The sequence below is a fragment of the Pieris brassicae genome, chromosome 1, assembly GCF_905147105.1.
Source record: "Pieris brassicae chromosome 1, ilPieBrab1.1, whole genome shotgun sequence".
NCBI classification, from domain to species: domain Eukaryota; kingdom Metazoa; phylum Arthropoda; class Insecta; order Lepidoptera; family Pieridae; genus Pieris; species Pieris brassicae.
The window spans coordinates 8,141,220-8,391,193 of NC_059665.1; the positions used below are offsets into that span (position 1 = coordinate 8,141,220).

At 32.4% G+C, this 249,974-nt stretch overlaps 18 protein-coding genes, 1 long non-coding RNA gene and 1 other non-coding gene across 30 annotated transcripts; 10 read left to right on the top strand and 10 right to left on the bottom strand.

Moving 5' to 3' along the window:
- The first annotated feature begins 1,414 nt into the window (after positions 1 to 1,414).
- Positions 1,415 to 7,207, top strand: LOC123714455 (NADPH-dependent diflavin oxidoreductase 1). 2 transcript variants are annotated; one of them, XM_045668702.1, is made up of 8 exons: positions 1,415 to 1,936; positions 2,037 to 2,326; positions 2,573 to 2,756; positions 5,368 to 5,588; positions 5,850 to 5,976; positions 6,101 to 6,255; positions 6,440 to 6,666; positions 6,902 to 7,207. In XM_045668702.1, the coding sequence occupies exons 1-8, from the start codon at positions 1,552 to 1,554 to the stop codon at positions 7,113 to 7,115; spliced, it is 1,803 nt and encodes a 600-aa protein (XP_045524658.1). In that variant the 5' UTR covers positions 1,415 to 1,551; the 3' UTR covers positions 7,116 to 7,207. The 2 variants fall into 2 exon arrangements, with proteins under 2 accessions (XP_045524658.1, XP_045524664.1); XM_045668708.1 differs by having other exon boundaries at positions 5,850 to 5,967.
- On the top strand, positions 2,981 to 4,887 carry LOC123714474 (U3 small nucleolar ribonucleoprotein protein IMP4). Its single transcript, XM_045668732.1, has 6 exons — positions 2,981 to 3,343; positions 3,478 to 3,640; positions 3,735 to 3,867; positions 4,063 to 4,201; positions 4,339 to 4,460; positions 4,679 to 4,887. The coding sequence occupies exons 1-6, from the start codon at positions 3,157 to 3,159 to the stop codon at positions 4,862 to 4,864; spliced, it is 930 nt and encodes a 309-aa protein (XP_045524688.1). The 5' UTR covers positions 2,981 to 3,156; the 3' UTR covers positions 4,865 to 4,887.
- A 135-nt stretch (positions 7,208 to 7,342) lies between the features above and the next one.
- On the bottom strand, positions 7,343 to 10,002 carry LOC123714482 (THO complex subunit 3). Its single transcript, XM_045668743.1, has 7 exons — positions 9,706 to 10,002; positions 9,441 to 9,562; positions 8,902 to 9,037; positions 8,550 to 8,653; positions 7,908 to 8,069; positions 7,634 to 7,734; positions 7,343 to 7,560 (listed from the first exon to the last, which is right to left on the bottom strand). Exons 1-7 carry the CDS (start codon positions 9,907 to 9,909, stop codon positions 7,403 to 7,405), a joined length of 987 nt encoding a protein of 328 aa, XP_045524699.1. The 5' UTR covers positions 9,910 to 10,002; the 3' UTR covers positions 7,343 to 7,402.
- Positions 10,003 to 11,276: 1,274 nt separating this feature from the next.
- On the bottom strand, positions 11,277 to 11,871 carry LOC123712145. Its single transcript, XR_006754053.1, has 2 exons — positions 11,669 to 11,871; positions 11,277 to 11,446 (listed from the first exon to the last, which is right to left on the bottom strand). It is a non-coding gene; the product is annotated as an uncharacterized LOC123712145 (long non-coding RNA).
- A 2,960-nt stretch (positions 11,872 to 14,831) lies between these two features.
- On the bottom strand, positions 14,832 to 19,088 carry LOC123712630. The gene is made up of 3 exons (XM_045665842.1): positions 18,789 to 19,088; positions 17,821 to 17,974; positions 14,832 to 17,673 (listed from the first exon to the last, which is right to left on the bottom strand). The coding sequence occupies exons 1-3, from the start codon at positions 18,982 to 18,984 to the stop codon at positions 14,961 to 14,963; spliced, it is 3,063 nt and encodes a 1,020-aa protein (XP_045521798.1). The 5' UTR covers positions 18,985 to 19,088; the 3' UTR covers positions 14,832 to 14,960.
- Positions 19,089 to 19,551: 463 nt separating this feature from the next.
- On the top strand, positions 19,552 to 63,855 carry LOC123706817 (G protein-coupled receptor kinase 2). 2 transcript variants are annotated; one of them, XM_045656278.1, is made up of 13 exons: positions 19,552 to 20,092; positions 23,045 to 23,140; positions 50,599 to 50,711; positions 54,447 to 54,615; positions 55,378 to 55,583; positions 56,078 to 56,267; positions 56,356 to 56,491; positions 56,788 to 56,923; positions 57,443 to 57,583; positions 57,921 to 58,124; positions 58,431 to 58,614; positions 59,303 to 59,400; positions 60,334 to 63,855. In XM_045656278.1, the coding sequence occupies exons 1-13, from the start codon at positions 20,041 to 20,043 to the stop codon at positions 60,427 to 60,429; spliced, it is 1,821 nt and encodes a 606-aa protein (XP_045512234.1). In that variant the 5' UTR covers positions 19,552 to 20,040; the 3' UTR covers positions 60,430 to 63,855. The 2 variants fall into 2 exon arrangements, with proteins under 2 accessions (XP_045512234.1, XP_045512243.1); XM_045656287.1 differs by having other exon boundaries at positions 54,465 to 54,615.
- A 2,228-nt stretch (positions 63,856 to 66,083) lies between these two features.
- On the bottom strand, positions 66,084 to 72,103 carry LOC123715038 (methionine--tRNA ligase, mitochondrial). 3 transcript variants are annotated; one of them, XM_045670031.1, is made up of 11 exons: positions 72,032 to 72,103; positions 71,561 to 71,700; positions 71,388 to 71,486; positions 71,070 to 71,251; positions 70,684 to 70,803; positions 69,535 to 69,643; positions 69,177 to 69,295; positions 68,144 to 68,295; positions 67,357 to 67,559; positions 66,763 to 66,957; positions 66,084 to 66,634 (listed from the first exon to the last, which is right to left on the bottom strand). In XM_045670031.1, exons 2-11 carry the CDS (start codon positions 71,643 to 71,645, stop codon positions 66,228 to 66,230), a joined length of 1,671 nt encoding a protein of 556 aa, XP_045525987.1. In that variant the 5' UTR covers positions 71,646 to 71,700; positions 72,032 to 72,103; the 3' UTR covers positions 66,084 to 66,227. The 3 variants fall into 3 exon arrangements, with proteins under 3 accessions (XP_045525987.1, XP_045525902.1, XP_045525824.1); XM_045669946.1 differs by lacking the exon at positions 72,032 to 72,103 and adding an exon at positions 71,847 to 71,893; XM_045669868.1 differs by lacking the exon at positions 72,032 to 72,103 and adding an exon at positions 71,847 to 71,887 and having other exon boundaries at positions 71,561 to 71,750.
- LOC123716634 lies at positions 69,979 to 70,140 on the bottom strand. The gene has a single exon (XR_006754585.1). It is a non-coding gene; the product is annotated as a U1 spliceosomal RNA (small nuclear RNA).
- Positions 72,104 to 72,604: 501 nt separating the features above from the next.
- Positions 72,605 to 86,664, top strand: LOC123714974 (erythroid differentiation-related factor 1). Its single transcript, XM_045669738.1, has 18 exons — positions 72,605 to 72,760; positions 72,891 to 73,072; positions 73,213 to 73,321; positions 73,419 to 73,556; positions 73,767 to 73,899; positions 74,210 to 74,404; positions 75,342 to 75,569; positions 75,896 to 76,171; positions 77,161 to 77,267; positions 78,251 to 78,358; positions 78,520 to 78,648; positions 79,116 to 79,764; positions 80,325 to 80,492; positions 80,834 to 81,053; positions 82,218 to 82,398; positions 83,873 to 84,012; positions 84,618 to 84,775; positions 84,858 to 86,664. The coding sequence occupies exons 1-18, from the start codon at positions 72,719 to 72,721 to the stop codon at positions 85,232 to 85,234; spliced, it is 3,540 nt and encodes a 1,179-aa protein (XP_045525694.1). The 5' UTR covers positions 72,605 to 72,718; the 3' UTR covers positions 85,235 to 86,664.
- A 705-nt stretch (positions 86,665 to 87,369) lies between these two features.
- LOC123707641 (facilitated trehalose transporter Tret1-like) lies at positions 87,370 to 107,389 on the bottom strand. Of its 3 annotated transcripts, none has more exons than XM_045657891.1 (11): positions 107,278 to 107,389; positions 101,179 to 101,337; positions 93,432 to 93,587; positions 92,927 to 93,129; positions 91,837 to 92,023; positions 91,405 to 91,526; positions 90,770 to 90,946; positions 90,049 to 90,141; positions 89,342 to 89,568; positions 88,679 to 88,831; positions 87,370 to 88,377 (listed from the first exon to the last, which is right to left on the bottom strand). In XM_045657891.1, the coding sequence occupies exons 2-11, from the start codon at positions 101,288 to 101,290 to the stop codon at positions 88,353 to 88,355; spliced, it is 1,455 nt and encodes a 484-aa protein (XP_045513847.1). In that variant the 5' UTR covers positions 101,291 to 101,337; positions 107,278 to 107,389; the 3' UTR covers positions 87,370 to 88,352. The 3 variants fall into 3 exon arrangements, with proteins under 3 accessions (XP_045513847.1, XP_045513856.1, XP_045513836.1); XM_045657900.1 differs by having other exon boundaries at positions 107,232 to 107,301; XM_045657880.1 differs by lacking the exon at positions 107,278 to 107,389 and adding an exon at positions 106,774 to 106,903.
- Positions 107,390 to 112,248: 4,859 nt separating this feature from the next.
- Positions 112,249 to 112,775, top strand: LOC123711405. Its single transcript, XM_045663984.1, has one exon. The coding sequence runs from the start codon at positions 112,372 to 112,374 to the stop codon at positions 112,738 to 112,740; it is 369 nt and encodes a 122-aa protein (XP_045519940.1). The 5' UTR covers positions 112,249 to 112,371; the 3' UTR covers positions 112,741 to 112,775.
- A 547-nt stretch (positions 112,776 to 113,322) lies between these two features.
- On the bottom strand, positions 113,323 to 131,009 carry LOC123711423 (facilitated trehalose transporter Tret1-like). Of its 2 annotated transcripts, none has more exons than XM_045664007.1 (7): positions 130,816 to 131,009; positions 120,756 to 120,862; positions 118,173 to 118,364; positions 115,833 to 116,030; positions 115,238 to 115,433; positions 114,863 to 114,989; positions 113,323 to 114,644 (listed from the first exon to the last, which is right to left on the bottom strand). In XM_045664007.1, exons 2-7 carry the CDS (start codon positions 120,841 to 120,843, stop codon positions 113,958 to 113,960), a joined length of 1,488 nt encoding a protein of 495 aa, XP_045519963.1. In that variant the 5' UTR covers positions 120,844 to 120,862; positions 130,816 to 131,009; the 3' UTR covers positions 113,323 to 113,957. The 2 variants fall into 2 exon arrangements, with proteins under 2 accessions (XP_045519963.1, XP_045519970.1); XM_045664014.1 differs by lacking the exon at positions 130,816 to 131,009 and adding an exon at positions 121,825 to 121,875.
- Positions 131,010 to 133,419: 2,410 nt separating this feature from the next.
- LOC123711851 (DNA-directed RNA polymerase I subunit RPA2) lies at positions 133,420 to 148,438 on the top strand. Its single transcript, XM_045664693.1, has 20 exons — positions 133,420 to 133,604; positions 134,002 to 134,331; positions 134,698 to 134,790; positions 134,962 to 135,108; positions 135,531 to 135,703; positions 136,631 to 136,880; positions 138,279 to 138,425; positions 138,910 to 139,076; positions 139,867 to 140,014; positions 140,625 to 140,685; positions 141,188 to 141,387; positions 142,222 to 142,375; positions 143,123 to 143,213; positions 143,534 to 143,729; positions 143,860 to 144,074; positions 144,535 to 144,673; positions 145,961 to 146,167; positions 146,658 to 146,861; positions 147,845 to 148,009; positions 148,222 to 148,438. Exons 1-20 carry the CDS (start codon positions 133,509 to 133,511, stop codon positions 148,426 to 148,428), a joined length of 3,390 nt encoding a protein of 1,129 aa, XP_045520649.1. The 5' UTR covers positions 133,420 to 133,508; the 3' UTR covers positions 148,429 to 148,438.
- A 1,252-nt stretch (positions 148,439 to 149,690) lies between these two features.
- On the bottom strand, positions 149,691 to 154,081 carry LOC123713674 (nucleolar protein 56). The gene is made up of 9 exons (XM_045667478.1): positions 153,950 to 154,081; positions 153,291 to 153,495; positions 152,823 to 152,990; positions 152,466 to 152,664; positions 151,797 to 152,060; positions 151,266 to 151,420; positions 150,870 to 151,040; positions 150,451 to 150,593; positions 149,691 to 150,092 (listed from the first exon to the last, which is right to left on the bottom strand). Exons 1-9 carry the CDS (start codon positions 153,950 to 153,952, stop codon positions 150,015 to 150,017), a joined length of 1,386 nt encoding a protein of 461 aa, XP_045523434.1. The 5' UTR covers positions 153,953 to 154,081; the 3' UTR covers positions 149,691 to 150,014.
- A 345-nt stretch (positions 154,082 to 154,426) lies between these two features.
- LOC123714348 lies at positions 154,427 to 157,206 on the top strand. Its single transcript, XM_045668573.1, has 2 exons — positions 154,427 to 155,707; positions 156,039 to 157,206. The coding sequence occupies exons 1-2, from the start codon at positions 154,529 to 154,531 to the stop codon at positions 157,116 to 157,118; spliced, it is 2,259 nt and encodes a 752-aa protein (XP_045524529.1). The 5' UTR covers positions 154,427 to 154,528; the 3' UTR covers positions 157,119 to 157,206.
- A 585-nt stretch (positions 157,207 to 157,791) lies between these two features.
- LOC123715499 (retinol dehydrogenase 14) lies at positions 157,792 to 163,253 on the bottom strand. The gene is made up of 3 exons (XM_045670526.1): positions 163,194 to 163,253; positions 159,028 to 159,321; positions 157,792 to 158,765 (listed from the first exon to the last, which is right to left on the bottom strand). Exons 2-3 carry the CDS (start codon positions 159,317 to 159,319, stop codon positions 158,038 to 158,040), a joined length of 1,020 nt encoding a protein of 339 aa, XP_045526482.1. The 5' UTR covers positions 159,320 to 159,321; positions 163,194 to 163,253; the 3' UTR covers positions 157,792 to 158,037.
- A 4,367-nt stretch (positions 163,254 to 167,620) lies between these two features.
- LOC123716214 (sperm flagellar protein 1-like) lies at positions 167,621 to 173,249 on the top strand. The gene is made up of 5 exons (XM_045671847.1): positions 167,621 to 167,825; positions 168,020 to 168,229; positions 169,935 to 170,036; positions 171,937 to 172,082; positions 172,591 to 173,249. Exons 1-5 carry the CDS (start codon positions 167,708 to 167,710, stop codon positions 173,173 to 173,175), a joined length of 1,161 nt encoding a protein of 386 aa, XP_045527803.1. The 5' UTR covers positions 167,621 to 167,707; the 3' UTR covers positions 173,176 to 173,249.
- Positions 173,250 to 173,269: 20 nt separating this feature from the next.
- Positions 173,270 to 190,949, bottom strand: LOC123716199. Of its 3 annotated transcripts, none has more exons than XM_045671832.1 (18): positions 190,893 to 190,949; positions 188,287 to 188,425; positions 186,136 to 186,283; positions 185,621 to 185,790; positions 184,597 to 184,736; positions 182,857 to 183,001; positions 182,496 to 182,660; positions 181,728 to 181,852; positions 181,134 to 181,210; positions 180,731 to 180,818; positions 180,426 to 180,494; positions 179,253 to 179,308; positions 177,804 to 177,860; positions 177,118 to 177,190; positions 175,971 to 176,100; positions 174,501 to 174,713; positions 173,737 to 173,854; positions 173,270 to 173,391 (listed from the first exon to the last, which is right to left on the bottom strand). In XM_045671832.1, exons 2-18 carry the CDS (start codon positions 188,423 to 188,425, stop codon positions 173,289 to 173,291), a joined length of 2,016 nt encoding a protein of 671 aa, XP_045527788.1. In that variant the 5' UTR covers positions 190,893 to 190,949; the 3' UTR covers positions 173,270 to 173,288. The 3 variants fall into 3 exon arrangements, 2 of the variants coding, with proteins under 2 accessions (XP_045527788.1, XP_045527779.1); XM_045671823.1 differs by lacking the exon at positions 190,893 to 190,949 and adding an exon at positions 188,523 to 188,658; XR_006754526.1 differs by lacking the exons at positions 173,270 to 173,391; positions 173,737 to 173,854; positions 174,501 to 174,713; positions 190,893 to 190,949 and adding exons at positions 176,750 to 176,889; positions 188,523 to 188,658 and having other exon boundaries at positions 175,976 to 176,100.
- On the top strand, positions 189,061 to 201,663 carry LOC123716186. Of its 2 annotated transcripts, none has more exons than XM_045671800.1 (8): positions 189,061 to 189,251; positions 191,177 to 191,397; positions 191,590 to 193,146; positions 193,219 to 195,680; positions 196,036 to 196,155; positions 196,376 to 196,516; positions 196,794 to 196,930; positions 197,194 to 201,663. In XM_045671800.1, exons 2-8 carry the CDS (start codon positions 191,179 to 191,181, stop codon positions 197,352 to 197,354), a joined length of 4,797 nt encoding a protein of 1,598 aa, XP_045527756.1. In that variant the 5' UTR covers positions 189,061 to 189,251; positions 191,177 to 191,178; the 3' UTR covers positions 197,355 to 201,663. The 2 variants fall into 2 exon arrangements, with proteins under 2 accessions (XP_045527756.1, XP_045527764.1); XM_045671808.1 differs by having other exon boundaries at positions 193,219 to 195,551.
- Positions 201,664 to 205,335: 3,672 nt separating this feature from the next.
- Positions 205,336 to 223,705, top strand: LOC123710789 (homeobox protein HMX3-B-like). The gene is made up of 4 exons (XM_045663000.1): positions 205,336 to 205,403; positions 213,606 to 213,908; positions 219,864 to 219,967; positions 222,721 to 223,705. Exons 2-4 carry the CDS (start codon positions 213,634 to 213,636, stop codon positions 223,362 to 223,364), a joined length of 1,023 nt encoding a protein of 340 aa, XP_045518956.1. The 5' UTR covers positions 205,336 to 205,403; positions 213,606 to 213,633; the 3' UTR covers positions 223,365 to 223,705.
- The last annotated feature ends 26,269 nt before the right edge of the window (positions 223,706 to 249,974 follow it).

A 249,974-nucleotide genomic window follows, 5' to 3' on the forward strand; every position in this document is an offset into this window, starting at 1 on the left:
ACACATTACATTTCGATCATTAGGTACATTCATCCTCCTTCCCCAAGCTTACTAAAAGTACCTAGTGCCTAAATTTTATGAGTTTTTATTAGGAAAACAAACGTATTATTTATGATCCATGACTGAAGACAATGGAGACTAAAGAGAGAAGACTGAAAACGATTTAATGAATATCGTGTTACCCCAAGTTTAAGTTGGTGTTATTATATAAAGTTATTTATATCTTTAAAGAAACTTTATCTATTTTTCATTCCCACCTCTTCCAAATGACAATTAAGGTAAGTAAAATAAGAAAATTTAATTACAAAATCGAGCAATATCGTATAGTAAGATATACTAAAACACAAATATTGCACTTTTCTACACTGTATACAAATAGTCGTTAAATAAGAACCAACTGGTACTTTACACGTTTAGTACATAAATTTAAAAAAACACATTTCGATTGGATGCCAAAAAAGATATTTTAATAGCCCATCGGTGAGCATGTTTTAAAACACGAAACGATTGTGCCCTCCGTTTAATAGTGATTGGTCAACATATTTTCTTGTCCATTGCGCATTGATAGTGACATTTTTTAAAATTATGGGGCATTAATATTTTGTAACGATTTAACTTAAATGTGTAGATACAAAGATATTTTAGGGTATAATTTGTTTGTTATTCTACCATTAGATATAATTTAATAGATAGCTGTACTACCTATGACTGGAATACCAGAGAAATTTAGATTAAATATTAATTATACGGGAGTAAGCAAACCTGCAAAATATATTTCTCTAAAAAATAAACATGTAGGTAGGTACCAAGTCATTTTTTTGGTGGTAATAATTTATTTGAAAATTTTTTGAAACATCTCAAAAAATCCAAGTTTGTATTTAAGTGTGGCGAATTCTTGCGATTTTGTACAACATAAGCGGTAATTTATTAACTATTGTGTGTGATTGCAACCTTGGGGCGTACACACTTATTATTGAGATAGAGATCGGTATCGCTGGAAGTTGCAGAGTAAGGCCCTGAGACAAAAACTTTTTGTTACAGGCGTGACCTTCTGCCGCCAAATGAACAGTCGATCGAAGGACAATCGGTGCATTATAAATTATCCTTTATCATGTGTCAATTTTTTTACAAATTTCTTTCGCGTAAGTGGGTCACGCTTGCGCCAAAGTTCTTGTTTCAGGCTACTCTGCGGTACTTTTATTCTATTTAAAAATTAAATGTCAGGCCTAAGTGGTATAATCAAAAGAGAAAACCTAGTAGAAACCTGTCCTTGGGTTGTATAAAAAAAATCAATAGTTATTTTATCTGTAAATTTTTAAAAGTTTTATCATGAAACAGCGAATGGGTTTGGCAATTGACATGAAAATTTATGAATGTGTCATTGACATTTCTCTTAATACTATTGTTATTTTAGAAATCAAATTGTAGAAATTAAGTACATACTACTTATCAATTTAATATTTATTAAAATAATTGTTATAGTTAATGCTTCGTAGAGTGAAATCTTAATTTATACTTTAAAGTTAAGTCTAGTGTTGCATTGTTTGCAAAATGTGTATGGCAAAAAGAATCGTGATTTTATACGGTAGTCAGACCTATACATCACAAGAAATTGCAGAGAGAATCTGGCGCACTACAAAAATCTTAGGGCTTAAAGGACCGGTGCAGGCCATGGATGATTTTCCAATCTCGAAGCTTATCCACGAACAATATGCCCTATTCGTTTGTGCAACAACTGGCGAAGGAGATGAGCCAGACAATATGAAGGCATTTTGGAAGTTCTTGCTGCGAAAAAACCTCCCATCTAATTCTTTAGTGAATCTCAAGTTTGGAGTGATTGGTCTTGGTGACTCATCATATGATAAATTTAATTTTGCAGCCAAAAAACTTCATAAGCGTCTCTTGCAATTAGGGGCGCAGCCCTTACTGGACACTGGTATCTATCAATAATCTCTTATTTTCATTACAAAATCTACCTGCATTAATTTATAGAGTAAAAAATTTATACAGATCTAAAGATTATGTTATCATTACAGCTCTCTGTGATTATCAACATGACTTAGGACATGACGCTGTTTTGATCCCATGGCTTGAAAAGTTCTATGCAAAATTAAACACAGCACAAAAAATTGACCCAAATATTGGAGTAACAAAGTTTGTTCCACGTTGGAAAACAACAATAATTAAAAATAACATTACTATGATGTCTGAATGTGGATTAAATAAAGATATGTACTTTGGAAGTACAAACACTGATCACTTTGTCAATCCCATATACTTGGAAATAGAAAGTAATTCTCGTACAACACATGAATCACATTTTCAAGTAAGTTCCTCTGAAATATTACTAAAACATTTATTTTCAAACTTGTTAATGTCTAATACCTATCATATATTGATTTATTTATATTTAATGTTACAAGATGGTGTGGATTAAAACATTAAAAATCCATACAGTATGTGTAAGGTTGTTTAAAACATTATATGTATAGTTATTGTTAATTCAATTATATTGTAAAATAGACAAGAATTTAAAAAAAATCTTCAAATTAATTTTTTTCTTTTCTTGCAGGATGTAAGATTACTTTCCTTTAAAACTGTACATAAAGAAAAAATTAATTACTGTCCTGGAGATGTATTTAATATAAGACCACGAAATAGTAAAGATGATATTGAGGATCTGTTTGGAATATTTGAAACTCATAATATTGATATTAAACCGCATTACATGTTAAACATAGAAGAATATCATGAAGGTAAGAGACATTTTAGTTTTACATTAAAATTACAGTAGAAGAATTACAAATTCTAAGACATTACAATTTTGTAACTGAGAGAACTATAATGATTATGAAAATAGTACTTAGTGATGCTTATTTTTTAAAACGCTTCTATAAATAGTAGACTGTAGGTATTTTTACTATATAAAGTGAATTTATATGAATTATGGTTTTTATTTATAACATGATATAATCTTTATTAAAAAAAGCTGTGCCATTTTACATTCATGAATTATCAACTGTCAATTGTCACTGTCTCTGTAATGTCAGTTGGTCTTAAACATGTGTATTTTTGTGTAGAATTATATGTTAAAGATAAAACATTATACCGTTGTTTTTATTGTACTTGTGCAAATTAAATAAGGATATAATCAGTATGCTACGGAGGCAAGCGCGATTGCGCCGCGAATATTTGTACAGGAAGTCGGCAGAAGATAAACAAAAGAGTATTCAAGCTAAAAAAGATCAACTAAAAAAATGTTTAGAAGAGAATATTCCAATACATGGAGACCTAAGGAAAGAAGCAATAGCGTTACAACAAAGATTAGAATTTGAAGACAAAGGTAGGATATCAATCTTAAATAATGAGGAGGATGTCAATTTTGTTAAATTGTAACCTCAATTTATTTTAAATATTTGATTTTGTGTTTTATTTATTTGAAGACTAGACCTAGTCTTATAAAATTATTATACCCAGGTCCAGAAAAATCTGCAGTAATTGGTGGCTTCAGTGGGGGCGTAAACACATTAAATTCTCAAGATGATGAGTATAGATATGCAGGTGTCGAAGATCCTAAGATTATGATTACAACATCCAGGGAGCCTAGTGCAAGGCTTAAAATGTTTGTTAAAGAGTTAAGGTTTGTTATTAACATTACTTTTCTTTTAATTGTCAAAATTATATTAATTTAATGTCAGAATGAAAACACCTACAACAAATTTTAACCTTTTCAGACTAATATTTCCTAACAGCCAACGTATGAATCGTGGGGGTTATGAAATGTCCCAACTCATTCATGCATGTCGAGCTAATGATGTCACAGATTTCATAGTTGTTCATGAACACAGAGGAGTACCTGATAGTTTGGTGAGTAGATTATTGTTTTTGGCTTTCCTTCCTTTTCTGGGAAATTGGATCTTTGTCTTATTGTTTCATCGAGTTTTGGTCCCAAATTTAAAGCTAGCAAAGAAGTTTCTCTCTGTTGGTAACTTTCTTAACTTTATAAAACATGGATTTAATGATATTTTTATAATAAATTTTATGTTTTGATACAAATTGCAGGTAATATGTCATCTTCCCTATGGCCCCACAGCATCATTTACATTGTCAGGTGTGGTGATGAGACATGATATTCCAGATATAGGGCCCATGAGTGAACAGTACCCACACCTTATATTCCATAACTTTAAAACAGATCTTGGTATGTATATGGTATTAAAATGCTTATATTCTTAACATGGTGAATGACCTAGCCCAATTAAGTACATTATAGAAATGTCCTTACTGTTTGATCTGTCTTTTTCTGAATGAATTGTATTTATTTTTTTAATTTTGCAGGTATAAGAACGATGAGTATTTTAAAGTACCTGTTTCCAGTACCTAAGCCAGACTCAAAGCGAGTGATAACTTTTGCCAATAATGATGATTACATCTGCTTTAGACAACATACACATAAGAAGGTAACATTTTTTAAAATGCCTTTTATAAGTGAATTAAAACTGCAATTAAAGTTATTGTTGTATAATAACTCCCATTATTTACTCAAGTCAATAATAAAATATGCCAAATCTATTTCTTTATCTATTTTCTCTCTCCATGTATTTCATGATTTGTTTGTGATACTCAGTCATAAACAAACATACAGATGTATCATTTAAATATGTCATACTGTTTCCAGGCTGGTAAAGAAATAGAGCTCTCTGAAGTAGGTCCTCGCTTCCAAATGAAACTGTATGAGATAAAATTAGGCACTTTAGAAGCTCTGGAAGCAGCTGACACTGAATGGGCCTTACGTCCCTACATGAACACTGCTGCCAAACGACGATTCCTCAGTGAGGAGGATGGATGGCAGGAGGAAGAATGACTTCAATAAACTTTTTTAATAAACCATGTTTTTTATTTCTAACAATATATTTTTTTTTTTTTTTCCTTTCTTGGCCTGCACGGTTTGTGCGTCAGCCATGCAAAAAAGTTAGGGAGTGTGTTATTAGATTTATTTTATTGGTTTGGAAATTGGATCGGAATTTTGAAAAGGATCAGATAAATTAGGTATATAATAAGTACATAAATGATTATAATTTTATATTGTTATGAAAAATGAAACTGGCTAAAATTCTATATACATCAATATTTATATTAGATAGAAGGATAACAATATATTGAAGAATTACCTAGTGGAATACAATAATTGTATAGTACTATAAATAATGATAATAGATAATATACTTAAAAATAAGGCCTAAATTTGTTAAGGTACTCTAGTGACTATGATTAACATTTAACTATATATTTATAGAGATTATAATTCTGTATCTATACATATAGGAATTAAATTTAAAAATTAACCCATTCAATCATTTGTTTTAGACATGCCAGTTCCTCAATTTCTCAAACAACCCTTACCAATGTATGTGATAGCAGAACAGTATTGGGATTTAAAAGCATTTCCTACGCAATATGTCTTTTCTCTTCTAGCACTTATATCAGATGATAGGTTAGAGAGAGACAAATGTAGAGAACTCAGTTCTGCTGAGGGACAGGAGGAGTGGCTAAGTTATTGCAGGAGACCAAAAAGGACTATTTTGGAGGTATGGTTTCAGTTATAGCTATAATAATAATACATATTGCTTTAGCAGATACTTTTGATACATTGTCATGTAGTAATTATAAAATGTAGCAGTATACCAACTTACAGAAATTAAATGTTCAATATTGATATATTGATCATTGACTACATGAAAATTAAGTCAAAAGTACAATCTGTTCAAAATTACTGGTCTGATAAATTGTACACATAGTGATTTGAAGTTATAGATAGTTGGAACCAGTTAACAATATAATACTTTCAGGTGTTACATGACTTCCACATATCAGCATCAAATCTCACAATAGAAGTGCTATTTGAGTTGTTCTCCACAATTAAACCTCGCTCCTTTTCTATTGCAAGTAGTTGTTTACCAGGACAAGGTAATTTAGGTGTGACCTTAATAAGATTTGTTTATCTCATTGAAAAACTTATTTTGATTATTTTAGTAGTTATAAACATAAGGAAACAACATTCTGTATCAGGCATATTTATTAATTTTTGTTTTAACTTTAGGTTGTAAAATAGAATTACTAGTGGCTATAGTGAAGTATCAAACTAAGATTAAAAAACCACGCCTGGGTTTAGGTTCCAACTGGTTGAAAGGATTAAATGTAGGTGACAAAGTGTTTGGTTGGATTAAAAAAGGAGTTTTTAAATTTCCTGCAGCGGTGAGCCTAGTTTTATTAATAATTTAAAACATTGATGTGGTGTATTTTTGATGTGGTAATATAAAGTATCAACCAATTTAATAGTAATTGGTAATAGAAACCCAAACTTATTCATCTCCAATGTAATTAGAAAAATTATAAATACTGAATAATTATTATACTAATTAATAATTATTTTTTACAGAATATACCATTAATTCTAATAGGTCCAGGCACTGGCTTGGCTCCATTCCGTAATCTTATTCAAGAAAGGGTAGCTCTCAATATTGCTGATAAGAATATATTACACCTATTTTTTGGCTGTCGGTATAAAGATGGAGATTTCCACTGTAGAGATGAGTTACAAATGTGGCAGAAAAATGACAAGATTTCTCTATACTGTGCCTTTTCTAGGGACCAAGAAAATAAAATGTAAGTCTCAAACAGATTAAAAGTGATTTAATTATTAATATCTCAGTAAGTTAATTAAATCTCACTAGCCACAACTGCTGTAAAGCACTCGAAATCCCAATATATGTAAATGATATAAAAATATATATTTAATTTTATTTAACTAAAATATATTTATTTTAAATACAAGCAGATGATCAGGGTGAGAATAAGACATGGCTGTTTCCAGAAAAATTGAAGTGTTTGTTTTTTTCAGATATGTTCAACATAAGATAGTAGAAAACAAAGACAAACTACACAATCTTCTGATAAATCAGGGAGCTTATGTCTTTATATCTGGCAACTCCAAGAATATGCCTAAAAACGTGAAAGATGCATTTGTTGAACATGTGTTGAAAGGAGTAGAAAATGCTGATAGTTTTATGGAAAATATGGTTAATATTGGCAGATTTCAAACTGAAACTTGGTAATGCAGAATGTTGGAGAATAAGATTACAATTCATAATCCTCACATTTTGTGTATTTTATAAAATGTAATGTTAATAATAAGCTCTTGAACTTTGGGAGATGTTTATTTTGCACCTTAAATACTAAAACTATATTACTTATTAGACAATAATGTACTCATGTTGCTTAAAATTCTTAAAACAGAGTTCATTGGGATACAATTTCATTTAATCTCATTTAATCTCACACAGTTTAAAAACTGTGGACTATGTATTCAGATATCACCAAACAGTCATTGTTTTTACTCTTGCTAGCTATTACTTAGCCCCCATAACTTAAGATTACCAGCATCACGTTTTCTTTCCGAAGGTTCCTTATCTTCACATGCATAAGCAATTAAGTAACGAGAGGGATGCCATGCTACAGTAAATGTTGCCGCTTGTACAGGAATTTCTGCTACTTTTTCACCTAATAAAATTTTTATTGTTGAGGATTGGTACCTTACCATAAAAAAATACTATAATAAAAACTATATACATACCGCTTTCAGTATCGCCAATATCAATTATGTGGTCCTCACTGGCTGAAGCCAGCAATCGTCCATCAAAACTGAAGGATAGTGTTCTGACTGGCCACTCTAATCTGCAAATAATTTAACAAACAGCCATAACTTAAGAATACCTGCATTTCATGGTAGGTATTACACTTAATTCACAATTATTGACTCAATTTTTATATGTCTGCCCTTAAATACAATAGTAACCACTATATATATTTATATGAAGATATATATATATTTTTAAATATAAACACACCTTGAAAACACTCTTAAACATGCCAATTCATTGACATCCCACAGTGACACTAGAGCATCGGCTGAACCTGTCGCAAAATATCTTCCAGTGGGCTCATGTTCTATACAAATACATGTGCCTGGATGAGCTTTTAGTACTGTTTGTAGTTCTAAAGATGGATACCTACAACAATAAGAACATATTGACAAGTATTAGTCACCAAATTCACCAAAGTTTAGCTGTTAATTCTTTCTAAGTGTGCATTTAACATTCACTCAATTGGTGAAGTAAAATACTGAGGAAACCAGCTTGCCCAAACCCAAAATGTCATCATATGTCAGGCACAGAAGACTGATCACCTACTTCCCTATTTGATTAAAAAATTACCATGAAACATATACAGAAATCTGAGGCCCAGACCTATAAAGGTTGAAGCGCCACTGATTTTTTTTAGCAGTTAATTACAATATAAATATATTAATATTACGTAAATACATAACATTAATTTTGACTGTATATATGCATACTTGAAATGTTTCATTACATAAGTTAAATAGTAATATAACTATGTAATGGTATAATAAAATGTGTTTCTAAATTATTAAAACCATCTTTATATAATATAAAAATAAGTAGGCTTAAAAATATGATATTAACACTCACGTTAATATGTGTACGCAACCCAAACCATTCGTTAAGAAGAAGAGATCTGATGAATTATTCCATGAAATTTCATTGACTTCAAAGTTAAATTGTTCTTCCGTGACCTATAAAAAAATATAATCATATTGACAATAAAAAAGTTTAGTTAAAAGTAATGAATAATAATATCTTATTAATGTTTAAAATAAATGATGATAATCAATGTAATGGTATTCACAAAAAACAAAACAATTACTTTCATAGATGTAATTTCTTAGACTGCTATGTTTAATGAGATAGTAATAATGGCCTAAGCCTTAGTACTTACACTGGTTTGAGACTAAGTTAAAGAGTATTAAAATAAAGAACTTACTACTTTATAATTACGTGCATCTATGAAGGAGACAAGGTCTTCCTTATTGCCAACAGCAATTGTTGAACCATTGGGTGACCAGGCTATGTTTATATTCTCTCCTTTAGTTGATATTGCAGCTGCACATTTATGTGATCTGTAATTATTTAAATAAAAAAGAATTAGTTTCACAGTTTATGAAGAAATAATATTAATTTTATATGTACAAATACATCTGCTTAGAAAACAGGTAATTTCAGTATGTTATTTACTGTGTGTGTGTATCTAATTGTAAAGCTGAAGGCCCATATACAAAGTGTCTATTCACCACTTATCTATATATGTATGTGATTTCTGTTCATAATTGTCAAAGATATGAACTAGTGCTCATTCAACAAAGCTTGTTGTAGAGGTAAGAAGGGTATTTGGTTATTACCATAAAAAAGGAAGACACATATGGGCTTCATATTGATATTGAGCATATTTCATTTTTTTACTTAATATGATAAAGTGTGATATGTAAATAGATTTTAAAGACCATGCATAGCACATTATCTTACCGAGCGTCCCATATCCTCACTGATTTATCGCCACTGGCTGTGCTGAGCAGATCAGGATGAGAGGCATGCCAGCACAATTGATCTACTGAACCTGTGTGTCCGCGAAATACGAAATCTTGTACCTGTGAATTAAGCATATTTTTATAGTAGCTTAAGTATTGTGTTATGTTGTTATGAATACTATTAGTTAAAAATCCCCAAATTGTAACCGGTTATGAGAGAATTTAAAATAAATATTTGTTTATAATGGATATGAATAACTTACTAATCTGTTCCTCTCTAAATTGAAAATTACAACAGTTTTATCAAAGGATCCTGAAGCTAATCGTCTACCATCGCAAGACCAGCCAACAGAATGTACTTTAGATGTATGTGCAATGTATTCTCGCACTACATTGTGCGAAGCGAAATAATTACGAAGCTCTTGTAAATCTTCTATTGGGGTTTGTCCTTGCTTAGATTCTTTCATTTTATTCGTTTTAAAATAACAAGTGGAGGTTATTCTAAAAACGCAAATTACTAAAGCCTTAAGATTACAAACATTAAACAATGCTGATGTTACGTTTAGTATAACAATAATATTCTATAGTCTATTTATGTATACTATAATATAGACTATATACGGTTTTTTGAAGTTGATTAAAAATGTACTGGAGTTTACACAGATGAGATAAGAGCCGATATTCATGACACATAAGTGGGTTTGGAAACGACATGTAATTAATTTTTAAGTGAAATTTCTTTATATACGTGGAAAAAAAATTTACCACATTTTTCGGTTACGTGTGTACACTAGATCGCACACTGTTTTGTATACGTATAACGATGGACCCGACCACCCCAGTGGACCAATCGGCATGACCTAGAATAGCGATCGAGCAAATTATTCGGATGTGCAGGGAACAGGTGCCATAGACAGGATTTCATAATATGATTGATACGTTTCAGCATATTAACGGAAATGGCTCATGAAAAATCCTAAACTCGCACCGTTGCGTGATTAGTAGCTTATAAGTCGATGTTGCATTATCCTATTTTTTTTTAGATTCACGATTAGCCATCTCACATAAAGTTATAAATTTCTAAAATCTAAAAAAAATGTTAAATTACACTGATTTCATAACATAGTATGTTAATCTGATATAGTATGTTGGAGACAGAGAGACATCAGATTAACATACTTTAACTTTTTAAGTTTCATAGTGTGAAATAAGAACGTCTGCAGAACAGTGGAAGTCGCGAATCTTATGACGGTGCTGGGTACAGTGGCGTAACGATAGGGCAGAAGACAGAAGAAACCGTTAATTCTAGCTCACGACACCGAATCCTAGTTGAGGACATATAAATCCACTGTATAGGTACATCAATGTATGATACCTTTTTAATTTTTAATAATGTGGGTATATTGTATAAACGGCAATTAAGCTGAGTAATATGTTTTTTTGCAAAATATATATTTAAATCAGCACTTAGTGGAAAAGTTTTAATCTTGATTATGTTTATATCTATCTAAGTAAAATGTATATGCTTCATATTATATGTCATTTCCATAAATATAATAAGCCCTACTCTGTAAATTTCAGTGAAGTTTGGGACCATAGTAATTGTTGATAACATTTAATCTCAAACGCAGACAGAAGTACATCGACTTAATATTTAATAAATAAATGGTTTTGTACACGAAGTAACAACTTGCATTAAATATTAGCTCGCCATTTATGGTACAACAATCAAATGATACCATAGTCACAATATTAGAAATAAAAGGAAATGTTTGCGAATCTGGGTCAAAATTACTTTTAGCCGTATCAGGCAAACAAAAATAAAACTCGCATCTCTATAGCGAATAATTTATTAAAATAATCCTCTCCATTGTTATAATAACTCAATTTTTATCCAGCATTCCCTTGAATGTACTCACGCCGCCACACTTTTAACTGAGTCAGAAAGTATAGAACTGGCGAGAGCCAAAACGCCGTGATAAACGCCATGTGAGCTAGCTTTTCCTGAAAAAAATTAGGAATCATTGCAAATTATTAAGATATCACTTACCAAACTCAGCCTGAGATGTATTTAAGGTTAAGTCTGAGCCTAAAAGTAATAAGCATGAACCTACAAACACCTATACAAAGATAATATGATTGGTAACGTATTTAATTAGTCAATTAGGAAAAAATTAAAGCTTATTAATACCAAATACAGTTAATACTCGAAATACGACTACTCACTCCGTGCGAACAACGGACCCTCGGAGGCCCAGATATAGTTAGACCTGTCTGTGCAAAACTACGTTTAGGCACATGAAACTTTGATTTCGTCCGTAAAAGGATTGATAAGTTAAAAATGTTTTTTTCCACCATCCTTAAATTAAATGCTATTATTCTATGTGTAACCTTCACACACCTGGCAAATAATATAGTTTTCAGTAGAAATATTAATATTTTTTGACAATTTTATTTTGAAAATAGAATTCAGTTTTTTCAGCTTATATCTATGTAGGTTTTATATAAGTAACACAAACTGGATACATATTACACCTCACTAATAATGTTACACAAACGTAAATATTAGGTCCTTACATATGAAATTGGCGTTTTGTCGTACTGGATACTTTGACCTCAAATACCTCCTCTTTGGTTAGGGATTTCAAATTAAAATTTGTTATTTACTTATGTATTTCTGCTTCGATGACCGTCATTCATGTGTTTTTTTCATCTGTTTTTTTCTGTTTGCGTCACTCATTTTACAAAATGGAAAACTTAAAGTATCGCATTATTTACGAGTACGAGTTCCGCCGTGGCACTAGTGCTGCGGAAACGACTCGAAGGGTGAATGATGTGTATGGCGGTCATGTTGCAAAAGAAAACACAGTTCGTTTTTGGTTCTATTTCTGGCTATTGTGGAAGCGGATCCATCGCAAACCACGTCCGAGTTAGCTGCAGGATGCGGTGTTAGTGATAAAACTGTTTTAATTCACTTGAAGCAAATTGGGAAGATTTTTAAGCTTGAAAGGTGGGTACCTCACGAATTGACTGAAGCAAACCGGCAAAAGCGCGTCGACTGCTGCGTTACATTACTAAACCAGCACAATAATGAAGGTATTTTAAACCGAATCATGACCTGTGATGAAAAATGGATTCTTTACGATAATCGGAAGCGCTCAGCACAATGGTTTGATCCTACCTAACCAGCCAAATCCTGCCCCAAGCGAAAATTAACCCCAAAAAAGTTACTTGTAAGCGTTTGGTGGACTAGTGCCGGTATTGTTCATTGAAGTTTTGTCAAATCTGGCCAGACTATTACGGCTGATGTCTATTGTCAGCAATTGCAAACTATGATGGAACAGCTAGCGGCTAAACAACCTAGGCTGGTCAATCGCTCCACGCCACTGCTACTTCACGACACCGCTAGACATACACTGCACAACAGACGGCTACCAAATTAGAAGAGCTTCAATTGGAATGTCTAAGACATCCTCCGTACTCCCCGGACCTTGCTTCAGCAGATTACCATTTTTTTCGAAATTTGGACAACTTCTTGCAAGGGAAAAAATTTAACTCTGATGGGGCAGTCCAAATCGCCTTCACAGATTTTATTGATTCCCGTCCGACTGTTTTTTTAGTAAAGGGATCAATGAACTGCCTATGAGATGGCAAAAGTGCATAGAAAACAATGGTTCATACATTTATTAATTAAATATATTATATTTAAAAATATTCGACTTTTTGTTCCTCCCATACAAAACGCCAATTTGATATGTAAGGACCTAATATTAAGGCATACTATTTAACACTTTTACTTATAGAGGGTATCGCGCATTTCCAAACTTGTAATTTGTCCTACCTACACATTTAAACTAATTGGGCCGAAGTTCAGCTATCATAGATAGCTTCAGTTCACATTTTATAATAAAAAAATGAAAGGAATTTTAGCTTGTCTGGCTCATACTCTTAGTTCTTACTGGGTTTACGAATCCAAATTTCTGATACTATACGCTATATCAATATATCTGTTACATATTTTTTTAAATAACTTCCATTTAATTAGATTACAACAATATACAGTATTTATAATTTTCTTACCTTACATACTAATAATAATAATTAAATATTTATAAAATTAAAACAAATTAAAAAAGCAGCTTTAACGCTTGCAGTATTTGCTCGCTGTATTGCGACACTCATTCGTTGAGGGAGGAAAGAACCAGTTCAGATCAGTCCAGATCACGGGCACTATCTACAAGGCGCTTTAAATCTAATTAGCGCCTGTACACTTGAACCCCACTGAGGCAAGAGAGCGGCGTGGCGAGCAAAACGACCTGCACTCTTAAGGCAATGGGAGGCCATGATGTCTTAGGCTACTTACATCAAAGCCTGATGGCAATGCGTAGTGATTCAGGGTTCAAAACGATGGTGGCGAAGGATAAGCATAAAGCAAAAGATCGGCTTCCCTAGACCCCACAGCCGCCAACCTAACGCGGTCTGTTATTGAAGTGTCGCCTAATAGATTTGCAAAGAGTATCATCATTGAGTAGCAGAAATAAAAGACGTAGGGGTTCATTTAAACGAAGTTTTATATTTTCGGGATAATATAAAAATAATTTGTAAAAAAGCTTATAGGAATTTAGGGTTTATTTTGCGCATGGCCAAAGGTTTTTCTAATATAAATGCGATAATGGCATTGTATAATGCACTTGGAGCCACTTGGAATGTAACTCTATGATTTGGGCCCCACAAGAAAAGAAATATTCTCTAATGGTGGAGCGTATTCAAAGTAAATTTACGAGATATATTTACATGAGGTTGTATGGAGTGTACCCACTTTACCCAGTGATGTATCCAACTTTGTTTATCTTGGGTATGGTGGGATACAACAAGTTAGAGGTAAGGAGGGACCTTACTATCACATTATATTTTTTAAGGTCCTTAGAGGTAAAATATATAATGCGGAAATGTTGGAGACACTGGGGCTGCGTGTGCCAAATATTCACTCTCGGCGTGGTAAGCGATCGCAATTGCTGGAAGTGCCTCGGGCGCGTACGAACTTACTTAGAGAACCACCATTTACGCGTGTCTTGCGCACCATAAATATTATTGCTTGTGAGACAGATGTTTTTATTTGCACACTGGTTGAATTCACAAGAATAGCATTATTTATAATTAGTTATAAAATGGTTTGGATTTTAAGTTTTTATTTGTTATGTTTATATTATGTTTTTAGTTTAGTTTTCTATTGTATAAGTATTAAGTTACTGTAAAAATAGGAAATAAATAAATAAAAATCTTAATGTCTGATATTATATTAAGATAATGAACTGTTGATGGAAAAATGCTTGACCGTCATATTAACCCTATTAGATGAAAAGATAAGTAACAGTAAAATGAACCACAATATAATGAACCAAATTTTTATTTAATGACTAGAAAATAATTAAAAAATACAGCTACAGAAACATATATGGTCCTTTAACAATAGTTATTTTATGTTGTTGTCAATTCCCCTCAACATTTATTATAAAAATCACCTAACATAGTTTCTATTACCTACATCTTTTGCAATTAGTTTTTCTATATGGTACATTGTTCTATAAATAAGAAAAGGGCAAGAGTCTATAATCATAGAACAATGATGAAGAACAAATGTAAAACTATGAGGAAAGCTTTGATATAGATTCTTATTAAATGGCACATGATTAGCGCGAGGCCCCATGTTGTTGAACCAAACTACCCAATACGGAAATTCTTTTAATTCTTTTGTGTCCCCACAAAATATTTTTTCCCCAATTTTCTCTGTTAATTGAGATTTATCTTTTTTAATTTTTTTAGCAGGGGGCTCATCGCATTCTGCTATTTCTCTGCTGAGTATATTTTTTACAGCTTTATTTAATTCCGATATACTTTTACCATTTCGAATATCAGAATCTGAAATTATAGGTGGCAATGTGTAATCATCATCACTTTCATCAGTTGATAATTCTTTATCGTCAAGACTATTTTCCAAAATTTTTACATCTGAATCATTCATTATCTCAGTTGCATTTGGTTCTATGTTATCATCAAGAAGCGTCGTATTTTGCAGTCTTATGCTATCGTTATTTATACTAATGTTATTAGAAATATTTTGATTTGGAGAAGGGCTTACATAATTTTGTTTATTAGTTTCTTCCTGTAAACGTTGATAATATAGCGATAACAAGTTATAATTGTTAGTATTTTCTTTTTTTTTCTTTTTTGGGAGAGATGAGGGATTTTTCTTTTCTGGGGGTTTAGATACTTTCCTCGTTCTTGCGGGTTTGATGTTATGTTTTTGATATGCAATATTTATAAGTTCATCAATAATAGCTTTTCGATCGAAATTCTGAGGTAAGTCGTAAGTTCCGTGACGTATTGAAACCTCCGTTAAATTTGTTGAGTTTTCAGCAGTGGATTCTTCAGCTTGATCAGGAGAAAATGTATTAACTAAATTTTCGGGCTGTTGATCAACTGAAACTTCCTGTATTATTTCTTTTAATTCAGTTTTATCGTCTTCATCGTATATACACGCATTTGGATAATCAACAAATTTTATTGTTCTCTCATTGGTAAAGATAATTTCTGACGACTCTTTCTCGCATTTACTTGTATTATAGTCTTCATAACCTGTTTCAGTGATGGTAAATTCCTTATTGAAGCTACTCTCGTCCATAGACATATTTTTATTTTTTTCTGATTTTAGTAAATTATACTCATCGTTATCGCAAAATTTAACAAATACACTTACATTTTCACTTTCCCTAGATGTCTTATGGAATGTTGTCATGCTTTTGGGACCTATGGGATTTCTTATTTTGTTGTCTAAAGTTACTCCTTGAATTATATTTTTCTCTAGACTATTTTTTTTTAAACTTAAGTATTTGGTAACATAATCAAGACTATATTGAGTAAAATCTTCACTAAGCACAAGCCGTATGTCAGGATCTTGCAAATATTCTAATATTACATTTGTTGCTGATGTCATTGGGATGTTAATCAGATTAAATTCATCTCTAGGTATAACAGATACTTTGTCTTCTATTGGAATCTTATTAATGATCTCCATAGATATTTCGTGTCCTAAAGTCATTTGAAGTTTCTTTCTTTCTTGAAGATGTTCTAAAAAAACATAATCATCAGCAATCTGGGTCTGACAGTAATTATCCATGAATAAATTATGCTTGCATACTACCATTTTTCGTGTTCTAAGATATGCACACCAGTCTTTAAAAGAAAATAGCCTTTGTGTGCTCCCAGCATTTGAGTACATGTTAAATGCCTTAGGGTAATTATTTTCTTCATTAATTTTATCAACTACATCAGTAAGCCTAACTTCATAATCAGAATCTAAGCCAAAACACATTTTTAGTGCTATTACTACATAAGCCATACAAATAGTTTCAAAATCAGCAATAAATGTGAATTCTCTGATTTGTTGGCTGACTTTAAAGTATCTACATGGGTAGTGGTGTATCAATGACTCTATTAAGCATTTAAAGTCACTTGGCAAACAGAGCTCTGTCATAAAATCTTCAATAATTTTTCTTATATCTGGTATTAAAGGTAAGCCTAAATCAAGGTTATTAAAAAGACTATTTACAATAGTACAAATTTGTGTAGTGGAATATTCATTCCATAATGAGTTGCTAAACCTTAAAAAATGTGGGATTTTTCTAACATCCAGGTCTTCAGGAACATATTTTGTACAGTTTTTAATATTAATTTGCTCACTCTTTAAGAGTCTTTTTAAATGTGATAAGTGAATATGACTTCTATCCAAATTTAAAGCAACATAGAATATAGCAATTATAACACCCTTTCTCAATGGGTGAATTTTGTACATATTTCTTATCTTCTTTTCATTCTTAAAACTAAACTCGTCATGCTCAATACTATCATCTTCATCTGATGATATGGAAACTTCTTCATCACTATCAAGAAGAAATTCATCATCATCATCTTGTGTAACATTATTTTCCTTACTTCTATAACTATTATTTTCTTTGTACTCATTTTTATCTTGCGTACATAAATTGCAATTATCCTTTTTGCCATCTTTAGAAGTAATTGAGCAACACATTTTATTGTCTTTAAGAGGAGATGATTTTACTGTATTAAAATTATGATTTTCTTTTTCTTTATTCTGTTTTGATAAATAGTTACTAGTTAATTCTGTTTCTATATGCTCTTTGTGCTCATTACTGAAGAACTCTCCCAACAGCCTATAAAAATAACATTAAACATCATTAAGATAAACAAAGAACAAGCCAAGACTAGATATCATTGATTGAGCCCTTTCGGCTATTCAACTACATATAATAAAGCATATTTTGAAAATCTGTATAGTTTAGTTTCTACAGAGTACATACTCAGTCTGCTTGACCTGATACTTCTTAATATATCTTGTCCAAATCCATAGAATTTTGTTTCTCACACTTGGTTTAGCACCAGCAGCAATTAATTCATCTGTTAGTCCTGATAAAATAAAGTTATAGGCATGCCATTTGTACCACTCCGCACTCACTGTAATACAAATAAAAATATATCTAAAAGTTGTAAAGTTTGCTTTAATATGCTACAAAAAATAAATCATTGGCGCTACAATCTTTTAGGTCGGGGCCTCAGATTTCCGTATCAAGTATTCATGATTTTTGTGAATTGAATAGGCATGTAGGTGATCAGCCTTCTGTGCCTGACACACACCATCGACTTTTTGGGTCTAAGGCAAGCCAGTTTCCTCAAGATGTTTTCCTTCACCGTTCGAGCTAATGTTAAATGCGCACATAAAAAGAAAATCCATTGGTGCACAGCCGGGGATCGAACCTACAAGCTCAGGGATGAGAGTCGCATGCTGAAGCCACTAGGCCAACACTGCTCAAAATGTTACAACTGCATCTTAAAACCTGAAGTTGCTAAACCAATATTAATAAATTCAGTTGACTTTGTGTGCTTTGTTTATGAGGAAATTGGACTCAAGTCTAGGTCTACACAAAATAGAAAAACTAAAATTTTGATGGCCTAGGCCAAGGATAAAAAAATGTAGTGGGAAAATTGATAATTTCAAAATATTATAAATTTCGTTTCTAGCACACATATCAATTATGTATCCTTGTTTGTCTCTTGCACTGCTTAGTGCAAGTGACCTAGCAACCCCAACATCACTGGATGTTTTTATTTTAAATATTCCGCTATTTCAATCCATAGTTCATAAAAATTATAATACAATCTGAATCTTCTTTGAGATATTCATAAAAGAAGTTTTTAAAGTTATAAGCACACCTTGGTCTTAAACTAGTATGGTGCGCAACCAAGAAAGAAGTTAATGTAGAATCCTTACTTTCCACTTCATTATTTTTAGTGTGATATATTTTCTTAGTGGTGTATTTAGCATGAGTGCCATCACTGAAGACAACGGTTTCAACAATACGTTCTTGAATATTTTGGTCCTGCGTACCACACTCAACACAATAATAAAAGCCATCCACAAGATTTAAATCTGAGCCGCCGCATACTTTACATGCATTTGATTTCATGTTTGCTTTATTTAATATATCACAAACAAAAAACTATTAAGTTATCGGTTATGACAACACACGTGAAATAAACTTAAAAGTTTTTGTTTGTCTTGGGTTTTCAAAAAAAGATGGCAATGGGCAAATGCAAAATAGCACAGACTAAATGACAGTTGTACAAATATTCAATTAAGATAGGTATATAAGGATTAATAAAAAATATAACATTTTTTGTTTCTGAATTAACAATAATTTTTTACTGAGACTTTAAAACACTATACATAAAAATCTTGTCTATAAATCGAATAATTCACCACGTTTTATTAATTCACGAGAAAGATAGATATCTCAAAGAAGAAACATTTCGTTGTGAAATCAAATATTGATTATGTCTGATAACATTTATTAAAACGTATTTTACTTATTAATTTTAATTACAATTCGACATATATTTTTAGGATAATTTGCTAAGGGATGCCATAGAATATAGAAGTTGTCCATGTCCTTGTCCATAGCGTATGCCACTTATATTGACTGTCAGTTGTCACTTTACATAAATCTGGCAGTAGCATTTGGCATTTACCACTACCCATTGGTGACTAGACCTACTTTTACGAGCTCATTGTGAGTTGTGAAGTATGAACAAATTGTGAATTGTATCAATTTATGTGTGGCCTATTGGTGCCGTCGTCAAGTTGATGGTTTCGCGGGGCGTGTTCTTTAAATACTATAATTGAAAGAAAGAGGCCGGGTAACTTCACTAGTGGGGTTTATTGTATCATAACCAGTTAGTAGGTGTAAATTTAAAGGCTTCACCTCTGTGGACCGTCACACCCCTGTGAGAAAACGGTAACTAGTTGTTGTGTGTTAGAAGGGTTGTGACTTGTGCGTGATATCTATGTGCATTTAACAATTAGCTGACGAAAGCTAATGTTGTGTAGTGTTGAGTTCTTCGTGTGAGCTCTTGTTGTTCATTGATGGGCGGCATTTCGCACGCGTCGAAGGCGGCAGATCGGCCGCATAGGCGGATAATAACTTCCTGGAGGGTCTACGATAAAATCCGCCACACTGGAACTGATGGAATTAGAAAATATCGTAGCCAACACTGTTTACTTAAAAGCCAGAGAGGGTACGTACGTAACTACTTATTTAAAATTTAAATTATAGGTGCGAATAATTCATGAGCGTGGATTTTGTATGCAAAATATTATGTGTTTACGACGTAAGCGAGATAGTTCAATGCCCTTATAATCGTGTAACCGTGTTAAAAGAGAGCAATCAATTAATTACATTAATGTACCGCGTTATCTCGACTCGATGACCATAACGTTAACTCAAGCGTCTATTATTTACCTCAAGATAAAACTCAAGATTTTGTTTTGTCTATCTTCACGATTGCATAAATTTCAATAATTAGTTATAGCTTAGATTCACTCGTACAACTTGTTGTTATTATCCAGACTACATTTGCAACTAAGAAATATATAATTCATATGCATTATTAACAGACAAATTATGCATTTTATTATTTTATAAGATTTATCTGAAGTAGACTAAGGATTACACTAAAGAGGAAGAGGAAATACCATTTAGGACTTCACCTATTTATTTCTAATGAGAAGGGACAAAAAAAGACTACTGATTGTCACATATCAACAGCATTTTATTTTTATGTTTTTATAAAATATAAGTCATAAGTTTTAAAATAGTTTTTATAATATAAATTAACAACCTATTAGAAGGAGGTGTGCAATCAAGCACTATTGACTGTAATAATTATTTATAAACTTCTTTACTTTTTATACTTCAGACATCATCTAACAGAAATTCCTATTGACATGTTTAATATACATACGAATGTGTATGTTTGTATTGTATACAAACAATCTTATCAATTTCCATTCATAGCACTAAACCTTACATCAACATTCATCAGATAGTTAAATACAGAGATTAATGATAATCATCATAACAAGTAATTTGAAAAATGTATCATTGATTCATTTTTTAAAGATATGATGTGAACCATAGTGTGATGTTCATAATGCTTACAGGCATCTAAATACATTGGCAATAAAAATACTGAAAGAATGTTTATTGACAGTTCATCTCAACTGTGCTACTGAAAACTTTCAGTCAAAGTAAATTTGGAATCATGAACTTTTTGATATTCATACTTGTACTTGTGTGATACCATATGTTTTTATAAATTACATTTTACATCATAAGTTATTATAAATAACTGTCATTATGTTATGTCTTAATATTTATCTCTAACAATACAGTTTTATTAAAACAAGGACTCTAGTTTTTTGTAATCTATGTATTTGTGTGTTTTGAAATACTTCCAAGGACTTTTTATTTTGATATTACAATTTCTATTATAAAAAGTAAAAACTACAAAAGCTATGTCTTCTGTTTTAAAAAAACATCGGTTAAATATTTTAATTTAAAAAAATGTAAAAAAAAAAGTATAGACGCATACTTGACGAATAATGAATCTTATAAATGAATATTAGCTGAAACATCCCGAGGCCTGGCTGGGGTTAATTAAAGGGTAAAATTAATGTGGCGCTGTTCGTCAAACGATACTTACTCCCTTATTCATCAAGGTCAAACGTACAATGTGTTCAGTTTTGATTAAATAATGAGGACTAGCTGACTGAGATTACGACTGTGTGGATAATTGATAAAAAGAAATATTTTTTTTTAAACTACATTTTTCATTCCGGCGGCAACAAAACTCGTATCACAATTTTTAGTAATAATTTCCAATCAGTTTAGTTGAAATATTATATTAAGATAAATTGTTATAAATTTTCGTAACTTAATGTAAAGAAATAATTAATTAAGATTACTGATTTTACCTCTTCAAAAACACAGTACACGTAAAAGCAAATTATTGAAAGCCAACGAGCTTTGCCGCTCACATACAGTATATTTTAGGAAAAATTATTACATCAGAATCCAAGTTAATACCGTAAAAATATTGTACTAAACCTAAGAGTCATGATTCTATTGTCTCCGGATATTTTATTCATAAATATAACATATTCAGAGTACAAGTGAGCATTGCATTAAATCGAAAGAAAAAACAGATCCTCTCAGTTTCAAAGAGATAAATAGCTTTCCTGAAACTTGAAATCCAAATCCGTTTCGATCAGATAGCATCGGATAAAGATCAAACGGATCAAGTCGATATTATAATACGTCAAGTACTTTAAAGAAACAATTTTTTTACTTATGACGCTTAACATATTTATGTATTACCTTGACGTAAACAAACTGCTAATAAAGTTTTCAGTGTTTTAAAGTGCGACAATTTACTTTCTTTGAAATACCCATTTAATGTATAACGCGTTAACGTTTATACTACATATGTATTTCTATATAGTTTTATTAGAACCAGATAGAAACTGTTTTTCATATCAATGCTTCTATCTAGACATCGTAAAGTACCCTTCTCTACATAGTGTAATGTGTACATTGCTCTAATTACACGAACTAGAGACCAAGATCCAGTTTGTATTGAAATTTATTTCAATTATAAATCTTGCTGTGTTTACGTAATGCCGTTGCGTCAATACGTTGCGCAAGCGATGTCTTTGTTTCGAGATATATTGAACTAATTTCGATAATTGCCTTAAGAATTTAAGGCAAAATTAGTAGCTTTATCCTATAAAAAACAACTTCTAACAAACAATAACAAGTAAAGACAAATTGTAACTTCTTAATATTAATGACCCGCCTGCTTAGGGCTTCATTTTGTATGTCTGTCTGTTCTTAGGGGAATTAAAAAGAACCGATTCTTTTAGTAACATCATCACTACGTGCTCAAATTGTTGTTGATTCCTGGTTGCATTTTGGCTAATTCCCAAAACTTCAATTGGCCTTCTAAAAACTTTATACTATAAAAATATGTATGTATGTATTTACATTACTTATTTATATTTTTTTAATTAATAAATATAATTATCGTGTGACCCAATGAACAAATTATACAATAAACACTATCGATAAATGAGATTCATTTGTTTATTTAATACCCTCTGAAACTATACTAAAACTGTTTTATTTTCAGGCGGTTCCGATAGCAACAAGGGCAAAAGCAAGAAGTGGCGGAAAATACTTCAGTTTCCTCACATATCGCAATGCCTAGACATAAAGACAACAATAGGTAAGTGCCTATTTCCTCTCTATATATCTCTACATTAAACGCCTTCACGATCCGTTATATTGTATGTAACTTGGGTTAGCTCAGATAAAGTATTTTAATAGAAAAAAATATTTAAAGAAACTACGAGTACATATTGATTTCTAGAATAATAAGAAGTTTTGGTGTTTTTGTATGTTTAGTTCAAAATCGATTTCACCTTAAACTGTTAGTCTGGTAGTATTCAATAGATGAAACTATTAAAAGGAATTTCTAATAATAGCGATTCAGTTATAGCTGCTCTACAAATGCACAACTCGAAACAAAAGATGTGTCAACAATGCCGCGTTCTATAGATTCTTGCGTTATGTATGAGAGGATCGTAACAACTGGAGTTATACAGAAACAAATCATACATTTGTAAGTTACGGATCATAGAGAAAAAGAACTAGGTTTTGTTAAGATAAACCTGCTTTTAAATAGGTATAATAGTTGTATTTAAAATAACGAAATGCCATTCTGAATTATAATACGTTAATGTCTAAGAACTTTAATGATAACTCCATTAAATACATTTGTTTTTACTAAAATACCCTTTGATTTTTACAAATTTTATTTAAGCTATATTAAAAATACACAGCGTAACTTAAAATCAAACAATTAGACGGATTTGTTATTTTAATGGGGATTAAACTCAAAATTTAAATTATATTAAACAAGTAGCCAATCTTACGTAACTAACGTATATTTTTCAAATGTAACCTTGTGTTCCTAATTAAAGTTATAATATAACCACTGCAAATTCATTAACGTTACCCATTATATATCGATAGCTTATTCGCTAGGAAAATTTAGTTAATGAACTTTAAGCAATCCTTAACGTATTTTTGAGAGTAGTATCCTGTATGTATACTATATCACGAGGCCGTAAAGCTAAACTATTCAGGTCCCGGTAGAATATGATTGTGAAAGTCCTTCTGATTCGGAAATTTTGGAGACAACCAAGGTGGTTAAAATAAAATATGTTTATTATGCAATATAAGATTATTCCTCTTCTGATGTACCGTGGCCATATATAAAGTGATAAGGTTAAAGTCAATATTTTCTCCATTATTTCATTTCTCTGACGACACAATTTTCTATTCACTAGGTAGAGGTCTGTAAGTTTTCAACTTTAAGCATATTCAGCGAAACTTGCACAGAAGCAAAGTATTCTATACTTTATTTACAAAGTACAACTTTGAACGGAAAAGATAACAAGTAGCTTGTTATTTCCTTTTGGGATTACAAATTTAGTTGCAACTAAAACGTATGTGGGTAGCGAGTTTGCCTTTGTTATAAATTGTTATTTAATTCTCATATTATGAATTAAGTAAGTTTATTTTCTTACTTTGATAACATAAAGTACAGTTGTTTATTTCTCAATGCAAAGGAATGATATGTAATTGGTATCACTTATTCTATGACTATATATATATATTAGGTCCTTACATATGAAATTGGCGTTTTGTATGGGAGGAACAAAAAGTCGAATATTTTTAAATATAATATATTTAATTAATCAAAGTATGAACCATTGTTTTCTATGCACTTTTGCCATCTCATAGTTAGTTCATTGATCCCTTTACTAAAAAAAACAGTCGAACGGGAATCAATAAAATCTGTGAAGGCGATTTGGACTGACCCATCAGAGTTAAATTTTTTCCCTTGCAAGAAGTTGTCCAAATTTCGAAAAAAATGGTAAACTGTTGGAGCAAGGTCCGGGGAGTACGGAGGATGCCTTAGACATTCCAATTGAAGCTCTTCTAATTTGATAGCCCTCTGTTGTGCAGTGTGTGGTCTAGCGTTGTCGTGAAGTAGCAGTGGCGTGGAGCGATTGAGCCTAGGTTGTTTAGCCGCAAGCTTTCCATCATGGTTTGCAATTGCTGACAAAAGACATCAGCCGTAATAGTCTGGCCAGATTTGAGAAAACTGCAATGAACAATACCGGCACTAGTCCACCAAACGGTTACAAGTAACTTTTTTGGGGTTAATTTTCGCTTGGGGCAGGATTTGGCTGGCTGGCCAGGGTCCATTTTTCATCACAGGTAATGATTCGGTTTAAAATACCTTCATTATTGTGCCGGTTCAGTAATGTAAAGCAGCGTTTGCCGGTTTGCTTCAGTCAATTCGTGAGGTACCCACCTTTCAAGCTTTTTAATCTTCCCAATTTGCTTCAAGTGAATTGAAACAGTTTTATCACTAACACCGCAGCCTGCAGCTAACTCGGACGTGGTTTGCGATGGATCCGCTTCCACAATAGCCTTCAATACTTCATTATCAACTTGGGTCTCAGGCCGTCCACGGGGCTTGTTCTGCAGGTCGAAATTTCCAGAACGAAAACGTTGGAACCAAAAACGAACTGTGTTTTCTTTTGCAACATGACCGCCATACACATCATTCACCCTTCGAGTCGTTTCCGCAGCACTAGTGCCACGGCGGAACTCGTACTCGTAAATAATGCGATACTTTAAGTTTTCCATTTTGTAAAATGAGTGATGCAAACAGAAAAAAACAAATGAATGACGGTCATCGAAGCACAAATACATGAGTAAATAGCTGTACAAAAATGAATTTGGAATTCCTTACCAAAGAGGAGAACATCGTGATTAAAGTGGCCAGTACGAAATACGCCAATTTCATATGTAAGGACCTAATATTATAACGATACATCAGTTAAAATGCTCTAAACACGAATAGTAATTACATTATGTATCTTATGTCATCTATATGACATATTAATATTCTATTTATATTCTTATTCAAAAAAGGCAAAAAGTTATTGCACTGTTTTAATTAAAGCGTTCTCTTTCCGTCATATTTTATTTACGCTATAATGAAAAGAGAGTTTATTAAAATTGTGCTTTTTTACTTTTTATGAATAAGATGGTAATCATCGCCCTAACATTGCCATTGGTCTGTGTAGAATTCCCTGCAAATACGTTGGTCAGAGTCAATAGATGCGCAGAAGTCGTTTTCAAGTATTTTCCTACCAAAGTACATGCGCGAATTTTCTCCCACCACGTGACGTTTGGCTAAGTTTTGTTATACGTGAAACCACCATAAGCCTTTACGGCGTAACGATTTGTTAACGGCTTTAATTAGTAACGATGGCTCCCTATCGCGTGACCTGCGAAGCCACGCAGGAAGTACCTTATTACCTCAATGTGTTAGGGCTTACACAAATGGAAGTATCCTTTATTTACCAGAAATTGATTTTTTAAATAAATGTTTTTTCGTATCATTGAACCTATCTACATATTACGTATTCCATCGTTGGCTATATCATAAGTACAATTTTTTTTGTTATATATAATTTATGTTACGAAAACGGAATAAATAATAAGAAAATAATTTTAAAAACACAATAAGACATTAACATTGCACTATAACCCAAAAGGGTAATTCTTCGTAATGCGTCAATCTATTCACTCGTTAGGTACCTACTAGTACGTACAACGTTAAATCAAAATGACTTTTAAAAATGGGTTTGTTACACTCCTGTCTATTTATTTATAGATAATTTAAAAACTAAATATAGCTCTCTATTGCTTTAGACCGTTTCTCAACTTTATTTTAAAAGGCGATCGCAGTCTGTTGAAACATAATAAATACAAACTACATATAAGTACAAAAGATTCGTTAAAAATAGCGGCCATGTACATATTATTATAATTTTACAGTGACGGGGTCTCAATACTGTTTTATTTTATGTTACGACGTAAAAATGGTTGAGTGATGCATTACACGAAAGGAAAGCTGGTCGTTTTAATAATTAAAACGACTTCAAGAAGATCTGTATTGTGTGTGGGTAATTAGGCAAAGATATATAAAGGTCGTGGGTAAAAGTATTCTCGGTTAACAGGTTGTAGATTTGTGGTTAATACAAAAAGTGGGATATTCCAAATTTAAAATCAGTTTTGTATATAAAATTTGAACCTTTGTACCTTTCAATTGCGAAAGTAATACCCATTCCTGCATTTTATATTTATGTATACCAGTTCGATGTGTCCTAGGAATTGTGGGGAACAAAATCATGCTATTGCTCTCGGAAGTTTTCTGTTGTTATTTTAGAATCTGGCATCCATAGTTTTCCCACAATCGCGATTAGGGCTGTCTACGCAAAGTAATTTATCACTATGCTAACTTTTATGGGATTAGTGCGTGGATTAGATTAAATAATGTGTTGATTTATCTTCCACAAATGGCGTGTCAGATATTATAGAATAATAAAAAAATTTAGGTAAATTTCTGTACATTACTTAGACTTTCGTGTTTGTGGTGATCATTTGATAATAATCACAAATAATTTTTATATCAAAAATCATTGGGAAGATATACCAAAATAGCTATTACCCTTATGAAACAATTTATATTTGGTTGTATGTTTAAAGCTGTCATGCACAAAACTATATCCAAACTACAGTGTAAGCTCTATATAACGACACTGACGGTACTATGCATCTTATGGCGTTAAAGAGAGTTGTCGTTAAGAAGTGAAGAAAAACTCAGATAATCCATAGGCCCTACTTATTCGTCATGGTCTACAACAGGCTATATGTGCAAGCAATTCCAATTTGTAAACAAAAGACCGACTTTCTTAGAAAGTTCGTATGCATGATGCTTACAGTCGAGTTTATTGCGGGCTAGGATATTAAAGTTACAAAAGAACGTACATATCTGTGCAGTTTTTACTAATTTTAGCAACTTAAAAAGTACTTAATACTCAATTGTTGTCGTTATTGTGAGTGGGTGTAATGCTATGTAGAGTATATCGTTGTATGGAAGACAATCTAAACCAACCAAAGCCAATTGATTTCGACGATTTATCGAGATATCTTCGTTAAATCGAGACACGTTACATGGAGTTTACACTGTATATCGAAACTATTTCCAAGGTTCTTTATAGTCTTCATTACTGAAGGTCGTGTCTGTCTCGAAATGCCCTTACCGACACTCGACTTGCTGCCTCCACACCACTCTAACCTCAGCTTGTCTTAGTGCATTAGAAGTATTGGGACCCATAATTGTCTTTATTTGGTCACACCAATGGGTAGGCGATCAACCCCAACTTATTCTGCTATCACTTCTCTCTACCATCACCAGCTGGCAATACGGCCAAAGTATTTGAGTTTTTAAGAAATACCAGTTTGCAAAAATATATTATACCAAAATACCATATCAAATAATTTACCTTTATTTGGTTACACATTTATATAGATTTTTTATTCATCCTTAGTTTACTATTACGTAGATTTCATTATGGAAGCCTGCTGAATTATGACGCTATTAAACGTTATACAAACGAACACGTTTATGTCTTAATTAATGTTAATCGCTAATGGATCGCATCTATTGGCCGATGAAATCTTTTTGCATCGATAAAATGTAACTGCATACACACTGTACTCTAGCCACGATAAGAGGGCATTTAGGATTTTGCTTATAAAGTTCTGGAAAATGAGTTTGATTCAAGGAATCAAAAAAATAGATACAATATTGACTAGTTTCTCACAGAGTATTCTTTTACCTGGCGTGTCATTTATCAACTAAGTAATAATAAATAAAATATAATTTGGACTCAAAATTTCCTTTCACTGTGATGTGAGAAGCCATGAGAAGCCGAAGACGGGAGTTTGGAGGAAGTTGGCCGGGGCCACTAACGCGACCTCAAGAAATGAAGTCGTCGCGCGACTAAAGAAGTGCTATGAATGACAGAAACAAAAACAGAATTTCATTCTGTAGTCTGCAGAAATATGGTTCTAATTAAATAGGCCAACTCTTTGTAACTCTGGTATAGACATGAAGCTGTAAGCTGCGATTTGAATTTTAGATTAGTCATTTAGAGCAAAACAGAATTATTCATTGATTCTGTTGGCGATAACAAGTTACTGCATCTATCGTAAAGATAGTTTAATTTATTCTTAACTGTGCATTTAACATCGGAAAAGAGAGTTCTGTTTAACACAGATGCGGGAAAAGGAATGTTATTCATAAAGATTATAATTGTATTATTGTATATAACAGACTATTTCACGTTACTAAATAAAGTAATTAGATTATTTATTAGTGAATATAGAAGATATATATATATAAGATCTGATAAGTGTTCGTTTTAAAAATTCTAATTAAATATTCCAAACGTCCTATGCCTGTGAACACCTAAACAAGCGTCAAGTTTTTTATGTGATAAATATCAATATTAAAATTAGGAAATATTAAAAAAAATAGACGGGCGAAAAGATTATTGATAAGCATCGTTATCGTGTCGTGGTCGAATTCGACTAATGACCTTTTTTAGGTCTACTATACCATACCGCTTAATAAAGCTATGTTTTATATAGATTATTCTCAATAACGCTTTGTTTCATATTGTCAAATAGTATGTTTAATGTGACAAAAAAGCTATATTGTTATAAAATTGGTACTGATTGTCGTACCAGACCCAGAAATATAAAAATAATAATTTCTCTAAAGCACTGGAAGTTTCAAACATTTGCGCTTATACCGGTTAAAGTAGATATATTAAACTAAAGACGAAACTGTGCGTTCGGTTGTGATTGGTCACACATACGTAATAACATGACGCATCATGTCGCGTAATGGACTAGAGATGCTGTTGACCAATCACAATCTAACGGAGCGCACAATCGTAAAATTCGTTTCAAATTACTCCTTACATATTTTCTACAGACACGTAGTTCTGCTTATACGTTAACATGTTCAAACGCTTGTCCACATTATTATCTAAATTATTTAATTCAGAAATATATGACCTAATGTCATGTAGCCACTACTGTAAACCGTACCTGTGGTCGATGTTCATGGATTCACATAAAACTATATTGACGTGATTGTAATTATACACAAAGCGTAAAGGCGGAAATAGTGGCCTTAACGTAGTAGTGAAGTAGGAAGTGAAGGAAGCGCCAAAAATATACAGAATGGATTAAACTCTCTAAAATTAATCAAATGGCCTTATAATAGCAGTTCAATGATGAAGTTTGCAACCTTGTGAGTCTATAGCTTGGCTCTTAATCTTGGAGTCTTTGAATCAAGTTTGTACCAATAGACCGTATGTGAACCGCAGCTCATAAAGTGAAGGAAACTGTATGCCTCAGACCCAAAAATCTACGACTTGTATCTTAAGGTTGATGAACGAAAAAAAGATCACGAAACATATACAGAAATCGGAGGACCAAGGTCAGTCACTATTGACCATCAAGTGGCCCTTGAATCGCCATTATTTGATTGTTGACGTTCAACTCTTTTTTCATCGGTACAGAGGGAAGAGGAATTTCCATGCTATTCATCTGCGTATTACGATAGCAGGCTTATTGATTGATACACTCTCTTTAACTGTTAAGATTGATTTAGGGCATATCCTGTATATCGACGATAAGCAACGAGCTTCAGGTCTTGTTTTATAGAACGCGACAGAGTTCTTGCAGGAATCTTCATTTCTCGCGATAATATTTTTGATTCCTAATGGGTTCGAATTAACAGCCTTTGTTGTATTCTAAATGCACGCGGCCGCCCCGATCTTTTCTGGTCTTCGAAACACGAAATGTTGTTGTATCTCTGTTGATAGGACGATATACGAACATGCGGCAGATACTAAGCTTCTGGAGTGTCACATTGTTGAAGGCGTTCACTGCAATCCTATTTTCTTTATTACTCCATTCCATATTGTATTTTGATAATGAACACCACAAAAAAAGGGATATGGTGAAAACAGTTTTTTTTTTAATTCGTGTTGAACAAAAAGTTTTTATGTAACAGTATTTATGGCCTGACTAGATAAATTGTATGTGGCCCGGGATCTATACGTTTATATACATCCAGTAGAAATTAAGTGTTTCATATGATTACGGGTTGATATCTTTTAAATTAGTATTTAGCAGCTCAATTGGAACCCAAATGGAAAGTTCAAGTGGAGGTATTTACCCAAATGGCGTCCATACTGCCGAACACGAAGTAATGGAAGTAATAATTAACGATTAACATCTTTATTTTACGTTTATTATTTTGTAGAAATTTGCGGGTTATTACTGCCGTATTTTAATATTACTGCTTGGATTTCGGGAGGTACTTAGTATTATTAAATATTATTATCTTTTTAATTGAAAGTAAAATTGTTATTTCGTATCGACACTGCAGTCATAGGGTTATATTTGGAACATTTAAAAATAACATGAAACAATTTTTGGCGCTGACTTAGCTATTAAATTTAAATAATACGTAACAACGGTTCTGCCATAGATAACTATTGATTTTCTTTAAAAAGCTCTTTGCGGAATGGATTGGGAGTTGGCAACACTTTCAAGTATCGGAATCGAATAGAGTAAAGGAAAATGCAATTCAAAAAGGCTGATTCATCTAATGGTAAATGTAAAAAAATAACCATGTTTTCAAAAAATAGCCAATATCAACAACATTACGGTTAAAAAGTATTCGGAAATTGTGTATTCAAAATATTATTTATTTTATCGCCATTATCTTGCGATCTTGCGACCGCGATTATTTATTGCATCAGCGAGCCTTAGCTATTAAATTTGCTTTTGTGCAATTTTTCAATAAAGATTGTACATGTATTTGCTTTTTTCGTTATGGGCAAACTGTAATTAATGGCGTTTTAAAAGCAATTTTCAGAATAGGTATTAAATGTTTTACATCTAGATGGTTAATAAGCTTCAGTTATTTTCTTATACCCTGTTCATTCGTTTAATTCAATGGGATGGAAGATAGGACACCTTTGGAATAAATTACTTTGACTATCGACCTTTTAGGGATAAAATATCAATTTTCATTAACTTCGTCTGAGTAGGTAATACCATAAATGGTCAAATTCATTCATTTCGTTAGGCTCAATGTTATGATAGTGTTTTCAATTCAAGTAAAATTTGTTAAAATAAAGGTTTATCTGTATAGGTTATGGATTAAATTAAATAAAAAAATCGTGGATATGAACCTCCACTGCGGTTTTTCTGGTTATAAAAGGATTCGATGGTGCTGGAAAGTTTTTATACGTAGTGTTGATCCTTTTCACAAGCCAATGTTTAGTTTTAGTTTTAGTTTGAAATGGTCCTTCTATTTGTGGTCTTTCTTTCGCCATTTGCCTTTTGTTCCTTTCTATGACGTGACTCTTCACTTCCATCTTGAAGCCTAGAATATCTCGCCCACTTCCATTTTAATTTTTGGCCTAGTCGACTGCATCTGTAGCTTTTGTCAAATCTCGTATTTTTTCTAATTAGCTTAACGCCTGGAATACTGCATTATATATATATATATATTATTTATTCCTATATACCTTATAGCTAAGATATGCTCAATTTATCTAAATTCCTGGTGAAAAATGTCCAGCACTTATTTGACTTAATGGTAGTGTTATTTCAGAATAATTTGATGGTGAAGAAAGAGACGGCCAGACATGTCATTCCATCGTTGGTGATTGGATAAGGGGGGTAGACCTGCTAGTTTAGATAAATCGTCCAAGTAATTTGGAAATGGAATTAAACTCCAGAAGATTGATTGATCTAATAAACAAAGGACTTTACTAGAATTTCCAGACGCTACAAATGAAACAATTCTGTAGTCTTTTGCGTTGTGAGGAAGTTTTAATAACAATCCAGTCCAAAATGTATATATAGTCATACTAATATATATATATAAATATTATATATACTAATAATAGTATAACTAGCTTTGTGGTAAGTGAATGGAATGTATTTATTTCTTAACACTTCGTTGCAATTATGCGCAGTATAAAAATTGAACATAATTAAATTAAAAAGAAAACTGGCGGCGTTATAACTTATCCACGAAACCACTGTGAGAAGAGAAAAAAATATATTAAATTGGATAAGGTAGGCAAGAAGTGCAAAAATACATATTACATATAGTTATTAAGACAAAACTAAACTGGAACAAAAAAACAAACTAAACTAAACAAAGGATACATGAAAAATAATAATGCACATGAATCACGATAATTTAAGACCAGCCTCACGTCAATTAGTTAGTACGAAAGTTAGGGATACGGTGTGGACAGGTAATGTTTGTACAGAAGGAAGATAAAGTTTATTTATATGAAAGGACTATGAGGAGGATCCTTTTAGGCTACTTTTTTTAAGTCGATGCAAAGTTATAATTCTTTAGGCAATTGACCTTTCCAATAGTCATCAAGACAGGTTTTATTATGTAAATAGGTTGCTGATATAGAGATTAAAAGGATTTTTCTGCAATTTATTTGGAAATACAAAAAATACACCAGGTGTTAGATTATATAATTTTTTGCCGCCAGTTTAGATATGTTTATGGCATTAGCGATAAAATGCTAAACACGTCTTTATGTGTCGTGTGTTCACATTAACCCGTTGGCTGTTTAAATTTTCATTAATCAACGTAATGGAATAATTTATTGCTCACTTAGATTGTAATGGCGTCCATTTTCTTTTTATTGTTGATTAATATTGTTGAGTGGTTTGGTATAGTTGTGGGTCTGGGGTTAAATGTTCTTAACAACCTCTTTCATATTTACATTTGAGCGCGACTTCGCTTGAATTTATTATTATGCAGTATTGTTTCTGTGGCTTTGTTGCCTTAATTAATAAATAGACAAAAATATGTTGATTATTGAAGCGTTCCCTTTTTTATATACATTTTTTTTTCAATATTGCTTTAAAGGAGTTTAATTAATTGTTTATAGTGGGTTAATGGTAAATAGAGCAGTATTGGTGTAGTGGCTTTAGCGTGCATCTGTCATCCCTGAGGTGGTAGGTTGGTTCCCCGTCTGTGCCACCCTTGACCAATGAACATTCTTTTTATGTGCGCATTTATTATTCGTTCGAACGGTGGAACGTGAGGAAAGCGGCTTAGACCTTAGACAACCTTAGATCCAACCTACTACCTACTCTACCTACCTACTGACCTACTCGCCTATTAGATTGACAAGTGATCATGAAACCGATACGCCACTGAATTTTTATTCTTCTAGAACAGTCCCTAATCTAAACCCCATTTTAAATAAGGTGGAAATGCGTCCCCCACACTAAAAGTGTCAGGGGATCGACTTACTCAGAGAACCGGGTGAACTACACCCACTAAAACTAATTCAGATAGTAAGAACACGGATCAAAAGGAAGTATTATAAAATATTAAGAAAATTGGCAGCGTTTCCTTTAAAATCTGTCAACACGACTCGTGTTTCGAACCGCGGCTAGCCCCTATAAATAGACGAAATACGATCTCATATGTACAGTATAAAATTACATAAAAGTATATACAAATATAGGAATTTATTCCTTGTTCAACCTAGTTTACTTAAAGTTTAAACTATCGGAAAAATCTTGGCATAACAACCTGCAGAGTGCAGTAAACATTATACGTTGGCAAAGACATACGGATTTTCTCACTTAATTTGCTCTTCGTTGTTCATTCTTTGTGAAACTTTATATGAAAGTGCGAATTATGAAGCTTTATGCATATAAAGCTTCTGCGGTTTAGTGAGTCATTGGTTTTGTTAAAGCATTTAGTTTACATTAGTATTACCTGTTTATAGGACCGTATTAAATTCAGTTCTCAATGCTGTTATGTCCTATCTCAGTTTAAAAAAAATTAAATGGTCATATTGATTTAAAACAAACACCGATTTTATAATATACTAAAAGTATTAAATATTTAGTTTTTTTATTATCAAGATAATGGAATGCTATAAGCAAAGCTATGTCAAGATAGTTAAACGATAATTCATACGGAGTATGAAGATCATATTATACATATAGAACAGTGTTGGCGAACGGTGAAGGAAAACATCGTGAGGAAAACTTACCTTAAACCCAAAAAGTCAACGGCGTGCGTCAGGCACAGAAGGCTGATCACCTACTTGCCTATTAGATTAGAAAATGATCATGAAACAGATACAGAATTCTGAGACCCAGACCTAAAAAGGTTGTAGCGCCATTGATTTATTTATTCATAAAGATGATATTAGCCTTTAAAACTTCTCGAGTATCCAGCCGATACACGGACGGTGGAGATATGCTTGAAAATACACAAACAGAGTTCTCGTGAACAGAAGGAAATGCTAAAATGAAACTAATTTGCTACTAACATTCAATAACGAGGGTAATCGCAACGATAAAGTCAATACGTTTTTGCTCTATTGAAAAAGCTTCGAATGTAGACGAGACGTCAATTGTGAAGCTTACAAAACGTGTCGAAGCTTTATTCGTACATAGAATCGGAAGGCTGTTTTCGTGTGATCGTTCACATTAAACTGTCGTAACAGACAGCGGGTGACGCATTGACAGATTGACAGCACAACTTTGCAAGGATTTCGTAGCCGTTTTTGGCGGCAAAAAACTGAATGCGTTTACATTAGCTGTGGCCAAATGTGGCAAGTGGTACTTGATGGATAATCGGGGTAATTTAACATTGACTGCTTAATGTCGTGTCGGGTTTTTTATCTGTATATAAATTTTAGGATACATACATAAGCCTGCGCCTCCGTATAATGGAAAACTTTCATTAGTATTTATCGATTTCACGGATGTCCGTTAGACAAATATTGGAGCTAAAAAAATTGTTTTTCAGCCAGCCAGCGATTTTTTCTCAGCTCGAATCGGAACTAGTGTCGGTTTTAATTGTAGCGGTAAATGGAATGTTGGCTACAAGACCTTATAAAATTATTACTTCCGTGATGAATACAATTGTTCATAAAATTAAACAGTAAAATTTTCTTTGCTTCCGCTTCTGAATATAAAAGTAATTCGCCATAGATCAAGAGATATTTTAAAACATACTTCCTGCATACGTAATTTGACAAGGGATCGTCTGTTTTGGATAGGTTTCGGACGCGTAAGGCTATTATTCGCTTGACATATCAATCGTAAACACTATGCGACATTTTCGACCTTTGTAACATATTTTCCTTTATACTGGAAATACATTAATCTCCGAGTTGGTATAGAGTCGTCTGTCTTTGTTTGAGGATTAATACGATATACATATTTATGAAAAGCTATTTTGGTTGTTATAGATCAAAGCTTTCAGCTTCGTAGCAAATTGTATCGTTGTTTCATTAAAATAATTGTTAAAAATGGTGGCACTTAAAACCTGTGGTGCTTTTGCTACCTTTTGTGTTAAGGTCTTAGATTTTTGTATCTGTTCCGTAATCATTTTGTTCTAATAGAGAGGTTGGTGATCAGACTTCTGTGCCTGACATACGCCGACGACTTTTAGAGTTTGAGGTGTCGTTTTCTTCTCGATGTTTTCCTTATGGTAAAAGAAAACATTGAGTTTTTAAGGCGCAATTACACTTAACAATTCTTTGGCGCATAGCTGTGGTTCCAACGCCAACCTCAGGGTTGTGAGGAGCAAGCTATTGCAAATAGTCAGTCAACACATACAAAAAGTAAATCAAATCATACCTTTGGATGAAGGGTTTTTAAAAATTAAAATTGTAAAAATTTAGTTCGTGGCTTTAACTATCTATACAAGTGTTTCATCTTATATAAAACCAGCCTAAGTCGATCGCTTACTCTATGTAATCGTTATAATCGAGTACGTATAAATATTATGAGACGTCTTGGTACATAACTCCTAGTTAAACATATTCAGCGCTGCATTAACAGCTGTAAGATACGTATTGTAAATATGTAGTTCATTATCTGGTTGTTAGGTTTGTTTTCACCTATCGTTCATGTGTTATGAAGTTTTGTTATTATTTTAACTTTAGGAATGTCTTGTATTAGAGTTATCTAACCAAAATTTACTGGATCTCAAACTTGGGCGCCCACTAAATCGCACCATACAAAACTTGGAAATTTATGGAATGGAATATTATAGGGATAAAATAAATAAAACACAATTAACAATAACAAAGGTAACAGGTGTCATAATGATTAATAAACCTAAGTGGAAATGGGCGAGGCACGCGGCAAGAGGAACAGAAAGAAAAGTGGAGCTAGAAAGTATTAAACTGGTGTCAAAGGTACTATAAATACAAAAGAGGAACACAATTTAGAAGACGTGTAGACCAGTTTACGGAACATCAAGTGGTACATAGCAGAGAGTTGCAGTGCAGGAAAAATGGTGGGGTTACAAACCCCAAAAGTTTTGGTGGCATTTGCCAAAAAAAGGGGCCTCAAATACTTAGAAATGAATAGGATGTAAATAACAATAGAAATATAAATTTATTTAAATGATTTTATTATTACTATTATTAATAATAATTTGCTGTATTTAAGTCGGATATAATTTTTTAGAGTCTCTTCTTGGGGTGATATAATGGGTTTCTTCTGCCACACTTAGTAAGAACTTCTGATACACAACGCAAAAGTGGGCTCGAGTTGCCGGGGGTTTTAGTGAGTAGTGCCCATTCGGCTCTCTGAGAAGGAGAGCAGATGGTGAAGGAGTGAGTAGAGATCCACATACCGCTGTTTCCTTTGTTGGTATAGAGGTTGCGTATCATTTAATATACTGCTGCTGCTGCTGTAGTATATATACTGCTATATTTTAAAAGCTAGCATGTTCCATGAGTAATGTTGGATATCTTAATATATATAAATTTCCTGTCACGATGTTTGTCCGCGATGGACTCCTAAACTACTTAACCGATTTTAAATTAAATTGGCACACCGTGACCAGTCTGGTCCAACTTAAGAGATAGGATAACTTAGATCTTTAATTATAGTCGCAATTTTATTTTATTGCAAATGATTTGTCTATAATTTATTGACAGTCACAATTATTTGTTAACTCCAAAAGATTCTAACAGATGTCGATACTTTTCGACTGGATTAAGTAAGTAATTAATGGTAAACCGACAAACGTGTCATATAAGCTACAATTCAATATCATGATTACCACGTGTTATTGAGGCTAAAGTATAAATTAAATTTATTTTGTAGTAAACGAAATACCGTGAAATTCAATTATTTCTACTTTTTTAATTTTTGGTGTTAGCATACAACGTGTTACTTAGACCGAAGTGTAAATCAAATTCAAATTATAGTGACGATAATACAGTAAAATTATTATTTCGTGTCACGGTATTAAGGCTAACTAAAACCACATTAAGGTGAAACGAAGTTCACGGGGGCAGCTATTACATTTATAAGTTGTCTTTATTCGCTACCTATATTTTGTTCAGATATTCCATTTTGTAGTGGAATTGTTGTATATCAGTATGAGGCAATTCAGCATGATTGTATAGTGAAAACGATTTTGTAAAGGACGGCATATGCTCTGTTTGTATAGTTAGTTAATATATAAATATTTTAGGAAGGAATCGATGCAATAGTCTTATTAATATTTTCAAATAACACGTTATATCCAGCAAACCATCTTCGTGTTACAAACCAGTGTTACAAGTGAACTTAGCACTCAACCTTTGGTATTAACATTTGGAAATGCAATAACTGTGTAATGATCTTGTGTAATCTAAGAAATAGTTGCCCTTTAGGTATATTGTTTATACACACATTTCATGGAACCTGTAAAGTTAGTTCTACAGAATATTTATAAAAACCGTATTAACGAAATATCATTTTTAAATAATCATTACTACCGACCGATCTGCTAGAAGTTGTTCCCTGTTCCCTGCGGCTGTTTAACGGTTGGCTTGTGTTACTTGTAATCTTTTTTTTTCACTTTCAAGACCGATTCATATTATCAGGTATCCTCACGATTTTTTCCTTCACCGTACGAGTACGTACCTTCGTTTATAGAAAGTTTACTGAAAGTCCATTGTAGCACAGAACCTAGGACTTCTGCTCAGTGCTCACATTTAAAATCAAATACAAAAAGTACTTGGATAAATATTAATTAGAATTTATATTAGTTTTAATTGAAAAAATATAATAAATATTATGAATTAAATTTAAAATATGTAGTTATTATAATTTGCAGTGCCTTTTTTAATTAGATACTTGGGTAGTTTATTAAATTAATCACATAAATACCAGTTTTATGAGTTACGTAAAAAAAATCCTTGCGATTATATTTTGAACAATTAACATTATTATGGATATTTATTCCGCTACTCATGTGTCCTTAAAAAAACAAATGTAAAACAAGGTAAGACATAAAAAATACGGATGCGTAGTTATCACGACCTTTGTATGAAATTTAGATTAAAATTCATTTATTCAACAATTTGAATCGACAAGGCGGGCAATTGTCATTCCTTCCGTGCATCTGATGACGTCGATCTTTTTATCGATTTTATATCGAGATCTTCGGTTTTATTGTTTTGTGACGTGGTTACTTTGTTGCCTAGGGGTGGGTAGAGTAGTGTTCATTTGCATGACTTATAGCTTTGTACCGTCCAACCGTAGATGAATTAAGTGATATTTTAGGTATTTAAAATTGTCTATCACGTAAGGAAAATTTCAATTCGATTTTTTTTACATGAAATTTTTCCTATATATTAATTTTTATATAGGTTGCTATTCGATTGATCAAAAATTTGACCAGCCGTTCTCGTTGTAACTAAGCCGATATAGTTTTATTTATTTATAGATTAAAAAGTAATATCTGAACGTTATAACTGGGCGGTGCTGGAAACAAGCACGTCACCATTGCCAGCTCTATATATTTATTTAGGACACATTGAGAATATAATAATAATACTGTTTTGTATTATTCCATAAATATACAAACACATCAACGACCCAAGAGATTAACAGTAAGAAATAAAAAGATGTATTTATATTTATATGAACCACGGTAGAAAGCCTTCTCAAAACAGATCTATCTTAAAGGTATAAGTAGTTAATCGTAGACGACTCTTTTGTTAATACGGGGGTAACAAAGGAGCCGTATGAAAAGTTTAAAAATTTAAATCACACAGACATTGAATATAAAAATAACTTCAAAGAACAATTTCCCTATATCAAAGTTTTATTCAGAAAGGAAACATGACTCACAAATAAGAGATGCTAAACGAAATACGATCAAGTAAAGACCCTTACAGGTCTTACCATTCCAGGCGCTGAGGCTTGATGAAGTTCGAAGGAGGAAAATGTGCGGCGTCACTAATACGACATTCAGAAATGAACACCGCGACTAAAAAAGAAAAAGGAAGTTAAAATTAGAGAAGTGATAATAAAATAAAATAGAACTCGAAGTTAAAACAACATTGTTCCAAATGAAAGCTAAAAAAGTCTTTTGCTCTATGCCTCTTTAGGTAATTAATTATATTTGTTAACTGAGGTGGACCGTTACTTATTATTAATAGTCGACTATGAGTACGCTTGTAGATCTTCGTATCATTGCTGAAGATTACGTGAATAGATCGCAGCTGATCGGCTTCAGAGATTATCTCTCAACTCAATATTGAGATAAATTGATAAGCCTTCTATGGCTTGATTCCGAGCGTAATTAAATTGCGACCAGCTCCACTTTGCCACGGTTAATGGGAACATTGTATGACCGTTTATTCAATTCAACTGCTATATTTCATTATCTCTTGCCTGTATAGTTTTTATAGGAGGAGGTTTTTATAGGTAAGAGGTTTACCTGTCGTTAAAATGAATTCATCTTTGGACTTCATAATATAATACCTAAAAAGTTTTTGGAGAGTTTTGAAAATTAATAATTTCACAAATTTCGATGTGCTTTTCGAAATTTAAATTTGCCTCTCATGTCATTTGTTTTTGTATAGTTTGGAGGGAGGGGGGCGGTGTGGGCGCAATATAGTTTCCAGCCATAGAACAAGGCATCATAATTTATTTTATTACTAATAAATAAATACCATAACAGTCAATAGCCAATTAGATAGTTGTATAGCTTAATTACCTTAACATAGGATATTTGGGAATTCGCTCTAATAACCTGTATACACGAATTTATTAAATTTTAGTATTTGCCGATAATAGTTAGTGGTTTCGTATTTTAATGTTACGACTACTAGACTTGTTGTTTTGAGCTGCAGTTTAAAAATATACTTATTGAATCCTTTTTACATAGAAAATTAGAAGAAGGAGTTTCTGCTACATAGAAAATCACTTAGTCGCCTAGACGTGCTAATAATACTAGAATTTCATTTTGATAGTTCCCACTGGAACCGTACATTTCGGTATATGGAAAACTATAATTTTGTCAAGTTCCATTCGGTTTCACGTTCAATATAGATAATTTGAAACATTTTGTTTAAGTTTGTTTATAATGTAAACAGTATTAATTTTAACGACAGTAAGTACATAAGTAGATTATTAAAAAGCTCTTGTAACAGAAAAAAACACACTTAACAGAAATAGCACTGGAGAAGTTGAGATGTAGATCATAAATAAAAATACTCATTAATGAAGTTTTATTTAAATTACTGATTTTGATAATCAACGTTATTTAGTATCGTAGATTTAATTTTATAAAGACCCATATAATCAGGAACACTTTTTGGTATAGCGCGAAACTATAGATAATATAAAAAATAATTTACTACAATACCATAGCTGATAAAATCCGTATTTAAACAAAAGACTGGTGTAAAGGCTTCATGGGGTTGTCAAATAGATAATGGTACTTAACAACACCTATATATAATTTATTATATATTAATTTTTAAATTAAAGGAAATAATTTCTGTAGTTGAAACAATTTATAGTTGTTCTGTGTGCGGTGTCGAATATTAACAGCGACATAATAATTAATTCACGTTTATGTGATACCAGTAATTATGTGAAGTTAGCGTGACCTCAATTTTACCCCATTAGATGGGTGTGGCGTACAATACCCATTTCCAATATTAATCCGATTACGAAGGTTTTTTTTAAACAACGAATGGACGTGTTACGAACACCTTATATGGAGGCGTTGTCGATTCAGTGGTTTCCAAAGTATCTCTTGGCGACACCTTTTAAAAGTATTAGGTTACACGTATAAATATTTTATGTACCGTTAGCGTAATAGTTTAGTAGAGTTTTGAAAACTAGACCATTTCGAGTGTCGCGTATAATGTAGAAATGTGGACAAAAAAGTCTATGAATATTTATTATTTAAGCGGGTTCGTAAAATTGTTAAAGACTTGTTTATGAGTAAAAAAATGACCTGTAACGGCTATTAAGTCTCTGACAAAGATTGTTTTCATACGGTGTAGGCACATAAACGTGGAACAAATAATGATGAAATGGTTATAAAAGTATAATCGGTATAATACGTGATTAAATCAAAATTGTCACACAGAAAAACGGTTCTCATTTCGTGTGTATACACAAACTTTTGTTAAGAGAGTTTTTTTCTAACTGGAAGAGCTATAAAGAGAATATACCAAAAATAAAAATCTGAAGATTATTTAAAGTATCTATTAAATAGTTTAATAATTCTATAACCAAGATATCTTGCTCAAAATTTGTAGATATTTTGTGCTCGCAGCGCTGAGATATTTCATATAACAATTTAAGGTACGCTACATTTCATAGCAATGAACTAAAGGGACGAACCATTTAAGTGCGCCTGTACCACGATTTAGTGGCTCATAAACCTCCCTTGAACAAGTCGTAAAGAGCCCATCAAATTGTATTCAACGCAGATATCATTACATAGATAACGAATCAACTAAACTTTCGGTACAGGTAGTAAGTACCCAAGTCTTTATTTTTTGTTTTTTTTATCTTTATTACACGTTTAAATAATTACAGGTTAAACGAGGTAGTCATTTAATCGCGTAATAAAGGTATTTTAATATATATATATACAACAAATTAATAATCTCCTAGTGAGATTTTTTTAAATTAAACTAGATTTTATAATTAGAAATTTCTGCAGACGTTGCCTGCTTGAGTACACAGTCGTAACTCTTGCGTCGCCTTTGTGACGTACAAAATATTTTACAAACTATCTAATGCCCTGACGTCGCCTGTATTTTTGTATATTGAATAGCCATAGTTTGCTGGTACGCGTAGGTGGGGTTCGATCTCCGGCGTATAGTTATTTCGGGTTTGAAGACGAAGGCTATTTATCTACTTGCCTAAAAATTTAAGAAACCTTGAAATATGTCTCACCTCACATTACATTTTGACGTATGACGTGAATGTGTAACTAATAATGCATTTATATGTAGAATTCTTCTGCTCAGGTCTTTTATTTATTTATTTATATATACATTCTAAAAAAAATACAAGAAAATATGACTTCTCCAATTTAACACATCAATTACATTAGAACATAAGCATATATCAAAGGAAAAAAGAAAATTAAACAAAAAACCACAAAAAAAACAAAAAAATAATAATAACTTAAAATTAATAATAAACTAAAACTAAGAGATAAAAAATAACAATAACAGTAATAAACAAACAAATAAAATGAAAACTTAAACCACATTAAGAGCCAAGGTTACGGTAAGTTGGTAGACTGTTGTAAAACACATACAATATTTTCATCAATGTATGTAATTAAGTTGTAAGAGCGATATATCCTATTCACTGGACCATTGAAAGTAGCAGATAAGCGAGCCGTTATGTTAATAAAGTCTCAGAAAACAATTATGTTGATTTTTAGCCAACAAAACCCCATCAAAGGGAAGCCAAAGCTCTAAATGTAAAAATAACAATTATAAATGTATGGGGGAGTTGAATTTAAAAATATCTTAGATCCCCTCCTTACATAAATCATCTCTTGCCCATAAACAGATCATCGTAAACAGATTATCATGAATCTTTTGAACTAGCTGCGATATAGCTGTGGAAATCTCAGTGTTATTAATGTTTTCAATTATCGACCGACTTGAAACGGAGGTTTGGCTAAAATTTGGTTCCAGCTATTTTAAAAAATAATATAATTAAATGGTAACGTCACTTAAAATAAAATAAAAATTCCCATCGAACACTAAATAACCTTTTTTCCAGGGTTTTTAATTTCCTTTAAAGTAACGTTCGTTATTTAAACCAAATTGCGATGTTCATTTGTTTTTGGCGGGCTACTTTTAAACGGTTTTTTGTTTTTAAAAGGTTTCTTATCATAATTTAACGGCTTCCATTGCTATATACAACAATGAAGCCTAATGGCTTTTTAGAAGATACAATGACCTTCTAAAAAAACTTCAAGTTGAGGAATCCTCATCCTGGAAATTAGCTTAAAAGAAACAACTAACCGAATTGGAGAACACTCTTAACAGAAATTTTATTTCTCAACTTTACATTCTAATGCACGAGAAGACAAAAATTATATACGCCACGCTATGTCTAATCGAATCAACATTTATCATGTCGGTAATATTGCGTTAACGCCTCTCAAATTTTTGTCTATGGCCCCAGGGCGTATGCGTGGAATACAGATATATACACGAAGACGCGGGCAAAAAGATAGCATTGTTTTCGACTAAAACTGAGACTGACATCAGATGGAAAGACTCAAGAACGCTTCGGTAGCGATCAACACCTGTCCGAAGGGTTAACATTCTTTACTGATAATAGAGTATTGACGTCACGCATACGTCAGTTACACATCACTATACAAATGTACGTTGTGAAAACAAAGCCTTGGGCACAAGAGCTTTCGGATTTTAAGATTTATTCACATCGCATATTGAGTTTATAAATCCCGAAAGAAATTCATTTAATATTTTTATAATATAAAAAAAGTTCACATAAACCAGCTGATTCAACTGAGCTCGCAGTTTTTACAGAAGAAATAAATAAATACAAAATAACGACTAAGAAAGCATGACAATTCTAAATTGTAAGAAAACAATTTTAAACTTATAATTATTTACATAATTTTAAATCGGGTAAAAAATTGTTTTCTTTCAATGTGTAAAAGCTATGTTAACCAAAGACAATACTATAATTCTAAATTGTGTTTAGACATATAATTCTAGTGTTCTAACGCCACGTTTGATCATTTGTTCTCCTCTCTTCTTCAAAATATATACCAAAATCAAATAAACTGCTTTCTTAAGGTCAGTCAAGGATCGCGTCCTTTGGACCCCGGCACTGTTAAGAGATCGGAGTGAGGTGAATTACTATATCTATAAAAATGAATCCCTATTTCCCTTGGTCACGGCATCACGCGTAAACGGCTGGACTGATTTCGCTAATGCTTTTTTTTTCGTGTTGGTTATTGTCAGGAGAAGGTTCTTATGAAAGAAAAAAATAAGAAAATTTCATTCAAACTTTTTTGATGTAACCTTATAGCGTTTGACATAACATTCACAGAATGCATGCTGCTGAATATCGTTTGAAATAAATGCTTCGATCCTAGTTATTATATTGATAAGATACATATAAAATAATTACAGTCGCTAATTGTTTGTAACATTAATCTTGGAAATCCATGTTTTTCACATGTTATATGTCGGAATACCAACAAAACTATTTATATACGCGCCAGAAAAACAAACAAAGAATGTTGTATATCATAAAGCATTTAAGTTAATTATACTATTACATAATCAATATTCATAGTTAAGACAGGACAACGTCCGTCAACGCTAGTCAAAGATAAATATACTATAGCTGCGTTGACTATGGGTGTACATTTTAAATTTTGAAATGTCAATTGACCAATCAAATCTTATGAAACGAATTAAGACAATGAAATCATCAAACTCAGAGGTCAAGTGAGGTCAGGCACTTGAAACTACTGACTATTTGAAGCCACATCATCATCTTGCTATAAGCATATATGACTATCACTTTCATATTCTAGATTAGACTCTCGGGAATTTGTTGATACGAGATTTGAGTATGCGCATCAAATGCTTTACTGCAGTCGTGATCAGCGAAGCTAGTGCCAGTTGACAGATAACATATTTGTGATTAAGTTTTTTTTTAATTTGTTAGTAGGATAAAATTCCTTCAGAATGATAGAGTACAAATCTGACTTTGACTATTTATTTATACTTTGTTACCATAATAGTCATAATTATACAAACAAATGTTACATGTGTTATTAGGCAACAGGCGGCATTATCACTAACAAGCGATATCTTACAGGCAACCCTAATATGGGAGAATAAAAAAAGAAACACTTACAGAGGGTAAAGTACAAGAAGTGCATAATTAATTAACAATAAAAACTAAAAATAACATGCAACTTTAACTAAAAGAAATAAAATAAAATCAAAAGAATAAATAATAATACATATGTATAAACAGACATGTAAAAGCTATGCTAAAGGTTAATTGACTCATAATTAATATATATAAGTAGTAGCTAATTTATTACGAGGCGAGGAAGAAGAAAATAGATTAAAAAGATTTTTAAATAAATTTTAGAGACTGAGCTCGTAATTAAGTTACGTTTTTATTATACAAATCTAGCTAATTTACATATGTAAAAGTATTTACAATATTCTTAACCTATATAGTAATAAAAATAACTGAAATGGATTAATAGGGAACAAACTAATCTTAACTAAACATTTTGTGATGAAGCTTATGAAAATGTCATATTAAGCTTATCCTATCAAATCGCGCGAAGTTTTAAACATTTTATTTACAATTTATCATAAAACATCGTGCAATCTTAAGTTTGTGAGACGATAAATACAAACAGTTCTAGCCGAAATGGCTCGAGAAATATTAATAAAAGTTTATATTGGTCGTAAAAAAACCATTTCGTGCTTAGCCACCGTTTGTGACCATTCGCCAACTCGAAATTAATAAAGTTTACAAAAACAATTATAGCGATGTAGAGTTATAAAAATGTTCAATTAATATTTAATTATGTATTAGCGAGTTATTGTATTTCAATGTAGTAGATATTTGTTGAAATGTGTCTTGATTGAGGTGATAATTGTGGTGATTTGAGGTGGCCTACTGAGACGGGAGCCGTTTTGTTATTCACGCACACACGTGCATACACTATAAATATCGGAATCTAGTCACAACACAGGGATGTCCTAACGTGGGGACCAGCTGTAGCGACTGTAAAATAATGCAACAATAAATGTAATAAAATTGTGTTTATTGAATTATTTTCTAATAAGTTGCACATTCCTGATAAAACCGCTATAGTGGTTGGCTGGTTTGAGTTCCTTGGATTAATTTCCTGTCACACAAAAACGTTTAGATTTAGCTAAAAAGTGAATTATATAGAAGACTTGTCTGCCCACGCCCATTGGTATCGGCTTTGTGAGAATTACTGCAATGCAATAAAACAAACTCGAACTCCCCAAGCAATTGGCCGCAATTAGAAATTAATTAATACTGTTGATAAATTGGAAATGTATAAGCGACGACTGTTATTAAGATATTTATTTGTTTCAGTAACTGTTTATTACTTAATTCATTGTTTATGAGTAGTTATAGGACGGGGATTAATTACGTTAACGAGAATTTAAACTATATGTTTATTTAAATATATGGCAATAAGATCAGTGTTGGACTAAAGGCTTCAGCGTGTGACTTTCATCACTGAGATCGTAGGTTCGGGCCCCGGCTGTGCACCAATGGACGTTCAATGTGCGCATTTAACATTCGTTCGAACGGTGAAGGAAGACATAGTGAGTAAACCGGCTTGCCTTAGACTCAAAAAGTCATTAATTTATTCGTTAATTTTGTTAATATCAATATAAATAATGAAAATTTATTGATCAAAATATCCACTAAGGCTCCTTTCAATAATAAGGCAATAATATTTAACAACGTTAATGCATACTAAGCGAATCTTGCCTTCCAAAAAGTTATATAAGAATTGGCAAAAGGGTTCTAGTTGGGTGACCTCTATAGCTAGTATTTTTATTTAAAAATATTAGAATTAAAAGATCACAGTAACATTGCTTACAAATATTTTGTATAAAAATCTTGGTGATTTAGAATGACAGAGAGTCAATCGCTCTACGCCCTTTGAGAATTGGTAGAAAATGTAAGTTTAGTACCATTGTTTATTGATTTACCTACGTGAATAAATGATTTTGAGTTGATCATACAAAATAAGTTCCGACGCAAGGAGATCCTCAAAATTCATGTTGCTTAAACAACGAGTACTGGCGCAGGTACTCTGTAACAATAAATATTTATATAAATACATCGAAATCGCTATTGAAAGTTTACTATAGTATAAGTTAGTATAAGTATATAAGTTACATAGTACCAGTGCTGGTATATATCGTCCCAACACAAAATTAGGTCACGGTGAAGCTGAGTATTAGGACGCGATAAGCGTATCGTTTAAAACAATTTAGTTATCTTTTGGACAGTATGACTAATGTGAAGTCCGTATTGAGCCCTTATCCGCAACTATCTGAGTGACGTCATAACTAAAACTATTAAAATAAAGATTTGGCGTATTTAACTGTGACTGAAATCCCGCCGCGCCGAAAGTTATAATTTAATTTTGAAGCAATTCTTTAAGAGTCCCTTTTACTCAAGTAGTCGATCTTTAATTTTATATATATATTTTATTACTATTTTTCCATTTCTGCCGAATGTAGGCTAGTTAGCCTCCATTTCGAATGCAGGCTAACTGCTGTATGCGATGGGACGTCATAGAACATTGTGTCTACATCTTTAAAGGAGCAGTGCTGACATAGTGGCTGCTACGTACAGCTGAATGTCTATACGCGCATTTAACATTCGCTGTAATGGAAAGCATTGTGAGGAATGTCATGCCTTAGACCCAAAAAGTCGACGGTGTGTGTGACAGAAGCGTACTTGCTTATTAGATCACGGAACAGATACAGAAATCTGAGGGCCAGACCTAGGAGCATCTGCAAAATGGTTTTTTAAAATTAAATTAAGGTAAAATATATCAAGTTTGGTGAAAGTTTTCATCTGTTTTCCGTGCCTCGTTCAACGCACTAGATCAAACATTTGCGTCCAGATGCATCCATATTTTATTATAAATGAAACTTCTCTTCATTAATTATTCGATTTTCAATTGGATTAGCGTTTTGCAATTAAAGGAAACCCTAAATAAATACCAAGCAACATAGTTAGGCCGATTTTCCTCATATTGAACATGAACTCACGAAATCTGACAGTTATTTTAGCTTTATGGCACTGAATCGAATGTAGTTCGATAATTAACTAATGACTTGTTTATGTATCAATGAAATGTATTTCCCATTTACAGGAATTTGTACCGTATTTGTATAGTAAAAGAGTTTATTTTGAAATTGTATATACCGATGCATTCACAAGTGAAATAATATTTTGTATAACACAAATATAGTATAAGTATGTCCATACTTAAATTTGATAATATAAAAATATGTAGTGACTAGATTTTTGGGTTTGAGACATGTCGATTTCTTCACGACGTCTGTAACCTGTACAGTGACATTTGCAAACATAGAACGAAAATTCCGTTGGTGTATAGTCGTGATTCGAACGCACTACGTCAGGGATGAGGGTCGCCAGCTTAGGCCGCTATGCCAACACTGTTCTTATAATATAATGAATCATAATCTAACAATTAAAAGTTATATGCCTCTAATTGACGCCAAAAAATATCGAAATTACTAAGTAGTAGTTTAATTGTCCATAAAATAATAACACTTGACTACATCACATCTTTTATTCTATATACTCTATTGGCTATGTATAAATAGCATAATAAAGTTTGCTAAGTTATTGCCATATATTAAACAAATGACTGGCTAGAATTGGCACTCTTAATTTCTTATAATAATAAACGATGATTGCAATGACTATCCTAATTTCGATGTAAACTTGACATCACGTGGTAGGAAAAGTGTATTGAAAGCAGGATCGCTATGAAAGTATTGGGATTAACAGCCCCATTCAACGTCCTTTCGAGAATCGCCATTAAGATATTTTATACATAAATCCGCTATTGAATGTTAATAGCCAAAACTTTCAATAACTGTATGGGACTTCAATATCTCGTATTATGTTCAAGTGTGATTCGATTATTCTTGATTAGACCAATTATTAAGTGCTTGTAAGGTATTACCAGTGGGTGAAACCGCCATTTTGGTCGCCTTCGCAATTACGGTATGAGAACTGGGAGTATTTTTTTATTATTGACGATCATAAGCACAAGGACAACATGGATATGTATATTTAATAGATAAATAAGCGCTATGTACAATGAACTTTTTTTTATTTTGGTCGAAGAAAGAGCCCTTTGCTTCAATTTATTTATCTTTTTTCATTCATATCTACCAAAATATATATGTTATTTGCAAAGACACCAAAAATTCATTGAACTAGGTGAAATTTATATTATCATGACATTGCATCAATGTTATATCTACGTAATTCTAAAACCGTGTATATTAAGAAAATCGAGCGTTACGAGAAAAGGGCGTACCAATTTTTAAAAGCCGGTAACGCACTAGCGAACGAGCCTTCTCGAGCCTTCTGCCCGTTTGCTCCTGTTCTATATTAAAAATTATAATACAGAATAAAAAATATATGTAAATAGTTGCAACAAGACGTAATTTGGAGCGGAAACTAAACATTGTGACGTGGATTTGGGCGATAACTGATAGGATTGATCGATTTTAATCACTATTTTCTTACTTTCAGATGTAAACTACGAATACATTGTCGACCAGCAGCCGATCGGCAAGCTGCTGTTCCGACAGTTCTGCGAACGGAACCGCCCTCACTACCACAAGTACAACAGTTTCCTAGATGCAGTTAGTATACAAATCTATACTTTATTACTATTTAATTAAGCTGAATTTTGGTTGAATGCGCCAATATCGTACGAGTGCGGAATGATTATCATATTGTTTATGTTCGATAACACAGGACACAATAATTTCTATACCTAGTCCAGCCATAACTTCTGTTACAAATGGAAATGCATTTTTTTGAATGAAGTAATGTAATGTTATTAAAATTTATACATATTTATTAAAGACTCGGCCATGTTTGGATTTTATACAGGCCTTTAATATGTTTGGCCACGAATCTATGGATTTACGCACTGCTTTCAAGGGATATTTCGCCACTGCTGGCTCAAAAGATTTTTTTAAGACTCAATGTCGCCGTGTCGTTCAGAGCAGGCCATGTCCTCTAAAACTGAAGTAATTTGAAGTCTAAAGGGTTGAGGTCTGGTCTAAATGTGGGCCAGTTTTTAGCTCTTATAAAGTCTGGAACATTGATTTCAAACCAGGCATATGTAGTTCGTCCCTTGTGACCAGGTGCAGAATTCTGCTGGAGAGTCCACGGTTAATTTTTAAAAAGTTTTTGTTTTAAATGTAGAGGTTTCACAACATGATCCAAGACTGTATCTTGATACAATTTGGCTAAAGTTTTCACAGAAATGTAGTTTTGTGACTTCTTGGTAAGACACGCCCCATCAAACCACGTTGTACCTTTCCGACCACTTGAGCAGCTTCTTCAGAACTGTGAGCTTATTGTAGTGTTCTTCAATCATGAAAATTTTTTCATCTCTAAAGAGGATATTTATGTGCTTTTCATGCGTATCGCGACAGAAGGCGTATTGATAAATAGACTCTCTTTAATTGTAAATATTGATTTAGGGCATGATGTATACCGACGATAAGTACCGAGCTTCAGGACTTGTTTTATAATACGCGACAAAGTCTTAGCGGGAATCTTCATTTCTCGCGATAACATTTTTTGCTTCCTAATGACCCAATTCCGCGAATTCGAGCTTTAACAGCATTAACAGTCTTCTAAAAGCACGCAGCCACCTTGATCTTTTCGGGTCGTCGACACGAAGTGTTATCGTATTTTGTTGATAGTACGATATGCGAACGACGGCTGATACCAAGCTTTTGAAGTGTCTAGAATATGACCGACGGCCCACTTTGTGCAAGGCGATCACTGCAATCCTATGTTCTTTAACACCCCATTCCATATTGTATGTTGATAATGAGCATGAAAAAATATATTAAATGGCGCAAAATGTAAAGAAGTTTTTAAAGTAATTGAAGTGTTCCAAATTTATTATATTTAATAATTAAATTGATTAAAAAAAAGAAAAGTTTTTATGCTACAGTATTTATGGCCAGACTAGTTATAGGAGACTTCCGATTAAATTTATTTTTATTAATATTTAATTATTTTTATTATTACTATGTATGTGAAGAAAATTGTAAATACTATATATTTGATTGTTATGTTTAGTTACATGAATAAATAGTATAATGTAAATTTAATATATGTATTATAAATATTCCCTTTACTTATACGATCAGTACGTAATTATTTTGGAGAAGCGACATTTTAGACGTAAGTCTCCAAAAAGAAATTATTACCTTGCAAATGAAACGGGGAACGCGTAATTACCGCAGATAAAATGAATTTCGCCTCCCCAGAGTTGTATGAGCCAGGGATGAATTTATGATTTACCTAAACAATACATGTCTTGTGTAAAATAACACCGGTCTTGCAACTAGATTGTTCGAAGTCATATAACACTACAATAGGACGATGTCAAGCTTTATTAAATTTTACTATAATTATTATCCGTTAATATTAAAGCGTTTGAAATAATTTAAGTAAATTCTTTGCGTATATTATTTATTACGTATTATATAATTATTACGTAAATGAGTAGGCAACGATCGTGGAAAAGAATTGCTCGATTTTTATTTGTTAATCCGACACTGTCGTGTCGATTAAGTGTGGATAGAACTAATGATCAGCTAATGGATCGAACCTTAACCCTGATCTGAGATGAACGTTCCAATATTTATTCTAGCAAAAGCTAAATCTTGATAATAGTATAATCTAGGGGATAATGGTGATAGATAACCACCTAATATAAATAAATAGATTTAAATAATAAATTTTTCCTTAAACGAAACTTTTGGACTTGTCTTCGAAGCTTCACCCTAATACAAATTCGCACCAGTTTCCCCGGACTACATTTCTCAGTGACGTACAGTTGTCATGTACATCAAGAGAATAGTAATTTCTTATCTGTTCTCCGTAATAATTATGAACGGCTCCCGTATGTCAAAATCGAATACATGTTTGACGAACGTCGTTTATGAATCTTACCCTGAGGCCGTTGGACTGATAAGAGACGATTTAACAATTCTCTTAATGAATATGACAAGAAAACCCTACGTCACTAGTGAATTGTAGTCCAGGGAAACTGGTGCGAATTTGTATTAGGGTGGAGCTTCGAAGACGGGTCCAAAAGTTTCGTCTTCTCTGAATCTTCAAATTAATCCTTATTTTGTTAGAAATAACGATCTATCGTATAGTATAAGGAAAAATTTATTACGGAACAATTCTGAAATGTCTAAAATGTGAGAACTTGGGTAATACCAACAGGAAATAATAATAACCATTGAGCGAATCAAGACAAAGAAAATATTTTATAGCTCGAATTATTATATTAAAACCCACAGTTGGTACAATATAAAAAGGTACACGTGTCACGGAAACTATATTACTCGCTCAGTACTTCTATAGTTTGAATTAATTAAACATTAAATATTTTTCCTACCTCAAGGAAAAATAGTAGGTAAAAAAAGTTTTCGTTTAAACTCATTCAAGACGCGTCTAATGTTGCTATAAATTTTAGTGTTAGAAAATTATGTAATTTGTAAAATATTTTTGTTTATTTCGCGTAATTTCGCGATTTATTCTTTTAAAATTATTAGTACTTAAGTAATTTGTATATACAACTATTGTCAATCGCATTTCTGATGCAATATATATGTAAAATAACAGACTTATTTAGGCTACGTAAACGAGGTCGTGATCACGCAAAGTTATAACTGTACAATATTTCCTAAATAGCCATTCTAAATTCATCTCGTGTTCTCGAGTTAATCATATCTATACGTCTGAAGTTAATAATACAATTCCAAGTAATGGCCAGAGTACGTGAGGAAACTGTTTAGCCAAGTTCAACCACTCACAAAAGCGACATATCACAAACTATAGTGTTTGTGATGAAGTTTGCGAAGTTGGGCATCAGAAGTTACACAAAGCTGATTTATTATATATATTCTGTGAGCTATCGATCTGTCTTTCTTCTGTGAATATTCCACCTTTTTAACACAGATGAAATGGGCAAATTAACCGACCTGTTTAAAGTAACTTCGTAATTTATCTCAGCCGTCTCAAGTAAAATAAATGCCGACTCAAACATATTTTTCTTAATCTATGCCATTTCTAACGTTCTCCAAGAGATACCTTTCTAATTATGTTTTCTTCTAGATTTAAAACCAAATACCCAACTGTGACGGATTAACTACTTCAGTAATTGAATTTACTTTTAAATCTACTTGACTGGATAGGACACGGTTATTTATTATTAAGATTATTGTTTTCCTGTAGATTTTTATTTTGTAAAACACGCGAAGGCCATTTAGCGTTTCTGGTTCAGCTGGTGAAGGTGTTGACGTAAATAAATAGCATTTATATCTAACCAATAAAAGCGTAATATTAACCTCCAGGCGGAGAGGTCGGAAGTGGAGGTGGATGAAACGAGGGTGGCGCTCACGGCGGAGGTGTTTGGCAGATACCTTAAAACAGAAGACAAAGACGCTGTTACTGACGTCGTTCCTGCCAATGTAATCGACGACGCCAGTGCACTTCTTCTAGAAGGTACCTTTTTATATGACTTACTCATGACGGTGAACTCACTAAAATCACCCATGCATTATTCTGTTCATGTGACTATGCCTCAAAGAGTGAAATTTAAATACGTTTTTAAGTTAATTTTACTTGGAACCTTACAAAGATGCGTACAATCCTGATCTTCCTTGTTCAACGACATCACAGACTAGTGTAGTGTAGTAGACTGAGTGAATGATATATGTTTATATCTCTGTATTTAGTTACGAAGAACAATACAAAGCAAATTGAATTTTTATAACTGTATTAACTACAGTGTTTATGTTCATACAAATAGCATCTAAAGTTAGAGCTGACGTACGTGTGGCATTAACCCTCTAAAACTTGCCAATATTCTCCAAATCAGTTCCAATCTTACCTAAAATCTAATTTCCGTTTAATGTTTCTATTCGCCGACAGAATATAAGACAGTAAACTGTTTCTGGGACCCCTGACTAAGTATCGTAACTGTGATAAATATAACGTACCTATGACTAGTATATTTTTTACAGAAATAGACATTTAAACACAAAAAAAATTAATGCATATACTATATTTAAGACGTTTACTAAACGAAATTCAAATACCACTTTAAAAAGGTATTATAGAATCAAAGACAGTTTTTTTAAATTGTGGACACCCTTACAAACATTACTTTCGAAATTTAACATTCCACTCGACCTAGTAAGAAGGAAAATGATTTTTTACATTAAATTATTTTATACTAAGTACAAATTAATTAATTAATTCCAGGTGGTGCTCGGGATATTTTCGGCGAGTGCATACGATGCGTGAAAAACTTTCTCGCTGGCACTCCATTCGCGGAGTTTGAGAGGTCTATGTACTTTCATCGGTATTTACAATGGAAATGGCTGGAAGCACAGCCTATTACTCAAAATACTTTCCGCATGTACCGAGTTTTGGGCAAAGGTGGTTTTGGGGAGGTTTGCGCTTGTCAGGTGAGTGTTTTGCTTACTACTTATACTTTATATAACTGTAATGTGTTTTAAATCGAAACATAAAACGTGATTGACGATCGAGAAATGGCGTGTGTTTAATGTATTTAACTTTCTACTTATGATGATCAATATATTGACTTTTTCTTCTGTTAAGTCAATGAATTATTATATTATATTTATTTACACTTCGTTGCATTACAATATAAAAATTGAACATAATTAATAAAAAAATGGCTTAAATTAGATAAGTTAGGGGAGAAGTGCAAAAATACATATAGTTATTAAGACAACACTTAAATAGGAACAAAAAATAACTTAACTAAAAAAGGTTATGTACATGAAAAATAAAAAGTAAGAAGGTTTAAGAAGAGAGTTATATTAGTAGAGTTGGAACCCAGAATCATTAAGAAATAATGCGGTGTTTCAAAAGTATTATGTATGACAGAGACAAATTTTAAAGTGTCAGTTTTAGATCAATAATTTTATTAAATCAGGTTCGAGCTACGGGTAAAATGTACGCATGCAAGAAGCTAGAGAAGAAACGCATAAAGAAGAGAAAGGGGGAGGCGATGGTGCTGATAGAGAAGCAGATACTCCAGCGTATTAATTCACGCTTCGTCGTCAACCTTGCGTATGCTTATGAGACTAAGGACGCCCTTTGTCTGGTGCTGACTATTATGAACGGTAAGGTATATATGGTTAAGCCGTACAGGCCTTGGTCAAGAATTTTTGTAACAGCTATTGTTTATTGCAGTTTATTAAATAATTACAGGCGGTGATCTAAAATTCCACATCTACAATATGTGCGCGGGCGCAGAGACCGGCCTGGGTTTGGAACGAGCGCGTTTCTATGCAGCTCAAGTCGCCTGTGGTCTGGAACACCTGCACAAGATGGCTATTGTATATCGGTGAGGAATTGGATTTACATTAAATATACTTATGAATCTAATAAAGGCGTTGTTTTTATGTATAAATTCTGAATTTGCTATGTATGTATAAAAGTTCAAAGATTATGATAATATTTTTTTGATGCAGTTAAAAGAGCATGTATTATTTATTTAAATGTTAAATATCAGCGCCCAGGACGAGATTGTGACTAGATTAAAGAATACGTACCTTAGTGAGACCAACCTCCTTTTCGTAACCGCGTACTACGAAACTATTTTACCGTATATTTTTATCTTACTTTTTAAATATATTTCAGAGATTGCAAGCCGGAGAACATATTGTTAGATGACGCAGGTCACGTGCGTATCTCGGATTTGGGTCTGGCCGTGGATGTCCCCGAAGGGGGCAGTGTCAGGGGCCGGGTTGGTACTGTGGGGTATATGGCACCTGAGGTAAGATTTGACGTCCGTTCATTGTAATACAATCTTACTCACTGAATTTTCTAAAAGATAAATTTTAATTAATTTAAAAATTGTTATTACAATTGCATCTGATATTGCCTAAAACCTGTTCTGTATTTGTAAATTCTTATACAAGTAATAAAGACTAGATCAATGATAGGAAATTAAACACTCACATATTAATTACTTGACAATATTTCACTTCACTGATTTTACATAAACTGTATCTATATGCGCGTGCGCATGTGCCACAACTTGTTTTATATTCTATTCTCAACTCCGACTCGGGCGGTTGTTCGACGTCAATTCGTATACACCAGAACGAGTCAAACGAGCAACTGTGGCAGATGCGCGCCAATGGCCAAATTCTTAAGAATGTTTGTGTATTTCATAAAACATGTAAAAAAAATAATTTAATTAATATTTTATTTCATATTTTTCGAGATGAAGAAAAAGGCAATGACATTTAGAAATTGCTATATTATGTGTATTTACATGTAATTTCCTCAGGTGATAGACAACGAGCGATATACATACAGTCCGGACTGGTTTTCGTTCGGATGCCTGGTGTATGAAATGATTGAGGGTAGAGCGCCATTCCGCGCTAGGAAAGAGAAAGTCAAGAGGGAAGAAGTGGATCGGAGAGTTAAGGTATGTCACACAAAAGCACATTTTACAAGCACGTAAGTCCTTTGTAGGTCCTCTTATTAGTATTAGACCATGTATAAAAATAAGGATATTTTTTTAATATATGGGCCGTAATGCATTATTCCTGTAAAGTTATAAGATATTTTATACTTTTTAACATGGTCCTAATAATACATACACTTACACTTATATTATTATTTAAAACGTATATTAATGGATGCCCTTTCAAAAATCGTACAAAAAATTAATATATACATAGTTATATATAATTACAATTTCCTTTTTATCTAGTGTTTTTGTTGTTCTTTCGAGCTTGTTTTATCTTTTAATTATATTACAGCATGAGCCAGAGAAGTATTCGAGTAAATTCAGTGATTGCGCACGCTCATTGTGCAGTGCATTATTGGCAAAGACTCCGGCGAGCAGACTTGGCAGTAACTCTGGCAAGCGAGGGGCTGGTCAGGTCAAAGCTCATCGCTTCTTTGTCAGACTCAACTGGGCGAGACTCGAGGCTGGAATGGTCGATGCGCCTTTTGTGCCTGATGTAAGTCCATTAACACTTAGAATACACGCTCTTGACTTTCAATTTGAGGGTGAGTGACACCTGTCAAAATCTTCTGACGTTTGACAAAATCGTGTTGTTTCAAAAATCAAAACTGACATTTATGTGTTCTATATACGAATAGAAATAATATTTAAAGGTTACTCTTTCCCGTGTCTATTTCCGTCGGTAACAATATACAATTCATGTTTGTTTTACTTATATTATATAGAAATCATATGTTTAATTATTATTAATATCCTGAGACATATAGGATATAGATATATAAATACATTTCAACCATTCCAGCCCCACGCCGTATACGCAAAGGACGTTCTTGACATAGAACAGTTTTCGACAGTAAAGGGCGTGAACTTAGACGCGGGTGACGATACTTTCTACGGGAAATTTAACACCGGCTCCGTCTCCATTCCTTGGCAGAGCGAAATGTTAGAGACTGGCTGTTTTACGGAGTTAAATGTGTTTTCTTCAGGTATGTATTTTGTTATATTCTATTTTAGATATGTTGAGTCTAGGGCATTCCGGTTTTCCTACGATGTTTCCTTTACAGTACAAGCGAATGTTACTTATGCACAATGACTTTGTACTCGATAAAACGTTCAGAGACAGATGGGCAATGTAAGCGAAAAAAAAACAAGGTAGACCATAGAGAAGGTGAAAGTTAAATTATTGGCGTTTTATTATTATAATCTGTGGTGGTTTTAAATGTTAACTATTTTATAACTGACGAGGAAGCCTGCGCCGACTACTGAAGATTATTTTTTAATGTTTTTACTTACTTTAGTAAGCAGAAATAAAGACTGTATGCATATTTTAACTTATATAAAATATATTTCTACATGTGTCATTAGATGGGAAGGAGTTTCTTTCCTACTTAAAGTAAATGCGCTGGCTTTACGACGCAAATACTGGTGAAGTTACCGAATGTGCGGAATCATACAATATTTATGACTTTTGTAACATGAATACATATTATTAGTTTTTGTTTGCTTTTGCTTAACGCTTTACGTCAGAAAAACAGATTTTGTTGAATCTGATCGCGGTAACAGCAATTTTTTTTATTATTCCTAATAGAAATTTTAATAAAGTAAACATAAATCTTAAAATATATCGATACACTTACTTTTAACATGTTTATATAAGAAAATATGTTTTTTTAGATGATACCGGAACAGAATGTCGCAGCACTGACCTACAACTAGAAGCTACGCTCGAGACTGTGCAAGACGACAAAGGATGCTTTGTGTTCGCTAGAAAGGTATCATACCATATATTTAATATAAAAAATGAAATTATATGAGACAGGCATTTGACACAATGCGTTAATGTCAAAATAAGTAGCTTTTTCAGCAATAACAAAAGTATTTCGTCGATGACATAACTAATAAATTTATAACGTTAGAAATATTTGCTAAGATGATGGTACAATGGTACAATCGATTAATTATACAAATCCGCTATATATAAATGGGCATGCAAATGTCATAATAATAATTTATTTAGAATGTATGTTAATTACTTGGTGGTATGTATTTAAATAAGTTTCCATAGCAAAACAAATTTGACATAGGAACAATCCTATATAAATAGTATTACAGAGGATTAACGAAGTTGTTACAGGCAATAGTTGAGATAAAGACATGTACATGTATATTGTTTATATTAATTTATTATAGAGAACAATTGCACACATAGTTATTTGCTGGTACATAAAAAATAAATCAGAATATCACTATGAAACTGATCCATAAATTTAACTCCAAAATGTAAACGCTTACCTATTTCTTAGCTGATATCTATAAACAATCTGACCATCTGTGTGAATGTAAACAAAAGAAAAGAAATGATTGTGAAACAGATAAATCTTTGTGTCTTTGGCGACTAACTCCGGTCGCAATATCTGCATGGGGTTTCTAGGAATTTGTTACAAATTATTCATTAAAAAAAGTCGCTACACCCGAAATCGGCGTTACATCCAAAGTCCAAGCCAGCTAAATTTTGTACTAAAGTATGCTTTTAATTTAAGGTACTTAGATTTAACGACGTTATTGCTAAATAGTTGCTACAACCAAGATCGTAATAAATGAAATCCACTGTATCTCTACAATAACCTAGAGAAGTCTAAGCACAAACTAACTTTTCCCTCATTCAGATTCATCGACAGACAAATATATCGAAATCACTGTTTCAGGTGTTATGCCCTCAGAAGAAAGTCCCTCAACGCTTGAGGCCTGTGCCCATCCCCGAACATTTGCTGCAACCTTCGTCTCCACCTCCCCAAAGCTGACCGATTTTGTGGGTAGATACGATTTCTTTCTGCGGGTAGATCGAGAAAACGTCTCAAACATTCTATTAATGTGGGTAGTTTTGCGAGTAGCCGATTATGTGGTTAGCTGAATGTATTGTGGGTAGTTTTATAATTGACTTGTAAAATTGGCCTCGGACAGACTAATGTTGCAAGTTCAATTTTGCGGGTAGGTAACGATGGTACAATATTTAAACGCACATATTTTAGTTATTCGAATCGAAAATTTATAGACAAATTTAAAAAGGAGAGCGACAAACCTTATTTTGTCCTCGCTGCTTTTAATAAAAATAGACAAATGTTCCTACCCCACTTAAAATGTTTAAGTTTAAGTCAAAAGGTTTAAGAAAATGACAAAGGTATACTCCGTTCACGAGAAGAAAATTATTGAAAACATTTTGTATGCACCGTATCGTTTGTTAACCGTAAACACCATTTTTGTAATAAATCTTTCTTCTCGGGAAACGGATTATATTATAGCAACTGTCCAATAATCAAAATATATTTTCAGCCTTTTGAAATTTTTGCCTCGTATACGTACGTTTTTATTTGCATTTTTCTTCAGTACCTGTCAAAATGTTTTGAAGTTTCCTTCCACAAACAGAACAATCATGAACAATTTAGTTTTAAGCGATTCTTTTAATATATTTTATTTTCGATCGAATTTATTATGAAGTTTGATTCGCAGGTTTTAGATTAGGGACGCTTAATCTAATTTACCAGCACTTTAGTGCGTGATTTGTAATGATATTATTTATTATTTTTAATATTTGGGCGTAATTTGAAGGTGACTAGAGTGAGCGAGTGAAATTGTAATTGGTCTGGCTTTTATGCGAAAATCGACTTTGTTAACATATCTATATGAATAAAACTCGAAAGCTGATTATTTTTAAATATCCCGAAATATGCAAAATAAAAGTTCCTAAATAAAGACGATTATTGCATAAATATTCAAGGGCTTAGAATTATGCCACGCAAAAGATAGCAGAGAAGGGGAAGTTAGACACGGCTTTTTGAATCTAGAAGACTTGTAGTCTTTGGTCGGAGACAGATTATATTAGGGGCATAGATAACAAATGCAAGTCAAAGTCTCTGGTCTACGGCTATAGTAACATAATCTAGTACAATGCAATTATATATTTTTAAAGGAATGTATCAAATTTTTTATAGTATAAATCGAGCAATAATTTAGAATCGATATTGTTGATTCGGCAACTCGAAATTTTTTGTATTTGGTGTGTATATTCGTCGATTTGATAATTCAATTTTAATTCGTGTGTTTCGCGATGTCGTAGATTAATTAATATATTTACCGTTGAAATTACGAGCAGCTAATTTAAAAGTTGTTTTTTAATGTCATTCGACCATTGTTTACAATCGTTTGGTGTATTATTTTCTAAAGAGTCCATAATGGATTGAAAAGATAATCGCGGAACCATTATTTGGAACTTTGTCAAATTGTAAATTTAAATTTATTTTAACGTGTCTTATAGCCATGTGTACATTGCCGGTTTTCTTCCATATTGTATTAGTGTAAGTATTAATGCATTTTGACGTCTACTTTTATTGTATTTTACCATTTTTAAATGCCTATTGTCTTTGGCGTTCGCTGTTAAAATTTTGTATAGAAATATTGAGAGGTAACGCTTGTGACTGTATAGGAAATATTTCTGAAGAAGCATAGGGGACTTGTACTTGACACGTGTTAACCAACTATACGTTAGAGGCGTTACAGTTTTTTAGACTTAATCTTAGTCTCGTTTGGCCAAACATAAGGTGTGCTACACACATAAATCGTTCTATTGTTAGGTATTGTAATGTTGGTGTGTAGCACTCCCATGTACAGCGAACTTCATTATATAGCAATGCAACTAGAATAACATGCGAGTTTTGATTTTATAATTTTTGGTAACGCCTCACTCAACCAGTTCAGTTCTTCGTTTAATTGAATTGTGCTGATGAAAATGCGTAAATTATTTTGACCCATTCAAAAGGCGTTACCAAAGATATTTAGCGCAAAAGAACTGTATATTGATGGGAAACGGTACGAGTATTGTGAATACATATACAATAAAGAAAAATATTAAAAAACATAAAGCAGGTATATCTCGGAAATCATCAATATCGTCCTTACTACAGATTCTAAGAATATTCCTGAGATTTGTGCAAGTGTTTTAAAGTTATTGTTGTTAATTCTAAAAGTAACCTCAAAACTCGTAACTTCCCCCAAAATCGCATAAACAAGGCTGAGGGTTTTCTTCCGTTCTGACTGCTTGTCCATTCCACAGCTCAATCCACCATAGATTTAGATGTTATTCGTGTAAGTGTATCGTGTTGTGAACACCTGTGTCGCCTACTCGATGGCAGATTTACTAAAAATAGGCATTGCACAAATTTGTAAAGTCTAAGAGCTTCCGAAAACTGCAAACATTTTTATCTGCCAATCTTTCCATCGGGTAGTGTTTAAGCGCGCACATAAATCCAAGTATTATAAAACTATCGTGTTTTTTTGGTGCGCACTCCAGACAAATTAATTGAAAAAAGTCGTGAAACCCATCCATATTATTTGCCTGCCGATACCAAACCGGTGTATTGTGGGTACTTTCATACATCTTTATACTCAATAACGGCCTTATTAAACTTTTGGTGGATTAAAAGTTAGCAGTTTTCGGAGTTTCTAAATATTATATTATATTTCAACTTATCTTGAATATCTATTTCCAAAACTGTCTTGTTGTTTTCTAAAGGTAAACAAAAGTCGATTCAAGAAAACTTAAGACACGATTTTCTATGAGTCCTCTAAAATTTTGTAGACAAATCTATTGAGAAACTGTTAAACAACTATTGGCATGTATAAAAAGGAATGAATGTATTTTTCGATTACTTCGAAACCTAATTTCGAATAACAATAACAGCTACAAGTTATATGTATACCTTTCGATTCAACAAGCCCAGTTAAAAAAATCTCAGATTAAACAAATGCAAAATTGAATTGAATTTGTCAATATTGCGCAGAGTGGCTACGGAACGATTTAATGCAACTTGAAATTAAATTATTATCAATTTTATATTTAAAAATAATTTCCATAACTCAGCACATAACCAATATAGGATCCTAGATTTTTAATAATGATATTAAATCAAATCATCAATTTGAAACATAATGTTCCGTACCACCTCTCGATGCCTGTGTCATACTCAAGAATACGTTGTGGCAAAAGTTTTTGAGATATTATTTTTTGTAAGGACGCACAAACAATTCAAATGCACAAAAGTATTGTTATTGGTATTTGAATGATAAATGGGTGTGATGATCGAGTAGTTTAGATTAGCTTCGGTACTGTTAGTTATTGCAGTATTTTGATGCAAATATTATAATTTAATAAGCGTATTCATAAATAAATTGACTCCGATTATGTGTTTGTTTTATTTACGAGCATTGTCGATAAAATTTTGATTCTCTTTTAAATCTTAAATATTCTAAAACTAAAAAATGCAATAATGTTAAAATCATTCGGCATATTCTTCATTGCATTGCATTCATAGAATGCTCTGGACGAGACTATTGTATAATAGAATTTTCGTATTGATGCTTCGGAATCCTTTTGTAATTCTCAGGACAAAACCAAGCATTCTAGAAGATTTCTTTATTATAATGATCTGGTGTTCTGAGAACGTTAGTTTATTGTCAAAAACTACCCCTAAGTCACGAATTACTCTTTCCTCATGAACTATTATGTTACCTATATGATAATTATAATATTTTAGAAAAATGAACGAAACGGTATTTTTGGACATTCAGCTCCATACCATTGGTGATAAACCAAGTTATATCATTCAGATCCGATTGGAGCAACAAGCAATCCTTGAAATTACTGATAACTCGGCAAAATTTGAGATCATCTGCATACATATACTCATTAGAATGCTTAAAACGAGTTATTATATCATTTACAAATATATTAAACAGTATTGGCCCTAGATGAGAGTCCTGTGTATGGTACACCGGAAGTTATGTTATGTATAGCGGAGCTAAAGCCATTAACGACAACGAAACATTTGCGATTACTTAACTAAGGTTCAACCCATTAAAGAAAAGGTGTCGATAAGCCGTAGCTAGATAACTTATTCAAAAGTATTTAGCGAGGAACTCGATGGAAAGCTTTGCTAAGGTCTGTATAAATCGTGTCAACTTGGAGATCACAATCTTATGCGTCACTTATGAATTCAGTATACTCAACTAGGTTAGTCGTGGTTGATATACGTTACATAACAATGGGGAAGTGAAACAATTATTTAATGCATAATAATATTATTGATTAGTAATATATTCTGAACAGTCCATTTATATATATATATAATTGCGTAAGATTAAAAAAAATTCAATACACTTTATACATAAACATTTTTTAATAGGAAAGACTCGTTTAGTAGGATTTACAACTTTAAACTATCTCATTTAAAAGATGCGAGCGACCAGTAACATTAAAAAGCTAGTACAGAACAGTTTTCAGAACATAATGTTAATTTGTAATATTTCTCACTATTGACTAGCTACAATATATTATGGTATACGGATTTATAATCTAAACTTATACAGTCGAACATAAAAAAGGTCATAACGATATTTATTAATAGACTAAAACACGGGGTTTGTTGACGTTATTTCCATCCCCATCGTATATTTTTTAAACACCCTACAAACCCGATTTTTAAACTATATAACAGGGAAACCGAGTCTCACATTATTATTAAGAGAAAGTTATAAAAATAATATGAACGTGAGACTTATCTGCAGATATTTTCAATGATTGTCGCTTATTTTATTTTGACAGAATTTTTAATATAGCTTTTTTTAAACCCGACTTATGTTAAGAACATATAAGGCACATTATAAAACTATGCATATTGCATTTTTCTAACGAATAAACTCGAATAACTACTGGACCGAGTTTAAACTTCTACATTAGAAATTGTTAACCCCGAGTAACATAAAATTGTTAGCAGAATATTAAAAAAAAATCTGTCTAGCCATAGAAAGCCGCGATACTATTCTAGAATGAAGAAAAAATGTAAAATTCATTAAATTAATAAGATCATTTCTCATTTTTATAATCCCGAATAAATTAAAATTTATTCATTCATATTGATAACTATGTACACTTATGACCGTTAATATTAAAAAAGGAAGATTTGAATTTGCATTTACTACCAGTTCCCAAATCAAAGGCGTACAGCTGGTGAGAAGTGGCACTTTTTGATTGCCAATATCTAAGTCAAATTTTTTTTTTTTACGGAACAGGCGGCAAACGGGAAGGAGGCTCATCTGATGTTAAGTGCCCACACTCTCAATGCCAGAGAGATCGTGAGTGCGTTGCCGGCCTTTTAAGAATTGATACGCTCTTTTCTTAAAGGACCCTAATTGGTTCGGAAATACTTCAGTGGGTTTTACGTAAAAAAAATTGCCTTGAAAAACGCTCAGTCGTGGAACGCCGGACGTCGAGGTGATACGGGTTGAATTTCGTATTCTGCCTCTACGTCCGATGTTGAAACTCAGCTGCTGGTATTAATCCGAACAATTCCTCTGAAAAGTCTCCATTGTATTACTTATCATAATCTTACAATGAATACAGGTGTACGCGTGCAGCTAATTATAAGATTTATTTTAGAAACAGTACCTAAACATTCACATATGGCTTGCAAACAAATTTAAAACGTTATTTCATAAACAATGTTATTAATTTTTGGCGGTGTCAAGCTCAAAATAACTAATGAAATAATCACGCACTAGCCTTTTTCTTTTTCGCATTACTTTTATCAACATAAATACGCTGGAACAAAACAAACTTTCCGCCTTGTATATTCTTCGTTTCATAGATGGCGCCCTTCAACCGCCAAGACGGTTTCTCACAGTGTTGCCAACTCCTAAAATTCTGCCCGACGTGCAATTTATCTAAAAGCTTATTTGTTATATCTGGTATTATTGGCTGTAAAATTATTGAGCAAATACGTAAAGTTTCGAGTGTTAAATGCAGTACAACATCTAACTCTTTTTGGCTTTCCGGTTTCTTCTTGAGTTCCCAGGGTTTTAAAGTTTCGAAGAACAAATTGGCTAAATGTAAGGCGTGTATGACCGCATCCACTGCTTTATAAAATTGGTAGTTTGAATAGTGCGAGCGACATGTGTCTGTAAAATTAAAAAAAAAACTATTTTGATAAAGGATTTTAAAACACAAAGTTTTTAACTTACATAGATACAATTGTGTATTGAACTTACTATAATTACTTTCTTGAAGGTTATAGACATTCATTTACCTGGCAACCTTTCCACGGCATCTAATAACTGTGACGTGACTTGGAGCTGGCAACACTCTGCCAATTCCTGTTGATGTAGGGCGGGGAACTCACATCTCGGGTTCAGTGCTGGTCCACAGCTTCTACTTACTAAATTGCCTAGTGTATCTGCTAATTCGGAGTTCGCTGTGTTGATTAGTTTTGTTTCGCTATAATCTATAAAAATATCTTATATTATCTGCCTGGTATACACCTACCGTGAGTGATAAACAGATAAACGAATGATATACAAATATTTGACACATAAGTAACACAGACATAATATTTATTGCTTTGTTTTTTTTAATTTAATAAATTCTCTGATTTCATAGCTAAATATCACAAGAATGTTTTGAAGACTTTGTAATTTTCGTAATTTTTTTTCGTATATCAGTAATTATAAATGAATCAGTTTATCAAAAAAAAAAAAATCATATCGTCAACATAATATCGTTATAACAGAATTGCGTCCAATAATAATAATGAAATATCCAAACGGAAAATTAGGTAAAATATCTACTACATACTTATTAATTTCATTTTACTTTAAAAATTAAGAACACAACAACAACTTACTAGCGTCATCCGCCATTGTTGCCTCTCGTAACATTAAATATCTAAGGGCATGAGACGCAGCCGTATGCCTTGGGTCTACCACGTTGTGGAGACTTTTTGACATCTTACTGCCATCGACCGTCCAATGACTATGGCAGAGCAACTGACGCGGTGGATGCCACTTGATGGCCATTAGGAATGCTGGCCAGTAGATACCGTGGAATCTGGGAAGGTAACTCCGCCTATAATGTATTTCTTAATCTTGCTGTTACACGCTAGACTAATATAAACATCAAAACCTACTTTTCAATATTTTAACTTATTTTTTCGTATAGTAAGAAATTCGGCTCAAAACTGAAAATGTAAGGATATAAACGTCCACACACACACACCAATTACTTGTGATATTTTAGTTTTTATTAGCTATACAAAGTATGATTTTATTATTAAGAAAACACTTTTTAAACGGATTGAAGCTATGTATTATTATTATAAACTTATAATTATTTATATAACTTAAAAAAACGATTTTCGCGTGCTTTACAGCGTGCGTGGTCACGGTGACTGAAAAAAAAATTAAATTTAAAATTATGTAAATAATTCTAAGTTTATAATAATAATGCATAGCTTCAATCCGTTTAAAAAGTGTTTTCTTCATGTGTAAAAGCTATATTAACAAAAGACAATCTTATTATCTTAAAGTTTACGGATAAGGAAAGGATACGGTGAATACAAAAATATCAACCAAATCGTCACAAGTTGTTAAATAAATAAAATTCGGCTTAACATATACTTAAAGCCAATTTACTTCAATATATCCTTTCCGACAACTTGTACATCTGCAGGCCAGGGTCTGCCCTTGTCCTTCATGTGGTCATCATCGGGGTATCCGCACACCGTAAGGTAGTTTATTAGAGCGTCCAGCCACACGTATATACTTTGCTCTTCATCGTCCGGTACCTGATAATATCAGTCAGTATCGTTGGTACAGTATATTGAACTTTGGAAAGAGAAAACCGGCTAAAGGTCGTTAAAAAGAAAATGTGTGCGTGTACTAGTGTAAACACGTAAGAAGTGAAACTTCTTTATGACATTATTTACGAAAAATGATCTACTATTTACAACTCCAAAGAAATTGGTTAAAAGTTAAATTAGATAAAGTTTAACAAGAGGCTTTTATTATGATAGACATGAATACAAATAATACAATTATTTCATTTTACTTTATTACTACTGAGATTATTACAGAATTTCATTAATTGTAATAGATTTATTACTATCATTGTTATTATATATTTTTGTTATTAATGGCTTCGAATCTCTCTGAATCAACCGTGGTAGGGACAAGAAAAATATGGCGAGTAACCGAAAAATGTGACGGTAAATTTTTTTCCAACGCCGAAAAAGAAGTTTCACTTCAAAAAGAATACAATACAGTTCTATAAGATAGTAGAAAACAGAACAAATAAACAACACATACCAGGTGCGAATTGAAATTCCGATAAACGATAAATCAAATCGATTTAAAATATAAATTATCATTTTGTTTAATCTAGGAGATGCATAGATTGCCTACGTGCAATATCTACACGGGATAATAATAATAATAAAGATAAAATGAGCTAAACGAGCCAACATGGACACCCATTTTGGTGGATGTGATGTCGACCTTTGAGGAATATGCTTTTAAACAATTGGAGTTCGTTTCTCCCAGACCCGCACCGTGGTGTTACTCAGTTCGATGTTCTGTTATATTTATTTTAAAAAATGCTTATTTCTTTTGTGGCACTCGATAGAGGACATTTTCACAGAAAATTTAATGATGTTAAAATAATACTTACTCGTATAGCCCAATGCACCCTGGATGCCGGTCTACTGACGGAAATATCTGGTAGGTATACATCGTTTTCTACCATTTCTTGCAACTGCTTTTGAAATTTGCTAGGTGTCACAACGCCATCTGTAAATATACTTTTCAGGTTAACTTTAATACATCACCAGCGTTAAAGGTTTTTATTAACGATTATTACCCAATGTTTAATAAAAACCGCATTTAATTCATCAATAATTGTTTTCGAAAATCTCTCGCTATATATGTAAAGAAAAAATATTGTTACTGCTGATTAGACTGAACATTTTTTGTAAGTTTAAGATTGTTTGGCAGAAAGACTGTAACGTAAGCGTTGCGCTTGGATGTACCTGTCTGAAGCCATTCTTTGAGATGCTGCTTGAATGCGCTCAGTCTAAACATATAGTTAGTTTCCTCTGTCCATTCTAATTTGTGTCCTGATTCTACTGACACTCTTACCTAAAAAATATTGGTGTATAATAAACATAAATACATTTTGCACATGTATACTAAATTATTTTGTGTATTCAAATTATGATGTAGGTATGACTTTTTAACTCCTTCGCCCATATCGGAGATGACAGAATCTACATAGGTCTAGTTAAGTATATATTTTTTAATTTTTGTAATTAACAATTAACACAAAATATTGTCGTCAAAGAGGAACAATAGATTGATTATTCTACTGAAGTCTGAACTGTATTAAATTTGAAAATTACTAAAGCCTAGACAAGCTTATATAGATAATATGTAACTTCTCTTTTTCAATGAAATGTTATTCGAAAGGATTAAAAAGGGGACGGCGCGTACGCAGTCCCCACTACCAAAAATTACGCGTCCGAGTTATCCACATTAGGGATAATCGCAGAGGTCAACTCAACCGCAGTGCAATAGAGGAGTCTCGCTCTGGGGGAACCGCCTTCATGATCACGGTAACCCCTACGCCAGGTAAGTATGAATTTAAGAACTCTTCGAAACTATATATATCAGTTAAGAATCGTTATAGTACCGCGTTTTGTATTTCTGATTTTGCTATATGGCGCCATCTGCTATCAATGCGATGTACTAATTTATCATTTAAACCAGCGCAATCTATTATAAACCAACGGAACTAAACATAATTTTTAACTCATACGGATTCCAGGTCCTACTTAAGATATACTTTGTTTAAAATGTGACGAATTCACTTTTGTAACATTTTATTTGATGCCTTTTTATATTATTTAATCTTGTTACAGTGCTCTAACATTAAAAAAATCTTTACCTTTTTTTGTTAAACTGCTTATGGTGTTAAATTAAAGGGATAAAGCTACAATAAGTAGAATCTATGTATTATTATTGTATTGGATTTCATAAATATGAAGATAAATTTCAATATTTACTGCTCCAAAACAAGTCACATATTTTATGAAGTACAGTAAAATAATTATATAAAAATAATAATATTTTTATGCTAAATTTGAATGTATGTTGTACCTAGTAAGATAGATTTTACTTACCTTACCATCAGGTGTGTCATCAACTCTAATCTGAGCATCAGGCACAAATGCCTCATCATTCACACTATACCATCCTGAATACTTGGCTTTGTAAATATAGTCTTTTTTAACTAATTTTTTCTGTAAAATGTTACGAGAGAAAAACCAGTTTAAACAGTTCTACTAATTGCTGCTTATTATCTAACCGCTATAACCGTAAGCTTGTATATAATTAGTACATTTTTATTGATGCTAAAGATTTAATTACTTTTTTTTAAATACTCAATTATAATAATTTTTTTAATTACACTTTTGAGAAAAATATATGATCCTCATTATAGATGTAAATTTTATATAAATTTTGATTTGATTAAATATATATACTATACTATAAAACCCCAGCTTACCCAAAAGTGCCTAACAGCTTTTTTATGTCTCTCTTCTGTAGTTCGTACAAAATCAGTAAACTCAACATGAAAATCTTTAAATAAATCTCTATATTCCTGCGATACAGCTGTACAGTAGTCGGGTAGAGAGAGGTTCACCTTAGCAGCAGCCTGCTGGATCTTAGTACCATGTTCATCTGTGCCTGTAGCATTTAAATATGGTACAAATTATATAGAATTATTTTATGGATATATTAATTCAATTTTTTTGAAAGTTTAATTAAGAACTATTAATTAGAGGAAATAATGAAAAAAAAAATATTATAAAATAAACCCTACCAGTACTAAAGATCACATTTGTTTCAGGATTTGTTAATTTTTCAAACCGTTGTATTGCATCTGCCACAACTGCAGTGTATAAATGTCCTAAATGAGGTGCTGAAATAGTGTGAATATCTTACTTTATCATCTCGAGATAAAATACTGATTTTAATATATTACCATTAACTTACCAGCATTAACATAAAATATTGGGGTTGTTATATAAAATGGTCTTTTCTGAATGGCTGAAGACAAGAAACGAGTCGTGAGACGCATTCTAATTTGTTATAAATCAATAAGTACTACCTATATTTCATACAATAGGGCATTTCTGCAAGTGCAAGTCCTTGGTCAGAAAGTAAAGTAAAGGTTAAGTTGAATCTTGAAAATAATTAAAGGAGAAAGGTTATCATTTGTTAATTAAATTTTATAGTCTATAACAAAATTATCAAATAGAACTATATAAAAAATTAAAACCTTTGGATTTTAATGATATTATTATTCAGTCTCGAACTGAATTTATTTATTTTATAAAAAGAAAAAGTAAAATTCACATTCCACAGACCAAGAAGAAGTATCTACTATAGTACTATATGTATCTAGCGAAATCCAGGGCAACCAACTTTTAAAATAAACTGCTACATTCAAATCAACTGACCCACCTTTGGATAACTTTAAATGCCTAATTCAAAATTAAACATTTTCGTTTAGTAATTTGGCATTTTTAAGTTATTTATATTATGGCTGTTATTAGACGTATTAATAATAATCAATGCCGAAAGACTACTGGTGAGACACTCCGCAAGAAACTCATTTTTTAATATAAGTATCTTTCTAATTATTATGTAAACCTATTATCTATTCACGTGTTTTGTAAAAATAAGTTCTCCGGGTTTGTCAAGGTAATTAAAGTATAGAATAATTATGGGCCCCAAACAAGCATTTAATTTAAATTTCTTAATTAAAATATGACCCCCTAAATATTGGCCTTCTATTTATGGGCCCGATAAACGCTTATATTCTGGGCTTGTTTATTGCGGGGCTACAAGACCTCCCTTAGAGAACCTTGATGGAATTCCATCTCTAATAAATCATGATATACGTGAACATCTAGCAACCGTAAGATGTGACATATGAAACCACTTACTAATTGACAGTGACATCCAGAATTAAACTGTCTGTCAAGAAGCGAATAAAAATAGAAAAAACAATAAAAAAACTACAATACCTCGCAATACAAATTTTATTCTACCTGCTATCTGCTTCTGTTTCTGTTATTATTTTAAGATTTACAGTTTCAACATTTGTTTTCTTATTTTTAGTGAAGCAGCATTGTTAGAAATACTAAAATGGAAGACTACGAAGCCGAAAATGAAATAAAAAGAAACAAGGTAATCCATGTGTGATATTTAAATTTTCTATAGTAATATTTATTGACATATTGAAAGGTACTGATCTTGAATTAACAAAAAATTATATTGTGGCATATGTGTATTTGTGTATCTCTGTATGTATTTGCAGGACCGGAGTCCATCTCCTGATGTAAAATCGACTGCTGTGGTCAAATACACTGCTTTTCAAAGTCCAGTTGGGTATGCTCGGCTGCAGTGCAATACTGACCTTAATCTCCCTCCCTCCAACTGGGGAGGGATAGATACATATGGTTTGAAACAAATTTTAACGAGGGGTACAGGCTTATCAAGGTAAATATAGGAACTGATGAAAAAAAGAAGGTTCATTTCTAAACAATTTTTTTTCCTATAGTCAATGCTAGTTTGTATTTTCTTTAAAAAATAATATTCAAAGAGATGGGAGAATCTAATTAACATGAAGTGATATTCAGTTTCAGAATGGCACATATGTTTCCTGATTGTGTAGGTGAAGTTGATTTAATATCTGATGCTGAGTGCATCAAGAAATTGCTTAAATTACCTTATCAACCAAATGGAACTGTAAGTAATAATGATTGAACCACCTAATATAAGACTGACAACCATACCAGCTAATTAGTTTATATAACAGTTTCTTGAGATAATTAAAAATTTTCAGGTAAGCATGATGGTGCATAGAGTACAGAACACACTGCTATTAGACGACTTTGATGTTTATGACTACCTGATGAAGTCAGAATGGTCTTGGTTAAAGGATTTCTTCTATGAAAACATAATTAAAACTATGTCTGAGAAGGTACATTATTTTTAGTGAAGGCATTATCTAGTTGGTTTTAAAATAAAAGACTAGTCTTTTGAATAGTGGAGATGAAGTTAGCAATAACATGTAAACTTGAAAGTAATGAACCATATTTTTACCATTCATAGCATAAAAATCTGTTAGCAATTATTCCTATAGAATTTTTAAAACAATTACTGAAAAAATCTAACAGAATTGTGTATGTAGGAACGTATGTCCCTAACTCCAGCAAGAACTGCAAGTGCATTACAACTGACGCACAAGTTCCTGTCTCACAGTCTGCTTGAAAGGCCTCAGCCGTTGCCTGCGCCTGTTCCAGACACACCTGATTGGATTTCCGGTTAGTTTAGGCTATTGTACTAACACCAAATTTATTGCACAATATTGTGTCAATCCTTAATTATTTGAAAGTCCATGAATGTAGTAAAGTACCTGCCGTTACTGGCTTTTCACTAGAGATTTATTTTATATATTAATGCTAATAAAGTATACTGTAGCATCATGTTCATTGCATTATTTAGTTCTGCTGTTTTTTTTTGCAGCACAAAAATAAACCCTACCGGAATCTTTTTTAAGACGAATGTGTTGTGATGTGTCATTATCTAATTTAATAGTATTGTCATTTAGTTATTTTATGTTTTCCAAAATAGGTCCACACCTACCGGAACCGGAGTCACGTACAGAAGAATCGACCCCTGAGGACTCATATAACCGAAATGTACTATGGACCTTTGAAGACATTCATATGTTAATAGGCAGCAATCTCCCGATATTTGGCGATAAGGATCGACCATGCGTTAGTTTGAGGCTGCGAGATGCCCGGGAGCCTATCAATGTGTTAACAGGTACCTTTACTCCAAAAAGGTGTATGTAAATTGTCTTTTGTTAACATAGCTTTTACGCATTAAGAAAAAACTTTTTAAACGGATTGAAGCTATGTATTATTATTATAAACTTATAATTATTTACATAATTTTAATTTTTTTTTTGTTGTTGTTTAAAAAGTGTTTTCTTAAGGTTTATAGTGTTTGCTATATTACAATTATACTAAACATATAGCCAAAGATGGATTACATAGTATATAAAATAAAAATGTGTGCACACTTAAAAGAAGTGAAACTTCTTTATGACTATATTTCGAAAAATTATCTACTATATGTAACTTTACTGAAATTGGTTAAATAAAGTTAAAGTAGATAAATTAAAAAAAAGGCTTTTAGTATCATAGACATTAATAACTTTTTACTACTAAGATTATTAGAGAATTTCATTAATTGTAATAGAATTATTACTATAATTGTTATCGTTATTATATATTTTTGTTATTAATGTCTTCGAATCAATCGTGGTAGGGACAAGAAAGAGATGGCGCGTAACGAAAAATGTGACCGCTATTTTTTAACACCGATAAAGAAGTTTCACTTCTAAAAGGTTCATACATTTATGAAAGGAAAAGATTAATAAAAATTATTAAATACATACTAACTTATTTGGCTGTGCTTTGTGATGGTAATTATTTGAGATGATATCATGTATATCTGTATAGTAAATCTATTGCTTGATTCACATGACTTCCAAAAGCTAGTAGCGCTGAGTTTTGATCTATATAATATTAAAATGAAATGATTTTCATTTTAAACTTATAAACATTTGTATATAAATAAAATAAACATTAAATTTAATTCTCTTCAAAGCCAATCAATACATTTAATAACTATTGTATTTTTTTTACTTTTTAAGGGATTTATAGTTATATTTTTTTAACTTTACTTTAAATTTCAGGAATTGACTACTGGCTTGACAATTTAATGTGCAATGTCCCAGAAGTCTTAATGTGCTATCATTTAGACGGCATTGTACAGAAGTATGAGCCAATGAAAACCGAAGATCTGCCTAATATGGAAAACTCCAAGTTTTCTCCAAAAGTCATAAGGAATGTCGCCCAAAATATTTTATCCTTTTTGAAGTCCAATGTCACCAAGTCTGGACACACATATTGGTTGTTTAAAGGTAAGTTTATTAGATGAGTCCGTAATTTTAGTTACGGTAGCCAAAAATTAAATTTATACATTACATTCCATATATGTCGTCGCCCAGTCGTAGAACTGATCATTTTATGAATTTATTGTTTAATCCAAATATTACTCTTAAATCCAAAAGGTATGGCTATTTCTGATTCCATCTGGTATTTTTTTTATAATGAGGCAATACAATATCAAAGAAACAACTGGGCGGAATTTTAAAGAAGTTGTCTTGTCTATTGATAGGAAAAATCTATAGTCAACAACAAGTAAACTTTCAGAAAAACTTCGGAGTAAAACAAAAGCAAATTTCAGGTCCCCATGATGACGTGGTAAAACTCTACGATCTGACGTCCCTGTGTCCCGACAGTCTCGACAATCCGTTCACGACTCCAGTCGCGATGTTACTATACCGTGTCGCCCGTAACATGAGAATTATGAATCGGACGAGACATGTACGACAACTTTTGGAACATGTAGTGCAGTTGTTGCAAGTGGAAAGATATCCGCAAATTGTGGCTTCATCCCACTATATGTTGTCCGATTTGTATGTACCGGCCACGACTAATCCCGCATGCCCGGATTTTAAAGGTAAGTTAAATAAGGTAATGGTGCTTAAGTAAGTTAAGTCAAGGATATAACGCATATAGATCACTTAAAATGGAGCTGGCCATATGGTAAGATGGATAGCAAACAAGTGACTCTATGGTACCCAAGGGACGGGACTAGACGTCAAGGTCGGAATCACGCTGGAAAGACGACATCACCAGAGTCGCAGAGGATAGAACACAACGGAGAAAGGTGGAGCAGGCCTATGACAAAAGGCACGCCGAATTGCGAGACATAATATAAAATGACACTATATACACGTATATAATTGTTTTTTTTTTATAAAATTGGGGGCAAACGGGCAGGAGGCTCACCTGATGTTAAGTGATATCGCCGCCGATGGACACTCAGTGCCAGAGGACTTGCGAGTGCGTTGCCGGCCTTTTAAGAATTTTTACGCTCTTTTCTTGTTTACCTTAATCAAGTATATTATGTGTCACTTTTCTGGAAATAAAAGGCTTTATTATTAATTTAAGCAATATTTAAAACCTAAGTTTTGTTTGACAAAACTTTGATTTAAAATCGTTTAATTTTCGAAGGACCAAAAAATCTTAGTATTAGATGATTTTGCTAAACTTAGTCTTTAATGTCAATTCAATTCAATGGGTAATTTAAAAAGTCTTTGCTTTTCCTTTAAGATTTCAATTGAGTTAATTTTATTGTCATTTAACTTACTTCTTCTTACTTTGTACTTACGTTCGATCCCAGGCTGTGCACCAATGGACTTTGCGTCTACGTGGGCATTTAACATTCGCTCGAACGGTGAAGAAAAATATCGTGAGGAAACCGGCTTGCTTTAGACCCAAAGAGTCGACGGCGTGTGTCAGACAAACGATCTGACATCGAAACGGCTGATCACCTTCGGCCTATTAGATTCACAAATAATCATGAAACAGAAACAGAAATCTAAGGCCCAGAGCTAAAAATTAGCGTCACTGTCTTATTTTTTAATTATTGTTGTGATTTTTTAGATGAAATTCTAGAGCCAGACGAGGATTCTGATTTCGGAAACTCAGCTGAGTTTAATGATAACGTTGATAGGACTAGTGAGGCTGACACAGAGAATGAAGAGAGAGAGGTATTTTTTTCTTTACAAACTAAATGCATCGCTTTAAATAAGACGAAACGGTGGTGGGTGTTTTAATTTCTTAATTAAAAAAAAAGAAAAAGCTTTTGTACATCGCATTTTTTCATTTAATTTTTTAATTTTTTGACAAGTTAGTCTTAAAGAAAACACTTTTTTACCGGATTGAAGCTATGTATTATTTTAAACTTATAATTATTTTACATAATTTTTAATTTAAAATTTTCCGTCGTTTCGCGTGCTTTACAGCGTGCGTGGTCACCGTGACTGAAGACAAAAGGTGTTGAATGTCAAAACTATCTCAGCTGTAGAGAAAGTTGTGTTATCTGTATTTATTTCCCCGGAGTTGGTATCGACTAAAAGATGACGGGTTTTTGCAGAAATTATTCACGGTGTCCTCTATTTTCGCGGATTGTTTGTCTTGGGGTTTTAATTTGGATTAAATAATAATACATACCTTCAATCCGTTTAAAATGTGTTTTCTTAATAAAACATATGAGTTTTGAGCCTCGAACGCAGAATATTCGAGGCTCTGCATCAGTTTATGGTTTTCGATGAATGTTTCTGTGAAAGTAACCAAAACAGCACATCTAACACGTATACGGCTGTGGCGACCTACTATCACTGCGATGACGTCATAGCATAAAACGCGCTCATTCTTATCCGACTGCTAAGGATATATTCCTTCCTGATCTTAGCCACGGGGGACTTCGGGGCAACCAGTGGTTAGACTGATCAAGAATTGTCCCTTTAGGTTAGAGCTTCCCTTATACGGCATTAGTCATGTCGGAGAGTAGGTTATCAGGTCTCCAACGTGCTTATAAAAAGTTACTCAGATGACTCCCAAGACCGAGGGTTGCAACGCCACATATTGTCAACGTGACGTTGATTTGGTTTCTTAATCGAAATACTTGTATCCCAGTAGAACAATATATTTAAAGAAATAACCCAATAATTCTTTGAAAAATATTGAACAGGAGAAGAAAACCGAAGACAATTTAGAGGCGAAGGGAGACAGCCTGGCGTTACAAGTGAGATGTCTCACACTTAAGGATACAGGGAACAAGAACACACAACATAGTGGTGTAAGATTTATTTTCACATATATAATAACAAAAAAAAAATGTTTCCATATTTTTCGATTTTTACCTTTTGTTATAAGTAAAAAAAATAATCTTTACATTTCGAAATAAACGACATACGTTAGTATATGTATGAAAGTATAATAATTTGTTTTTTTTAATAGAGTGCAAAGGAAAAGGAGTCTGTCAGTTCGGGTCTGGGCGTAGAAGTTCCGGATAGATGTGGCCGAGCATTGTCACATGCACTCAAAGGTTTATCAGCTCTGCATCACCTTACTATTGATAAGGCCAAGGTAAGCTTAAAAGGATTTTATTAGTAATGCAATTAATAATTAATGAGAGGTATATTTATTAAGAACTGTTTGACTTTTTCTTGTTTTTGATATTTGTTATGCTGATACGGAGTTTACTGTTATTGTAAAACAAAGTAAGTCAAAATTTAATAGTTATAAATAGAATTTGATTATTTCATCAAATTTGCTCTCAGGTTTCTGAATCTGTTTTATGATCATTTGTCAAAGGCAAGTAAAGACACACGCCATCGCCAACCATTTTTTGGTTTCCTCATGGTGTTTTCCTTCGCTGTTCGAGCGAATTTGAAATTGCGCACGTAGAAAGAAAGTCCATTGGCGCACAGACGGGGATCGAACCTACGACCTCAGAGATGAGAATCGTACGCTGAAGCCGCTAAGGCCAACACTGCTCTATATTTAGGACGTAACGTAGCCTTTGTAAATGAAGTCATGACAAATTCTCATAGGAAGAGGAACGCGTGCGTCTCAAAGAGCAAATAATAAACGAAGAGCAGCACCCGAAAATGGCTAACCCATTCGAGCCGATCAAAATGGACTATCAGCCAATGAACAAGAAAAAAGAACCAAAAGAACACGTATCAAGAAGCAGACGCCGGAGACGCGAAAGAAAACAGTCAGAGAAAACTGGGAATTACCTAATCGAAGCCAATTCGAATGTTGATAAAAACGCGATTCTAATACGCAAAGAGAACAACACATATCCAACTTGGCATGAGCCGAATAGGGATGACAATTTCGCCTGGAAACTGCATTTGAAGACGTTGTTATATGAGAAAATATGTCTCGCATACGCAACCCTAGCGGAATATAGTTACGCCCACGAGCAATATGGGTTTTCTTTGAAATACATAGAGCTTGCCAGCAAATGTCAGAAATTGTTAGGCAGTATGATAATCAAAAGTCGAGTCGTGGATGCGTCATGTCTTATTGGAAGGATTGGGGATAATTTCTTTCAACTCAGCAAACATTGGTCCAATCTGGAGCAGTACCAGAAGCAGTTCCAGAAGGATCATGATATCGATAAGAAAATTCGACACGAGATTGAGAATGATTTGGTGGATGAGACTGAAGTTACGTGTAAAGATTTCGATTTGGGTGAGTTGAAATATTAATAATATAAATCGCGGATTCTTTGAGTTTCTACAGATAATTTTTATTTTTAATGGATATTTTCTTCTGGAAACTAGCGAACTGTAGAATCGACTTCCAGTGGGGGTCTTCCCTACCTATACTATATACAATTGTTTAAAGAAAGAGTATACTACTCCCTAAAAGGCCGACAACAGACCGGAAATGGGCGTCCACGGCCTGTGATGACTGCCCTTTTCGGACATCCCTTAGGCTCGTTAGCCAATATTCTATCAAAGATGTTTCAAATCTGCTAGTAAAATTATATTTATTAATAAAGGTAATTTTCCTCACTTCGATGAAGTTCAAAATAATTGATTAAATGACCCTTAATTTACATTTTACTGTTCATTACTTGAAAACTGCCTAAAAACTCCGGCTTTTTTTATTACCAACGATTTTATTTCAGTAGGATTTACAGCCATTACACATGACGTGAATGAATTGAAATAATAAAAATACACAAGTTTAGCCTTTATATTTTTATTATTCTTATATTATATTTATTAAATTATCAACAATTACAGATATATCCCTACCATTAAGCGATCTAGAAGCAATGAAGGCGTCGTGTGCGTATTACCGAAGGGCTAGTGAGGCAGTGCCGGGAGGCGCGCACAAGCGAGACGAATTGCAACGCCGCTTGGCCTCAGTTTGCAACGAACTCGCAGTCAGATATATGAACGATGGACAACGTAAGTTATATACTTTTGAACTGGTTTCTTTGCTAAATAATATAATAATATATTGGTCTGATGTGTCATGTGACATGTTCTAAAAATGATATTCCTTTAATAATAAAAAAATAAATCATTCACACAAACAAGACCCAACAAAAAAAAGTTGAATTCTAAACCTCTTCAGATTTATGAGGTCGGTTATAAAATAATGAAGATTATTTGACGTGACAAAAAATCTATTCAAATTGACTTTGTAAATTTTTTGACACCACTTCGGAATGTGTGTTCCATTTCGAAGAATAAAAAGAAATAGATAACCTCCTCCATAGTATTTTTAAAACTCCGTTTATTTTTAGAAATCTACATGAAATATGCAGAAGAAGATGGCGAAAACTCTGCATTTCCAAAAGACATTCGTGACCAGTTGAAATCCCTTTCGCATATGTCTGCGGAGTGCTTAGACGAGGCCACTTCGATATTCGAATCGGTCAAGGATGTTCCGAATTTGGCACTTTTGTACTGTAATAAGGCCAGATACATGAGGTTCAAGGCGCATTGTGATAGAGACGGGTCTACGTACGTATAATATTTACACATAAGTCATTAAATACGCGGTTAACCTGATTGGCCCCAGATGGGGCGCCAATATAGTAGCTGGCTTTTGGTTTAAAATAACTATACCCTTGAAATTCCATCTCATAACTCCTCCTTTCTTGGCGATTCCTTTAAGGTCTCTGCAGTTAGGCTATGGAATTCACTTCCTTTAAATTTCTTCTGTACAAACATTACCTGTCCACATCGTATCCCTAACTTTCTTACTAACTGACGTGACACTTATCTTAAATTATCGTGATTTAAGTGTCTTTTTAGTTTATATTTTTAATGTATCATCTTTTTAGTTTAGTTTGATATTTTTTTGTTCCTGTTTTGTTTTGTCTTAATAATTACTCTGTATAACATGTATTTTTGCACTACTTGCCTATCTTATGTAATTTAATACATTTTTATTTACTTTTTTCTTTACTCACAGTGGTTGCCTGGAAGAGATCGCTCGAAAGCGATAAGGCCGCCAGTTGCCCTACTTTTGATTTAATAATGTTCAATTTTTTTTGTAGTGTAACGAAGTGTTAATAAATAAATAAATAAAAATAAAATTGAAAATAACTCGAGTACGACACGATGTGCTCTGTGCACGTCCGCATAGTGGGCGTCGCCAACCGTATTGCAGCATTGAAATATTTCAAAGCCTTTTTTTTCGAGACATGTCTCGAGACCTCACCGCTTGGCGGGCGACAGCGCATGCTTAGATCATAGTTAGATACTTTCCATACTACAAGACAGAGAGAATTCGTAGTTGGCCGTTACACGACTCATAAAATCATACAAATACCGACATCTAGGCTTTAATTTTAAATGTCTCTTAATATCCCCGACTCTTGTGGTGCGCGATGAGACCTTATTCAATACACATATTTTGTTGTGTGTATAAAGTAAGATCCCATTAGGCTTAAAATTAGTTGACATAAATCGCCGTGATCTATTCTGAATTAGTTAAAAACACAAGAGTAAATTTAAAAAGATATTAAGTTCTTTTTGGTATATTATTTTGAAATTGGAATCTCTTCAATGGTTACACAGTACCGGAACAGGTCATGGAATAATACATGACGCCTTAGGAGTTATGCGAACTTATATAATTCCTATTTGCTAGGCGTAATATCTGTAACTGTAAATTTTTAGATCTGAAAAACGTAGCCTATACAACAAAGCCGAAGACCTCTACATGGATGCCCTGAAGATGCTAGGCCCTCGTGAGAACTGTGGAGCAGCAGCGGTTTGGGATCTGGTATCTTGGGAACTCTCGTGTCACCTCTACACTAAGGCAGTATCGATGCAGGACTTTCCGGACTTGTATGGATGTGTAAGTAGATTTATCAATTTAAACATTATTATTATTATTTATGTTCAACAAATATAAATAAATACTCATTTATTGAAGTAGGTAACACAGTTATGAACTAAAGGTAAATAACAAAAGTAGTTAGTACTTGCTAACTGTTAATTTTTTTGTTTATGTTAAAAATAAAAACTCGGTACACGAGTGATAGAGACGGACTAAAAATAATTATTTCTCATAAGACATAAGTTTTGTACACTCATGAACGGCAAATAATGCTAAATTGACGCTCAATGCGTCAATTTGCTCAAGGGAACAGAAGGGAAGAGATGAGAGAGAACGCATTTGCCGCTCTTTGTAATCGCCAAGTATATGATACAAAATTGCTAACAATAAATACTAAATTTGTTTAGGAATAAGAATAAATTTATTTTGATATACAGTGTAAGCTCTATATAACGACACTGTAGGGCGTGCAGTTCATGGCGTTATAGAGTAAGTAGTCGTTAATTGGAGAGAAGAAAAACGTATAGATAATCCATGACTCCTACTTATTAGTCAAAGTCGACAACAGCCTACATGTGCAAGCAATCCCAATTTGTAAACAATAGAACGACTTCCTTAGAAAGTTCGTATGCATGATGCAGACGGTTGAGTTTATTGCAGTATAGGATAATAAAGCGACAAAAGAACGTACACAGTTGCGCAGTTTTTACAAATTTTAGCAACTTAAAAATTACTTTATTACTCAATTGTTGTCGTTATTGAGAGTGGGTGGAATGCTATGTAGAGTATACCATTGTATGAAAGACAAGCTATATCGACCAAAGCCATTTTCGACGCTTTAGGGAGTTAAATCGAAACACGTTATATGGAGTTTACACTGTATATATAGCAGTGCATTTTCGTCGATATAAAACTTATTTAGGTTAAACTTTCCAATATGGACCGTCGATATTTGAGGTTTTAGGGATGGGGGGAGGGGAAGGGGTTGAGGGCCTCCTATGTACAGTATTTTTTACATAGTAATGATAACATAAAAAAAAAATATAAATAAATATTAAATTTTATTTTAAAGTTTGGTCTCTGGGCAATGCACCTTTAATGCTGATATTACCTCTCTGTATTGCAATACGTATTCGTTGAGAAAGCACCAGATTCAATATAACCTCTTTAATATAAACGTGAAATTGTTAGATTTTTACATAACTTGACGTTTCGAGTGGGTTTGTGGTCAGCGAGAGTCTGCCATATCGAGTCGACAGATACTTATACGTCTTCAATAGTTGTGTATATAATCTAATAAATTCATGATTGTATCCGTTAAAATGTTTTATTTATAACTAAACCAAACCAAAACGGAATTGTTTTATTTATTTATGTACATGTGTCTTTACTACGACATCATGGAACATTACGATCTAGCCTAACTTAAGACTAACAAGTAATTTAAGTCTAACCTAATTTACTAAAAAACGGAATATGATATCATTTTCAGGAAGTAATGGAAGTAGCGGATGCGTTCAAACACGCGCTCAAGTATTGTCTTCTAAGCCCCGGCCCAAGGCAGTATCTTTACCAGTTTAGAGCCGCCATGATTTATCACCGGTTGGGTTCGTTGTACCACTCACAATTTAGGTATGTAACAATGAAAATTTTCAAGCAACAACAACCTTTTCCAAAACTTAACCCGTGTCCAATATTATTTTTAAGGTTCTTTTCTGATTCTTAACTCATGTGATCCTAGTCATGATATTTTGTATCGTTCATCATTTGAATAAGGAATCAATTCGATTTTATAATAACGCACAGAATATCAGATTAAAAAATATAACTATTAAGTAAAGGAGATTTAATACTGTTATAATCTTCATATTTTCTATTATCTATGGCCATACATTTGAAGTTCTACATTTAATACTGTAACTTCTGCAATTCTGTTCGTGATATCGAACATTTCATATTTAAATATGAGTGCTTTTCGTTTGACAGATTGATTTTTGTCAGTAAAATTAGTGACATAGTTCAAAATCAAATGATAGTGCAAGATCCCTCCCGTCGCCTGAGTGATATGTTAAAAGATAGATCCCATTATTCATCAAAAATACAGTGGGGAAATTATAATCAACCGATTAAATATACTGAAGACTTGGCCTAAAGGTTTAGATACCAGGCCATAAACTCAAAAAAAATTTTTTTTTTTCTACATTTTATTATTTAAAGCGTTTTTTATTATTCTAAAGATTGACAACAGAGGACGGTCCCAAACGTCGTACGTTATTGAACGCAACTTGCACGAGTTACCAAGAGGCATCTGTTCGTTTCGCGGCGCTCGAAGACATCTTTATGTTCCTAGCAGTGAGGTTGGAACATGTGGCGGCTATGGAAGGCCACGCCCAAAGTAAGAAATTAAGTAACAGTAACTTATTCGAAAGAATACCTTTTTTTTACACAGACGAAAATTGAATGATTTTTTTTTTCAGTATCTCCAAACGTCAAACTAAAGTCCTTCCAAACTGCTTTAGAACTCTTACAACAGTCGTACTCCGTGTTGATGCTGTTAAAAAATCGCGATCCCGAAGAAAAAGACACAAAAACTGAGGAGTGCGATGAAAAATCGCTCAAAAATGAACATGGACTAGTCTCATTATTTGAAAACAGACTTCATCACATATTAAAAAGTATTATTCAGTATTGTCGATCGAAGACTAACAAAGACTATGAAAAAATGACAGATATGTACAAAAAATTGTATTGTGCAAGTTTGAAAATTGTTAAAAATGACGATATGAGATTGTACGCGGCGAGTATTTGCGATGTTTTAAATATTATGAATAATATTGCTAAAGAATTTGCGTAATTTTATTGCTATACTATTTCTAGCCAAAATTCTTCTATACGGTCTTATCTGAATTTTATGCTCTTAATTAAAACCGCTAGGAAGAATTTTACGATAGTTGTGTCATTATTTCGTATAATGTCAGTAACAGCTCTATGGCCCTTAATACAATTTGTGTTGACCCCCTTATTCATAAACGTTACGTTCGTCTCGTTCGTCTCTCTCTATCAAGTGGTGTCTACGCCTTGATAATAAGAGACAAAAGACGATTTGTTTTTGCTTCGGCTACTCAATTTTCCATACGTTGTAATAAGAGGAAGGACTATAAAAATGAATTCTTTTAATATCGCTTCTACTGTGTCTCAAGTTAGTTCTAGTAGCCATGGTTACCATTCTTGAAATTAGCATCGCAACCATGTTAGCTAACCTAATATTAATACTTTTTTTATATATTTAAAAGAATTTGGATTACCTGGGAATTGTATTATTAAAAGCAATTATATATAAAGGATTTCTTTTTTATAGACAAAACGATTCGGATGAAATAATCATTTTGAAGTGGGTGGGTTACACATTTTTTTGTATAAGTTACTGTCAGTTTAAGCGATGCAGCTAACTAGAAATATGAATAAAAGTTTGACTTCTGACTGGCGTTATTTATATACAAGCCGTAATATACTATATGTACTTCTGACGTTTACGTTTTCGAACAGTTATTTTGACTTTCGTAAGAGAACGTAGGTGAGCTGAATTTTTTGACAATGACGGGTAGTCGTCAAAGTCGAGATTTAGCGCCAAGTATGACTCAATGTCAGAAACGTCTTGGATTTGACATACCCCAGCATCTTAGTTTAAAACATTTTGGCCACGATATGTTTGTATTGTATTAAGACGGCGTTGTTATCGTTAGCCAATACTGAACTTTATTAAAAAAAATTGTATCGTAGTCATTTTAAAATAACGAAAGAGTTGAAAAAAGTATTTTTTGTTATGAAACTCAATATAGAATAAGATTTTAGATGAAATATAGGAACGCAGCTATTTAGTTGTGTTGTGTTTACTTGGAAGTAATTAAAGTTCATTATAAAGACTTAGCATTTACTTAACTTATATAGTGAAGATTTCAATTGTACCATCGTTTTTAAAGTTAAAAAGGTCTTCTACCATATTCTTTCTTAAATCAGTCGTTTAATAAATGGGCATATAATTTCCTATTTGAGTTGCACCGTCCTTTACATGTAGTAAGTTAGGTATCATTAGAGCTATTGAATGGATGACTCTTTAGTACAGCTCTTAGTAGTTATTATCTTCCATTTTAGTGTATAAAACTATAACGAAACGAGGCAAACGTCCCCATATCTTGTATATATACATAAGATATGGGGACGCAATAATCTTCAGTGTATAATGTATAATTCATGTTTAAATATTTAAGAAGTCTCGTAATTGATAAGATTGGACTGATTTATTGTGTAAAAATACATTAAAGTATGTTTTTTATTTGATGTTTCATTTTAGCATTCCAGAAACACACATATTCCATCTTTGGCCTTTATCCTATCCATTTATTTATTTTATTTACATTCGTTTCTGTGTTAGTCGTTTCAAGACTATAATTGACTCTCTATGCAAAAATTAAGTTATTTATAAAAATATATTATGTAATTTGTAAAAAACCAGGGATGCACAAAATTGCCATTGTATATGCAGGGCAGGCGTTGATCGCTGGTGACAGTATAGTATTTTAAGACTTAGGCTGAGATTTAGAATCGCGACGCTCTAAGTGTAGTAGCGCTAGGTGTTACTTGCGTTTGTCAGAAATGTGTTGTTATTAACAGAAACCCTGAAGCAATTCTAGTGTTGAATTTTATGTCAACCTTTTTCGATTTCATTAATATTTGTACTATCTATTCGTGTATGTCATGTTTGCCTCTAACTGCTTGTCACATTAAAAATTTGTATATTGTGATAATTTTACCAATGTTGCAGTGTGCCGAGCGTTGGTAAGCTTTTACCAATAATACAAAAAACATACGGGAATCATACTTAGTCATAATTATATCAAAAGTTACAAGAATTGAGAAAATCTACCTGTGATTGATGATCCAGCTCAACTAATTGTACAACAAAAGATGGGATAAATAAAAACGAACAAGTAATATCTAACATTTATTTCAACAAGTATCACAAAACACAGCCATTACGTACATTTAATATAAAATCTTTACAAAAGCAAGCATATTGACAAGTACATCGCTCACAAAAAAATAAACTAGTTTGTCCGGTTCATCATGAATCTTCATGCCTGGAGAAGAATTTCTTACAAAATTATTGAAATGATTTGATATATAACAAATAAAAGATAGGAAAGATTACACTAGAATTCTTTCAAATTTAAGAGTTCTTATTATTACCAGATTAAAACCACTGGTTTAGAAAACTGACGTCAACTACCTATGACATAGGGCCTTTAATAACATCATGACTTATTTTAATCAGTTTCACTGTTCAACCTAACTATTTTTGTACTTTGGTACGTCGTAAATTCGTTTGAAACTCGTAAGTGCGTTTGTAAATATATCTAAATATAAAAGGCACTGGAATAATTCCTATACCTATGTGAATTTAATTCTTATAAAATAAACACAAACATATTATATATATCCGGGTTTCAGGAAAATTTTTTTTTGATATTTCGGAAATAAAATCTATTTCCAACAATCTAATGGTGAACGAAATTCAATTACAAGCAAAAAAATATTTCCTATTTAAAATATTAGTATATATTTAATATAAATAAATATATAGGATCCATTTCGGAATCACCTAATAAATAATAAACTAAAACAATTGAAGTTTATTTTTAGCCTATTTAAAAATTCAAATTTAACAATATACTATATAGATAAGAACTTAATAGATAACTATCATACTAACATATTTATATTTTCTTATTCTATTTAAGCCCGTTTATCGAACTCTTCTAAATAATGTCCCAATCCCCAATGCAGTATGGGCACATTTCCTATTCGTAGCCTCTGGCCAAAAACCATGGCCAAGCCCAATCATACATAATCTCACAAAAGATAATTAATCTAAAAGGATTAAAATATATCTTGGACTAAGTTGTGCATATACATTATGCCTTTTCTTGTCTTTGTTTTCTGAAATAAGAAAAAATATTTTACTATTTTACTTCGGCAAATACTGGTAAGTAAAAATAATGTGGATTTGGAATATTCATTTTAGTAAAACAATAATATATAAAAAAACGAAAAAAACGACGCGCACAAACACATTACCATAGACTAGTTTTTTTTCGTATATGGATTTCGTTTCTATAAAAATGTCTTTAATAATGGTTTAGTTAGTGTGTTTAGTTAACAAAATGTTGTATTAAAAGTCTTTGATATTGAAGTTAATGTTTTACGCCGATTAATGAAAATTAAAAAAAAAAAATCTTACCCAGCTCCCAACATTTCCTGTATCTCCTGGAAGCTCTTGCCCTTGGTCTCAGGCACAAGGAACAATGTAAAGAAGAAGGCAATGACACTACAAACGCCGAAGATCCAGAAACCAACAAACATCCCGAGGGATGCCGATATGGTTGGGAAGTACCTGGAATGTTTTATACATTTCATTATTGATTATCACTCCAAAGAAGAGGTTATTATTATAACTGTATTTAATATTGTTGGAATTGGATATAGTATACGTAAAAAATGAGATCTTTAGGCTTCAAGCGCGTGTCGATGTTAATCGGACATTGATTCATATTATCATATCGATTGATTTGAATATTCCAACTTAGGCAACAGTCTAAGTTACATCCACGCATTCCTGGACATGTACAATGAAGGTAGTTTTACTTAATTACTTTTATTACATTCTGCGTCAAATCTTGTTTTCACACATCGAGGGGTAGAATTTTTTTAAATTCATAATTGTATAAGGCGTTGTTATAAACAAAATAAGTAATTCTTATATTAATTCAAACTAAACTGGGAAGACGAGTTAAATCCTAAAGCACAAGAAGTGCAAGAAACAAAAAAATATAACTTTTAAAGTCAAGTCAATTAATATAAAATAGTTATATGATATTATAAAACCAATATTTGAAAAACGTACCTGGTAACCAAGAAAGACATCACCCAGCAGAAAGCAGTGGCAATAGGTGACGCTGCAGCCTTCACTTCGATGGGGAACAGTTCACTCATCACAGCCCAAGGTAATGGTCCCAAACCCCAGCAATAGGTAACAATGAAGACCACAAGAGACAAAATAGGCAGGAAACTGATAGATTCCACCACTGGACTTTCGTTCTCTGATAGAAGAAAGAACATGCCGAGCAAACCCTGTCGGATGGATTTAATTGATAACTTGAACTTAAACTCAACATAAATGTATCGGAATTTAATTAATAATAATAATCAAGTAGCGCCACAACCCTGGGTACAGGGCTGAGACAAGTTGTTTTCCTCACGATGTTTTCCGTCATCGTACGACTGTTAGATATGCACAAAGACAGACAGTTCATTGGTGCATAGCTGAAGTTTGAACCTACGACCTCAGTTATGAGAGACGCACGCTGAAGCTACTATTGAATTGAATCAAATGTTATCTAGTTCATTCAGCTTACGATAATAAAAAATAAGAAACTAATAAAAGAATTGTCTACGTACTAAATCAAAAACAAAAACGGCACTAACATATAGGTCGTGATATATTTTTATTTATGGCTTTAAAATACAATTAACCTTTGTTTTACGAATTATCATTCTAACTGATGCAAAAATTCAATCTATGACTTAACATTGATGAAGAATAAGACTTACAGCTCCAAGAGCAGTTCCACATGAGGAGATGAGGAGAAGAATCCGTCTACCAAGCCTATCTACGACCAGCGGTGTGATGAATGAAGCTACCACCTGAAAAACATAATTTATTATAACAAAATGATATATAATAAAAAAGGATTGATACACAAAGTCGTAGATTTAATTATCTCTATTGGTAGATTCATTATAGTACTGTTATTCATATTAATAAAAGTCGGGATAGCGTTTAACCTTGAATTTATTCTAATAATAATTATCTAGTTGTCTTGCTTATTATTAACATTAGAACTTGATTGTATATAAACAAACTTGTTTGCAATAATACCAACGATTTTGGTCTCCACGATTTTATTCCTGTTAGAAATATTTCTCCACCCTTTTGACCACCTAAAGACTGATAGCCCCGCCAAAAACGCCAAATACCAATGATGGTCTATTAAATTTCTACCTCAAATTACTGCAAAGTTCGGCAATTTTTATTTTTTAGACTAATTCGACTGTTATGTATCTAAAGTACAGTGTAACTAGTATTGTACTGAAGTTAAATTTGAAGTCAATAAGGTTTCTTTATTATTTATGTAAAAAGATCCTACTTATATACAAAATGATCCTAACGTTATGTTAGCACGTTAAAATTTAAATGAATTATATATTTTTTTCTAATATAAACGTTACTGAACTGACGTACGCATACAATTTTAATAAGTGTTGCACATACCTGTACAGCACCAATAATGATGGTTGCGACGGAAGATTCTAGAGAAGTTCCTGATGCATCGAAGATGTCAGTCATGTAGAAAAGAACAGCGTTGATACCACAGAACTGCTGGAAGAAGACCAGCGCACACGAGATGTAGAACGCTTTGAAGTTACTGCCGCGGAAGACATCAGCAATCTAGAACAAATTAAAACATAAAAAATAGTATTGATTAGATTACTTTGCTCGTATTTCTAATCATTTTATTGTTATAATTAATTGCTTTATTGATCTGCTCAAAAACATTTTGTATAACAAAATATTTGCGACTATCAAGAATGTCAATGATTTAATTGCCGTATAGTTTACAAATCCTCGATGTGTGAACTGACAGTAAAATTAAAAGCTTTAAATGTTGTTTTATTGAAGTTGAATTGTATAATAAAAGAAAAAAATATATGTTGATGGTAAATATAAAGACTACTCAAAAAACAGAAGAACATTTTCACGAAATGTAATAACTTATTCGAAATAAGCTTTCGCGACGTAGTCATCTAGGCTTAATTATTAGAATTGGCACAACAAAAGTCACCAAAGACGCAATGTAAGTAATTGGAATTCGACAACATTAATACAATTGGTTATTGTAGTCTTACCGTGGCAGTCTTCTCCAAGGAAGCCTTCACTTCGACCTCCATTTTGCTAAGTTCAGCTTCAACACCCGCGAGGGAGCGGCCACGGATCGTTGCAAGACATTCTGCTGCTGCGTCTCTGTCATCTGAATGAAACAAAAATTGAACTTTACTAAGATAGCTACGGTATATTTTCATTGTGTGTATACAAATGTAAACTGAATACGAGTAAATTTAACGTGTATTAAATGTTTTTGTATATATTTATAATTATGTAACTGGAATTCACAGGTTCATGTAATATAGTTTTCACGAGCCTAGGATCTCATGTCAATAAGTTATTATTATTACGCAATAAATAAGTGTTAAGTAATACCTAAAAATAATTGTGATAACATACATATGTTATATATATGAAACGTAACAAAATACTATTATTATATAATTTCTACTCACTCTTTAGCAAGTAGTAAGTAGGAGATTCCGGCATGAAGAAGAAGAGAACACAGAAGAGTGCGACTACAGCTACACCTACATAGGCAACTGCCATATACGAAATATATGGGCCAATCCCATAGACCAGCAAGAAACCCAGAGTGATGAAGGCTTGGAGGAAAGACCCGAGTGCACCACGGCTATCATCCTGCAATAAAAAACGGTTATTACAAATCTGACCTAAACGTGAATCAAACAAAGTAAATTATATACCGAATACTTAAGTAATTGGCCAAAAATATACTATTATTTAAGGTGTTTCGTGATTAATTCGGTAACCTTAAGTTCGACGACGATTTTATAAGAACTGAACACATCTTACGGTTAATAAATTTTATAAAATAAAAACTTAATATATTTTAAGATAGAGTTTAACTATTATATCATACTTTCCCATATTATTTAGATTACTAGTGGCCTATTACGTTTTCACACGGCTAGACATTTATCTCTTGAAATATATTGGATTCTAATGCTTAATTAATTTCTAAAGACGGACTATTTTTTTTTTTAACTAAGAAATATTTAAATCTTGACTCTTCATAATATAGACTAAATAACATTCAGTCATCCTTGAAAAGTAAATCCATACGAAAATGACAATTTAATAGCAGAGCAAAGATTAATGTAAATATTATGTCACAATATTTGTCAAGGGCGAAATCCGTAATGTGATGCAATGAGATAACCCGACCGATATATTGAATACAATGTACCAGTATGTAGGTTAGGAATAATATAATTAGAGTACCAATATCATTGTTTTTATGTAAACTTCCAGACGACAATTCTTTTACTTAATATTATAATATATTTATAACTATGTTTACCAGATATACTTTGTCAATGACTTTCGTTTACTTTTAAAGTATCAAAATAGTTCTTAAAGTGTTACAAAACCAAAAAATATAACACTCGTAATGGAGACTGAAGTTTTCTATTTACGTTCTGGTTACATTCTTTAGTATTACGAAAATGTGTGCGTTTTTTTTTGGTAGGAACACCAAGTCAGTATTTGTACTAGTAAGTTATAGTAAGGTAATATGCTCACCGTAGCGATTTCGGCACAGTACATTGGCGATATAGTGAAGACCATGCCGACAGACACGCCCCAGAATATACGACCGGCGAATAAATACGCCATAGTCTTAGCCACCGCCACCAGGATCCAACCGATAAATAGCGGGATGGTAGCAGAAATCAAACCCCATTTTCTACCGATTTTTGATGCTGCGAAACCCCCGACAAATGGTCCTACAAATAAAAAACACAATAAAGGGACAAATTAGTGGTTATTCATAAGCAATAGGCTATTTTTTTACCTATAAACACGTTTTACTTTATAATAAAATCATTTATTACGCTTTAAGTAAATTTTTTGATAAGAGAAAATCAATTTTAAAATTATAATTTTCTGATGAATTTTATTTTCTCTCTCTTGAAAGACAAAATTATTGACTTGAAACTTGACTTAAAATATTGTGTAAGATTAATAAGACACGTTAACAAATTCTTTTTATTTTATGTTAATTAAACGCGCTAATTGCTCAACTTACCAAATATAGCACCAATGGTGAGAATTGATCCCATCCAAGCCAAGTCATCCGGAGTGGGTATGGTTTCCAAGGGTGATTCGTCAGTATTGTTAAGCTTGGAGTTGATAGGTGCCGTCCATCCCATGTTGTAGCCCAGACATGCGATAAGTATGTTCGCTGGAAAGAGACATGAATGAAAATGAAAATTCTCTTCCTAAAAAGTGAATCAATATAATTGCAACTAAACTAGCTGTTCGTCTCTGTCTGTCAAAATGCGTTTACGCTGTAATGAAAAGAGACAGTTGAGCTCATTTTTAAGAACCTTCAGTTGCACTTAACTTAAACACAAAAATAAATGGGTACAGCTTGTATTTCGTGCATTCCTGTTTGTTCAGTTAGATGCTTTGTTTGGTTTTTACAACAGAAATACAACCGGCGGCTGATATATATATATTATATATCCTGATATAATGTTTATATGAAAAAAAAAGCAATGGCGCTACAGGCTTTTTAGGTCTGGGCCTCAGATTTCTGTATCTGTTTCAAGATCATTTGTAAATTGAATAGGCAAGGGTAGGTGATCAGCCATCTGTGCCTGTTGCACGCCGTCGACTTTTTGGGTTTAAGGCATGTCGAGCTAATGTTAAATGCGCACATAGGTAGAAAATCCATTGAACCCACGACCTCAGGGATGAGAGTCGCACTCTGAAGCCACAAGGCCAACACTATCTTATATGTCTATAATGTATAGACTTTATTTTATATTTTTATCGAAATAAATTTTTTTACACTCATATTATAGTCGGTTGCTATTTGTTACGTACACCATTTTTATAATTTTGATAAATTCGGTTTGAATCTAACAACGTTTTCTGAAAAAAATATTCTGCAAACCATAATTAAATAAACCTCGCCTTGAGAATTAGACGCTTTAAATTTATTTAGGTTTTTCATATTTACTGTCCTACAAACAATTAGGTTAATATAACAATGAATGGCGCCAAAATCCCCGCTACCATAAATAAAAAATCTCGTAATGTCCTAAAATGTTTACCGTCCAATCTCCTTCAATACATCGAGTATACATAGGTTTATAAAATAAATTAAAATAACTCGATCTTGCGTTTATATTCCAATTTAGAATATATAAGTAGATTTTCTATCTACTTTATTAAAAAAACAATTCCTATAAATATAGAGCAATTACATAGATAAGAATTCTCGTTAGAAAAATACTATGATTATCTTAACAACGTTTTATGTATTTCCGGTATACAGAATTTATATAGTCTTGTGTTATATATGTAGTTATGATTTTTATTTTATTTTTTAATATATCTATTAATACTACAATAGTTTATATAAGCCACTTAAATAAAATAGTTTAACATTTAAAACTAACGAAATTAATTTGCGTATAAATATAAAATAAACAACACTTCAATGAAGTATAAATGTTTGTTTAGTTGTAAATAATGTTTGTATTCATTCCGTTACATAAATCTAGATTGTGTAGAGTTAAGGGATATATTTGTCTTCTTGCGTCAGAATTTTGTCCAGATACATAACAAATATGTACATTAAGAAATACACAATACATGAGGAAAACTTTCTGGAGCTCATATGATTCTTGAATTTCATATTGGGTCATTTCATGGCATGATCATTAACTGATTAAATTGATTTCACCAGATAAAAAGAAATAATATAAGTATAATAAGTATTATTTCAGTTTATATCGATTTCGGAACATATCGTTTGTGTAACAAAAAAAGAAAACAAATATCTCAAATTGTTAAGTCTTTTGCGAACTAATGAACTGAGGAATCGACTCCGGGTGGAGGCTTCTCTGGGAGATACGACCTCAAATTGTATAAAGCAACAGTATACAGAGTATATATATAAGAGTAGTCAAAGGCCGGCAAAGCACCCACTAAAGTGATCATGGGCTGCAATGACTGTTCTTTTTGGGCGTCCTCAACAAAAAAATACATAAATAAAACATTAAAATACCTAATTCAGACTTTATGAAAAGTATCATTTATACATTCATGCAATATATGAGTTCCATAATATCCCATAAAATAGCCATGAAAATGTTATACGTCTCTATATAGTTAGTTTGTTATAAATAAAGTCAATAGTTAGATGATCATAAAATAGGTGCATGGGCTTGGCCTATTGTTTGTTTGCATTCGATGCTAACTCAATAATGTAACACACCCATTTGCCTGTTTCAATAAACCAACAATATCAGTTCCTAACGCGATGACAAATCCATTCTTAATCTCAATATATATAAAATTCTCGTGTCACAATGTTTGTTCCCATACTCCTCCGAAACGACTCGACCGATGCTAACGAATTTTTTTATGTATATTCAGTAAGTCTGAGAGGCTACTATCTATTTTTCAAACCCCTAAGTGATAAGGGGTGTCCACCCCAAAAAAAATGTTTTATTATTTAGACTATTTTTTTTGTTTTATTTTTTTATGATACAGCATAACAAATACATACAACCCTTAATTATCACCCCTCTACGATCAACCCCTATTTTTTATTATAGTAGATAGGTTGTTATAGATAAAACAAATGTTTCCTGAAAATAATATACATGGCTAAACGGCGTTTGCCGGGTCAGCAAGTAATAAATATAAATTCATCTGACGTTGAAGATACATTGAGCGTTATAAAATTAAAATTGTATATTTTTTAATACCAAAGATTTTTTTTTCTTATTAGAGTATTAGATTTAACGGATTTAATTGATTATCGGAGTGAATTACATATTCATTTTGTTGCGCGTCTTAAACAACATACATTCGCATTTATGTTCTATTAAAAACCTGATTCATTGCGTATATATACATATACATATATACATAGCCAACGGAGGCGGTAATATGGCACTTCCCTTTTGAGATCAATTTGATTTGCAATTGTGTATCAATAAAGTCAAGCAGTGAGACAGCAAACAGCATATCAATATTTAAAGAAAAAGTTTTGTTTAGAAACATATTGGTGTTCCGTTATAATATAATTAGTGAATAATATGCCTAATTATAAAATCATTTGAAAAATCACGACATCTAAGCTCAAAAAACGAAATCAGTATACTACTACACCGTTTTTATTGAAGTACTCATTCGTATATGTCAAATTTCGTTTAAGCAAGAAAGGGAGAGTTTTAAGGTGCTCTAGAAAATTGTTTGCTATTTATTCACGACATTACAAAGTGTATTTAAGTACCATTGTATCATTTTACTGCGGCAGAGGCTCCCGTAACATATTTGTAAATTATAGGAAGTCATTAATCATAAATGGTGGAGTTAATGACGTTACACCTCACATTAGTCGCCATACACAATACAATAACAAAGCGTTACCTGCTGAAGTCATCTGCTTTACGTTGTATAAAGGAAACAATCAAATCTCAATTGAGCTATAATTGTTTATTTTAAACTTTGCTGCACTCTCTGAATGAAGATGAATGGTTTTATTCTAAGTATATCTTGTATAATCTGTGGTACAACAACTCGAAATGTCATTAGTAGTTTCGTGATATTCTGCATTTCATGTTAAGTAGCATCAATTATTAATTTTTCGGACTTTTGCTAAGTTTCATGATCGGACGTCAGGGCAGATTATATAATATCATCCGTATAACTCGACGTCCGTCGTTCCACAACTGAGCGTTTTTTAGGCAGTTTTTGCCGTGCACGACTACTATGTGGAACCAGTTGCCGACTGAAGTATTTCCGAAACAATTCAACTTAAGGTCCTTCAAGAAAATAGCGTACCAATTCTTAAAAGGCGGGCAACGCACTTGCGAGCCCTCTGGCAAAGTAAGGGTCCATGGGCGGCGGTATCACTTAGCATCGGATGAGCCTCTTGCCCATTTGCCTCTTGTTACATTAAAAAAATCACTGGTAAAAAGGACAAATAAAAAATGTATGATTTAATATATTGCTTTGTTAGAAAAATTATTTCGATTATTTAATTAATTTATTTATTAACACTTCGTTGCATATACAGAAACATAATACAATTGACAATATTTTAAAAAAGGAGCGGCCTTAACGCTTTCGTGCGATCCCTTCAGAAAACCACTGTTTTTTTAATCAATAAGATAAGCATATGAAGTGCAAAAAATCGTAAGACAGTAAGTTATTTAGACAAAACTAATAGGACAAAACAGTGAACAGGATAATAATAAAAAATATACTATTAGTTACTTTAGTGTATAATGCTGAATTCTATTCGTATTTCTATTATATGAATCGTTCTCGCTAAAGATGGTGGATACCTGTATTATGTAAACTTCTAAAATTTAAAATGGAGTAAACAAAGTTGCAAGGTATAAACCAGCGTGCGGTCAAATGTATTAGATGTAGTCTAATTTTGCTAAACAATAAACCAGAATCTAAAAAACAAGCTCTCCGCTGTTTTACTTGTGACCGACATTCCATTTATTGTCGTACAACAATAAAGATATTTTGGATGCGTCTTCGCATCTATATTTATCGTGATAATTAAACTTGTATATTTGTTTATAATCTATGCACGTGAAATTCGCATGTCATTCGCTCACACCCATGAGTGTTGGCAGGTTAGATGCATTTTAAACATTTTATTGATTACGTTAAGTACTTCTAACGATTGAGCTCGAATTACTGAGTTATAAAAGAGAATATTATATTCGTTAAAAGAGTTAATTATGTTTGAAAACGGTATTTATTGGAAATTAGCGTTAGTTAAATCGATTATTTTTAGTTTTTAGCTTACAATTGATTTACTGAAACATTTTAGATTTTTTTGCACAACATGAAAAGAATATATTATTTGTTTTGTTCGTTTATCACTTCGTTGCAAAAATCAGTACAAATTATAATAATGAAATAATAAGGACTGCGACACATGGCTAGGGATACGATGTGGTAGGGATACGCTTGAACAGTAGAGATTTAAAGGAAGATGGGAGCTAATTGAATTCCATACTTACAGTGAATACTGTGGAGCCGCTATAAGATTCACGATTAAAGGAAGAGTTATGTTATGGGGTTCTTTCGATGTGTGTGTGATGAAATAGTATCTGTAATACTATTTCATCACACACACATCAGATAACGATTTTTGTAACCTACGCCAGTTGCCTATTGACATTTGAAGTCAGCAAATTCAAAGTAAATTACTGTCGGTAGATAAAACGGATCTAACAATGCTATTTACAATTTTATAACTTTATTTTCACATGCTATTAATTTTCGATAGTATTTTATTGAATTGTTTGCGAATAGTGTCTATTCCCAACATTTAATTCGTCGCTAAGAAATTCACCTCATTAAAGATTGATTCTTTTGCAAATTTATGTAAAGACCTATGAACTCTTAGTTCGTTTAAAGCAAAGATAGATGAGGTTATGTAAGTAATAATAATATAGATCGAATCTCCTAACGTTTAAAGACAGTTTAAAGCTCTTGAAGCTCGACAAACCATTTATTGCATCAATTTAACCTCGGAAATCATTAGCAAAATCTCTTAATTTTCGCCCATACATGAAGGCCGTTGCGTACTCATTTCAGCCAGTCTTGTAATGACAAAGATTACAATTATGGTATGATAGAAAGATTGCTTATCCTAAAGTAGAGCGATAGCTTTTCCACATAAGAATGATACTATGAACTATAAAATGTAAATACTTTCACAAGGCTATCATCAAGTTCATCTAAGTAAGTTCCGGTTTTGACTACCCGGTACTAGTGTCTTTCCATTATATCCGGTATATTTGTAAACGCCAATCTAAGTCACATATTCGAAGATGGTGTCACGATATTTCGTTTTCAAAACTTTAGTCATCCAAAAAAGTGTGTTATAATTAAAATAATAATTTTAATTCGAAGGTCAATCAGTTGATTATTTACCATTATCGGTACTTTACATAATGTTGATAAAAACACAAAAAACAAGTGTAGCGGGGGTTAAGATATTGGTTATCATAGCAATAAGAATTATATAAACTTTTATGGCCTTTGTGATTATAATTTTATACAATAATATTTACATTATTTAATATTATTAACCTTAATTTATATTTCTTTACAGTAAAACCCAAAATGTTAACTGAATTATCGCGGAAACGGTTCGTAGCACGGATTTTGCTACGAAACGTAGACGTCGTAAGACACTATTTTCAGTTACATAATGTTTACTAAATCTTCTATACTTAAAGTATTTCTAGCAAATACTTTAAGAAATGTATTATTTCTGTGTCAGTTTACGTATTTTTACAATCTTAATTGAAATAATGTAATCATAAATCCTCACCAAAAGATGAATTGAAAACAGCAAATAACATTGCTGTTATAATGGGAATGTGTTTAAAGCATAACAGATGTGAAATGATTGTCATAATAGATGTATAAAATTACAATCGACCATTAGTATACGAATAGAATTCATTATATTACGATTTTCCACACTATATTTTATATAAGCTGTCCTTTTAGCAAGTTAGTTTAAAATTTTAAATTATAACGATTATGGTGAGGTTTGGCGAAACATTTTTGTTAATAACTTGATAAATAAAAAAATTTGTGGCGCTACAACTATGTTAGGTCTGGGCCTCAGATTTCTGTATCAGTTTCATGATCATTTGTTAATCTAATAGGCAAGTAGGTGATCAGCCTCCTATGCCTGACAAACCGATGTTTTGCGGTCTGAGGCAAGGCGGTTTCCTCAAGATGTTTTCCTTCACCGTATGACCAAATGTTAAGTGCGAACATAGAAAGAAAGTCCGTTGGTGTACACCCGGGGTCGAACCTACGACCTCAGAGATGAGAGTCGCACGTTAAAGTGACTAGGCCAACACTGCTCTGTATGTTAAAAAGTTGTTAGTTCACTAATTTCACTGTAATTAAATAAACTACAACACAATCGTGGTTATCAAGCCTATGTCGCATTATGTAATCGTTGCGATGTTTTAATTAATGTTGTTATTATTTTTTTCATTACAGAACTTATATCTCGCGGTAGTAGCTCGTTTATATAACAATATTTTTGGTTAATTATAGATTACAATTTTAGACGCAAAGTTAGTTTAAGGATGTTTTGAAAAACAATGTTTGAATTAATAACATTAAAATATGTTTTCAAGTTCAAGAAGCCTATTTGTACCAAGAAAACACTTGAGTCTTATGTATCATGAGTTTATCAGACATTTAATCCAGAGGTTATTTATTTTATAATATTATAACCGTGTTATCAGTTATACGTCTTTTACGATGTAACTGCTATTTTGCATTTATTTTTTAAGAGAAATAAATATTACTATGAGTTACGACGCGGAAAATTAAAAGATTTTCTTTACGAAAACCAGCATTTGGAATCAAATATAATAGTTTTTCGAAATTGATAGCGTTCGATTAACTATTTGTTTTAACAACAAAAACATAGAATGAATATATGCTATAAATATTAAAATAATAAACTACGTAAATTGGTTTACTGCGCCAAGCCATACTGAGTCTAATCTGAGGTTTTAAATTACTTTTCACAGCAATTTAGCTTATTTTAATTTATTAATCTTTAAACAGCAATTCAAAAAATATTAGCTTAAAGTAAGATGTCGGCTGAATGATGTGCACAGATAGCCAGCCAGTGCCAAATCGAAAAAAAAATAGGTCCTATTTCAAAAACTCACGAATCCAAATCCCATCCTACCACAGAAACATTTTTCACAGATAAACACAAACACATCACAGAGACATACCGACGCCGGCGATGACATATTGCCTCCAAAGTTGTCCCTCCTCCATTCTGTACGCTTGTTGGTTGACTGGCGCGCCGCTGCCCACGGGGTCGTAAGCGTAGCTATCTGCCATCTGACGTCACTTCTCTACGTAGTATTGGCACGCACGCCGTTCCAAATCTGTAAGATTTCCGGTTTCAGATTTTTCTCGTCACTATTAATTACTTAATTATATTTAAAAATTCCACTTTTGTGTTTTAGCTAATAAAAATATTCGAATTTTTCCTTTAGATAATGTTTAATTAAATAGTCCCGACAGATACTAAAACTAATTATGATAATTATTGATTTGTAATCAAATTATCTACATTTTACGTGACTTCTGAAAAACACTAACATTCAGGTGTGGTCATATTTCTAACGAGACATATAATTATGAAATATGCTTAATCTTAATAAATATATTGGTACGGAAACATACATACATTATGGATTTATGTTAAGTATACATGCGACATATTTATTCGAAGTATTATATTTTAGATTGCTACATAAACAATTCTTTTTATACGGAATCCAAAAATAAAAACAATATAGCAGTGATTATAAAAGGAAAACATTCTTAGGAATTATCACATATTTTCTGTAAATATTGCTTTTTATCAGTTATAGATATTTAATTTACAATTTGCTTTATTCCTGCAATTTTAATCTTTTCCACAGACTACAAATGAAGTGCATGTAACAATAGCTCTTTTTAAGTCTTGACCTCAGATTCTGTCTGTTTCTATACTTTGTATTACATCGACATTTTTGGGTCTAATATGTATATATATTTTACTTCGTTTTATGTACATGATAGAGAAAATAAAAACCATTAGTACCTACTCCAGTATTACTTCTACCACAATAGAGACACACGCACAACACTTAACCACTGAGCTAATAATCCTCTTTAGCGGATTACAAATAACTGACATTATTATGTATCTATTGTGTTGATGTTGCAACTTAATATGGAACAATTACATTTCGAATTATTTTGTTCAGTTAATTATAATCTTTGATCTTAACAATACACAAAAGAATGTAAAATATTCTTTCTATAATATACTTATCAATATAAATATATAGTAATATAATGCGATGTAATTAAATTACCTCCATCTCATTCTTCAAATTGTCCGATTTATTCATAAAAAACCTGTTTATAGAACGGAAAAGTCAGGATAATGAGGAAATGGTTTTTCGCGTATAGAATAATTAACGATTTCCCGTGTCTCGTTCCGGTATAAGTTTTCCTTAAGGGAAGCAAGTACAATGATCTTATGACATCGACTAATATGTTTTTCTTCAATCTTTCGTTTTCCTGTTATTATAAACGACTAGAAACAACTTCGATCTTAACAATACAGAATGTAAAATATTCTGTTTACATCTCTTAACTTTTGGAGACAAAATGTTCCTTGGTCAAACCCTTTCAGCGCTTTCTTAACTTGACACTATAAAAAGAAATCTATTAGGCACGGCCGGGATTTGAATGCAGTACCCCAGGGTTGTGACCGACTCAGTCGCATGCGTATATCTAGCCCTTATAAAACTTACAGACTCTTTATCATAATATTTTTATTATAAATTAATTATTATGGAATTGATTTATCTATGGATATTAATTATTGATTGTTAATCTACGCCTGACAATTTTTGTCCGGCAAAAACATTTTAAAAGTTGTCGTGCGTTTTTATTAGTAACTAGCTGATCCGCAGACATTGTCCGGTGTTAACGTTAACCTTAACTTAGATTTAACTAGTCTGGCCATAAATACTGTTACATATAAACATTTATTCAAAACTTTAATTATTTTGAATATTATTTTTAAAACTACTTTCGATTTTGTCTCATATTTTTTCGTGTTGTAACTAGAATATGAGTGTTAAAGAAAATAGGATTGCAGTGATCGCCTTGCAGAAAGTGGGTAATTGGAGCCGTCAGTCATATAAAGGCAGAATTCGTCGCAACCCCCAAAAAGCAAACAATCTTATCGCGAGACTTGAAGGTTCTTGCTAGGACCCGGTCGCGTATTATAAAACAGGACCTGAAGCTCGTCGTCGTGTATCGTCGATATACAAGACATGCCCTAAATCAATATTTACAATTAAAGAGAGTGAATAGATCAAAACGCCTTTAGAACTTATTGCTGGACTAGGTATAGTACCTTTTATCTGTTAATCGGTGACAAAATCAAACCGACAACAATGCAACAAAAAAGAATGCAAAATTGTCACATCGTCTTCTCAAAGGTTACACACCAGAAATGATTATGCTTAGATCTATGAAAATATTTACAGCTCTTAATACCAAATTTTTCGTTTGGAATATTATAACAAGTATGGCTTTATTTGTAAGAATGTTTAATATCGATATTATTAGACTATTTAGTCCAAGCAATTTCAGGCCCAAAGAAAGTCACAAATATTCTTAATATCTTAACAATTATACTACTTATAATAGAAACAGTAAAAATACTTTATACATTGTTTGAGAGCAATAATATAAGCGTAAAATGCAATACAATCAAAAATGTATGACCCTTTAATGATACACTTAGAAGTATTAGATTATGGCTACAGGTAAACATGATTAACATGATAATGCACTTATAGATATTATGGAGAGTTTTACAAGGTTAATATCAAGCAGTAGTTTTTGCTTTAAAGATGGAACAATTGCATGGGTTACGCATTTAATAACAAATGTGATCGGCCTTTATAGAGTGGTGTTTTTGCTTTGATTCTTTATAGGCAAGATGGTATATCTTCTCAATCAAGCTTTGTAAAGCTGACACATGTCGTCGATTTGGTTATGATATGACGGATTCCTCACGATGTTTATCTTCATAGCTACATTAACTTTTTATAAAATAAAGTAAAAATATCCCTTGTTTGAGTACTTCATAATCAGGATTTCATTGAGTCCATGTCTCTGTTTAACATTATTACTCGATCTCCGACAGAGTGAAGGTTTCGTTCAAAGTCTTGTCTCTCATCCTTGCCACCATTTTTCAATTCTTCCCCACTATTCCTTCTATTCCATCTTCTTAGGTTTCTTGCGGGCGTCACATACATAATTACTTTTCAAAATGTTTTCTTTATACAAATTTTGACTTATTGAGATTTGAGAGATTTTTTTTCCTGAAAACAGGATCTATTGACATGACATTGAGACATCGTGTTTTAATCGTTTTACGCACTTCAAGTGCCCATTCACACTATCTGTTCTATCTTAAGTATATCAAATTGGCTCGATAATTGAGTAACACTGATTTGATAATTAACATATCAAAAACAGTGTGAAGGTCTTCATATGTAATGGCCGTAATAAATATATATCATTCGCGCAAATGAAAAATTATTGGGGTAATATAAAAATGATACATATACTAGTTTGTTATAAGAACATGAGGCAATTGTGAATCTCCTGTTAACCTGATTTTAAGTGATACGGTCAAAGAGCGCGGTCTTTCGTTTGACAGTGGTGGTCGCGCCTGCCCTTGGATAAAGCTTAAACTTGAAGCTCCAAAAAGGAGTTGAGTGATTGCATTAGTGGATTTATCTCTGTCACAGATTATCTCACTATGTGACTATAAGAAAAATCCTGACACCGAATGATAAAACACCATTTTGGATATTATCACCACTAAGGATGAGCATGCACGCCTCACAAGGATGAATGTGCGAATGATAATAAAGCACTAGTAGATTTGTATCAGTCACATCTTATTTTACCAGTGGGGTGACTATGAAAAAATTATGACACCGAATGATAGAACATCTTTTTGATATTATTTGTGATGGATAAGGATGAGCATGCACGCCTCACAAGGATAATGCGAATGATAATAATGCCCTGATATATTAAAGTTACACGGAAAAAAATGTTATTGTTCGAACATTCAACAGGAAGTTTTTAATAAAAATTGAGCAAATATATATAATTACTATGATGAGCGTTAAGTAATGGCAAATAATACTTTATTTTTACTTCCGAGAAAATAATGCAATGTAAATAGATATTCTTCTTATGACTCAGCGTCTTAAGAACACTTTTTTTATTTCATAGAATCTTTTGGAGCATATATTTAAGTGTCAAATAAATTTATGGTCGTCTACATTCAGATTTCTTCTTTCCCAATTTATGCATCCTTGGTTACTTCTTTGTAAATACATATATATATATATATATATATAGTTTTATTCTCTATGACATTTATTCACAACTTATACTAGGATATTAATAAAAATGTCATCGTTGATAAAAATACGGCGGTATTACATATTAATATACATTATCACAAACCAGTTATTCATCAACTCATTTATATTACACATAATACACAATACACATATTCTATTAAATTGTAAATACATACAGAGTCATCGACAAACTATATTATATCTTTCATATGATAATCTAAGAATCTGTTATACGTATATATTTTTCGTTTTATAAGTAGGAAGTATTTCTAGGTAATTGAAAAAAAAATACCGTCACATTTTTCAGTTACGCGCTATCTTTTTCTTGTCCCTACCACGGTTGATTCAAAGAAATTCGAAGCCATTAATAAGAAAAATATATAATAACAATAACAATGATAGTCATAATTATATTATAATTAATTAAATTCTGTAATAATCTTAGTAGTAATAAGGTAAAATGAAATAGTTGTATTTTTCTATTCATGTCTATGTCTATATGTCTTTTTTAAACTTTATCTAATTTAACTTTATTTAACCAATTTCTGTAAAGTTGCATATGATAGATCATTATTCGAAAAATAAATTCATAAAGAAGTTTCACTTCTTACGTGTGCACACTAGTACACGCAAGCATTTTTTTACAATGCAATACAGGTCTTGTAGGAGTACGCAGTAATTGTAGTTATATTATTATAAGTCATAAAAGGGCCACTATAACAAAAAAGATAATGTAACGTTAAGGTAACTCAATACATTTACCAATTATTATTATTATTAAAAAGTTGATGGAAAAATATCTAGCCCTATATGATAATTCAAACTGTTCCTTTTAAAATCTACTACAAACGGAAATTAGCAAAATGTTCGTATAAATAGGTATCCATAAAGCTAAATAATTTACCTTAACTTGATGTGAATTCAAGACATTTTCTTTTACGGAAAAATCTAGATAATCTAAACTAAAACAAACTAGTAGATTTTATAAATAATTACTTCGTGTTGATAAAATGTGATTGGAAGAATTAATAAGTTTTGAAAGCTTTTGGATTCTAAAACCAGTATGTTTGATAAGGTGTAATAATTAATAATCTATATTATTTTGAAAAGAGATTATTTATTTATGTTTTAATAAGACGTTACGTATAATCATAATTATGTATATACCCTAGGATTTAAAACTTTAAGACCTAAGCTTTAAAATAATTAGCTAGAGCCAAACGCAAATAAAAACAAGAATTTCAAAGCTTCCTCCCACTTTCTACTAAAAATCGTTACCTAAAATAAAAGTTAATTTTTGTGTCTCATTAAAAAACTAGTACATGTTATCTCTGGTCAAATAATAATTTAAAAAAAACTTACACGCTTTTAAAAAGTACTTGTTGTTCTACGGCTCCAATCGGTATGAATTTTGCAACACTGTACAGAACATTTAATATTGCATTGTGTCAACTGATAATTTTATTATAATGCATTGATTATATTTTTAATGACTCATAGAATACATAGTGTTATGGTACTAGACAATTTTTTGCAAAACTTGAATTTTTCATGACACTTTTGACATATGTCACAAGTGTGTGTAGTGTTGTACACTTGTGGCATTAAAGAAGAAAAGAGATTTTATTCAATAATTTATAAATATTCTGTAAATCCCTCTTTAGAACTTAATATTGCTAATCTTAATAACTTTGCTCCTAAACGTTTCTGGGCGTAATATGGCTCGAAGTATAAATAATAAGTGTTTAAAAATACGTGTTAATATTATTGCAAATTAGCAAAATTATTACGGCTTGTCATTTAAATCGATTTTTATTTACCTTTAATGAGATAAATGAGTATTTATTCTAATATAAATTCACTCACACTATGGAACACGACACGTACCGCGCTGTGAAGCTGACACTACTGAATTAATAAAATACTAATTACTATTAAAATAATTCAAATTATAGATAACAAGAAAATGGTCCAGCCCTTTTTATCTATAGATATGATATGAATAATTGAAACTTAACTAAATTGTAACCGATTGATGTCTATTGTTAAATACAGAATGATATTTAAACTAATATGAGAATCTGAAACATCAACATTTCTTTTAGAATTTTGCTCTGTATGCGATGCGATTATTCAGTAACAGATCCAATTTTGCACCTCATTTAATCTTTTAATACATTTGACATTTTAGATATAGAACTTATTTTTTATTTTATTTTATTAAAGTATTCTTACAGCTACTCATTAAACAATATTCAAACAATTACATTATACACAAAAGCCAAAAACGGAATACACATTCAAACATAACCATAAAGAGCAGTTTTACCTATTTATACAAAAAATATAACAAATTACAAATTCATAATAAATTCTAAATTATAAGTTCTAAGATTCATTGATCATTATAATAAATATTTAATATGAAGGAATAATAACAAAGGCATTATTAATAAAAGATACTCCAGAGTTTTTAAATATATTTTTAAGCCTTTTTTAGTCACATTAAATATACCAATTTGCTGGTAATTTGTGTTATAATCTGTAGGTATACGATACATGATTGAGTTACGTAAATAAAAACTAGACCGAGGAATATGAAATAGTATATGTCATCATCATGAAGCTGCTTTTATTAAAAAGTATCCTTAAGCTGTATTATTTTTATGAAATTCAAATCCTGTACCTCCTAAATTACCGAGGTAAGTGCAACCCCAATGTAATGTCTTCCTTAATTTTTTGACACAGTTAAAAATGCGATATCGTGTATCATTTAAATAGCTTATTATTTTCCACAAACAAAATCGCATATATTAACTAGCATTAGTAAATGAGACAGAAAAACATATGTAAATTCTTATGAAATGACACAGGTAGCGATGTCCACTTGAGTTGAAGAGGTTTGACGCCATGATAAACGCAATAATGAAGACACGGCGGTAGGAAATTTTATGTTTAGATAAAGAGATACCAAGGTGTGGAGTCATTGGATTTCTTTGAATTAATTGAACGAAAAATGTTTTTTGTCCCGAGTCTTATTGGTTGGCATCGTATGGTTTTCTTTTACTTTTTCCTAAACTTTCAAGTTTAAGATAAGGCAGTCCGCCTACGGAGGAGGAAATAATTCGAATAGAGACACACAAATAGTCCGTGTGATTATAAAATAGCGTATATTTCAACCTTTTAAAGCAAAAGCTTAGCTATGTTCCAAAAGCTCATTTCAGACTTAAACATGTCCACATAATATTTTTTTCGTCCTAAAGTTAAGGCAACCAAATTCTTTGAGACAACGTTACACATTGTACCAATGAATTGTATGTAAATCTTTAAATTTTGATTTTGATTTGCTAAGGAAGGACGTAATGGTTTTACCAACAAAAACTTTAAAATCAATTAAATTAAAAAATAATATATGTATTTTCTTAAAAGTTAAGCCCCTGATAAAAGTGAAAAATATTCCAGTTTATGTATTATAGCCTTGCCTAAATAAATAAACATCTCCATAACTACTGACCCTAAAATCCCATGCCAGGCTTTGGCTTTTCTTTTAACCTTTCATTGACAGTGAATCTCATTTATCACACGAACATAATTATACGATTATCATATTCTATTCATATAAATTGTCACCGAAGTGCTCTCCACTTATGTTTATCGGCAGGAAAATTACAAAACTTTAACATTATAATTTATGATTAACTGTTGTATGTATCAGCTGTTTGAAGTCCTTTAACTTATTACTTTAAACTGGTGTATGGGACAGACTCATTTTTGCCATTGTTCCAATTCAAAATTGCGGGCTACTATCTCCTAAATAAGAATTTCGTTTTGCTTGCTGCGGCAAAGTGTGTGCAGAGGCTAATTCAGTTCAGAGGAATCAGTCACCCTGAAGTCCTGGAATGCGTGGCTATGGCTTCCCAACGAACAGAAATCCTCTGAGCAGTGAAGTCGCTCCTTGAAACCTATGAAGTGCCCAAACTTCTAAGCTTCTAGGAACCAGGCTGGGCTAATTGGCCAGAACATAACGTCCACGTAACTATAATATCTGTTTCAATTCAATTATTGTTTCACCTTCAAATTATACCAAATATGCGTTAACTACTTAAGCTAGTAGTTGACGAAGGGGTTGTAAAGTTGTTAAATTATGTCGTTTGACTTTCTTCAGTTCTTTCGTCATAGCAGAAATCTTGGAGAAGCAAATTGAAATAACTAGGTTGATGAGGATGATGCATTTTTGTGTCTCTTAATTCTTTTATTTTTTCTAGACTGAAGTCGAAACATATTGACTTTTTAAATTATGCTCATCAAATTCTTAATTTTAGTAATCAACTTTAGAAGTGCGCCATTTCTATATATACTATTCTGACCATAAATACTGCTACATAAAAACTTTCCTTTGTTTCAACTTTTGAATTTGGAACATGTATATTATTTTAGAAAAATCCTTTCGATTTTGCGCCATTTAACATATTTTGTCGTGTTGATTATTAAATTATAATATGGAATGGGGTTTTAACGAAAATAGGACTGCAGTGATCGCCTTGCACGAAGTGGAGCCGTCGGACACTTCAAAAGCACTCAGCAGTATTCGTATATCGTACTATCAACAGATACAACAACACTTCGTCTGTCGATGACGAGAAAAGTCAGTTAGTCAGGGCGGCCAGTTACCACTAAAAACTACAAAAGCAGTTAATGCTATCAAAGGCAGAATTCGTCGAAACCCTATTTAGGAAGTGAAAAATGTTATTGCGAGAAATGAAGATTCCCACTAGGACTCTGTCGCGTATTATAAAACAAGACCTGAAGATCGGTGCTTATCGTCGATATACAGGACATGCACTAAATCAATCTTTACAATTAAATAAAAATAATTTATTGAAATAATAGTTGACAGATCAAAACGTCGCGATACGCAGGTGAAAAACACAAAAATATCCACTACAATAAGCAAAATGAAGCCGTTCAAGTGGTTGGTTTTAGTCAATTTTTTACTTTAATTGAAATTAAACAAAACGTGAACGGGGCACCACGTGATTTTATTATAAACACTAAGTATTTTATATTTAATTGTAAATTTAACGAATGACCAAGATTTGAATTTTAAATAAAAACTCAGAGTCTGTATTTGTTGCATTCTTTTATTTATAAAATCTAAAAAATAGAACAAAATTATTGTTGATATCGTGAAAATATATGATGTAGATATTTTAATAATTTGTTTTTAAGATAAAAAAGTTTGACTTGTTAATATTGGGTTACTTTTCCCTATATTCTTTCACTAATACCATAAACCATCACCGTAAAAATGCATGTTTCTCTCAGTCTTTTCGTCCTTCTGCATTACCTTAAACTACATACCTAAAATGCTCTTACTATCCATCCAGCCCGATGTAGACCAGCAGATCTTCAAATAAAACGCCTTTTTCAAGAACAACTGCTATGAATATATGAGTTTCAACAGTTCTATGTTACCTCGAGGTGGAAATCTTGTCTGCGTCCATATCCACAATTTTTTTGCGTCAGCATCATCTGTTATTATTCTGATTGACAGTCTTCCAATTGTTGTAAAATATTTTAAATAATTGTATCGATGGCACAAGTGATTGATTCACTTCAGCTGACAACATCATTTCCATCATGCGGCGACGACAATCAAGCCAAAGCATATTTTTATAAATTTTTCGCTCCTTAACAACTCTTTAAGCTATTATTTAGAGCAATAGTGTGAAAACACAAACATTTTATCTTTCCCTCATATTCAAACAAAAATTTAAAGTTTCATTGATAACTGATGCCCATTCTGTGCCCGTTCTTGTTCCATTTTGGAACTCCCAGAACTTGATCAACTCCATGTGACGACATAGATTAGGGACATCAAGACTGGAAACTAATTGGTTGTAAATTATGTCTTTTCGACCTCGTTTTTGAGATGGTTTCATTTCGGACAATGCTGATATGCATCCGTAATGGGGTGAAGTTTATTCTTTACTGGTGGTGGCATAAGATGTCGGAAAAATCGACAATGTAGTAAAAGAACACTTTTCTGTCAAAACCGAGATATCTTTCAGAGTTTCACTTTCGCGAAAATTTGTCAAAATTTGTTTGACACGCACCCTAAAAACAGACCAAAAGCGGCGAGGCGAATCGAGGTGACATAAGCGCAGACGTCCCTTATAAAATTCGATTAGTCAATCATTAGTGAGACTATCATTTAAGCGTCCTTCAACGCTTTTTGTAAAAACTTTAAAAGCTTAAGAAAAAAATCTTTTGAAGTGGAACTTCTTTAGCACCTACTTAATTGTGTGGGTAATTTTTTTACAGATGAAACGTCACGAAGATGTGCGTTTCTATCGAAGAAAAGGGAGAGAGTGGTTGAGACCAATTGAGAGAGAGTGAGAAAGGGAGATCGATAAAAAATACTCGCTATTGGTTGATGTATTTGTTTAGTAGTTGTGTAGTAGTAGTACAACGTCTTGTGGAGCAATCACAGATTATTTATTTATTTATATTATCATTAGCACGTATACAGTGTTTAAACAGTGTGAATATAGATATACAAAATACATGGAGTTATCATATACTGGTACATGATCACCTATTGAGGCTTTTACCGTAGTAATAATTAATTTACAAAAACTTTCACTTCTGAAACGTGTACTTTGTACGTGTACGCACACACTTTTTCATATTTAGATGTAATCAAATGACGAAGTGCCCCAGAGATAATCCAAAAGTCGAAAATTAAGGACCGACCTAATATAAATCTATAGAATTTGGCTTCTTTGTAAAAAAAGGTTACTTTAATGTGTAGAACCTTCTTGTTCTACTCATTAAAAGAAATACCACTTTGACATTTGAATTTCTGGCGCCTGTGTGAAAAATTCAACAATGCACGTTAGTTACGGAAATCTAAAATTATTCAGAGTGATAAACTGCTCAAATCCCTAAATCATCAAAATGGCTTGTCATACAAAACTCCCGAAACTGGAAACCGAAGAAATAGCCAGTAAGAGTACAAATTTATTAGGCCCTAGTTTGGAATCGAAATTTGACGAGCTCAAGTACGAAATAATTCACAAAATAGATAGTGAACTAACAGACTCGAAAAACGCAAGAGATTATATAACGCAAAAGTACGACGAGCTTTGTAATAAGATACAGTATCTAGCCGAACTAGACGCTACGGTGAACGGTTTTCGTACTGATGTTAAAGCAATAGAAAAACAGATACTGGAATTGTCTACAAGATTGGATGATGTAGAGAAGAGAGCGATTGCAAGAGATTGTCCATCGATTACGTCATCAATGTTGGGTGTACCTAAATAGTGTTCAGCATTTGTGAATATATTGTTAGCATGTCATTGTCCTGTGTTTTTTTCCGACTCCAAGACATTCTGATATTCCGCTGGTGATGTGCTGTAAACATAGGGCAGCATTGGTCTAGTGGCTAGCTTGTGTGTCATGTCTTCGAATCCACCCAATGGGATTTTTTTCTATTCGCCAAACTAGCACTTGATCCTACAGTGGTCTACGGTTATAAAGAAGAAACCATCATCTCTTATACCCACAAACCGTTGACATGCGTGAGACACAGAAAGCTGATCACCTAATCTTAGGCAAAACCGATTACGGGTTATTGCAACCAATGTATTATTTATTAAATGAAAACGCTAAAATGTATAACGGGTGGGTAAAATCGCGACAACACAACCGGTGACAAAATTAACATCCAATAAGAATCTATGCTTGGTACTTGGCTTTTTTACTTAACCAGTTTATATTGTGTTACTGTTGGATTTTTGAGTCAGATCTAACAGATACCGATCAAAATCCAGACTTCGCAAACCGTAGCTTTACTTTAACGATTGCGATTTCGTGGTTCTAGAAGGGAAGGTAATGAAACCAAAGTCATAGGAAAAAGTATATTTCTCAAAAACATAACATCTTTGCAATAATTATAAACTTTATACAAATATTTTCTAATGTATTAAATTCATTAAATTTTTAAAAATTTATAACAATTAGTAGTTTCGAGTTAACATTTAAAATAAATAACAATAAATATTTGGCACATCTAAGTCCAGAGTAAGTACTAAATTAACTATCACTAATTGTTTATACTTAACTTATAAATTAAAAACAATATCGCAATCATTCGTCATATTATAAAATTCACATTATAACGTCTTAATTCATTCATTTATGTTCTTGAAGGGCGCGTCTTAGGCAGCATTATCTTCTTATAAACATTTTTTTAAAAGCGAACACGGTTGCTATTTAAGAAATTTAAAAAGGAATACAAACCTTTGTTTCTTTGAGTATTATTTATTTTGTTCCTTATTCAAATCTAGGGCGTCTTGTCTACTTAAGTTTCAGTATCCATTACATTTTTGACGTACTTGAGAGTCACGCTTAGGCGTAAAGTCTAGATTCTGAATCTAATTAACGCCTGATTATAATTTCTAAATAATACTGCGCTAAATCTTCACGACCCTCTCGAAAACAGACAGAAATATCGTCCAAATAATTTCGAAAACCAAAAACTACGCCTTGCCGCCCAAAATAGTCTGAATCTGGGAAACAGTCTTGCCTTTCGTCTCTGGGATCAAGAAGAAAACGAAAAATACGCACACAATCATGAAACCGGCGAAGAACCAGAAACAACTGTATATACCGATCGCATTTTTCATTAAGGGGAAACACAGGGTTACTATAAAGACCAGCATCCAGTTGGTGATCACAGTAATTCCTGATGCAGTACCACGAAATTCGACGGGGAAGAGTTCAGACATCATCATCCAGGGTATGGGACCGAAGCCCAAAGAGAAGGAAATAATGAAGAGGACTAAGCAGACCAACGGAATCCAACCAAAAGAAGAGACATTACTTCCGTCCTCTTGCAGTTTAAAATACGTTCCCAGGATAATAAGACAGAGGCCCATGATGATACAGCTTTGGAGAAGGAGAATTCTCCGACCGGCTCTTTCGATAAGCAAGGAGGAAATGTAAGTAGCAATGGTCTGAACCACCCCGACAATGATGGTGGCGATGACGGCTGGGATATCAGACCCGGCGGAGGCGAAGATTTGGTTCGTGTAGAAGATGACAGCGTTGATTCCACTAAATTGCTGGAAGAACATGAGGCCCAAGGAGCAGATGAATGCCATAAGGGGCGCGCGGCTGGTGAGCATGTGAAGAATGCCTCCTTTGAGACGAGATGCGTTGTCAACCTGTAGAGGTTTTTAGGAAATTATTATATCTAGGTCAGTATCCATCTAAACGTTAGGTTCTCATAGACGAGGTCGTAGAGCTCTGGCTGTTAGAGTTGCTCATTTGTCTTTTAATTTACTTTTGACGCAAAACGGGTGTTTGTCCCATACGTCCAGTTTATAGGACTTTAAACACGTTAATATATAAACATGTATATAACATATATATAAAATCTAACCTCTTTCTGCATATCCTCAAGTTCAGTGGTAAGGTCGGCGTCAGGTCCACGGAGCCATCTCAACGCCTTCTCAGCATCGTGTCGTCTGTTCTTTCCAAGTAAATATTGAGGTGTTTCTGGCATCCACCTGATATTGACATACCACATAAGAATACAATAAAAAAACATTGTCTTGTTCGGGTTTTAAACTCATAACCTACTTTCCAGTTTAACTTCGCCGAATTCTACTTTCATAAAGCAAATTCATTCATATTAAGTATACCGTTTCAAAAATATTATACATATTTCGTAATCGAAGCAAATATAGAGCTTTCAAGGAGACGAAATCTATCCTTTCATGAAAACAGAAAAAGATATATTACGGCAATAACTTACCAAAACACAACAATAAGCAGGACCGGTATGACAGCGGATACAATGGACAAAGTCCTCCAGTGGGTCCAACCACCCACCACGAACGTAAATAAGATACCAACAGTCAAAAAGAGCTGAAAGAAAGCTCCCAATGACCCACGAATGGACGTCTCAGCTATTTCACCAATGTACATTGGCGCTGCTACGCAAATACCACCTAAAAGAAATTTGTCCAATTAGGAATAAAGTATATATAGATAGTATTAATCTTAGGAACTGTTAAATTGATTTTCTCCTGCGAAAAATTATGTTCGATTCCTTTCCTTCCTTCAAATAATTTTAACTACGCTTTCTTTGTAAAAGAAGTCGCAAAGGGAGGTCTACACAATCCCTCAAAATAAGGTATAATTTTTCATCTTCAAAACAGGTTTGGTTATTAAATAAAAATCAAGATAGCAGATGAAACAAAAATATGAAAACAATTGTTCGCGTAAAGAGTTAAAAGTATTATAGGAAGATTATTTTTACAGCGGTGAGCAGACAAAATTTTGAAATCGCAATTGAAAAGTTTAATAAATTCAGCTCGAATAACATGATTATAACCAGATGAAGTTACCAGTAGCTAGTCCAGCAAAGAACCTAGCAGCGATCAGCATCCCTGCTCCATTGGCGAAGATTGTCAGCAACCAACTCAGAATAAATGGTCCAGCCAAAATGAGAATGGTTGGTCTACGTCCAAACTTTTGTGCGAAGACGCCGACGGGTAAGGCACTGATGGCAGCACCGATTGCCAGCACTGATGACACAAGAGAACCTGGAAATGAGGGGATATATAGAAATATTTCCAAGTAATGATATAGTTTTTAAAACTGATAAAACGTTCCTAACTGATGAAACAACAGAAATTGTTTTTTGCTTACAGTGTTGTATCTAGTTTTAACAGATGTTGGATAACTTAATCGGCAGATATTTATTATAAGATAATAAAAAAATAGAGTCTTTGATTTATACAATCGTTTAAATCAGAGTTTAGTAGGAATATTAACAAAACCATTGCAATAACACAAGGGTCATTTCACATACTTCAGCACCAAAGCGTTATACCTTATATATAGTAAAAACAATTTGGCTAAAACACAAGGAAATCATTTATGTTTACGAGAGCATAGTAATTAGTACCGAATTGTAAACAGAATTACTAGCGAACTTTGCTGTTAAATGTCAGTGTGCATACCGCAACGAAGCCAAAACGCATAAAAATATTTTTAGCAAGATTACGCAAATTTAGAGCTTAAAATATAAATATTTGTAGATTCCACATTATAGAACGTAGCCAATATTGTCGGTACTACGACTACAATTCATAAATTTTAAGCTTCGCGTCGGAAGAAAGATTGGCATTAATATTATAGAAAAACCTCCTCTGAGACTTACTGACTCCAATATTATGAGTCTCGAGAATTATCACGCAATAGTACACAAATAAATGTAAGTATAAATATCCGGTCACACCCACAGACATACCTCCAGCGTGGTACCCTTGGCAAAGCGCCAGATTACGTAGAAATCGGACAAACAAATAATTTATTTTTAAATTTTATGCGCGTGATCGGAAGGTGCGTATGATTTGCGTCAAGTTCTGACAATGATGGCAAATTTTCTAAATTTAGCGAGATAGTACATTTGGAGAACAGTTACAGAGTTCATTGTTTATTTTACACTCGATAAAATAGTATCTAATTGTAACGTAGTCTTTATTCAACAATCTTCTTACAGGTTACAGAGTTCTTTTGATTAATGTTAGCGAATTCGAAATAATTAACGTTTATGTTTTAATCCGCTGAAGGGTTTAACTCAACAATTCCATGGAGTTTAAAAGCTGGAAAAAATAACTCCAAATAATATGTCCAAACGAAAGATACGGAATTGGATGTGATTTTTACAAGGATAACTAGCGATATAAATGTCTTGTTAATACACAAATTTCATTTAACCTAAATATTAATTTGTATATTTTTCTACTAAAAATAATATAATTTATTATATTTTTGTAGCACAACTAAATAATCTTTAATTAGGCCAAGCTTTAATGAGAATAAATAAAATATGGAAAAACTTCGCATTATTACGTCAGATACAATTAAGAAGCTTGTGTAAGCAATCATTAATTAGCTTGAAGATATGTCCTGGCTGATATATTTTATAAATTCAGTCCGATCAATCGAATGATCTCGGATTTCTAATTAATGGTAATCATATTTACAAGATCAGGCGCCCACGCTAAGATCAAGGTTAAAATGTGAGTTTAAATGATGTAAAGGATTTTATAGGAATGGCTTTATTATTTAATAAGAATTATTTACAGCTGAGAGCCCTTCTTCTTTGTAAAACCAAAACATATTTCAGTGATTGACTTAACAATTTGCCGACATTTATATTTTAATATTCGTGAGGCGTCGCAAATTTGAAATTGCGTGGTAAGAATAGTCATTGAAATCGGAAACGCTATTAAACTTACGGAATAAGGAACTTAAAATGGCCGTAAACATTTCAATCAAAGACAAAAAAAGGCCCTTTTTCAATTCTCATTAGAATGCATAGAAAACTTTTGAATCAAATACATATTGTACACTTAACGTCAAATAAATAGTTCATTAACTCTAAATAGACATTAACTACTAATTCTCAAATAAGCTTGAACGTATGAGATGAATTGGAATTTAACCCTTTTTTAAATTGCCAATTAAATATTTTATTATAAACATTATTTTATTGAGCTGCAACCATTACAACTTGCTCCATATGACATAGAAGAAAACAGTAATAAATAATTTCAAACGAATTAATACTAAGTATTTTATAACCTAAGATGTAGCGCAGATTACGAAAAAATCTTATCTGCCATTTTGTTTATGAACTATAAAAAAAAACACGACAAAAATAAAAATAAACTTACTATCTTTAGTATCCAGAAGAAAGTCAGCTCGCTGCCCCAAGGAATTCATGAGAATGTCGGTTGTGTTCGTGTCATTTAGGGCAAATATATCTCTCTCAATAAATTCACTAGTGTTTTTAGGAGGCTCCAGTTGTGGCAACGCTGGTGAAGTCCAGCCGAGAATGGTGCCGGCCGCTACAGCCCCTATTGCAGCTGAAAACACAAATCGTAGTTTAAGTTAACTGAACAATAATGCGATTTAGTTATTAATAACTAACTTGAAGCTAACATATAAAATGACCGAAACTGTGGATTAAATTAGTTATCTGTTAATTTAGCTATAATTTATATCTAACTACAGTAATTACTGAACTACAATGAGTTTTAGTTAATTTTCTAACGATAGCAAAATCAATAATTGAATACGAGGTAGTATTATAATGATTGATACTAAGTTAGTACCCGTTTCTTGATAACCGATGAGGCTTTTGAAAATCCAATGTACGGGGATAAATGGGACGCGGCTCACACCCGGCATCCTCTCTGCTACTCAGAGAGCCAGGTGAGCAATACCTACTAAAACACTCGTGTGCAACCTGCCCTGCCGCATAAGTAGACTCCCAGTGTCAATTTCGACGTAATAATAATGAAAATAAAAGAATTATAATGTAGTTCTTTGATGTGGTCAAGATTATTTGTTGGATTTTGCTACGAAATAAATGGTTTACTTACAGGAATAATATTTCTATTCTTATATATTCATTATCAAAAAAGTAGCACTGTTATTCATTATAATAATAAATCATTGTAATTTGTGTGATTTAGCGGCTTCGTGTAAATAAGTTGAATATGACTATGTGACTATGATAATTAAACATTTCAGTGACGCAATTCGCGCTTATTTTGCGATTGATTGACGTCCGGATTCTGTCTCAAGAAATCTACGCTTTCTGCGTTATAGTTTTTCTTTATAGATGATAAGCCTGAAATGCCTGATACGTCTCAATGGTTTGTATTTATTATATTGAACTTCTCATGATGTTTTCCACCGTACGCCGAAGTTAATTCAAAGGAAACAAAGATTCATTGGTTCTGGTTTGGATTTGAAGGAAAGAAACTATTATTTATGAATACTACTAGTAATTACTACGAGTAGTATTATACTACACGTACACAGACTACACACTAAAAACTTAAATTAGAGACAGATACATAAGTTTGGCTTCTGGTCGAATCCAACCAATACAAAAGGCAAAACTTTTTTTTTAAAAGCGTTTTGTTGTGGAACACCAGACGGCAAAGTGGAACGGGTGGAATTTTTTATTAAGTCTTGACGTCCGATGATGTTATTTACAGCTGGTTTTAATCCGAAGAGTCCTTCGAAACATGACATACTATAGAAGATGCAGAGAGCATGACATACGATAGAAGATGCAGAGAGAGCCAACATCGTTATGCAGCACCAAAAGATCAAGCTGATCAGAAAGAACAAAGTCAACGACGATCTGCTCTGCTTTGAGTTGGATGCGGTCAAAAGGAAGGAGCTGGTACTACCTTGGTTTAGTCAAATTAGCCTGTAAGAAGACTATGACTACAGATGACAGCGGAACTGAACTATCGCTCGATATGTAGTACGCGCTGAGTATACAGCTACTAACTGAGGCTTTTAGGGCAGTGACTGCGAATAGTTATGTTACGAAGAAGAGATTCTACTTAGCAGCGAACGTGTTAAATTCGACTAAATTAAGTCGACCCCAGTTCGAGACCCCGAATATTTTCGTTTCACTACTTGAGATCAACGCGTGAAATATTTGCACGACCGTTGCAAAAGGCATCCAACTGCTGTCATATGCCGCTTAGCAAAGACCGCTACTGAACTGCAAGATATCATTGATATATAGAATGAACAGTATTGGGAAAGGTACACAACCTTGGGGAACTCCAGAATTTATGGATTTTGGGTCAGAATATTTACCGTCGACAAAAATATTGATGTTTCGAACGGCCAAGCTCGAAGTCAAATCACATAAGTATGATTGCGGTATGAATGTATCTTCTATCCCGAGTTAACGTCAGTGTTGTATTTATCAACAAAATAAATAACCTATATCAATATTAACCTCGGTCTAAATTGTCGAAATGTATTGATGTAAATAGAAAACAGTCCATCAAATTTTGATTTGCTAACATTGGCAGATCACATATGTTTGCTAAATATTGAATATTAATCGCATGCGCATATCGATAATCAATTGGCCGATTAATGATGTTCGTTATGCAATAAATTAATTGTTTCACGTCTGTATGATATAATTGTTATTTGTAATGAGTGCATAGAGTTGCCAGTTGCCCAGATCCCATGCGTCAAATAACGTCAGGAAATAAAACATGGATTTTTGGGTAGCGTAACTTTTTTTTAAACAATCTATATACATATATTTTGTATAATAAATTATTTTGCTGTCTTGCAGTAGATAGTTGGTGTGGAATTCAAATCTACTGCTTTGAAACTTCGTCACTTTCTTATGTTACGTAGAATTCATAACATGTCTTGTAGGATAAATCTATTCTACTGTAGGAACCAATTTAAGAAAAATATCTTACCAGCAACAGCAGCGATATATTGATTTGTCTTCCTCGTCTCTCCACCCTTCTCCTGGACGGAGAGCATATGCATAGTTGGCTTGTCCATGGCGTCAGTTTACCGCATTCTAGAACGATAAAATAAAGATTATTTTCCAAAAATTAACCGAATCTAAGGGAATCATCTTGTAACTTTGGAGGTGTTCAGAATTCAGAATACGCAATGTTGGAATTAAAAAAAAGCCGATTGGGAAGATAAACCTCTCGAGGATGATCTGTCTCTTTATTAATTACATTTGTCGTTTAAAATCGACAATTGGCAGTTATGACACCAGTATTGGTAAATTTTAATTCATTACCTCTTTACTGAGCATCATGGCACATAAGCCAACTAGCCAATCTAAGACTAATAAGTAATTTAAGATTAACCTAAAATTCTAATAAGGATACAGACTCTATTGAGGGGAATACATTCTCTTCTTGTGTTCTGTTTTTCACTCACCACTGTTTAGCACTTAAGACTTGCTACCTTTACAAGAGACTATGGAGTGTATCCGCTTATGTATGCGACCCTGTTTGTTCTGGGTATGGTGTGTTATGACCAGCTACGCCTCAGAAGAGAGCTAGCTTTTTCAGTGAATATATCGGTCGGGTTCATAATCTGGATATAATGGCGAGACTGGGTCTACGGGTAGAAACCTGAGTCTTCCGTCTAAACTTTTGGATGTACCGCGCGCACATTGCAACTTGGTTAGCGAAGCGCCACTCACGCGAGCAATACAAATAATTAACAAAATTTCTATTGAGGTACACCTATTTGTTTGTACACTGGCTGAGCTCACAAGAGTTGCTTTCTATATTGTCAGTTATAAGATTTAGTAAGTGGGTGTGGGTATTATTTTGTCGTTCTATCGAATTAGTAGTAACTGATAAGAATAATGACGTGGAATTAAGAAAAAAAGAAGTTGTAGAAAATACTATATATTTAAGCTACGAGTTCTCAGATCTCAGAAGTCAATACAGATAATAAATAAACAATAAACTTTGTCAGGTATGTCCACTGCTTCGAAATTATTTATTATTTACTTACGCGATTGAGAACACAATATCACCATCGGCTGTCACTACTAACAATGATAGAAATCTAATACTAAGGTTAATTGATACTGACACTGTACCGCAATACTACGGATGAATCTAATAGTTTTAACCGGCTTTAAAAAATTGGAATATATATTTTTTATAGACCAGGAGGCAAACGGGCAGGAGGCTCACCTGATGTTAAGTGATACCGCTGCCCATGGACACTCTGAATGCCAGAGGGCTCCCGAGTGCGTTGTCGGCCTTTCAAGAATTGGTAAACTCTTTTCTTGAAGGACCCTAAGTCGAATTGGTTAGGAATTACTTCAGTGGGCAGCTGGTTCCACATAGCGGTGGTGCGCGGAAAAAATAGCCTTGAAAAACGCTCAGTCGTGGAACGGCGGATGTCTGGTGGTATTTCGTTTTCTGCCTCAATCTCAAGCTCAGCAAGCCTCAGCTGCAGGTATTAATCCGAATTTATAATCTATTAAATTAATATAATATTCTTATGATGCCGTATATTGTCTTTATGAGTGGTATGAGAAGTGTTTTTAGAAAATCTGTTGAAATGTCAATATGCTGGACACTAATGAATGATTATGCTTTCTAATGTAGGCATTAAAGACTAATAATAATAGTAAAATATATAAATATTCTTTATTAATGGAAAAATACTACAATTTTACAAATGACTATAATATATCCGGATGATTTGAGGATGCTGGACACTAATGAATGACTATGCTTTCTAATGTAGGCATTAAAGACTAATAATAATAGTAAAATATATAAATATTCTTTATTAATGGAAAAATACTACAATTTTACAAATGACTATAATATATCCGGATGATTTGAGGATTTTTATCTATATAGCAAGAGATATTAAAAAATTGATTAAACCTTGACGTAAAAATCAATAATTGAATCAGATAAACCCACGTGATACACTTGTTAATTGTTATTGATTCGCGTGACTAGAATCAGTCCATTTCCCCACAGAATACAATTGTTTATAACCTAGAATATCCTTAGAGAGATGTTAAGGACACTGCTAATTATGATAATAAGATGCTAACTTGTACTCATTTGATTTCCAGTGCCAAGATGTAAACGTCATATTTGGTGTAAAAAAACGCATAGTTCGAACTGTCAGTAAGAAATATACAAATATGTAATAAATAGATATATTAGTTATTTATAGATAACTGGTTTATTAATAAAACATGTCCTATAGGTGCTTGCAGTTTCACGCTCGGCGAAAACTAACCTCTCGAAAAGAGCACACACGTGTATGGAAATAATGAACTGCCGTGTTTAATTGTCCGTTGAGTGAACTGATAAAAGACCTGCTTCATGTCAGTTCCTATACTGTAAAAAAATAGGATTTTTGTAAATATTTTAATCTAATACTATGTAATTGTTTTTCTATATATGCATGAAAGATACATTCTATAATGGTAGCTTATTTTTAAAAAAATACCGCAAGGTAGGTAAAAATTACTGATAATACAGTTATTTGTTTACATCGTTCTGATGATGCTTTTTATTTATTTATTTATTAACACTTCGTTACACTACAAAAAAAAAGAATTGAACATAATTAAGTTAAAAGGAGGGCAACTGGCGGCCTTATCGCTTTCGAGCGATCTCTTCCAGGCAACCACTGTGAGTAAAGAAAATATAAATAAAAATGTATTAAATTACATAAGATAGGCGAGTAGTGCAAAAATACATGTTATACACAGTTAATTAAGACAAAAACTAAACAGCCTAACTTTTATTAATAATTATCGCAATATAACTATAGGCCTTCTATGGAAGAGCCAACTGCCAGTTGCAGCTAGTTACGAACTAACGATTTTGTTCCCTCAGCACGAAAAAATACAAGAAATCGAATAGTATAAATACATGCTTTATATATCGCTTCATAGGCATAATTGGAAATAAACCTAATAATATAATTATAAAAGTAGGTTAGTGAAATAAACTGTACCAAATATGTGCTACGCAAATATTTATTGGCTATTGGCAACTAATATTACCGTATAAAATATACGAATCCTTGACTATTGTAGGGTTGTACTAATGGTAGATACAGTACAGTTAAAAGCTTAACACCGGTTTTAATAGACTTCCACTTTAAGTGAAGAGTTTGATTTTAAGACATATATATCTTGAGACAGCGCTCGTCTCGCTATTCTATTAGGAGTCGAGTTAGAAGATTGTTGACTTTGAGAAATGAAGAAATAAAAATGAAAGCTGCGGATAGAATGAATGCGACATATAATGGAAGTTTAGTTCCGGAGACAGCACCCTAACTCGACAAAATATAATACATTCCTTGTAATTACTAGGCATGGGTTCGTTGAAACAGACCCTTATTTGTAGTAATGATTGAAAACAGGATGACTCAAATGTTACCTCGTTGTCTTCATTGATCCTTATTAAGATGCGATTCACTAGAATTTAGCCCAGTCATTTTACACCTTGACTTAATATCTTCAATATATCATAATCATCATGCAATTGTATTGTTTTTGAATTTTTATGGCACTATAGATTGTAAAAGTAACTATAGATTCAATACAGCGTTATCTTTTTTACCCGACTCCATGTCAGGTTTTTATCTGTCGCAGTAAAGTAGTTAAATCAGAGAGTTAATTGAATCTCTAGACAGTTAATAAAAAATCGATATTCAACCATTTTGATTTAAATAAAGCAGCGTCGAAAACGTTTAACAATCTGTCTGACTGCAAGCCAGCGTGTTGATTAACAATTTAAATCAATAATTATAAGTTTATAATAATAAAAATAGCTTTAATCCGGTTAAAAAATTGTTTTCTTTCAATGTGTAAAAGCTATGTTAACCAAAGACAATACTATTCTACTAATATACCCGTAGACTACTACTAGTAATTTGCAAAAATAGCTTTAGTCGTTGTAATAAAGTGTAGGAAGGTTATAGGAATATTTTTTTATTAAATTCTGAAGTTGCAAAGAAATCGTATATTGTATGATTGACTAAGTTAATATGAGGAATGTTCACCGTGAGAGTGAAATATGCACAAGTCAATGGCCGACCTGTGATTTAATTATAAATACGTATTTTAATTAGGGAATATTAAATATTTAAATCTATGTTAAAGGTCACATATTATATACCTACTCTTCAGTATCATTCATCATTCTATTTAAATAAGCTTATGTTAAATCTTTTTCCATAACAACTATATATATATATACATATACAGTATTCTCATGTTCATATCAGTGGCGCTACAACCTATTTTTAGGTCTTGGCCTCAGATCTGGGTCGGTATATGTATCATGATCATTTGTCAATATAATATGCAAGTAGGTGATGATTCTCCTATGCCTGACACACGCCGTCGACTTTAACGGTCTAAGGTAAGCCGGTTTCCTCGCGATGTTTAGGTACACCGTTCGAGCGAATGTAGAATGCGCATATAGAAAGAAAGTCCATTGGTGTACAGCAGGGGAATAAACCTACGACCTCACGGATGAGTCACACTCAGATGCCACTAGGCCAACACTGCTCATGTTCATATATGTGTTTGTAAATAAACTTGCCGAAACGGCTTGACCGATTTTTTATGAAATTTTATTTAGTTATATATTTTCGTGTAAATCGGTAGGCCAGAGAATAAACGTAACATAGTTTTATACATGTGATAAGAGCCGTTGAGAATTTTTATTTAACTTTTTTATGATTGCAAGCTTATACCGCATCAGTTCCTAGTCCATAAATGGGCTAAAAGAAGAAATAAAAGCATTTATTTGATTAAAACACCCATATAAAAGCAATACAAGCACAAACACTTCAATCAAAAATGGGTCCAACTCAGGTCTAAGTTAAGACAGCATTACTGATTTTCAGTGGTCCCATATTATATTAAAAACTCTAACAATCATATATTTCAGTCATCACTATTCATACTTACCTTGTCCTTATCTTAAATAAGGAATGTAAAAAAGAAATATATAAAAAAATGTGTGCGTGTACTAGTGTACACACGTAAGAGGTGAAATTTCTTTATGAACTTATTTTTTTTAAATGATCTACTATATGCAACTTTACAGAAATTGGTTAAATTAAAATAAATTAGATACAGTTAAAAAAAAGGCTTTTATTATCTTAGACATGAATACAAATAATACAATTATTTCATTTTACCTTATAACTACTAAGATTATTACAAAATTTTATTAATTGTAATAGATTTATTACTATCATTGTTATCGTTATTATATATTATTTATATTAATGGCTTCGTATCAACCGTGATGGGGTGACAGACATGGGAGAAAAGACGACACGTAACGGAAAAATGTGACGGTAAATTTTTTTACAACGCCAATAAAGAAGTTTCACTTCAATAAGTGCAGTCATTCAAAATGCAGTACATACATTTAAGCGTATCAATTTTATTTACATAGATTAATACATTGTACACAGCCTAGTTGTTAATTGCTGTTAAATAGTTCTAAACTGTGTGGTTTCTATGTACGCAATTAACACATGTTCATCCGGTAAAGCAAAACATCATGAAGAAAGCACCAAGACTCAGAAATAATAAGAAATGTGTTTAGATCCAGATTATAGCCCCATTATAGAGGTTTTGATACCAAAACAAAATTAACAAACGAAGTTGAAAAAAGTGCTTTTTGTTGTTCGGTAATGGAGTAGAACTGGAGTATTGATAAGGAAGTCGCCAAATCTATGATATCAAATGTTGATAGGAACACTTAATAGTTAACAAAGTGGCATTTATCTATACATGTCAGTCACGTTGAAGCAAGGTTAAACAAAAACATTATATAAAAATAAAATAATGCAATTAATATGTTTTTAAATACAATCAAAATATAATACACTTATGACAGTAGGCAGAGGTTTAATTTGTATACACTGATACGTATTATAACTATAATATTTTGCCGAATAAATGAAACAATAATACCGCGTTTATCACAAAAATGTTCAAATTTCATAATTTTATAAAATTCCAATTAAATCAACAGAAAATATACGTTAGGAAAAATGTGGAAAATATATAGTTATACGGAATCTGTTTCAAGAGTATTTAATTAAGTTAATCGTTTCTCAAATTCTATTGCAATGGAATATTAGTAGGTACATAATACTCGCTTATTATATTAAATATGACTGTTAGACTTAAGGAGTCCAAATCCAATTATTTATTAGCCAAATATATAAACCATTGATAATTCGGTTTTCTTTTATGATATGAAAATCCTTTAAGTGATAGCGTATCAGCTACGTAAAGGATGGATTTGATAAGTAGCTACTGTATATGGTAAGCAATAAATTTTATATAGGTAGACCAACAAGAAGGAATAAATGCCCCCCGCCTAGAGAGTAACGAACGTTGATGTAAAATTATCACAACATATCTCTACGGGAGATCAGTTCGAACTAATAGTAATAATAAACTTTATTTTTACCAAAATATGGGTGTGCGAAAGTTGATCTAATGCACACCATGGAGCTCAAGTTATGGCACAATTTCGATATTTAAAGTTGTCGGACGCATGTTACGCGATAGTCATGGCTAAAGTAATCGTATCGCTACGTAAACTCTTCTGAATTTTTGAAGTCTTTTAAAAGAGGTTATTAGCAGGTAGATGTTGTGTCGAGTACCACCTTGTTTAGCCTACTTTAATAAACCTACTTAAACCATAGACATACATAGAAAGTACTCTGATCTGTTGTAATTCTATTTCAATATTTGTTTGTCACCATTATTGCCGAGTAGTAAATGAAATTAGAAAAACTTGTATCATATAGTCAACCCGATTTTTTTGTTGCAAATATAAAGCTTAAATATATTGATTAAATAGTTGTTTATTTTCTGAAATTTTGTTTGCTAACGATGTAGTGAGAAAAACAAGAGATCACAAATTTGACATATACTCTTAAATGTATTTCTGATAGCGTATCGAATTTTATATCCAGGATTAAGATATGAGCTACTGTTTCAAGTAATATACAGTATTAAGTATAATATAGTTACTAGCAAGCTTATAAATAATGCGAAGCCAGCAGGCCTGAGGCGTTTTCTTATCGAGATGAAGGTTTTTTTATATAAATACCAATAAATAAAAACCATCTAACAACAACTTAGTACAGGATTGAAAATTTTGCCGGTTTTTAGAGGACACCTAACAAAGAAAAATATTAAATAAAATTATATTTATACCGGCGTTAAGTTCGGTGGACCTTGTTGTCGGGGTGATGTTCAAATATATGAAGTGAAACACTTGTGTCCACTGGCCTTAATCGTTTAAAATATGAGTTAACTAATAAAAAATTAGGGGTTGCGACGCTAACAAAACTTAGCTTATTCAATCTTAGTGACATTTCAATACAAGTATAGTCGACCTTTTTGGATATTATCGGAAACGAGATCGTTATATTACTTTCTATTGTACATATAGCTAAACAAATAAAGAATTTTGAATTTTTTAAATTACTTTATGAGTGTGGGAAAAATTTAAGACTCCTTTGGCTTCAAGTGTGCGTTTATTGGTAACATTTGGTTTAAGCTTCTAAAGTATTTACTAAAATATAATTTTAATTTATATGCATTTGTTATATAACTGCCTCGCGAGTCCAAAAAAAATATTGAGATTTTTGTCTTCTAATTATATTTAAAGTAATTCACAAATAGTAGGGTTTTTGGTAAGTTCTACATTTACATAGGTGGATCAGCCCTTGAATATATTAAAAAATATTTTATATGATTTAAAGTGTATTGTTAGGTGGGGAGGTAACAATGTAGTAGTTTAACTAAATTGTAATGAAGAATACTGTCTGGAAATAACAATTTTCAATTGTAATAGAAGTGAATTGAACTGATTTTATAAATTAATTTTTTTTTATTTGAATTTAATCCGAAAAATTACTAATAAACAAATACAATGCATATGTTAATAACCGTATGTCCAGTCCTTATCAGTACTGATAAGCGACTATCTCCTTGATATTGAGCTGTTAGCAATAGAAATCTCTTTCGCGTATACGAATGCCTATAAATTTTATTAATTTATATGCATATTTCCAACTGTACTTTTAAACTAGGACAAAATATCTTATTAAAAATTAATGTATAGTCCTAGTGTTATTTAATAAAAATTTCTCTTTATATTCATTAAATTTCACAAATTACTTATATACATTAGCGGAAGAACTGCTTTTGTTTAATTTAAGACGTTTAATTGTTATTCTGATTTATAACCAAGTCAACTAAATACACTTAAATATCTTTTACAATGGAGTTCTTCTGGAAATATAATAAATAATATTCGGTAAACCACCAGCACGACTATAGTACCTGTAGTCTGAAGACAAAATGCAAACTATAAATGATAAAAAATTACGTAATAAATTGTTTTGTTCGTTTAGATTTCGGCGGTTCGTACATTAGCCCGAGTCCAAGTACCAAAGTATAAAAATAGTTAGTTATGGTAGAATAAAATCAGGTATGTCTTGGCAAAAGTAATCATATGAAAATTTTATTTATTAATTCATTCGCCTACTAGTGTAAGTATTTTATAACTATTGTTATCTCATTACCTAAGGGTAAAGCTAATATTAGGTTTTGGTTATGCCTTTATGCGTTGATCAGCGCTTAAAATTAATTGAATTTTTTTAGAACCAGAGAAAGCGAGTTTTTATAAACAATATGAATTCTTATCTAAAGGAATATGTTATTCATAACAAGTATTTAAATTTTGAACCAAATAAAGATATATTTTAAAAGATTTCTATAAAAATCTAAGGAATGTAATGAATACGCTCGTGTTTGCGCATTTATGAAGTGCAAGACTAGAGGCGAGTGTAACCGCTGAGCAGATATAGTATTGTAACACAGTCCGTCATGTGATTACTATTTTATAATATATAATTGCTTCATTTTAAACATTTAACAACGTTTTGAAGAAACTAACACCAATTAGCTTCGTTATTTCTAACAAATTTTATTGTAATAGCCATACTACAAAATTCTTTGTGTTTCAAGTAACGTTTAACAATAGACAAGTAGAGGACATTAAAATGAGACAAACCATCGACTGAAGTATGACCCTCTTATTTGTAAAAACTCAAAGAAATAGTACTATGAGTAAAGTAATGTTTTGTCTCTTACCGTCTAGTTGTATTTACCATTTAATAAAAAGGGAAGGCAATCGTTTGTTTTTAACTACTTTAACTAAATATTTACTCTGTAGCTGTAGCGCGCCTTCACGAAAGTGATAACTTAACACCGTATAGGTCAACTTACATAAGAATAATCACTTTTTAAACAAGATATGTTTGGGACAAATGAGGTAAATTTTCATTTAATATCAATCTTTCTTGACTTTAATATATTTATAATTACCTACAAATCTTTATCTTTTAATTGTAAAGATTAGATAATAAATACTTTAATTGTTAATTAGTTATTCGTGTACACAGTCCAACTGTAACTCGGAACTTTGTAAAACTCAAACAGCTTTACCCACCTACAATAACTGTTATATTCTTAATGTAAATTATTATCATTAAAATACTATTTACCGAGGTAAACTTGTTTTAAGTAATTATGTATTATTCCAGTCTTTAAACTGTCTTTGTAGAATATATAAGTTAAGTAACGAGAATTTAAACCTATCTACAACTAAAAACTATAGGACTATCGAAATAATATCGATGAATTTAGCCACGTAGACAAATTTAATTTTTTCTAAAATACTACCCTCACTTTGATGTGGATGACTGTATAGTTAACTGTCGACACGTCGTCTAAAGTATACATAAACTCTTTAATTTATCGGATCATTTTTGATAACTTATAAGTTTCCAATTTCATTGTATAACGTTATCAGAGATGTTTAGAAAAAAGTTTCGTAACTATCTCACATCATCAAAATTTAGAAGCATTTTGTTATCATTGAAAATAAAATAATCACTTACCAAGTGTCAAATTATTTTAAAGTATATATTCCACTATTCACTGAAAATTAATAGTAGATCGTTGAACTTTTCTCAAATTATGTAACGTCTTTTGCCGCGTCCGACCGGTCACTGTTGAGATGTCAAAAGGACGAGCACAACTACCGCGCGCTTTTCGATCACTAGCCAAAATTCGAACGTCACGGGCCGATGTCCACTGAAAAACAACATTACGCAAACGCAATTTTTGGTACAATGTTGCCGTTTTGTTTAGTTTTTCAATATATTTTTTAATACCAATCGAACTACAAAAAGAAGGGCAATTCTATTATTTTTCATAAATACATCATATAATATTATAATTTATTTTACGTTGGCATGTTATTTTTTCTTATTATGTTGTATGGTTATAGTCGTGATAATAATGGCTGAAGAAGAAATGATTACTTATACCGAAAATGTATTACCATCGCTTACAGCAGTCGTGTTGGCGCTAAGCATTGTTAAATTTCAAGATGCGATTAGCAGAGAAGATAAAAATCAATTTATATACTTATATTTTCCAATACATTAGATTTCATTAACATTATCGTACATAGATAAAATTACGAAATCCGTACCGCAGGCGTAGATTACACGCGGTTTCATAAAATTTGGGTCTGATGCTTGAATCAATTTATACCATACTTCCAATATTAAATAAAATTCTTAATCTAAATAATTTTATAATAGCAACGATATGCATTTTTATAGAAATAATGCAAAGGTTTTTATGAATAGTAGACTTTTACAAGGCAAGGTTGGTACACCAACGTATACTAATTAAAGTTTTACATAATTTTTATGAATATTTCGCATCTTCATATAACGTTTATGGTTTTCAGTACAGGCATTTAAAATTATGGTTTTAAGATATCATTAATCTGAGTATTCGTTCGTTACAGATGATATGCTATATTAACAAAATACAATAATTTTTAGTTAAGATTTAGAAATGAGTTTAGCGCTGAGATAGATTTTGTAACGAATCTATGAAGTTATTTTCTTTCGTCTTTGGTGTATAATGCACTGCCTGTTAGAATGAGATTCTCCTTCCAGTTCACAGCTGCGACTTAGCGGTAAATCTCGGCTTGTCCGTAAAACTTAAATTAGTGTAGGTTGGTAGAAATATAAGTATGTATATAAATTAATTTTGAACTTATCTGCTAATCGTATCTTGAAATTGAATAATACTCAGCAAGCAAACATGACTGCTGTGAGTGATGGTAATAAACTTTCGGTATAAGTAATCAGTTATAATATCCAACATAATAAGAAAAAAATACTTGCCAATTAAAAATAAATCAGCCTACTATATTGTGTTTATGAAAAACAGTAAATTTACCTTTAATCTAGTAGTGAAGTAAGTATTTAAAAAATAACACGATATATCGAAAAAAACTAACCACAAAACATCATACTGAAAAGGTACGTTTGCGTATAATTTTTTTTAATGGATATTGGCCCATGACGTTCAAATCTTGGCTGGTGACGAAATTAAACTCCAACTATTTTTTTAGGATTAGATAAGCCTGAGAGCTAGAGTAATCCTGGCCGTTTTGTGTCATTATACTGACGTACAATAATCAATATTTTTCTTATGATAAATTAATGAATAATTACCAGTAAATCCAGATCGATTTGCCATGAAAGCCATGTATTAGGCTAAATAGCACTTAATTTTTCATACTGTCAAATTATTTAGTTATTTACATTAAAAATATACAGGGTGTCCCAAAAGTCGACGTCAAGTCGAAATATTCTCATAGGTAATGCCACACCAGTTATCAGAAAAATTAAAAAAAAAATAAGTCATATATTTTTGAAGTTATGGATATTTTTTTGTTATTCCAGAAAATGCACACCATGTGACAGTTTTTTCATTCCTGTTGTTACAAATATTTACTTTTTTCTCTTACGTCATCCCGAATAGTGTTTTATGTAACCTATTATCCTGTGCTGATCACTCCAACTTTTAGGAAAATGTCATTTTATACCGTACCAAGTTTTCAAATTAATTTTCGCACTACTTCAACTGATCGTCCTGAAAAAAAAATTACTACTCCAGTTTGGCAAGTAGCTTTAAAAGTTAGCGCATTTAATAAGGATTCTACAGTGGTATATGGTATATTACCTATGAGAAAATTTCGACTTGACGTCGACTTTTGGGAGACCCTGTACATATATATATTTATTTTTCCTATTAAGTATTAAGATGATTGCTTTCGAACTCTAATAAGGCATCAGTGTTTTAAACATAACAAAAATGGTAATTCAGTACTGAGGTGTACTCAAAGCCCACGAAAGTTATCTTTACGCCCAGGGGATTCAGACAAAAACACTTCGATGCGTGACGCACTAACACTATACGTATGTGTAAATAGTCACGTGACAAAGCGTAAGCTAAATATATCGTTTTCATACAAATTCTTTTAGCGGTAACGTCTTTCGAAAAGTGATTTTGTCAAAGCCTCTCCAGCCCCAGGTTCTAGTGACAACAGTGACTAATTTCTCGTGACTCACTACAATTTGACAATATCACTTGATACATGACAGTTGGATAAATAATATAGTGTGTATGTCAAGTGTCAAGCACACGTGTTTATATTCGAAACTGTTTGTTTTCTTACAATTTCTATTAAAAAACAACCGAATGGTCGAAATATTTCAATAAAATGGATAAATTTAATCAAAAGAAGCTATTACAACAGCCAACTTTGGCATATACTAGTAATCCTGATTTTAGTAAGCCCCCAAAAATTGCTAACCCAGTAAGTATGTCTAAATTATTTTTCCACATTATTTAGTAACTTTTTTTTACTAATAATGTATAACAAATTCATATTGACAAAATAATTTCAGTAATTTTGGTTAGATTTATACACATATGTATATGTATACAATTTTGAAATATATACACCATCCCTTTTATTAATAACATTGACAGTCCTTTTTGAAAATAAAATGTTTTTACATAGTAAATTATAACTGGTTAATTCCTTATATGTAATTAAATCCATTTTTTCTTTATTTTATTATTGTTTATCTATACCGTTTTTATAAACCATTTCTGCTTGATTTAAATTCTCATACATAACTGTACTTAAAGATATTTCTTGTGCTTTGAGTTTCATCTAAAGACATTAACTTTTATCAATTTTTTTCTAGTACCTACAATGCCTGGGAGCTCCTCACATAGATTCCTTTAATTATATGCTCACAGATGGATTAAAAGCAGCCATAGAGAATTTAATACCAGTTCAATTTCAAATGCCATCTGGTGAAAGAGTAAAAATCCAAATAGATGATGCTACTTTCTCTAAACCAAGTGTTCCAATGGAGGTTGTTGGTGTTAAAAACCAGAGAGTATTGCCAACTGAATGTAGACAGAGGGCTGCTACATATAAGGGAGATTTTAAAGTTAGATTAACAATACAATATTCAGACAATGTTGTAACACTGGATCGGTCTCTTGGACAGCTACCTATTATGATTAAGGTATTAAGGCAAATATATAGTTAATTATATTAAAAGTAAGAATAATGGCTTTCTTATGAAGTTTAAATATGTTATAAATAACCGGAACCCATAATGAGAGACATGTTTTGCTTTTTTGTGAAGTATCAATTGACTTATTATTCATTCCTCTTTCTTTATATCAAAAAGGTCATATGTCTTATCTTCTTACCTGAATCAATGAATGCACTCTAAAATCAAAGCTAATTACATATAATACAGTTACTTTTATATTCTTATTACATTATAGTAGTGTAGACAATTATTAAGAAAGAAAAAAATGTTTAAAAATATTAACTTATTTAATTAACTATGAAACATTTTTATTGTTACTAATATTTTTTTCAGTCTAAAATGTGCCATTTAGACAGTCTTTCACCAGAAGAACTTATTAAACACATGGAGCATGGAGATGAGTGGGGTGGCTATTTCATAGTAAAGGTAAAGAAAGTTCTAATAAAACAATACTCTATCTTAAAATAAGTAATACAATAGCATTAAATATTAATCAATTTTAAATTAGGCAATTCACCTTCATTGCAAAACAACCACTAAGGCACAAAGTCAAATCTTGTACTGAACAACAGTATTGTAAAGAATTATATTTTACAGGGTCATGAGCGATTAGCAAGAATGTTGCTAGTTACAAGAAGAAATTACCCAGTTGCAATCAAGAGATCTGGTTGGAAAGGTCGAGGTAACTTGTTTACCGAGTTTGGTGTACTTGTAAGAAGTGTGAAAGCAGATCAGACAGCTACTGTAAGTTATTAAATAGCAGTTAAACAAATTATATAAGTAATATTATTGCAATTTGGTTGTTTGTTTTTTAAATCAATGTGTATGCAAATAATTAATGTTTTGTAGTTCTCTTTTGCTTTGTTCCCATTCATATCTTTATCAATCAAGTTTGAAGCAATTATGAGTCGAGATTGACTTAGTACTATTTTGTATTTTTTTAAAAATTGTTTTGTGTAACCTACATTTAATACAAAAAATGAGGTAATATTACGAATGCCTGTCGGAAGCTGATGCATTCGACACTAATATTCCAGTCTCAAAAATTGTAATTGAATCTTTATTTCACTTTATTATGATGATCTACTTTGCAATGGACAGATGTTTGACTAGGCTTGAAAACGGCAAATCAATTCTTGGTATATTAATATATATATTTCTTTCAGAACAATGTTCTTCACTTCCTTCAAAATGGCACTTGTAAATTAATGTTTTCGCATCGAAAAACTATGTACTATGCACCTTTGGTACTCATTATAAAGTGTCTAGTTGACTGGCCAGACCACTACATATATAGATTGCTGTTACATGGAAAGAAAAATGATTTATACTATGTTAAGTAAGTGTTTTTATCTTTCAACCCATAAAGTCTAGAATGTAATATTCCTTGTCGTATTTTCTTAACCCACTATAGACCAGAGGTCAGATAAAACAAAAACTAAGTTTATAGTTGTAAACAAAAAATTAACTATACTCTCTGATATCGCAAAACCTGAAGACGGAGAAATAGTTTTTGTCGTTCACTTATCTTTGAATACTTAATTATACGTAACACGTTATTCACGATGGTTAGTGTTCCTTAGTTGATACAGTATCACAATCGATGGAAGTAGTTTGTTGTAGCCTAATTGGGATCATCATTTTTATGAGATATATAAGTATTTAATATTCGCTCGAACGGTGAAGGAAAACATCGCGATGAAACCGACACGTCTTAGACCCAAAAAGTCGACGGCATGTGTCAGGCACAGGAGGCTGATCACCTACTTGCCTATTAGATTGAATAATGATCACGAAATCTGTGGCCCTATACCTAAAAAGGTTGTAGCGCCACTAATTTATTTTATTTGTGAGATATATCAACTTTCTGTACACACCCGCAGCAATAATTGCTGCGCTGGCAATTGAATCCAGGGCCTAAGTATGGCATAATCCATAGGCCATAGTATTGAATATACTGAATATCAACAAAAATACGAACTATGACATTTCCGTCTTTTCTTACAATATTTAAGCATGTTTTAAGCGAAGATCCATCCTAGAGCTCGCGTTCGTATCTCAACTGTTTACCAAAAGATTTTTAATAACAACATGCATGTCTTATGATAGAAGACATGAATTATAAAATATGTGCCCGTTGCGATTTTAAATTTCACGTGCACTCATTATAAATAATATTTTCTTTTTTAATAATAATAATTTTATTTATTTCCCTCATTGTAGCTTGTTTGAACAGTTTAGAAAACCCTTATTTTTTATATTACAGTTGTGTTCAAAATATGCTCCGCGAATTACACGAACAAAGTCTCCACTCAATGGAGGAGTGTCGTGAGTATGTCGGCAAAATGTTCCGAGCTAAAATCACAGAGTTACCCCCTTGGGCAGAGGATTTGGAGGCCACCGATTTTCTATTAAAACACTGTGTTATGATACACTTAGACGACTATAAGGATAAGTGCCATGCCCTTATTTATATGACGCAGAAGTTGTATGACCTGGTTCAGAATAAGTGCAAGGTGAGTGCTATAGATACATGTATATAATAATGAATCCCTATTTCCCTTGGTCACGGCATCACGCGTGAACGGTTGGATATGTAAGAAAAAAATAAGAAAATTGCGCGGAAAATTAGAAAATTTAAGAATACTTTTGTTGCGTTAGCAAATTTTTTTTCAGTGCATAGCGCCTTTACTATTCAAACTTTTTTCATGTAACCGTTTGACGAAACATTGACAGAATGCGTCCTGCAAATATCGTCAAAGAGGATGTTAGAAAAATTAATATTGTTTAAAACAAATGCTCCGATCGAAGCATTTATATATATTGATAAAATACATATAAAATAATTACAGTCCCGTGGACTAGCTATATGTCGCCTGTTACCGTGTCGGAATACTAACAAAACTATTTATTTACGCGCCAGAAAAACAAACAAAGAATGTTGTATATCAAAGCATTAGAATAATAATCACTGTTTGTGAAATATTTTTTAAATTATGTATACCAAATCCAAATCAATATTCATAGTTAAGACAGGACGTCTGTCGGGTCTGTCGGTAGTTAACTAAATAATTCTACTTAAATTATGAACCCAGATTTGTAAATGATAAATCTAAATTCAGTGACTTGTTCGTTTCTTTCTAAATTTCATCCGCTGTCAAAAAAAACGAGTTCTTTTAAACTAAACTCCTTTAGTTTCTCAAATTTGTTACGTATTATATTTGATTAAAGCAAGATACACAAAACACTATCACTACAAAAACCAGCACTCTAGCAGACCATCACTGCTTGAGAGTATTTGAAGGCGAGGAATTTAAATATTATAATAAAGTCGCGTTTACTAAAGAAGTTTGAATTGAAACGTGTACGCGTACAAATACTAAAGATGATTGTTTCGGATCTTTATTGTCCCAAATCAATTATTGACTGATTTGAGAACAAACTAAAGATCTTGTCTGTGTTTCAATATTTGAAATCAATAGTAATATAGTGTATTTTTAAGTCTATACTAACATATTTATTCACATAATTACAAAACTGACTAACCAGTAATCTAAATGCTGCTGTATTTCCCGCGCCTTGCTGATATAGGTGAAACGTTCGGCTCTTATTTATTTCATAATTATGTTTATTTAATTACAATAATTAACTGTGATGAGGAGCATTATGTAACGGTGGCATGTGCATGCTAGGACTTTGTAAAAAAGTTTTGACGGAGAGTTTATTGCCAGTTCTACTCGTACCTTGATTACAGAACTAGCAATAAATTAAGAAGATTGACAATTAAGTTCCCTATATCAATAAATTATATTTTGATTTTTCTACCTAAAATTATCTACTGTTTTACTGAATTTGCTGTTTTAATTTAATGACAAAAGTTTATACAGAAGAAATTATTGTATTTTTATTATCAGGTGGAAGGTGCTGATGCTGTGATGGTTCAAGAGTTGCAAATAGGGGGTCAGTTGTATTTGCAGATTTTGAAGGAACGAATGCAGAATCTGCTTCTCATGATGAAGTATGGCTTTCTCAAACGGAATTTTGGGGAACGGAGTATAGGAGTAAGTCATGTTTTTAATTTCAAAGCATTGATTATTTTACCCAGAAATTGAATTTAGTATAAGGAAATATAACGTTTCGTTCTATTTCTATTAAAGACTAGGTATTAATTCGGTCATAACTTAATAACCTATATAGTCTTCGTTACAGAATAATTTTCAATCACTTCGGGTATCTGATTAAAATTCCTCGTACAATATATATACTAGTATTGTCTTTTGTTAACATAGCTTTTACACATTAAGAAAGCACTTTTAAACGGATTGAAGCTATGTATTATTATTATAAACTTATAATTATTTACATAATTTTAAATTTAATTTTTTCCGACGTTTCGCGTGCTTTACAGCGTGCGTGGTCACGGTGACCAGTTTATAATAATAATACATAGCTTCAATCCGTTTAAAATGTGCTTTCTTAAAATATACATAGTCTCAAAACAAGATTTTTAACGTCAAAGTATTTTATTTGTATTTCCTTTCACAGACGGAAATCCATCAAATAATTAAAGCGTCCGGTTCGTTGGAACAGCGAATGGAAATGTTCATATCGACGGGCACTGCGCCCTCGAACAACGTCAACTTGCCGCAGTACAAGGGACTCACTATAGTCGCCGAGAATATTAATCGGCAGAGATATATGTCGCATTTCAGGTGTGTGATTTTGTCTTATATTTATTGCGCAACATAAGAAAAAAAGATTTCTGAATAGACCTTTAACAATTATTACTGCTAGTGCTCCTCTCTAAAATTTTATGTTCCTCTCTGGTGGTAGTTTTGATCTGCCCCTTGACAATCTAATTCTTGAAACCCCCATTCATGAAACCTGCTTTGAAACTCCTTACCTCTTGATATCAGACAAGCTCAGTCTTTTAATTTGTTTGAAAATCTTCTTTTTGATACTTTATCTTCTACCTCGTAATTCGCTACTTTTATATATTAATTGTGACTCATAAAGCCTACGCTAATACATACTAATTAATATTAAGAGATTTCTGTGTATAAAAATAATTATTTAATTTCGTTTATTATTGATTTAACATAAAATGTAGTGTATGTTCTTTGTATACTAACCATTGCATACAGTTTTTGTAGATATAACGATTATAATCGTATGCCTGTACATAATTAAATTTATGAATACTTGAGTATTATGACTGGACACTTACTATAGCTAATTATTGTTCTCAATCAACCTTAAATGATTAAGCCCATTTTGTATATAATTCTTTCAATATCTGTACCGCTGATAACTCTTTAAATTGCGTCGTATTTAAATTTTTGAAAGTTTTTTCCTGCTGTTTTATAATTTAAAGGGAAACCTCTTGTTTATTTCGCTAGTTCTTAGAATAGAAAACGTATATTTAGTCTTATTTATTAAAACTCAGTCTTGATAACCAAATACTAAATTATTAACGAATTCTAATACTTTTATTATTCTTAGAGCGATTCATCGTGGTTCATTCTTTTTGGAAATGCGAACGACGGAAGCTCGCCAGTTGTTGCCTGACGCTTGGGGCTTCGTGTGTCCCGTTCATACGCCTGATGGAGCTCCATGTGGACTGCTGAACCATCTTACTGCTACAGCGCAGGTATTTATATTCATTTTAAAACTTCACAACATACAATTTTATTTATACTAATCTAATCCAATAAACTATTTTTTATTGCAGAACGGAATTATAACTAGAAAGATCTAAGAATTTACTTGATTTTTAGTTTCATAGACATCGTGTTTTTGCTGTATTTTTAATTGATACCTATTGCATAGGTATGTTAAAATTCTCGTCCCTTATTTATTATCTGGGTCTAAAATGAGAAATATTTTCTAAATTCCTACTACAAAAACAAACCTAGGAGTCCGATTTTAACGGATTGAACAGTGCTCATCCGAGCTGGATATATTCGGTTATGGGCTAATCGGTTTTACAGAAATCATTGTTGGGTGTCTCCAACCAAATTCGCTGTTTTGCTAAAAAATAATTGTTTCTCTGCTTTAACCAAAATTTCTGGTATTTTTATTGTATGCTTGTTTGATCTTGTTTATATTTTAATATTTTTTTGTAACACTTTAAATTAGTTTACTTAAATTGTCATACATTTTAGATGGAAGATTTTTTAAAATTCACAGTGGATTTAGTACTATGTATTATGTGGTAAACTTTAATAAATAAATGAGGTAATTCAGAAAAATATTTTCAGGTAACGACACATTTAGATCCAAAGGAAACAAGGCTTTTACCTTCTGTTTTAGAAAAGTGTGGTAAGTTAGAATCTCTCATCGTTAGGCAATTCTAAAACTATCTAGAATTTATTTAAAGTCCATGAAGAAAGAGGCGTGGCGATTGTACGATTATAATCCTAATTTGCTACGCGTCATTTCATTTATTCACAAATATTTACTTTTCAGTTTTTCGTACTAAGTACGAATACTGTCTAACTATAATTACGTATTCAACATAAGTAATTTAGCATTGCTGCTGCCTCGAATACTACGACAGTTCTCTTTCTGCAGCCTATACCAGACTTCAAACCTAAATTTTTGTTTTACTAAATAGGAAGAAAATTCTTAAGGCTTTCTTGCTTAAGGTTTCTTTCTTTCGGTTTTAACGAGTAATAAATATTACATTATTTTTTATATATTTCGGTAATTGATTTATCAATTACAAGTAGTATTCGAATGGTGAAATAACTCTAGTAGTTTTTGAGTTCGTTATATGCGAATCTCTTATAAAATATGTAGTTCAAAGACAATTTTTTTCCAGGGATGGAACCCATAAGCTCCGTATCCCAGACTCCTTTAGAAAATGACGTATACAAATACCCAGTGTTCCTAGATGGGCGTTTAGAGGGTTATTTAGATGAGGGAACAGCGGCAAAGTCCGTTGCCTATCTCCGAACACTCAAAGTTAAAGGGGAAGACGTGCCTATAAGTACGGAGATTGTGCTTATACCTAAACTTGAGGTGAGATCTTAAATGCCTAGTATTGTCTTTTGTTAACATAGCTTTTACACATATAAAGAACACATTGCGGACATAAGACGACACACAAAATCAGCAGTCTGTGAACACACACTAGATAGGCCTATCACTACGTACGCTTTGACCAACCGAAAGTACTTGCGAAAAAAAACAATTCTTCCCAAGATTAGTACGCGGAGCCATTGAAATTTCAATTTCAATAGAGAAGATGGCCTAAAATTATCAAACACCTGGGTCCAATAATATCCAAATTAAAACCCCTAGACAAACAATCCGCGAAAACAGAGGACATCGTGAGTCATTTTAGCAAAAACCCGTCATCTTTTAGTCGATATCAACTTCGGGGAAATGAATACAGATAACAGAACTTTCTCTACAGCTGTGATATTTTTTGACATTCACGCACGCTGTAAAGCACGCGAAACGCCGAGAGAAATTTAAAATTATGTAAAATTATAAGTTTATAATAATACATAGCTTCAATCCGGTAAAAAGTGTTTTCTTTCAATCTTAAATGCCATTTAATCGACATTGAAAAGATTTAGTTTGTCCTGTAGTGTTAGAATTGATAATAATTGAGTTTTCAATAGGTACATTTCAAGTGTCATCTAAATCAGTTTAGTAGTTTTTAAGATATCAAATTAAAAAGACTAAAATCTATATATATTTAATACCTACAATTAGTTTAAATTTCTAGTCAGTCCCTATACTCCATTGAGGATTAACAAATAATATTTTTGAACGTGTTGGTTGTTTCGCTAATTAAATTTTCAACCAATAGGTACCTTAATAACTCTAACAGTCAACAATCCACAGACAACTTCACAATACGCGGGCGTATTCCTCTTCACCAATGAGACAAGGATGATGAGACCGGTGATCAATCTCTCCACTGGTCAACTGGAAATGATAGGCACTATGGAACAACTGTATTTAGATATTGCTGTGACGCAAACAGAAATTATCAAAGGTAAAAATAACGCATATCCAATATATAAAGGCCTTTCGGGTTTTAATTTTCAAAAAAAAAATTCGGGATCTTGTCAAAAAAATGTCAGTCCTGTTAAGTTTTTAATTAAAAAAAGTTTATAACCCTGGTTGATGTGACATACATACATTTTGTGTTGCCTGATGTAAAATAATTAATTTCTGTAATTAAGCGTAACACTAGACTTGAATTTTAGTAAAGTTTAGTTGCTGCTGGTATAAATTAAAATATATTTATAAATTAATTACAAAAAAATTGATTATAAAAAAAATATGCTTTTAGGATATTGAAATAGCGTGTAATTTAAAATCAATGGGCCAATCTGTCCGATGTTATATGAGTTTGATTTTATAATTTTCGAAGCGATGTTTTTTCCTTTCGTCATTTCGCCTTTAAGTGCTTTTTACATTAAAATTTGTTTTTTTCTCTTTATGTACCAATGTTTTGTCGAGCGCTACCAGCTATATGTAGATAAATATAAAAAAGCCACGATTCACAGTCGTTCACATGCCCTTATATCTTAATTTTAAATAGTATAGCGTTTTTTGTTATACAGTTTTTCTCCTTTACTGGCTCAGATCTACTGAATTTTCATATACCAATTTTTCCTTATAGCGACTTTGCTAAAGCTACTTTTGCTGTACCATTTTATTACTATACCGCTTATTTATATCGTACACTGCTTATATGGAGACGCAAGAATACTATATATATAATTTAAATTCGTAGGTAAAACAACACATTTGGAACTATCAAAATCGGCGTTTATGAGTAATTTGGCTCAACTCGTCCCAATGCCAGATTGTAATCAGTCACCCAGGTATAAATATTTTTCATTCTTAACTAAGTTCATGGCTCCAGTACTACACCAATATGTGATTCTTTACTGTTTCTTTATATTAAAATGAATAGGGTGTTCGAATATAAATTTATGTAATTTTTTGTCTACCCTACATAATTTGTTTTATCAGTAGATATAGGTATACGCAAAGCATACAGATTCGGCAACATACACATTTATTAAAAAAATACATATATCTTCAATCCTCACGGTACTATTATCTTTTTATTAGTTTAATATTTTTTATTTACTGCAAATTTGTTTATTATGGCAACAACGGACATACAATGCTTTTACAGAAACATGTACCAATGCCAAATGGGTAAGCAAACAATGGGTACACCCATACACACTTGGAAGACGAATGGCGAAACCAAATTGTATCGGCTGCAAACCGGCGGCGCACCCCTATTCCGACCCTTACATCACGATTTATTGAGTTTAGACGACTTTCCTTCTGGAACCAATGCTATTATCGCTGTCATTTCTTATACGGTAAGTTACGTAAATAAAGTAAACAAATAAACCATATATTTATTAATATCGGCAAATTTATAAATTAAAAAGCATAGATTTTACCTGTTGGTGGGTTATACGCGTAAGATAAAATCACAGAACATTTCAGGGCTATGACATGGAAGACGCGATGATCATAAACAAATCTGCCCATGAGCGCGGCTTCGCAGCCGGCACTGTATATAAATCAAACTTTATCGAGCTGGATAATGTTAACTCTTACTTTATACGAGATCCGAGCAAATCCGAGCTAGCGGCCTATATCGACGAGGATGGGTTGCCGGCCGTTGGTGCGAGAGTTAATTCTGAGGACCCTTTCTATTGGTACGGAATAGAAGCGACTTTAGTTGATCGATTATATCGTACTTAGTCCTTATTAAAAAGTAATACTGTACAATAGTTCATACGGATTTATAAGATCAGGAATTATCGCGGATGAAACTGTAAGGCTCATTGCTTTTGCTTACTGTGTGAAATATTCCCATAGTCTCCGTTATAAGAGTCGCTTAATTTTTTTTTCATTTATGTACAAGATTATGTACAAATAAAAATAATACAAAAAAAAAGAATTTAAAGTTCACGTGACGAGGCGGCTACAACTTAGTCTGGATGATGTAACAGTAAATAAAAAAAGTGCAAAAAGCTCCGTTTTTAGTATGTTCAAAATAACTGTCATCTGTAAACATTGTACAAAGTAACTGTCAACTTTCTCGTGTTTAACAAGACATTTCATACGATTTACATCAATGTGCATATCTTGTTCAAGTCATCTCTGTTTTTGTAGTTTCTTCGATGGTGATAGAAGTCAGTACATAGTAAGCAAATACCATGGCAAAGAGGAGGTCTTTGTGGATAGTGTAAGGCTTTGTGGGGACTTCTCGCCTCGCGCCTGTAAGAAGGCTGTTGTCATGTTGAGGATACAGGTTCGAAATTCATATATACTATAAACGATCTATGTATAAATTTTATGCTTGTATTATTCGTCCAGTACGTCAATCAAATTGATTGAATTTTGAAATACAGAAGGTCCTGTACGTGCAACATTGATTGAATTTTAAAATATATAAGGTCCTGTACGTGCACATTGATAAAATTTTGAAATATAGAAGGTCCTGGACGTGCAACATTGATTGAATTTTAAAATATATAAGGTCCTGTACGTGCAACATTGATAAAATTTTGAAATATATAAGGTCCTGTACGTGCAACATTGATTGAATTTTAAAATATATAAGGTCCTGTACGTGCAACATTGATTGAATTTTAAAATATATATGGTCCTGTACGTGCAACATTGATAAAATTTTGATATATAGAAGCTCCTGGACGTGCAACATTGATTGAATTTTAAAATATATATATAGAAGGTCCTGTACGTTAAAAATTGATGAAATTTTCAAATACAGAAGGTCCTGTACGTGCACATTGATTGCATTTTTGACATACACAAGGTCCTGTACGACCAACATTGAATTTTGATTGAAATTTGACATACGGAATTCATAGCGCCGAGCTAAGTCTTGTTTCTGGATCTCACAATAAATTTAGTCTTAACTCTTAAGTATCATAGCTCATTATTAGTTTAAATAACCAGTAAAATAGTGTTAATAATAAATATTATGACGATAACTTGAAAAGAACTAATTCATATTTTATTTTTTTATTTTATATTTACTTGATAATTTCCCGATTATGTAGTCGTTGGAGGTATTAAATAGCTTACGTAAATGGTATTGGTAACCCGGATGATTAAACACTACTACCTTAACAAATTGTTGTATGACATTTACAGAAAATTCCAGAAAGATGCCTCTTAACCTTATTTCCTTCAGATTCGTCTCTGTTACTTTTATTCCCATAGCTAGTTCAGTGTTATACCCGACGTATGCATACATGGGCCAGTTGGTCAGAACATTTAATACCGTCTCTTCAGCTGTATGCTATAAGGGGACAGGCAGGACTTTGTCTAACCCTGAACCTGCAAAATACTACAATACTACGTAACCTGTCAACATTTGGGTTTTACTTATAAATCACGAGCTCAAATGAAATAATCATAACATATTTGTATCATTATCTAATAATCTTGTAACAACATTCCTTTAGAAAAGTTTCTTGGGCTAAGAGAAAGCAGACAAGAGACAAGAAAAGAATCAAATGAACTGAAAACGCGATTATATTTTATAAACTCAACTTTTCTATCTCTACAGCGTAACCCAACAGTGGGTGACAAATTCGCGTCTCGAGCGGGTCAAAAAGGTATCTGCTCGCAAAAATGGCCGGCTGAAGACCTGCCTTTTACGGAATCCGGTTTAATCCCAGATATCCTGTTCAACCCTCACGGTTTTCCTTCAAGAATGACAATAGCTATGATGATCGAGTGTATGGCGGGCAAAGCGGCTTGTTTACATGGACATGTAAGTACATGAATATTTCAGTCAAAATGTTACTATTTTCTCATAAGTAAAATCGACATAAAAATGGGTAAAGTCTGTGTGTTTCTTTCATATTTTTCTATATTCTAACCTATTTAATGTTCATTTTTGTTAAGTGAATTTATTGACAAATTTTTTCATGGATTTTAAGATGTTGTACGTATTGTTTGCCTGTATTATATGTGACTAAACCATCGGGGTTTATAGTTAGTGCGTTTTGCTTAAAAGGCTGGCAACACATTTGCGAGCCCTCTGGAATTGAGAGTGTCCATGTACTATATCACTTTACTTCAGGTAAGCCTCCAGCCCGTTTGGACCCGTTCCTATAAAAAAAAAGACATTTTATTATTTTATAGCCTGATCATTTCATGAAACTGTTGCCTCCATGACATGATCAATATAATCACAGGCAAAATTGATTAAATTTTTATCCAATAGTTAAGAATCAGCATATATTTTTTTACAATTTAAGGTACACGACGCAACTCCATTCCGTTTTAACGAAAAGGATACCGCAATCAATTACTTTGGAAGGCTTTTAGAAGCTGGGGGTTATAACTATTATGGAACAGAGAGGGTGTACAGTGGTGTCGATGGCCGGGAGATGGTAGCGGATATTTTCTTTGGGCTGGTCTACTACCAACGGCTGCGGCATATGGTTTCTGACAAGTGGCAGGTAAGCGAAAGGCGTTTCAGAATTTCTGTGGTCTAAATGTGTACATTATTCTTGTCTTCTCTGAATGTTTATTAAGCGCAATGAATGTATTTCTGAGGCGCAAACTAGCTGCTGTGGTCTCTGGCAGAATGACCAGGGCTGTGGAACAACTCTGCTCCTCAGCAGAATACTGAGCCAGGGCCGATTACAACCACAGCACACACGCATTACACAATTAAACATTTTTCTTTAAAAAAAAATATTATTATTCTTTTATAAATTATTTTGACTATTGTTATTTTATGTGTTTCTGTAGAATTATTACTATTAAATATTTACTTATTAAATTAGACATAGGTCTATTAAAATTCGAATGGAATGTCTGTCCATTCCACCAGCCATTCCATTCCAGATTGTTAGAAATTGTAGAAATCTTGTCCAGATATTAAGATTATGTAGATGGGACTACTGAACTACAGCTTAAATGTTATATATCAGTGAATTGATAAGCAATTTGGGTATCTACTCTTATTTTTTGTGAGTGTGATGGCTCTAATAGAGTCATAATGCCACAGGCCCCCTGGCCAAGAGGCCGCGAGCTCAAAAAATTGTAATTTTTATTTAATTGTATGCAGGTTTTCTTACGTTTTCTTCACCGAAAAACTAGTGAATATATTATAAATGCATTGAGATATTATGTTCTATGTATGAATGCAATACGCATTGGGCTAGCAGGGGGACTACAAACCATTCCCTCTCGCCTAAGAGAGGAGTGGCCTTACAATGTGTAATTGAGTACGTTGAAAATCTCGAAGTTTATAAAAATTAAACTGAGTACAACGTGACGATTTTTACTGATATCCCCCCAATGGATGGGCCCCATCAATGAAGGCCAGCCGACAAAGGATAACTACATATATCGAATATAAAATAATACTGGGAAAGGCATACCATCTACTGATATTTTGTTTATATTTCTTATGTATGTAAATAAATTTCCTAAGGTCCGTACAACTGGCGCAGTGGATGCTCGTACAAGGCAGCCCGTGAAGGGAAGACGGCGTGGAGGAGGAGTGAGGCTGGGAGAGATGGAGAGGGATGCTCTCATCTCTCACGGAGCTGCCTTCATGCTGCAGGATAGGCTGTTTCATTGTTCGGATAAGTGTCAGGTATATTTCCCTCTTACAGGCTAAAATTTGAGAGATTAATTGACGTTGTTGTCTAAAACCTTAAGAAAAACGGCTTCTCCGATATAGACCTTAATTCCAGTCTTTTTTATCAAATTTATAAGACCATTTTTATATAATGTATGGAATACTGTTTTAACGCAAGTGAATGCGTTTTATATACAAAAGTAATTTCGAAAATCTTTTGGTTTCAGGCGTTGCTTTGTACAAAATGCGGTACATTACTAGGACCAATAGCAGTTACAGGGGGTTCAAAAGACACGTGTCGTCTCTGCAAACAGGGACACCTTGTATCAATAGCTATACCCTATATATTCAAGTTCTTCGTTACCCAATTGGCATCGGTAAATATTAATGTTAAAATAAATTGTGTTAACACGCTTGCTATTACGGCGGCCTAGTAAATATATGGGAATATATTTTGTTTTTTTTATTACACGCTTTACCACCATACTTTACATATTTACTCGAATCTAGCCTAATGAAGTTTTCTATACATTTAATGAAAATTAAATTAGTATGACAATACAAATGTGCGGAGAAATCTGATAGGGATGATACCTGTTTCAACATATGTTTAATCAACTGGTCGTACAAAACTTTCAATAGATATAGACTTTAATATCGTCAGTAGTCTGAATATCATTCTTCGGAGTAGACGTGTTTCGTAGACGATCAAAGGAAGGCTTTTACTTAACTTTAACTTACCTTAATGCTATATTAAGCGAAACAAAAACAAAATGCGTAATCTGTACTAAAAAAATAATAAGTAATAAGCATAATCACAAAAATACTTTACGTACGGTTTATTTTATATCAACACTGACAATATCTCACTCTGAGTGCTCATCCAAATCAATCACACACACAGTCAATAAATTGACAGATATTGATGGGTCACAAAAAATCTAGATTCAGATTCAATATTTCTAATCTACTTTTACATTCAATATTTAGTTATTTTTACACTTCGCCATTAATAGTAATTTTAAAATACGTGGCATCAAAAATATAATTTTTAAAATTCAGTTCGACTTCAGTTCTTCTATCGTAAAATTGACGGAATAAATTTACCGACTTGATTAATACCATGCATCACAACTCTCAACTTTTACAGTAGAAGAACTGAGTTGAGAGACTTGTTATGTTTTTGATAGTATCTCATTTATTTTTTTAGAAAGGCCAAGGCCTACTTTATACTAATAGATATACGTAACTTTAAAGTAAGTTCTTAAAACTTATTAATTAAATACCGGACCCGAAAGACGACCTGGCTTAACTATCAATACAAAATATTTCAGAAACAAAGTGTTTGTTATTCTAATGCTTTATGATATACAACATTATTTCAGGAGGTTCTTATGAAAGAACAAAATAAGAAAATGCGCGGAAAATTAGAAAGTTTAAGAATACTCAACATCATATTAAGTAATCCTGACTTGTTACTATAACAATTTTTTTTGGGTATATAGCGCTTTTGCAATTCGAACTTTTGATGTAACTTTATGGCGTTTGACATAACATTGACAGAATGCGGCCAGAAAAACAAACAAAGATTGTTATTCCTAGACACATGCAAACTGCAAGACGACGCTTGCGCGTATGAATGAGCGTTTCTAAGTGCTAACTGCTACTGCCCCGAAATGTAAATAAAACCAATTCATATTTCAATAGGCACTTTATTAAATGTTACACTAAAATATACTTATTGTACAATGTAACTTAATTTAACACACAGTATGAAAATATCTTCAATAGTGCTAACAAAAACATTGCTATCTTTTTAAGTGTCAACATTAATTGTATTCTAACATATAAAAGTATTTCTTACCCAAACATTATATCCTAAACCTAATTATAATCAAATATAGAGGTGTTAAAAGTTCAGACAACATAGGCTACTTTGAATCCTGTATACAATAACCCACCGCCACTGTCATCTACTTCCTAATTAATAAAATCATTCATCAAGTGCACTATTATTACGCTATTCTTCCATAGCTTCCACTTCCACTTCTTGCTTCTTGTCCTTCTTCTTCTTTTTCTTCTTCTTGGGCGTTTCCTCCTAATAAAAACCAATCTAATTAGAACAAAATCTATTACAGAAATTATTTATTGCTGGAAATACATGAAACAAAATTAATATAATATTGTCATTTAAATCTAATACTTATTAATAAATAGGTTTATTTTTGGCTGCAAGAAAAACATCAGTATTCTATGACATAAGCATTGTAAGATTGATACATAAGCATATTTGTGAATATTGTTTTAGGACACATCTTTATTTATATATATCTTCATGTGATGTGATAGTTGTTACTTAATATACAAATACATAAAGCCTCCAACAAGTTTGTCAACCCGAATATTAGCTATGTTGAAACAGCACATTGATACACTTATTTTTGTTTAAAACTTACCTCCAATGCTTGCTGCCCAGCTTCTTCCATAGCAAGTTTCATAACTTCAATATTCTTCATAGGAATATCTCCCGTCTCATAGAACTTTAAACGGTCTTCTACTTGTTGCCGAAGTTTTTCGCCAAATACAGTTGTTTGGTTTTCTAGAAATTATAATCATGTGGATACAATTACAATTAACTTTAATTAAAAGAAGGAATAAAAACATTCTGTAAAATTTAATAAAAGTTAAACACAATCAAGCAGTATTATCACTCCCAAGTATTTTACCATAGATGATGATTCAATTGGGCATGAAGCTTCATGTAAGTAAGATACTTTTTGACGATCACTTCGCTTTATCATCAGACCAACGCAAATCATAATTTCAATTATTTTAACATTCATTCATATTGCTTTACAATTGCTATTATTCTTACCAGAGAAACAATCAATCCTTGAAGCAATAGAACATTTATTAGCCAGATATCTACTGATTCTGCCTTTGTTTTTGAGCCCTGCTCGGCCAATGAATGTTGAATGATATAAGAGACCATACTTTGGTGTGTTAGACCTGGTCTTTAATGCTCTGAATAACGCCTTTTCAGCACCTACAATTATACAAATATTCATATAGTCAATTATGTTTAAGGGGATAAGGGTGCTGTTCAAGTATTACCAAGCAGATTTACTGCAATGAAAAAGCCTCTATAGGGCTAAATAATATGTGGATGGCCCCATATTGATTTTTATAAAACCTTTCAATAATTAGAACAAATTTGAGTAGCTTAATGTAGTGAATATAATAAACTAGGTAGAAAGTTTGAAAAGATTACCCAATATCTGTAATGTGGAGGCAGGATACTTGGCTAGATTTGTGAGAGAGCCAGCCTTAGATATCAACCGAGCTCCCACTTGATCTCCAATAAGCGTTGTTAGGTTTGGTGCAACAGAGTTCATCTTCGTGTGGAGATATTCTGATATTTGTTTCCTAAATCAAAATATTTTTAAATTATAATGAATTATAAGTCATTACATTTGAAGACAGTTATATTCATATTTAAGAGATCATGACTTAATTTCACACAATTTATAATGTAGCAAAGTAAGATTAAAAATAACATATAAACATGTAGTTTATTTTAAATCTAAATTGCAATTATATTGCATGCCTTTATTACTGCTGATTATAGATAAATAACAGTAGATCAAACATGCAGATATTGGTGAAAAGTCAATATTGTTATTTAAATCCATTAGGAATTAGCACTTTATAAAGTATGTTTTTACTAAGTCGTCTTCAATTGTATTATAAGTAAGAAACTATATGTATTTTACAGACCAGAAATTCTGACATTATACCATACCTATAATTACTTAGTGAAACAACTCTTCCAGCAAACATTTGTATGTTAATCAAATCAACTGGTGATATATCCATTCCCATTGACATTTTAGAAGCATCAATGATTGCTTGCGCCTTCTCGGAATCACCAAGTATCTCAGTTAATGGCTCCAGAGATTCCTCTGTAAGGGACTTTCTATCTTTGACATATTCTGCACACTTTGTGTAGAGATGGTTGTCTGGGACAATAGCCACAAGCTCTGGGAAGTGGTAAGAGTACCATTCTCTGAAATTAGGTTTAGAATTTAGGTAATACCTTTGCAGATTTAGTATAAAAATTACTGCCTTTTGTGTTTCTATATAACAAATTTGAATAAATCAGTTTAACTTGATACAATAGCACCAAAAAACTTATATTTACGTAAAAAGAGTGTTTTAAAACTATTGAGATTTATTGTTTTTCTTTGTTGCAACAAAAGATTAGGAAAAAAGAACTCTTTTTTTCCTATTACCTTAATTGCAGTCATAATATTGCATGGCTTTATTACTGCAAGTTATAAACAACTTTCAATAGATCAAACATGCATAATTTTACTTATGTACTTATACTATGTTCAATGTATTTACTATACTTGTAATAAATATATTGAGATCACATTTCTCTAGCTTATACTATTTACAGAGAACTAACCTAATCCTCATTGAGAAGGTGTTTACATCTTTGTCAAGCTGATCCAGCAGTGCTATTGACTGTATGATCATGTTATCTACTCGGTGTACATTGAACTTCACTCTAGCACGAGAGTAAGAATGCCCTAATCCCAATTGAGCAACAGAGCATGCTTTAAGTGTTAACCCTTTGATAAGGGCATGGAAGTGGAATTTTATACCTGTAAAAAATGTTGGTCAGACATATACTTTTAAAATTAATTTAATAAATCTACAACTTCAAAATACACATACACTATTAACCTAACACCAATTGAGAGAAAACTCATTGCTACAAAGGCACAACAACAAAACTTTACAAAGTACACATTATGCTTACCCCTTATTAATTCTGGGACAGCACCAATATGTGAGCATGGTATTTCCAATACTTCACTAACTGCTGCACCAAGTTTCGGATCTAAGACACCTAGAGTGCATTTACTCCTCTTCTTTTTCTTAGGCAGTGCACCCTCCAGAAAAAGATTTAGGTCTTCAGATAAGATACCTGGTTTAATAGTCATAAAAAAAATATTATTTAATATTTTTGACTATGTTAAATTTAACATAGACAATAAATCCCACACATAATAACAAGGATCACGACAATAACAAGTTCCCACATTAATTTAAAGCATTTTATAGAAATGCTTCATAAACAATCAAATTTACTGTATAATACACCAAAATACAAGATTGGCAGTTTTATTTTAATTTAATAATAATACAATTTCAGAAGGGTCTCCTATATACATTACAAAATTCTAACATACTAAATAACTTAATTTCAAAGAACATATAAAATTACCTTCAGACACTGCATTTATGTTTTCTAAAGCTGAAACAGCAGATTTGAATGGCTGGAATCCAATTAAAGATACAACAGAATTAAATTTCTGTAAGTCTGTTACAGATTCTTCAACCTGAGGCAGAAAGGCTGCAAGTTCTTCAAACTCCGCCACTCGAAATAGGGCAAAGCCAGCAGCATGCTCAAAAAGGATATATAGTTTACTCTGAAAAAAATATATATATTCATTACGTGATGTATAATTTTGTTTAAACTAGTTCTTAAATCGGTGATATTGAGTGCAGAGACAATGGCTGTTTTACTCATGACTACCAATTTTGTAAATCACAAAAACTATTGAACATGGTATAAATGGAGTACTTAAAAGTTTACGTTATGTATGAAAACGTTACTTCATAATGTCATAATTTAAAATTTGTAAAATTGTTTTGGTTATTTATAGGTTATAATTTACTCGTGAAACAAATAATAGATCTACATGAAAAAATAAGTATTTTTTGTGACCGTTTAGTAAATAACAAGCAAGAAACACTTAAAATGTATTGAAATACAAAGGAACTAAGCATGATAATACATATCTTTAAATTAAACAACACCTTCGACGTATTGTGATTGTAAATATTATTAGTTTATACTGCCCTTAATTTTGTCAAACTTACCATTTTTAAATGAATTATAATTCCGTAGGATTTTATATATTCAAAAACATTTTTGAGCAAAACACGTGTATTTTCCAAAAGTTTAAACCAAGCAGGGAACAGTTAGCGTGGTAGCCTAACCTACGCATGCGGTAGTTCTGTAAGTGTAGATTGTCATTTGTCAATTGTCATCGATTCTATGTGTTCATCAAAATGAATTCTTCCATTTACGAAATCTTATAGATAATTAATTATTCGAGAAACGAAGATAGATGGTTTCATTGGATGAATAATAAATTGTCTGTATCCCAGTGTTTACGATATTGAAATCAATCGGAAATTTGATTGATTTATAAATTAGGCCTCAACGTATAAGATACTGTTTGCAAACAACACAGACTGAATACAGAGTAAGCACTAGTAGGTATTTAAAGCACTATTAATACATTTTTAACCTGAGAAACATAACGGCTAGTTGTGTCAGAAATTTGAATTTGATGAATAGTTGTTTGAATCATGCACACATAGAAGTGTACTGTTTTTAATTGTTTATTTATTATTTATCAATCTTATGGTATAGTGAAGTTTAAAAAAATTAAAATGTCTAGATCACAGCGTGAAATGCCAACAACTCATTATAGAAAAGAGACGTTTTTAAACTTGTGTATGTTATCAAAAGCGAAGCCTATGCAACCAGAGTTGTCCCGACTTCTATTTAAAGAAAATTCTCTTGATAAACCTACACAAAACTTATTCAACCATTTATCTTACTATCTCGCTACAATTGTTGATGCACAAGGTGCTTCGAAATTGACGTGGCCTTTATACGATTCTAAAGCTGAAAGAGCCTATAGGAATGAACTATACATATTTGTGTGTAATTATAGCAATAAAGGATTAACACCAGTCATGTCATCGTATTTTGTTAATCCCAGTTGTCATAAGGTTACTGTGTTAATATTTCAAATGTCCTCCTTGGCAATAAGAACAGTTATTACTCATATTGGTAATGACTGTCAAAAGACCATAATCAAGGAGGTTGATGATATGAAACAAAAAGGATGTGACAAAATTACTTTTGAAAACATGGTTGAGGAGAAAACACAAGCTATCCAGTTCAAATTAACTGATCATCTAAATAAACAAAAGATCATAATGGACATTGCCAGTAAATTACGTACTAAAATTGTTGAAAATGAGAAGAAAGTCACAGAAGCCCAGAATTTTATTAACAATTTAGTAGATAACTATATTGAACATGAAAAACCAAATGAGACAACTAAGCAAATCATTTTAAACATAAAGAATGTAAAGGAAGATTGTTCAATTTTTGATGACTGGTTAGCATACACTGATAGCCAAATTATTCAATTAGAAGAACAATATAGAAAAGATTTCCCTTTTTTAGAGTTATGTCAAAAAACATCAGATCTTACAAAGATAGTTGTTATGAGGTATACAGGTCAAACTGAAAAAAGTAGCTATATGATATCTTATAACAAATCTGATAAAATAAATACACAAGATCTTGAGCGTCAAGTAAATGTGGAACAAGCCTGTGTTTTAAAGAATTTAGATTTTAATGGAATTCTTAATTTTCCAAATTTAATAAGAGCTTTCACTATAGCAATACAGTTTATTTTAAAAAATATTCAAGTTGATAATAAGATTTATGACTTTACTAAGTATTTACAAACAGGTTCAATGAATTATCATGAAATTTCTCTTGGCCTTCAATCTGTTATGGAAAGAATATCAAATGCTGAACAAAAAATAGAGGTATATAGATAATCTTCACTACACCTTTTTGTTTGTAATTAATTGACCTACTATTGCAATTTTATGAAGAAATTTGGAGATGCCTTGTTTAGTATTAATCACATATTTTACTTTATAATTGAAAAAAAATAATTAAACACAGGGATATGATACTTATTTTCACCACTGAGTGTTATTGAAACTTTGAATCCTCTCTAAAAGTTATGTTTGTTAATTTCATAAAATAGCATTTAAGTAATAACTAATGTGGAGAGAAATAAACAATACCTGGTTCACTGGTCTTTTTAGGTTCTAAATACAATAATTTTGATTCTGCTTTCATTGTTTTCAGTATTCTCCACCATCTGTCCCATTGCCACTACCTGATGGTGGTTTTGGAGACACATATCCTGGGACTCTCACTGGGCCATCCTTATCAAATTTAAAAGCTGGCACAGATTGCCATGCTTTCTTTGAAACATTTACACCCCTCATTGCATCAAAACAGAAATTCAGTTTTTACAGAACAGTCAGTAACTTGAAACAGCCATTGATTATGAGTCTTCACCCACCAAAGGATGACTTTATGAGAAGCCTTATATCATTCAACATAAACTCTAATAATCAAATCAGTTCAAACAGTAATGTGTCTGTGGTCTCGCACGTCAAAAGTAATGAAACCATAGCAGATTGCACATCTGGCTTTACAAAACAGCAAATTCAGAGACTATTTTCTACAAAGAAAACTAGTAGTTCAAAAAAATATAAATATAGCAGTGAAAGACCAGCAAATGTTAAATCAACAGCACTCAATTATGACTCTGGAGTCTCAGTAGAGAGTTGTGCTTTAACACGAAGCTATTCATCTCCGAATCTATATGAAAACAGAGAAAGGCGGTCAATACCAAGAACAAGAGGCCGTAAACTATCTATTATGAAAGAAAATAGTCCGTTAGAACTATCTGGCATATCTGTATTAGATAATAACAGTAACTTTAGCACACCAGGCATTGCTAATGCTGAAAGTACAATTAAAATTATAATATCTAATGCAGAATTAGATTTAAAAGATTTAAGTAAGGAAACAACAACATCAGCACGACAAAGCATTGAAAGTATGGGCACTCCTAAGATGAATACACATTTGATAAAAAAAACTAGTTCTATTGAAAAAATTATAAATCGGTTTAAAAAAGTCAGAGCTAGTGTAATACCAACAAAAGAGAGCTTCATTGAACAGGAAGAGAAATGTATTGAAGAGGAGAAGGTTATGAGATCCATTTTGCCAGATTTAATAAGCCCTAGCTTGTCATTTACTGAGGAAAGTCGCACGTCCTTTGAGAGTGATGTGCAAAAGAATACACGCGAGAGTTTGGGCACCGCTTTGGGTGTCGATCAAACATTTCTTGATCAATTTGATTTAATAGACTGATGTATTTATATATAGTTGAGCTGTAGTTATAGTTTTCTATTTTATGTTATTTTAGTTGAATGATAAGGTTAATTGCTATTAGTACATGTATCATACTCAAAACTTCTTTTATTTTTTTAAATCTAGATATTGTATGCCTTTATCATGGATATTATTAATTTTGTGCCAAAAAAGAAAAATGAAACAACAAAAACAATATTGTTTTCGCAGAACTTAAACCTAGATAATCCAGGTAAAAGCAAAATTTTAAGAACTTTTTTTTTGAATGAATATTTTTTCCACTACATGTATTGAGCAGTGTTGGCCTAGTGGCTTCAGCGTGCCTAGTGACTCTCACCCCTGAGGTCGTAAGTTATGGTGTCGGTGCCCGGCTGTGCACCAATGAACTGTCGTTCTATGTGTGCATTTAACATTCGCTCGCGCGGGGAAGGAAAACATCGTGAGGAAACCGGCTTGCCTTAGACCCAAAAAGTCGACGGCGTGTGTCAGGCACAGAAGGATAATCACCTACTTGCCTATTCGATTAACAAATGCTCATGAAACAGATACAGAAATCTGAGGCCCAGGCCTATAAAGGTTGTAGCGCCATTGATTTATTTTTTATTTCATATATGTTGAAGACAACATCGAACCCAAAACTCAAAACTGTACTACTCACAAAATAAAAATAATATTTAAAGCATTAATATATTATATTAAACTAAAGTATACAATAAATAAGTTCATAAAAACTCTTAAACTTAACGTTATGAAAGTAATTTAATACTTTTATCGTAAACAATGGTGAAAATAAGCAAGCACAGTAAAGTTTGTGCACCGTCGGCGTTACTAATAAGGTAACAATATAGTAATAACAGTTATTGAATATTGACGTATAAACAACGCTTTTAAAATTATATATTAATTATGGATTTGCGTATTAAATCCTAGGATCATTTTCCTCCAACTGCACCAATTTTTCAGAGATTTCCCAGAATTTTCTCGCCTTGCCCATATCGCTGGCTGAAGATGACACGGAACTTTCCTGACAATCAGAGAAATATTTGCCAGTGGTTTTCAGTAGCTTTTCCTCGACGGCTAACTTTACCGTAGTCTGGCAACCCTGTTCTGGGGTTTTGAAGAAACCCTTTATGATAAGCGCAAGACCCCAGCTCAAAGGTGCTGGGACGTTTTTCCAGATTCCGGTGTCGATTAGACCGGGATGAAGACAGTTTACTGTAACGCCAGTACCTTCTAATCTACGTGCCAATTCTTTGGTAAAGAGAATATTGGCTTCCTTGGATACGTAGTATAAGTAACCTGGCATAGTGTCCAAAGGATTTGGATTCTCCAAATTGACCCTGGCTAACCTATACAAAGAGGACGATACAACTACGACGCGAGAAGGGGAACTTTTCTTTAATAAGTTGATAAGGAGATGTGTTAGAAGGAATGGTCCATAATGATTTGTAGCCATGGTCATTTCTAGGCCATCTTCAGTTTTTGCCTTCTTAAAGGTCTGCGCATAGCCTGCATTGTGTATTAACACGTCCAGCTTTGTTTCTGTTTTATTGATGTCATCAGCAAATTCACGTATTGAAGCAAACAAGGATAAATCCAGTTTTTTTACAATCACTTTCGAATTATCCGTTTCTTTTACGATTTCATCTGCAAATATTTTTGAAAAGTATTATTATATGTTTGTTAATGAAGGGTTTTTCAATCATGTACATTTATGTAACCTACTACTAGCCAACTTTTAGAATTGTTTCAGTAGGTAATTGAGCCGTAGAAAGGTAATAGATACAATAAATGTTGGAATAATAGAGATGTTAAATGTATATACATTAAACAAACAGCTTCCAGATTCTACATAACACAGTTTAGGCATTTTTGCTTAATTTGACAAATATTTGTATAATATAACTACCTTTTATTTTCTCAGCCAGGTCCATATTCCTACAAGCCATAATAACTCTGGCGCCTCGTTTCGCTAGATCTCTTGCGGTTTCTTTGCCAATACCACTGGTACACCCAGTAACGATCACGGTCTTTCCGTCCATTCTTGCCTTTCCGTTGTATACGCCACAGGTGACCTGGGCGTACAGTCTGATGAGAAATACCACGACGAGTAGACCGAGAACTGCGATCGTTCCTAAGAGGAGGAGGAGTGGTATCGCCCAAAGCAAGATCTCCGGCCTCAATACTGCTGCGAGTACCATTCCTGAAACGAAATAGCTTGGTATTTATCACATTGTAGTAAGTTTTTTAAATAAATATAAAGAACGGCAATAAAACTGGGTCTAGTGACGTTATAAACTATGTAGCTATATAGGTAAATGATATCAAGATGGACTTTCCACTAAACAACATTTGCTCAAGTTACGTGCCGGTATTTAAAATACGTGTACATACAATACTTTTAGTTATTTATAAATAAATCGTTTTTCTATTGGTACATGCATTCGCAAAATGTATAATTATTTTTTATAATCTAGTTCTAAAATAATTTCTTATTTCTAAAGCCAAATTAAAGTCAATACTCTAGTGCGATACATTCAATGCTAAGATGTTATGTAGGAATTGTAAATCCTAAATAGGTATGATTCATTGTTTGCTACGTTACAATAACATGAGATGTTTACTGTGACAATATTTAAAACCTTAAGTAACCAAAATGTTTTTCGATTTGTCGGTTACAAATCATATTATGTCTAAGTGAACAAGTTACGACGAAGTCTGACAAATCATTTAAAGCTATCAACGTTATTCAAAATTATAAGTTTGCTTAATAAATATATGGATAAGCCGGCATTCAAACTCTTTGAAAAAATCGTATCGAATATTGTTTTATTCTTTTATTTACATTGTAGCACATGAAGATCCTAATAAGCATATAATTACGACGAATCGAAAAAAAATTGAGGAATTCAACATACAGAGAAAAAATACTACTAGTTAAAACTCTACTTAAGTGCTGTAAACTTGATTTACCAATATTATCCCTGCGTCTATACCTACACGAATAAAACGACATACTTGGATTGATCCAGATAAATTGTCCCCATCTGAATCCATAATATTATATCGCAATACGGCGCTTTGTATACCCACGCTTAGGAATTTTTTCTTATGTACCAAATCAATTCCAAGAAATTATTTAAATACATAATGGACAATTAAATGGTAATGATTCTTATGAAACTCTTAACAATAAACAATACAAATAGTATTTGAGCAACTTTGGCATTTGCATTTTTATACATAATTTCTGTCTGATACAGAAACCTCATTAATTCTCCTTGAACTACATATAAAACTAAAGCTGGCAAATATTTTCTAATAAGTTAACAATTTGATCAACAATTTCTCTTTCAGATATTATTGTAATCTGTTTATTGTACTAGGATTTATTTACTTTGGTGATAAGTCCAGAAATCATTGATGCGTTGGGTAATCACATTCGTTTGTATAATCAACAATATTGCTTCATTGGAAAATAGATGACCAGTTGTTATGCTTTACGCACGGTTTCAATGTATGTGCCGAAGTACATGTTGATTTGCTCTTGATGTTTTTATTTATCTAGGACTTTTTGCATAGCCGGGATTCAAACGTACGGCCTGAGTTCCGTGAGTAGCTTTATCACTAGGCTAAAGTGCGGTTTCTTATAAAGGATATAATTTTAATTATTAAACCGTGTTATAATTAAAAACACACAACAATATCTAATAACTATGTCTTCAAAAAATTGTTAATGATATAATGTTATCGATCAAACAATGATTAAAATATTAATGTAGTAGTATACCTTTTCTGTTTAAGACCTGCTAATTAAAGTAATTATTACAATTTCCTTAAGTATTACGCACCAAAATTAATCATAATTACTTTGAAAGTTTTAATATATATATATATCTAATTAGAAAGAGAAACCTAGGAGAAAGTTATTTAGAAAACTCTGAAAGTTCTTAAAATTATTAGACCATAAAGATTTTATATTTTATCGACTTTTGTACCTACACCATCGTTATACTTTATAGTTTTTACAAGTACGAAGTAAAGAGATATAGATATATCAAATCTAGCGCTATGGTATTGGCTATTTTATGTTAGGATAGAACAAACCAACTGCAAGCGAAAGCCGAAAGCGTCCTTCCTGTCCCCTTCTAAAGTACAATCTATATTAACATGGAAATTTAAAATAAAACGATCAGGCACTTCCTAGACTTATGTTTAACAGGTTCGCGTATGGTTTCTGTCAAACCTTGTCTACAATACAAAAAGACGCTTATATCATAATATAGTTTCGGGCCAGACAATTCTATCGTGTACATTATTTGCATATAAAGAAAAAAATACCAATAGAATCAATATGATGGTGACGGTGACTCCAGAGCTGGTGCTTTCGTCGCTCAACAAATAAGTATAGCAAAACAGTGAGCGTTAAAGGTACACCAACTTTACGTTTTAATTTTCTTTTTATTAATTTTTAATTATTTTTATTATTATTATGTGGTTTAAGAAATTGTAAATACTGTATATTTAATTGTCATAATTACTAATAAAAATATCCATAGAATCCTATTTGACTGCATGCATTTTAATTACGGTATCATGTCCATTCAATGTCACCGGTATCAAAAATAAATTCAATCGTCATAGTTTTTTGTTAATTTGAAGTCGTTTACTTATATTTTATTAAATTAATGTATGGTTTGATAGACTCTTAATAAAATTTTGTTTTGGTTTTGTTTTTTAGTTTATAGATGTTTCGCGAAGATATGTTTAGTTATAATCAATTGCAATATATAGAGCGATGTTGAAGCAATAAAAGGTTTATGAATAATTCGAGCACGAACTAACAACATAATGTATACTAGCCAATATAACATAGCAACTAAAACCGAAAAACTAAACCTAGATTGTGATCTGAAGTTTAAATATTTTTAAAGATATTTTGTCCATTAATGTACTTACTTGTTTTCTGTAACATATATATTTTTAGTCTATGTAATTTGTTTTGGCTTTCTCCATTGTCTAAGTGTTTTGTTTAAAATATGTATGTTAGCTGTAAGATTACTAATAATTAAATAAATAAATGAAATATATATTGTTTTAAATGATATATCAATATTATATCATATTTTTAATAGAAGTATTGATATTAAATATGATAAGTTCTAAGGCATAAAAGGTAAGGTATTTCTCATGCTTTCTTTAATGTTAATTGTTAGTTATCGTTAGTGAGGTTATTTATGAGGAGTTATGTTATGTGAGGCCTATAGGGATACAATAGAAAGTTGATTTGTAACTATTTGATATTCTACGACACCTATGATTGTTAGCCGTTATGTAATTAGACTAAGTGCTCATCAGTTAAATGTCATGACATTTGTTGATGTCATACACGATCATCTATATATGATCATTATGTGACGTCGAATTGTTGAAGGAGGAAGTCTTTCGAGCCTTTTTCTGCCAGTTTTATATATTTAGGCTACAAAACATACTATAAAAAAACAAATGACAATCTAACAATCCTAACATACCATATAAAACGTATAAACCGTATAAAAGCCAGATCATCTAAGATTCACTATGGCGTGTAAGGGGTATTCCGGGCCAACCTTGAGATTCCCACGTAAGCCGTGGTCAGTGACCATATCTTTAATTATTCATGTTTTCGTATCGCATCAATGTGGACTCCTAAATTCAAATTCAAAATTCGTGTTCGAAATTTAAATAATTTAACAGATCTATCTAAGATTTAATTTATTTTACAATCCTTCGTAATTTCAATTCTAGTTATTTAACTATAACTTGTATAACATTTTATATATGTTTAAGATGTGTTTTTCATTCCTCGTTAATACTCCTTTTTTGTTGGGCATCATGGAGAGGATTCTTCTTTGCCACTGATACCAAGAAGGCACAAAAATTCGTATAGCGGTTTTAGTGTGAGATATAACACTTTCACATTTAAAATGTTACTTACGAAAGTTATTTTTTTTAATAGGGGATTTAAGATATTAGTTGATATATAAGTTTCAATTGAAATTATTATTTAATAAAACATAATTCAAATAAACTTACTGTTAACAATGAAGATTACAAAATCAAGAAACGTGTTATCTTCGTGAAGTGTAAACTGAAACTGCCTCGCAGGCTTAAGCCATCAGCAAAGCCTCATAAACTTATATACACACAAGGGTACTTAAAAATAGACTTTAGTGCATTGTATTAAGTTATATTTTTAGAGTAATTGTATAATAATTTAATTTTGAAAGCATTTGCTCAAGAAATTAGCACTCTATCATACGTATAATAGGTTCGTTTTGCGTCTTAAAACTTTTGAAGTTGCATTGCATATTGCGGCTCTTATAAGCAGCTTCATTCTGTTTTCCATGCATGATAAATATTTTTGTATTCTGTTAAAATTTATGAATTAAGAAATATTTACTGCATTTATAGTTTTTCATAATAGTTTAAAAGTATAACTTAGAAAGTAGGTTATGCAAAATAAATTAGTTTTGACTAGTAAAATAATTAATAAAACTAAACATCTGTCTGATCTGTTAGTGATCGTCTCCATAATATAACGTACCTAGCATTTTAGTGTTATTTAGTGCATTATGGTAGCCTTGGTCGCTGTAAACCGGCGTTTCGCCATTTCCATTTGGTGATGATGGAGTTGAGTGCATCTCCCGCTCGAAGGGACAGCTAAACTCTAGCTAGTACTTTTATTTATGTTTCCATATTTCTGTTCCGGGACATAACGTTCTGTGATTCAAGAGCTTCTTGGTTACATTCTGAATCGAATTCTAATTCTTATATCATTGGTAATTAACGTTTAAACATAGTATTATTTTTCAGACAGATCACAGATTTTTGGTATTAGAGAATGAACATAATAAACTTTAACTGCAACACGCCGATAGAGGCACGCGGCACATCTTTCTGCTTTCGATCACGATGTTTTCGTTTACTGTACGAACGAGAGTTTGCGCACATGGAGAGGCTTTTGCACAGCCTGGGTTTCGACTTCAAACATTTCACAATAGCTAATTGTAACCTTAATTTATCTTTATTTAGAAGATCAAAATATCCACAGTTTAATGTAACGCTGAAGTGCATGTGTACTTTTGTTACTGAGCTTTGTAAGAGAAGCCGGTTAAAAGTTTTTTAATGAGTAAAATATACATAGACTAAAAACAACCTTATTGCATTCATCAATAGTTTGTTTATCTGTACCAAACAATGTCAATGCATTCATTGATCATTGCTGACTTACAAGTACAAGATACAAGCTTTCTTCTTGCCACACCTGTAATATTTCGGTTATGTAAGATTTAAATGCATACAAGCGAACTTCATTCAATGAGATATCAATTTGAGGAAATAAACACGCTATGTGGAGAAATTTTATATTCTTTTCTGTTCTACATAAAGGTTAAAGTAACGTCTGTTACGTAGATATTGTAGAATCAGCCAATCTAGCAAACTGACGAGTAATTTAACAAATATATTACGTTATTACATACGCGTCCATAAATAATATTTCATTGTTCATTCGTTCTGGCATTTTTAAAAAAGTTAACTAAACAGATTAACCTCAGCATTCGAAGGATATTTTCACTTTGAGTTGATATTTTAAGAAATTTGACATGAAAACCATATCATAAAGATTGTGAATATGTACAGGGCTTTATATTGGTAAAAACAAACATATACTGTATACACACTACGCTATATTTTTTTCTTATTATTAAATAATATTTTCAATCCAAACGCAATCTGCCTGGCATTGTGGAGTTGCAGGGAAGTAAGAAATAAGTTGTTCTAAAAATATATTAGGCAGTAAAAATATACTTGCTATTACTATGGGTATGGTACCTTGATCAGATTTTATGTGGCTCCACCACAAGTAGCGCCCAAGTAGGAAAAATCCATAAAACTGACTTCTACGCATCAATTTAATGTTACTAAAATTTCATTTGTTAAATGCATAAAGCTATTAAGTCTTCGACTGGTCAAATGTTATAAAGTGAAAACTGGTTACTGTTAATAATCGGGTTACGTAGAGATTGTAGACTCAGCCAATCTAGCAAATTGCCGCAAATTATTAAGCATAATGAAATTGTTATTGTTCTTTCACCTTAAATTTGCTATATCGATAAATATTTTGCAAATATGTATTTTTTTAAATAAATATAAATATTTTTTAAAGTTAATATTTATTGATAATGTCCCTGTGATGTCAACAAGCTAAGACATCACGGACTGTCATGCCAAAAAAGTGCAGGCTACTTCTCGAGACTTGCAGCTTAACGATACTTAACGATATCATATACCGGTATGAGTTTGAATCCATGGAAGCATGGCCGGGTACTGGTATGGGATGCAACCTGTTCAGACACACTGGCCCCTTCCCATCTACATGGAACAAACAACAGAGCTGGTGCGGCTTGTGATGCGGCTGAAGAAGCTAAAACATGTAAATACAGGGGTCTGAATATGTTTTTGTCCCATTCTCTATCGAGACCCTTGGTCCGTGGGGTACATACGCTATAAGACTTTAACGAGATAGCAAAAAGGTTAGTCAAACTCACAGGAGACCGAAGAGCTGGCAGTTACCTCAGACAAAGAATTAGTCTAGCTATTAAAAGGGGGAACGCTGCCAGTATCTGCGGGGCCTTGCCTAATTATATTAATTTAGGTTAAGAATATTGTAAATACTGTGTGGTATGTTGGATTTTCTAAATAATTGTTTAATTAAAAATTATATTCTGTAGTTAATAATAGTGTTTATACGTAATAAATAATGTATTACCATATAATTTATAGAATCAATCCTCTGACTAAGGAATTTTACCCGTCGGATTAGATGGAACTTGGACTGCTCCTTAAATAACTGTTCTCTAGAATATAACTGTTTTAACTCAAAATAATTATCACATTGATATGGCTTTTCATTTCCTAGAAAGATGTAAACATGAATTCAATTATACACACACTTTTCAAACTTACATAGATCATACTCAAATATTATCCAATTTCAACAATATCACAAATATACAGGTAATAATTCTTTGAAGTCAAAGAACAGTAAACTATTTGAAAGAAAACACTTTTTAACCGGATTGAAGCTATGTATTATTATAAACTTATAATTATTTTACCCGGTAAAAAAGTGTTTCCTTTCAATGTGTAAAAGCTCTGTTAACAAAAAATTATACTAGTAAACTATTTCTCCATTTAGCTGTAACAACAGTGGACGGTAGGTCAATGTCATTTTTGGACACAACAAGCTTTCACCTCTGGGTCACTCGTATGTGTTTAAGTGACATAATATTATTATGGAAGTATTTACATTTATTCGCGCAATTAGCGCTATGTATAACCCTATATGTAAATAATGTTAAGCATTGGATACATACATACATTGGAGCATACTTAGCGCTAAGATTTCACGCCAACTCTTACGGTTCGTCCGAAAAATTTACGCGTATAGGAATGATACTTGGCTATAAGATATTATCAATAAAACATGAGATTTTTTTTTGTTTCAATAAATAACACGGCGCACAGTGACAAATGCAAATATAATCTTATGATCAAAGAAAATAACTTTATTCAATCACACCAACTACCTATATCATAATGCAAATATTTATTATAGCAAAAACTCTAAATCGCTGGTCATAAGCAAAATACCAGCTGCATAGGAAATCTTAGAAAGTTATTTTCTCGGAATGACTGGGCTGATTCGCGTGGTCGCATACCGTGAAAGCCTTTAATATTATATTATGCCAAAGAGAAAATGGGAATGTTGCCTGATATTTCGTATGGCTGACCTGTAAAAATAATTATATTATAAACAAAATTTATTGAGGTTTAATTATTTTGTATGCGATTTTATGAATACATGGAATAGTAAAGAATAAATCTAAGCCAACACAAAACCGTTTGATTATATAAGTTCATTATGACGATGAGTGATTGGTATTTCTGTTAGTTGTCTTACCATCTATAGGTTAAACTTCTCAATAAGTCCCAAACAAATTGAATATTTTGTCGTTATCAATATTGAATCGATTTGCAGTTAATAAATGTGACAATTATTACCTAATTAAAGTTTATGGAAAAGGTATATTCTACAAATATTTGAGGCAAGCCCGTACGTTCTTGCGACTGGCTTTAACCGCTTTTCCTTTTGTTGTTATATTAACAAAATAAATTGTAGTATACTTTTTTATGTTAATATGAAAGAACGATAGCAAAATTAGGTTAGGTTTAGGTTAATAGAATGATTTCGAAAGATTTTTGATACAATATAACTATTTTGAAGAGGAATTTAAAACGTATATTTACTAAAGCACAGTTAACATTAAAAAGAAAAATATATTTTAGTTAAATTCATAATTAGAAATGAACATAGGTTTAATTAAAACTATTTATATAAGTTTTTAGTTAATATAAAGTTTTCATTCGTTAGATTCTTTTTATAACTGGCCATCTGTCACAATTTTCGTCATGACAAACGCGAAATTCTCAACGTATAATCAGAACTGTGAAATAAATTAAAAATACACAAATAATTTAAAATAATGTCTATAACGGAGTCGCCAATAGCTCTGTCGGATCTCGAGGCGGTGCTGGCCTGGGTGGACACTTTCAAACTTTCGCGTCCCACCAAAAAGATAAATAGGGATTTTTCCGATGCAGGTACTTGAGATAAATAGTACCACGTAATGTAAAATATTTCAAAGAAATAAAAACACAGCTTCCGTCGTCGGAATACCTGTAGTAAAACTCTTAATTCATTAATAATAACCGTAGGAGGTTTATTCGATATTATCAAAGAATTAATAAAAATAATATTAATAAAGCGATCTTAAATTACTTTCCAATTGTTTCAGTACTCCTAGCTGAGATCTTAGGCGTGCATTACCCTAAATTAGTTGAAATGCACAATTATCCGCCGCGAAACAGCCATTCTTTGAAATTAAATAACTGGATGACCTTAAATAGGAAAGTGCTTAAGAAACTAAGGCTAAATTTATGCTGCAACACAATGGAGCAACTGGCTAACTGTGCACCGGGAGTTATCGAGAGAGTACTTATTATGGGTAAGGAAATTGACCAGAAAGTACAATTTGTTTATTTATTCCACATCATTATTCTATCTTAACAGTTCCTATCCTACATAAAAAAACATTAAACAAATGTAGACATAGACATTTATTACTAACAAAACACACACAGAAACAGATAAAATAACAATAATAAAAAATAAAAAAAAATAAAAAAAGAATAATAATAGAGAGATAACAATTTTTTTAACGAAAAGGTTTAATTGTGTAATGCGTGTGTGCTGTGGTTGTAATTGGCTCTGGCTCAGCATTATGCTGAGGAGCATAGTTGTTCCACAGCGCTAGTCATTTTACCAGAGGCGACAGCAGTTTCCGCCTCAGTCGCAAAAAAACAAATAAGAATCTAATTGAAAAGAAGAAAAAGAAAACAATTTTTTAACCGGATTAAAGCTATTTGTTTTATTATAAACTTATAATTATCCGGTTAAAAAAATGGTTTTCTTTCAATGTGTAAAAGCCATGTTAACCAAAGACAAGAATCTAATACTCAGTAGCAAATAATAATAGTATATGTTAGCAGTGTAAGCAATGAAGAAAAAAAATGTAAATAAAATTAAAAAATAAGAATAATAAGAAATATATATACCTAAATCTTATAACTAACAATATAGCAGGTAACTCTTGTGAATTCAGCCAGTGTACTAACAAATAGGTCTACCTCAATAAATTTTTTGTTTATTATTTGTATTGCTCGCGTGAGTGGCGCTTCGCTAACCAAGTTGGAATGTGCGCGCGGTACATCCAAAAGTTTAGACGGAAGACTCAGGTTTCTACTTGGTAACCGTAGACCCAGTCTCTCCATTATATCTAGATTATGAATATTTTGTAGTTGTTTGTTTGTATAATAATAAAGCCTGTTTATTTTCAATCAATTGTTTACAATATATCACTTAATTTTTATCTGTATTAAGCTCCAAGGCTCCCACTTTTCCAAACCTATTCATCGTTCTTTCGTTCTTTCTACATTAACTTCCTGCTATTGTTTACATTAAAATTAACAGAAAAGAGCCTTCCATTAAGTTTTAATACAGAATCTTGTTGTAGGTATATAGTATTAAAATATATAGATATATATATATTTAGAGTTAAATTACTATAAACCATTGTATAAGTATTCTGCGAAATAAGTTAATTTAAAAATATTATCATATTAAGCTTTTGCTGCTGATCGCATAGTTAGATTTTTTCTGATTATTTAATTTTTTTTTATAAATTATAGCTATTAGTATAAATATTTAAATAAGTACTGTGGTAACTCGAAGATAAACCGGAAGAGGACAAGACAACTCTTGTGCCTGTGACTTAGTTGCGTATATTTCTTAATAAATAAATGAATAAAAGCAATATTTATGCTTGTGTTGGAGACACGCCTTCGAATTCAGTTTCATATGAAGATAGTATTGCAATCTATATAGTATTGAATCGCATGCATTAAGCTTACTTGTACCATACAGAGTCGTCTCGAATAAACAGCTATTTAAGAATTAAATATCTCAACATTGCAGCATCAGTAAAAGCAATGAGTTTGGCTTCTACTACATAATCCTTTTTCGTTCGCCCGCAAATGATTGCGCCTAATTAAAGTTGTTAGCAATTATAATAATATTTGAAATTCATATTGAAGAATGTTATTGAATTATGTTATTGTTAGTATAATGGTAATGGTTTCATTACTTTACAGTACGTGATAAGATTCGTCGGGACGAAGAGCTTAACAAAAGTATGAACCAGGAACAAAATGTATCGAGCGGCGGTAGTTATTATGAGACTTGTGGAGATGAAGGTACGATGTTATAAAATGGGGATATTTTCTTTGCTAAATAGTGGGTACACATAACTTATAAATGTGTCAAAATCATGCTTCTTTCACATTATTTTCGTATGAGTGTGGAAATCAAAATTAAAAAGCATGATGCAAAAATCAGACAAAGTTTCTAACGTTGATGTTTATTTAATGGTGTTGTAGAAGCATTGATTATGAATACAGTGTGTCATTGCTAATACGCTATACGCTAATAGGTCGAAAATATATGTATCAACACATTTTAAGGTACTGGCGGCCCTGGCTTAACAATTTACATGGCTTATGACACTCACAAACATCATATGATTGGTTACGGAATTTTAAAAATTGGTTCTCTAGATCCAGAAATTGCCCTCACAAACTTTAAATCTCTATAGTAGGGGAGCCCATGATGCTAAATGGGAATTTACTCGGGCGTCAAAAAGGCCTATTGAGTTGCGAAGCTTTATTTTATATTATAGCAATTATTATCCAATGAGAAAAAAAATGTAATGTTTATATATTCTCAGAAATGTAAAAAAAAATTGCACCATGGACATACTCGAGCGCGTCAGATATATTAAAAATAATCATAATATTGATATCATTAATGTCCTACGTAGTTTTAATAATGTACGATGTTAATCTGATGGGAGGGTTTGAAATGAGAAAAAAGTTGTTTAATCGAGCGCGTCAAATTTTTTAAGGGGATGTTGAGTGAATTTAAAAAAAACGATTGCATTTAAATCTGACGATTTGGATGTGACGCAAACTCGCGGCCGTTATTATAATGTGCAAAAAATGGCCATTTTAAAATACTCAAGCGCGTTAGATAATTATATATATATGGATATGGTTCATCTTTATCGTCTAGGACAGACGTGCTGTCACAGAATCTAAGGATTATCTGGAAGAATTCGCCTGATAGTTAAAAAAAATCATCAAACTTAATTAATTGATAAGCAGGAAATAGTAAAAAGTGTATGATGTTCAAGTAGAACTTGTATTTTATGTATGATAATTTAAAAAAAATGTTTTAAACATCTTAAACCGTAAGAACCGGTTTACTTCGATGATATTCTAAAATATTTATACATTTTTCTAATGTTTCCAATGTAAATTTATTGATTTTTGCAAAGTAGTCTCACCACAAATTTCACACTTTATGTAAATATTTCTCAAAGTTATCATTTTTAAACTAATATAGGCATCATGCAGTCGCACGTATTAAACGAACGACTTTGTCGACGAATTTTTCTTATTTCGGCTTGTGGAAATCGCCAGATTATATCATCATCCTTGAATTATTTCCTTCAACATAAAAAAAAATCAGCCACACTCGAGAATGTCCATATGGCATTTTTTTTAACTTTGCAGCCCCCCCCCCTATCTTTATGTCACTTGCAAATTGTCACATTAGTGAAATATACACTTTTCAGCATGTAATTAACTCACCCTACATTAATTTGACGCGCTCGAGCATTTCTGATGATTATTTTTTTTACTAATCTGATCCTTTATCCTTGACGGGTGGCCATATAAATGGAACTCATATTTGGCCGAAGGTATCCCCCTGTATATTAATCTGCCACTGTAGTAAATCCCGATATCCCCGCCTGGGCTCCCCTACTATTATAATATTATTATAAATAAAGGTTAAATAAGTAACATGTATCTGATTATTAATATAAATGTGAAAAATGTATATTAACTAAGTATATACTACTACTATAGTAATTAAATCATATTTTACACGTTGTGCGGAAGATTTTATGTTGCGTGCCATTTTACAAGATATATTTTATTCATTTCACTTTTATTTAAACACTTTATTAAGAGCATATAATTTTAACTAAAGCCATTCTTTTAACAAAAAATTTATGAAAATGTATATTTGCAGCAAACGTCCTCGTTGTTCCGGTCAAGTCGCGTATTAATGGTATTCTAGAGACCGTTCAACGTAAGGTGGTATGCTACGAGTCCTATATGTCGCTCAAAGAGGAGATGAAAGACGCGAAAGAATCTATTGAAGTGCTTAAACAAAAGGTATAAGCTTTTCTATTTAACAAGGGCTGGACTACCAGTACAATGTTGTATGGGTTTTTATTTTTATTGGCCCATAAGTTTAAACTCCGGCAGATTACGCTCTAGGATGAAACTCTCGATAATAACACACAACCTGCATAATCAGGCATAAGCATAACTATACTATTCATGATAATGAATATTAGATACACGAAATGTTGCACACAATAGAAATGATAGGTATATTTCGTGATTTGTTATAAAATTAATGTATCGTGTAAATAGTGATTATAAAATAATTTATTTAAATAAAACTACAATTCAGGTACGAAATTTCACGGCTAATTTAACGGTTAACCAAGCTTGTTGTTGTTGTTGTTGTTGAATGTTACGTTAATTCAACATTTTTTTATATATTTATCACCTTGTTCTATTACAGTTTATTATACCAGTCTAAAACGTAGAGTTTTAATAAAATGATAACTATCCAGATCATAGTTGAACTATACGCTATTTCATTCCATTTCAGGTTGAGCATCTAGACAATTTACTAAAGCTTAAAGATGAAAGAATTGACGAATTGCAAAAGCAATTAGAAAGAAAACAATTTAGGCGCAAAGAAGTTGAAGCTCTGCAAAATAGTCTAGTCATTCCATTCGAGTTAGGTCCTCCTTCGCCGAAAGTAACCGAAGTTGTCCCCCCAAATAAACCCCTTGTATTAAAAATTAGTGACTCCATCAGCAAAATACCAAAGCTTGAAGACCTCTCAAGACCTAAATCAGAAGAGAAAATTCCTAAAGAAGATATTAAAATATATAAAGTAGAAGAATCGAGAATTCCAATACCAGAAAAGACTACTCGAATAGAGTTAGCTAAATCCTTTTCGAAGCCAAGTATTACTGAAGTAACATCGGATGATTTTGTGGAAAAGTTGAAAGACATTGACAAAATCAGATCCGAAGTTTTTTTCGAAGGAATAGAAATCATTGATCAGAGGACTTTTGACAACTATCTTGATAACGAAGATTTTAAAGATACTGAATCGGATTTACCCAATTCAATACAAAAGGATATTGGACAAATTAATTTTATATCAGATGCCTTTGTTAATTAATTAGTTTATCAATTAATTGTCTTATATTTTTAGTATTTTTAAAATGTCCGTATTATTTATAATTGTTTAATACATATTTAGAAATAAATACATGTACACATATTCGTTTATTTTTAACGTATGTTAGCTTGGAATATCTCGCATAAACTGGGATTTTGTTTTAGTATTTTTGTTATGTTTCGTAGTCTGTCCTTGGCGAAGGTTTCTGTCGGGGATCTGGAAGAATATAAAGAGTTTTTATTGAAAATAAACACTCAACACACAACACAACACAATATTTAACACTAAAATATATTTAGAGCGAATGCAAACGGTTATCGATAATTCGTTTCGTAATAAATATCGTTTATTTTTCTTAAATCACCAATTTCTGTATGAATGAGATCAGCTCACGCTTTGTCACGTGACCATACAAATTCATTTGGCCCCAATAAATCTATTGCATTGCATTTTTTAGATAAAGTACCATCATAGACTAAGCAGAATTTCACAAACACGAAAGAGTCCTTTTGTTAAGATAGTGCAATTAGATTTTATCAATAAAAAAGTTAGTATAATTACGTTTTGACTTCATGTTCCTGACCAATAACTCCAAAACGATTAAAATCGACGTCGTTTCGAAAGAAGCATTGCTGGTTGATGTTTTCCAACTTTTCTTTTAGAGGAATCAAGTCAGTTACTAAAAAAAATGTTACGATTATTTACTTTAATAATACGACTAAAAGGATAAGACATACACATCGCATACAACAGGACATTAAAATAAATTTGAAATAAATACCTATGTTACTCAGAGATAACGTAATATTGTGATGGTAAAAGAATTTTGAAATCGGCCAAGTAGTTTTGTTTTAAACAAAAATACAAATCTTACCACTTTAAATCATTACTATAGAATAAGGATTAAATTATATTTTCCTATAAATTTAGCTATTTTTTAAATATGAAGACACCATTTTATGATTTAGATTCAGATGCAATAGACTAGGCGTAAATGCCATCTCTAATCAGGTCCTATTCTGCTTCCTAACCCCTTAATTTTAATACTCTTACACTGTCTTTTTGAACGACTTCATAAAATCTAAAAAGGTTTGTCCATTCGGCAGCTATTTCTTTTGTGAACACAACAGACAAAGCACTTATGTTAACAAGTATAGACACCGATTAATCCTTTTACAATAGTGTAATGTTTGAATTGAAATAAACATCAGGTGATAGTCTAATTAGGAACATGATGATGGTGGTAATAGAATGTTTTACAAACTCAGAATTAAGTGGTACGAAAACTGAAAAAGGTTACCTAGTTTGACATTAGTTTTTAATACCTTTAAAAACTCGTTCAATACTAGACACATCAGAAACACTCTCAATGCCACAAGTACAGGGGGGCAAAGATACGGATGTATTTGAGGTCTGTACAGCAACGCCATCTATTGTCTGCGGCCATTCACTAAGCGGACTCTCCTCTAGCATATAGAAGTCGACCTTTTCCCTTTTCTTCTTCTCTTCTATTCTCTGCTTCAAGATTTCCAGTTGTTCTGTTGTTTTGATATAAATTAGTTACTCAGAAAGGGTTTCGTATTTACTAAAGCGCTCGTCATCTTTCAGGGCATAAACAGAGAATAAGAGTATTACAGTGTAAAATCTATTTCATGCAGTTTCCCCTCCCAACTCCCTAAATTGTTTTAATTTACCTTTGGCCGGTTTGCATTGTTACCCAATCATGCATTCTATGTAGCAATACACCCACTCAAAATAATGACTACAAAAATTCCTTTATTGATTAAAGTACTGGCTATAGCGAGTAATGAAACTTATTAAGTTGTACTACGTTGAAAATAGAAGAAAAAACAAACGATAGAAAACACCTTTTGTTTTTTTAGAAACCGATTTGCCCTGACTATCGGCATCATACGGAGATTCTAAATTCCTCGTTGTTTTACATCAGCCACAGGACGTGTTGAAAGCTTACTTTTATGTATCATATAGGTACAATGTAGAAAATATGTTATGGCATTTTTTTCTAATGCAAGGCTAATATGCATATTTTCGTAAAAGTACAAGGATTATGTAAATAACTATAGTTCTTGTTTTCCCATACAAATTACTTGAGGTAAAATTCACCGATGAATTTGAAATCAATTTGAATTTGAACTTGCTGGTTCGGTAAGATGAAATGAATACCTACGACCTTATATAAATATTATCGAAAAGTTCACTTGTGTCATCATCAAATCATAAACAACAAAATAATAAAAGGTTACGAGTGTTTACTTTTTAAATGTAAAGAAGTGTATGCATAGTATGTATAGTTAAACAAGTGTTTGCTTTGTACATATATACTTTTTAATTTCAAAACTAAAGACTTTAGTCGTTGTAAAACATTTGTCATAATTATCAAGGACACGAAATTATCATGCTTCAAACTTTATAAGATATCATGACGGCCATGAATGCGCAGTCCCTTTTGCCTCGCTACATAGAGTTGAAAATGTAGTTCCGCCAAATCAATTAATTCACTATGGGGCATTTCTTACTAAGGAAGATCCACTTATTAACTTTAAGGTAATTCGAAGAAAACTATAGTGTATATCGGAAACCTTGAAAACTTAAACAAAAGCAAACAACGCTACATAAGAACTGGCGATTCTGTCATTGCAAAAAGGGCCTTAACTCCAACAGAAAAGGTTATTTCTTCTATAAAATATTTTTTAATGGGATTTATGATGGCCAACTCGATGAATGCTAAACCTTTCCGGATTTTTAAACAATTGAAATGGGCAAATATGTCTTACCTGGAGAACAGGGCTCGTACTCATCAAACGTTTGTTCGTATTGGGTGAAGGGACTGGCTTGCATATAAGGAGGTAGCGTGCGTATGAATGAGTCCATTTTCATTGCCTGACATTCTTTCATCGGACATGACTGTTTGATATATTATTAGATATACATTACGAAATCGTTCCTTAGATTTTTTAAAGAAAAGTACCTGAACAAGCCACTTAGCCAAATCTGGCATGACTAATTCTTGCTATTACCATAGAGATTTTGGGCTAACTCACGAACACAAAAGTTGTATAAGCCTCAATTGTTGTTGTCAGATACTTTTGTTTGCTTTTGTTGCGTTTATTGTAATATATATGCAAAATCAAATTAAAATGTATTTAATCATTTTAGTTACTAATAAACGACAATATTCAAAAAGTAAGATTGACATTTACTACCAAATCAAGAGCATAGAGCCGGAGAGATTTATATGACGGTATCATGATGTGTAAAGCTAATACTAGGGGGGATTTTTCGCGCGTTAGAAAATTAGGGGGGAAATATTATAAACCTTGCACCATGGAATGTGGGGTACATTACCCTTAGTATAGTGGGGAGTGCTTTATTCATTATCAATGCTTTTAGCTACATCACTCTAAGAAAACCGTCAGATTAAACGTTTTTCGTAATCCTAATCGCGTTCGAGTATTTTGTTGTGATGTTCCTTTACAACTTTGTCGCCCACTAAGACATAGCGCGTATAACACTATAAAGTATGACTGTCTCAAGTATTTCCAGCTTTTTTTACCATTTTTGAAAATTTGTACACGTTCTGCCCCCACTAAAATGGATAACTCTAAATAATTTTCACAATCCAATAGGTCCCCATGACTTAAGTAACTGCAATTAGCATCCCGGGCTCCCGTACTATAACTTACTTAATGAATTCTGGAATTTTTAAATACAAGCGTCAGAAGTTTATATAATATAACAAACTTAAAATATTTTAAAAATTACTTCGGAATGGACAAAATGGCTTAGGCACATTTAAATCTATTTATCACAGAACGATTACGAATTGTAAAACATATTTACAATAGCATGATTTACAATTATGTTTCGATCCTAGCGATATTTATCTGTTTATATTTATATATCTTAACTTGTGAATTATACCTTTTCGTAGTGGATTCTGTCATGATCAGGAACATGTGAAGGTATCACACTCAAACTGTCGTTGTGCAAACTCCTAAAAAAAACTTTAATCTGTGAAAAAACTTTTTTAAACAACTATACAACTAAATATCTACCAACACGAAGTTTAAATTTTATAATAATTTCTCGTAACAATTTTTACTTGAGCGTCTTATGTTTCGGCGACATGTAAAGACGACAATAGATATCTTTTATTTACTCAAAGTAGGTATAAAGAGACCCTAATCCCTCAGGTAGCGAACGAATAAGTGAGTTTGACACAGTTTAAGATCCATTGATGGGTAGGTCCGTCTGCAAAACTTAAATGATTATTTCAAGCGAGCAAAATAATAATAGATATTTTAGCAATTCACAAATCGAATAATGTTATTATTGGTATATATAGTACAGTATATCTCATTTTTTGATCCAATTTTAATTTGTTGAGTTACTTTGATGTAAGGAAACTAAAAACCGAACAAGTAAAAAATAATGAGTCAGTATAAATTAATAAAGTTTAAAAACTTCTATAAAAAATGTGAATTTCTTACATTATCCTAGTCGAAGCGTTAGAAACGTCGAGTATTGTAAATAATATAATAAAATATAGTTTTTTACGGAATATAATTTATAACACTAAATGTAAGGAACAATGCAGGTTAACATACCCAAGTGCAGATAATGATTCATCCGCCACTTCGTCATCTTCTAATTTGTAAGCGTCTCTATAAAGATATATTATGTTACTCAAACCTCAGAAAGAATAGACAATGTTGGCTTCAACAGATTAAGTAATTCTGTTAATATTAGAGCTTACATATGAAATTGGCGTTTTGTCGTACTGACCACTTTGACCTTAAATACCTCCTCTTTGGTTAGGAATTTCAAATTCAAATTTGTACAGCTATTTACTCATGTATTTGTGCTTCGATGACCGTCATTAATTTGTTTTTTTCTGTTTGCGTCACTCATTTTACAAAATGGAAAACTTAAAGTATCTCATTATTTACGAGTACGAGTTCCGCCATGGCACTAGTGCTGCGGAAACGACTCGAAGGGTGAATGATGTGTATTGCGGTCATGTTGCAAAAGAAAACACAGTTCGTTTTTGGTTCCAACGTTTTCGTTCTGGAAATTTCGACCTGCAGAACAAGCCCCGTGGACGGCCTGAGACCCAAGTTGATAATGAAGTATTGAAGGCTATTGTGGAAGCGGATCCATCGCAAACCACGTCCGAGTTAGCTGCAGGCTGCGGTGTTAGTGATAAAACTGTTTTAATTCACTTGAAGCAAATTGGGAAGATTAAAAAGCTTGAAAGGTGGGTACCTCACGAATTGAATGAAGCAAACCGGCAAACGCTGCTTTACATTACTGAACCGGCACAATAATGAAGGTATTTTAAACCGAATCATTACCTGTGATGAAAAATGGATTCTTTATGATAATCGGAAGCGCTCAGCGCAAAGCGAAAATTAACCCCAAAATAGTTACTTGTAAGCGTTTGGTGGACTAGTGCCGGTATTGTTCATTATAGTTTTCTCAAATCTGGCCAGACTATTACGGCTGATGTCTATTGGCAGCAATTGCAAACCATGATGGAAAAGATAGCGGCTAAACAACCTAGGCTGGTCAATCGCTCCACGCCACTGCTACTTCACGACAACGCTAGACCACACACTGCACAACAGACGGCTACCAAATTATAAGAGCTTCAATTGGAATGTCTAAGACATCCTCCGTACTCCCCGGACCTTGCTCCAACAGATTACCATTTTTTTTAAATTTGGACAACTTCTTGCAAGGGAAAAAATTTAACTCTGATGATTCTAACTTCACAGAAAATCTAACTTCACAGATTTTATTGATTCCCGTCCGACTGGTTTTTTTAATAAAGGGATCAATGAACTACCTATGAGATGCAAAAGTGCATAGAAAACAATAGTTCATACTTTGATTAATTAAATAATTATATATAAAAATATTCGACTTTTTGTTCCTACCATACAAAACGCCAATTTCATATGTAAGGACCTATAGGATATAGACATACCCGTTCTTGTAACTATGTAACAGTACTTAGAAATCACAGAATTAACAATACAAAGATTTAAACTTACGGTGGTGGGACATCCTCGTCTTCAATATCCTCTATCACATCATTGAAGAGAGAATCCTAGAATTATAATTTCTCAAATATATTAACTACATTCAATAAAAATCTATACGATCTATACACTCTTGACAAATGTATCGTTAAATACTGCTTATATAGAAAACAGTTTTGAAGTTATATTTCTTTTGGCGCATTAGGGAAAAATGGTGAGAGTAAATTTTTACGATGCGCGCGCATGTCGTCACTAAAAACCGACACCCTGGAGTAAGCTGTAGTCAACATTTTATTTTGTGATGCTTAAATAATCTTAATTTAACTAGATTATGTTTTTCAAACTTTCAATGTATTATTTTTTTTTTCTATTGTTAGTGTCGTATTTTCTATAAACGTAGAATATAATTTTATTGTGTACGTAAGTACACACACGTTTTTTTTTAAATTTTAAAACAAGTTTTAGTACATATTGTACTAGCTGTGTAAGGTCCACAGAAGGGTGGGCTATATATTTAAAGAAGAATGCCCACATGAGATATGCAATTTATTAAAATATATGTAGCTACACGAAAAAATATATATACATGTATTCGTATATATTATCAATTTATATTAAAACAATCAACATTCTTAATTTGTTTCGTATTAATTCAAGTAAAATTAAAAATACAAGTATGTGCATAGGTACGACAAGTACAGCCTCAATATTTTATTAATAGGCAAGACGTATGTGAATATATTCGCAGAAAAACAATGATGCTGAGCAATACCTACAACTCAAATGGAGATGGGTACGAAGATGACAAGCAATCGAATTGACTGGCCCAAAAGAAAAACGAAACAAGGGCAAACTAAAAGAGAGCTGAGCCGACGAGATCGAAACGGTAAAAATTGTATGAACGGTTGGTAGAAGTTGGAGAAGCCATCTCTAGCATCTTAGAAAATAATAGTAAAAAAAAATATTTATATCATTTTTTGTTAAATGTATGTCAATAAGATGTGGATGATTAAACGCTTATTATTATGATTATAAGACGTATGTAAGATGAAAGAACGTTCAGAGATAAATACATAATACACCACAAAACTATCAATTCAAACCAGTTCCTAAAAATAGCTCGTTTAAACAAACTGGTGAGATTTATAATATTCGACGCTTTGACTGTAAAAGAGGCAAACTTACGATTCTCTTCCCTACATTTAAGACGACCTTCTGCGCCCCTGCATCCGCTGATTGCCTTTGCTTTTCGCGCTGTAAAAAAGTAAATTACAAATGTCAAACAAAAATGGGTTTGTAAATAATACATATTTAGTTTAGATTAATGTGTGATTTTGTGTTTTAATTGTCATCACATTGAATACCACTGGAGCTTAATCTCAGACAAATATTCGTTCATATTTCCTACCATAATCGTCCAGGTTTTGTATATAGTTGATTGTACTTGTAAACATATGATGTTAACTAAATATGGGTAACATTTAACTTACCAATTTCGTGGTAGATGCAATTTCCATCGAGTCCCTCGCTCCAAGCAGAGTTGATTTTGTAGCAGCCTTCGGAACTACACTAGATGTACTGAAAATATAGGACCATATAGTATATAAATAAAATCATTTTACGAATCAATCTTTGGTCTATATGGAAAAAATTTAAACTTAAAAATACTCATAGATACACGACACGAACAAATCAAGTTGGTCACGTGACTACCTATGGAGAATCCTATTCTTAAAAAGTGCAATAAATACTTCTTTTATAAGGGTTATATCGTATAAAGTCTTTTATTTAGGCCATAGATAATGTTATATATAAGGTAGTTTAAGGGGATTCACTTAATAGAGAAATGTAAGAGTTTATAGCGTAAAAACATGACTATTTAAATTTTCTTACATAATTTTAAGTATAGATCCCATGGTTCCTCTTATATCGATACTCGCTTTGGTAATTCGTTTTTGACTCGTATCGGACTGTAATATAGGAGTATTTCACTAACTTTGAACTGGACGCATTGATACAAACCGTGCAATGTGGCCCTAGCGGCTTTAGCTTGCGACTCATCCCTGAGGTCGTAGATTCGATCCCCGGCAGTGACCTAATGCACTTATAGTCTATGTCTATCTAAAGCTGCCCGTTGGGCGAAGAAAAAAACGTGAGGACACCACAGGCGGTCTCCTGCCCGTTTGCATCTTGTTACATCCAGCATCTCTTATCCAAAAATCGACAATATGTGTCATTCTGCCTGACACACTAGGCTGAACACCTACTTGTCTATGAAATAAAAATAACCAAAGACACATAAAATTTGAGGCCAAATATAGGTTGTAGCGCTGCCGCATTATTATTATTATTCTTACAAACAGATTAATAACTTGTTTGACTATGTTTGACTTGTTTTAACTATGTTTTCAAATAAAGATATTGAAACAGTTATTATCATATCAGTTTACATCATGAAATATAAAATGATAAGAATAGAATTCATACTCCTTTAAGAGACTGTTTATCTGTTTGCCGACATTCCCATTGTTCTTTGGATTGATGCTTCAAAAATTCATCTTTAATTATATCCAAGTTTGGACAATTTGAACTGTGAAACATTTCATGGAAAACTGCAAAGAAACTAATACTCAAAGACAAGAATTGGTACAGAGAAAAGAGAAATAACAAATATGAAATTTACTTTCTTTTTGACATCAACTACACAAATAAGTATAAAATATATATATTTATGTCTATAAAATATGTGAGTATTTAAAAACTGGCTAGTTCCGTTTTCATATTGATTAATGCGTTTAAAAATGCATGCAACACGGATTCGCACGAGAAGCTTGAAAAATGATATACCTAAACCTCTTGAATAAATGGCCGAACCCGCAGCCAGGTAAATGTGGAAAACGTATTTATATAATATAAACATTAGACATACTGACTTTTTTGTAAACATTATCAAATTCTAGAACTCGATTAAACATCTCTCGTTATAACGTGCGTTCATTACGTAACGTTTTCCAAAAATGGTCGACCCGCTTTTTCCCCAACTTACTTTATAACTGGTAAACTACCCTAATTTACAGCCTATGACACTTGCAAGTAACGTAGCTCTCTGTGTGTAAAGGATTTTTTTAAATCGGTTCATTAGATCTGGATCTACTCTCGAGATAACTCCCTATAACTTCACAAACTATAGATCTGATTAGTATAAATATGTACCAAGAACAATAGGCATACATACTAATGGTTAAAACAATTTACCGTATTCTTTCCATTTCTTTGGTGCAGTTTTAGCGGCCTTAACAGACTTTAGAACCTCTCTACGTTCTGGTGGATTAAAATCAGCCATGTCACCGAATATTATGAAGGGAGGATCATCACCTTCTATCATTTCCCACCAATTCTTTTCTTGGCTTATTTTAGTTTCTGTAGAGAAACTTCTATTAAGAAGAATAGAAAGAATATCAACTGGAAAGCTGTGTTAGACCCAAAAATTGATCCAAGCATGTCAGGCTAACAAGCCAAAGCCTTCAAAAAAATGATAACATGGAATATAGACCATCGTAAAGTGTGTTAGTAATTTTTACGAAATAACAACATAAAGGAAAACTTGAATACGGACCTTGTTTAACCTCGTAACAATCGCAAGGGTCCTCTTTCGGGTCATCCTTTATAGGCGCTGTGGTCTTCATCAGGGCAGGGATGTCAAAGAAATACTGGTTTGTTTCAGGAGTCCCACCAGCGTAGTGGTATATGAAACCTAGGAACTAAGACAGACACGAATAAACGCAGGGTTTTTTTACTATTGATTTGGACAACTACATATTTCATTATTTTTTACTGCCCAATATTGTATGTAAATAATGAAATAAATTTGTGTTAAAGAGTGAAGTCATAAAAGCAAAACAACAAAACTTTTCAAAGGGATAACGTTGCCAGTACCTTCGGAACCTTGACTCTGTTTAATTATAGATTTTAGCTATTATATTTTTAAGGTTTTAAGTTCATCATCATTGTTCTAGTAAATATTTTTATTTTCTTAAATAAACATATTATTTATTAATAAAATTTATAAAATAAATGAATCAATAATCTTTTTAGGTCTGGGCCTCAGATTCATATATATGTTTCATAATATTTTGTTATTCTAATAGGCAAATAGGTGATCAGCTTTCTGTGCCTGACGCACGCCGTTGACTTTTTGGGTCTAAGGCCGGTTTCCTCACGATATTTTCCTTCACCGCGCGAGCGAATGTTAAATGCGCACATAGAAAGAAAGTCCATTGGTGCACAGCCGGAGTCTAGCCTACGACCTCAGGGATGAGAGTCGCACGCTGAAGGCCAATACTGCTATTAATTACAATAATATATTTAGAACTTCTAATTACGTTAATTACTGACTGCTTTCAAATCTAAAATATACCTACAAACAAAATTAATAAATACGTTGAAGGTTATCGCATAGTTTCATCGCGAACAAATCTATTTTTATTTTAAAGCATTTACATGATCTACACATAAACATTTTAGGCATATTCTTTTTTGAATAAATAAAAAAAATAGTTATTATTTTAAATTATAAGGCAAGGTCCCTTTATAGCATGGGCGAGAATTTAGACCATAAATTTGACACCAATTCTAAATAACTCAACTTATTATTATGACATTATTTTAATGTTCTTATTATTTGACATTATGAAAATTAATATGACATTTGCCTGTGTGGATTTTTATAATTAATCGATCTAAATGTACTACTTTCTTTGCAAATATCGATTTATAAAAAAGTCATTAGTTGCACGTAAGCCTAAGTTAAAAACTGGTCTGCGTAACAAAGTGTAGCAACAAATGTAAATAAAACTTTCCCTTCTGGGAATCCAGGTAGTGTCATAAACAGCGCAAAAATATTTCTCAGATTTTGTTAAGCCGATGCAGTCGTAAGCTCAAAAAACACCGACCATACCTTCGTAGAAACTCATTAGGTTCTATTGTTTATACCGCCTTAATGGGTTCTATTGTTTATGTGAATATATACATTTTTTACCTGATATTGTAGTATTACAATTTACTACTTACCGGGAATTTATATGGTTTTATCTTTATAGTATGCAGTAAGGGATTTCGTAATTATTTCCGTTAATCGTAGTAATTTATATTCTTAAAAATCCTAATAATAAGTGTATTAATGGTTTTATAAAAATCCTATAATCGTGAATGCTCCTTTGAGTTTTTAAATTTTCAATGAAAAAAATATTTATTATTTTATTATATAACATATATTTTTATATCCATATAAAAGGTCCTGTTATATAGTACTATACTACTATTAAAAATTATACCATTTGAAATGGGGTTATTATACCTCCTTTATAACTTTATCCATTTTCTCCTTCCACTCCTGCTCAACTCTTGCAGCAGTTTTATACCCGCGTGACAAATTTAATATTAATTCCTGACTTTCAGTCAAGATATGCTGTAGCCCCGTTATGTAGGTTGTGTAATCTAATGACAAAAACCCATGATAAAATCCTGCCATAAAGCTTACCTCAAAAATTTAATATTAATTTAAAGTTGGGCGATTTCGTTTATAAAGAAGTTTTTAATTATTAATAGTCAACAAATAATCTTCACACAAACTCTGATTTCAAAATTATATTTCTCAAAAGTATATTCTCAGGGGTACTACTTACTTCTTTAAACATTTAATTGGTTCTCTATAGTGTATACATGTAAGCGGAGACTGAAAGCTTCAGCCTTTAAACGGAGTTTTAATTATAATAATTATTTAAAAAACAATTTTATTCTAATTCAAAAACCTAATGATTTTAATATAAAGATAAATATATAAAAAAACTATGCCATAGGATCAGCGGCCCTGATTTGCTTGAAAATGCATTACAGGTATTGAATAAACCAAGTGTAATAGAAATAAAAAAATCTATTCCATTTTTGAAGTGTAACTTCTTTATCGGCGTCGGCGTTTACCGTCACGTTTTTCCGTTACGCGCCATCTTTTTCTTGTGCCTACCACGGTTGATTCGAACAGATGCCATCAATAACAAAAATATTTAATAATGATAGTAATAAGTATATTACAATTAATGATATTCTGTAATAATCTCAGTAGTAATAAGGTAAAATGAAATAATTGTATTATTTGTATTGACAATGTCTATGACAATAAAAGCCTTTCGTTAAATTTTATCTGATTTAAATTTAACCAATTTCTGTAAAGTTGCATATAGTAGATTATTTTTCGAAAAATAAGGTTTAAAGAAGTTTTACTTACACGCACATATTTTTTTTATACTATGTTCCTTCTGCTTAATTTATAACGTAAGGCGCTAATATTTATACGATTTAAGTGTGAAAAGAAAAAAAAATACCTTCCACAAGCCTTAATAGCTGAAGCTTGCTTTTCCGTCTTTCAGAACACAGGACGAACATCAAACCAGCTAAGTTCTTGCACTCCAACTGCGTCTGCAGCGCTGACACCTTCTCCTTCCTCTCTCTGTGAGCTTCCCTCATCATATGCGCGGTTCTTATTTGTTCATTCCTGAAAATAACTGCTCATGAGGTCTGTTTTATAATAGAGTATATTATTTACTTTATATTGTATATTATTAGTTTCATTACTCGAAACGATGACAAAATAAAAAAAAGATTTTGTAAGTTAGTGATCCGTCTGTTCTGTGCTTGACACACGCCGGCTGATGATCATGATTTCCTTCGCAGTAAGAGCGAGTGTTAAATGCGCATATCGATATACAAGTCAATTGGTGCTCAACCGGGATTCAAACCTACGACCTCAAGGAGAACTCGCTCAAGCCACTGCAATACCAACTGCAATGCTTTTAATTTAACTGTAAAAGGGGTTTCAGGGAGGTAAAGGAATACTTACTGTAAAATGTAGTCAAATCTCTCTTTCATCATTTTAATTTCTTTCTCTATTCGAGATTGAAATTGTGCGGTGAGAGCATCTTCTTTCTCTTTCAGAAGTTTTTCTATTTCCTGTGTACGTCTCTTCGCTTCTTCGGGACTGAGTCGGTCTTAAACACGGAATGTGATACATTATTAAATCTAGGAAAACGGATTAAGTGAACGTAGTAACTTTTTTCTGAAAAAGACGATTGTTTTTGATTTTTTATTGTAGATACCTACACAATGTTTTAATAGTTTATTGTATCGTTTTCTCAGCCATAGTCTAATTTAAATTTCACGATGTGAAAGTAATAACACAAATGAAACTATTTTTGTATGCATTTGTCGCGCTCCTAAACAAGGCTGCGGTAAAAAAGTGTTTTCTTTCAATGTGTAAAAGCTATGTTAACAAAAGACAATACTAACTGCTATGGTTACATTAATACAGACCAGTGGTTTTCAATGTTACATATCATGACTTTATTATATTATTCTGTAAAATAAATGTATTTAAAAAAGATTCACATTGTTTAATATCGAAGAACTAATGGGTAAAACAGTCACTAGGTATTTACACAGACTATCTATCAATTGTGTTCAACCTACATCTTACAAGTGAAAGCCCTTTAATACACAATTTTTATCATGAGCGAATTGTCAATAAAAGTAAGTCTGTAAGCTCATTAAAAACAGTCGAAGTCGATTGAGCATTCTGATAAACAGTCAATGAAGACATTCCAAGGTGCATATAATCACAACAAAATCAGTAAAATTGTTTAAAAAATAATTACAAATAAAAGTGTTAAGTACCCTTACATTCCCGAGTATGAAAAAACTATTACACAAGGTCAAAGCTGAAAAATGAGTTTTTCGCGATATTCAGCAAAACTGTAAGTTTTATCATTAAGTACCCCAGACAAAAAATTTAGAACATAATATTGTATTAATAAAAAAAACCATACACGGGAATGATGGGGAAATTAACAATTTTCTTTATTATGTTTTGAATTTTTTTATTGATTTTCACCTTGTTGTGATTATATGCACCTTCCACCCTCAGTTTTTGGTCTAGATCAGCAGTTCTATAGTTGCTTAGAAAAATCGACTTTAAAATCGATTTTCATTCAGTTTTTATAATTTGATTTTAGCGTTGGCACATTATAATTGAATTTAATTGTTCTTGTATATACTATCAGTGTGCCCAGCATTGGCTAGCTTAAATAAGTAAACAACTAGGCTTTCGATATAAATACAAAGCCTGGTTGTAGTAAGTACTGTTTTAGCCTTTGCAAATGGTATATACTGCCTTCTTATAATTGCGATTTTTCAAGCCATGTACTTAATTCGTGTATGCGGTGTTGTTAGTTATTTCGACTACGTATTTGCGTGTTGTTCCCACGATAATGTAAGTGCGTGCTATTATTTCACCATACCTCCTGCTGATAGAGGACAAATCTTTGTTTTTAATTTATTTTATTATTATTAATTAACTTAGATGTCATGTGGAAGATGGTGTAATGGTTGCAGGTCTTCATTTAAAAGCATTTTATATACATATTTCTTTTTTTGAACATTGTTTTATCAATCAATTGGTTAACATTGTTAGATTTAAGTAATTGATATGCTATGCAATGAATGAACTAATTTGCAATTTATGTAACAAAGAACTCTGATATTTTACCTCGTAATCCAAGATTGAGATAGTTCTGGTAATTATCTCATAGAACTTGTAATTTCGAAGTACGAAACTTTACGTTTGAGCTTTGAAAAAAAGATTATTATCGTTTTAATGAGGATTAACGATTGGTTAATCCTAAAACTTACTAATACTTGTTAAGTATATTAGCAAAGACAACCAAAGTAAACTGTTTTACTTTATTGTCTTTGGTATTACTAATCTACTGCTTTATGTGAAACAAAGTTATGATACCACAATCTACAACTAATATAAGTATATAGTTTAATATAAGCGTGTAGAATTTGTAGTGTTGTGTTCAATATCTTGAAAGATACGACAGAAAAACAAAATGTGTCCTTACTTTACGTACTCAGGCGTAGATGTATAAACTATATTTTTTTATTATAAAAGCTTATTACAAGTACCAGCTACCTATAATATAAAAATATCTACCTTTACAAGGACATTGATTTGGGACGTCTTGTGGATCTTCTGGTTGTTCGTTGTTAATTACACTAGCGCTGTTTACGGGCGATGCTTGTTCTTCTTTGATGACTGCCAACGCGTCTGCGCTACCCCCACCTCGTGACATCTATTAATAATGGCATATAATTTATATACTGCACTTTTTCATAATGATAAATGTGGGCTTAAACTATATAGACAGAGGAAAAATTGAGATTTTATACCTGCAGATTTTGATCATACGTCATATATTAAAATCCGGGACTTCCAAACGTAGGTTACTTTATTCAATATAATAAACATCATTTTAACAACATCAATTTAAAAATAAAGATATTTCGGGATTATGCCGACGTAGCGGCTATTTTTTAGACTAAAACTTATAAACAATAGACAGAACAATTTGGAAATTTAAACAATAGAATGTTGTTTTGTCTCTGTCTATCTTATTCAAGGAGGGGCATTCTCTGAAACGGGATGTGGTAGACAATGACAGTTACTCAGGTAAAAACACCCTATGAAACAAAAGTAGTTAGTACTTTACCAGTGTAAATCTTTATTCCTTTGGGAAACGTAGCCGCGAAGAGACTACGTATTTACGTTGAATTAAATTAAATTTAAATTTGATTAAAGAGAGACGTCATTACTACGTAGAGCTTACAAGTCAAAACCCACGTGTCAAATATCATATTTGTCCGCTGTCAATGTTGAGTGAAGTGGCAACATTAAAATGAAAATTTTGATAGTTGTCGTGCGTGAAGTTTTAGCATGTGATGTTTTGTGAAAAGTGTTAATTTTTTAAGGAAAATATCAAAAATATGTGTATCGTGTAGTGTAGAAAAGTGTTAAAAAGGGTTCTGTGACTGTTACGGACTGTGTTTTATGTATAAACAGCATCAATTAATCCAAAGTAATATTATATGGATAAAGCCGTCACTTGAGGTGGTTATAAGGTTAGTGCTTTTTTCGTCTGTTGTTTTCTTAAAATAGATTTCTGGTCGGGTTGCAATGATGTTACAGATTTGTTTGTGTAACGCCTTCATGCGACTTGTTAGTTTTTACATAAGACCTTGAACTAGAAACTTTTATCAAGCATTTCGCTATCAAGGTTAGGATTCCGCGCATTTTGCCACTATATCTTTGTTTATTCTCTTTTTAAACTGATTCTTTCCATTTAATAACGATCTATATTTACTTAAAATGTTACTTTAGCAATATGTTTAGTTGTTATAAAATAGTTAATACGTAAACATCCTTTTAGCGCAAAAATTAATCGAACCTAACCTAGCATTGGTGAGTGACTTTTTGCTGTATTTTTTGCACCGGTCAAAATTACCGTTAACTGAAGCGAAAGCTTAAGACCCCGCTGTTGAAATAATTAAGGCTAAATGTTCTAGGATCATGTGATCATTTAACCTGTTTTTAGATTATGACAGAAAATTCAACTCCTATCTTATACTGACAGTATCATGATTAAACTAGTTATTACCTTTTTGATAACACATTTAAACCTTAAATTTGCATCATCTTTGACTGCAAATTGCAAATTGCATTGCTACTCATTACCTCTAGCCTTTTATTTTTAGTTTATCAAAGTTTAATCTTTTTTGTTATATTTACAAAAAAAATGTGAAAGCATACAAAAAAGGCAACTTTGTAATAATGTTTAGTAAATGATGAGGCGGTTAAGAACATTATTAGTTTCATGTTTTCAACATTTTATGAACACAATTTGACAGGTTATGTACTCAAAAAAAAAACAATAAATAAATATTTAGTATGTAGTAAATGTTTGTTAGTACAATAATACAAGAATTTCCATTATATCATAATATGTGTTATATCAATAAAGCCTTTTAAAATTTTAATAAATAATTAAATTTCTACTAATGACAACAAGAATATTAATTTAATCTTTTTTATGAATCTCTGCACTATCTTACATATTCATAGACACATTGGAAGGTACAACTTCTTTAGTAAACATATTACATTATCTGCTATAATGAAATGTTTCATTTGAGTTACAGTTACAGTATAGTCAGCGGGAGAAAAGTCCCTTCAGTTATGAAAGTAATGTAATAAATTCTCATTTTTATTTGTGTTATTATTAAAAAAGTAATACTTAATGTGTAGTATTCAATAAACTAAAGACAGGTTATCAAATAAGATTGAAAAAATGTTTTGGCTTAGTTTTGATCACATACCTGTTGTTTCAAATAGAAATTAATTCACAATACAAATGATACAACAAAAATAATTGGACCTCAAATGTTTAATAGTTTTTTTTTAAATTTATAGTGCTTTTTGTGTCATTTTAATTGTTCACATTAACTTTCTTTTAATATAAAAGGACCTGATGATTAAATAAGTCATCTTTAATTCGATAAATTATATTATTTTATGCTTGACTGAGGAAGTTAATAATTGCTCTAAACAATAAAAAAATTAATGCAGTCCAGCTTGATAACAATGTCTAGTAAATGTTCAAATTTCATTGAGTTTGTTTTGCTTACTTTAAACTAATTTCAGCAGTATAATTTTTTCTAAGACTTATATTTCATTCTTTTATATATTACATATTTAATACCTACCTTTCTATATTATATCTTTTGTGGTTCAATTGAAATTGTAATTATGTATCTTCTGCTGTTTTTTTTTCACGTTTTTTAATTTTTCTGTTTTGTTATTTACATCAGCTGATTGTGAAGTTACTGAGTGACAGTGACACTTCCTAAAACTAGATTTTGGAGTTTGTTGTGATTGCCAGTGATAACCTAATATCTTTCTTATTAAGTTTTTAAGTAACTATTAATATTTTTATATATTTCTATCTATTTACATATATATATATAAATATATTTTTTACTTGTTGCAGACATGGAGTCACATGTTTTAAATGTGTATCATCATGCTCGTTATCGCACAATAGATCATAAGATTATGCGTACAACAAGTGAGTCGCTATCATCAGAAGGTAGCTGTGACCAAAATAGTCCTGAATACTCACAGGATCAGGCATCCAGTCAACATGAGGAAAGTAATGAAGGAGGGTATTGGAACAGTCAAAACAGAAATTTGTGGAGCCAAAATCAGAAGGTATCTATTTGAATCAAATAAATATGAGAATTAGATTTATTTTATACAAAAAAATCCTATTATTAATTCTTTACTAAAATTTCTTTATGTACAGTATATTTTTATCATTAAAGCAGCGTCAAATGAATTTAATGAAAGTTAAAAAAAAATCCAAAAGACATACACATTACTAAGTTATATGAATTTTTTCAGATAAATATAACTAAAAGCCATGATTCAAGTATAGATGAGGAAGAAATTGATGTTCAAGAAGTATCCATAGATGAGAGAATTGATTCATCTGATAATGAGGCAGATTCAGCTGAAGATACCTCTCTTGTTGAAGGTGCAGATTATGATGTTATCCAGGTATTTGCTGTTGACCCAGATTTAGATTTGGAAGCTTCCTCTGAAGATGAAGAACAAGAACCAGAACAAGATGATGAAGAACTTGAAGATGAAGAAGAATACCTAAATTCGGATGATAAATCCAAGTACACAGAGACTGATAATTCCGTTTTGTACCAACAAAACCCCACAGATAATATATGTGAAGGTAGTTTAGACATTAATTTAGATACTTCTATAGTTTCAAATGTTGATGAATATTTTATAGAGGAGAAAGATATATTGGCTGTTAAAGATGAGCCTGTTGTTAAAGATGTTGATGAGTATTTCATTAAAAATGTCAAAGAACTTACACAACCTACTATTGACGAAGATTTCTTAATACCTGAGAAGTTGCCAGATGAATCAGACTTTCGGATACAAAAAAATGTCCCCAATGTTGAAGAATTTTTTGCAGTTGATCATAATGATGATAAAAGCGAAATTATTAAAGTAATTATTCCCGATCCAGAAACAGAAATAGAGCCAGAATTGCCTATTAATGAAACAGATCTTGCGGGCTTGCCTAATATTGAAGATTTAAAAAGATATCTGTTAGAAGATATGCCATATAACAAGTTGAAAAATGCTCAAAGATCATGCAGCGTACCTCATTCACCAATGCATAATCTTTGTTTAGATATAGATTCTAAAACTTGCTTAAGCTTTGAAGATTTGAATCTTGACTTATCTGATTTATCCTTTGACAACTGTAAAGACAAATCTAACAATAGCTCAAAAAGTGATGATATACCCCAAACTCTAACAGAAGAAGATGTAAATAGTTTTTTAATAACCTCTTCATGTGCTCCTAGTATAAAAAATCAAGATGATTTAAAGCTTCAAGATATGGAAATTGATAATAAACCTGTTGAATCCATAATGTCTGAAGACGATGATAATAAATCAGCTAAAATACCCCCTGTTGAGCCTAATGCAACTTATAAGAGCAGCTTAAACAAAATTCCAGCTATAATCCCAGCTACTATACAAGATCAACACCCTGAACTGAAAACTGGCAATGTAAAACAGGAGCCAATTCCTCACACAAAGTTAGCCAAGATTCCCTTAAAATCTAATTTAACAGTTTTCGATTTTTGTATTGAAAAAAATGTTAAAAAGGAAAGAGATGTAAAAAATGAAATTGATGATTTTGTGGATGTTGAGTCTTGTAATGATTCTGTTATCCCAGTGCTTGAGGCAAACAATTTAAATTCTCTATTAGAGCAATTTGAAGCTACCGAAAAATTAAATAAGAAGAAAGAAAAAATTGTTAAGTTAGAAACTACAGTTAAATCTAAACCAATAACAAGTTTAGCCAATGGAATGCGATTACAGGATGCTGGTGTCCAATTGAACAAAAACAAAATGCGGCAAATTTTGGTAAGTATCATTATCCCAGTTAAATTTTTATAACTGAATTGTAAGTGTAATTTTTACTTTAAATTATTACAGATGCCATCAACAATAAATACTACAACAAGAAGATCTCCAAGCCCTGTGCATTCAGATCATGACTACTGTACCACTAAAAAACGGCACAGCCTTCCGAACATAACAGGCGGTCGTAGTTTATTAAAACCTGAGGTCTTGTCTAGTAATAATAAGATCTTAAGTTCAAGGCACAGATCTTGTAAGAACAAGAAGATAGTGTATCATCAAAGTAGTGATGAAGAAAGTGAAAAGTGCAATGCTAGTAAGAAAAAAGTTGTAAACAATCGTGCTAGTGATGATGATAGTGACATTAAAAAGAAATGTAGTAGTAAAGAAACTTTAAAAGTAAATGCAAACATTAATTCACGTAAGAAAGTATCTCCCGTGCATTTTATTTCTAACTGTAGTGTGGATAAAGATAACGGTTCTGTGATGGTGAAAAATGCTTCTAAAGCAAGTGATACTGCAAGTAGTCAAAATTCTAATGGTAGTCTTAAATTAACTATTAAAAATAAGTGTGAAGTTATAATAAGACATTGTAATGCTAAGGAACTAGATAAAACAAAAAGTAGTATTGCTGAAAAATCTCTTGTTAATAATGATAGGGACAGTTTCGAGGAAACTAGATTAGAGAAATTCAAGCATGCTAGTGAAAAAAGTCATTGTGTTACTGAAAAAATTAAACAAGCTAATGAGAAAACGGATAGAGTTGCCGAGCAAGTCAAAAAAGAACATTCAAAGGCCGGCGATGATTTCTACGTTACTCTATTCAAAGATAAAAAAGATGTACAAGTACCTCAAAATGTAACGAAAAATACGGGAAAACGAATTCACGAAGACGTCGATAAAGTTTCACAGGAATCCACAAATGGAACTGAACATGAAATACAGCCGCAAAAAAAGAAAAAGCTTAATCTACAGGAATATAAATTACGCCGAGAAAATAATAATTCAAATCAAAGTTCGGCGCAAGTGAGTCCAGAAGCAATATTCCCAGAAATGCCAGGGAATATTAACTTGGATAAAGCAATTTCCACCAGTCCACAGGATATGCCGGCTGCTATTAAACCTGTAAGTGATGAGCATAATAATAAAGCTACTGTCAGTTCTGAGACTTCTAAAAAGATTTTCGACCCAATTCGTGAGGCGTCTAGAAAAATTCTTATGAACACTAAGAAATTAAAGGCCGAGGCTTTAAGAAAACGAGACGAAGATTTTATAATGAGTAAGATACCAAAAGTTGAAAACCTGGAATTACAACCATTAATTAGTGATGCAGAAATGCTTAAAATTGTTAGTATGTCTTCTAATCCAATTATTTCTATACCGATTCCGAAATCGAATGAATTTTTTCATCAGCCACCCAAAAACTATGATGAAATTATTGTGGTAAGTATGGGCACTAATACCGACGAAAAAGTTTTCAAGGTAACTGAAGCAATACCTGAAATAAAAAGACATAAACCACTGTCTCCAGCAAAAGAGAATAAGTCTACTATAAACTTTAAAATAAAGAAATCTGACAATATCCTAAAACACAATGTTTTCGAATCCATGAAAACTGAGCACAACCCTAAAGAAGATCAAACTGCTGACATAAAAATAGATGAAGAACGTTACAAAGGTATAGCAGCTACCTTAAAAAGTGTAGGAAAACAAGTCGACACAAAGATATCTAGTAATTCTCTCTTTGCAAGTATACAAGACGTCGTAATGAAAAAGGCTACAACTGTGCATAATACAAGCTCTCATCCAGACCACAAACAAAAATTAATTACACCAGTACACAAATTAGAATTTGTATACCCTAAACCTATTATTGTCCGGGACTATGATGAAAATGCAGACCATGGCGAGGACAAAATCATTCTTCATTTAGAAAAAGGAAGAACTAAACCCGAAACGCGTGTTGCGACAGTTCAAACCGCTTGTACTGAAGTATATAAACAACTCACACTTGAAGTGACTGAACAAAAAACACCAATAGATCAATCAATATCGCCACGAAAAAGGAACGATAGTGACATGTCAATGTCTAGTGAGGGCAGCCCTGAAAGGAAGCTTCCTGTATCAAAGACTGAAAATAAGCGTCAAGACTTAAAACGCGAAAAATCGCCGATAAAAGAAAAACGTTCACGTTCAAAAGATCGGCATGAAATGAAGTACAGACGCTCTAGATCACATTCTCGTGGACATCGGCGACACAGATCAAGAACTAGAACACGTTCAAGGTCCCGTGGACGATACAAGAGGTACAGGCGATCTGATTCACCGTATCGAAGAAAAAGACGTTCAAGGTCTCCTTATAGATCCCCGATGCGTCGAGAATATCGTTCAGTTCGTTCTGGATCGAGGTACGCAGAAACTAAAAGCTCAATTGCTAAGAAAAGTCCACAAAAGATCGAAAAAAAGACCAAATCACTTACACCACCAATTAGAAAACCAACTGTCTCTGAGAGTTCTGATACAACTACTTCTTCCAGGTAAAAATAATAATAATCAACGGAGTGTGCCATAATAATTAACCTCGCAACCATCTAAATTGAATGCTTCCTTTTATGGTTTGGTTTACCTGTGTGTCAGATCACATTCTTAGATTTTTTTAAATATTACAATATTACATTAAGCATTAAGAGGTTTACTAATAACAGTTTATTAACATTAATTATCTGTAGTTTAAAATCATTTTCGAAAAAAAAACAAAGATTAACTTTTATATGGTATATTTTTAAAGATGTCATCTCTTTACAAAAAAAGATTTACGATTTTAGATAATCAGTATTATGTAGTAGCCATAATAAATGATATACTATGTCTTTAACATATTATCTCTTTCAGTTCCTCTTCGCGATCCAATACTAGTGGGTCTTCATCGAACTCAAGAGGAGCATCCAGCACGTTCCGAGGGAATAACTCTAGGGCGACAGCTTTTAGGAATTCTTACAGTTCTGAAGATAGGTAAGAGACGCTTAAATAAATAAAAAAACAATAGGTTTTTAATTTGTAAACAATGTTAACTAAGATTTATTTAGCAAATATTTTTTTAATAAAATTTTAAAGAAATGTTCATAACATAAACTTCTTTTCGAATATAATTTAAATTACATATTTCAGGTTATATATTATATACTACATTGTTGTAGATAATAAATGTTAATTATCTTGTAACGCGTTACAGAGAGAGCAATACGCCCGTTGAAGAAAGACGGATAGTGTTTGTGGGAAGGTTAGAGCAGGACATAACTAAGTCTTTGTTGCGGAGTCAATTCTCCAAGTTCGGACCCGTTACTGAAGTCAGACTGCATAGCAAAGAGGATGGGTAAGTAATCAATGATTGCCTCTTAAGATTCACAGTCGAGATTTAGCGATAAGTATGACTACCAAATTCTATACGTTGTTGACATACTTAGGGCTGAGACTAGACTTAATGTTGTCATTAGAAATATGATTCTGAAAATGACTGATTTCAAATTACTTTTATATTCAATTAAAAAGCCATTTTTATAACTGTCTTAAAATTGTAACGTGTCATTTTTTTTACCCATTATTTTATTTGACGTGTAATTGGCAAATATTTTATGTTTTATTAACTCCAGGTCTCGCTACGGTTTTGTAACCTACCAGCGACCAAGGGACGCGTGGACAGCCGTCGAGGCGGCCTCATCATTTCCTCAGTATGATGTTGGATTTGGTGGTAGACGAGCATTCTGCAGGCAGAGTTATGCAGATCTTGGTAAGTTTTTATTAATTGGAAATATGTTAGGAAAACACATCGGCTGAAGCTTACAGATATTATTTTCATTTTTATTCCATCTTCACGCTCACCCTACATTTGATTTACGGGAATGTTTGCGTTACAAAATGAAGACGGAAGTCGCTTATTACAGTACTATAGCATTTCTAAGATTCTTTTCAATGTTATGTCTGAGAAATTAATCTTTAAATGGAAAATGTAAACATCTGTCACTTATATTTATACAATTTCTCCTCAAACAGATGGGCTTGAGGCAAAATATACAGAGAGTGCATTTCACGGCCAGGCGTCCGCGCCCCCACCGCGCAGAAGTGATGACATGTCCTTCGAACAAATGTTGCTAGATATAAAAAAGAAATTGAACAATCGTAAAGGAGACAAAAGATTGGAAGATGGCGCTTGACGATTGCTTTCCGCTACCTTCCTTGTCTTTAAGACCTTAGCTAACTCCATATTGGTTTTAATGTAATTTTTGACTTTGGCATGTCATAGGTGATCTGTCAAATTGACAGTTGCACTTTCGATGGTGACACGAAGTCGAACAGAATGGGGCATGTTTCTTTTGTTAAAAAGTGCTGAAACTTCTACAATTGTAGGTAATTATTGTCATGGACTACACTATGTACGAATGTGACATTCACTAGAATAATGCTCTAGGATTTGTTTGCGCGGTAAAGCTGTCAGTTTTGACGTTTTATCAATCGCGATTTGTGCAATCGTAAAGACAAATTGTTTTATTTTGCTCACTATGTACCTACTTAGTTGATCGTAGTACATTTTTTAGACTGTGTAATTAATTTTATTGTAAATAGTTTAGTTTTATGTAGCTTCGTTAACACTACCTCTTATTTTTATAGAAAGTTTGTACAGTCACAGTCATAAGTGAAATGAAAAGTGAATACATTGTTAAAGATCCCATTAACGCTGTCCTTTTGAGACTAATCATGTCTAGCCCAAAGTCTGGTTTGAATCTCAAGGGAAACATGTTTTGGTTCAAGGCTGGCAGTATATTTGACAGTTTTGGGGCTACTTTAAGCGCTCTAAATTTACAAAATACATTTTCACTTATGATTGGTTTTACATTTTTCATAGACAATAATGTTGTTTTTGATCAAAAACACTGACTAGAGCGGGAAAGCTTTCGAGTATGTCTTCGAAAGTCAATATAAATGTAAATTGAAAGTTTTCCTGCTCGACCTATATCAAGTTTTATAGAGGCTTAGTTTGAAATCATAATATGTACATAATTGCAGAATCCATCCAGTTTTAAGCTTCAGATTTATATAGCAGGGATTTTCAATGCCGTTATAACTTTAGCTTCATGTACATAGAACTGCGATGATATTTTTATACGAAAACACTAAATGAAATACAATTTTTTAAATAAAAACGCGTTTACTTATTAAAATATTCCTATAGTCACTGGTGACTTAAAATTAGTAGGTGACAGTACTGGTTAATGTAAGGTAGAAATGGTTTTTATTTGATAATGTTTTTCATTTAAGTGTATTAGTAGATTTACAAATATTAATTTTGGTCACAAGTTATGAATTATATTTGCAGAAAATGCATTTACAGCTTTGAATCATACAATAGGTTTTGAATTTGGAACCTTAAGAAGGAACGATAAGAAAAATAAGATAAGATTGGCGCAGGAGTCGTTTTTTGGTGAAATAGTATACGCAAACGGTATAGGGATAACCCTACCACGAAATCTTGCCAAGCTTTTCATACAGAATTATTAGTTCATGACTTGTGATGATAATATATAATAATGCAATCATCAATGCAAATTTACCTTTTATAGGTTTTATGAAAACTAGTTGTTGAAACAAATAGAGTGCTAAAATTTAAAATGGTTTTGCAAATGAATTATATTCTAGCTTTTCTATGCTTCCATTTAATCTGTGCCAAATTTCTGTTCCTAATCTGACTGAATAGATATAATCACATTTTTATATGGCGCCCTGGACAAAAGTATCATGCGTCTACCTAGTACGAAAACGACTGCTTGATTGTGATTGGTTAAACGACGAACGAGAGACGCTTTTGATCAAGCGCGAAACTTGACTTCATTTCGTCTGTCGTTTTATTCCCACCATCTTGTTTGGTCACTGGTCACGTGACCAACGCCGATACCCTATAATGTCTAATTGCGATAACGATAGCCAGCCGGACGTTAATAATTGTCTTTTGGGGTAATGCGGTACAAAACAATGAAGGCATGCTATTAGCAGTTACAGAGTACCAGCGCAGTACCATATGAATTCTATTGGTGTGTATTCACTTATACCGTAAAATACTTTTGTTTATGGCTCATATTCACACGTTCGTTATCTATGGAGTTTAGAATGCGGTTTTAAATACAAACAACGGTTCGCGTCGTTTTGTGATTGGTCAACAGCGACAGACGAATCACAATTAGGCTTTCGCATACAATTTTAATTCCTGTAATATTTTATAGAAATTTATGAATACATTAATATTCAAAAAAGGAATTTCGTTGAACTACATCTGCCATTGTAACAGCAATAATCTAAGAGCGCACTTGGACTACAAAATGTTTGCTGTTTAACCATTTAATCTTTTACTCATATAAAAACCACAGAGTACCTTAATTTTTCATTCACTTTTGCAAATCGTTTTTCAATAAAAATGTGTTATGAGTTCATTAAAGGAGCATTCTTGCACCGTGCTTATGTGCCGTTAAAAAATTGTAACAAAAAAATAATTTTATTTTTTTTATTTTTTTTATTGTTTAAAAATTGTATTTGACATTTCCCTCAACGCAATAACGATGCAGCTTTAGTGACGCCTTACCATATTTGAAATTTTATCTAAGTGCGCTCAGTTTCAAGCAAGTTTCATTACTAACAATGTGTACGGGCCTCCAGATTCGGTTATAATTGTGTATATTATACATAGTATAAGTGTTATCCCTTTACCTCTTTACATATTTTATACGTGAATCCAAGTTTGCTGAGGAAATTAAAAATCATACAGATTAGGAAGTGAGGGAATTTTCTATGCTTTATGAACGTATCTATAAAGTTACCCGAATTAGAACAAGTTTTTGAAACAAATATATATAGTCCCTAAACTAGACCCTTTTCGACTGTAGTCACTTTGAGCAACGTTTTTTTACTTAAAGCGTGGTTACAACTTCAGATTTTCTATAGTCTATTAATCACTTGGGTTGAGATTCAAAATCTATAGTTAGCGTTAAGTTTGTCAAATAGTATTGGATTTTGAAATATGTCACACTTAGCGCTAAGCTAAATCTTACCCTTTGAGCTCAAGCTCTCTGATCAACAGAATAGTTTTCTGTCGATCTGTTTTTAGGTAAATAACACCTAGTCACTACTACGATAACTTCGTTGTGATCATATTTATTTCGTCTTTAAGTCACGTGTAGTTTCTTAAGTGATATCTTGTCATCAAACCGCGAGACAATACGTAAAGATCTTTGTTTTTTATTTAGTTTGCCACACAATAACCTAAACAAATGAATAACTTTGAACATACAATAAATCTTTGCTATCTACGACATAAGAATCAAATCTAGTCTCACAATCTGTCAAATCATTTTTTCTATGCAGTCCGACGTTGACAGATCTCAGGATAAATGTGTGAATCAGTTTGTAATACGAAATCCGACGTTTGTTAAAATAGTACGTTTGCGCATATTTTTTTACCATTGTATGCTTTAAAAAATTTTTTGTTAAAAAATTAAAAAAGAAGCGCACAAGTTTTGTTGAACAATTATTTTATAGAAATATATTAGTAATGGCAACACATTTATAATTGACACTAATCGTTACCACTATATATTTTATTAGTAACGCCACATGTACGCAAATATTGGCGTAGCCACTATCGAGCTTTTGTAGTATAGTATAAAATATAATTACTCAATACATATTAAACGGGTTTTGAAAACCATAAATACTCTATTTGTGTAAAGATATTATTGCGTAAAAATAATTTGAATATCTTAAACTGGCAACATTTTAGTTTTATCATATAGTGTGAACGGAAAGAGAACCGTCTTTTGATTTGAAGTCGCTGCAGTGCTAACAAACCTTATTTAACACTGTTACGTCATTATAGTACCACATTTATTATCTGGATAATTAATAGTCAAAAACTAAAGGTATATCTATCTATCTGTGAATAAAAATTATATTAGCATAACCACCACGCCGGTTCCATTTCCGCACAGACAATGAATTATATTTTTCATTTTAGTCATAATTACAAGTCTGCTATTAGCTTTATTACTTAAATGTAAAAATATGTATGATATTTTTATCTAAGACAGCTTAAATATACTTGAAGGTTACCAAAGCCAAACACAAAAACAGTAGCAACTCTCGTTTAAGAGAAGTCGCATTGTATTTGACTTATACTGCTGAATGTGTTTGTGTTTGGCGTACACATTTTCTCACAGGAACATACGTTGGATATAAAAGAATCCAAAAACGTTAGAAATGTCAATTTGCTAATATTTTTATCTATTTAATCACTGTTACGTCTTAAATGACTAGGATAAGTTTAGGAATTGATTCAGAACGAATTAAAGTGTAAATAGATATGTATTTAGATTTAGTACTTGTACATTTGAAAGTCCAATTTTATGTTTAAATTAGGTTACATTTAAAATCATACAATGTAAGTAATATAGACTCAGTGAGAATGTTTTATACGTAAAGTTGTTGAGAATAAAGTATTTTGAACAATTTATTCGTTTTATTTTGACTCTCCTAGTTATGGTGATGCGCAGATAACCGCTTTTTAATCATATATATGTAACCTAAGTTGTGTAGTCAAAAATACCTAACCAAGTAATTAAAGAAAATTACTTATCGAACCCTAAAGCAATTATCCGATTTTCTCTTCGAAACAAATGAGGGAAATTACTTTTTACATTCGCTGTTAGATGTAGTGTTTTCGTAAACAACTTTAACATACCAATGAACAGGTGGCGCTGTTTTAAAAATTTAGAAACTCTTTTGAAGTTTTGATTTTGCTATTCAATAAAAGGTGTCGCTGTGCGATTTAAAAAATAAAGTTATAGCGGGTAATATTTTAGTATTATAGAGCGGCATGCAATAAAATACATTTGATTGTCTCAAACCAATTTTTTGACGTTGTTATATGGGAATTTATATTGTTATTGCAAAGCGGTTATAAACATACACAATTTACGTATAGGTAGATAATATTCCTTACGGTTGCGAGGTACATTATGTATAGAATGCTTCATTGGGTATACCTAGTTTTTTTTAACTAGTACCGAAGGAGGACCATACTTAGTTCTATTTTAATTATTTATTGAAATATCATTTATTATGTTCTACTGTATTGTTATAAAAATAAAGATTCTGATTCTCAAGAATTACTTACTTAATAATATTTCACTAAAGAAGTAACATTCATATCTTGTGAAGGCTCTTCTAATAACGGTATTTTGCTTCACGATGAGGATATTTTTGGAAATTAATACACAAACAACACAGCAAGAGCAAATACACTTGCTGGCTCTATGCACAAGTGTACGCCCATCCTTTGATACTTTGAGAAGTTACCGGATTCTAACATAAATGTAGATAATAAGCAAACTCAGGTTATAAAGCAAGCGTTATTTGGTTAAAATCAAAAGTTAATTGCATTAATTAGACCGATTCGGCTTGTCAGTTCCGCGCTACAAAACGGATCTCGGAAGCATCTTGATTCCACCCTTTACGCCTCGAGCAACCACTACTTAGATCATTACTACACCACAGTACTATCGATTTGCGTGCATACATTGCGTATTATAATAATAAATACAATTATTACTAGATTAAATAATCTAGATTTTTTATATAAATGTATTAATAATATAGAAGTATTAAAATTGTACACAAGCCATATAGATATATTTAAATTTTATAGTATGTGTCTTATGCTGATGGTTTTATTGCGGCAAAAAATATTACTACTACAAAAAACTATTATAGTTATTAATAATAATAACTTATACAGGCAGGTTCTCTATTACACATCTAAGGTATATGAAAAATGATTTCAAGTCTAAATAGTATATTTGATATGGTCACACCAAATAAATGGTATGTTTGAATTAAAGATATTACATTTTTATCCCAAACTTTATAGCTAAAAGTGATATCATTGTAAAGTACAAAAATTAAACAATGAAAGCCTGAAGCTATATTTGTGGGCAGCAATGTAAAGCAAATAATAAAAATGCAACGAAGTAGCTAGTAGCGACTAAATTAGTATAACAGCCTCAGGTCATTTCCGAGTGTCTGTACTTTTAACGACTAATTTGCTATTATTGCCGTTGTAAGAGGGGAAAATTTATTTTTCTATATGAAGGTGGGATTAAATTATTAACTTTAAATATATATAAAGTAATGGATTTGATTCATTATTTTTATATTGTACATACAAGTTTTATTTCTGTTTTTCTACATAAATAGTAAAGTATACAATGTTAAGTATGTTACTCAAATTTTCTTTTCAAGGTTCTATTTTAACACCTGTCAAAATATATTTTTTTTCTTTGCAATAAACTAATCCATCTAGTGGTACTTACGAGTATAATGATGGATGAGGAAAGTCTAATTATATCTAAAAGCAATTATATAATAGACTATATTTTGTTGAAGCATTTTAATTATATATGAAATAATTGTATTATTTGAATTCCTGTCTATGATAATAGAAGCCTTTTGTTAAACTTTATCTTGTTTAACTTTATTTAACCAATTTCTGTAAAGTTGCATATAGTAGATCATTTTTCGAAAAATAAGGTTTAAAGAAGTTTTACTTCTTACGTGTGTACCTAGAAGATTATTACAGAATTTCATTAATTGTAATAGAATTATAGCCGTTTTATAATTTAATATAGAATATATTATTCATTGTTATCGTTATTATATGTTTTTGTTATTAATGGCTACGAATCTCTTCGAATCAACCGTGGTAGGGACAAGAAAACGCGTAACGGAAAAAAATATGATAAAAAAAATATGACGCGTAACCCAAAAACGTGACGTGACGTGGCGAAAAGAAGTTTCACTTCAAAAAAAGTTAATAAAATGCTGTAATCAATTAACAATTAATTAATATATTTAATAGTAAAAACTTACATATTTGTAATCGTATTTTTAATGAACTTTTTATTAAAGCTCTTAACTATTAGGAGTGTAAGATTGACTATACCATGAAGATCACTTTTTGGGCCGCTACGTAATATCTGTAATATAAGACAGAAAGCGAGACATATATTCGTGTGTATTACTCCTGGCCTGCCCTTTCCGGGAAAATTGCTACTTCACCAGGATTTCAAACAGTGGTATCGGGTACATTATAGTTAATAGTTGTTATAAGGATCTCTGTTGTTAATCGTTAAAATCAAAAGTAAGGCTTCGCTGTTCAAATGCCAATAATGTTATTTTTCTGCCTCACTAACGAGCTAATAAGATTTTATATTTTGCCCGCCGAATTCAATGTTAGGCGTAATCCGTAAGAAAAAGGCGTAGAAAATAGATATATCATGTTTCTTCCGCAATCTGTTTATTTTATCATAACTAAAATTATGAACGGATTAGGCGTGAAGCTTTACAATTTAAACCTGTACGTTTTTACATTACATACTTTTACGATCTTGAATCATGTTAAAACATACATATTATTTTCCCGTATCCTGTGGCCATAAGTACTATAAAAACTATTAAATAATAAACGATACAGCGAAAATGCACTAAATACATTTATATTGCAGGCGTAGAGTGAGGTAAATTGTTTGTACAGTTAAATGTAAAGTGATTTTAATGCTTTAAGGCAGAAGCCGGTAGCTAAGGAATAAACAAATAAGTAAGACAAAAGCTATTAGATATTTAATCTTCGAGATATTGAAATCTTTATTTCTATATGCTTTCATCGTGCCTAAAAGTATAAATATCTTCATAAGTTCAGAAAATAACAAAGGTTAAAAAGCTCACTAAACTTTCATCTACATTAATTCACTCCATTACACTATAACCGAGCAGAGAACCACAGATCGGGCGCTAATAGTGTATCATGGTAGCACTTTGGATTTTTCACCTCAAATCTCAACGTAGTTTTAACTGTTAAGGTCTGCCCTTTAATTGTGTTACCCTACTTGAAAATCGATGAAGACCCACCAACATCCAACCACCCTTAACACACTATAATAAGGGTAAAATTCCCCTGCGTCAAGCAATATTTTCGCATGAAAAGGATGGAAATAGAGGTATGGTTCACTGAATCTCAGGGGGTGGTAACTGTGTAGAGTGACGCCCTAAATCGTAGGGGTAGTTGTCAGTTTTAAAAGTATTATAGATGTGGCAAGACGTCTCAAATTGGTACCGGTGTGTGATTGTGCTTGTGAGTGATATATGAAGGAATTTGTTTTTATTCGGTAAGTAGCGCGTTGATGTTTTTCATACGTTTGATCAACAATACAAAATCCGTATAATTTATATTCTATATTTAAAATAGAACACTTTTATGTGTGTCTAATCAAATATAGGAATGGTTAAGAAGTTTGGAAAATACAAGGCAATTGTTGACTTCTAATATAAGTAGCACGACATCAATAGGAAGACAGATTTACTTCATAATATTATATTCACTTATCTGTACACAAACAAAATCTGACTGTTGTACAGGGCACATCCCCACATGTAGCGTTGTATTAGATATACGTGTTAAGGGTTATTCAGATATTTATTTACATATATTTAGAATACTTGGTATGTTTGGGAATGTAACTTATAATAAACGCCGTTTTGTAAAAATACACAGTAATTTCATGAATAAAGCATGTACTACATATACGTCGTAATTTTTTTCTTTCATTGACGACGTCCAAATGTCTACTGCTTATTACCAGACCCATATAACAAGCCTGAAATGATTATATGTGTCTCCTGTACCGTCGTCTATCAAGTCAATTAGTCTTAATAAATCGTTGAGTTTGGACATTGGACCGGGATATTAAGCGATGTACCTATGACAAAAACATACTATATATATTTATATATAACATAGATTGTTGCTAACTATTAAAAAGTCTGATTGTCTAATTACTTCATTTACTATACAAGTATGATAAATGTCCACTTATATACAGATAAAACTGTTTGTGTATATAAAATATGCAAAATTTAGGTTTGCTATTTTACAGCTGGCGTGTAAATATAAGTTAGTTTAAATTATTTTAAACTTTATATACTTTTTCTTTGTTCCTCACTCTTTCGGAGTTAATTAAATACTGTATTCTATCATTTTAATATTAAAAATAAATACATATGCATGTCCAGAAGTAGCAAGCAGAGTTGCCTTCAGATGCGACCCTCATTCTTGAGGTCATAAGTTCGATCTCCAGTAGTTGACTTATGGACTTTCAGTCTATGTTCACGTCGTAGACTAGAAATAAAAATGATCAAGAAACATATGCTAAGATATATTGGGTTGTTGCGCCACTGGATTATTATTATTATTAACTCCCTGTTGAGTATTCATGATCAGTTTATTTCAAATAGATAGATTTAAATAGTGTATTTTAGAAGCAATTTAAATTATAAATTTTGTAACAAATGATTCTATGAATATTATTCCCATGACTCGCATTATAACAATTTCTAATGGAGGCACTTTACTTAATTAATTTCAACTTTGACATATGTTAGTATTTTTGATATTGTTACGCGAAAAATAGAGAATTAACAAAAATACAAATTTAACACAATATGCGATGGCTGTTATCACCCCTTGCTACGTCTGTTTCACAGCATTCTTCCTATTTACAGGAAACGAACCGTGTCACAACTATTTTATACAGTGTGTTAATACTAACATATACTGTGTATTATAAATACAGATATTTAAAAATACAAACTGAAAATATGCTGGTAAAATTCAAATAAGAAATATTAAGGTCTTAACACTAATATAATATTTTTCATTAGTTGCTGATTGATTTCTTGCATGGGAAAAATACTACTTCACAAAGATTCACGCTTTAATAAAATATGTATATATTATAAATGCTGATTACCGGGCATTAATTATAAACGTAGGTAAATAAATCAAGCGCTTGTCGAGGCTTTCAATTCTTGTCAAAGTTCTACAAAGATATACCTAAAATAGCCTTCTAGTGAAATGAATAATAAATAGAGTTTGATTTCCTTAAACAAAAGTGACTAGTGCCTCTACTCGTATTGGTGAATATATTACAATTTATACAAAATATTATGTATGATGTAAAAGGTATATATACCAGCTATTAACTCGCCTCTTTGGGAGTTAATTTTATACTTTAATGCGTCTCCATTTTCTTTTGTTTCATTATAGAAGGTCATGAAGTACATTTACCGGATCCTCGACTAGATGTCTCTACACTTGCCTTTGCTAAGAGCTTTTATATAAAGCTTGTACATTGTTGTGTTTACATATTGCAATTTTAAAATGTTGTCTAAATCACTTCTATATATGTATGTATATGTTTTATTCGTATTACATGTATACGGCGTTATTGGCTATAATATATTAATTACAATATGCCTATTGCGTTCCTTCTTTTGAAAATATTTTCATATATATAAGATATATATAAACAAACAGCAAGAGGTTCGGCTTATACCATCTTTAACAGAATCACCAACGATTGGTTTGAGCCAAGTTTGTATAAAAATCTAATCGCATTAGTTTTATTCGTAATTATCAGATTTCTATTAAAGCAACCAATTTCAATTAAATAATCATTATACAAAATGTATTCTAAATGTAAATAAATATTATGATACAATAATTAAAAAAAACGAATTATTTATGATCAGAGCAAAGCTGCAGGCTAGCAGGTTATAACAGAATTATATACATTGAAGTATAGAAATAAATGTAGATAAAAGTTTACTATAGCAATTTGTGTTATGAATTATTCATGCATTTTTGATTGCACATACACTGTAATCACTTAATGGGCAATTAGTATCGTTGTGTGAATTACCCCTTTACATTAACCGAACAACTTTAATAGTGACTCAACCCGACTTCACAGTGATGTTACTTCTATACCTCTTTCCAGCTATTTGTATGTAATAAATACCTTTATACATCGGGCAGCACTACGTAGGAACGGGAAAGCACGGAAATATATCGTTTAATAAAATGCAATCATATAGTAATACAGTATTATTTCATCGGTAACACGAAATTACTGAATGCATTTGTGATTTGTATATAATATAGCATATAAATGAAGTGTTAGTATATTTAAAATAGATATTTCCGAGCTTAGTTCTTGTGGAAAATTATAATTTTAAACTTAACTAACTGTACTTACTCTTACTACTGTAAGAGTAAGAGGTTAGTCATGGGTGATTAAGATCAGTGGGCTGAGTATTTAGAACAAAAGAAAACATTTCATATAGTAATTAGTAAACGGCGATTCTCGTCCAATCAGAGGCGCGCGACGACCAGTTTGACCAATCGCACTCGCGCGTTACGTCAGCCTATCGTCTCTAGTTTTATAAGAGCTCTACCGTTAATATTACAAATATGTGTATAAGAAAACCTTGTGCTCTTCACTAGTTTTAAGATTCATCAAACAGATTTTTGACATGGTTTGACAAAATAGCGTTGCAGGAGACTTTGTTACAGTAATAACAGAAAAAAATTCACATCGAAATCTAATGTTGGGTCGGAAATGACTTGATAATATAGTCCAAACTTACACGAATTACCTGACCACGATTAGCATATAGGGTTAGGCGCTGTAAAGTTTACGGGTTAGATCGTATCGCAAAGTGGCCATCTGTCCGTGATCACCACAGTTTAGGGTTAACTTTGTTATATTTTAATTGTCTTTATGTTAATTTTATGATGGAGGGTTGAGGGTTAAATTTGTGTTGGTGTCATCTTCATCAAGGTTATGATGTTTAAATTAGAATTTCTAGCAAAATTAATTAAATGTTAGAAAAGTAAGATTTGACTGAACATATTGCCGAGTTCTCATGTTTTAATCTATATTGTCAAACAGCGAGGAAGTCGACGCAAGCAGCGCAAACGCTGAATAATATACAAAGAAGAATACTATTTAATGAAGAAGAAAGGAATAATAACACATGCATAATCCCAAACGGGACCTATAAATGTTAAGCGAAATTTAGAGATGTTTTAAAAACATTTAAACTGTTGTGACGCGATAAGCTGTATAGAAGATATAAATATGACAAACATAATATTTTTATGTGTCTTGAAATGTGTGTCCACAGATGTTTAAGAAGCTTTACCACACAAATAGCAGCCATATTCTTCATGATTGGCCCGTCGGGTTTCTACGCAAATCTCTCAAATACGGTTGGAACTTACCGTTGTATTTTTTATAGAACACTCTCAATGCCAGAGAGCTCGCGAGTGCGGTAGGCATTTTAAAAATTGGTGCGCAAGAAAATACTTGAAGGACCCTTACTTGAATTAGTTCCACATAGTGGAGGTGCACGGCAGAAACTGCCTTAACATACGCGTAGTTGTGGACCGCGGACGTCCGAAGACGACCGTGTATATAACAGTTGGATTAGTTGCTCATTATGCAAGATATTTCTTTATTTACCATAGAATGTAAGGTAAGAAATAAGCTAATCACGTACTAGATAATGATTTAAAAAAATGTTTACACACTGGCTTTCACAGATTCACACACAATTGGTGGGAGTTCAAACAATCGAATCGAGAAATTAATAAATTAAAAAAATGCGTTAAATCCTCTATTATCAAAGAATGTTAATCGATTTCAAAGTATCGATTTCTCGTTCACCTCACTGATTTACAACACCTGGCGTGGATTGATGGAAGTATCGAATTACTAAAACCATTAAACAAATGCCATGTTTTACCATCAAAAGTTGTTTTGTATAAAATTCGATTAGCTGGATAAATAGGTCTATTTGTTTGGCAATTCTTTTATGGAGTTTTTGCGTCGTCACGGGCTCATCTTAAACCAAAAATACTATGACTTAACAAATGAATATTATCTAAATCTGTTTACGCGAAGATATTGGAACTTCTTTAACGGATATGAAGAAATGTGGAGTTATGTAAATAATTAGCATTTATAACTGATATCATATAAAACAAATTTGATGATTTTGTTGCAGCAGTATTAACGAAATGGTCATTTTCTGTTGATCTGGTGACAGAGCGCGTTTTGAGACAAATCTCTCCCTACCATAGCCCAATGGATGAAGTTGGTGTCCACACGCCACTTTCACAAGGCTAAACACCATCCCAATCCGCTGGTGCGTAAAAGCATCAACTATTTCCCCTTCCCGACAAAAAGGGCTCGTAGGAGGCCCCGACACATACTAACGGATCCGTAATAAATTAATAATAATAATAATACACAGATTAGGGTAAAAAACCGCCTTCATCGGGGAAGTCGAGGACCTTTACTTCGCACTTCGCTCACTCCAGTGAGCTTCTGTCCTGCCCTTCAGGCGACTGACCACCCCGCGACGGGCCAAGCCAAGGTTCGAGTCTTACAGGAGACGCCCTTGCGCTAGCCGCGGGATAAAACGCCATTCTGGCCGAGCTACGCTCGCAAAAACAGCCCGAGCTGAGCTGTAAAGGCCTTTAAGGCTAACAGCGAGATTACATTAAAAAAAAAATAAGACAAATCTTGTCGCGCACCACTTTTTAGAACCAGCTGAGATTCCAGGCACCTCGAAACCGTTGCTGACTGAAGAGAAGTGCCTACCATACCCTAAAGGCTGGTAATGCACTTGCAAACCTTCTGGTGCCCCAGGTGTCTATGGTGTATGCACTAAACTTTAAGTGACCGACTGCTCGTTTGTCCTATAAAAAAACTTTAAAGTCAACTTATCAATAGTCAATATTATTGTAAAAACCAAAAGCATATCATTGCAACATTTGTATGTGTTTTCATACACACTCTTTCCGCGCGACGCTTGCGTTGAACCCGAGAAGCGTAGTTCAAAACTAAGCATATGGCAGTAGGCATTAGTAAATACTATCTAATAATTGTAAATATAAAAACCTTTATGAATAAAAAATAAAGTCCGTTGACATACTATGTAAAAGCTACAATATATTTTATTAGTCACGGTTGACTTGCTGTAAAATATGCAAAACCTCAGGACAGCGTTACATTCAAACTGTTGATTATTATACAATAGTACTGGATTTTAAAATTTGTAGTTAATTTATTAAATATTAATGACGGAAAATATAGCGGGAACAGCTTTGAGTAGACTTCGGGTGAGTTAAAGATTAATTTTCACATAATTATTTTATCTTAACAGTTACTAATAATGCGATAGAACTACACAACAATACCTACACCGATAATCCTACAATAAAATATAAATATTTAAAGTATATATCGTATATATATAATATAATAGTATCTTATAAATAATATACAGATACAATTTTAAAAAAATGTGTGGGTACATAAGAAGTGAAACTTCTTGATGACCTTATTTTTCTAAAAATCTTCTACTATATGTAACTTTACAGAAATTGGTTAAACAAAGTTAAATTAGATAAAGTTTAACAAAAGGCTTACTTATCATAGACAAGAATACAAATATTACAATTATTTCATTTTACCTTATTACTAAGATTATTACAGAATTTCATTAATTGTAATAGAATTATTACTATCATTGTTATCGTTATTATATGTTTTTGTTATTAAAGGCTTCGAATCTCTTCGATTCAACCGTGGTAGGGACAAAAAAAAGATGGCGCGTAACAGAAACATTTATTCCAACGCCGATAAAGATGTACCACTTCAAAAATTAACTAAGCGAGCCGCGGTGATAATTTCTGTGAAACACACCAAAGGAATACGAAACTTACCGCGAACCATGTTAAAATCCATTTAATATAACATATTAAAATATTTTTTTGACAAACGGGACTCAAACTTAATACTAAGTATTGTTTCTGCATACCCTTAATATCCCATAACTGATGGAGATGTTCGAATACATAAAATAAACATATTGAGTGTAAAGATACGGCGGCGAACGGGTAAAAAATTCATCAACTATTCTAAAACTAAATTGTAACGCTTTATCAATAACTGTAAAGTGGCGATCAAACGGGTGATTCACGATGAAAAGCGCTCGCAAAATAATATAAAATGAACATTTCCACCGATCCTATCTGACCACTGCATTAAATAATGCCAACGTTTAAATGCGCGGCGGCTGATAGTTCATATAAATGGTTTACAACTACGTATGTTGAAAGCTAGATTAAAATAATACTTATTCGTTAATTAAAATTTAACTTATTTATTAGTGACGTCTTGTATGGTTCATTTCGGGGCAAGAGACGATGTTATAAATGTGATAAATTAACGGATCAATTTCCAATATGCGACAGTTGCGATAATCACATCGCTGGCATAGACGCCAGGCTGAATTGACATTTACTATTCATACTGGCCGATATGTCCGAGATTTAACAGTGCAACGCAGACACAAATCCACTCTCTATTTCAAAACGTCATCGTAAGTAGTATAAGGCTGACAGCTTTTCAAATCAGGCTTGGTTTTTTACATCACTAACATTCTCAGCTCACTTGATGTTAAATGATACCGCCCTTGGTCATTCTAAAACTCAGAAGGCTCGCGTTGCCGGCTTTTTAAGAATTGGTACGCTCTTCTTAAAGGACTCTAAGTCGAATTGGTTGGAAATACTTCAGTGGGCAGCTGGTTCCACGTAGTTGTTTTGCGAGTTAGAAACTGCCTTAAAAACGCTCAGTTGTGAAACGAAGGACGTCGAGGTGGATTTTCGTGTTCTGCCTTGACGTCTGATGATGAAGCTATCCATCTATATATGGCTATCATTCATATCTGTCATTCTAGAAAGACTACAATGGCGTGCGCCACCCAACAACTGACCGCGAGTATATGAGCTTAACGTAATTGAACGAAGTACATCATTTATTCATGTCAGTTAAGTGCGTTATTGTCGAAGAAATCTCAGGGGTTCAAGATAATATTAGAGAGGATTACTCTCCCTCCGTTAATAATGGGTGGCTTTTTTTTATTAATAGATCTTATTGTTTAAGACTGTTAGGGGTTTCGCTAATACTGGTAAGTTTTTGGACGATTGATTTTCTTGTGATATATCGCATATCAAAAGAATTACATTCAAACCAGAACAATAGCGAAGTACTGTTGATATTTACAGAGTACCAGAGAGTTATTAGCCGAATACTGTGTGCGGCATGCGTGACCCATTAACGTCATTGAAATTTGTATTGTCACGTGACTAAATAGTAGTTGTTTCAATAATTTTATATTATGGTCACGCCTATCGCAAATTATTTTTAGAATATTATTATCGTTACAGGCAATTATAAATTGATCGATTTTAGAAAGTATGTTGATATTCTACTAATAAGTAATTAACTATACAATTTTATAGTTTTTGTTTAGTCTATGGTTTTACACTCGAACTCCCTCAGGATTATGTATATATTATGAAATTAGTTTTTTATACAGGTCATAGTGTATAATTCAACCATTTTACTAGATATTTTTATATTCCCAACATCCTAACGAAATTCCATCTTCCACAGACTGTATCAATAAAATGAGGTGTTAAACATGGACTCGCCATCATCTCAAGACAACGACATCGAAGTCAACGTGGTATCGGGTGCCAGCAGCCCAGATATCCCGTCATCTCCCTCCAGAAAAGATCAGAAGTCTCCCTTCTACGACCTGAAGAAGGATGAAAAGGCCACAGGCAGTGCGCCGTATACAAGTTTCTCAATAAGTTCGATATTAAATAGAGCTGAACCACGAAGAGACTCGAATGTATTGGAGGCAGCAATCGCTGCTAATCATTTTGGAAATGCGAATGATGCAATGCTGTCTAGGTATGTATATCACATATGTACTAATTTGTATAGAAGACCAGTCTTATCAAACAGTTTATTTTTATTTTTAAAGTATTTATTTCTATTTTAATAATTGTTTTAATTGGTTTACACTTATTTGGGAATTTACAGATGTTAAGTTAAAATTTAAATATCACTATTTTTGTTAACACATAACATAAGACGAAATAAGTATAAAACGGACGATATCTTCAATTTAATATCGATTTATTTTTCAACTAAAATTAGCACTAAAAGGCGAGGACTGGCGATGGAAATTTACAAAGTTTTATATTAATAAGCCAGTAATGGAGCTTTGATTAAGTTTGCTTTATAAATACAATTTACTTAAACGCTACTAGTAACTTCTATTAACTTATCCTCTATAAATTATATCAATAAAACTCACATTACATCAAGTGTTTTTATCTTTTCAGTTAAAAAGTTATTTTTAATGGTTGCTTCAAAACTAAATAAGTAAATGACAAATAGTTTTAACTGGCTGTAGTTTGGAAGGCTGTGATCATTCAATGAAAAATATAACATTTATTTTACGCAAACAAAGCGTTTAGTTCTTGGTCAAACTTAGGATTGATTCTGACAATCAATATATAATATTGACTGTCGAAAGTAATTATAGTTATTGTATTAATAATAAGTATTGTAATTATAATATAATCTATTTAGTCCAACTGAAGTCAATATATTAGTATATTTGCAAAAATAATCTTCAATCCATTGTAACTTAACTAATGATAATAGCAACACCATACACGCAGCTAACTTAATTCGAACAAGAGAAAGAGCACGTCCCAAAATAATCCTTAGAAGAAACATCATTACCCCATCTAATCAACGAGATAGTTTTTCGGCCCCTTATCTGGCAACACTGCGTAAAATTCGCTGGTAAAAATGACCCTTTTATCTGTCAAACCCGTAAATGTGTAATGGGTTGTAGTGACGTGTAAACACGGTCGGCAGTGGACAGTTGACGTTTCATTTGTTTTGACTACAATTTGTTGGGATATGTTGTCCTTTAAACGCGGTTTTGCTGAATTAGATAGTTTTGAATACAACAACAGAACGAATTGAGATAAAAATGTATTTACAGAGAAATAACATACAATTTTACCTGGTAATATTAGTACTTACTTATAAAAACAATCAAATACTAATAAAACCTATATATTATATGACACAGACTAAATAACAACTATCAAAGTATTTAACCACTTATTTTGAGTCCAATTGATGCGGTTGAAATTACAAATATAAGCTAGAAGGAAAAACATTGCAATATAAATTTACTCTTAATTATAAAAACAATCGAAATAATTAAATAAAACAAGAAAAGAAATCTTGTAAAGCGTCTTTATTTTCACCCCTAGACTAATTACGCCTTCAGTGACGTCCGACATTTTGTTTATGATGTAAACCATCTGTCACTTTTCCCGCCATCGTGTTGACATCTAAACTTTTTACTTTCCTTATTTTTGTAAACGTCTTACGATTAATTAGGTAAATTGAGACGAAAAAATATTTAGAAAACGAGAGATATTAAGGAAGATACTCGTATATAAAACTGTCTCTAATCTTTTTATTTAAGGAAAGAAATGAATAATATAAATCTAAATTAACAAAGCCCAAACAACGGAGTTAGATCAAAAGACAAAAATTATTGGTGAGATGTAGCTCATACATGTCACAAAATCTTTGATGTAGAAACCTCAACATAACATATGTGTACCACTCTCTCCCCTCAATAAATAGAATCAAGACGTTATTAATAAAAGTAATAAAACCTTATTACACGCGTTAAAAAGCACAGATTATACACATACTTGTGGGACCCTCTAAATGCCCCTAATAGGTCCAAATGGGGTGGGTAGAATCTTAGCCTTCTTGGGGTGAGACGGCTACTTACCCTCTCAAATATAAATAATATAATGGATCTGGTTTTACTCCAACTTATAGGCGATAGCGATTAAAATATCATTTTGAGACGCTTAAACGTTGAACAAATAGCTCAACACATATCGCTAGATAGGAACGCTTTTAAAACGTTTTTTTAAAAGTATTTATTAATAAGTTAATGCTTAAGTAATAGGTAGCGACTAGCTTCATTATAACCATAAACTAAAGTATATTTTTAGTAAAAAATAGTAATCAAGTTCGATTACTTCAATTCCTTTAAAGTTTTTAAATGTGAGGTATGAATGTGATGCTGAAAATTCTTTGATAATGACATGACGCAATGTTCTCATTATTCGGAAAACTAAGCCGGACTTTAGCATAACTTAGAATCATTAAATAAGCCGAACCAAAATAGATATATATTAAATATATAATACCGGTACTATAAAATATTATAATTTATAATTTTACGCTACCCGCTTTTGCGTTAGCCCTAATTGACTGCATTCAAGGGTAGGTACTTAAGTAAGGGGAAGCTCTCCTTATCCTTTAAGAGAATTTGATATATTTGGAGATTTTTAAGGAATTTATTTGACGGGAAGGGAGATATTGTACATAGACTGCGTTGAAAATACCTGTTTACTTAAATAGCGATACAAGCATTATTATCTAAAAAGGTGCATTTCTTGTATTACTTTAAAGGATAAGTTTGCTGTATTAAAATCTTTCTGTATTACATTAATACAATCAGTTTATTCTCAAGATAAATATTGTAAAACTGTTATAATTATAGCCGGCAATCGCTGAATCGAATATAAGGTTAAGTATGTTTATACTAGGTTCAATGAAAAAAATAAGACTAGTTATTATTCTTTTGACCAGCCAGGTTGCAGTATTGCTGTTTTTAGAGTTCTATCTATATGTAGAAATTTAAAATACAAATACTTTTTAGGAAATATTTTGGAAATGATAAGTGAAAGACATATTAAATATATTTTGGTAAGTTTAGTATTAAAAATATTGTAGGTAAAAAATGGCTTTTCACAGTTCATCAGTTTTTGATAGACATGCTTCATCATAAGACTAAATGTTGGTGAAATTCGACTTTTAACAGATATATTTATGGTATAACAAAGTATTTTCATTGAAACGGTACTTGTGAATAAAATAGGCGTATTGTATAAGATGACAATTGTCCAAAAACACTTAACTCGTACAATACTTTGTAGCGTTTAACAATCGTTTAAATTTTTCGTAAAACTATTTCATAATAGCGGCTATTAAAACTTTAATTTTCTCTTAAAGCAACCAAATAAATACTATGTGATATTGACAGTTAAGCGGTTAAAAGCCCTGTTCTAGAGAATGGCCGTTAGGTTATTGTCGTCGTGACTCGTGAACCTAGAAATAAGTGAAAAGATATCTCTTAGAAGCTTTTAAACGCGTCCGAGAATACCTCCCTATCTACCAACAAAAGACTCCCGTGTCGCTTGCACAGACAAGAGATACAAGTAAACACTTTATGCTATAAAAGAAAGTACAAACGCTATTATTAGTAACAAGTGTGGAGTGTTGAGCAGACGCGCCGCAGCAAAAAGAAACGCGCGGGTGACGGGCATCGATTTTTATACCCCTCGAGGGAGGCGGGGTCATGAGACGGCCAATCAGGACGCGGTGAGCCAACCAATCATGGCGCGGCTTCTTCCTTTCCGCTTTAAAAGGAAGCAGTACTTTATCGTGTAATGGAATTTGAGTTTGGAACTTCCCTGCTGGGATTAAATGCGAAAGACCAATGCAAATTGGTTCTCTCGGATTTTTTGCTTCAGACTCAAACAGTTGCGTGAGTTTTTAAATTACATTTAGATTGAAACGATTAAATTATGACTTTAAATTGGATCTGTTAGATAAACTCTTGAAAAGTAAAAAATATCAGTTGAATATAATTATCCTCTTGTAGAAACCACAATTGAGTTGAAAAAAACTTTAACAGTGCTTTCAGCTTATATTAATAACTATTTAGACATTTAAAGGTGATATGAATGAAAAAAGCACATAGTTATTATTCTCTAAACAAGTACTAAACGATTTCCTAGAAAGAAATTCTCATAAATTCGCAATCAGTTGTTTCTATTCAGCCTGCTAAATTATTGTCGATAAAGCATCCAATCGGCATTGTCAAAGTTATCGATAAACATTGCTACACTGTATTACTAGGGACGTAACCTTATCGATAGTATATCATTTTGAAATCTTAGATTTACTAACATTCTAATTTCAAATAGTGACTGTGTAATTGGAATATAAAATAAATACGTAACACCTATGAGAAATGTGAAGGAAAAAGTCACGATTTAGTTCGAGATTTAGTTCTACACTGGTTTATTGCGACATTGTATTACGAGTGCCTACGTGCTACGGCGTAGCAACGTAGCGACGTTGCTTCGCGGCCGTAGAGTGATTGTAGCAAGTTATCTTTAATTTTTTACCGTTTTAATAATAATTGTTTCTTTGTTTTTTATTCTTCCTTTCTTTTCATTGCGAATAGCAGTAACGCTTATTTGCCTTAGTGCTAAGTAGTTTTATGAAATTGTTTTTATCTTTTAATAGTTATGTGAATAAGCGTTTTTCGTACACTTATATATTATTAGTAACAGAAAAAATAAATACTACTGTATTAATATATGACTTAGCTTATATTAAAATGTAGGTATTTTGACTATATTAAATAAATATCCATTTAAATCTGTAAACATAATATGATACACAAGTATTGATTCATACTATTATTAAACGTAATAGATCAGTTTTAATATTTAAATAATGTAAAGGAAATAACCTAAAATAATATTGTAATTACTTATAATAATAATCACGATGGTATATTAGATTTGACATGAAACAAAAACCTCTTATAATAAACAACATTTTTATCAGTCAGCTTTCATCTATCGATAATTTAGTACATCACTACCACTCCAGGGAATGCGCCAATCCTCTTTGTTACCAAATCGATATTTATATATCGATATCTAACTGGTAAGCGAGAAAGCTTGTCGATGTCTATCGTGAACATTCGCTTTGAAAAAAGAAAAGAAAATGGCAACATTGCTCCCAGAGTGATTTATTACCTCTCTACTTTGTTGTTTTTTATTAGACGTGGAAAAGGGCTGATTCTGAAGATAAAATCCATGTTATTTTCATTATTTTACGTGGAAATAAACAAAAATAAATAGCAATAACTAAAAAAGGGTACGATGATAAATGTATCTGGCAATGTTGGTTTCAGAGCCAATAATGAGGATTTATTTAATTAATGTCACTTTAACTAACTATAAATTCCGTCACGATTTTAAAAGGCGTTTAATCAGCTGCCATCTCCACAGCATACTAACCCATAAACCTATCGTTCAAGTTTGAAAACAAATATGATAGAAAGACACAGGCTGACCTGACTGGCTTCCTCCTGTATATTAACATCCGGCCAACAAATCGAAATAAATTATACTTTACAGTATGACACTTTCTAAAGAAAAAAAACATATATTTGATTTAAGTACATACACATAAAAATAAATACATACACAATCACTTTAACTAAAAATCCTGACTGACTGACTGTCCAACTCAGATTTATGATGTGACCACCAACACAGATCTCAAGTGTCATCTTGGAGTGATACACTAAACAAAAATATTAACCATTAAAACAGACTGTAAACAAAAATTACATGCCAAACATAAATAACTATAGAACATGAAAAATGAGACATTCCAAAAGATGACGTATTCAATTTACTTATTATTTTTTATTGACTGATGTCTCCGATAAATAATAAAACACATTGAAAGAAAAGAATGTTTATACATGTAAATAATTATAAGTTTATAATAATAAAAATAGCTTTAATCCGGTAAAAAAATTGTTTTCTTTCAATGTGTAAAAGCTATGTTAACCAAAGACAATACAATAATACATATTATCTATAATAGTCTAGTTTCCCAAACAATCAATTCTAAGTCAAATAACAATCCTTGTTACAGATTGGGTCTTATATCTCAATGGAGTGCGCTAGCTGGCAGGTATGGTGGTCTTGTCCCAGCTCCTTGGTATTGGCAGAGGCCCCACGAACGGACGCCACCTAGAGGTAAATATTTATGCAATATATTTTTTTTAAACAACTCATAGATGTGGATGATAGTGGCCCATGTAGCACGAGAACGTAGCACGTTGAGAACTGTACGCCTGCTTACTGTGATGGCGAAGCGATACAGTACACTGTAGCGATTTTTAACAATAAAGTAAAAATGCATTACATTATAACACATTACGCTTGATCGTATTAACGCATAAGTGAAGACATTGTGGTTACAAGTATAAGCATTAAAACTAAGGGCTCTTTGTGGGCTTCAAAACCTCTTTTCGTTGATAAACTAATACGCAACATATATATTTTTAAATGTTTAATGCAATAGACAATAAATTGGTATAGATAAACGAGAATAATCTAGTAACTGTATTATAGTTTTTCTAACTGTATTCACATAATTTACTTCGATATGCCTGGCACAAGTCTTATACGAACTTATTTAAAAAGTTTGTATTGTATCATAATTAGATGTATCTCTTATTTATTAGGAAGCCATTTTAAATCATTTAAATGTGCGTGTCGTATGCAACCTTGATTGTATCACATAGTATTAAGGCCGTTACTAAATTTGAAAGTATTAGTTATGTAAGGTGCGATTATGGCAACACTGAACACGATAATGGCGCGAATGATGTCACTGTAACACGGATTAGCACCGCTACGGCCTCCCTCAATCGATGACTGGGATTTTATATGTTGGCGATTTTGTAGCAAGTACATTACTTAATTATGCGTTTAAAAGTAGGTTTAATTTTTTGACTGATGGGTCAACATGTCTTTTTTTAGGTGTTTATAATGCTAGTGCTTATAGCAGTGCGAGCTTTATTATTGTAGCAAAAATAGGTGATTCCTCAAGCTAATGAACACAGGTAGGTAATTTCTAGGTAGGTAGGTAAGGTATTAAAACTGAACACAAAGCTCTTTTTGAGGTACTTTTTTGAATAAATTGCCAACAACAAAGCTTTGTATACTTTTATTATGATCTGTAGGTATTTATAATTTTTTCCCACCTTTCATAATATTCATATATGGAACGGCGCACAAATTCGCACTGCAAACGTTAGGCACCCTGTCGTTTTTGTGAATACAGTTACAAAAACTACCAAAATAATTTCCAACATACATAAGACAGATCTTTTGTTTAAGTATAAAACGAAACTTCTCACATTTTCCTGCGCTATATTTATGGTAAACAAGCAATCGTCATCCCGTCTGCTCTCTCAACCCCGCTCATTTCGCTTTAATTTTCCAAAACCCATCTCCGGGGAAAACAAAGCGAACGCCATTTCACGCGGCCCAAACCGACCGAACAATGCTTTTCTACCATCGTACTATATTTATACGTGTAGCAACACTGAACTGTCAAAGCTATATCTGTCCCGCTCGCTCGTGCGCCAGTTGTATTAATCGGCATTCGCGCCAAAAGCAATGTTGGCATTTGGTGATGTCGCGGTTGTTTTAATTTTCGAATGTGGTTTGTTCGGATAGCTGTCAACGCATTTGTTCGTCTTTTTTTTTTATTCTGATCGAAGTTTATTGTTATAAGAGCAGCCTGCTTCATTTCTCTTTCCTTTGTACCTGTGTAAATTACAAAGTGCCCTGATTAAAAACGTATTGCGTTTTGAAAAAAGACGGCACTGTTAACTTAAAATATTTCGACGTCAACAAGCTTAGAGACGCTTCTTCCACACAATGTAACTTATTATTCCTCAAGTTAAAATACTCAATTAAAATAATATTCTAAACGCATAATAGACTCATAAACTGCTTAACTAGTAAGCGTTTGTGTAAACAGCAAGCCAACGGTAACAAAGGATTACTTGATATGGCTTCTAAAATCAATGCGAATCAGTGCTACAACTAACAAATTTACACGACCTCTTCCCGCTAACACTTTTAACCGCGTTGAGTGTCAACGTATACTGGTTAGTCATCTCAAAAGTTGTGCAAATTGTGGAACCGATTTTCGACTTAAGTAATGAGGCTTAAGGTGTTATATCGCTCGACAAACAGCTGATGTCCCGGTTCGATTGTAGTGATTCAACCGCGTTGATGACATTCGGCTTCGCGCCTTCGTGTCGTGTTCGAATTTTGAAATTCAATATTGGAATTATTTGTGACAATGTCGCTTCCGGGGGAAATTGGTTTTATTATTTTTAAATAAATGTTTAAAGAGTTTTAAAACATAAAAACAGAGATAGAAATGTAGTTGATATTGTACTTTTTGTAAAAACTTAGACCTAAAACAAATTAAAGCTTATATAAAGATTCTGAGCTATAAAGATTTATACTACTTACTTATTTTTAAGTAGTATAAATCATATAATAATTAAGAACTAGTTAAGCAGAAAACACAAGATATATTCACGATTACCACGCATAAATAAAAACAGCATGCCCACTATAATATAGAATTTCCTTGTTAATTCGACTAATTTAACCTCAAAACTAAATCCGACACGTGAAAGCTACCAAATTGCCTAATTAAAGGCGCTGAATCCTACAATTAGATTTATTCGTATTAAACCAGAGGTAATTGGATCCGAATCGTGTCTATTTATTTCGAAACCTTTTAAGGTAATCCACTAATAGTTCCATTCGATGATTTGTGAAGATTTGTTCGATTTATTTTTATTACGGAGTATTAAAAACTAATAGGATAAGCAAAAATGAATTTTGGGGCATCTCTGAGTTTACTTTAGGTAGGTACCATGTTTTCAAGACAATTAACATCTGCTTCATTGTTACAGAAGACTCAACAATGAACGAGGATGGTTCTGCCGGGGGTTCCCCTCGAACTCGCAGTCCACCAAGAGCACCTTCTCCTCCATCCCCATCCCGTTCTTCACCTCGCTCCCCACGACTTCACCCCGCATTATACCAGCAACAACCAGATCCCCAAGACTCTGATCCCGATATAGACGAGAGCGACGACTTCGACAAAGATGAAAAGCGAGATCCAAACACAAATCTCGGTAAACGGAAGAAGAAAACTCGCACCGTCTTCTCTCGATCGCAGGTATTCCAACTAGAATCGACTTTCGACATGAAAAGGTACCTAAGTAGTTCAGAACGCGCTGGATTAGCAGCGAGTCTACACCTAACAGAGACACAGGTGAAGATCTGGTTCCAAAACCGCCGGAACAAATGGAAAAGGCAGCTAGCCGCGGAATTAGAGGCTGCTAATATGGCGCACGCTGCGCAGAGATTAGTACGTGTGCCAATTTTGTATCACGAATCGAGGCCAGCGACAATGCCGCATACCCCCCTGCCATTGCACCCTCAATTCTCGAGTGAATCTGGGGTATATTTCCCACCTCAGGCCCCGCAGCAGATGCAGCCATTACCGGTGTCTCCAGTCACTTCTAGAGCGCCGTTATCCAGTTTAGTGTAGTGTCCGCTTGACGCCGCGAGGGACGCGGCGAATGGACAGTACTAACTAGTCATATTATGTGTTGTGAGTGTTGGAGTTAGGTTGGTTGTGTTATACGGGCAATATTGCAGTTCCCGAGTTGGCAACTCTGTTGTGGCAATTAAAGCAAAATGTTTTAATTAGTTCCTCTTCCAATTCGTAGGCGAACAATCTATGAACATTATTGCTTATAAAACAATTGCGAGGTCAATAATAACTTTATAAAGAGGATTTGTATTCTCTTGTCATGAATGTATGTATAAGTAGAGTTTACACGAACAGTCCCAGGAAGCTTTAGATCAACTTGCCCGTACAACACAAAGAGATATAACGTACAAAATCGTTGTCATTGCACATTTGTATTATATGTATATAGTTTTAAATCGCTAGCCAATTGTATATAGTTGCAAGACGACTGTGCTTTTTGTGTAAGATATTTAAATATATTTCTAAGTAATTGTTACGCTTTGCCAAATATTAAGTAGTCACGTTTATTGGTTTTCGTAAATATTTTAAATGAACACTTAAGGCTGTTACATTTCATGTAATTGTCAGAATCTCAAAATTTTTTTGTCATTACTGTATGATGACTGACGTCATAAAGTTAAATAATTAAGATTTTTAGCAAATTGTAGTAACGAATTTCGTGCTTTTCCGGATGTCGAAACTTACTAAATTTAGATACAGGCACTAAAGTTCTCTTGTCTTTTTCGATCAAATTGTCGTTACGTTGGATGAAAAGAGATAGATGAGTACTAAAACAGTGCAATTAGTTTCAACTTCGTGAATATGGAACAAAGGTATAACGTGTGTATCTAAATACCTTATATTGTCCTCGTGGGCTACTGTGACCATCACCTTCTTGACTTGTCTTTATTTGTATATTAAAATACAAAAAAGCAATCACTGTAAATGCTCTAATCATTTTGTAGTATTAAAAATAGTAATAAATAATAATTTTGTTACCGAAAACCAAAAACTATAGAAATAATTTTGTATAGTGTTGCCATAATGCTAATTGTAATTAGAATAAGAACGCTATTCTAAAACGTCAAAGTTATTTATTGATAGTAGTTATTACTTCGTAAATTACTGTATTATTATAATTAATCCTAAGAGAAATAAAATATTATACATGATAAATTTATTTCATTCTTCATATAAAATCACTTTGAAAGATAATCGCCCAACGAAATGAACCATCTATGGAGTACCTAAAAAAAAAGAGAGACAAAGTGCAAGGTTCTTTTCACGTGATCCTACTGCGCTGAAAGATGTTTCTGGGGTCCTTGTTAGTTATACCGTGAAGTATACAAGTTTTTGACAATTGACACAGTATATCTGTTAGTAGTAGTTAATTCGACTAATATTCTCAAATCTGTCACATTGTCTAATTAAATTCGTTGAATCCTACAATTACATTAAATCAGAGATAATTGGAATTGGAAAGAGGTTTTGGGGTCCTCATTATTTACTTCAACCAGCTGGCATAGGTTGACAAGCGCGTGTATTCAATATGGGCCACCGGAAGTCTCTACATACGTTGCATTTAGCAGTTAATTACATGAATACAGAAAATCGAATTCGAAAGAATATTATTAAAAAAAACGATTACGTATTTTTTTGAAATTTAGACTGTAGACTTGAGATTATAGATTTATAAAAATCATATCGGTTTGTACTCTGTTGTCCCACACTTCAACAATTTGTAGGTACTTGAAATTCGCGTGTGTAGGGTGTTAAGTATCGGCACACTTTTACTAAACCAGAACTTCCGGCGCTTCCGGCCGACCACGCGTTTCCGGCGAGGGGTCTCAACAAGTGGTTACTGTTTTAATAAAGTTTTCGAGTATTTAATTATTTTAGTTTTCATATACTATACACCACTCTCAGTTTAAATATAAATTAATAGTTAATGAAACTGATTTAGTTTACGGTATTGACGTCTTTTAATTTGAGATTTAGAAACGATAGCGAATTATTCCTTCCATATGTCAAATCCAATAACTCTTTGACGTACGGAAGTCTAGCGCTAAGTTTCGTATGTGAATCTTACCCTTATAGACAAAGAGGTTAGTATGTTTAGTCAATTCTTTAGAACCATAGAGCTATCTAGACTATCAATTTGGTTTTAAGTCCTCATACCTCATAAGTTTTACTGATGATATGACTAAAATTATATTAATTAAACAGTATCAGATGAACGTATGCCGAATTAAATTTTAATAGGGAAAATAGGTGTGTCTCATGTCTAAAGGCTCGAAAGTGATAAGACCGCCAGTTGCCCTCCTTTTTATTTTAATATATAAATAAAAATACATTTTTCTAATGAATAATCCGCGTGTATTTTTTTGTAAATAATGAATGATGAATGAAAATCTGCGTAGGTACTTAGTTCCGTTAGGCGACTAATGGCCGGCTAATTCATAAAGGCCGGCAGCGAACTCGCGACTCGCAATATCCATGGGCGGGCGGTATCACTTAACATCCGGTGAGAGTTCTGCTCATTCGCCGCACGTTCCATAAAAAAAAATAACCTAACATTCAAATATTTACTTCAAAAACACGCAACAATAGTCGTATCAGTTAATTATTCCCTCGAGTATAACAAACATGACGCATAACCAACGTAATAAACGCCAATCCCAAAAAATCCCCCCACACTCACCATATCTATTTAATTAAGCGATTCTCGATATTAATTCGATTATTACTCTTCATAAAATGCTACAAAACTGACTTTTAGCAAACGATACAACGTCACGGAAGGCGACAGTAAAGCAATTTCGTTTTTATCGTCAAGAGATACAGATTATATTGCCCTATCGCGACCCTTATATAATTACCGTCACGAACACGCTATTCAAACGTTAACGTCCAAATGAATCGTAACGTTAGAAAAATAAAATTCAAATTGTGAACTACCATTCAACTATCATTAATTAAGTTTAAAAAAAGAAAATCAGACCTTAAGTTCGAATATGGAACGTTGAATTCGATTTGTACACCCTAATCGTAGCTAGATCAAATGAGCGCTTTCCGGAATCTTAATTTAATTAAATTTGGAATGTTTTTGAATTTGGAATGTTATCGCGGCATCGCGCGTGCCTCCGAGTGTTGCCACGCGCCACCAACCGATTGTGACTCGGTCGTTATCATCTGTCACTTAATTATCGAAATCGACTACAGTTTTTTGCTCGGTATGAGTGTGAATTGCTGTTTTTGAATAGTTACAATTTCTTACTTAACTATGTTTAAACTGCTTTAAAAGAAGAACTGTAAATTCCTTTTTCATTGTTTCATGACAAAGGGATATTGGACTTATTTTTCAATTTGCTTTTAAAGTTATCGATTACACAAATTGCGTGCTAATTACTCGATAAGTCGAAACGTATAATCGTCTGTCCATTTTGACAGATAACAACGAAATTACGGCTAATAGTGGGTTCCGTATCCGCCATGTTTGTTTTTTAAACCTGTCATTATTCAAATTTCGAATGGCAGATGCGTTCGGATGCGTTAATCGATTTGGGAACCACGTTTTTAATTTGCCTTTATACAATTATAGGATAAAGTCTTAATGCTATTAATATATGGGCTATTTTTGTTTTCAATAATTTCCAGGTAACTTTGTCTAATATTTCAAATTACAAAGTTGAAACATGGGTGCATACAAGGTTGTCATTCAAATATGTGCCTTCAAATGATACAAATACGTACGTTTTATTGTTATATGTGTTATAATGTAAAGTTGTTAAATATATTTTGACACACGCTTCTTGAGCCGAAACAAAACAGTTAATGATCTGTTTAATTATAAACGTGCGTTTACAACAATTAAAATTTAGTTTAATGACACGTGACTTGATACTTTGTACAATATATGCTGTGGTTACAAAAATCGATAAAGAAAATAAAAATAATGGTTATTATTGAATGTATGAACTAATAGTAATCAACCTAATAGTAAATCTTATCTGTAACTAGAGAATTAAATTAATTTAGTTTATACAAGGAGAAAGATCAAGTACTCCTATTTTCCAACTTCATTGTTCCTTTGAATTACTGCAAAAATTATTTGTGCTTACAAATGTCTCGCAAAATACTATTCTGACTAATATCTTGTAAAGTTTCTGTAAGGATTTTAATTATTTCCAAAATTTTTGAAATTTTCACATTTTAGGCTACAATTTTTTTGCTTAAACATAAACTAATGGTACAAAAACACCAACAGTCCTAGGTTTTAGTTTTTTTACTTTGGCGCTTAAGAGAAGATGTGTTCATTATTTTGAATTTAAAAGTTATGATATATTACATATCTATGGATAATATATATATGGATAATTCATGATTGTGAGTCACACTTTCAAACTAGACCCAATACCTTAATGTTTATCAAAATATTTTGAGAATGTGTCGTCCCTTCGAAATGCACTAGGTTTCATAAAAAAACTTGTAATTAATTAACTGATAAGCTTGACCCACAAAAAGGCAATAAATAACACACGTTGCAACATAAATTTGGGGATGATTAAAATTCTGGCAAAATGAGAAATTATACATTCGCCATTATCAGTGACTAAGCGATCTAACCGAGATAGCTAACGGCCAAGAACACTGCCCTTTGGCGAATTTAGGCAACTTCGTTATTCATTAATAAATATAATTATTAACGATTTTGCGGCTAACATGTACGTCTCAAAGTGTCCTATGCTGAAACGGAAAATATTCGTTAACACAATATTTATTCAGAAATTATCAGAAATCTGACAGAAATCTGAGGCCTAAACTTAAAAAGGTTGTGGTTCTTTTTAACTAAACATCCTTTGTTATGTATAAAGTTCCTTCTTTTCTTTCAATCAAGCAGAAAAACTACAATGTTACTATTCTAGTTACATAAAGCGTCATCATAATGGAAATTTACCTACCGACACGATGTGTCAGTAGCTAGAATGTGTTTAACACACATTTTCAACAACAACACACAATTTCCCCCATGTGTGCAACACAGGGGCGGAAATTGATAAATTTACTGTGTTTCGTTAAGTTCCTAGAAATGTCTTCCTTATACCTATAATTTAAGTTACTTAAGTGATGTAATTGAATGATGTGAAGTAATTTTAATATTAAAAATTATGTATGTTGCATAAGAATTTTAGAGAGGCTAAATGGGCAAAAATGTTTGGGAAGCACTGAGGTAGATGGAACAGTGAAACAACAGGTAAGGAAGTGATTTAGAAATATGATTTTTTTATAAATAAATAAATGATTACGTTTGTTTTATTGCTCTTCGTTATATATGTTCTTTATGAGGCGTATTTATATATTTAATTCCTCAATTTTATAAGTTTTCTTATATTAATTAACTTGATTAAAATTAGGATTGTAATAGACACTTCGTTTGAGTGTCTTTATTGTAATGATTGAAACATTGGTCACTTTTACAAAAACCTAGTCTTATTATAAGTATGTGTATAATTGTATTGTAATCCAGTTCTGTTAACAATTTTGTGGCTATTATTGTTGTATTTTTCTTTTAGTTACTATTTTTATTTTAAAAAATAAGCATAATAATAATAATAATAATACAATTATAACCTTATATATTTTTGTACATATCTTGTATTCGTGAGGTTTCATGTTTCCTTATTAATAGATTTAAAAAAAAAACACATTTTTAAAACAAACGACTAACGAGTATAAAAAGCAAGACATCCAAAGTAATTCAATTAAACAATCGTATTATGTGTAATCGTACAAATAAACAAGTAATTATAAATTAAATGACTTCCGGTTAATGTTAACTGATACGAGATAGTATCATGTCGTGTGGCCATTCGTATGCCAACGAATGCCCATGGAAAACTTTTTGAAACAACCCCGTTACACTCGAAAAACTTATAATTTTTTGTTTGTGAGCTACTCAACTACTTTGGTTTAAGTTTTCTGACATAGCTAAGAAACGGTTTTACGGAAGGACCATATTTGGCTCCTGAATGGAACTCAAACAAATGAATGATGATGGATGTTTGGATTACTGAAATATTTTTTTTTTATGTAACAGAGGCCAAATGGCTCACCTGATGCTAATTGATATCAAAATAAAATAAAATACGTTTATTATGGAATATAAGATACAGATATCACTTATTCCGTCATTAAACACTGCCCATGGACACTCACATTGCCAGAGGACTCGTAATTGCGTTGCCAGCATTTTAAGAATTGGTACCCTCTTTTCTTGAAGGACCCTAAGTCGAATTTGTTCGGAAATACATCGGTAAGCAGCTGGTTCCACATAGTGCGCGGGTAAAACTGCCTTAAAAACACTCAGTTGTGGAACGACGGCCGTCGAGTTGATAAGGGTGGAATTTCGTATTCTGCCTCGACGTCCGATGATAAAACTCAGCTGCTGGTATTATTATTAACAAAAAGAAATCCTATACATAACTCAAACCACTGATTTGAGTGAGCATAATTCAAAACGCAAACAACTGATTTAAGTGAGCATAAGACAGTGTTTTTTACGCTTTGGAAGGAATTATGGTACACACCAAGACGCTGAAATGTGCTCTCGATGTTTTCCTTCACCGTTCGAGCGAGTGTTAAATGAGCACATAGAAAGAAAATCCATTGGTGCAGAGCCGGGGATCGAACTTACGACCTCAGGGATGAAAGTCGCACGTTGAAGCCACTAGGCCAACACTGCTCAATGTACTGTGGAAATAAGAAATATCAAATATTAAGTTCTCAACGTCTATGGCGATAGAACGTTGAGGCATTCAGTCAGTTATTAGAAAGCCTAACGTTAACCAACATAAACAGTAAATTAAAAAAAACTACTTTTATATGCATTTGTCGCGATACAAACCAGTGCTTTTGTTATGTTACATATCATGATTTTATCATATTATTCTGTAAAATAAAGAAATTAAAACAAAACTGAATTATAAAACCGTTGGACTATTAAGATTCAAGTGTATTTTAAATGAATTTATTCACGTTTTGTTACAGTAATACAGAAACAGTACAATTAAAATAATTAAATAAAAAGACCAAATGTCGGCCTTATTGCTTTCGAGCGATCTCTTATAGGCAACCACTGTATTTTAAATTTGTTTAAGTGCATTTCAGTATAAAAAACAATGGCGCTACAACCTTTTAGGGGTGGGCCTCAGATTTCTGTATCTGTTTCATGATCGTTTGTGAATTTAATAGGCAAGTAGGTGATCAGCCTTCTGTGCCTGACACACACTGTTGACTTTTTGGGTCTAAGGCAAGCTGGTTTCCTCACGATGTTTTCCTTCACCGTTCGAGCTAATGTTAAATGCGCACATAGAAAGAAAGTGCATTGATGCACGGTCGGGGATCGAACCTACGACCTCAGGGATGAGAGTCGCACGCTGAAGCCACTAGGACAACACTGCTCTTTAGTTCTCTCTCTGCTCTGTATTACAGTATACATGTACAAAAATTTCTATGACATCCAATTTATATATATAAAGTTATGGTTTGCTTTGCACATTATATTGATTTTGATTAACATAGTCATGGTGATAAATGTGAACCAAAAGTATTTAGTCATTTTTGAAATTACAAAAATATTTTTTTATAATACATCGTTTAAAGGAAAGCTTAACGTCACGAGGGTGTGAGTGTGACACAAATAATACAATTTGAAATGAGACGCGTTAAAGTGACAATTCGAACAGCATTTACACGTCCCGTTTAAAAACATTCGATTCCTATTTCAAATGTTTGTTAAGTATGTATGGCTGTGAGAAAGTATTGTATGAAAAATAATGTGATTCACATATGGCCCCTCTTTGTTTATTCATTGACGACATAGACGATATTAAATCGTTTTACATAATTGTATACTTCAAATATGATATTATTTTAATACCATAATCAAAGAGGTAAAGAATTTGTGTCAATATTTTGTGAATGCCAAAATTTGAAATTATCTACAACTTTATCCTCAACAAAAAACTTTCCGTCAACCGTACACCAGAGGGAGTGTCCAATGACACCTACTGATGTTTTGAAATTAGAACGCCGCATTCGCAACACGAACCTACGAATTACAATTTAAAAAAAGAAGGGCGCTATTTTTTTCCTTTTCGCCTCTGTTTAGCTACCACTTAAATATTGTCTTTGTAATAAATTAAATACGCAACTTTATACTCTATCACCATACAATAAGGTGTTAAAAGTATAATGTAGTTACATTGAATTTTGGTGAATTATACAAAGCCGTTTATTTTTCTTATTGTTGAATATTAGTGCAGCGATTTGGGCGTTAAGTTCCTTTTTTGAAAAATGAATAGGTAAATACTACTGGGTCAAGTTGCAAAGTCTTTAATGGAGAGTGTTTTTTAAAAACAGTTTTAGAATAAATTGAGCTTTAGTACTGTGTTATACAGCTGAAATTTGCATGTACCTCGTGAGATTTAAGTTAATACGATTTAAATGTCATTGTTATTTGACAGGGCTCCTTCATATCATTGTATTCTTTGCCCGTGATATTTAAATCCCAGCTAGTAAATTTATATTTAAGTACCAACATTTTGCGATTTTTTCTATATTCTAACCACTTAGTATACTTATTGAAAAAATAGTTTTATTGTAACTTTTCTTGATTTACTTGTGTCTATTTCGGTGATTATTATCACTTTGACTAGAGCCTTCCGTATCCTATTATTTTCATAGCAATAAACCTTCTACATACTGCATATAACAACGGCGGTACAGAGTTATTCCTACCAAGTGAGGATATAGTCTATTCAATAGTGGAAGAAAAAAATCACTGGGAATGGTAACACAGATGATGACGGATGCTGGATTCTCATCATTGTAGAGCAAGAACATCTAAAGAGACGGTAGTACATGTTCTCTGTCCATTAACTACGAAAGGTATATAACCGAAAAAAATAATTATAGGAAGTTAGACACTAGTTACACAATAGAAAGTTCAAAGAAATAATGTTGAATAAGAGTTTTAAGAGACACCTCCCAATATTTTATGTAAGTGTAATAAATAGTTGTTAACAGAAATAGTACTTAATATTATTAGTTACAAATTCTATGTTGCTAATGATAATATATACAAACGTTACTTAATATGTGGACAATATTGTCTTGAATTTAGCTACAATAAATTAAAAAAAAACAACAATAGTTGGCACAAAAGATAGAAGTTCAGAAAATATATAACAAAAAGCAGTGGGCAAAGATCTGGCCAGGTAAATAAAGCTCAACCGTGATGCCTTATCAAATCAAAATATAATTTATTCATGTAGGCGCGGCAGCGGGAGAGTGACGTGTCGAACGCGTGATTGGTAAATCAGTTGACGTTTGTGTCCCGTGCTGTGTACGATGCGCAAACTTTCCCCCACTCCCTCGTTTAATTCTCAAGAAGTTTGCCGGTATCTCTACACTTATGAACGTCAGTAGAAAAAATGCGTAATAAATTACTCCTAGTATCTGGAGCGAGCGTAAAATGGACGATAAGAATAGGCAATGAACTAAAAAGAAAGATACTTTTGACCGATAGCGAATATTCTTATACTATTTTGAGGCTCTAAATATTAATAATAAAAAAACTGTTTTACCGTTTGGCTCACTTTGGTTTGGTTGCAGCGCGAAGTAACTGAACAGCTGTTTATATCTTTATCAAATTAAATACGTTAGATATAATATGTATTTCGTGAACATTAACTTATATATACAGCCATAAACATATTTTTAGCGTGAGATATATGGGTCTTGTTATAGATTCATTAACTGATTGAAACTCCTTTTTCCCCCAGTTGGGGCAGAGAGCATCGTAGAAACCTAGCCTTATCGGTTCTGGCAAGCTCTTTCAATTTGATTCCAAGTCATTCCAGCTTACCTCACCTCTGCAATTCTTCGTTGCCAGGTCTGTTTTGGGCTACGTTTCCATAGATTTATAAACGGAACGCAAAATTAAAACAGGTATTTATTTTATTATTTATATTTATTCTGCTCAAATACCTATAAAATATGTAAGAAATAATACACGTGTGAATGACATGATAACTTACGAAACAGGCGCGGCGCAAATACAGGCAACTTACTCGCAAACTAGTAGCCCTCGATATGGATTAAGTATAGGGTATAAGACTTCGGCTTATTGCTGCAAACTAAAACAAGTTTCACTTATATTGCATAAATCACCTTCAGCTAGTTTAAAAAGTATTTAACTTAAAACTTTAACGGGATATAAACGTGAACTTTTAACAAAACTCGTGCTTTTCGACGATACGGTGACCTAGTATTATACACACGTCGTAGAATATACATATATAAATAAACACGTCAGTGATTTCCCACAGCCGAAGGATAAAAAATACCAAAAAACTTATTAAAATAAAATTAACAAAATATATTACCAATTAGAATGCGAAGACAATATATGAAAAATGAGGTTCCACGAGGTAATCAATGCTGACATCGTGAGGCACGATCGCTAGACTGCAGATTTCATGATAAATTCAAATCAGAAACAATTAAATTTTTAAAGGCAAGGTGCCTTTATATCGTAGGCGAGTATTTGGACTATAGATTTGACACCAATTATAAGTAACTTAACTTTGACATTATTCTATGTCCTTTTTATAAGACACTGTAAAAATTGTTATGACATTTGCATGCCTATTTATGTATGGCTCATTGTGCGTATTTGTAGGTGATCGATCTAACCACTGTACCACTATCTTGGCTAATAAACGATTTATTATTATTATTCGAGAATATGAACGAAAATAATGTCTTATTCGATGTCATTACGTTCGCAGAACCATCGTAAAGACTAGCCGCCGTCGCCGTGGCCAGTCTAGTGAAAATATTGTAATATCAAACTTAGAGGATGGGACGAACTTTGGTATGGGATGCTACTTGTGTGGACACGTTAGGCCCGTCGCACTTCCCTCGGACAGGAATAAATGCTGGGGCGGTCGAGCAGGCGGAATAAACTTCAAATTTATCTCTTTCCTGAAGCTTTGATTTTGTTCCCTTTGGAGTAGACATTTGGCAGTTAAGTTCAAGTGCACGGACCCTAATTAAAGATTGATAGGGGACTCCAGAGCTGGTGCTTTGCTCGATCAACGAATATGTATCGCGAATGCTGCCAGGGTTAAAGATACACTGCAACAGGGACCAAACTAATTATTTTCTATTAGCCATTTGTAATTATTATTATTACTTAGGTTAAGAATATTTTAAATATTGTTTATTTTTACAATTAAAAGTAGTATTGAGCTAATTTATATTAATCTTTGTAAAATTCGTTCAATAAGGGAGGGTTTAAGAGTGCACATACAGTGTACACGAATAATCTTTTTTTTCTTCAAATTGTTTTGTAAATCTATAATGAGATGAATTGAAATAAAACAATTACATGAATACTATATAACTCTATTATATATGGAATATAACCTATTTTAAATTATCTAATAAAATGACGTCATTAAAGTGTGTTCATTATAGATAATACACAGCTATCGTAATGGACAATAACGTCTGAATTATGGTAAAATTGTCACCTCTCTATTATAATGACATTTAACAGCTGCTATATGGGTTTGTCTAATGCTTTATAATCTATTATTGTTACCGGTTATTGCTAGAGTGTCGTTTTACTAACGTTATTTAATTTAACCATAAATTAATCAACGGCTTGGGCACTAATGAAGAATAAATTTCACAATAAAACCTATATTATGTTTTACGTATAATTTGCTTTTAATTATTGCGGATATTAGCCTATATTCGATAATTTATGTGTCCTAAGTGTCACAAAGCTAAAGATATGAGTTGACTTTGACATCTGTCAATTTATACAATATGAAACCTTCCTTATTATTCATAAGCCGTTGACCGAAATTCGATGATTCACGCACTTATGCGTACCCAATTAAATGTATTATCAGATAATTTGGCATTTGAATAAAAACACAATTAGACAGACGGCTTGTTGTGACCATTTGTGTTAGATTAATGTTATTTTTGGCTGATAGTGGTTGGCCGATACTACTTGTAGTTTAGACTTAAGTTATTTTATATAAATATTTCAAGACACTGTTTTAGAATAGATAATATATAACATATCTTAGTACCACTGTTTCGTTATTTTAATGATCTTAGTAAATAATTTCTGAATTTGTTCTACGTCGTCGGAAATTTGTCTAGATTTTGTTTCCATCAAACCACAATACGTTGAAGGTTCTATTGTCTTCTACTTATAGTAAATACTTTTTCATATGTAAACTAGTTTCTTTAATATTATATTACTAGTTAGCTGGTGGCTCTTTTAATTTAGAAAACTGTAAAAACAATGATATTATTACTCAATTATAATTTGCTGTTCCGAAGGCAAAGTAAAGAAATCGAAATTCAAACAAAACCGTAACATTTAAGCGTTAACTTTATCGTAGTTCAAAGTTTATGCGTTCTAACCGCCGTGTGTGGGGTTAGGCGATAGTGATCAGATGAACATTTCCTAAATTAATTCTTTGCTTCGGACTCATATTTATTTTAATATTAATTACTTAAAGTCGAACAACTTAAGATTAACTGCCTTCTCTATGGCTCAGAGAACCCGTCGAAACAAAATTAATTTTGCATTGGAAGGAAATTAATTTTACTATACCGTACACACCCATTAACAAGTATGTTACTATGTTTCCTAAGCATATGCTTATATCTCCATATAACATTGTAGTATTCTCTTGATACAGCCATTATTATAAAATTGCATTTTTATTTGTATCTATAGTAAATATAACAGTACAGTGTTGGCTTAGTGCTTCAGCATCCGACTCACATCCCTAAGGTCGTAGGTTCAATCCCCGGCTATGCACCAATGGCTGAAATGTGCGCGTTTAACATTGCCGGCTTGCCTTAGAGCCCAAAAGTCGACGGCGTGCGTCAGGCACGGAGGCTACATGACACCTACATGACAATTAAACTTACAATCATGAAACAGATACATAAATCGGAGGTCCAGACTAAAAAGGTTGTGGTGCCGCTGATTTCCAAAAATTTCACTGTTTATCAGAATTGAATACATACAGAAAAATGCTCTATATATTTTCAGTGTTGATTAATGCTTCTAAACAAAATATCCATAGCAATAATCCAATACGAAGGTAAATCTGGGCTCAAAGCCTGGTTTAATAACGTTACAGTGCCTCAGTGGCGGACGATTTTTTGCAACCCATTTGCGAGCGCGCCACTTTTTAATTCTTTTGACGATGAACGCGTTTGTGCTGATGTTAGTGATGGGAGTATTTCGATAGAAGTTTGGCAGTTTTTAGGAATTGTATTTTCGGTGATAGTTGTCAATATAGATTAGACGGATTGTGTTGCGTCTTTGCATGGCATAGAGATGCTGTTGATCAATCACGGCCAAACTTGTAGTGACAAGTCTGATCAAAGTCAAACTCATATCAATAATGCTTTATTCATATAGGTAAACAAGTACACTTATGAACGTCAGAAAAGAAGTTAAATTAGTTCTAAATTTACATTCGACAATGGATTAGACCTGGCAAGATTCTCTTTTAATCAATTAGTTTTGAGTCATACAAATACTTTGAATGGGATTCATCATGTTTATATTTATTATAGAAGGGGATTTTTGTGATCAAATTGCTTTATTTGTTCTCTAATATATTATAATATTAAAGGACAACAATCGATAAAAACTATATTATTTATGTTTTTTGTATGTTACAGGAGGCAGACGGGCAGGAGGCTCACTTGATTTTAAGTGATACGCCACCCATGGACACTCGCTCTGCCAGAAGGCTCACAAGCATGCTGCCGGATTTTTAAGATTTGGTAGACTCTTTTCTTAAAAGACCCTAAGCTCTATTGGTGCGGAAATATTTAGTGGGCAGCTGGTTCCACATAGTGGTTGTGCGCGGCAGAAATCAACTTAAAAAACGCTCAGTTGTGGAACGATGGATGTCAAAGTGATACGGATGGTATTTTGCGTTCTCCCTTGACGTCTGATGATGAAACTCAGCAGCAGGTACTAGTCCGAACAACTCCGATACACGGTATATTAAGGTAAATATAACAAGACTTAAAAGAGTTAATTCAATAGGTGACATAATTGTGATAATTCACAATTATTCCACTTGAGTACACGTATACTTCCAAATGGCGACTTATCCTTTATTAAAACCGCACGTAAATATAAAAATCCATAATCACGTCCCATCACTATTTGCACTCGTATGCAGCTCACAGCCATCATATTTCATTTTTATCATTTTATCCAATCCTTTGCCGAAACCATACTTTTAGAGAGGCGCTCTTTTTAATTCGTTTTGCGATGATAACTACGTGCGCTACTTTTTATTCGTCGAATATTACTTCGGGTATGGCTTCACTCTAATTTGGAACCGCGTTATATTTGAAGCATGTTTAAAAAAGATAAAATAATTACAAATATGTTATGTAAAACGATAAATAATAGTGCTTTATAGGCAATCAATTGAGAGCAGTGTTGGCCTAGTGGTTTCAGTGACAGTGACTCGCAACCCTGAAATTTGATTACCGCATTTAACTTTTGTTCGAACGCTGAATCAAAACATCGTGAGGAAACCGGCTTGCTTTACCGACGACCGACGGCGTGAATCAGGTAAAGGAGACTGATCGCCTACTTGCCTATTAGATTAACAAATGATCATAAAATAGATACAGAAATCTGAGGCCCAGACCTAAAAAGATAACGCTACCGGTTTGTTTTTTTATCAGTTGATTGAAAATAAAGAGGTTTGACTGCCCTTTTTGGACGTCCCACAGGCTTGTTTGCCCCCCTATTATATATATAAAAAACATGTGTGTATACTTATTTACACGCGTTAGAGATTATACTTCTTTGGCGTAACAAAATTTAAATCTTCTTATAAATGTTATCTTCCGCCTTATAACAAGTAAAATACATTGAAAGTTTTATCATAACGCACTATCGAGTTAAATGAACTTTATTTAAATATCACAAAAAAAATATTTCAACATAATTAAAGAAATTGACATTTTTTTTTATTTTAAAATGTTGACTATGCTAACTTAAGGGTTATATGTGACGGTGTGCGATCATCATTTTTCCCTAACGCGCCAAAAGAAGTATAACTTCAAAAAAAATTGCATAAAATAGTTATCACATTAATAATGTTTTAATAATAATAATAATTGATAGCTAACACGCAAATATACATTATTCGTAACCAATGTAGGTATAATAATAATAATTAAAAATTGATAAATTTGTACCTTTTATGTTGGCATTTCCTAGCTGTATTGCGATACTAATTCGTTGAGCGAGGAAAGCACCGGTTATGGGATTACTGATATTATCTACCAGGTGCCAAGATGTCTTTAATAATTATTTAATTTTATTAGATGAGGCCGTAGATAGAATTTGTATTGTGTTTATAGGATATGGCAGAAACATATCTGTCATTGATAATTGTGGCGACATGCCAATGATTGTTTTTTCGGTAGTACCTAGGTAACACTGAAATTTTTTAAGAAAAAATGGTTTCGTGTAGGAAGATGCCAATACTTTTATTGTTTTTCGAAGACATCTTCGTTCCTCTCTACACATCGTCACATTCCATTGAACCACTGAGAAAAGCAGTGGGACCATTATTTCTTAGGGTCTCATCTATGTTATTTTCGTACGCTTTCACCGCAGCTGTTGGATCTTAAAGCGAATACCTCGAATTTTATCTTTAGTTCTTGAGAATAAATGAAAGTCGCGGGGCGCCAGGTCAGAACTGTATGGCGGATGACTCATTATCTCGACACCTGCCATAGTCGAAAATTCAAAATTCCATGCGAATGTGTTTCTGTTCGTCGGTTAAAGTATGGGGAATCCATCTGGTACAAAGCTTCCTGACGCCTAAATGTTCGTGTAATATATTTTGAACTTGACTCATACCAATGCCTAGGCTTGCCCGCATCTGCTGATAGGTCACTCTCTTATCTTCCTCTATCATGCGTCGCACAGCACTGATTATCTTCAGTAGTCGCTGTTACGGGTTTGTTCTACATCCACGCTTAAACTCGCTAAACCAATTGTAAATATTAGCACGAGATGGGGCTTCAGTAAGAAATGCTAATCGCAGCCTATCATAGCTTTGTTGTTGAGTAAGCCCACAATGAAAGTCATAATAAATCAGTGACCGAAAACTTTCTCGCGTTATGTTCATTTTCACGTGTAACAAGAGTTTTAGATTTGCCACCAATTCGCAAAAACAAATGACAAATGAATGCAATATACTACATAAGGTTACCAAAGGGTTCTAAAATTGAACTTCAAAAAAAGTTTTCATTTGCAATGTTTCTAACTGGCCCGTTCTAAACATTTTCAGTGTAACCGTACCGTAGTGTAACCGTTATCTTGTTAGTTACAAGATAACGGTTACCTATTATTTATATTACTATACTAAATTATTTTTTTAATGGAAAACAATATTAGTTACCAGCATATTTATTTATTTAAATACACCACATATATAATGCTATGTTCTAAAATACATGACAATTACGGTAAACATAAATTTAAGAAAAAATAATAAGATTTAACTACAAATTTTATTTTTTTACTAGCAATGAAATCATACTTATAATGCTGATTATGTACACAATAGACGCTTACAACGCTTTTGTACATAGGTAGACAATGTATATGTAAAATATTGAATAGACAATCCTCGACAAAACACGCGTAAATAACAGTTATGTGGTAATTAACCTCTCATATTTACGGACCTCGAACCCGGAGCGTGACGAATGCGCTTGTCACTTTCATTGTGATTTGTTGCTTTCACGTTTTTAGGTAAAGGGGCAGATTTTTGGGCCTAACACACTCATGGTTTGTTGTTTCCGTATACATGAAAAGGAATTTAGTAGTTAGGTTTTACCTGGATGTATAAGACTATGTTTAAGTCTTTTAAGTTGTATCTTCTCCAAATCATTTATTCATATACTATAATTATTAAACATAGTATAACAAAGATACAGTTGGTTTTATATGTACAAACTTTAAAAACTAAATTTAGAATCTACAGCCACCGCCTTAGCACGCCGGATGGAAAGCCCGAGATAGGCCCATGAAGCAAGAATAAATAGGGGTTTTTCTTTATGTTTAGGTACTATAATTCAAGAGACTATCCAGTCTAGAGACCAGTGTCCAGCAATTTTGCAATAATGATTGCTAATGATATTAGTTTTTGAACTGAATCTTCGTTATCGGCGTCGGAAAAAAATTACCGTCAAATTTTTCGGTTACGCGTCACATTTTTCCGTTACGCGCCATCTTTTTCTTGTCCCTACCACGGTTTATTCGAAGCCATTAATAAGAAATGTGTGCGTGTACTAGTGTACACACATAAGAAGTGAAACTTCTTTATGACCTTATTTTTCGAAAAATGATCTACTATAATTAAATAAAGTTTAACAAAAGGCTTTTATTATCACATGAATACAAATAATACAATTATTTCATTTTACCTTATTACTAGTAAGATTATTACAGAATTTCATTTCTTGTAATATAATTATTACTATCATTGTTAGCGTTACCAATTTCTGTAAAGTTGCATATAGTCATAGATCATTTTTCGAAAATTAAAGTCATAAAGAAGTTTCACTTCTTACGCGTGTACTAGTGTAGTGTTTTTTTTTTGTTATCAGACATATAGCCCAAATCTATTCTTAAAAATAGGCACTACTATAATATTCATATGTGATGCAGGTGTATAATAGTAAATAGTAATATAACATAGACAGCACTCTAGGTAAATAATTCCGGAGTACTCCAAATCTAAGCTGTGCATAAAAATAAAACACAAAAATAAATTTAAAATGTGTTGTCCCAGGTACAGGTCCATGCAGGCAATATATTGTCCCATTGCGATCATTTACTGTAAGCGAGGCAAACACCAGGTCTGGGTACACCGGGACTATCTATCGGAGCCAACTTAACCTTGTCTGGGCCTTGTAACGGCCTAAGAGCTAAAGGGAAGGAACTAAGAACGAAAAAAATTCACAAATAAAGCATTCTTGTACAATTTAACGAAACTAAGTGTAATGTGATGCTGAATTTCTTTATTAAAAAGTTTTTTATAACAGTAGCACGTTTATATTTTTTATGGTGTTTCGGTTTATATCGATCGTGATCAGCAAGGGATTTTAAACATACAAATTCTTGTTAAAATTAAAAATCATGATGAAATAGTGTTACGGAAATAAAGGATATAATAATAGGATATATATATATTTATTATCTGTACTTGGCTGTCGCAATATTTTTATAGTATGTATATAGTGTATAAGTGAACCGTGCGTCACAGCCAAGAGCTCGTGTGTTCTAGCCCCGGTTAAAAGTAACTTTCTATATGGGCGATTAACACTAACTAATGAATGTAAAGAACTGGCATGTCTTAAATCAAGTACCTATAATAATAAAAATATTAATGAAAGGCAATATTATTTTAATATTAATTATATCAATTCCTTCATTGATTTCTGTTTTTATTAAAATATCGAGACGCATTTTTCATCTCTTCGCCTTTTGATGCAAATAATGTTTTTTTTTTATAAACAAATCTATGAATCTTAAAAGTACCATAGACAAGGAAAGTATTCTCATATTAAACAACCTTGTATAATGTAACAAAACCGGCAGACGCCACTGAAAAAAACAGCTTGTCTATCCTAGACAATGGACGGCGGCTACAAAGAGCCGATGCCATAGATAAATAATATTTTTCATACTCATTGATCTTGCGTGGTTATTTAAAACATAAGCTTTGGCGTTAATTTTTTGTAGTGATATTATAGTGCAAACTCGATAGTAAATCTGTTGAAGTTATGTTTGGAAGGCACAGGTGTCCATTTACTTATCAAAACGAAAATAAATAATATATTTTTTGGATGCCTAACTAAATTATACATTAAATACAGAGAAAGCAATATTGAATTTGTGACTTATCACTGACAATTCTGAAGTACTAAACTAACTAATGTATTTTAAGTATTTCCATTTTAAATCCTGGTATTCTCACGTTGCTATTTTGTTTATATAACAGGGGGCAAACCAGCAGGAGGCTCACCTTGCAGGGCTCGCAAGTGCGTACCTTTGAAAGAATTGGTATACTCGTTTCTTAAAGAATTGATTCGGAAATATATCGGTGGACAGCTGGTTCGCGGCAAGAACTGCCTTAAATAAAATCTCAGTTGTGGAACGACGGACATCGTGGTGATACGGGTGGAACTTCGTATTCTGCCTGAATAAATTAGTGCTATATTATTCCTGTTCGAAATATATTTTGTTATCTATTATAGTACATTTGTATAAAGCACTAAAAACAATAGCCGCTATCACTTATACTTTATGGCACACTCGAGGGAGCGTTAAGGGTACTTCATACGAGTTATTAGCTCCTTTGTCGAGTGCCTCTACATATCTCATGCTCCACCGAACCCACTGAGTTCTGTTATTGTGGCAAAGCTCTAATGCCGCTGTTTTAACTGATAGATTTTAGTGTTTTGACAGTTTATAGGTAAAAAATATATAGAGACCTAGTATAGAGTACATCGAACTGGGTATGTATTTATAAAGATAAATACTTATTTGAAGTCTATTAGAAACACATAATCACAACCACAACCAAACCAAACTTAATCAGTTTTAAGATTGCTTTAAACTCAGAGAATAAGATCGCCACTTTATTCTGAAGACTGAAACCATTAAAAATATTACAATACCAATTACAATTGGTACAAATCAGGAAACATGTCCAAACAATTATTACACCGCAATAAATAACAATGAAATTGTCAACAAATCGAAAATTACCACCATCTGCCGCCACGTGACATATCCCAAAGGGTTTTGGCGCGCTTTGCATCTGTCAAGTAGCCATCTTTGGTGATAGAGTAAATTTGCAATTTTACGCACCATTGACTCCAATGGTATGAAATTAACCGCACATAATCTGTTTATTTTCTTTATCTGTTTGCCGAATGGTTAATTATTCGACTGTCTGTATGGATTATGTCCCGTTATGACTATGAGAGCTTCAAATAGAGGAAACGGTTGACTTGCTTTTAATTAATGTTAAATTTCCGTTTAAAATAAATGTTTTTTCGTCATTTTGGTATCATATACCTCTGCAACATATAGATTGTATATTATAATTCCAACATTAAAGTTTTGGTTTGCAACTTAATTTGCGTATATGTAATTAAAACTCTAGTTCTGTTACACGGAACTGGGACTTTTTTTGAAATTCCTATCCCTGCTTTTCAATAAATCTTTGGAGTTTGGTGACCTCACAATTAGCACCATTGATCGATCTTAACCGAACTCCGCATACGGACTTGCCTGTCTACCATATGCCGACAACAAATCATATCATATTACCATATGTGTTGGCGATGAGAACTTGGAGAAGCTGATCGTGGATGGTAAACATATGCACCGATAGAGTAAAAGACTCATCTTCATCAACTGCTAAGGGAACTGTACACCTGCTATGGGAAGCGCTGACCACAACACTTAGACATAAGATAGAGAGAGATAATAGTAATAATGAATCGGTAATTTGCCAAGATTGTGGTACAATTAGATCGATCAACTACAATAATATATTCTTACAATGTCATATAATAAGAACATTGACATATTGTCAAAGTTAAGTTATTTACAATTTGTAAAATATTGTATTGTCTTTGTAATACATAACTTCAATCCGTTAAAAAAGTTTATTCTTTAAATGGTAAAATATTATCGGAGATGATTTTCTTTGCCGTGCAAACAAGCTTTACTAACGAAAAAAAAACAACTTCTTTAGGTCCGTGCCTTAGATTCCAGTTTCATGATCATTTGTCAAAGGCACTTGTAAATCGCACTTAGAACCATTCTAATACTCCTTTTACATACTTACATATTCATATATAAACCCAATTCCACGGTACCTTTAAATGGCACATATTTCCCCCATTAGCCGCCCCCCTCAATTATGACGTCATAAACTCATTAAACGTACATGTTTCGACAATTACCAACCCTAAATGTAGCGCTACCTATCTCAATTAAGATGAACCAAGTACCGAGGATTATAAAAAACCTTACTCATGCTCTTTATATAACAATGTATATATGTATTGTTCATAAGAAATAATTACTAGTTTTATAAGAAATTTTGTTGTTTTGTTCTTTACGAAACCAGAGAGAATAAATTGAAAAAGGTTAGTAATGTCATTACCATTCTACCTATTATTAATTATCTTCTCGTATTAGATCATTCGATATAATTATTTATTCGATTTCGAGTTAATGAAAGAAAAGATAACCCGAGAATTTTTATGAATTTATATGATGAAAGACCGTTTACATGTATTATGAATAAAAAGATTATTTATTATATTATTTTAGTTTTTGCTTTTTATTTTTCATGACCCCTTTTTTTAGTTTAGTTTGTTTTTTGTTCCTGTTTAATTTTGTCTTAATAACTATGTGTAATATGTATTTTTGCACTTCTTGTCTACCTTATATAATTTAATACATTTTTTTACTCTTCTCACAGTGGTTGCCTGGAAAAGATCGCTCGAAAGCGATAAGACCACCAGTTGCCCTCCTTTTCATTTAATTATATTCAATTTTTATATGCAACAAGTGTTAATAAATAAATAATTCAAATTGTATAATTTTTACGAATGAACTAGCTTTTTCATATATTTTTAAGCTTTTTCTTATTCTAGCTTTTTTAATAATTAGTATTTGTGTAGTTTTTATTTATTTATTTACAAAAGATTTCCAACGCTCGGCGCACACATTCATTGTTACATAAGAAAATTAAATTCATGATTTAACGTGACAAGCACTTAAAGGCAAACATAACAACATATATCCATTCATTAAATTATTAAAATGGAAGAAAAATTGTCTTCAAAGTACGTGCAACTATGTATATCCAGACCTAGCTAGGATGCTCAACCTGGATATCGGTGGGTGGTTGGCCAAGACGCCTTCTTCTGAAAGGAGGTGATGGAATGCCTGGGACGAGACACGAAATAAAAAAAAATACGATATTATTTAATAACTTGAGTTGATTTGTTACTTGACTTCTGTGGCTTAACCCGTAAAATACATACATATGTAGGACTCTCGTGATCGATATAGTTTGTGATCTTTTTCAAATTAAACTGACTTTTCCATCAGTTTCCAAATAGCAAAATCACTTTAATACCTAAACGACTCAACTCAAAGCTTTCAGATCACATTTCCCCCTCATCATAGACACCCTCTCAATCATTTAACTACTGTTTATGGTCATTACTTGTAGTCCGGGATTGTATTCCCGGGACACTCTCCGGGGAATGTCTCCCGCGGGATCGCATGTGTCTATGGAATTGACAGTTGTTTTGTCTGTGGTTTGCGTTTTTTATTGAGTTATCCGTCAAATTGTTTATAAATGTAATAGGGATTAAATTTTTCCGTTACATTAGTAATGAGCTAATGTATAAATTGGTTTATTAAAGAAAGTTCAATTTTAACATAATTATACTCATAATTAAATGGATTTTGACATCCCATCCTATTGTAAATATTTGTTTGTTGGCCAGTGGCGCTACCATCTTTTAGGTTCAAAGGTTTCCGTATCCATTTTGTGATAATTGGTTTTTTCGTAACGGTAAGTATGTGATGATGACACAAGCCATCAACATGTTGGGACTTAGAGTTTTGGGCACTGCCGGGGTTCGAACCTCAGGAATGAAGTTCGCTCGTTGATACCACTAGGCCAACACTGCTCTTAAATATACAGTAACCATTTTGATAAATTTCTAAAGGGTCTTTTTTATGCTGGCCTAAGCAACCATAACGGGCACCAGCTACCAATACTGAAATATCACAGATCGATACCCATCCAATTATAAGATTCCGAGATCTATGGAATATAGTAATTACTGTTCACATTGGGGTAACGTGTGATAACCCCCTTTGATGTCGCTTTGATCTGTCCCTTTTTGTTTTTAATTTTGTGACTTTTCATAAACCTTTTTTTTCCAAAGAGGTCGAATATGTCTTATACAATGTTCTACTGTCTCATTAGTTTGTAAAAAAAACTGCGTATAATATTCTATCTATTCTTTTGTTCGTAACGAAAACGCCCTCAATTTTAATACATTTTAACGTTACTTTGAATTAATAAACCTGTTAATAGAGAAGTAAACGTTTAATTAAACTATTAAATAGAAAATTAACTTAATTTGCAAAATTTAAACAACAGTCAAGTGAGTTACCGACACCAAACAAATTTAACCATCGAAAACAAACATCTCAATTCAAATTTCGAGCAAGCTTATTCTAAATTCAAATAGACAATACTGGCTGAACAGGCGCATTATAGAGTGTAAAGGTTGTCGTACAGTGGACCCCGTACGGGAGGTACCTTGTGTTATTTAATATTTTTGTAAGAACTACATTATTAATATAGTTGTACAATTTTATACTACTGTTGTATTTTGGTTTCAATTTATTACTTATTATCCTCTAATCCATGTTTTTACATGTATCCTTACCATGTGAATTAAATATAAGGTGATTATTATTTTATTATATTACATATTTGTATTATATTGTTTTAAATTATACGATAAATTTAGTACAGGATGCTCTATTTTCTCAGCTAATTAGTTTTAAGATTTTAGCTAATCCGTGTGTAAATAAATAAAAAATGAATTATATCGAATGTTAAATCAACTAACGCAACAATATAATTGTTTATTTCAAGATAATTAACATAACGTAGTAACACATGTCTTTCTATGTTTTATTTATCAATAAATATACTGATTTTTTACTGTAACACGGTCCTAATAGGACTATTACACGACCAGTTGGCCAAATGGCGCGAAATCCGACCCTCTCGACCAAGCCCAAACATTGGGGGCGAACACAGATTAAACATCAGATAAAGTTTTTATAGACTATGGACTATTCGTCAATTAGAGTAAAGAGGTTATAATGATCTCGATTTGCTTTTTCGAAAAACAATTTTAAATTTAATAACTAAATTGTTGTACAACATTTTATTGACAAATCTTTAATCTAGAAAACAAATAAAACTGTAGATTTACTGTTTATTAAAAAATATTTATTCATAATTAAAAATGCAAAAGTAATTATTAAAGTTTTGCATTATCTTTATGCCATAAAATGCCACTGATTCATTGAGAAAACTGCGCAAAATTTAGAAATCTATCATAATTAAAAATTCATATTCATATCATATTCACCAAGCAAAAAATTTTACACCTCAATCTTATCACACTCTGCGCAAGAGATTTTGTTTTCCTCAATTATTCTATAAACAAAACTTACTATATCTGAGTTTTACTCTTTGCCCAGTTACATTATGCCGTCCAATGGAGGGAAGCCCGCGGGACGTAATAACCTCCTAATGGCCCGACACATATTTTTCATTCCGACCTATTAGAGGTCCACCTAATATGGGGATTACAATTTTACGATTGACATATCTGCGTAAAATGCTCTTTGATTGAATGTGTGTTTGCTTTTAGGCTTTAATTATGATTTGTTTTCGTTAATATCGGCAGTGATTGACAAAACTATAATTGTTTTTGTAGATACAGAGGGCTGACAGCTTACTTGTGTCTTGCAATGCCGGAGTTATAAAAAGTGGACCCACTATTTGGTACGTAGTAAGGAGAACAGGATGATTTAACCTTCAAAAATACAGCATGAAAAATTAGATTTGGGTTTGGGGTCTTCGAATGTCTTCTCATACAATATCTGTAAATCATGCTAATACGCAGCTGTAAAGTTTATTTTTTAATTATGAGTATTTAAAAATTGAACATTTTTTGAAGGCCTTGCAAAATATCTTCACCATGTTCAGATAGCGTAATAGCTAATAACAAAAACCTTTTAAAAATGGTTACTAAAAACATTAAAAAGGGTTTTATACATACCAAGACTAATAAAGCTATTCATTATTTAAGTAATAGACAGTAAAATACCACGCCCAAATAATTATATTAAATTGTAATTGTCACGAGAACTGATTCCTATAAAGTTAATTAGGGGCCGCCCTCGCATAAAAATATTACATTAAGCACTCAACGGTTTGCTTATAGTCTATGATAGGGTGACTCTATGGTACGGCTTAATCTATGGACTAATTTAAAAAATGATTCGACTTTCAAATCTTTAAAAATAACTGTTGTGATTTTGCACCAAGAGATTTGATATTCAAATTGTTCAATGTCGTATTGTCCCAAGACTTGGCTGAAAAAAGAGAATGAAATAGTCTTAATATCCTTTACATTCCAGTATGTGTAATTAAAGGTATAGTGACCGTAAAAATAAAACAATGGCGCTACAACCTTTTTAGGTCTGGGTCGCAGATTTCTGTATCTGTTTCATGATCATTTGTTAATCGAATATGCCTTTTGTGCCTGACGCACGCCGTCGACTTTTTGGGTCTAAGGCAAGCCGGTTTCCTTCACCGTTCGATCTGATGTTAAATACAATACTGGCTAATTTATTGTGGTTCAAACATTTGTTGCAACATTATAATAATTAGCTAATTAATCAGAAGTAACAATTGTTACACCAGGCTTGAAGCCTGAATTATCAAGCCATGTTTTACGACAAAAGCCACACAGTGACTTCATATACGATAACTTAATTGGAGGAATCACTTTTTTAACTGCTATCAACAAACAAAATAGTACATCAACTCATTATAATATGGTTCAATTTTGATAGCGTTCCAATATGGAGTCCCCCTGATTTGGGATTACGTATAACGAATGGTAAATTCGATCTTTGACACCTTTTTCATTTGGATTTAACTGTACTCTATTTAGATTGATTTTAGGAATCAGAGCCATAATTTGTAGATTGTATGGGTTTAGTAACGTTTTTATACTAAAAAAACTATACTCGAATTTCAATGGAGATTTTTAACTTATAGAGACTGGTTTTTAATCAAATATTTACGTAAAATATCGGCTTTTGTAAATATCTAGGTCATAGCTTTGACGGCATCTCTTTTACCGGGGAGTTGATTGGAAAAGGTGACACATATGCCGCAGGTCTACACAATACATATAACTTTCGATATATTAAAAGGTATAATGATGCTTAAAAACTTATAATTATATTCATCGATTTCGAGGAAGTTGCAATGACATTTTTACGTGTGACATATTTTCAAAAGTATTTGATTGTCCACATATTGAGCAAATATATATATATTATTATATATTAATAAATTTGTTTATGGAAATTTCTAACACATATTTCATATGACCACTAACCAATATACCACATTTGGAATTGTATGTGTTTTATTGTTTAGCAATTATTTTTATAACTTCTCATATATTTAAAGTGTCGTATGACGAAGCCATCTAAAAGAAGGTAAAGTATATAGACATATATTTGGCAACGCTTAGTAAAATAGTATATAAAAACTAAATTTGTTCAGTTTACTTCCTATCCAGCAGATTGAG

Bases quoted from the DNA above. Each gene is read 5' to 3' on its own strand.
- LOC123714455 (XM_045668702.1), top strand. From the start codon at position 1,552: ATGTGTATGGCAAAAAGAATCGTGATTTTATACGGTAGTCAGACCTAT. The intron at 1,937-2,036 runs GTATCTATCAAT...TTATCATTACAG, and splicing joins GCAGCCCTTACTGGACACTG to CTCTCTGTGATTATCAACAT. The intron at 5,589-5,849 runs GTATGGTTTCAG...TAATACTTTCAG, and splicing joins CAAAAAGGACTATTTTGGAG to GTGTTACATGACTTCCACAT.
- LOC123714474 (XM_045668732.1), top strand. From the start codon at position 3,157: ATGCTACGGAGGCAAGCGCGATTGCGCCGCGAATATTTGTACAGGAAG. The intron at 3,344-3,477 runs GTAGGATATCAA...TATTATACCCAG, and splicing joins ATTAGAATTTGAAGACAAAG to GTCCAGAAAAATCTGCAGTA. The intron at 3,868-4,062 runs GTGAGTAGATTA...TACAAATTGCAG, and splicing joins GAGGAGTACCTGATAGTTTG to GTAATATGTCATCTTCCCTA.
- LOC123714482 (XM_045668743.1), bottom strand. From the start codon at position 9,909: ATGAAAGAATCTAAGCAAGGACAAACCCCAATAGAAGATTTACAAGAG. The intron at 8,070-8,549 runs GTGAGTGTTAAT...TTATTGTTGTAG, and splicing joins GGTTGCGTACACATATTAAC to GTATCCATCTTTAGAACTAC. The intron at 7,561-7,633 runs GTATGTATATAG...AAATTTTATTAG, and splicing joins TATTGGCGATACTGAAAGCG to GTGAAAAAGTAGCAGAAATT.
- LOC123712630 (XM_045665842.1), bottom strand. From the start codon at position 18,984: ATGAAATCAAATGCATGTAAAGTATGCGGCGGCTCAGATTTAAATCTT. The intron at 17,975-18,788 runs GTAAGGATTCTA...TTTGTATTACAG, and splicing joins TAAAAATAATGAAGTGGAAA to TGAGTGCGGAGTGGTACAAA. The intron at 17,674-17,820 runs GTATGTACTCTG...TTATTTTTATAG, and splicing joins TATCAGGTCAAGCAGACTGA to GCTGTTGGGAGAGTTCTTCA.
- LOC123706817 (XM_045656278.1), top strand. From the start codon at position 20,041: ATGGAATTAGAAAATATCGTAGCCAACACTGTTTACTTAAAAGCCAGA. The intron at 23,141-50,598 runs GTAAGTGCCTAT...TCTTACTTTCAG, and splicing joins AGACATAAAGACAACAATAG to ATGTAAACTACGAATACATT. The intron at 58,125-58,430 runs GTAAGTCCATTA...CAACCATTCCAG, and splicing joins ATGCGCCTTTTGTGCCTGAT to CCCCACGCCGTATACGCAAA.
- LOC123715038 (XM_045670031.1), bottom strand. From the start codon at position 71,645: ATGCGTCTCACGACTCGTTTCTTGTCTTCAGCCATTCAGAAAAGACCA. The intron at 69,296-69,534 runs GTACATCCAAGC...GTATATTTACAG, and splicing joins CAAAGAATGGCTTCAGACAG to ATGGCGTTGTGACACCTAGC. The intron at 67,560-68,143 runs GTAAATTGGCTT...TTACCTTCCCAG, and splicing joins GTCGGAAAGGATATATTGAA to ATTCCACGGTATCTACTGGC.
- LOC123714974 (XM_045669738.1), top strand. From the start codon at position 72,719: ATGGAAGACTACGAAGCCGAAAATGAAATAAAAAGAAACAAG. The intron at 75,570-75,895 runs GTAAGTTTATTA...AGCAAATTTCAG, and splicing joins CACATATTGGTTGTTTAAAG to GTCCCCATGATGACGTGGTA. The intron at 82,399-83,872 runs GTAAGTAGATTT...TATCATTTTCAG, and splicing joins TTCCGGACTTGTATGGATGT to GAAGTAATGGAAGTAGCGGA.
- LOC123707641 (XM_045657891.1), bottom strand. From the start codon at position 101,290: ATGGCAGATAGCTACGCTTACGACCCCGTGGGCAGCGGCGCGCCAGTC. The intron at 93,588-101,178 runs GTATGTCTCTGT...GTCTCTTTCCAG, and splicing joins ATATGTCATCGCCGGCGTCG to CGAACATACTTATCGCATGT. The intron at 90,947-91,404 runs GTAAGACTACAA...AATTTGTTCTAG, and splicing joins CCTTGGAGAAGACTGCCACG to ATTGCTGATGTCTTCCGCGG.
- LOC123711405 (XM_045663984.1), top strand. From the start codon at position 112,372: ATGGCTTGTCATACAAAACTCCCGAAACTGGAAACCGAAGAAATAGCC.
- LOC123711423 (XM_045664007.1), bottom strand. From the start codon at position 120,843: ATGGACAAGCCAACTATGCATATGCTCTCCGTCCAGGAGAAGGGTGGA. The intron at 115,434-115,832 runs GTAACTTCATCT...AATTTCTTTTAG, and splicing joins CTTTGCTGGACTAGCTACTG to GTGGTATTTGCGTAGCAGCG. The intron at 114,990-115,237 runs GTAAGTTATTGC...TGTCAATATCAG, and splicing joins CTGCTTATTGTTGTGTTTTG to GTGGATGCCAGAAACACCTC.
- LOC123711851 (XM_045664693.1), top strand. From the start codon at position 133,509: ATGGATAAATTTAATCAAAAGAAGCTATTACAACAGCCAACTTTGGCA. The intron at 133,605-134,001 runs GTAAGTATGTCT...ATTTTTTTCTAG, and splicing joins CCCCAAAAATTGCTAACCCA to TACCTACAATGCCTGGGAGC. The intron at 135,704-136,630 runs GTAAGTGTTTTT...TTTATATTACAG, and splicing joins AATGATTTATACTATGTTAA to TTGTGTTCAAAATATGCTCC.
- LOC123713674 (XM_045667478.1), bottom strand. The intron at 152,061-152,465 runs GTTAGTTCTCTG...ACCTAATTTCAG, and splicing joins ACCTTCTCAATGAGGATTAG to AGAATGGTACTCTTACCACT. The intron at 151,041-151,265 runs GTAATCTTTTCA...GTATAATTGTAG, and splicing joins CTCCACATTACAGATATTGG to GTGCTGAAAAGGCGTTATTC.
- LOC123714348 (XM_045668573.1), top strand. From the start codon at position 154,529: ATGTCTAGATCACAGCGTGAAATGCCAACAACTCATTATAGAAAAGAG. The intron at 155,708-156,038 runs GTATATAGATAA...CATTGTTTTCAG, and splicing joins ATGCTGAACAAAAAATAGAG to TATTCTCCACCATCTGTCCC.
- LOC123715499 (XM_045670526.1), bottom strand. From the start codon at position 159,319: ATGGTACTCGCAGCAGTATTGAGGCCGGAGATCTTGCTTTGGGCGATA. The intron at 158,766-159,027 runs GTAGTTATATTA...AAATATTTGCAG, and splicing joins CCTGGCTGAGAAAATAAAAG to ATGAAATCGTAAAAGAAACG.
- LOC123716214 (XM_045671847.1), top strand. From the start codon at position 167,708: ATGTCTATAACGGAGTCGCCAATAGCTCTGTCGGATCTCGAGGCGGTG. The intron at 170,037-171,936 runs GTACGATGTTAT...GTATATTTGCAG, and splicing joins TGAGACTTGTGGAGATGAAG to CAAACGTCCTCGTTGTTCCG. The intron at 172,083-172,590 runs GTATAAGCTTTT...ATTCCATTTCAG, and splicing joins TTGAAGTGCTTAAACAAAAG to GTTGAGCATCTAGACAATTT.
- LOC123716199 (XM_045671823.1), bottom strand. From the start codon at position 188,546: ATGACGTATGATCAAAATCTGCAG. The intron at 188,426-188,522 runs GTATAAAATCTC...CATTATTAATAG, and splicing joins CGTATGATCAAAATCTGCAG to ATGTCACGAGGTGGGGGTAG. The intron at 181,853-182,495 runs GTAAATTGTTTT...GTTTCTTTGCAG, and splicing joins AAAGAAATGGAAAGAATACG to TTTTCCATGAAATGTTTCAC.
- LOC123716186 (XM_045671800.1), top strand. From the start codon at position 191,179: ATGGAGTCACATGTTTTAAATGTGTATCATCATGCTCGTTATCGCACA. The intron at 196,517-196,793 runs GTAAGTAATCAA...TATTAACTCCAG, and splicing joins CTGCATAGCAAAGAGGATGG to GTCTCGCTACGGTTTTGTAA. The intron at 196,931-197,193 runs GTAAGTTTTTAT...CTCCTCAAACAG, and splicing joins GCAGAGTTATGCAGATCTTG to ATGGGCTTGAGGCAAAATAT.
- LOC123710789 (XM_045663000.1), top strand. From the start codon at position 213,634: ATGGACTCGCCATCATCTCAAGACAACGACATCGAAGTCAACGTGGTA. The intron at 213,909-219,863 runs GTATGTATATCA...TCCTTGTTACAG, and splicing joins AATGATGCAATGCTGTCTAG to ATTGGGTCTTATATCTCAAT. The intron at 219,968-222,720 runs GTAAATATTTAT...TCATTGTTACAG, and splicing joins CGAACGGACGCCACCTAGAG to AAGACTCAACAATGAACGAG.